At 40.5% G+C, this 288358-nt stretch overlaps 1 protein-coding gene across 3 annotated transcripts; it reads right to left on the bottom strand.

Moving 5' to 3' along the window:
• Nucleotides 1–12207: 12207 nt before the first annotated feature.
• Nucleotides 12208–154408, bottom strand: PAG1 (phosphoprotein membrane anchor with glycosphingolipid microdomains 1). Of its 3 annotated transcripts, XM_059994816.2 has the most exons (10): nucleotides 154142–154408; nucleotides 108859–108928; nucleotides 74711–74806; nucleotides 38522–38727; nucleotides 36829–36880; nucleotides 33156–33252; nucleotides 29579–30183; nucleotides 25515–25574; nucleotides 19573–20910; nucleotides 12208–14936 (listed from the first exon to the last, which is right to left on the bottom strand). In XM_059994816.2, exons 4-9 carry the CDS (start codon nucleotides 38644–38646, stop codon nucleotides 20539–20541), a joined length of 1311 nt encoding a protein of 436 aa, XP_059850799.1. In that variant the 5' UTR covers nucleotides 38647–38727; nucleotides 74711–74806; nucleotides 108859–108928; nucleotides 154142–154408; the 3' UTR covers nucleotides 12208–14936; nucleotides 19573–20538. The 3 variants fall into 3 exon arrangements, with proteins under 3 accessions (XP_059850799.1, XP_059850797.1, XP_059850800.1); XM_059994814.1 differs by lacking the exons at nucleotides 12208–14936; nucleotides 108859–108928 and adding an exon at nucleotides 77160–77259 and having other exon boundaries at nucleotides 18260–20910; nucleotides 154142–154209; XM_059994817.1 differs by lacking the exons at nucleotides 12208–14936; nucleotides 19573–20910; nucleotides 25515–25574; nucleotides 108859–108928 and adding an exon at nucleotides 77160–77259 and having other exon boundaries at nucleotides 28612–30183; nucleotides 154142–154209.
• Nucleotides 154409–288358: the final 133950 nt, after the last annotated feature.

The following is a 288358-nucleotide window of genomic DNA, read 5'->3' on the forward strand; positions in this document are numbered from 1 at the left end:
CACAGTGTGAAGAAAAGGAAATTGTTTTTTAATCCTGGTTTAAGGCGTGAATAACTTTGGAACAAAGGCTAAGTCTTCATAGAGAATCTCCTTACTTTTCCCAAGAAGAAAGTTCTGCTTAGTTTGTAAAACGGGGATGTTGGATTAGAGTATCTCTAAAGTTTTCTCTGTCCTAACCTCTCTGATTCTGTGGAAAAGAGATGGGGGCTGTTTCTACCTTATTTCGATTGTGGCTTAAAAATAAATGAACACATGACTGAAAAGACCTCTGCGAGTATAACAGCAAAGCTGCTGGGCTAAGTGCCATCAACTCAACAAACTACACACGACTGGAGCAAATGCTTCAACATAGGGAAAATGAGCCACTGTGCATCCCGAGAGCTGGGAGACTGAAATTCTCGGAGTATTTTCAAAAGATACTTAGCAGGTTTTAGTTTCAGCTCTTTTTTTTTTTTTTTTTTGCGGTACGCGGGCCTCTCAGTGTTGTGGCCTCTCCCCTTGCGGAGCAACAGGCTCCGGACGTGCAGGCTCAGTGGCCATGGCTCACGGGCCCAGCCGCTCCGCGGCATGTGGGATCTTCCCGGACTGGGGCACGAACCCGTGTCCCCTGCATCGGCAGGCAGACTCTCAACCACTGCGCCACCAGGGAAGCCCAGTTTCAGTTCTTTTTGACCTTGCCGGTAGGAAGAATGAAGTGAGGAGTGGATTCCTACTGTGTCTGTCAGGACTCTTGGTGGCAACCAAGGGGAGCTGACTCTGCCTTGGGAGTATCTTGAGGACACAGAGATTGGCTGAGGGGCTGAAATCTGGGCTGAAGGACCATCAGGAAGCAAGGGAGCACGGGGGCTTCAGCGCTGAGAAGGCACACAAGGGGATGCTGTAGAAATGTCTGGGACATTGTGCGACCCTGTTTCTCCAGAGTATCTGACCTCAAATTGTTCCCTCCATCTTTGGGTTACCAGCTGGAGATTCAACTCCCTGATTGGTCTCATTGGTCACGTACCCATTCCCGTAGCTGTAGAGGAAGAATCTGGCTCTTCCGCTTGGCTTCCCATCTAGCCACACTATTCACAATGAGAAATCTCCTACAAGAAGACCAGATTCAAAGAAGTGTGGTATGTGGTGGGAGTGGAGCTGAAGGATTGTTGGTTGCTAGGTAGCCAGAAAATGACCAGTGTCTTCTAATCTTGGTTTTTGTCTCTGGCTCCTTTGACTTCCTCTTGTCTGCCTTTTAGTTTATTAACTTATGAGAGGTATGCCACATCAATTTAGACTGGTGTAAATAGGTTTCCAATTGCCAGGGTGAGTAAGAAAATAAGATTTTAAGGGTCACTTTGATTTTTGTTGAGATTGCCATCCTGATATAGCAGGCTGTATGCTGCAGATCTAAGCCCAACCCAGATGAAATTCTTAAGCCAATTTCTAATATTTGTGTTTGTGTCGCAGATGCAGCTTCTGATGGCTCCCCAGCTAAGGCTGTGTGGACAGACAGAACAGGCGAGGAGAATAGCCCTCAGGGACCATTGCTCTGGGAGATGGATGCATTTGTAGCAGTGATGTTTGACCACACACCCGTGATGCCTATCGGGTTCAGTATCATCCTTGTGTGCATGTAGTCAGCACTCAATGCAGAGTTAAATTGCCTGTTTTTTCTCTAGAAGTGTCTGTTTGCTGTGAAGAGTACTAGAGATAGAGATGGATAGTCACCACTGTTAAATTTCACATATTGGATATCGGTTCAAAGTGAGGAATCCAGATGAAATCCAGCCACTTGGGAAAGAAAAAGATCAAACTTTTAAGGGGTCCTCCTTTGTGCATCTAACTGAGAGGCTGGAACCAGCATGTCAGCCAGCAGGAGAGGAGCTGGTAGGCCAGGCTAGTTGACTCCAGTTCTGTGGCAGTCCCCATGCTGGTTGCAGAGAAGCAGACAGAGCAACCAGTTTTTCCTCTTTCTGCATCATTAGAATGTTGCAGAAATACACAAAGCCAGGGATTTTGCAATGGAAAGCAGCAGTAGCTGCACCCTCAGGAGGATAAAGTGCTTTGGCTCTTCTCTTGCCATTGTTGTGTGCACTGCAGGGACTATTAACCCCTCCCCAAGCTTGGTGAGGGGAGTTGAGAGTAGTGATTGGCAAGGTCTATGGCAAGGGTGGGCTGGCCTCTCCTGCTGGAGCCGAAGGCTGGCTGAGGGGCAGATCCTCAGACACCCATCTCGGCCCAGCCACTGGGGGGTGGGGTGGGGTGGTGAATGAAGTGAGAGGCCCTGGGAGGAACTGACCCCACAAAGACCAGGTCTGATCTTGACCTTGACAACCAGAAGCTGGGAGGCTGGAGGAGCTATCTGGAGAGCAGGTGAGGAGAGAGGCAGCGGCGGCACTTGCACTGCTGGGTGGGACAGGGACAAGGGTGTGCCCACAGGCACCCAAGAACACCAATTAGAAAGAACCCAGCCCTGGAGACCTGCCCACTGGGGACCTCACTCAGCCCTGTGTGAGGCTGGGGGCTAGCAATGGGAGCAGGAACTGATGCCAGGAACGAGAGGCTGACTCTGGTGCAGTATATCTGTCCCCTTTGGCCATCTCTGAAGTTCCCACTGATGGAATCTAAGAAAAAAAAAAAAAAGGTCATGAAGAATCTAGGGGTAAGATGGAAATAAAGACACAGACCTACTAGAGAATGGACTTGAGGATATGGGGAGGGGGAAGGGTAAGCTGGGACAAAGTGAGAGAGTGGCATGGACATATATACACTACCAAACGTAAAATAGGTAGCTAGTGGGAAGCAGCCACATAGCACAGGGAGATCAGCTCGGTGCTTTGTGACCGCCTAGAGGGGTGGGCTAGGGAGGGTGGGAGAGAGGGAGACGCAAGAAGGAAGAGATATGGGGATATATGTATATGTATAGCCGATTCACTTTGTTATAAAGCAGAAACTAACACACCATTGTAAAGCAATTATACTCCAATAAAGATGTTAAAAAAAAAAAAAAAGAGCCAGAATGTGGATGCCTGCCGTGGCAAAGAAACTAAGCCGCTAGGTTAAAAGTGTTTTCCTTCTTTTCTTTTCACCCTCCTTTCCTGTGCTTTCCCTCTCCCCAGACTCTGGAGTGGCCTGAAGTAGCAAGTAGGGGTAAAGTAAGAGAAGTAGATTTGGGTAAGAAAAGGGAAATAGACACCCCACCTCCATCGTGTCTGAGCCCTGCGGAAAGCCACCGTCAAGGGAGAGGGCTACTAGCGAGTTTGGGAAGGAATTAAGTACAAGTTGCTATTCAGTTAGGAAACCGTGGTTTGAGTTATAGAGACTAGGAATCTAACTCAGGTTTTTGAGAAGAGTCTTTCATAAGGTGTGATCACGAGAATACACATGACAGGAATGAAAATGGTGAAGTGTGGCTATCTCATTTCCATTCATTTATTCCTTTATTCGTTTAACAAATATCAACCGAATGCTTGCCAGGTGATGGCCATATCTGTGGAGCTGGTCTTTCCGTATTTAGCATTAAGAGGGCTCAAGCCCTTTCTTGAGTTTCTACAGCTGTTGATAAGATCCCCCTGGTGGCCCTTAGATCCGTCTTCCGGAAGACCCCGACATGTTCTTTCTTGTTATTACCTGCATTGTTTGATCTAAAACGCACACACAGTATATCAGTTGGGCGATTCTGGACTGACGAGGGAGTATCTTATTATTGCACTCTGTCAGTTTGTGTTCTAAATATTTCTAAATGAGTTGAGAACCCAGAAATGGAGAAACTCTAATCCCTCCACACCCTGCCTGGTAGGTTCAGAAGTACCAGCACCGCCCACCACTCTGCTCCTGCCTCCGACTCCAGGAGAAGGGGGCTGCTTCTCACCTCTCCAACGCTAAGTTAGAAGCGAACCGCTTTCCGCAGCTGAGTTAGAGGCTTGTACCGCAGCCAAAACACAGTGTGGATTAGACAACTAAAGATGTCTTTTCAAGGGAAACAAAGAAATTAATTAAAGCCAGACAGGAAGCGTCTCCGGTGTGCTGTCTGGAGTTGCACCCTCTCTTGGGCCTGCGGGCGCCGACAGGGAGGGTATGACCTGGCAGGTGGTGGCTGGAAACCTAAGCCAGACCTTGAGGTTAACAGAGAGCCCCTCATGGGGTGGGCGGCTGCCACCACTGTGAGTGCGTCGGAGCAGGACGATGGCCCGTGCCCGTGGCGAGGGAGTCAGTGTGTGTGTGTGTGTGTGTGTGTGTGTGTGTGTGTGTGTGTGTGTACGTGTGTCTATGTGAGTGCTTGTGTAGGACCTGGGTGGGGGAAGGGAAGAAGGCCATTAAAAGAGTCTTGATGGCTGGGCTTCCCTGGTGGCGCACTGGTTGAGCGTCCGCCTGCCGATGCAGGGGACGCGGGTTCGTGCCCCGGTCCAGGAAGATCCCACATGCCGCGGAGCGGCTGGGCGTGTGAGCCATGGCCGCTGAGCCTGCGCGTCCAGAGCCTGTGCTCTGCAACAGGAGAGGCTACAACAGTGAGAGGCCCGCGTAACGCAAAAAAAAAAAAAAAAAGAGTATCGATGGGACTTCCCTGGTGGCGCAGTGGTTAAGAATCCGCCTGCCAAGGCAGGGGACTTGGGTTCAAGCCCTGGTCTGGGAAGATCCCACATGTTGTGGAGCAACTAAGCCCATGCGCCATAACTACTGAGCCCACAAGCTACAACTACTGAGCCTGTGTGCCACAGCTACTGAAGCCCGCACACCTAGAGCCTGTGCTCTACAACAAGAGAAGCCACTGCAATGAGAAACCCACACACCACAACGAAGAGTAGCCCCCGCTCGCCGCAACTAGAGAAAGCCCACGTGCAGCAACGGAGACCCAACGCAGCCAAATAAATAAATTAAAAAAAAAAAAAAAGAGTCTTGATGGTGATAAATGGGCACATTTTGTTTTTTCCAGTATAAAGGGACAGGGTCTCTGAAGGAAGGAAAAAAAGGCCTAAATGTGTTGGGAGGAAAATGTCAGGCAGTTTCATAAATATTATTTGATGTAATTCCTTGAGGTGAGTGTTGTCCCATTTTTAGAGATGAGCAGGGTGAGGTAGACAGAGGGGCCAGTTACCCTGACAAAGGTTAAATGGCAAACAAGTGGCATTACTGGGATTTGAATTCCGGTCTTTGACACAAAGCCAGGCTGCAGATGCCCCCTTCCCCTCACTGCCTCTCCCATGACCCTTTCTTGCAGTGCCTTCCAAGAGCTGTGTATGACTTACGAAGGGGAACTTCAGAGGAAAATCACTTTGCCTTACTAAACCTCTGGGCCTCCATGGTAAAAGGAGGCAGATGAATTAGGTGAGCTCGAGATTCCTTTTAGCTCTAATATTCTGTTTGTGGAGGCTGACGGGCTTGGGGGGTGGGACAAGGTAACCCAGACTCTAGACTAAGCTGATTGTGGTGGAAATCTTACCTCATCATCATGTCCCAGACGCACAGGATGGCATTTAATTTCTCAAAAGCTGACTTGGAATCGGACACTAATCCCCACTCTCTTCAACTGTAGTCCCACTGCTTTTAGAGGGAAATATGGTGCCTGGCACATTAAACACTCAGTAATTATTTGAGGAATGAAAGATTGAATGGAATCAATTGGCCAGCGCTCAGCTGGCCCTGTGTGTGGAGGTGGGAAGTAGGAGTGGGGAGTGAAGGACCCGTGTGCAGAGGTGCATAGAGATGTCCCTGGACATAACAGGACTTAAATGATATTTATTACCGGGGCCGCATGGTGCAGTCTGGGTTCTTTTTTTTTTTTTTTTTTTAAGCAAACAAAGATCCAGTTTCAGTGGGTTGGTTAAATGCCTTACTTTGATGTGGCTACTTTGTTGACCCAGTTATGCAGCTCAGCACAGGCTGTTCTGTGGAAAAGAAGAAGCCAACTGTTAAACCACTGCCTATCTTTGCTGCAAAGAGGGAGCCCCAGAGTAGATGATCTTTTGTATCTGGGAGCCCATTAATTAGTCTTGGAACGTGTAACGGAAGGCCTCGGGCTCCACTGGGAGCGGAGAACGCAATCGCACAGCATGTTCAAATGAGGAGATTGGGAGGCCAGAGTGCTGGGAGGAAGAACGCGGGCGAGGAACACCTGAGGCGTGGCTGAGATGCTTAAGATGCGGTTCTAACTTTCACCTGCAGCGACATCTGTCACCTTCAGAAGCGCTTTGTGTGAGTGATTTCGAGGGAAATTTAAAAAGTGGGGTCTGTGACAGGGCGAGAGAGAGGCATGGACATATATACACTAACAAACGTAAGGTAGATAGCTAGTGGGAAGCAGCCGCATGGCACAGGGATATCGGCTCGGTGCTTTGTGACCGCCTGGAGGGGTGGGATAGGGAGGGTGGGAGGGAGGGAGACGCAAGAGGGAAGAGATATGGGAACATATGTATATGTATAACTGATTCACTTTGTTATAAAGCAGAAACTAACACACCATTGTAAAGCAATTATACTCCAATAAAGATGTTAAAAAAAAAAGTGGGGTCTGGGTCATGGAAGAACAGGAAGGAGAACAGCTGCTGGGGTGAAGGAGAAAGAGAGAGGGATGGTCTAACAAGGAGTGGGGTGTCCCCAGAGCCCCGACACTCCACGGAAACCTCGGGACAACCTGGGACTTCCCACTATATACCAGTGCCGGTTTTGTTACATTTCAAAAGCGCATGACCATGACCGTAGCTGACATCGTGCAGACTGGTCACAGAGCCTTGGGTGTGCGAGTGATCTTCAAGGCAGGGAGAAAGGGCATTTACTTCAGGTCAGTCAAGGCAGAGCCCCACGTGCACACGGCTGCTTTTTGCAAGACTCGGTGGGAAACCACTCGTGCCAAGGGATATGAATATTTAACATTTTCCTGAGGAACAGTCAATCTGTTAGTTTTACCCTTCCCCATATAACAAGATGTAGATGATAAGCAAGTGAAAGTCACGAGGGACAATTGAAGGTCACCGGATCCAACTAGTTATGGAAAAGAATGAAGCGAGAAGCACCGCAGGATCGAAGACTACGTAGAAAAAAACGCTAACAGTAATCATAATTGACAGCAAGAATTTCCGAACTAAAAACATTTAGTTTTCAAAAGCGCCCCAGTCATTAATGAGTAATGAGTAAGAGAGTAGGGAATATGTTTGTGAGAAAATTATTTTTACCTCAATTTAATAATTGTTACTTGGGTCTTATTGGACTGATCAGTAGAGAGATTTTAATCCCCTGTGAGTTCTACTTGGCTGCTAACCGCCGGCCAGCTCTCGGCTCTCTTGAGCCTCTACCCAGTTACTACCATAGTCTTCACTCAGGCGACTGGAGATTCTTTCATCCAGTGCTGGCAGTGATTGTAACATAACACTTATTCATTGGGGCTGGGGTTAATGTAAACTAAGTTGATGGAAGAGAACTAAGTTTTCGGCAAATCTCTTCTTTTACTTTTTTTTTTTTTTTGCGGTCGGTACGCGGGCCTCTCACTGTTGTGGCCTCTCCCGTTGCGGAGCACAGGCTCCGGACGCGCAGGCTCAGCGGCCATGGCTCACGGGCCCAGCCGCTCCGCGGCATGTGGGATGTTCCCGGACCGGGGCACGAACCCGTGTCCCCTGCATTGGCAGACGGACTGTCAAACACTGCGCCACCAGGGAAGCCCATCAGAGCAATATTATTGATTAATTATGAAACCAATAGGTAAATGTTAAAACAAATAGGTAAATATTACACTACTAGTTGTGGAAATGGAGATGTGGGTATTCAAAGCTCAAACTGAAATCATTATTTATCCCCCTTCAAATCCTCTCCTTCTGTATTTAGTGCATTAATATTACCATCATCTATCCAAAAACCCAAGAGTTTTCTTCTATGCCCCCAATCCCCTAGACCTATCAATCACCAGATCCCTTCTGTTTTACTACCTATTTATGTCTAGAATTAGCATCTTTGTTTTCCCTATTCCTTCTGCTCTGGTCAAGCCCTCATCTTGTCCAAACTGGTCTCAGCATCCTCTAGTACAAACTCCAAGTACCTCAGACTGAAGCCTCTCGGCTCCTTGCCATTGTATCTGCAAATGTTACCTACGTCACTCACAAGGCTGAGAGCTCAAGGGGATATGGAGAAGTCTGTCTGATTCACATTTGTATTGCCAGCACCTAGCATACAGCCTGGACAATGGCCCACACAAACCTCCACCCATCCATCATCCCTCCTTGCAATGCATGTTTACTGAGCTCCCACTGTGTGCACACTACTCGTGGGGGAATGAGAATATGGCAGCGAACAAAACAGCAAACAACATATGCTGTCCTTACATATGTTGCGTCTTACACTGATGCATATATTTAAACCTTTACAAAGAAATTTTGTAAAGTTATAGAGTTAGACATATCAGTGTCCTTTAAAAGGTATTATTATGTGTGCTTTTTCCGGACAGATGACCCTTGAACAACACGGGTTTGAACTGCGTGGGTCCACTTACGTGCAGATTTTTTTCAATAAATAGGTACTACAGTACTGTGTGATCCACAATTGGTTGAATCTGAGGACATGGAATCGCAGATGGGGAGGGCCGACTATAAACATATACATACTCAGATTTTCAACTGTGTGGGAGGCATCACCCCTAACTCCCCGCATTGTTCAAGGGTCAGCTGCTTAAGAAATCCTTTGGTTCTAAACGATAATAAAATATCTCCCATAGAACAATTATGATTAAGAACTCAGGCCTGCAGTGAAACTGAGTTCAAATCTTATCTTTGCCATTAAAAGCTGGGTAATTTAGTCAACAATTCTGTGCTTCAGCTAGGTCATTCGTACAGGTAAAAGTATTTAAGGGTATTTAACTCACTGCAGTTGTTTTGGAGATCTAATGAGCTAATACAACTAAATACATATAGAATTGAGTCTGAGAAATTGCACGTTTGTATTGTTATAGGTTATTATTTTATTACGTTTGTTCTTTATGATTGCCTCTCTAATTCACATGAAATTTATTTTCATTTATGGTAGAAATTGAGAGTCCCATTTTATGTATTCTTCATATGGAAAACCAGTTGTCCCCCAATTTTTGTTTATACTCTTTCAATGGTTTCTCTTTGCTCCAAGAATCACAGGGCAATTCTGTACGTTAATCTACTCAGCTGCATGGGCTCTCACCCCACCTTTTCAGACTTCCCTTTTTACTACTCTCCACTGCTGTGCTATAGCCACCCTAGCCTCCTTTGTGGTCCTGGAACATACCAGCCTCTTTTCCTCCCCAGGGCCTTTGCACTTGCTATTTTCTTTTCCTGGAATGTTTTTCTTCCCAAATCTTGTATGGCTCCTCCTGGTCATTCAGGTCTTCCCTGTTCACTTAAGATAAAACATGTCATCCCTTCCCACTCCCCCCACCACTCCCCGCCAAACCACTACTTTCTCTCTGTTTCATTTTATTTACTTTATTCCATCTTATTTATTTCATTCACCACATTTATGATCTGGAATTCGTTTTGATAAATCATTCTTTTCTTCCTTCACTGGAACATAAGCTTCATTGGAACAGTAATTCTTGTCTGTTTTATGTACTATGGTAGCCTCAGAGTCTAGAATAGTGCCTAGGAAATAGTAGGTACTTAATAATTACCTTATCAGGAAGTCTCTCCTTTTCTCCCTACCAAACCAGGCCTGCTTTCTAGAAGGATAATCCTGGTGACACTATGGAAGTTGATTTGTCCTATGCCTGGAACGCTCTCTTTCTGGCTTATCCTTTCAGTCTCACCTTAACTATAAACTGTTCACAGAGGCCTTTCTGGACCCTGGTATCTAACATGGATCTCCAGAGACTTGCTGCAACCAGCTGAGATACTGAGATAGTGAACACCCTGAGAATTTAAATGTGCATGTCAGGCATTTAAAGGTAAGCCCTGGGGCTGTCAGAAGGTGAGCTCGATGAGGCAGGAGTTTGTCTTTCTTCTATGCTGCTTCTCAGGGCCTGGCACTTAGTAAGTGCTCAGTAAAAATTTATGGACTGAATCAATAAGTGGTTTTTCTGTGGTTTCCTTTGTTTTCCTGTTATCTTGTTTCTCTACTTTGATGTTGCAATTCGTATTATTTTTTTTTATTTTGGACTTGAGCATTTAAAGCTGTTTGCTTTGAATGCCTTTTCTGTTTTAGAAGACAACTCTGCCAGGTTGTGGTGCTGTTTATCTACAAGTCAGATGTTTCCCCTCCTCCACTGGCCATCAGTTTTGGAGCTGGTTTCACTTAGAGGACATCCCTACCTTGTCACTCTGCCATGTCTTCAGAAATTCACAGCCACAGAGAGGCTTTTGGGAGGAGAAGAGCTCAAGTATAAAATCCTAAGAGTTCATAAACACTAGTCTAAGAGAGGCTCATAGGATTATGGATGATAGAGAGGTATGAGAATTCAAATCAGATCAGACACTTATTTAATGCTTGCTGTGTGCAGGAAACTGTGGTATATGCCACGGGGAACACGTAGAAGTTAAACCGTGCCTCAAAGGGCAAGGGGTGCAGCTGGGAAAGATGCTCTCTGCTCCAGAATGATCACATTTGAGATGACATCAGGACACACAGATGGAGAAATCTTGGAAACAGATGTGATGCCTGGTAAACAGTTGGCTCTGGAGCCCTCAAGGTCCAGCCTTGAGATTTTAAGAATCATCTTAGATGAGAGCAAATATTCAGAATGGTCATTTTAAGGGACAGTAGTGTCCTGTGTCATTAAAATAATTAAAAACGATCATAGTGCAGTTTCACAGAGGTAGAAAGGTAGACCAATGAACGATTTTTAACAATAGCAAACAAGGGTGGAGTATGTCTGGCTCAACTTACCTAGGGCCTCAGAATTTTCCAGTCCCCTTCATGAACACATGTCCTAGAATTGGCAGCCCACCTCCGGCAGGACTGCCCAAACTACTCCATTCCATAAGTGACTGAACATCGACCAAATTGCTAAGCCCCAGAAAGTCGGTTTCCCCAGGTAGCCCAGGTGGGAAACCTGATTCTGTGATCCAAAGACTCAGGACAAACTTTTAACTGAGAGCCTCAGCACACAGAATGGCGTTGGGCCGGACAGCTCTGGGAAAGGAGAGGAAATTCCCCCACGTGGTGAGAAATGAAGGAGGAGTTTGAAACGGAGATGGTCTGGCTCTTCCTGCTTTTTCCTCGAGGTTGCCATCATTACTTTGCATCATGTGCGAGAAAGCAGAGCGCCAGGGTGAGCTCAGACTCAGACATGGTGCATGGATTTGCAATGTTCATCATGAGAGTCAAGGGTGCGTTAAGGGTGATTTGGGCCAAAGACTGTGACAGGCAGCAAACTCCTTAAACCGTCGATAGTCTAGGAGTTAAGTGAGGATAGTAACTTACTGTACAGGGAGGCATTGGTTCCTTAGAAATAAGCAGGTCAGTCCAGGGCAAATTTGGAACAGGGTAAGTACTTATAACTGCACAGATGCGAAGGGGCCAAAGAAGGGAGCATGGGAAAGGCCCAGGGGGGTGGGTGGGTGTCAGGTCCGGGGTGTCTTATAAGAGGAAATTTGTGGGTTTGGGGGTATCCTGGAGTTGAGGGGCACAAACACAAATGATACAGGAGCATACCAAAGACAGCCCTCCCTTGCTTCACCTTTTGGCCTCCAGGTCTGTCTTTGGTGATTAGGAAAGGGGCAACCAGGTCAGATGCTGACCGAAGCCATTTGCTCTGAGACCTCCTGCTGGGTTACACCCCTTTCTGCCCTCAAGCAGGTGAGCTCTCTTCATGGCCTGGGGCATTATTTGCTCTCAGCTTGCATTTCTTCACAGGAATGGCTGGCCCTGTGGGTAGATGTCACCAACATTTTCCCAGGCTTGTGAAAAGGGTCTGTTAGCATTTACAGAGCATTTAGCATCTTCCAGTGCCATGCTCAGTCCCTCATTGGGGATGACCAAGACGACCTTGTTAGTAGGTTCTATACTACAATCCCTCACTTCGTAGGTGAAAACAGGGGTACAGAGAAGTCTCACAGCTTCCTCAAAGTCACCACGGGGCTGGGACTCAAACTCAGGTCCTTTTCTGCAGAGTCTGTGACTCTAATCACTCCACTGCACAGCCTGCTCAGCAGGCACGACCTCCTTCCTGCCAGGTGGTGAGTTGGTTGTTAAAACCCTCAAGCCCTGGTGATGCCCCAAGGGCATGTAAATGAGCCATTCTTGATCTTCCCAAATAGTAAATGAATGTTAACAAGCTTTTATGTAAAACTGAACTTTATTGCAATTAAAAAAGAACAAAGACAAGTTGATAAGTGCCTTTAATTACAATGCACCTGCTATTTACATGTAATTATACTTTTATATACAGCTTGAGTAAGGTTCATTACATGTAAACTATAAGATAGGACAAGTTGAACTCCAGCCTTTTGGGAACATTCAGCATAGAAATACTATGGGCAAAAATACACAGAAAACAAATATCCATTTCAGTTCCTTAGGTACCATTACTGGATAAATGATCAAGATCTGGCCACAGAAGAGAATTGTAAATATGAATCAAGTTGAAACTTATTCTTAACATGACTAACAGTATTGCTATTATTTAAACCCTAAACATAATTAATAATTGGATCACTAAAAACAACACAATTTCAACTTATACAGCACCTTTCTTACGGAATTCAAAGCATTTGTATTTATATTATCTCATTTGTCCCCATAACATCCCTATGAGGTAGGCAATGGTTGGTATCATTATCCCCATTTTGTATATGGAGAAACTGAGGCACAGAGTAGTTAATCATTTGCTCAAGGTCACACAGTAAAGTCAGTGCTGGAACGGGGACCACAGAGCCATGAGTTGATCTCCAAAACCAATGCTTCTCTTTAAACTAAATTGTCCCCTCTGAGAATTTAATTCAATACTTCAATTCATTTTTACAAGACATAAAAACGTGCATTTTTTTCTCCCATAAAAATTGTTGAAATACTATAGGCAAGAAACAAACACTCTGGGGCAGAGGTTAGACTGATACTATGTTCTTCTAGAAAGAGTTTATGGAAGTCTCTTGTTGGTTTTGTTTTTTCATTACTAGGAGTTTCTTTCCCCAGTTTTTAAAAAAGTTAGAATGAAATATATTTGAAAGAATGCACCTAGATACCTAGAAATTATAGCTTTGGTAGCCATATTCTGCCATGCACAAACCAGGTTTATTCCTGAGTTTACAAAGAAAAAAATACCTAAACAATAATTTAAGTCTTTGAGATATTCTTTCTCAATCTTATATACATTTACGGTGTGCTTCTCAAGAGACTCAGAGTGGTAGGCAGGGCACTGGAATAAAATATTTTCCAGAGTCACACACACAGGGGCAGGAAGTCTTTCCCACATCACTTAGTTCAAATTTTACTTCTAATTCCTGCCCTACCCACCCCCTGAGAATCAAATATGTAGTTGGTACTCAGAAAAAAAATAAAGAAAAAATTTTAAAAAGGGTCAAAAATCTGAGGCATACAGGACTCTTTCAAATGCCTGTTGACGTGGATGTAAAATTCAACTTTCCCAACACGTTCCGCGAGCTTCTCCCTGAGAGCAAAGCACTGCTGATGGTGCCGCCAAATCTCCAGGACGTCAGGAGGCAGCCGTGGAGGGGCCCACAGGAGTTAAGTTTCGAGCGCGGCTCAGGAAAGACAGAGAAGCTTATATTTAAAAGCATGAATGCGAAAAAAGCAAGCACACTTACTGGATGGGTCATGATCATCATGTCAGGTTCATCTATGGGTTTGACATTAAAAATACATAAAAACTTGTCAAAGGAATGTTCAAAGACCGACTCAGGCCTTTGGTTCTAGTCTCTTCGCCTAGGGAAAGGCACTGCTGTCTGTCAGGGAAGCCTTTACTACCTAAATGAGGAGCTAAAATTACATTTCTTTTTCTCCTTAAGCTTAAAAAAGGAAAAGGAAAGAGTTTGTTTACACTCATTGTTTCCCACTTGTTGAGTTAAAAAAACAAACAAAACAAAATAAAACCAGACGTTGCAATAAGTCGGTTCTGAAATGCAGGCTCCAGGGGACAAGACTGGTCTCTCTGTTTTAGCCTTAACTGTCCTGTGAAGGGTGCCTAACTGATATACTAGATAGGCTTTTAAGAATTAAATGTATAATGAGAATGAACATATCTGTTCTGTTAATTTGGAAAAAAATATTACACTCTAGAATACCCATTCAAATAAGCTATGATGAGAGTGAAGGTTAAAAAAATCAAAACTAAACACATCCTGCACCCTCAGGTGTGCAGAACGTGAGACCCTCAGCCACTGGATCACCTAACATCACCAAACATCAGGGATTTTGCCTATAAATGGCCAAGTTATGTTCAACATCTGGTAACTCCAGAGTTAGATGCTTGAACGTTCTCATTTCCTTGAGACCTGGAGAGGAGCTCAAACTAGTTATAACTCACATAACTCATAAGCACTGTTTCTCAGGGGATGGGGTGCAATAGCTACATGGCTAAGAAATGTTACACATAATTTACTCTAGAAGTGATTAATTCTTACAGGAAAGAGTTTTTTTTTTGTTTTTTTGTTTTTTTTTCCCCTCTCAAAATAATCAGTGCCCTTCCACTTTATGGGTAGCTATTGGTCTGCTGTTCCAGGGATTTCCCTCCAATCTCAATACCTTGTAGGGGACCTGTGGGCTTACCTGGTTAGAGCACAGTGCTCATTTTTCTGCATTTGTGAGTCTGAGTCCTCAACAGAATTTTTAAAAAGTTCTTCTCCATGGCTCCTCAGTGCCAACCATTCTCACGAAAGATGTGGGCAAGAGTGTACATGGTTTAGCAAAGTTCATGGCAAATAACACCCAGCATCTGCTTCCCCAGGTGGATCTGTGCCTTATCGAGATAGCCCAAACGTGAGCTGGGCAGAGCTGTCTTCGTGCCAGGAGGTGCTGGGGAACGGTTTCCATGCTGCCAGGCCGGGTCTGTGATACTGAAGATTGCAATTGGTATTAGAAAAATTGGAATGGACTGGGAGTAGCAGACACAGGGGGGCCGGGGTGGTGCTGTGCAAGGTGACAGAAGGTTTAAACACTCGCAATATTGAAAACAACTTTCCCACTCTTTTGTGAATTGGACAATTTGACCATTACACAGACCTTTTTGAGACAATGAGTCACAATGATGCTAACTGTCATGAATTACTTTTGAGTAACAGGAGTACTTTGAAAATGATTGGGACCATCTAACAGATAATATGTCACTTTTTTTGGAAACTATTTTTATGAGGAAAAAAATGCACGCACAGTGAAATGCAAATTCCTATTTGTTTAGTTATATTTCAAACTCCCCCTGAAAACATGAGGCGTGTTAATACAATGCAATATTTAAGAGGTAATGACATTAAACTATTTTACTGTTGCCAATTTAATATACAGAAGTCTGAGGAATGACAATTACCAACCTTTACAATCCATTACACAAGGTGATCTGAGACAGAGCACAATACTTTTTAAAAAACACCCATAGTATATATATAAATGGCGAGCAAAGAAAAGTCCAATCTAACTGCATTAAGATAAATGATTACCAAATTGAATGCTTTTAAAAAAATTGCCTTTTTTAAGCAAAAATTGTATTTCTCATTTCATCTGGCATTAAGAAAAATCTGAACTACTATTTCCTAGTTAAATAAAAGAAGAACCTGGGAAAACAATGAAATACTTTATAAATATCAGAGACTGGATGTAAATACAACTTTAAAATGAGCAGTAGGAAAAAAAAAACCCCTTTATGAATGTTTGTTCTCTTCCGGACCATGATTTTATTTAATTTACTATGGTGATTCCAGATGAAGACTCTAATTTAACACAGTTTCTGGATCGATCTCTCTAGTCAAACACTTTCTAAGTGTATACAACTCATCTAATGATACTGTCAGGAATAATGTATTTAAGAAAAGGTACAACACAGAGCAAGAAAATACTACTACAGGACGAGAAATTTAGACTTCACTGCAAATAAAGCCATAGTTGATATTATAGACACATGTTCCTACTTTCACATCAGTCACTTATTAACACTAAACATTACACTTTAACTTTTCCCGGTTACACAGTACAATAAGCCTGCCAAGATTTCCAGGAAATAACCATGGGTACCTACTGTGCTTCCCGCAGCCAAAGCTAAGCTAGCTGGGTACCAGAAATCAACACTTTCAGAAGAACGGCATCACTAGAACACATGGACTCATGGCAACTATTACAAGGAGCATTTACAAAATCCTAAGTCAGTCTTGAACTGAGGCTCTGGGATTCTAGCCATGTTACATCACCATCTCAGAGTGGCTCTTCTGCACTGCATCCTCCACCACTGCCTGTTGATTCTGTGCTAAAATCTCATGGTTTTTGAAGACAGTGAAATAAAATGCCCTCATGTAATAACGGGTCCCTGCTTCTGCCCCCGGGTGGGCAGGTAACCTGGCCATGGCGCCATCCTGGCTCACGGGGCTCTTGTTGCCTTCGGCCAAATCTGTCTTCAAACGCCTGTCTGAAGAGGACACCTATTTTCATTCCCTTTTGTCAGGTTGAATATGTAGGGAGTTGCATGAATAAAACTATTTAAACGTACCACTGTTTTTCAGCTAAGAGAATGATGGACCTAATTTAAAATCTGAATTCATTAACTAGAAAAATTCAATGAGGGCAACTTAAGATGGTTTTCCTGTAATTACAAATGAAAATGATTGGAGAACTGTTTCTTCTATTCTGCTTTTATGACAATAGTCATTACACTAGTAGGATAAACACTCAAAATAAATGACAGGATGTATCCTAATTAATTAAGCACCAGAGCAACTTTATATATATACGTGTGTATATATGGATGTGTGTGTGTATCATATATATACAACATATATATATATATATTTTATATAGTTACTGGTAAAAGTAAGTAAATGCTCTAATTCAAAAAATGAAAATCAAATATGAGAAACAGATCTAGTGACATGCTGAGGTTAAATTTCAGCTCTTTGTGTTTACTTATTGTTAATTTAGCACTCAATTAGAATTAACTCTTGGATTTTAAGGGCAGAGAAATGAGTAATTAGCCTTTTTCCCACAAAGAGTGGTACCCTCAAAAGCTTTAATAGCCCTAATGATGTAATTTAATGCAGGGCAAGAAAAAAAATTTGTGGCAAACATATTTGCAAAAATTACTTTCTTCTAGAATTTAAAATTTCCTCAGGGCTTCCCTGGTGGCGCAGTGGTTGAGAGTCCGCCTGCCGAAGCAGGGGACACGGGTTCGTGCCCCGGTCCGGGAAGATCCCACATGCCGTGCAGCGGCTGGGCCTGTGAGCCATGGCCGCTGAGCCTGCATGTCCGGAGCCTGTGCTCCACAACGGGAGAGGCCACAACAGTGAGACGCCCGCGTACAGCAAAAAAAAAAAACAAAAAAAAACTTCCTCAAACATTTCATATAAAACAGGTTACACTTCCCTGCTGACAATATTTGAGAAATAGTACAAGCAGGACAAAAAAATTCTTCAAAACTTTCAAAATACCTGAATAAAAACAAAGATCCTACTTTTAGGCAAGATAGGTTTATAATTCTGATTTATACGACAAAAAAAATTCCTAAACTTATTTTTATCTTTTTGTATAAATTTCACCTACCTAGGTTATTATAGTTGAATGCATACATAATACGGGTGTCAACATTTTAAAGATATAGTAAACTCTTTTTTCTTTATAATATCCTTTCATATATTTAAACTATGTGGCATTTAATTCAGGATGAAATGTTTTTTAAAAGAAGCCATAGGCTTCCAACTCAAAGATTCTAGCACACACTTTCAACAAATAAAGTAAAAAGTGATGAAGTTTATGAAATACTGTACTTTAGGGTCCAAACCGTGATGCTACAACAATAAATATACTTCAGTAAGTTACCCAGTGTTCTGAAGAGCAGAGCCATCTCCTGAAGTTTATTCTGCTTCTCCCTCCTCCCCCCCAACACTCATGGACTGTGCTATCACTTATTCTTTTAGGATTTGTTCTGGAGGGCCTCAGAGTTCCTTTCAGTACTTTACATCACAACTTATTCTTAGCACAGGTTTTCAAGTCAAGAGAGATATTTCATTGCATACTTTATGGCCATAAGGCATAGCCTTGGTTTTGAAACTTCTGGGGGAATTCTGATAATGAAATTTCAAGATGATATGACTATTTATAAAGAGCTTCTCTACCTAGAAATGGTTTTACCCTTTAGAGGTCATACCCACTACCCTGGCAATAAGTAAGACATCATGAATTACAACTTTCGAGCAGTCAGGGGCTCATAAGGGACAAGCCTGCAGCACGCACAATGCTAGGTGTGCAGTGTGACATGGCTGTCACCAGATACAAAGCAACCCCACAGAGTCAAGATTGTCGGGTCAAACTCATTCATACTAAGCAATGAGACTCACTGGGCGAACCAGTGCTTACAAAGGATGTGAATTCAGAGAGCATGGGGCCTTGCACCTTCCTGATCAACTTCTCCCTAATCCAAGGTTATTCCGCCATGATCTTTTGATCAATGATGATTGTGCTTATACACATGAAGTCTTCATGGGAGAGACCAGGCTGACTGAAAAATAACGACAACCAACCAATTTACCCCAACCGAGCTACTTTACAATTTCAGAAACATATTACAGAGCAGTCACAAAATCAAGCCATGAATGCAAGGAATGGAAAAAAACATGCCCGGGAGCTGGTCCCTACAATTTTCAAGATGCTTCATCCTCCCAATTGCATTCTTTATCATAATGAGTGAAAACAGCAAGATTATTCAATCTGAAAAGTCACAGATGTCACAGCAGTACAGAATAATTGCCTCTTTTTATTTTTCTTTAGCAGTGCAGGAAAAGCTCCTTTTCTGTAGCCCACACTGCATAATAGCACTTCAACCAGGTTCATTTTAAAATGAAAAGTGAACAAGCTTCCCAATGTTGGCCTTATAAAATCTAGAGAGATGATTAAATTCAAACCAGGCTGAGCTCTCAATCTGAGTTATTTCAGCAACTGATTTTTGTAAAATGAAGGGGAAAAAAAAGTCCCAATAGGCAATTTACATTTGCAAGCACCAGGCTGCAGAATTCATCACCTTTTTCTTAAAAAAGTAGCTAAAACTTAATGAAATTATAATACCTTCTCGAGGTTAATTGCTCACAGTCATCCCTAGTCATATCTTGTTCCTCCTTCCATTTTTAGCATGTCAAATATTTCAGTACTTCCCACCACAAACCATTGAAAATGATCATTTATGTTCATTCCACTTATTTCTCCAGTGAGCCGGATGATTTGACCAGGAGCTCCAAGTACCATTTGAAAAGTCAAGTCTTTAAAAACCTTCAGTGTTTTCAACACTTGGTTAGAAAAAAGGTAACAACTACTCATAATTATCCAGCTTATGTGCTTTATGGTGTCTTTTCAAAATGAGAATACAAATCATTGTACATCAAATCAAAATAGTTAATGTACATTTTATCTGGCACTTTCTAGAAATTAGGCATTAAACATAAAATACCTTATAAATTTATATAACAAAAATAAATGTCTATATTTTAATCTCAGATAGACTACCTTAGGGGAGCAGTTCATGTATGAAATCCCGCACGGCTGGTGTGGCAGCGGGGGTCATCAGAAATACACATTCAAGTTCACAGCCCTTGGGAAATGGAAGCTGTGGCTGCCATCCAAACATGTGGTCTGTGTCCCAACATAGAGATTAAGGCTCTCTGTTTTGGAGGAATGAGCTCTGGGCTAAAAGAAGTATGGAAGTACCACGATATTCACTGAAGGCTCTGAAGAGTTTCAAATACTGGGGAAAAAACCATTTTGACTATAAAAATAAAATAAAGCATCTAACAATGACTTCAAGTACTTTGGGAGAGGCTGCTGACATGGACTGCCCGAATCAGAAGGAATGAAGAGCTAAGAAGCTCAAGGGGCATCTCCAATCCTATCCACTGGCCGGTCCCGGTTCCCAGGGGCAGCTGCTTGAAGAGGACTGGGGAGCGGTAGGGAAGCAGCAACCACAATTTCTTACCATCGAAAAACACCCACGTTGAAGGCAAAGGCCAGGCTGGTGGGAGAATATCCTTGGAATGAACCATTATAAATCGGAAGATTTCAAGGGGAAAAAAGCCATTCATTTTACCGTTAGTAGCAGGCAGTAGAAAGGGGAGAGAGGGAAAGAAACCCGGCCCCTGGGAGTGGCAGTGCTTCAGGCAGGTGAGCGGTGGTTTCGGATGAGTGCTTTTCTTCCTTACTGTGTGGCTTTCTTCACAAAGAGGGTGAGACCACTGACAGCTGGGATCCTTCCAGAGGGTGTGGGTATATGAGGGAGGTGTGCTTGGGTGTGCCCGTGCCCTGGCAGTAGGGTGTGTACCTCACTGTTCTCCAAACTGAGAAGCGGTTTCGGCATCTCCAGTCATCTTCCTTTTCCGGAAGCAGCATATGCAGTGTGGCTGACACTGCTTCTTGTGTTCTGCAACAGCACTGGCCCTGCCGGCTGGTCCTATGCTAGCTGGGTTGTCTTCCGGGCTGCTAGAGCCTGGTGATGTCTCGGCATTGCTGCAGGTCCCCGATGCTCTCGTAGTCATTCTCCTTTGGGAAAAGGCCGTGGTGGCTGTTGGTCTCCGGGGCAGCCTTCTCTTCCTCTCTGTTTAGAGTCTGTATTGCTTCGTAATCTGGTTCGGGCTCCTCGCCGTTGGGCCTCCCTGCTGCTGGAAGAGTGCTGACACTGTTGGGAATTTTCTCCAAGTCTTTAAGAGTAGCATAGAGATCGTTACAGGAAGAGGGCGACCTCAGAGCGGCTCCTTGGATGGAGGTATAGGTGGACTCTGGTGCTTTGAGTGACTGTCCTGATTTGTTCCCTGGCTGTCCTTTTTTATGTACTGATGAATACATTGCCGAGATCTAGAAAACAAAGGGTGAAGTGAATAAACAAGCTTCAAGCTTGATTTCTCCCTCCCCCTTTTTAGTGATAAGCTAGATTTTTAGGACAATGTGTGTGTGTGTGTCCCTTTAAGACTTTATTGAGATATTACTGACACACAACACATATAAGTTTAGGGTGCGCAATAGGATGATTTGATACACATGTTGTGACATGATTACCACGATAAGGTTAGTTAACAACTCCCTTACCGTAATTGCCGTTTTTTTGGTGTGTAGTGATAACATTTCAGTGCTATTCTCTTAACAACTTTCAAGTATATAATACAGTATTGTTAATTCTAGTTGCCATGCTGTACAGTATATTCCCAGAACTTATTACAGATGGAAGTCTGACCCTTTGACTAACATCTCCCCATTTCCCCCAGTCCCCAGCCTGTGGCAACCACCATTCTACTCTATGTCTATGAGTCTGGCTTTTTTAGATTCCACATATATGTGAGAACATACAGTATTTGTCTTTCTCTGTCTGACTTATTTGACTTAGCATAATGCCCTCCGAGTCCATCTATGCTGCTGCAGATGGCAGGATTTTCTTCTTCTTTACGGCTGAATGCTATTCCATTACGTACGTACGTACGTGTGTGTGTGTGTGTGTGTGTGTATAAAACTACATTTTCTTTATCCGTTCATCCACTGACAGACACGTGGGTTGCTTCCATGACTTGGCTATCGTGAATGCTGCTGCAATGAACATGGGTGTACAGATATCTCTTCAAGACAGTGGTTTCACTTCCTTTGACTATATACCCAGAAATGGGTTCTTCATTATCTGTACTAATCCTGGAGTACGTAACTCCAGGAGAATTATGTGTGTCATCTACAACTTTGTAAGTAGCATAATTCTATGAAAACCAGGTCCTCTCTGGGTCTCCTCATGGGTTTGAGGAGAGCAGGTGGGGTGGGCAGCTCAAGACCCCCAGGACCTGACCACAGATCAGGTTCTATTTGGTTTCTTTATCAGAATGATATTTCACCTGCGAAAAAGGTTTGACTACTTTACAAAAAAGGGTAAAAAAAAAAAGCATTAGACCAGTGATTCTCAAAAGGGCGCGATTCAAACCAGCAGCAGCAGGATCTGGACAGTTATTGGAAAGGCAAACTCTGGGGCACCACCCCAGAACCACTGAGTCACAAACTCTGGTCGGGGGGGTCCCAGATGGGCTGATTCTGATGTCCACTAAAGTGTGAGGACCACTGAACTAGACTGTTTGATCCACTCTTCCTGCACCACAGAGATCTGAAGAGTAGCTCCTGGATTCTGGTTGGTCATATACCTATATCTGTCAGAGTATCGTTTTCCACTTTTTTCTTTTTTTTTTACTTCACTGCATACTATTGGTTAAATATACATTTACAGACGGGGCTACATTTTCTTCAGTGGGAAAACTCTTTCTTATTTGAAACCAGCCAACTCAGAAATAAAGCTAGGAGACAATCAACTTATGGGATGCTCTTTCCTATGGGAAGAGCAGCCTATTTTCCAAGGACACCTACTCAGTCTCACTAATGTACCTCCTGTAGCCACACGTATCAGGAGAGATTTCATTTTCTTTGATAGAAAAATGGATGATAGAGTAAATGGACTGATGAGGAGATTTGGGAGGTATTGTTTTATTGTTCGAAATCATGTTTGGAAATAGGGAAGAATACCCTTCATTACCTGTATTTATCTTTGCCACAGCGATCGATTTATTCAAACACCCAGGAAATAAATGAACATACTTCCTGACAGATGCTTGGCTTTGCAAGTACAGGGAGAGATGTCCTGTTCTCACACATCTCACATACTGTGCAGGAAGCTTCCAGCTGGCCTCCGAAGCTTCTTAAGACACGCCTGCCGCATGTTAACTGGTCATTTGCATGAGGACTTTTCACTACAGGCTGGTGGCTCACATTTGCCAGGCCTTGACGAGCCAAAGGTTTTGAGTCAGAGAAATAATCTTTGGGAAACTCTTGCCCTGTTGATCTGACCCTTTTCAGGACTGTGAAATTACCATTCTCTCCTTAGAGGTTTTAGTGAAAATACTACTCTCAAAATGAAGAATTAGAATTTCTTTCCATTTAGAAAAGAATTAAAAAAAAAAGCCTCTGCTTTTCATAGGGAGGTGCAAACATATGGAACTTTTTATTTATAAGGCGGTCCAAGCCAAAAATGTGGACAGATTATAAAGGGGTAAGTCATGGATGACAGTGAGAAAGGGAACCAGCATCCTAGATATTTATTCCTCACCTTCAGGGGTAACAGCAGGAGGACAAACACACCTTTACCTGTGAGAGTAATGAGCGTTGACCCCTCACCACCATTTCTGTTTCTCTTCCCTACTTTCTTCCCCATGGTCCCTGCCATTAATGCCCCCAACTCTTTGTAAGTACTTGGGTCTTCTTGGGCCTTAGAGTCTTTTCTTCTTTTTGATTATAGGCTCTTTCATTAACTTACAACTTAATATTATCTCTGAGCATGAACCAAATGTGCAGAGGTTGTCATGTGAAATTTGAACTCTTATCAACGTTTCTCAAGTCTTCTAATATTCCTTTTGAATATGTGTCTCCTATGACTATTATTTTTATTCTGTATATAAATAAAAGGTTTCTCTTCAAGCCCCCTTGCTATTTAGCTTTGCAATTTTTCCCTTTAAAATCTTTCATCATTATTATTTGGTCTGTAAATTGTTATTATGTTCTCATAAATTACTCCGTTTTCCCCATTTCTCTCCTTTTTATATTCAACCCTTCCCCCATCATTCTGTTAAATTGGGATAATAGTACTTAAAATTCAGGTCTCAGTTTCAGTCTGGACTGTCTAACATTATATTACATGAATATAAAAATAAATGATTTCCATATTTATTTTTTCTAAATCTTCTTCCTAAAATGAATACACAGGAATCACAGTTCCTTATTCTATGTTAAACATTCATCAGTATAACCAGGTCCTATTTTCAAAAACCACAAACAAATGTAAGATAAGAAGAAAAGTAACTTAAAATTTTACTGCCTCCATTTATTTTAAAGGATTAGTTTCCAGATCTTTTATATTCTATCTTCTTTCCCCCCTTGTTGTTTTGGCCACACGGCTTGTGGGATCTTAGTTCCCTGATCAGGGATTGAACCTGCACCTTCGGCAGTGAAAGCACAGAGTCCTAACCACTGGACCACCAGGGAATTCCTTTATTTCTCATACCAAATGGGATGGCTCCGGGACAGTGAAAAACGCTGGTGGAGGCAAAGGAGCTGCCACAGGCCCTGGTAGGAGGGTCCTGCCTTAGTCTCCTGAGGGGAGGAGGGCCCAGTGGAGATGGAGAGGGGTTGGGGGGTGCATGAAAGTTACTTTGGAGGTGGAACTGAAGGGACTTGTTCCTGACTGCATCTGAGGACAGTGAGGAAAATGGGGTGTTAAGGATGACCCCAGGGTTTTGGCTTGTGCAACCAGGTGGATAGATGGCAGGTCCCTTCCGTGGAGCAGGAGACGTGGAGGGGGTTAGGCAACATCACCTAAGGAAAGCACTTCTGCTCCTTCAACTTTCAATGTGGGATTGTAATGTAGCTTCATATTTTAATACTCAGAGTCCTATATGGGAGGTGATGTACCAGCATAGGTACATTACTTTTGTACATGTACAAAATTTACTAAGCTAGGCATTCCAGAAAGAGGCTATATGTAGCTAGATAAATTAAGGTGTTCAGCTCTCTCTGAGTCTAGCTTGACATAATAACACAATAAATAGTGGCTTTTACAATTTTAATGCTCACTGAAAGTTTAACCAGTGAATTTTCAGCCCCGGTGCTTGGGAGAATATATCATCCTTTCTTGCTGGCGGCCATGTCTGACTCTACTTCCAAGCTGGACGTGTACTTCCTGAAGTTCCCTGCTCTCAGCCTCCCAAATTCCTAAGCCCTTCTCCCCCTGTCTCCCAGCCTGGAGCAAATTCTCTACACCCACCTGCTCCAATTTCCTGTATTTTCCAACCCACTATTAACTTCCTTCTAGAGGGGACTTTCTGACAGATTAAAGCTCCCACACTTATCATTTCTCTCTTCTCATTCCTCTTTTCTCCCCTCCCCTTTCTATTTTTCTCTGCTCCTTCTTCCCTACTGAGTTTTCTTTACTTAGCAGACCTGTTCATCTTGTCCTCTTTCTTGTCTTACCATCTGCCATTCACTCTCTCTGAGCCATTATAAAGCCAACATCCCCAAACCCTGATCTCCAACCATATGCTTAAGAGCGTACTTTAGCTTTCTCAGATGAAGGGTAACATGACAGTGCATTTACTCAAGGAAGGAGGTGCTATTCTCTATTGCATGAGCTTTCTGGTTATTTAAAAACTAACAGGGCTTCCCTGGTGGCGCAGTGGTTGAGAGTCCGCCTGCCGATGCAGGGGACACGGGTTTGTGCCCCGGTCCGGGAGGATCCCACATGCTGCAGAGCAGCTGGGCCCGTGAGCCATGGCCGCTGAGCCTGCGCGTCCGGAGCCTGTGCTCCGCAACGGGAGAGGCCACAACAGTGAGAGGCCCGCGTACCGCAGAAAATAATAATAATAATAAAAAAAACTAACAAAACTCACCTCTTCTTCTGTGAGAGTTGGGTCTTCTTCCCGGGACTTGTATGACAACGAACTAAATCTCTGTTAGAAGAAACATAAACCAAGAGAAGGGAGTTTGAAGTCAATAATCGAACCTTTCTCGTGCATATGCTTTGATCCACCTATCTACAAAAATGTTTTCAAATGATATTTGGAGAAGAAATTATTTTCTACAAAGAAATTATATAAAGCACCTGAGGAATAAACACATAAAAAGTATGTTTTTGCATACCCAGTAGTATTACACTTAGAGAAACTTCTGGTTGTTTATTTGAATCTGCAGGTACAAATAAAACGAACAGTTACGTGGACTACTGTTTCAATTCCTAATTGTCACTGACGGATTGATCATCAATGAGAGATGGAAAGCCTGATGAAGAAAAAAACATGGTTTCTTTATCAAGTGCCGGAATTTTATATTTCTACAGCTTGCCTGAGCCATCAGGAAGATTCTTAAGTCATCTGGAAACTTTTCATAGCTAGTGGAGAACTCAGCTCACATTTTGTCACTTGCTACCTGCCTCATTTCTCAATGATTTTGGTTCCTGCTTCACTGATTCTGTCTCTAACGCATCTCCTGCCTGAATTCTTGCTGACTGCAACAAACAGGGATCCTTCCAAGCCTGCCCCAGCTCCCTGACCTCCCTGCCCCGACCCTGTCCTCCCGCCAACCTCACTGTTCACTCTCCCAGCTACACCTCGGACTTCTCTTACCCTAAACAGACACCCCACCCTCCCATCTCCTTGCAGCCCCCTTCAGACCAGCACTCCTCGATCAAGCCCACTCCTCCCATAACCCAGTTCCTACAATCCTGCAAAACGTTTTTGAGTGTGTCGCTTCTCCTGGGCGTCCTTCCTTTCTGCCCTGTCAAACTCCACTGCCACACGTTAAACACTCCACTCCCTTCTTGGTCCCTGGTGAACTCATCCCTCGAGTGAGTCCTTAATGCTGCTCTGAATCCTTCTATCACCTGGTCCCTGGTCTCCTAGCTCCCTGTTTCACGTCTTCCCCTCTCTTCCCAAACTCCCAACACCTCTTCACCCATCCTCATGCTTAGCTGAGGACCTTGAGAAAACTGAAGGAAACGAGAGAAATGTCTATAAACTTTTACCTCCCCCACCTGCCCCCAGTCTCTGCATTCATGTACCTTCCTTCCTGTCAGTTGCCACAGATGAACTTTCCATGCTTCTCCTTAATGATCCTCTCCTCCTGTGCACTAGATTCTGACCCCTCACACTCACTCGTGGATATAAGCTCCAGCGTCTCTCCCATTTTGTCTACATCATCAGCTTTCCCCCCCTGTGGAGTCATCCCCATTCATGTAAAAACAAGCTATTTATTCTAAAAACAAAACCAATCCACCCTTCTTCCAGTTCTATTACTCCTTCCTTTATAGTAAAACCTCTTAAGAGAGCTCTCTGAAAAAGTCACTCAAATAACTTGTCTCTTCCTATTCTCTCTCTAAACCCATTTCAGTCCGGTTTCTGCCTCTTCACTTCAGTGAACCTGCTCTTGTCAAGGACACCGAAGTCCACGTGTAACTCTCTCTCCTGACCCACCTGCTGCATCTGATGCAGGGGTCACTCCTTCCTCCCTGAAAGTTTGCCCTTGGCTTCTAGGACACTGTACTTCCCTGTTTTTTCTCTCCTGTTTTGCTCTCTTCTGCTGGCTCCTTTTCTTTCTTGGACCTGTGTCCTTGGAACTCTTCTAGTTCCCGTTCACACGTACTCATGCAGTGATCTCATCTGATGTCAGCTTTGAGAACAAATTTCTGCTGCTGACTTCTAAATGTACAAACCCAGCCCAGGCCCTTCCTCGTAAACCTGCTCCCCCATCCAGCTGTTCTCTGACATCTCTACTTGGATGACCAATATCTATCTCAAAGCAATAGGTCCAGCCCGGAACACCCAACTTGTCTCCCAAGTCTGCTCTGCCTACAAGTCCTTTCTACTTCAGTTAATGGCAATTCCATCCTTCCAGTGGCTCAGGCCAAAGCCCGGACTCATTGCTTCCTCTTTCTTTCATCCACATCTGGTCTATCAACAAAACTCCTGGCTCTAGTTTAGCGTCTCCCGTTACTCCTGCCCTGATCCGAGCCATCTTGTCTCTCGTCTTGCTTATTAGAATGGCTACCCAACTGGTCTCCTTGCTTCCATTCTTCATAGGTGAATTTCAGCTCCATCAGAGCAATCCTTTCCTAACCCAGATTAAGCCACCATTCTTCTGCTCAAGGCTTTCGAGTGACCCCATTTTATTCAGATTATAAGCCAAGGCTATACAGCGTTGGGGCCCTGCTTACCTTTCTTCCTACTTCCCTTAGCGTTGCTCTCCCCTCTCCAGCCACGCCCACCCCTTCTTCTTTCCTGGAGAGGCCGGGCCTGCTCTGGCCTCAGGACCTTCACACTGGCCATCCCCTCTGCTTCATTTGCTCTGCCCCCCAAAATGTGTACCAACTCACTCTCTCACCTCCTTTAACATTTTGTTCAAATGCCCCTTCACAGCCAGGCATACCCTGACCACTCTATTCACAATTGTGCTCCCACCCAACTTTCCTAAACCCCCGGATTCTGTTCTAATTTTTTCCTTTAAACTTTAAAGCCTTCTAAGATACCACATACTTTACTTACATACGTATTTATGTCTCTATCTCCTTACTTAAATGTAAGCTCCATGGGGGCAGAGATTTTTGTTCATTTATATGTTTTGTTCACTAGTGTATTCTCAGCACCTGTATCATGTGGCTTATAGTAGGTGCTCATTAAAATCTTTTTGCAAATAAATGCATGAATATTAAACATTTCAAGTTCTCCCAATCACTTAAAATTAGGCTGGTTTATATGGAGATGATGGATTATTCATTCCTGTATTACTATAGAAAGGTAATCTGCTTCCCAGATGGCTATTTCCAGTTTCTAATGTGACATCTGCAGAATTGCTTACTTAGCAGTGGTTAGACAGTCAACTCTCTTACCTTTCAAATGCTTGTAAGTAAAGAAGTTTTAACTGCTTTAGGCAGCATAAACGTCACATTAGTTTTATTATCTTTGGTTATACAAAGGGCAAAAAAAATAGGCTGCATTTTACAAATAGATTCATAAATACTTTACTGAGGCTCTCAATGGCTCACTTTACGGGTAAAACGAAAAGCTGAAATGCATTCAGAGAACACGACACAGAATGACTCATTGGCATAAGCTATATAACCCTAGCCGGACCTCCCCTTTTGATCATGAACGGCACAAGTTTTTCAAGGCTACTACTGACTGACTAGTCCCTACTTGGCCTTCCTACCAAAACTTGAGAAGAGAACCCTACTTTTTTCTCTGCAGAGAATGGAAATTGGGTATCAGTTGCCTAAAGAAGGTAGGGCCTACTTTAAATCCCAAGGAAATGCTGACAGCTGGAGATGTGAATTCCAAGCTATGGTGGCTCAGACATCAGCTTACGAGACACCCACAGAAAAGGCTTGGGGATTGTTAGTACATTTTAGAGCTCTGTTGAATAGTTACACTTAAGAGCTACAGGGTAGTATTTAGAAATTGTCACAAAATAAAATCTTTTACTTGATTCCTATAAAAGTCTATACATAATCAGATATGCCCAGTGGCACCTGTGAACTGGTCCCCTCTGCCTGTTCTTGTGCTCTGATTTCTGGGACCCGGGGAGCGGGGAGATCACCCCACTGCCTGGGGTGGTAACAAGTGGAAGAGGCTAAGTGGGTGGCAAAGAGTCTCGTCTTTCCAGTTCTTGGTCTTCACCATGAAGAAAATAATACTTGCCCCCATTAGACATGATGCAAAAACTGGAAGATATCCAAGGAAGGTGCCAAGAGAGAAATATTTTGTAAATATGAGCTTTCAGTATTTTATTACTTGGAGGGGGGAACAAAAAGTCAAACACAGCTTCCACTAAAACAGCTTCCACCACTCAATGCACGTGAAGGTGCTAGCATGTATTCCTTAGAACAACGTGCACGCAAAAGCCCCAGGATCAGCTAGACGCCCAATTGTGACAAAAGCTCTGAAACCAATGTGCCGGAGCCCACCTTGTTGGCTTCACTGGTCCCCTCGGCGGCCCCTTCTTCTCCTGTTTTACTCTCTGCCTGTTCCTGAAGGTTTTCATTTTCATCCAGAAGTTTCATGGGGACAGGGGGTGGCGCCTCCTCTTCTGGATCCCATGCATTTCCAAGAATACTCTCTGCATTAGCGCTTTGTCGACACTTTCTGTTTCTGTCCACGGAGGCATATTCGGCAAAGTCTGTTTTGCCACTGGCCTGGGGCCCCGGAAGCTCTTTCACAGTGGAAGTTGACTTCGACCTGCTGCTGTGGCCTCCAGCTGAGTGGGCGGCGGCCGTCACCTCCTTAATTTCTTTCACAGTTTCATACAAGCAGTCCTCCACCATATTTTCTTGTGAGGCACTGTCCTTGAGCACTTCGTACGGCCCCTCCATCCCCAGACCCTGGTCCCCGTCCGCGCTTTCTCCATTGAGCGTCGTGTCCACTTCGCTCTCAGGAGGAATTCTGGGCAACTCCCGGCTCTGATGACATTTTGGCTTCCCTGTGCTGTCCTGGGAGTCCAGCAGATCTGAAGCTGAGGTCTGGACTTCCTCGTAATGCTGCGTGCAGGTCATGGTGCTGTCTTCTGAAAGAACTAAAGTAGTGGGAGTATTAAAAGTGGAGAAAGACAATTTCTGACATAATTATTACAGTGAATCAGATGATGTCAAGTTAGGTGAAATCAAAGTGCTGGCTTTTTATTTGACTTGAGGCTGTAAATTACAGATGTTTTGACTGTTAGTGGATATTCTTATTTCAATCACAGTGTAAACTAAAGCCATCCATTACATCTTTCCAATAGAGTATTTAATAAATTGTCTTGGCTATCCATTTGGGTCACAGTTATACAGTCTTTGTTGTTACTCCTGATGGGCTCCTTGTAGGCAGTGTCCAAAGTGACCAGAGGATGAAAGTGACCCTGCATAGGGCCAAACTGTGGGAGGCTGGGCTCCAAGGGGGGGGCATGTGTGGCAGCGACTCTCCCGGCCCTACTGGCCTCCTCTCGTGTGGAGGGAATACCTGGGAGCCATCCCCCTTCACAGGTCACTTTGTTTGAGAGACAATGGAAAAAATGGGGCAAAAATGTGCCCAGAGCAGTATCCCAAAGGGTCCGCCTACCCTGTGCCTTTTTAAAGCTCTTCCTTCCATCTTACTGGCTCCCGGTGCCAACATTTTTACCTCAAATTAGAAAATTCGTATTTGAAATTCTTAGATTGCTACAGAAACGTTACTGCGTGGAGCCATTCAGTCATCCCTTTATCAAATGTTTTTTGAGTGCCTCCTAGGTGCCAGGGATGGTTGAAGTGCTGGGAATACATCATTCATCAATGAGGTCCAATGAGTCCTGCCCTTTGGGGACTTACACTGCAGTGAGCCGGTTATTAAATTACTGTCTCTCCACTGTATGTTCTTTATATACTATATATTCTTCATATATATATAAGTGTATGTATATAATATATATATTATATAAAGTAAACATGTATTTGTACTGGTATATTCATATATATTTACTTTATATAATATATATATTCCTTATATATCGTATATATTCTTTACATCTGTGTGTGGGTTTATAACTTAGTTTTTCTTTTTTGATGTTGGGGGTAGGAGTTTATTTATGTATTTATTTATTTTTGGCTGTGTTGGGTCTTCGTTTGTGTGCGAGGGCTTTCCCTAGTTGTGGCAAGCGGGGGTCACTCTTCATTGCCGCGCGCGGGCCTCTCACTACCGCGGCCTCTCGTTGCGGAGCACAGGCTCCAGACGCGCAGGCTCAGGAGTTGTGGCTCACGGGCCCAGTTGCTCTGCGGCATGTGGGATCCTCCCAGACCAGGGCTCGAACCCGTGTCCCCTGCATTAGCAGGCAGATTCTCAACCACTGCGCCACCAGGGAAGCCCTATAACTTACAGTTTTTAACCCACTTGTTTTTACTGACTAGACTGGGATTCTCTAAGACCCTGGAGTCCAGAACAGTGTCTAATGCATGGTTGACTCCACTGTTTTTACATGAAAATCTAAATGAGTGAAAGAAGAAATAAAGTGCTCACCTCTTATCCTGAAAAAAAAAAAGAAAGACTACTTCTCTTTAGGGGGACTAGAAATAGTGTCCCTGAAGAGTATCTCGGGAAAATGATAATGGAACCCTCGTCGGAAGTTACCATCACTACCCACTGTGTTCTAAATACTTGATCATCAAGGAGGGGGTGAACTTTTGCCCTCTGGAATTAGATGTCTGTGTCACGGTGGACAGAGAACGGGCACTGGAGTCTGAAGCCTCCGGTGTCAATCCTGACTGTCCCCCGGTTTCCTTGTCTGTAACTGGAGGTAAGAGGAGGATTTGCTACCCCAGGTGAAAGCGCTCTGTAAACTGGGGAGTGGAAATGTGGCTGTGACTTTGGTGAGAGAGCACATCCTGGGCGTGAAACAGGCAGCATGCAGAGTGGTCCTAAGGGTGTACCCAGGAGTCAGATCGAGGGTTCAAATTACAGATCCTCAGAGCACTGACCATAACATCTTAGGCAAGTGATTAACCTCTCTGTGCCAGACAGAATAATGCCCACCCCCCACCCACCCCCCACTCAGGAACCCACGTCCTCTTCCCTGGATCCTGTGTGTTTCATTCCACGGCAAGGGAGGAATTAAGGATACTGATGAACTATTAGCTGATCTTGAGATGGGGAGGAAAACTGGGACATCCAGGTGGGCGCGGTGTAATTCTGAGGGTCCTCATCAGTGGAAGATGGAGGCAGGAGAGTCGGAGAGAGACTTGAAGATGGAGGGAAGTCCAGGACCAAGGAATGCAGGAGGCTTCTGGCAGCGGAAGCAGGCAAGGAACTAGATTCTTCCCTAGAGCCTTGGGGAAGGAGCGCAGCCCCGCTGATACTTTGATTTTAGCCCAGGGAGACCCGGTTCAGACTCTGACCTCCAGAGCTCCAAGTTCATAAACCTGTGTTCTTCTAAGGCACTAAGTTTGTGGTAATTTGTTGCAGCAGCAATGTTTCAGTTGCCTCATCTGTAAATTGTGAAGAGTAATAATCCCTACCCTATAGGGCAGTCATATTAGTCATGGTAACCTTATAGTTGCTAGCATAAGCGGGTTAGCAAAAATGAGTTAGTACAGGGCTTCCCTGGTGGCGCAGTGGTTGAGAGTCCGCCTGCCGATGCAGGGGACACGGGTTCGAGCCCCGGTCCGGGAAGATCCCACGTGCCGCCGAGCGGCTGGGCCCCGTAAGCCATGGCCGCTGAGCCTGCGCGTCCGGAGCCTGTGCTCCGTGACGGGAGGGGCCACAACAGTGAGAGGCCCGTGTACCGCAAAAAAAAAAAAAAAAAAAAAAAAAAAAAAATGAGTTAGTACACATACAAATCTGAGAACAATGGCACAAGAAGCCAATTCATAGATATTAACTTTTCATCCAAAAGAGATTTTTTTGGCTAAAACTGGTAGTAATACAAAAGGTAAGCAAGAACAAACACATTTCCTAGTTTTTGAGCCACATTTTCTGAAACCCAGCCCTTTCTCAGGTGATGAGGCCTGCGTGGATAGCTGGTATTTCTGCAGAACTTACTGTCACCGTTGGTGAGTGCCCCATTCTGTTCGCTGCTGGCAGGCGCGTCTGTGGCCAGGCTGGTAACTGAACGGCTGAACATCTCCTTGTCGGAAGGCTGCAGAAACAAAGGCACCAAAAGGATCAGACTGCGTGGCAGAGGGGAATATCCACGGCTTTTTTATGGGGGGGGGTATTTTTAAAAATTCATTCATTCATTCATTCATTATTTTTGCCAAACCGCACAGCTTGTGGGATCTTAGTTCCCCAACCAGGGATTGAACCCTGGCCCTCGGCAGTGAGAGTGCAGAGTCCTAACCACTGGACCGCCAGGGAATTCCCTCCATGGTTTCTTCTAAAAATGAAAACAACCACAACAAAACCCAAATCCACTGCTTAGATTTAAGTTAAGCGAAACGAAATAAAATCGAGTTCCTCAGCTGCACTAGTCTCATTTCAAGGGCTCAGTGGCTACACGTGGACAGTGGTTACCCTATCAGTGCAGTTACACAACACGTCCATCTTGGTGGAAGGTTCTATCGGACAGGACCGTCCTGGGAATCTTCCGAGGCCGCCACCCACAGAGCTTCCCATCTGGTAATCACAAAGAGGCTATGGTAGGTTGTGGGGTCTCAGGTCCCTTATCTCAAGGTAAGGGGGACCAGAAGCCCCAGGGCTGATTGGAATCAGCTCCAGCAGAGAGAGGCCTCATCCTTCTACCAGGGGTGCCGGAAACGTTACCCTTTTTAAGGGTGTGTCATGCCGAGGAAAACATCACCTTTGTCATCTGAAGGGAAGGGACTTAAATCTGATCAAAGATAATGTCACTGATGTCTGAGACTCAGAAACCAGCCAAGTCTCTGCTTCAAGGTTCACCGAAACCATCATATGCTAAAAAGTAGGTTTGCAAACCTTTCTTATTCTCACAAACAAATTCAGGACGCTTGGAGGGAAGAATGGCATTGATTGTTTCCTACTGGGCTAGCCTGGGTGGACAGTACATGGCATGATACGCCAGGCTGAGCTACAGCTATGACTAGCCTGAAGGTAAGGTGGTAGCTCACATATTTCTTGAAATATGCAGCTGGTCCCACGTAGCAGCTGAATCACTGCTGATATGATCTGTTCCCCCTTCCCACTCATGGAATGCATGGCCTGCGGGACCCAGGAGGCCACACTGGACCATGTTCCAGGAGTCCACCTGGGAAGTTCTGATGTAAACAGCACCACAGCCTTGGCTAGCTGGCTTCACAAATTCTCTGACTTGGGAACCAAGTAATAATAACAGAGAGCAAACAGCTCATGCTGCGTCATGATCCAAACATGTACCGGGAGTCAGCTATTTCAATCCCATGCAGCCCGTGAGATGGGTCGTTGTGTTAGGTTGCGGGGCGGCTGCAGACACAGGTGCCCATTCACAGAAATGACGTCACCCCTGGGCAGGAGTCAGCTGTGGGGGGAGGATGGCTCCCAGGTGGGCCCGTAACAGTACAATCAATCTGTCACAGCTGAATTATCATACTCTAGGCTCTCACCACCATTTCTTCTCTTAGCTTCTACGAGAAAACGCCTGCTGGAGCTCCAAACACAGAAGCCAGGAGGGAGCCTCTCTCTCACTGAAGCTTCAGATGCAGCCAGGGGACACCCCCAACCCCCGCCGGCCTTTTTCACCTTAGGATTTAAAGGCAGCTCCTCTGGGGCTGTGGAGCGATCAGTGTGTGTCGGGGTGTGTGTCAGCCGGGATCAGGGATGGGGAAGGCTGGCTGACTACAAGGACTTGTCAGGCCTGGGATGGAGACTGTGCAAGTTGTACAAAATTGAGAAGCTAGGATAGAAGCTTGTAAAGAGAGCCATGTGATGTGTGTGTGCAAACGTTCACTCCCTTGCTCACACATTCGTATGAGAGAGGCTATGGGGGGCTATTAATGAAGGACACTGCACACGGAGAGCCAGATCTTCCTTTTATCCACCCGCCACTCTCTTCCCGTCTCACCCAGGGCTGCTGCTGGGCGTTAGCAGAAGAGCAGGAACCAAAGGTCTAGAGCAGAGGTTCTCACACCTGAGCAAACATCAGGATGACCCGAGGGCTTGCTCCCAGCCTCCCCCCCCCCCCGCCCGCCCCCGAGTCTTCTAACAAATGGAGATGGAAGCCTCTCCCCCAGCCCCGCGTCTCCTGCCAACGGGCACCAAGGAGAGTGGCAAGGGGAAGAAAGCTGGGGCCTGGGACCTGCACGTGGGAGAAGCCACAGTGGAGGTACCACCTCCTCTCCCACCCGCCCTCTGGGTGCCTGCACAGCGGCAATCCAACAGAGGCGCTGGGGGCAGGTGTGAAGCGGGGATACAGACAACCAGAGACTGCAGTGAGGGTGACAAGGGGGGTAAAAAGGAGGAGGGTGATGAGAAACCCGGAAAGCAGTGGAGGGTGTGTGTGTGTGAGCCGCCTGCATACAGAAATGAAAGGAAGGAACTCCCCAGGGGTTCCCAGGAGAGGAGGGCTGACCACTTCGCTGCCTGGCCTGGAAGAATCCCTCAATCCTAGGGCAGGGCCCCCGGGGACGCCTCCTGGGTGAGCTTGGAACCTGGCTGCTGGCTGAGTGTTTCATACCAGACCTCACATGACATACTTCAGTCATCCATCTTTCCTTTTTGCCCCTTCCTCCTCCAACCAGTTTATGCCTGATCTTGAGAAATTACGTCTGGGACAGGAAGCATCTTCACCATTTCAGCCTTGCAAATATGAGGGCGGCCCCATCCCCAGCTGCTGGAATTGCTCAGCCAGTTAAAGGCATGGGCCTGAGGGGAGAGAATGAGGTGGGACCAGGACGCCCAGCCTGCTCCCTATCTGGGTGAATCCAAGAGGCCCGCGGGGCTCGATCAGGACCCTTTAGGACACAGAGCAAGAAAACCCAGCAAGGCCAGGCCACATCTGGGATGCTGGGGGTCCCAGGCTCCAGTAAGCTTAATGATCAGCTGTTACAGGTTGAATTTTATCATCTCCAAATTCCTATATTGAAGTACGAACTCTCAATACCTTAGACTTGGCCTCATTTGGAAACAGGATCGTTGCAGATGAAACATGTTAAGATGAGGTCATATCGGAGGCCTTAAAAAAGGGTAACTTGGGCAGAGACAGACACACATAGAGGGAAGACGGTGTGAAGAGTCACAGGGAGAACACAACGTAAGGGCAGAGATCTTCAAACCAAGCATCACTAAAGGCTGCCAACCGACCACGGTAAGCTAGGAGAGCGGCCTGTAACAGATCACAGCTCTCGCAAGGAACCAACCCTGCTGCCACCTTGATCTCGAATTTCTAGCCTCTAGAACTGTGACATGATAAATTTATTAAGCCACTCAGTTTATGGTCCTTTGTTATGACAGTTCTAGCCAACTAATACACCGGCTGGAGCCCAGCAGAGGCAAAACAGAAACGTCCCTGCAGTAGGTTGGAACTATCTGAGGATCCTTCCAGCAGTGGCACAATTGCATCCGTTTCAGAAGCTCTCCCAACGACCTGGCTAATTGCACAGGCCTCTAGCCACGGTGAATATAAACCTGCAGCAAGAGGACACGGCCCAGGCAGCCAGTTAACTCTGGCTGAATTGCTTCCCTGGGCTTCCTTCAGGCTGTAAGCTTGTGGGGACCTGCTTTAGATAAGCGGCTGCTGCTTTAAAGCTCGTGCACGCGTGCTCACCACGTTCATCAGGTTCTCATGGTCTCCGCTGTGCTGTCTCGGTTTCTTTTCTCTGAAACAGAAAAGGAAACATGGCTGTAACATCCAACGTGCTATCTAAAATCAAACATACACTCCCCTTTCCTATTCAAACTTTGATCGACACTTAAATAATCTCTCTTTTAAAAACCGGGTTTATTTTGCCAAGGAAGCAGAAGCCGGACAATTCACTCTACCCCTCCTCTGCAGGCAGCAGTGTCCGAGGGAGTCAAGTCCCAGCAAGGGGCTGGTCACCTCTCTGGACCTCCCCTTCCTCCAGGAGTAGAAAATACAAGTGAACAAGAGGACTGGGCAGTTTCCTGAAGAAACTGTTTATATCTAGAATGCTGGAATGAGTTTTTTGTTTTTGTTTTTTGTAAGGAAATCAACAATTCTCATCTCTTCATCTTTCTTAATTCAGTCTTTGCAAAGTCACACACTGCCATGGGATTGAGAAAATAAAGAAAATACAACTTTTGGCTTGTCGGGGAGGTTACATGCCCTCAGGATGAGTCATATGTACTTGCAGTCTATGGAAAAGTCCATCCAGTAAAAATAGAATTTATTTTTACTCGGGACAGGCTAAAGAAAGCCATCAGTACTAGAGGCTACCTTTCCCATAGATGTATAAGGCAACAGTGACACCTAGTGGGGGCATAAATAATTGCAAGGCAGGCCCTCCCAGGCCCAGGGGAACAAACACTCCTCTAGCTTTGCTTCTATTTTTCATCTTTCTGGCCAGTTAGTCTCTCTCCCAGCCCTGGAGTCCTGGATCCAAACCGGGCAGGGATTTGGAGGCTACTTGTGTTCAGGGAGTCTGGATTTTCCCCTCCTGACAGAGACTTTAGGGCACAAAGCCACATCCAGACTTTTAAATGACACTTGTCCAGTCTCTTCCAAGGTTATTGAGAAGAGTTTGAAAGAAGGCTGGCTGTCAGCTGGTCTGCACTGGCTCCCAGCAGCAGCCCTCACCAGAGGGCTGTATATGTTGTAACAATGTCTGAACACCTGGAAAATCACTCCTGGTTAGAAAGGACTTTGCTTCTCTCCAAGCAAAGATCTCCTTTTCTTCTTGGTGGAGGGGTTACACATTTTATTGTATATGAGGGAGACAAAGAAGGAGGAAGAGGGGAGGGGAAAGAGAGAGAGAGAAGTATAATTCTAAAATAAGACAAGATGGTTATTTCATACACAGAATGTTTCTCTTGTAGAAAAGATGAATGTTTCTTAAGAAACTGCAGCTCTAGATAACAAATCCTTAATAAAATGACCCCTGAAAGCTACAGAGCAGCAAAAATTCTCAGTAACTCTCAAATGGCAGCAAAAAGAATATCTTTAATGCACATGATACTTAGATTTCCAAATGTCCACAGATGGAAAAAGAAAATACACATTCGGACAAGGGTGTGCTCATAAGAATAGCAAAAATTTCCTTCTGGGAAGTTTCATACATAAGGGCTCTTCCAGTTGCTCCCCAGGAAAATCAGATGTGGCTTTTCACTGAACTAATAAAAAGTGTCCTGGGCTCCTTTGCGGCAGAGAAGTCAGTTCATCTAACATACGAGTTTCTGGGAATGTCTATGCAGTGAGATGCCATTCATCACAGGCTTTTTATATAGAAAGTCTTCTGGGAACATGTTATTTTAAGGCTCTAGTAGACATGCACTGCTCTCACCTGTCACAACTGGAGCATAGAAAGATGAGGAAGGTGATGAGGAAGAAGGTGGCCACAGCTGCCAGGCTTCCCCACAGGGTGATCTGCATTTGTCCCCCACTCAGCAAGCTTCCCTCGGGTCCCATGGTGGGTGGGAAGTGGCACAGGCTGCTGGATTTGGTCAGTCCTTCCAAGGTGGCGACATGGGGGCAGAGGGCTGCGTCCTCCTGCAGAGAGAACAACGTGTGTTTTGACAACTTCTCGCGTGAAATGCCACAATCTGGGAGTAAGCTCCTGGTGGGGCGTGGGGTGAAGGGGGCGTTTGAGTAGAGCAGGGAGGTGTGTGCAGACTGCAGGTGTGTGCAGGTGTGTGCAGGTGGACTCGACTTGGAACTCCCTCTGGGCAAGTTTCCCTCTGTGGTCCAGGCCTTTGTTTTCTCACCCAAAACGCAAAGCAGGAGCGTGCAATGCCTAGCACAGTGTTTGAGGCAACGGATGTCTTGTTATTTGGATATGTTTGGGGATAGATTCCTAACGTCTTCAAATAAATTTAAGACTCCAAGTACTCCACAGCAAATGAATAAATGCTTATTTGGTTTCTCTTGCATTTTTTTTTTGTTGTTGTTGTTTGCCAGAACAGTGTAAAGCATTTATTACAGCTTTCACAAAAATGCAGTTTGCATCTTTCCCACCTGAATCCCCAACTCCCCAAACCTGCTTCTCTTCGAGAAGGTTTACGGTCAATACAATTAATGAAACGGATTGTCTTTACATTCACCTTCGTAAACAGTTAACTGTTCTGAGTATGTGACTTTATATTCAGGGCTGGCTTTCACTAAACTTTGTAAGCACTCTATAAGTCCACTTTCAAAGGGATGGCTGAAAGTCTACGCTAAGAATGCATCACCGGCAGCAAATAAGACTTATTTATAAACAACTACAAATTGAGTATAAAAGCTAGGACGTATTAGTACCCTGCATGTGCCTGGGACTCGAGTGCTTTCCTCATTCGATCACTGCCACCAGTCTGTGAAGAAGGCACAGCTAATCCCCATTTTTCAGAGACACGAAGTTCCCCGACGGTGTCACCGCGCTCAGTGGCAGCGGAGGATATGAGACCAGCCAGCTCTGACTCCAGCGCCAGGGGTCTCAGCCCCTAGAGGGCGCTCCTTCTCACTGGGGGCTACCGCTTCCCGGTCCAGCTACAGGGCTTCTACATGAAAATGGCCAATGAGTTCTGTGAAATATTTTAAGACTTTTAGATTTTGAAAAACAGAGTGCTATATCAAATTAACGATGATCTCTCGTCAGAGATGCCTTGTTTAAAGAACATTTGCTTTGCTCAATTCTAGAACATTCTCACTTAAACAGCCTTTAACTTCATCTCAAGATTCATGAATAAAGTCAGCAAATAAATATTTTTGTCATGATAATTCATCAAAACTCAAAACATTTTTTTTTTCCTTGAAAAAGACGGTTGATGTTTGCATTTCCATTTGCTTCCGTAACAGACCTGGGACTCTATGTAGCCATCACTGAGCATCTACATCAAGTCAGCACCTGGGGAGCTTAACGGAGTCACTGTGGTTCAACGAGACCAGATTTTCTCCAGGTGAAACATTTCACATTTATTTCAATATTTAAAGGTGGCAAATAATAAAAAGCTGGAGAAAAAGAAATTTTATCTACAAGCATGCAGAGAGATTTCTAGATGAAATCGATTGCTTTCTATATGGTCTTGAACCAACATGAACACTTCTTAATGCTCTATAAATAAATAAATGACAACTTCCTGGGTAATACAGAACTTCTTTCTTCCTGTGTTGGTTATATATTATACCTATAAACACTACATGCATACAGGAATGGATGGTCAAATTGCCTTTGCCTGTTTGCCCCTGGACAGCTATAACTGAGTGAAAATCGCCAGCACTTCTCTTATGATTTGTTGAAACAATGAATAATTCACTTTTAAACTTAGACTACAAACTGGCACAAGTTATTAAAATACATTTAAGCACATGAATGATGGGGACCTCTGAATATATATGAAATAAATTTTTATATCCAGATCCAGGTTCATGCATAACACATTTCAGGAGGTACAAACAAAAGATATCTGTTGTGCAGGCGTTTGTGTGTTCCTTCTTTCCTTTGCTCATTCATTCGTACAATGATTTAATCAATGTCTCTTTATAAAGTTCCCGGTTCTTAGAAAATAGTTTGCTGAGTGAATTATTCAAAAGGCACGTATCTATCCAGCAGGACCCTCTCTCCATCTCTGGTACACGTTTCTCTTTTCTCTTTCTCTCTTTCTCAACAGGGGGAGGCGATAGAATATAATGAATTATGTGGTGCTCCAGCTAGCAGAACAGTGTGGGGAGAAAAAGGGCAAAAGCAGATTATTACCAGCTACTGAATAAAGGATGTAACTCAGAGAAAATGTGTCAAAACTCCTGGATCACTCCCCTTCAACCAGAGTTTGCAGAAAAGCTACTGACAGAAATGCTTTTTTACAAAAGTTCTCATCGTGGACAAAAAAAATCTCACAGTGAAAAGCAAGATCATCATCTGGTACTGTTTCTGAGTCAGATTATCAATACATTGTACCCCTAAGGACAAGGGCTCCAATTGCGTGGGCAGCTTTCTCCTCTCAGAAACCTCTATGTGCAACTCGACAGGAGCCACGCAGGTCACAGCTGTGGTGGCAGTGCAGCAGGAACACCTACCCTTGCAGGGGCCAGGGGTCTACACACACATGACCTCCCTCCCAGTGGGATTGTTCCAGTTTTAGAGAAGGTCTGCACCACTGGTACTCTCCTCTCCTGGTCTCTTTCTCTTTCTGGTCTCCTGTTTCCATAATTCTCCGGCCCATTTCTTCTCTGGTCATCTCCTTAAATTTTAGTGGCTTATTTACTATTGAGACATGGCTGCCTCCCCCCACCAACCCAGTGTGTGTAGACGGACTGTCCCCACCATGTGTGTAGACGGACTAGCCCTCCCCTGTGTGTTTTGAACTGCGCCCCCCAGTGGGTGTAAATGGCCTACTTCCCCCTCTTTCCCCACCATGTGTGTAGATAGACTATCCCCTTCCCCCGCCCCATTTGTGTAGATGGACGACTCCCTCCCTCCACCGCATATGTAAATTATCCCCTCACCGTGTGTAGACGGACTGCCCCTCCCCCATGTGTGTAGAGAAGCGCTAACACCCATAACGGATGTACGCGTTATGACTTCCACATTCCTCCCTCTTGGTGGAGATGAGAGTGGAAGCCCTGTGTGGATGGTCCAGGGCTTTCCAAGAAGTGGAATGGACTTTCCCCCCAAGGCTGGACCCTCCTGCACTGGTTTCACTCAACTTAAATGCAGTGTTCAGGGTTCTTTCGTGGAGTTCATTTTGAGCAGGGCAGGGCATAGGTGTCCTTCCCTGAGACTCAAGGCTTCTCTCAGGATTAGCGACAGAGAGGGAGAATGAGGACAGCGAGGCACAGGGTCCGGGAAGTAAGAAGTCACCCTGAAAAGGAAGGGCCCCCGAAGGAGCGAGGGTTTTCTATATTATACACTGTGCGCCTTTACCAACCAGGTCCTTGTGGAAAAGATAATCCAAGGCTGCGGAGTCCCTGATGTTGTTACCGGCCTTGGGGACCAGCTAATTTTCTGCTAATTCCTATATCAAGTAAGATGTTTCCTGAGCATCCAGCATCAACCCACACCAGCAGAAATACATGAACAATTTGGGGCGATCTCTCACGATTTTTTCAAGGAGATATTTAAGCCTATTTCTCTCCATCCTGTTCCTACCCGTCTCAATAAAATTGCATTCAATTACAGAATACTGTTTCTTCAAAGTTAAAAAAATATCCCATTGTCAGACCACATGTGTAAATATTCTATGAGTTATTCAACATAGAGCAAAGGATGACCATTCACCGTACCTCAGCGAACATTTATTACAGCACCTGAATGCCCCACTAAGATGTGTTGCAAAAGATCATACTACTAATGAAATAGCAGATTTAGTTTAATAGTTGTACATCATTTTTTTGTTTTAGAATAGGCTTCACCATTGGCTGCACTGACGTTCAATCATGACCAGTGACTGTAATTTAATGCATGATATTGACAAGAGGCAGTGGCATTTCGCCCACCCCGCAATTTTATATCATTTCAGAGTACTGTGGGAAATTGTCATTTGGCCCTGAGAAAGGTCGATGCCTGAGTTTATAGGACTGCTTTTGGGGATTCTTTTCGAAGTAGGGTTGGATAACTATTTCGGACTAAAAGCTCCATAATCACTCATACTTTTGTATCCATTCCTTTCACGATTTTAATCAGTAAGTGATTCAATCTTGAGAAAAACCGAGGGCCTTTTACTTTAAAAGCAGGTGCCACGTTTAACCACAAGGGGGCAGTATAATTCTATTCTCAGCCCTCCAGGACAGACCTCAGTTATTCTTGCTGTCGGCGCCTCTGCTGAGCCTTTTAACTGTCTTCAGTAGCCTGGACTATCGCCACCCCAATCAATTCCAACAAAACAGAAAGCAAAAACCGGATGAAATGAATGAAAGTTGCAGGCCAACTACCAGCTATTTCTTTGTTTAGCCAAACACATTTAACAGGTAGGTGCTCTGATCGCTGCAAATTCTGTATAATTTGGTAGAGCTGGGATGGCCGGTGAGATTAGCTATAGAAGCCGACACTTAGTTCCTCTGAAGCCGGTTGAGGTCAGTAATGATGGTCATTACCATTTTATAGCTGTCCTAGTTGACTCATAATTAAGCATGTTGGAAACCACCTCCACAAGACTCCTCACCAGTGGCCGAAATGAGGAGGTCAAGGACCCATTGCCATGGGAACGCCTCCTTCCCGGGTCATCACCAGGTGTGGGAACCATGCGGTAAAATGACACTTTACGGGCAACAGATTTTAACCAAACATCTAAATTCCTTGCTGGGCTTCTGTCCTGTGAGGCATGTGGGCAGATGCACAGGCTATGGAAGCATGAACCTCTCCACTGAAGTCTCCGGTCTCCTGAAAGAGTTTTAAGCTCAAGTATTCAAATTCGGGTCAATTTCTCTTCCGACCAAAGGGGTTCTGCTATAGGTAAGCTTTGTGCACTGAACTCTGTGTGAGGGTCAAGAGGGTCTGCTGTAAACACGGAGCCATGTCTGTCCACCAGGGCCCTGCTAAGGCCCAAGGGTCTCTGCCATACCAGTTGTTACAAACATATCCCTGTTTCTCTCTTTCCCTGAGTCGGGGGGAAACACACCCAAAGAGCAGAAGGTGGTAAAGGACTCCAAGGTAAGATTTTCTTTACGGTTTCCCGAATCATTTTATTTACATCACTATGGAGCAGTATCTTAACGTTTCTTCCTGCAGCGGCTTGAAGCGCGAGAGAAAGGAACCTGGGGAGCCTTGACAACACCAAACTGGCCCTGCTGCCATCAAGGCTTGCTGCTGCTGTGGAAAGAGCAAGGCATTCATCCCAAGAGCGGGTTATAAATCCTTCAGGCCATCTGTAAGCGTAACCTGATTTCTTCTTGTGCATATTAAACCTGTTGATCCCCATGGGAAATGGGAAATCTGACCCTTTGGGAGTGTGTGTGTGTGTGGCTGTCACTTGTCTTCAAAAATACATTAAACTTACGTTACAGAAGTCATACAGTTTATTGCTTATCAAAGCTCTGCTGCCGTTTTGGTTTTTGCCTTCAGAAAAGCCAAAAGGCGAGTGACTTTGGTGGGTAAGGAATGCCTTCTAAGGTTGTTCCTCCTATCCTGACTTGAAAACCAATTCCCAAGGCTCATGTTTTTTATTTTTAATGGTAAATCTCATGAGAGAACAGGAGAGGCGTCGGGGAGAGAGAGGGAGACAGAGAGAGAGAGAGAGAGAGAGAGAGAGGGAGAGAAAATGATTCTGACAGACATGGCGGAGGAATCCAGGTATAGGGTCTTCAATTTGCATAAGCAAGTCTTAATGGGCTGTTTCACAAAGTGTGCAGTTTGAACTCTAGGCTCTATTTCTTCCTGCCTTGCATGTTTGCTCATCTGACCTGAATGAAAAGTTCCTTGAGGGCAGGGATATATCCATCTTGTATCCCACCACATTCTCAGCATCTCCATGAGCTGGCAAACAGGAGACAATCAAGACATTTTTACTGAATACATGTTACTGCAAAGGGAGGATTCGCAAGCTGACTCTCAAAACGCAAGTTTAATGAATAATGTATTAGGTAAGGGAGAGAAGGAGAATAAAAGAGAAGAGCACATCAGGCAAACAATTAAAAATTAAGCCAAGTATGTCTTAAGGCAAAACCTTAGCTCTGGAACAAACACAGCCACCTGCCTCTTTTGTACTGTCACCAAAGCAGCCTGAGGTCTCTTGAAAAAGGTCCCAGCACTGGAATTACTTGCTTCTCTGTACGTGAATCCTCACCACCCTTACCAGGTCTCCACACTGGCGATCTCAGTGTATCCCCAAGCTTGGCGTCCCTCTGGCCCCTTCTCAGCGATGACACGTCACGCCTCCCTCCTCTCCTAGGAATCTGGTACACACCTCTCTCTTCCCTCCCTCACAGTCCTGGGTCTTACATTTCTCAAAGGAAAGGGGAGCCTTAACTATTCTTGGCCGTCTTCGCACATTTTCATCCGATGGAAGCCTAACCGTCCCTCAGGTTTCAGCTTAAATGCCACTTCCTTGGAGCAGCTTTTCTGACGCTGTTTCCCCCTCCCCAGTTTAGTTTAGGCCCCCTGACTTTTTTTTTTTTTTTTTTTTTACAAGCTTTTCCCTTCACAGCATCACTCAAGAGTAGAGTGATGAAGCCCTTTGTGTGTCTCTTCCACCGGTCCAAGCTCCAAGAGGGAGGCTGTGGAGAGACGTATCTTGTTCGCAGCTGTAGTCCTAGTGTGTGGCACACAGTAGGCACTTAATACATAAGTTGAATGAATTAACAATGAGTAAATAATTCCAAGGATCCAAGAGGAGGTGGATACTGACTTGGCCTTCAGAGACGGTTAAGAATTAGAAGAAATTCTTTTTCTCAGTCTTCTCAAACAAGGCTGAAATTTCTTGGGGATGTGAGGGGTTCCAGAAGCTGGCTTGCCTGCTTGACTAGCTGGTGGGGAAGTCTCCATGCTGCCTCCATCCTACACATGATCGACCGGCCTCTCTCCACGTTCCCCTCAGGGTCCTGAAGGGGCCCAGTGTATATCAGTTTCGACTCGTAGGCTTGAAATAAAAAAAAAATCACGGCCATCCCCACCATGTTCATAACCCCCAGGTGTCCGCCCACCTGGGACAAGAGCAGGCAGGTGAGGACATGGGAGCCACGCCATCTTTCTGGCAGGCTCAACTTCACGCGGTCGTGACTTGTTTCCGGCACCAGAGAGAAGAACGCTCCCTCTCCTCCGATTCGCCCACTGTTCACTCCCAGCCATGTCATCATGGGTCTCCCTTCCAAGGGAACTAGTGCACTTTGCAGCCCTGGCACCATCTTCTTCGCTGGAGTCCGGTGGGGTGTGCTGTTTACACACGGGCCAGTTTACTGAGGTGGGACTTTTATTTATTTTTATTTTAAAAATTTATTTTCTTGAAGTATAGTTGATTTACAGTGTTGTGTTCATTTCTACTGTACAGCAAAGTGATTCAGTTATACATATATATACATTCTTTTTCCTATTCTTTTCCATTGTGGTTTATCACCGGCTACTGAATATAGTTCCCTGTGCTCTATAGTAGGACCTTGTTGTTTTTCCATTCTATATATAATAGTTTGTATCTGCTAACCCCAAACTCCCAACCCACCCCTCCCCCAGCCCTCTCCCCCTTGGCAACCACAAGTCTGTTCTCTATGTGAGGTCAGGACTCTGTTAAGCACTTCTTTGCCTGTTTTTATTTGGCTTCTGACGCACAGGTGATTCAGACACTTGTTAAAAAAGTAGTAGTAAAAGACTTAACCAAAGAAAAACAAAACAAAAAAACCCCCAAAACCCTTCAGTGTCTTTGATGAGAGGTTCAGAAATTTACCATGTGACATAAACGTCTCTCAAATCCTCCACTCACGGACCATGATATTTAAAAGATCAGATTCATTTTAACACTTGAACTGTGGTTGGACACTAATTACAAGTGCTCCAGTATCTGTCACATCCCAGTTAGCTTCTACCAAGCCCTCACCTAACAATGCTACCTCACGGAGATTGTACATCAAAGGATGCTTATTCTGGGAAAAGGAAACCTTCAGGATGGAAGCAGTGGAATTTCAGAGTTAGTTAGATAGCAATTTAAGCCACATCCCAGAGGAATCCCAGTTCGTAGTACTGGTTTCATTGTGAGTTAGATCAGCCACACCTTCTGATGTACCCGGATGTAAGGACTCTGAGGTAAGAGTTAACATTCTACCCAGGCACTAGCAAGAAGGTAGCGTGACATTACCCAGTGCTCAACACATCAAGGCAATCTTTAATTCTCATCTTTCCTACATTTAAAAAACATTAAGAATTCTTTACATTATAAAACTGGCCGACAAAGTGCTTTTCATTGACCTCTAGAAAGCAAAATCTTCAAAAACCTTCCCTGCGAGTTACTTGCCGGTGTTCCCAGAAACTACTTAGGGAGACAGAGTGACAGCTTGATTACAATGAGTCAGAATTTGTGTTTGAAAATGTAGGTATTCCGGGCTCACCCTCAAGGCTTTCTGCCAGGAGGGTGCGGGGAGCAGATGACTCAGGGAGTGTGACTCCCAAGCTCCTTATAGAGGAAGCGACAGGGCCATGGACCTTGTAGGGCAGAGCTCCTCCAAAGGTGGTTCTGGAGCAGAAGCCTCACCATCATCTGGGAACTTGTTTAAAATGCAGAATTCAGGGCCTTCTCAGAAAGTCTGGGGTGAGGTCTGGCAATCTCTGTTTTAACAAGCCCTCCAGGTGACTGTGATGCGTGCCGAAACTGGAGAAGGCTGTTCTAGAATAGCACCTTCCTTCCTCTCCAGATCACCTGGGGATCTTGTTAAGCAGCAGATTCTGAATCCTGCGTTTCTTTCTTTTTTTAACTAAAGTATAGTTCATGTACAATGTTGTGTACATTTCTGCTGTACAGCAAAGTGATTCAGTTATACATATATTTGCATTTTTTTTCATATTCTTTTCCATTCTGGTTTATCATAGGATATTGAATATAGTTCCCTGTGCTATACAGTAGAACCTTGTTGTTTATCCATCCTATATATAATAGTTTGCATCTGCTAATCCCAACCTCCCACTCCATCCCTCCCTCAACCCCCTTCCCCTTGGTAACCACCAGTCTGTTCTCTATGTTCTTGTGAATCCTGCATCTCTATTCGGCCCTCAGGGGAGGTCTAGGCTGCTGGTCTGAGGGCCATGTATGAATAATACTAGCGTAGATGTTCATCTTCCTTCAGCTAGGGTTGAAGGGTCACTGAGCCAGATCCCTGGGGCTGAAACTTGGCCTTCATCTTCCTTAAAGTTAGGTGAGATGAGGTCAGAGCTCCTGTGTCCTGGGAGCCTTCTGGATTCCCATAGAAGCACACAAATAAAAGGCTGCCCTTTACAGAGTCTAATGAGACAAGTCACTGATGTGTGGAGGCACAGACCCAGCTTCTGCTCCATCCCTTTCCACTACACTGCTCTGTGGCCTGGAATGAGCCCGCACCTCCTGTGCCTCAGTTTATCCTTCTGAAAAGTGAGGTCATTTATAAAGTTTCTTTCCAGCTCTGAGATTCTCTTATAAAAGTAGCCAGTGATTCCTAAGTTTTACGACCCACATCCAGAACTTTCCACACAAAGGGAAGTATTGACCCAGCAAGAACTGGAAATTCTCAGTGTGATCAATAGTTTCAACTCCCCAGGAAACACAGTCTTAATAATTCATGGGAAAACCTGATAAGGCCACACCAGTCACACAGATGTCAGGAGGGGACACCATGGGCGGTCTTCACGGTCAGGGTCCAGCGCCGGAGGTCAATCCTGACACCCCCAGAACATCAACAGCACATCTGGCAGCGACACCAGGCACAATGGCTGCAGAGCAGACGATGAGTCTCTTAATTTTCTCATTCGCGTGTAGTTGATATATTTACACATTTGCGATTCATATTTATAAAAGCCTTTCAACAAAGTGTGAAGATCAAACCAAAGTACGCAGATGGGTGTGCAGAGGTGACTTAGAGAGAAGATGCGGCTGCTGGAAGCTTCTGAGGCTGTTTAAAGGCATATGCCCTAACTTAGGAAAATCTTACAAAGACAGCAAGTCTGAAAGGGATCCATCTAATTTCCAATCTCAATACTTGACAAGCCTGAGGAGATTCCAAATGTGACAGAACATTCTGGAGACTTTCTCTGTCTTTATTATGAAAGATGCTCAGCTCTTTGGTTTCATTTCTTGACTAATACCTCCAATGTTTCTTACTCTTTGACACTAAGGCACAATCTGTATTTTACTCTTTGACACTCAGTAATCCACTGAACAAATAATTGCTAAATACCTACTCTGTGCCAAGGACTGTTTCATCTTCTAATCACACCTTAAATATGAGATGACACTAGTCTGTTGCGATTCAGTTGCAAAATTCAACTGGCAAGAGGTGAAAAATCTTTAGAATTAAGTTCCTAATACAGAGATATATTTTGATCACAGATGAAAAACAATTTATTGTTGAATTCCAAGCACGGGAAGTCAGGGGAAAAAAAAGCCGGAAGTCCTTTCATTTCCACCATATTGCATGAGAAACAACATCTAGCCACAATAATTGTAGCGTGATTCCGTTCAGCTTGACAGCAGAGGTGCCGTGGCATTGACGCAGCTGCAGTGCCCTTGGACTGATGTTGTTTCAAGCTGAGAACTGTCCTCATTGTGTCTGGTGGATTCCAAAGGCAGCCTTTGCATGAGTACGGGGTGGACAGGACCACCACCAGGGACCCACGCACCCACCCATCACAGTCAGGGTCAGCCAACTGCTGAGGATGGATCAGATTTCAAGGACCTGGGAGGGTACCTGTAGAGAGTACCCCTCCCCGTCCCCCCACCCCCTAATGGAAGAAAACTACTTTCACTTTACAGTGAAAGCAAAGCTTAAAAAAACATTCATGCAAGAAGTGGCACAAGCATTTAAAATCCCATTAAGGCATAAATGACAGAACAGAGCAATTCACCTAGTGAGGACAAGGGAGGGAAGGAGAAGGTGAGAGGGCTGAGGCCAGAGTGCAGACACAGTGTACGTGGAGGGAGGCAAGGGGAACAGACTCGGAGGACTTTTCTGGTAATTTTTTTCTGCTTTACCATTTTGTTTACAGCTGGCTTTACTCCATGGGGTACTTTGGGAGTTTAAGAATGACATGTGTATGTACATGTCTACGTACTTCAGCACATTTATTTTCTTCTTCTCCTTTGCCCACTTTAGAGAAGACAACACTCTGTCGACAGAGATGGGGAGATGGGTATAACAGAATGGCAACCCCTGTGGAGATTCTGTTCTTACAAGGTGTGACATGACTAAACATGAAACTCAACCATCAGAACCTGTCACATTCTTTGTAAGAGGTCTGTGTTCATTACAATGGCCATTAATATCATGGATAGCCAAAAACACTTTGAACTAGATACAGAAGGCAATACGGAGTATTTAAGAAGATGTGGTAAGAAGATGTGGTGTATATACATGTATATATACTATATATACACACACACAATGAAATATTACTTAGTCATAAAAAAGAATGAAATATTGCCATCTGCAGCAACATGGATGGACCCAGAGAATATCATACCAAGTGAAGTAAGTCAGACAAAGACAAATATTATATAATACCTCTTATATGCAGAATCTAAAAAATAATGCAAATGAATCTATATACAGAACAGAAACAGACTCACCGACATAGAAAACAATCTTACGGTTACCAAAGGGGAGAGCAGGAGTTGGAGGGAGGGATAAATTAGCTGTTTGGGATTAATAGATACACACCACTATACGTAAAATAGATAAGCAGCAAAGATTTACTGTATAGCAGAGAGAAGCGGAAAATAATCTGAAAAAAGAAATATATAACTGAATCCCTTTGCTGTACACTTGAAACACAACACTGTAAATCAACTATATTTAAATTTAAAAAAGTTGTTTCAAAAAATAAAGGCGGAATATTACTTAGCCATAAAAAGAAACAAAATTGAGTTATTTGTACTGAGGCGGATGGACCTAGAGTCCGTCATACAGAGTGAAGTAAGTCAGAAAGAGAAAAACAAATACTGTATGCTAACACATGTATATGGAATCTAAAAAAAAAAACGGTATGATGAACCTAGGGGCAGGACAGGAATAAAGACACAGACGTAGAGAATGGACTTGAGGACATGGGGAGGGGGAAGGGTAAGCTGGGACGCAGTGAGAGAGTGGCATGGACATATACACACTACCAAGTGTAAAATAGATAGCTAGTGGGAAGCAGCTGCATTGCACAGGGAGATCAGCTCCGTACTTTGTGACCACCTAGAGGGGTGGTATAGGGAGGGTGGGAGGGAGACGCAAGAGGGAGGGGTTATGGGGATATATGTATACATATATCTGATTCACTTTGTTATACAGAAGAAACTAACACAACATTGTAAAGCAATTATACTCCAATAAAGATGTTAAAAAATAATAAAAAAATAAAGGCAATATGGAATAAACTGTAGGGTCTTGAGTAGAGACATGGCAGGATAGAAGAGTATCTCATTTGTGAGCAGAATATTTTCTCAACTTCAGTGGATGAGTGTTTTGACTGTGGCCCTACCGAATAACTAGCCTCGACTGGTATCAAAGGGCACGGCCTCCAGGCCCCTCCATCTCAGCCCCATTGGTTTCATCTGGCTTCCTTCCCAGGCCACGTGAGAGCATCAGCCATTGCAGAGATGCCCCCCCCCCCAAACCCTCTCAGTCCTGCTCACCACCCGCTGGGCACTTGTTACACTGCTGATGCCAAGGCCTGACCCTCAGATATTCTGATATAATACAGCTGCAGTGGAGCCCAAGAATCTGTATTTTTAACACGTGTCCTAAGTGATCCTAACATTAAGTAGCTCGCTGAAAACCCCAGGCTCTGAATTTGTTACAAGTCCTATAGGAATCCCAGTGAGGTGGAAGTTACTCATCTTAAAGTCTTTGGGGGATCAGAATTACTCAGAACTGACATCATTTGGCCAGGGGAATCACTGTAGCAGGAATTAGGAAAGTGTGAGAGGAAACGTCTGTGTAAACGTGGTCCCTACAAGCTGTATCATTTCCATTGGTTCATCCTATGAAAGGAAAAATCTAATCCTATGTTGAGTCCCAGGGGGCAGGGGTAGTGAAACTCCTAGGAAATCCACTGGGAGGTCTCTGCAGGGCATTTCTTCCCTTACAATGCCACGTAGCTAATGCGATTATAAGACCTAATGAACTGAGACTAATGCAGTTTTGAAAATCTTCATAGCTAATGAAAAATCACATCTTCTCCCTCAAGATTTCCCATTTTTTTCTGTTTGTAAATCATGAATGAAACGAAGACATGGGTGAAGGCTGAGTTTATGGTCTTTATAATTTGAAGAGTTTGTTATTTTGAATGTCACAGTGGTTTCCAAGTGGAAGGGTCACATTTGGAATTTACATTCTATGCCACAGTATTAAGAACGTTTTGGAGAGACCTAGAATATGCATTTATAACACTGATATTTAAAAGAGAGTCTTTCCCCCCTGCTGAGTTCAAAGTATTTTGTACATCAGGTCAGGCTGTCAAGGTAGCCACTCTGCCCCAATTTCCTTTTTTTTTTTGGAAAGTAGAGAGCAAGAAAATGAGAGCTAATATCAGGATATGGCTTTGACACCCCCCGACTCAGCACTTCTCTATCCTATGTTTTCACCCCTTTTGGGGAAGGAACATTTCAAAGGCATGAAATTGAGACAGGAGAATGGCCTATGGTGAAGTGGCGTATCGGGGAAGGCGCATCTTAGAGGCATGCTGTGGTAAATTCAGGAAAAGGTGCCAGCCACCTCTACCTGACTATCCACGTTACTCAGTTTTTTTAAAATTTAATTAATTAATTAATTAATTAATTTTTGACTGTGTTGGGTCTTCGTTTCTGTGCGAGGGCTTTCTCTAGTTGCGGCAAGCGGGGGCCGCTCTTCATCGTGGTGCGCGGGCCTCTCACTATCGCGGCCTCTCTTGTTGCGGAGCACAGGCTCCAGACGCGCAGGCTCAGGAGTTGTGGCTCACGGGCCCAGCCACTCGGCGGCATGTGGGATCTTCCCGAACCAGGGCTCGAACCCGTGTCCCCTGCACTGGCAGGCAGACTCTCAACCACTGCGCCACCAGGGAAGCCCCAAGTTACTCAATTTTAACTTTCACTTGTTAATAAAAGAAACACAGGTATTTATGGAGTATAATGTAAATCTAGTAAGAACTTAAAAAAAGGCATATGAGAACTCAAAGAAATTTTGCACATGGAATCAAAAATGTGAGTTCACTCCTCTCTGCCACTGAGGCTTTGAGAGGCTCTGGCTGTGCTAAGAGCATAAACTAGAGCATATGAGTGATACCCCTAGAGGCGTGGGGTAGGCACTGCATAGCCATCACAGCAGCTCTGTAGATGCACACTATGAAAGTAGCACAGTGGAATTTGATCCTGAGAAGGTCACTGTTGAATTATTTCTCATGCCTCTATTACAGGAAAACTTCAAGAAAAATATACTTACAAAATGGAACAGGAAGGTGTGTTTCCAGGACAAAAAAACTCATTTAGCAAAATCAGAGTAGTCACTGACACCTAGTTATTGCTGTTCAGTTATTGCTGAATTTAGTTATTGCTATTATATATTGCTACATAAATCAGTATTATTCTTTTAATTTATTGGATTAGATCATCTAAGCCAAGTGGCTTCATTCCAGTTTTTTTTGTAAGCAATTATTTCTAATGGTTATGTGATTTCTCAACACTAATTATAAAACAATACATTATTATATTTTAAATTTAAGAGAAAGAGTCAGTCTTTTTTACATTACTTTTTTTTAAGCCTTTCTCCAAACCCTTTGAAATCCTACTTTATTTTACTTCCTAATGCACTGTCATATTATAATATATCAGGAACAAGCAAATTTTAGGGACAACTGGTCCACCAGCAGCCACTGTGTTTCATCTTACTAAGAACATGATTAAGAACAATCTTAGATGTCCTGCAACATTCACTAATCTACCACAAGTCTCTGATTCTGTAGCCAGGATCCATCTAAGTCACCAAGGGGTAGGATTTCAGCATAGTCCCCAAACTAGTATTGATAACGTTCTCCCAGACTGTGTCATAGTACTACCATTGTACGATCAGACAGGGTAGGGAGAGGCTGAAAAATCAAATTCCAATCTTTCACGTCATTAACCGAGTTGTAATCTGATGCCATTTCCCCTAATTTATTATTGGATATGGCTTTTCGATGAACTGAAGGATACCCTCTTGCCAATGTTAACTGGAGTACAAATAGCCTCCATATTGTAGCCGACACTATTCTATTGTCATGAGCTGGGGGGGCAGACTGGATAGCAGCTGAACCCACTGACTAATTAATGTCATAAAAAGTAGCTATTATAAAATATTAACATAAGGAACTGTCATGATTTATTTTTCTGTATTTTTTGGGAGAACTATTAAGGACCTTGTTCTATTGTGTAGTGCATAAAGCTTTTTGTGATAAACTCAGAGATTTTAGTGCTTGGAAGGTGGTTTTATTTATCCTGATAAGTTAGTTTGATTTTTTTTTTATAGTGACTAAACTATACATACAAAAATCATACTTCCTTTTCTCTGGCTGGAAGCTGAACGCTGTAATTATCCTTCAATTATAGCAATTACCTTAGTCTAGCGGTTTCTTCCCTCTCTCTACACCAACCCCAATTACAAGTTTTTGATTTCACACATTTTGAAGAGTCTTATGTAAGTGTCTTTATTATAACAATCTCAGTATTTCTTAAAAACAGATCTTAATTTCTAAATATTGTATATATGAAGCTTTAAATTTAACTGCCATATACTCTTCCTTTATAGATTTTAAAAGCTCTCAATGTCCAGATACACTTTTAAAAAGCAAAGGATGAAAGAAGGAAGAAAGAAGGAAGGAAAGGAAGACCTTCCCACTAAACTAATCTTTGGGATCATAAGTTCTGATCTCTACTCTAAGGAAATAATGAAAGAAGTATTCAGATGATATATGAGATGCAAAGACTAAGGTGATTAAAATCAAACCAACTTTATCCTAAAGGCTACAGAGAATTATTAAATTCCTCTGAATTATATTAGAATTTTCAATCCTGGCTATACAGGATAGAATCACTTGGTAAACTTTTTACAATACACCAATGCACAGGCCTAACCCCAGAAATTGGCAGGGATTAGGTCTGGACATTTACAGTTGTAAATGTGTCCCCAGAGCATTTGAATGTATAGTTTGGGCTGAGAATCATTTAGCTAGACTATTCATTCATATTTCTAAGCTTTTAACTGACAAATGCTACTTCATTTTATTTCTTACATTATTGGAACATAGCATAGTAGGATATGACAATATAAGACAGATACAGCTCACTGTTCTTCTTCCAATACAAGTCCACACTGGGCACCATGCAAACCAAGCTTTTTGCAGCACAGGTATAACCTCAGAGTGCAGACCCAAACAGAGCATGTATAGTCTAGTCCAGAAGGTAGTATCTAACCTTGCAACATAAAGACACACACTCAGAAGCTATGGACATTGAGCCATGTTCTTTGACTGTCTGCTAGATTAGGTCTACATATTTATCTCTGCACCCCTCCAAATACTAATCTAAAAGTTGTATGGCTAAATATAATTCACTAGATAAGTTAAAATAGCATTATTTTAAAGTATTTTCTTTTCTTTCTTTTTTTATTTTATATTAAGAGTATAGTTGATTTACAATGTTGTATTAGTTTTGGGTGTACAGCAAAGTGATTCAGTTATACATATACATATATATCCATTCTTTTTCAGATTCTTTTCCCATATAGGTTATTACAGAATATTGAGTAGAGTTCCCTGTACTATACAGTAGATCCTTGTTGGTTACCTATTTTATATATAGTAGTGTGTATTTGTTAATCCCAAACTCCTAATTTATCCCTCCCCTCCAGGTTTCCACTTTGGTAACCATAAGTTTGTTTTCAAAGTCTGTGAGTCTGTTTCTGTTTTGTAAATAAATCCATTTGTATCATTTGTTTAAGATTCCACATGTAAGTTATATCATATATTTGTCTTTCTATGTCTGACTTCACTTAGTATGATTAAAGTATTTTCAAAGTAAACATTTCAACAAGAAATACAAAAAATCTCCTCGTCTAATGTCACTAGTTCTCACATACTGTTTTTAGGTTGCATGTCAGAGCTGATGTAAACACTCATTATGTCTCCACTTACAAAATGATCCATAATTCTTAGAGGTAAAGAATGTACTAGAAATCAATACATCATTATGACAATACCTTTCTTTATGCTTTAGGCTACTGGAACTTTTCTCTTGAACTTCATTGCTTCAATGGACACGATACACTGTTCAGGTCAGTTTGACAATTAACTGAAGGACTACCATGGGCGAGGCAGGCTCAACCCCTTCAGCCTCAGCTGCTTCCTTAGTGTCCTTGGCCATGACCTTCCAAACCCACAGGCTATTTCTTTGTAGCTCTTGGACATATTGAGTTTGTCCTCACCCTTTTGTACTAGCTGTTTACCTACAGGAACGATCATTTTTCAGGTCATCACACAGCTGGTTCCCCTTCCTTTTTTTCATCCTGTTCAAACAGCATGTTCTCAGAGAAGCCTCCTCTGACCAACCTTTCTGTAGCCCTGTCGTGCACCCCCAACTCAGCCTTATCCCATTGCCCCCTCTTCCTTTCCTGTTATCCCATCTGAAAGCATCTTACGGATTGGCCTTTGTGTTCATAGTCGGAGGAGGCTCTCTAGAACATAACCTCCACGAGCACAGGCCCTTTGTCCGGGCAGCTGTAACTCCAGCACCTACAACGGTGGTGTGCACTAAGTATCGATGGAGTGAATGAACACATGCCTTTGCGGTTTTATCAAGAGTAGTTCCAAAAATAGTCCTGTACTCCTTAAGGTTGAAACTACTGAACAGATAATAAATGAATGTACAGTTGCAATTTTAACTTATAGTCCCCCACACAATGTGCATGCGTTGGGATTTTAATTGGACCCACAGTGCCAGCCACTTTCGCACAGAAGGTGATTTGTACCCTGTGCCTTCGCTGGCTCTCAGTTTCTGCCAGAGAGAGCTTCTCCTTTTTGAAGTCTTTGCTGTTCCTTTCAATTCTGGGCAGAAAGCAGCTAGACATTAATGTCTGAAACTGCACTTCTAATGGTCTGTGGAGGTTTCTTGAGATCACCTTATTGGGGGTAACACCATGTTTGTTTAGCGTAGGGTTCTCAGTCTACCATGGAAACGTTTTTGGGTCTCTTGCTATTGTTCATTTCCATACATGTCTGGCTTGGGCTGGGAGTTACGCTGCAAAAAGCATCCACTTGATGTTAGTGGGTTTCTTACAGCCTGGGATATTTTGTCGGTAGTAATCTTACCCTTCCATTATTACCACGTGATACTAAAAGGACTGGCTAGGAAATCAGCTGTAATGTCTTCAGGACAAATCCTCCTGACACGTGGAATCGTCAGTTGGACCCTACCTCTATTTCGAGGCGCTTCTGTTTGGTCTAGGCTGGCACTTTAAGCCATATTAATACTGCACTCTGCCAGCCTTCCAAACACGCGCCTGCGTTTGCATGTCAGCTCTGTTCAGCATCTTCAGCATTTCAGTTTTCCATTCAGTACAGAAAAGTATATTTGATATCATTAACAAGATCAGCTACATTTGTATCTTGTGAAACATGCAGTTTGGTGCCCTTGCTCAGAAATGTCACCCAATAAATAAATATTAGTTCCTTCTGCTGCTTTCCTTGCTATTTTAACAACTTACTTTATTCAAAAATATAAAGAAGAATCTGCATCTTTTAAAAAGTCAGTGTACCTAAAGTATTCAAATGTACTTCTAGTGTCTGTTTATTTCTCTCTGTTAGCTAATTAGAGTTATGTTAAATTCAAACAATAAATTGTAATCGTTATCAACATCTGAATCAGCTGCTTCAAATGCAGGCGGTCCAATGACAGGATAAAGTTCTAAGAGATGGTGGATCTTGCTTTAACCAAATCTAATATATATAAATTTGTATTCATAAAAGAGCGGCATTATGAAATAATATGAATATTTTCCAAAAATACTATTTTAAATAATGATCAATTCGAAATTCTTTAAAATATAATTCAATTTCAAATAGACGTTCACAGAAATTAACAGGAGCCTACGTAATACCATACAGTAGGTCATAAACAGATGCAAAGCCAACTCAGAACTAATGATTATTTCCCAGCACTGATACAAGGCTGTTCAACTATAGGGTTGGGGCTGAGGGAAAACTGTAGTGGGCGAGTCAGGATGATCACACGTGAACACAACGATGAATCAACGCAGTGTAAAGAGGCACCACCGGACACTGGGTGTGTGATGTAAGATGAAGCATGAACTATGAAGCCTTCTTGCCAAAAATGTGGACCTGAGCTGATTAAGTCTCCAGATGTCACCACCAGGCTTTCATTTATTTTTCTTTTACTTCTATCACTTAACGAATCAAATAACAATCAAGGGTTTTGTCGACCCCTGTCAGTTAACTCACATTCACAAGATTGTGAGGTTTGTGCATAGGTTTCTGTATGTGACTATCTGTGTTAAAAAAATCATTACAAATTTTGTACGTGCAGCTTGTGTAACTACCCATAAGGACTGTCATCAATGTGTCCATTAAAATGCCAGTGTATTGAACGGCAGGAAACGAGAATGACAAAGTCTGGTGGTACCTACACATTTGAGAAGACACTTCCAGAGCTTCCCTCCTCTCCCTGGTTGTGAAACACATGATCCTTGTTCTTTGAGGTTCAGTCTTGGGCCTTTTTCCTTCTTTTGCCTCATATTTTCTTCCTGGCATCTTATCCACACCCATGAGTCCAATTCCCTTCTTGCTGCCTTGATTCCTTATTTGTATGTCCAGACAAAGCCTCTATTCTGAGCCCTAGATTCCATATCCAGTTGCCATGGGACCTCCCCCCGCCCCAGCACCCGGCTGTCTCCAGGCCCTCGGTCTCAGCATGTGTGCACGCTGGACTGGACTCTCCATCTTCCCTGCACACCGGTCGTCCTCCAGGACGCCCTATCTCCGTGAACGGTGCTACCTTCAGCTCTCTGCGCAAGCTCGCATCCCAGGGTCCTCCCCTTTACCACCCCCTCCGTTTCTCCGCATATCCAATCCAACACACCAAGCCCTCTTGGTCTCATCTCTGAGATGACTTTCAAATCCATCTCTTCAATGAGTCCTTGTCTCTGCATCACCAAGGTCAACCCCCTAGTCAAGTTACCAGCATCTTTTGTCTTGTCTACTGCCTTCACCCTGCCGCCTTCCAATTTCTTCTTCAAACCCCAGCCAGAGGGAATCTTTCCAAAAAGAAAATCTGATCATACCAAGCCCTCTGCTTAAAATCCTTTAATGGTTTCCCACTGATCAAAGGATAAAGAAAATAAAATCATATAGAGTAGGCTGCCACTTCCTGCAAATCCAGGCTTTGGCCTCCTTCCCTCCCTCTTCTCACTCTACTCTCTCACTGTCTCCATCCCACTCACTTGCTCCTTACCTGGAACCCCTTCAACTGCCCCAGCCCCTCCCTTAGTTAAGTTCTACCCCCCATCAGATGCCAGGGAGGCCTTCTCATGCACAAGGCTATTGCTCATTGCTATACGTGTTCCTCTTTCAGAACACCTCTTTTTCCTATGTCCACGTATTTGTGCCATAGGTTTGACTAATGTCTGCCATACCTTCTAGACCGTATGGAAACCCTATTATGAAATCACCCCTGAACTCATAGTTAGTAGACACTGCAGTCTGTCATCTGGTAGTACATGGCAATCTCTCCTCCAGTCATGCTTGAGTAATCTTGCTGAATCTGGTGACTCTGGTTTGTATTGGTTTTTGTTTGTTTTTGTTTCCATAGTTAGTTGTGAAGTATGAGGTCAGATTTAAAAGAGGACCCATTTGCACAGGGCCTGGGAGGTAATGCAAACACTGAGGCAGGCCAGGTTAACCATGGGGAAATTTTTTCTCCTTCTCAAAGAAATGTGATGTTTCTCATTTTTCTTTGAAGATATGATCTGCTCATCCTATCTTTTGTTTTTTCTTTATCTTAAGAAAACCACAGCACAAAAATAATGAGAAATGGTGACTGACCCTCAACTTGATGGTTGGGGAATGACAGAGCAGGGTGGGGACAAGGGCAAATTATTATTCCACACCCTCCAAGTTGGGTATTGGTTGCCATTCTTTTAAAAGACGAAAGGAACAAGTTCTATAGTCTTAAAATTTAGATGTATATAGATGTATGAAATAGAACTAATAATTAGGTTTTACTAATCATCTTCTAAAATCGGAAGGATGAAATAGATTATGCTTACTAAATTTCTGGATGGTGTTCATTGGAATAGGGTTTCCAACAGCTCTCAAGACATGTGCTTAATCTAAAATGTTTAATATACTGTAAATCCTTTACAGTAACAATATTAAAAACCTTAGACTCTCCAGGGATCTTTGAGATCGAGTTCAACATATTTGCATTTAATTTTTATTTATAAAAAAATAATTGCAGTAATTTAAGATATTTGCAAGGTTTGCAAGGGTAAATTTGTCTCATCTTGGATTCAGAAACCTTTATACAACTACTAGTTTGGCAAACAGATGTCAAAAATACGGATTCCCCTTAAAGATATTATGTATAAATAAAGCCATCAAATTTAGAATAGCAAGCCCCAGATGGTCTAGCAGCATCAACAAAAATCACTTTCCTTGCCAATGTGAATTTCATAAAGCAGAAATCATTCTCAGGCACGCAGAGACAGACACATCAAGTCCACGAATACTTATGGCCATACGCTAGGTACCAGGTTAGGTACTTTATTATGTGGCCCATAAAACAGGACTTTAAAAACAAACACTGTGTGTTCAAAATGAACTGTTTACTCTTTATGGAAAGAGTGACCGTACTCTTGTGTTTTAGTGAGACAGGGTGGTGAGTACACACGGGACCGGTGGGATTTAAAAGTACAAGCAAGGCCATCAGCAAACCTGTTGGGATTGGGCTGCTTTGAACATTTGAACTTATATTGCTTTTTCTTTCTGATCATCTATTTAACCTAAATATCTGGGATTCAGTATTTGGGACTACGAATGTGACAGAACTGCCTTGTAAACGTAAGTGTCTTTGTATGATCAGGATTAATGGAATAGGAACTGAGGCTTAGAGAGTTTCAGTAGGTACCCATGCCCACTGCTGCCCCTGACTCCCCATTACTCAGAGAGAAAGTGAGAGAAGTGAGGGTGGGAGCCACAGGTCTCAATCACTCCACCATCAGGACTTTCTAAAATCATAAAAGGAACTGCAGTATAATTGAAACTCAGTGCTTGAAAGCTAAGTGTAAGCAGGTGGACGGCCTTTTGAGGCCCTTGGGGCTCCTGGAGTTGGGGCGCTGGGTGATACAGGCTGGAGTCAGAACATAGGGCCCAGTGATCACATGACATATCTTTTTTTTTTTGGTACGCGGGCCTCTCACTGTTGTGGCCTCTCCCGTTGCAGAGCACAGGCTCCGGACGCACAGGCCCATACGGGCCCCAGCTGTTCTGCGGCATGTGGGATGACCGGGGCATGAACCCGTGTCCCCTGCATTGGCAGGCGGACTCTCAACCACTGCGCCACCAGGGGAACCCGCATGACATTATCTTTAAGGAACTTCAAGTCCCACAGTTATAAAAAGCAGACACCATCCTCAATGAACATTTGCCATATTTCTATACTGCACATTCCTGAATAACGTTTGATGCCCTATTTATTTCAAAGAAGATAGTTTTTTTTTTTTTTTTTTTTTTAAATTTTGGCTGCACTGGGTCTTAGTTGCGGCATGCATGTGAGATCTAGTTCTCTGACCAGGGATTGAACCCGGGCCCCCTGCATCGGGAGTGCGGAGCCTTACCCACTGGACCACCAGGGAAGTCCCCAAGATAGATTTTTTTTTGACAGTTCACATCAATGATTAGAGATATTCTAGCTGCCAGATAAATAAATCTCCATTGGATCCAATGTGTGGGATCCAAGAGCAAATTATGGATCCATCTGGAATTATATGGGGCTTGGCTGGTTTTGTGAAAATAGTTACAAGGCAACAGTGAAAGAAATCAATAAAGATTTATTAAGGTTCTTCTTTCTTTGCATAGGTTTAAAAATGGGTTCTGACCTATTAAAAATGCCTTTAGTGTTTTTGGAGTTGAAATATTACACTTTACTGTCTCTGGTTCTTTTCTTGAGTTGACCCTTCACATAGATTAAGTATGTCTTTCTCATGCATGGCTGTGAGGATGTCTGGCTGCCGCCGCCAGGCTTTCTCAGCTTCATCAGGTGACGACACCTAAATTCTGTGCCTAGATACACATGCCATCATAGGCAATCGCTTTCCTCTACTTATATTATCTTTCTGTAGCAGAGAAAAAATGCATAACATTTAAACTTCTTGAACACCATTTGGAGGTTCATCTGATACTCTTTAAAAGTAGGCAATTAAAGAATCTGGCTGAAAATCTGACTTTTAATATATGTAAGAAAAAGTTAATAGGTTTCACTTATTGAACATCCACTCTTTGCCAGATACTTTTTAACTTGGAGCCTCATCTAGAAAGATCAAGTTACATTTCACTTATTCTTCATAGGATTGTTGTGAGCTACAGGTAGGTGAAGGAGATTGTATCAATGGTCACAAGGCTTCCCCTCCCTGTATCCTCACTCCTTGCACTGTGACTTTGTAGGTCCTTCCAGCAAGAAATGTTGTCTATTTCTATACCCTTAAATCTTGGCTGGTTTTGGACTCACTTTGTCCCATGGAATGCAGTGCAAGCAACAGTGTCAGACCTGAACCAAGACCATAGCTTTGCATGTTTCTGCTCTCACTTTTGGGACCCTGCTGGTCCTGTGAATAAGTCCAGACTAGCCTGCTGGATAAGAGACATGTGATCCAGGTGTCCTCATTGTCCCCCAATAGTCAGCCAATTGCCAGAAGCAGAGATACTTAACTGACTGCAAGCTGACTGTAGACATATACATGAGCCCAACTGAAACCAGAAGAATCGAGCCAGCCCAAACTACAAACCCACAGAATCAGGAGCTAAGTAAATGGCTATTGTTTTAAGCTGTTAACCTGCGGGGTGCTTTGTTATGCAGCCAAAGCTAACTGATACAAAAGGCATATTCTCATCACTGTACTAAAGAGAGGTACAGAAAGGTTAGTAACTTGTCCAAGGTCACTAAACTAGTAAGAGGTAAAGCTATCAGGTATGACCTCTGTCTTATGGGCCCACACTCTTAGTTGCTCCACTGTGCTGACTCTTTTTAATGCAAATGGTAAGTGCCTCCAACCTGCTCTGGGCTGGGCTAGACATATTTCCTACATTTAGGAAACTTACAATCTCCATTTTGTTTTTCCCTAAGGAACTTGCAATGCGATAGTTTTGTTCATACTATTGCTTTCACCTGAAACACATTTTAAATTTATTTTTCACCTTTGAAACCTGCTCAAATGTAACTACCTCTCAGAAACCTTTCTAGTTTCCCAAGACAGAATTAGAGTTTCCCATCTGTGGTTGACTGCAAAAGTAATCACAGTTACTCCTTCCTTTATCCTCATCCTTTGTAATGTGACATTTCAGTACCATCCATTAAGAGATGAAAGCTATTTCCCTACCCCTTGAATCTAGACTGGACTTGTGACTTGCTTTGGCCAAGAAATATGGCAGAGATGATGGGGTGCCAGTTCTGAGATTAGGCCTAAGGGACCTTGCATACTTTCACTCATTCTATAGGTAACCATAACTCCACCATGTGAACAAGACTAGGCTAGCCCTGCTGAAGCGTGAGAAACCATTTGGACGAGTGTTCCATCAGCTAGGTTGTCCCAGCTGAAGCCCCCAGATATGTGAGGACCCAGCCAAGATCAGCAAAGCCAAACCACAGTGAACACTGCTGTATGTCGGTGGCTAGTTGAGACCAGAGGACTTGCTCAGCTGAGTCCAGCCTAAATTGCCAATTGCAGAATCAAAAGCTAAATAAGTGGTCATATTAAGTCACTAAATTTGTTATGAAGCAAAAGATAACAGATACAGATCCCTTTGTACTCTTCCGGCATTTTTAAACTTATTTTTGGAAGAGCACATATATTTGATAAATGTTCAATCAATGAATGAATAAATGATTAAATATGCAATTACACTGAGATAAGATTTTTCGAACAAAACAGAACTCTGACTCTTTATTTTTATTTTGAAGGGAATAATTTCTGTCTTTCTTGGCTGTGAGACAGAGCCACATTTACAGGGCTTGATACTTAGCAGAGGTGCTCAATAAATGTTAGCTCTCACAGATCCTGTATATGACCTGAAATGCCAAATAAAACAAAAGCTAAAGCAAACACTGTAGCACTGAGGCATGCAAGGGATTTTTTCCTAAAACCTTTCAAAATCAGGACAAACTCTCCTGGTATTTGTGAGGTGGAGATCTAGGGCAAGGGACATGATTTTTTTCCCCTTAATATTGGCAAGCTTCTTTCTCTTTGAAAGTATACACTCTTTAAATGATCCATCGCTACTCAAGTCACCCAATTTCAAAGAGTGGGAGAATTCTGCTATAGAAAGACCATCATGGGAGGCATTTCCCACTCCCTTAAGGCTAGTGGTTCTTAGCTTTGGCTGCATAGTGGAAATACCTGGGAAATTTAAAAAAAATACCTCTAGAGAATAGTTTAATTAGTTTGGGGTACATTCTGCACATAGGGACTTTTAAAAGCCCCTGGATTGACTTTACTGAATTAGTCAAAGTTAAGAACCACTATTCAAACCCTCCCCAGAGTGCTTCCACCGGTCAAGTGATTATTATTGGATTTAACTTTTAAGGCAGACCTAAGTAAGCTTTCCTTTTTATATGCCTCTAATCAAAACACGACACTGAAAACCTATAGCTAGAAAATAATAATTTCTTATAATGGACAATGACTGGCTCAAAAGGAATTAAGAAATAATTATCAGATGAGTATCTTCCTGATGATTAACTCAACAAGCATAATATGAACACTTGGCAGGGTCTTAAATGTCTTCAAGGCCTTAAGTATAATTAGGTATTCAAAATTTTATTGCCCTAAATTAAAGCACCACATAACACTATAAATTATATTAGATAATAAATTCAAAGTAAATTGCACTGAAGCACATTAAACTAAAATTTTTGTTTGAAAATGTACCTTATATGAAAATAAAAATGTATCACAAATTAAGGTATAATTTAATATTTAATATGATTTTGAGTTCAGATTCAATGTGGGCATTTCAAAAAACTGTGGTCTTATCTTCTGAATGTATAAGTGGGTCTCACATGGCAACAGTATTATTTTTAAGGACTATTTTTTTGGGGGGGATGTAGAGTACAAAAATGCTAGAAAATGATAAATAGTAATCCTACGCTATAAACTATGTAATGCATGCAAATTGCTTTAGTACCAAAATTTCGTCGTCAATGAATTCCTTCACAAAGAGACCTCTAGCACATATTCAGAGAGTCAGAATTTTTCTAAGCCACAGTTTTGGGGAGAGAAAAATCTGGTGTGACCCCCTCTGATTTCATAGAAATGGAAAATGAGGTCCAGAGAGGTTAACACGTCAAGCAAAGCCCCCAATACCCAATGACTGGGAATTGAGCCCAGGACGTTTGAGCTTGCACCCTCTCATGTCTCCAGAGATGGGTACAAGGAAGATAGCAGCACAGTGCGCTCAAGCCCCACAGTCACTGTGGCTGGCTGAGATTGGCCTCTGATTTTGCCCATCTCTGCTGCAGGTGGCTGTGTCAGAAGACCTTGGCAATGGGAGAACTAGTTATCACTTCCTACTCCATTTCCTCTTATGACAAAACAGGCTGGAGTCAACTCTAGCCCTTTACTACATTAGGTATGAATACAGTTACTGTATTTTTTTCTAGTCTATTATTAACTTTTTACATTAACATGGTACATTTGTTATAATTAATGAACCAATGTTGGTACATTATTATTAACTAAAGTCCATATTTAATTCAGAGTTCTTTAGTTTTTATCTAATGTCCTTTCTTTTGTCTGTTTCAGGACCCCATCCAGGATCCCACATTACATTTAGTTTGCTCTGTTTTTTCATTAGTTCAACTGTGTGTGGGTGTGTGCATGTGTGTGGGTGGGGGAGTATGACTATCTCACTTCTTCTATGTAGCCAGTTAAGGGCAAAATCCTACAAATTACTGTTCTCAGGTGCTCTAATGTAAAAGAAAAGGGTATATGTTAATGAAGTAATCTGGAGTTTTAATTATGAGAAAAACACTGTAGATGAGAGGAAGCTTAGGTTAAAAAGAATTTGACATTTGGAGGGACCTAGAATCATGGTCTGTGACTTCAACATGGATTAACAGAATCTAAAAAGCAAGGAATGGGGTAGAGGAGCGTGACAGTTCAGAGTAATAAAAGGCACTTCACATAGAACTATAGCAATGCAGAAGAAAGAAGTAATATTGTGCAATTTATCATCATTTAATTTAGGGGAGTCTGCATTTTTAAAAGCCACAGAAATGCAGTCACAGTTTCCTTGCCAATATTTGTAGAAAACATTTTCCAAACAAGACTCATTCATCTTACTCTGAAATGAATTGTTAGATCACAACAGAGAATGTTAAAGACTTTGCATCCCTTATAGAAATGCCAAACATTTTACTCTGCCTGATGCTGTACTATAAATAGGGAAATCCGAGTGCTAAAAATGTTCTTCAAGTTGCCAAACATAGTTCTTTAGCATCAACTTCCTCCTACAAATGACTCATTCTTCCAAAGTTTGAAAATGAAAGCTAGTTACAATTCAGAGAAATGTTGTAGCGTACATCGATTAAATGGCAAAGATATTTCATTTATGTATATTTATTTTTCCTTAGATCTTATCCACTGAAATTCTTCTTCAGAATTTTATTGAAGTTTTATTAAAGAGTTGTTACTCTCATGAGAAGTGGAGTTTTAAATAAACAATTAGAACAGCCAAGCAACATGAATATTGTTGGAGAATAATGATGGTTTAAATCATTTTGAAATTCGTTAACTTCATTTGGATATAATAGATGCAAAATGTATTTACTGTAATAAAAATAAGTTAATAGTGAAGTCATAACATGAAAACTAATAAGCTCACCAAACAAGATGGTACAAATAATGCCTCAATGTCCAAGAACACAAGGAAATTAAACTCTAAGAAATTTTACCTGATTAAGAAAAACAGGACTCTTGGGAAGAAAGCATCCTTTGTTATAAAAAGAATAATAAATAGGGAAAATGCCATTGATTTATGATTAATATTTCAAAATAGTACATGTATCTATATATATCTTGTAATAAGTAAAGAGAACATAAATAGTATAGGGATTTGTATAGCACATTTGAGGTTAGTACTCATTTGAAGAGGTAATTGCTTTTTTTTTTTTTTGCGGTACGCGAGCCTCTCACTGTTGTGGCCTCTCCTGTCTCCGGACGTGCATGCTCAGCGGCCACGGCTCACGGGCCCAGCCGCTCCGCGGTATGTGAGATCCTCCCGGACCGGGGCATGAACCCGTGTCCCCTGCATCGGCAGGCGGACTCTCAACCACTGCGCCACCAGGGAAGCCCATAATTGCTGCTTTTCACTGAGAGATGCGACAGGAAACTACAGGAGATGCTCATTTGATGTGGATGGAGCAAGGCAGGCGGCCAAGAGTGGATTCACATTTTCTTCTAATCAACTGACGATACCACTGGATTTTCATCTTCCTTCTGCAAATCACTAGATCTCATATTACCAGTCGTTTACTGGAGAATGGCTAGAATCTCTTTAAACTGACTACAAATAATTATTGCAACCTCTTTTCCTGGCTTCATTAAAGGCTTTTTCACCTGTTTTGACTTGCATAGTGACACTTTTGCAAACCTCTATGGGAGATATTTTAGTTATTTAAACATTTTATGGTATATAAGAAAGAAGTGACTTAAGTAAAATTAAAAGATTTTTTTTGAAGTTTTTTACAAAAAAGTTTTTACAAAACTTTACACGTTTTGTAAAGTCTTTCTTGAATTTGTTACAATATTGCTTCTGTTTTATGTTTTGGTTTTTTGGCAGCGAGGCATGTGGGATCTTAGCTCTCCCACCAGGGATTGAACCCACACCCCTGCATTGGAAGACTTAACCAGTGGACTGCCAGGAAAGTCCCAAATTACTTGATTTTAGGTAAGTTATTATTAAAGATTATAATATCATAGTCATTTAAATATAAATTTTAATAATCCTATTTTGACTTTTTCCTATTTAATAAGTGATGTGCTATTTAATTAACTTTACCTTCATTACCTCATAAAATACATGACTTGCAGACAAATTTTTGAAAAGGCACACGGGTGTATGATTGATTTGGGAACCAAATATATAAGTTTTAAACTATATTGAATATATTCTGATATCAAAATAGAAAATAATTGTTTCCATTAATATATGTCTGGGTATCATATATTTTGAACAAAAATAATCAAGTTATGATAATTTTGTGTTTACTTATAAAACAATAAGGCAAAAAGTTTTAGGTTGCAGTTTGTAAGCATTTCTCTGCAATTAATATATATTTGATTTGATTTGACTGTTTTGGTAGCTTATCAGGAGGAGTGTGAGGACACATATATTAAGGGTATGAATGACGTTTATTTCTGATAAATAAAAAGCCAAATTGTATATAATTGTCACTACTTTTCTTTTTTTAACATTGAATTTTATACCAGACAGATATCCTAATAGGCTAATATAAAACCTACCAAATATATTAAGATACTTAAGATTTACAGAAAGTATAATTCAATAAACACCCATGTAACCACTACCCAGTTTAGGAAATGAAACATGACCAACACTATGAAAAGTATATAAGAATTTTGACCAGATGACTGCAGCTTATAACATCATATCAATGCTTCTTAAGCTTATTGTCTCACAACTCAGCTATCCATGATATGTATAAGGTAACAATCTATGACTAATTAAAACTAAAACCTCCACGGGAGCCTGCAGTGTTCACATGAATCATAAGCATGTTTGCTCATCTGACTGTCACTGATGGCTTTGTATACTCTTAAGAGGTCCTCAAACAGTATTATGTTCTTTAAAAATATTTATGTAATCACTTTTACTAATACTTTCTTTTTTTCTTTTTTAAATTTTAACTTTTATTGAAATATAGTTGATTTACAGTGTTGTGTCAGTTTCAGGTGTACATCAAAGTGATTTAGTTATACATGTACTAAATATATACATATATTTTCTTTTTTCAGATTCTTTCTCATTATAGGTTATTACAAGATACTGATTATAGTTCCCTGTGCCATACAGGTGGTCCTTGTTGGTTATCTATTTTATATATACTAGTGTATATATGTTAATCCCAGTCTCCTAACTTATCCCCCCCTTCCGCTTTCACCTTTGGCAACCATAAGTTTGGTTTCTGTCTGTGATATTTACGAATACTTTAAAAATAGAACTTGGATTTGAACCTTTACCACCCTGGACAATGTGAAACCCCTGGGACACCTTTGACTCCCAGTGATTTTGTCAAGTGGCTACTGGGAAACCCTGATCCAGGCTATGACAAATGGTAAAAAGTTAGAGACAGATGAGGAAGACAGATGAGGATCCTGGAAATACAGAGTGAATGTGATGACCACATACAAAGATCACACAAATGTGTCCATCCCAGAAATGCGATCCCTCAAACCTTGGGCTTCCATCACACAGCTCTCTGGGTTCTGGAAAAGACTCCAGAGTCCTGGCTGTCTCAAAACGAGGAACGCGACAGTCTTGTTTTCACCTTCTGGAGTAGTCCTTCTGGAGTCAGAACCCAGACATACCCATGTACACCAAGGGAGAGCTGGTCTCTGCAAAGTGTAATGTTTAATAAATGAGGCGAGGGCTTCCCTGGTGGCGCAGTGGTTGAGAGTCCACCTGCCGATGCAGGGGACACAGGTTCGTGCCCCGGTCCAGGAAGATCCCGCATGCCACGGAGCAGCTAGGCCCGTGAGCCATGGCCACTGAGCCTGCGCGTCCGGGGCCTGTGCTCCGCAAAGGGAGAGGCCACAACAGTGAGAGGCCCGCATACCGAAAAATAAATAAATAAATAAATAAATGAGGCAAGGTACCCACAGCTACCTCTGAAGCACGTCTATGGAGGTTCCAAATCTCTTTGGTACCAGCCTGTGACAGAGACAAAATTTCTACCTAAAAGACCAAAAGGCCACAGATTTAAAAAACCATGGGAAAATTTTGATCTTAAAACTGGGAATAATTGTTTCTCTGGCGAAAATCTGTTTGTTCCTCGCTTAGGACCCTGTTAATCATGAATCTGTGATCATAGTTCTTTAAAAACTGTTCATTAGGAAACACAGAACAATGTTCCGTTCTTTCAGATCAACCATGAAGGCTTCTACAGAATTCATTGTGCACACTAATCTCCCTCCTTCCCCCACCTTTCCTACCTTCTATTCCTTGTGCCTCATTTTACCCCTACCTTTTTAAAACTTACTCTGTCTTGATGTGCTGTATATTGTGTCTAACTCTTGAAAGCCCTTCTGGAGAATATAAACAAAGTTCCCAGCTGATAAAGATGAAAAGAACTTAGAGATAACCCCATTCTATCCTCCATATTTAAAGGTGGGCTAGAATTTAGGAATCCCAAATGTAGCATATTGGTCTTTCCTTAATACCCGATTACCTCCTGTGACACTGGGTTTTCTTGTCTCTCCTCCACCCAAGGGATGTCGCTAGACATTTCTCCCTACCTGAGAGAATAAGAAATTTAGGAAATTCTGCCTTCTACATCTTGCTTTGGAGGGACAGAAGAAAATTCTGAGAAACCCGCAGTAAGTAGATCAATTTTTGTTTAAACCACATCTGTCAAATATATCTGATCATAAATAAAAACTTTTCTTTCTTTTCTTTTCTAGGTGCACCGTGGAGAGCTGCACCCCTTAACACACCTCAGAACACGCTTTGGGAAGGTCAGGATTAAGGCAAGGCAAGGCTGCTATCTAACTCCCCATGGCAGTTGACAGAGAGGAACGGTCAAACGTCCAAGTCATTGACACACCAGCCTGAATAGTGGCTTCTCTCAATGTTGTCAAGTCCAGCAACACTGCTGCCCTCAGAGCCACCATCCGTCAAGGTACAGGACCTAGTGAAAAAGTGCAGAAGAAGAGGGATGGCAACCACCCTTGGCCTTTGTCCCAAGTGATGCTGTGCAGTACAGCTCACCTGACAGCCCCGGGGGCCGGGGCCTGGAAGCCTGGGTTTCCCATGCAGCATTAATCCGTACCCACTTTGAATTCTGGAAGGACAGTGGTTACAAATCCTTCTTCCACTGACATAAACACCAAGAGACAGAGGGTGTACAGTTCCAAACCCAGCAATGTCACACATCGTGTGTACCTCTGCAGACTGGCAGGTGTGTTTATAGACCCCAAAGGGATGTGACAGTTCAGCAAGATCTGCTGTGGCACAGTAGCCACCTTGGGGGCGAGGCCAAGACTCCGGCACAGGTGGCACTGCTGCTGTGTCCTCTGCCCTCACCGCCTGTGGGACTTTGGACAAGTTACTCACCCTCTCTGAGCTTCAGCTTCCTTTTCAGTAACATGGGAATAATCATAATAGTAGTAGTAGAGCAGTCTGGCGGATTAAATGATTTAATATTTGCCAAGTGCCGAGACCAGTGCTTGCCTCACCGTACATGCAATATGTGTTGGTTAAATAGGACAGTATCATTGTGTTTACTCCAATTTCCCTCTATTGGTATATGTCTCCTTTCATAATAGACAAAGATGACACACAACATTGGTGAAAACAAGACCGTCGCACTCCTCGTTTTGAGACAGCCAGGCCTGACTAATTACGAGGATACAAATGAGGCCAGGCTTGGCAGTGCTGCTTCCAGAGGTGCACATGCTGACTTTCTGGTGGGCTGGGGTAGCCTGTGATGGAGAGCCTGGCTGTTACTTGCACACACTAATGATCAGACCTCGTGCACAGTTACCAGAGATTCCAGCAGAACGGGAATATGGAGGCAGAACGAGAGGCAGGGCTGCCAGAATCACAGGTGGGCCAGCAATTGCCCTGCAAACTGCGTCTCTCAGGGCTCTCCTGTCCTGCTTCACGGGCAGCGCCTCCCAGGAGCCCCTGGCAGGAGCAGTAGGGGCTGGTCCTGCCTCTGCCTCACCTCCCTTCATAGTCCTTACCTCAGCTGTTAAAAATAATAAAATAAAACTAGCTTTAAAACAGACAAAATAAATGTGCTCAAAAGACAATAGAGGGAAATAGTTTGGTAAATCTTGATTAATTTTTCTTGATGTCATTGGTATTTACTTGAAAATAGCATCATATAAATATATTTTATATTTTTTTAAAAGGTTAATAAATATATATTTATAAAGATTGTCAAATATGTCTTAAGGAAATGTACATTTCTTGCAAAGAAAAAACAAAGCAGGTAATGTACATGAATAATGTCCTAAGTTGTAGAATAAAAGATCTTCATTAGGTGTGTAAGACTAATCCTTATATAAGTTACATAAAAAGCTGAGACTGGTTTGCTATCATCTAATAGCTGACCGTATACTGATGTCATCATAACTGTAATTTTAGAAATGTCAGAATTTATATCATATAGTTCTTGTAAAAAGAGATGCAGGATACCCCAATAAAGATGTTAAAAAAAAAAAAAAAAAGAGATGCAGGGAGATCTTACAAATACCAGCCAAGATTGGGGAATATGACACGTCTCTCTCTGAGCATAAGGACAGGGGCTGGTGAACTTGGCTTGGGGTGGCTGGGCACGCTTGCTCTCAGGGCTCCCCTGCATCAGCTCACGTGCTGTGTCTGTGAACATGGCAGCCTGCAGCCTGGCAACACCTTTATCTGCTCTGGTGAGAAACACAAATGCACACACACACACACACACACACACACACACCCCGAGTCCCAGACACCTGGCGCTGTGCTCAGGGAAGTGGCGGAGTGGGATAAACGCAGAGCTTTTAAGAAGCACAAACCCCAGGCCACTGCAGGGTTTGCACACTGCTTTGAACCTTGGCTTTTACAGTTGTTGCCTTTAAAGTTCTGGAACATTCTGAGCATGGCGCCCTCTCACACTGTCTCTGGCGGGGCACTTCTTACCCCAAGGCACATCTTTTAATGTGTCTTTTTTTCTCTTATCTCAGGCAGCTCCCACTTGTTTCTGTGAATCATCTGATGACATGCACGGGTTATTTTTCGTTGATACCGACACCTGAATGCTTATATGTAGGGAGCAATCTCAAAGCAGGTCTAGTGCGTTTAGAACGTATTTCTCACCTTTCATGATTTTAATTTTTGCTCCTACAGTATTGCGATAGGCAGGCTGCTCTCTTAAGGACTTTTTCCATGTGAGACATGCATAATGCAATAGTGAGGCAAACAATTACTTCAAGGAAAACGATCTCCCCAAATTATGACTTGCAGCTACAGTCATGGAGGCTATTAGAATATATTTTTTAAAAAAGCTCTAAGCTGATCCACTGCTTAGGATTTTGAGATTCCCCACTGCTCTGCGATGTTTCCATTCTGTATGCACAGCACAGATTCCTGCCAAGCCTATTCCAGTGAATAAACAATGTCTTCTCTGTCAGAACAGAGAATGAATAGTATCACAAAATTCTCCTCTAATGTACCGCCTCCACTTTCCCGAACCAACCCCTTCAGAAGAGAACAGGCAGGATGAAGACTGGGGAGGAGAACATTCTTCTCCCCCTGCCAATCTGGAACTACATTCTGGCCAGCTCAGGACCAAGTACTGTCAACTCTATATCAACTGCTAAACAGAGAAAGTTGACAAGTTTATTTTCTTTGAAATTGGAGGGTAGATTTTTGCATTTCTGTGTGTGAGTGCACACAAATATCTTTCTCGAAGGAAGGAAGCAGTTCATCCACTATAATTTCAGGGCCTGGTGAAAACAGCTTTTAGCTACAGACTGAGCAGCAACAGGGGAACTTCATAAAAATGACACAGCAATTTGTGTTAAAATATTGACAGCTAATTCATGAGTGATGGAGCTGACTAGGAATTCAGCTGCTTCTGTGAAGATCTTTATTCTCGCCAAGCTCATGATTCATAAAGAAAATGCCTGGAGTTACTTCTCTGAAACATACAGTATGATGCTGACAGATTTCTCTTTGGTGTCTCTGTCTCATATTTATTCTCTCTCTGTCTCTGTCTCTCTGTCTCATACACACACACACACACACACACACACACACACACACACACACACACACCCCTTCCCCTCCCCCGAAAAGAGGCATCGTGAATATAATGTTCCAAAAAAGGACATCATTCATGAAGCATTTACCACCAGCCAATGAAAGATTTACTTAGTAGGTATTTTCATAAAAGAAGAACACAGATTTCTTTTAAACTCTCCCATATTCGTAAGTCTCAGTTGGTGTAAAATACTGTGATTCAGGTTTTCTCCCCCTTGTGATGTGAATACAACATATATCTTATTTTAACCCCTAAAAGGAATTACCCAACTCTTTCCTCATAAAAGAAGCAATGCTATTTTTACAATCAGACCACACTGCCTTTTGTTTTCGTGAATATCTGAGAGACACTGACACGAAGAAAAAAATACAGATTCCCCTTTCTCCCCTTTTTCCCACACATTTTGAGCCCAGCTCAGTGGGCTCCCAGATTCTGACGGCATTCTCCTGGTAACACATTTAGAAGAGACTGCAGGATATCCCAACAGCGCTATTTTCTTCCCTCCGGCTCCCTCTCCTTCTTTCTCTCCTATCACTCTAGGTTTGTACCAGACTAAACAATTAAGCCTTTGTGCACTACCGCTGCAATCTGCAAATTCTAATGATCACTGGTACAATGGTAATATTTACCTTGAAGAAAGGTTTGTCCAAATAAGTATTCAAAATGCTGGCAATGTATTCCCTTTGAGACGTTGTGGTGGTGAATGTTCTCCCTTCCTTCTTGGCCTATAACCAAAGAGAAAAAAAGTTAGGGGGAAAAAAAAAAAAGACAGATGGATAGAGACTGTGACAGATACTGGTCCAGTTCACTGTAAAAATGCTGACACATTTATGCCAAACACTGAACAAAGCAAACTACAAAGTAGAGGAAAAACTACACATAGTAGTGGATGAATAAAAAAATTTCTCCGAAATAGCAGCCAAGTCAATGTCTAATCAAATACACATCAATTTACTTGCTCTTTCCCTATTTTTCCTAGTTTTAGGACAAAGAAATCTATGTGTTATTGTAGTGATACTGAAATTCAAATAACTGTTGTCTGAATTTGAGAATAAAACAAGTGATTTATCTGAAAAGAGTATGCTTCGAGGTAAGGTAAGCTGTGATTTAATTGTGAAAATGTCTTACGAACAACAGTGTCGTTGATGCAGCGTGAACAGTGTGGCCCGAATGGCACACCGATCTAATCCTGAGTGGTTCCTTCATCCGTTCCACTGTGGAAATGGGGAAGGTGTGCGGGAATAGAGGAGACCACAGGAATGACTTCAGTTGATCTCCCATCTGTGTTTCTGCTCTGTGTCTGGTGCCCTGCCTTTTCTCCATCCCCCTCTCCTCTCCAATTCTCTTCCCTTCCTCTAATCTACATCTCCTGTACTGAACCTCTCTTGTACATAAGATACCATGAAAAGTACAGTGACGAAGGGAGAAGGGCAGAAGGATGAAATGAATAAATAAATGAATCTACAAGCAGAATATCCTGGATGTTGTCTAAGATTCAGAACCACGCAGTATTTTACAGACTGAGATATTAATTCCTGATTTACAATATAAAAAACTGAATAGAACACCAGCCTTCTAGATTTGCATCTAGTGATGTTCTTTTATTAGGACCACATATGATCTCTTAGACTGAGTGTTGCTTTCTTCCATAGCAGAATCAGCAGATTATTTACATTATCTTTAGGTACATCAATTGTTTCCCTGATAGTTACCAAGTGAGACATGGCTGCCTTTTGTTTGCCACTGCATTCAGCGACATTATTATTTTCTTTTTAAAAAGTAAGTCTAAAAAGATTAGAACAAGACACATAGTCACGGGCAGTCTTTCTCCAACTCGACTCCAAGTCTTTGTCAGTCATGCAAACTAAGAGAGCAGGGCTTCTCTGGGTGAAGGGCTTGACAGACAAGAGCCCTTCTCAAGCCATCTTTCTGTCTTTCATTAGATTTCAAATCAAACCTCCTCCTGAACTCCTGCCGTACAGATATATTTAGATGTGGATTCCAAACCTCTCCACTTCCCCACGTTATCACTGTCAATCCCAGAGAACTCTCTTGAATTCGTTAGAGATGTGAGAAAGATTTATTATCTAAAGCAAATTGCTACAGTAAAAAAATAAAATGAAAATAATAAACATTTTTCTTAAAATGCCAAATCTTATTAATATGTATGGGAAATAATGTTTGCACATACTATCTGTATTACTAGACAGGAGTAAAGAATCTGATTTTAAAACTGAACATATTATTTGACAGCTAATTTAATAACATAAAAGTGGTGCATAATTTTGCATTTTCAGAACATGAATTTCACGAGTTATGTTTTTATTCCAAGGAAACAAGGTAGTCAAGACAGTGTGGTACCGGCATAGGGTAGACATCTAGATCAGTGGAACAGAGCTCAGCACCCAAAAATAAACCCATATATCTATGGCCAATTGATTTTTTGACAAAGGTGCCAAGACTATTCAATGGGGAAAGAATAGTCTTTTCAGCAAAAGATTATGGGGCAACTGATAGTCAAAGAATGGAGTTGGATCCTCAGCTCAGACTGTATAAAAAAGTTAACTCAAAAATGAATCAAATGCCTAAATTTAAGAACTAAAACTACAAAACTTTTAGAAGAAGACATAGGGGTAAATCTTCATAAGTTCAGATTTGGCACTGGTGTTTTAGATGTAATACTTTCAAAAGCACAAGTAACAAAAGAAAAATAGGTAATTTAAGTTTCATCACAATTAAAAACATTTTTATGTTTTAAAGGATACTATCAAGAAGGTGAAAAGACAACCCAAGGAATGAAAAAATATAGGTGTAAATCATATCTGATACAGGACTTTTATCTAGAATATGCAAAGAACTCTTATAACTCAATAATGGAAAGACAACGCAACCAAAAACAGGCAAAAGATTTGAATAGACATTTTGCCCAATAAGCACATGAAAAGATGCCTCATCAAGGAAATGCAAATCAAAACCACAATGAGATATCACTTCATACCCACTAGGATGACTATAATTGACAGATCTAAGATAGTAGCAAGTGTTGGCGAGGATGTGGAGAAATCAGAACACTCATACCTGGCTGATGGGGATGTAAAATGGTACAGCCACTTTGAAAACAGCCTGGTTGTTCCTCAAAAAGTGAAACATCGAGTGATTTTACCCAGTAATTCCACTCCTAGGTATATACCAAGAGAAATGAAAACGTTAAGTCCACACAAAACTTGTATGTGGGTGTTCATAGCAGCATTATGCATAATAGCTCCAGAATGGAAACAGTAGCAATGTCCATAAACTGGTGAATGAATAAACACAATATAGTATATCCATATGAAAGAATATTGTTTGACCATAAAATGAAATGAAGTACCGACACATGCTAAAACACAGCCGAACTTTGAAAACATGCTATGTGGAATGTCAGTCACAAAAAACCCCCACATATTATCTGATTCCATTTACATGAAATGTCCAAAATGGGCAAATATTTAGGTTGCTTAGGGCTGGGGAAGGATCGTCATGCGGATGATAGCTAAGAGCTGTGTGGTTCCTCTTTGAGGTAACTCGAATGTTCTAAAATTGATTGTGGTGATAGCTGCACAGCTCTGTGAATATACTAAAAACCATTAAATTGCACACTTTAAGTAGGATGTGAATTATATCCCGATAAAGGTGTTACCAAAACAATATTCTAAGGAATGTGGACATTACACATTACAATGTCAGTCGTTTTCTAGATCAATCTGAAATAAGTATGGCAACCCCAAGTATAATTGTAGCTGGAATCACTGGAGTTGCTGTACTGAGGAAGAGTCTCCTGGCTCCACTGAAAACTATCATAGTCTGACTGAGACAACCTGAGTGTAATTCTGCATGGACCAATATTCCTTCAGGTCCTCTCTCATCCTCATGACTATCTCTGAGTGTGGACAGCAGTTAATTACTGCAAACAATGACTGATCCAATCAAATAGCAATCGTATGCTTTCAATGCTGATTTCTTTTCCCACTGAATGGAAGTTTGGACTTCTGAAACCAGGTATCTAATCAAATACGACTGGCCCCCTACCCTGCATACACTAAGTCAGTAGAAGGCCAATCTTAGCACTGCTTCTTCTATACCGATTTCACTGACAGTTCTCATGAGGACTCTTACCAGCTTCTTAGCATGGATGATGTCATTCATAAGAGGCTCCAACAAACAAACTCCAGTAATTCATGATGCTTCTTGCCTACTAACCTGAAGCCTTGTTCTGGCTAAAGCCTCTCAGAGGATCTGAAATAGAATTCTATTTCTGGGCCACTGAGACTATGCACCTGACAGATGGCATGGGCCCAAGCCCCAGCTGCCATTGCTGAGGGGAAGTTTAGGGGGAGGAGCATTTCTTCAAAACTATGCCCTACAGTCCCTCCTAAGGAAGTAGTGATGACATTGACAGCAAACCTCCCTGCTATCCGTGTAGATAAATACTGGGATCTGGTAGCACAGACTTAAGAAACATGAATCCAAATTCATGTTTGAGAGGCTAGACATCTACTCAGTAGGAGACTAGACTCAAGGAGCTCAATGAGTAATTCTTAAATTTAAAAGAAATTTAAAGGTGAGCTATAAATCAACATCACTTGATACTTGAACCCTTTCTACAGTGTCTGTAACATCCAGTTCATGAGTGCAATGTCAAAAATACTTGGCTAAATGTAGCAGTTAAAAGTACTGAGCGATGAATGAATCACAGTGCCTAAGATATAATAATCACTCAATATTTATTCGCTGATTGAGTAACTTTTAAAAAATCAGAGCAGACTCGAGGATATTGCTACAGTAAAGCCACTCTCAGTTGCAGTCCCTGAAGACAGAGAAAGGAGTAGGATTGCATGTCGCTCATGGTAGACATATTACCATGGCAATGTATCATGCGTGCAAATGCCAGCCAAGTAAATGCTATCCTTATCCACGCTGTAGTGGAAATAAACCAATAAACGAAACTTAGACCTGCTATTCCAGCCTATGCCAGATTCCCTCCCATAAGGAAAGGCTTCCAGAAGGAATCCCTCTCTACCTCTTGGAAGCACTGCTAGGTTTGAGCTAGCAGTAAGGAAGGCTTAGTGGCTGCAACCTTAGTTGGCGTCCTGGTTCTGATATCCAGGGCTAGGCAGAACAAGTCCAGTACTTTCCCTATATGGCAACCTTTGAAATACCTGAAGATATGTGTTTAAAGAGGTCCCTCTTCTGCTGCCTTTTAGTGTCCCCTTCTCCATTTCGAAGAGTATAGTTTTGAGTACCACCTACTATGACTCAGAAGAGCACAAAGGCTATATGGAGAAGGGAGCTGAGTCCTGGCCAGGCCTGCTCATGAGAGCAGAGCATGCTGAGAGCCCAATCCAGCTCCAAAGCCCAATCTAGGGACCAAACACAACATCCAATGGACAAGGCAACCTTGATCTGATTTAGCAAATAGTCCTTATCTGGGTTTTGGTGATGGTTGGTAGGGGAATTCTCAGGGAGGGCAGAGCTATCAGCAGGGAGTAAAAAGCTGGGCAAGTCAGGAAGGTGGTCCACTACTGTCCTGGAGGTCCAGTCACAGCTACAGAATCTGGCCACGGGGCAGGATTCCTGGGTAAGAGGCACACTTCTCTAGAAGACCTCCTGGCGAGACCGAGATAGACCGTGGTACCCAAAGTAGACACTGAGTCCCAGACACGTAATACACAGGAAGACAAAGAGCTGAAACTTGGAAGGTCAAGGAGTGAGTCTCAGGGCAATACCATTCTCAGCATGGGAGATCAAAATTCAACAAACACACTCAGACAAGCATTGAGCAAGATGATTATGGGCGAGGCACAGAGAGAACATGACGAGTGGTATGCCCTGCAGCACTGCGGGTTTAAGGATTAAACATCTTAGTATTTCCTGCTTTAGTGAGAACTGAATTCAGATCTGGGGAGGGCGAGACAGTGCATGCAAGAGGACCAAGTCGGGGAGGAAACAGGGAAGGTAGGAGGAGACATGCTGGGGGCTGACACTTTCATTTGCTGGTGTTCTCTTCTAAATGACTAAGCTCGAAGGCAGTTCTCCAGATGAAGTAACACTGCATCTGGGAAGAGGAGCTCGTCCTTGAGTCAGTTCAGATGCTACACTTTTATTTAGAAAGCCTACGATCACCGAAGCTTTTCTCACCAGCTACATTATACTGTGGGCATCTATGAATCTTTTACTTGACTCACACAAAATCTAAATTTGTTTCATCTACGATGCTGCTAAGCCACATCTCTCTTTATTGCCTTTTTGCAATTTAATTGGTGGCGGTGCTGAGGTGCTCTTGTCATCCCTGTTCCATGTCTGCGTCTTAGATGTGGGTCATTGCATTAAATGTCAAGTTGTTATCGAATTCTGTTTCCTTCACTTGTTATTACACTAGCCACCTCTCCCAGTTTGCGGCCACGCATTTATCGTGTTTTACCCAAATGAGTCCTCATGTTGACTAGAATAGGATTAGGTTCAAATACCAGAAACCTTTTTCCAGGAAGAAAGCGATTTATTAATCAGTTCCCTCTGGATATACTTACCAGACCAGTTATTAATCGAGCTCACTATACACACCCCCTATTTGTCCAAATGTTAAATGTTAGCAATGTGATACCCTCTGGTTAAAAAAAATCAAATATATCTCTAAACAAGTATATGCTATTTGTTATTAATCCTTCTGAATTCTATGATGGGTTTCATAAATTGTCAGTATAACAGAGATCAACCTCAAAGCAAAGACATATACTTCCATTAAAATTTCAATATTCAGCCTTCGACAGTAATCGTCCAAGAAAACTACATACTAAATATGCATAATGGTACAGCAATGAAAGGAGTAGCTAAGGACAATGTATATGGGCTAAGGTATACTGTGCAGTATTGGAAAACATAACTTATGACACTTCCTTCTCTTGCATTCTTCTTTCCCTCGGGCTGCACTTCTCTTGCTAAGCTCCCGCATGTTTTCTGGCCATTTTTTCTTGCTGGTTCTCCCAGCTGTGTCTCTCATCTTTTCCACCCAGCCCCCCACCCCCCAGCTGCTTTAGCTCACACTTCCAGCCTTCCTGGTATTTACTGTGTTAACAGTTCTAGTCATCACACCATCTGATGTCTCCTGCTTCATTTTTCACACAATCTAACAGCTGAAATCCCTGATGTATGCAAAGCAACAGTCCATTAAGAAAAGAGTTTTCCTTATCGAGAACAAAAAAAAAATGGAAAAGGCAGGAAAGGGTAGTTCACAGAGGTGCCAAAGAGAGGCCACTATGTAGATAAGATGAAAGAAAAAAAAGACTTTTTTTAAGCCTCAAAAAGATTATGACACTGGGAAATCTAAAAATCCCCTTCAATGGTGTGGCTTAATGAAAATAATCCCCTTTCCAAGAAGAATATATTCTAGGGAACGGATGATAAAAATCCTTAAACACGTACCCTTATACTATCTACAATATACAGAACCCAGGTAAGCACTGATACAGTTATAATACATATACTAAGTTATTAACAAATGACATTTTCTTAGCAAAGCCTTCTTTTTGTTAGTATGTTACATGGAAAGAGGCTTAAAATGACACCTTCTACTATAAGGCTTATCTGTAAGCCTGCATCCCAAGTGAACAAGGCTTGGGCATGAATTCCTTGCAGTTTCAATATTAACAGAGAAAAAATCAAAATGACCAAAGTGCTCAACAGGAAAAAAAATCCTTTCTTAATGGAAAAAATAGAATAGCTTACAATATGCAAATTTAATGTATTTAAGGAAAATTATGTGCTTTTCGGATATCTGAACAAAAAGCAAGGTAGCATAAACACTAACATTAAAAAGATTAGCTTCGGGGGCTTCCCTGGTGGCACAGCGGTTGAGAGTCCGCCTGCCGGTGCAGGGGGCGCGGGTTCGTGCCCGGTCCGGGAGGATCCCGCATGCTGCGGAGCGGCTGGGCCCGTGAGCCATATGGGACAAAGTAACTTTATGGTGACCCCTTCCTCTCCATATATGTATATAAAGAGATTATATGTCTATATCCATCTCTTTCTCTCTCTCTACATATACATGTGTGCGCATACAGAGAGAGAATACATATTTAATATGTAAGTAGTGAGAGAATACACACACACACACACACACACACTTGACCACTTCAATCTTAGACTTTCAACACTGCCTGCAGACACCACACCAGAACTGTACCATTGACAGGATACCTATGTGGCCATTCTCTTATGAGCTAGGGTTAGTTTTATGAGATGCTATCATATGTATGACATTTCAATCGTTTATTTGATGGAAAATAACTATTAGATGACCTAAGTTGAGCTTTAGAGAAATTCTGAGCCACCTAGTGAGATGTAATGCTCAGTAGCCAGAGAAAGTCAAGGAGAGTCAATGGAATGGAAATAATGCATAAACTAATGTATGGATGCTAGCAAGAGCTTCGAGATAGTCAATGCTCCGCAAATGTCAGCTCTATTATGACCTGTACGCAATGGTATATTCAACAGAACTGAAGGTATCGTGATGGACTCTCGTCTACTAAGCTCATCTCTGCAGGGAGGCTACACTTAAATACTGTACTATAGGTGTGTGTATAAGTTGCCCGTATGTGACCATTTCGTGTCTGTTATAGGTTGAATTATATCCTCCCCAAATTCATATGTTGAAGTCTTAATCCCCAGTACCTCAGAATGTGACCTTCTTTGGAAACAGGGTCATTACAGATATGATTGGTTGAGATGAAGTCTTACTGCAGTAGGGTGGGCCGCTGATCTAATATGATTGGGTCCTTATAAAAAGGGGAAATTTGAGAGGTGCACACAGGAAGAATGCCCTGGGAAGATAGGAGTTACGCTGCCAGAAGCCAAGGATGTACCAACAGCTAGGAGAGAGGTCTTGCAACAGGTCCTGCCCTAGTACCTTCAGAAGGGGAAATGGCCCTGCTGACACCTTGATCGTGGACTTCTAGCTTGTGGCACTTAAATTTCTGATGTTTAAGCTACCCAGTCTGTGGTACTTTATTATGGCAATCCTAGGAAATTAATACAGAGCCAGTACATGAAATAATGGTCGTTTTCTAATATTGCAGTCCTAAGTTAAAGGAATAGAGGTGATATAAAATAGATAATCAACAAGGACCTACCGTATAGCACAGGGAACTATATTCAGTATTTTATAGTAACCTATAAGGGAAAAGAATCTGAAAAAGAATATATATATATATATATATATATATATATATATATATATATATATGAAACTGAATCACTTTGCTGTGATTACACTTTGTTGCGTTTACACAATGTTGTAAATCAATTATACTTCAATAAAACATTTTAAAACATTTAAAAAAAGGAATAGAGATGAGGGCGAGCAAGGTAGCACTCATCACTTTACACATCTCATATCAAGAAAATTTACATATCAACCCAGCTGTTACAATGGAGTTAGTTCTTAATTATATGAATTCAAGTAAACATTGAAATAACAGGTTCACATAATTCATAATACAACTTCAAAGGAGGAATTTGTTTTTGTTTTTGTTTTTTTTTGCTGTACGCGGGCCTCTCACTGCCATGGCCTCTCCCGGAGCACAGGCTCTGGACGCACAGGCTCAGCGGCCATGGCCCACGGGCCCAGCCGCTCCGCGGCACGTGGGATCCTCCCGTACCGGGGCACGAACCCACGTCCCCTAGCATCAGCAGGCGGACTCTCAACCACTGCGCCACCAGGGAAGCCCAGGAATTTGTATTTTTAAACATTCTTGTCAATAAGACTGAGGGACTAATTACCTAAACATCATAAAGCAGAATTAAAGAGAAAACTTTCAATCATTTCTTTAATCTTGAGGAAAGTTTTGAGAGGATTCCCTAAGAATTTGACCAAAATTTTTTTTTTGCTTTATTGGGACATCTATTTAGATTGAGTCATTTATATATTTATATAATTATTTATATATTTATTTTCTTTGCTCCTCTTAGTTAATTCATGTTTTTCCTTGAATTCATCCTTAAAAGTCTGCCCTGCTCTACTGTTTAGCACTTGCACATATTTCAGAGTTGGATTAATGTAATTTTAGAGTTAAAAGAAACTCCGCAATATTTCAGCTCATTAATTTTAGCAACAAGGAAGCCAATGCCCAGCTGTGATCACACAGCTCGTCAAGGTAGAGGACGGAACAGAACGTGGCCACTTGTCATTACTTCCAGATCTATGGCCCTGGCTTCACCATGTTTCACGGATGCTACCTGTGTGTGCTTCCCTAATCAGATAATCTGGCTTCAGGGTTGGTGCCTTTTATGTTTTTTTTTTAATCTCATCCAAAGATTCTCTTGCAACGCCACATCCAGAGCAGGCATACCAAAATGCCTGTTTAAATATGGATTATTGATGATATAGCTAAGTTTCTGTACGAAGATACTAGCAACTGATCATACATGACTGCTCTTCAGTATACTGTTATCTTTTAAGAAGTCTCTTCAATTTATTTACTATCTAGAATCTATTTTCTTTAACCTGAACATAGAACTAATCGGCATTATATATAACCCAGGTTTCATCTTCTTAGCTGTTTTGATATCCAGGCTAATGGCATTTTAAGTGAGATGTGAAATCTGGGCTTTGTTACTGTGGCCCTTTGTCTGGGTGTCTGGTCAAAGAAGTCAGTCCATCTACTTGGTTAAGTAAGGTGGGAAGAGGAAAGAGAAGAAGGAAATAAAAGAAAAGCAGAAATGACAAATAAGCTTTAAAGATTCTGAACTCCCTTAGACAAAGACATGCTTTCTAATATTACAGTTGGTAAAAATCACCAGACAACAAAGGCTTCAGGAGGTAACACGGCTGTATCCTCACATACAAAATGCAAACAGCTGAGAGCAGTTTCCATATCAATCTGCCCAAATGGAGATAAGTGGTTTCATCCACAAGCCTAGATAAAAGAAGAAACAAAAACACCCTCCACATCTAACTGTGAGAGAGAGAAACGAGAAATATAGTAGCAGCTTCCTCACTGCAGAAGTACGTGTTTTTGGTCTGCCATCAACAGGTGTTGCCATGGTAACTATCTTGTAGTTAAGAAGTAGTAGAAGTATAAAAAACCACAATGAAGGGGAAAATAAGAAAAGTGTGCTGTAGTAAAACTAACCTCCGACCTCACAGAGTGAGCAGCAGAGACTCGCTCTCCCATTCGCCAGGTCTCTGTGTTGCTGGAAAAGGGCTCAGCCCAAGAGCATGGTGCTTGGAAGACCCAGGGAACTCTCAGGGGAGCTGTTGTGTCCCTCAATGTATCTTAGGTGCTAATTTACATCCCCACTCCCACAGGTACATTTTAGCTTTTTGATGTCTTTGTGGGAAAGGTTACAGTTTTGTAACGTTGTGTCTGGAAACCTCTAGAAAGGGAACATATATCAGTGAAGAATTTCCTTATTGTCCTTCTACTTCTCACAGGTAGTGTGTTTAGTAACGATTTCTCTGTGTTCTCTCTCCATATGGAGAAGCCAGGGCTTGCATGCAATGAATTAGTGCGATAATAAGAGCTATTTCTTGCTTTGAACAACTATAGCCAGTATTTGCAGCCCTGGTACCAAGAAATACCTCAGAGCCTGGCTAGGATTAGAAGACCATTTCCATGGTCCTTCCTTCATTACTCACAGCTAGTGATAGTATCCCATACTTTTTTCATCCCAAATATACTAGCATCACGAATGATGAAATAATAATCATTCTGCATTTTTATTTTGTAAGCTATTGTTGATGACCCCATGAAAGGGCACAACCTAGCCCCTTTATTTACCCAGATTTTTGCTGTTGCTCAAATGACCACTCCATTTGATAAATAAATAACATGGATGCATACAGTTTGCTAACTTCCGTGATGCTTTAAAGTTAGGACAGCTGATGAAACAAGTTTTTGAAGGCTAACATCTGAGCGGTTTAGCCTGAGAGACAAATCTGTGTGGTACCAAGGATACTCTGTTGAGACCAAGCAGGCGTCAGAGTGCTGTGGAAAATAAAAGAGCTGCGGTGTGAGCAGAGATGGCTCTGGGACCTGACTTTACTTCCCACGTCCATTTCTGGAACTCAGGGTCCCGTTCCCTAAAGAGATGGAAGCTCCACCTCCTTCAAAGGGTTCACGTGAGACTCAAATGAAATAATGCCGATGAAAGCATTACTTTTTTCATAAACATTAAACACTAGGCCAATGAAAGCTGATGTTGGAAATATGATTGTCACTTGTTTTTCAAACTTTCTGCTATGTTGGTATTACCTGGTTCACGTTTTTGAGGATAAGTAGGCCACGAAATTTTCACACGATGTTTCTGGCAGAAAATCTTTTGCGTTGTTATCGGTTGGAGGCACTTATATGATCTGGATGTCACTGTATTCTATTATTTCCTGTTCTTTCGACTTTTTGTTCTCAGGCTGGCAGATTTGTATCAGGGGGTGCATGTGTGTGTGTGCCTGTGCGTGTGTAAATGAGGACAAGCAGTAAGGGAGGGAGGAGAGAAAGGAAGGGAAAATGAGAGGAATAAATGAGTTAACGAAGTGGGAAAGAGCTTTCTTTCCCATTCCGCAGATACGTAGCCATCCCTGATGGTGTCTGTTATTGTATTTGCAATCTGTAGATCACTAGGCATACGTTCCTGGTGGCCTTACACACTCTTCAGGAGAAGCAGTTCTGGGGACGACACTGATGTCTGCCACTGACTCTCCTCTCATGATGCTCTGTTTCTCCATTTTCACGCCAAAGGGCTTTGCCAATTGTAGTTCAAGATGCATAAATCCTTCTGTTTCTCAAACTAAAACCCCTCGATCTCTTTTACAATAAGATACACACCTTCTGTCTTCCTTGTGTGCTTGTTTTATTAAAGAACAGCTCCCGCTTTAAAATGCTGTCCTCGGGGCTTCCCTGGTGGCGCAGTGGTTGAGAGTCCGCCTGCCGATGCAGGGGACACGGGTTCGTGCCCCGGTCCGGGAAGATCCCACATGCCGCGGAGCGGCTGGGCCCGTGAGCCGTGGCCGCTGAGCCTGCGCGTCCGGAGCCTGTGCTCCGCAACGGGAGAGGCCACAACAGTGAGAGGCCCGCGTACCACACACACACACACACACACAAAATGTTGTCCTCTTACTTCTGAGTGTTTTGAATTCATGGCCCCCACTTTATCCCTTCCATTCTGTCTCCTACTTTCCCCCTTAAAGCCTGCTGTTCATCACATTCAACTGCTGGCCAAGTCCCATGGATTCTACATCCTTATAGTTTTGTTATAGTAAATCTCCAGCTCATTGTAATACATGCTTATTGAAAAGGTTCACAGAACACAGAAGAATACATCATACAAAATGAACGTTCCTTTTCCCCTTACCGCCCCCATCCCACTTCCTCCTTTATAGGTTAGCACTGCTCGAGGTGAGTAAAAAACGCTTAAAAAAGGTCTTGAAAGATACAAAAATCTAAAGGTATTTTTTTCTTTCTGTGTTACGTATATGGTATTCTACACAAGGCATTGTTCAACTGTTTCCTTGTGTTCATTTACTGTATTTTAGAGAACTTTCCATGAAAGTAAATATTGAGTTCTCTCATTTCTCTTAATTATAGAGCATTCAATGGTATTATAAATATACTATATTTAGACATTTCCATGCCAATGAATATTTAGGTTGTTTTTGGCTTTCCTCAGTTAGAAGCAATGTTACAAAGATTACTGTTGCATATATATCTCACTACAAGAGTGAGCACATCGATGGGACAGATTCCCAGACATGGAATTGATGGGTCACAGAGCATGTGCACTTTTTGTTTCATTCTCTCTCTCCTTATCGACCTAAAACCAAAGTTGTATTAATACACAGTCTGTGTAACTGTAAAAGAGAGTATACGTCTCAGTTCTGTTGGGTTTCACCACCACTTAGATGCATTTCTCTTAACACCTTCTGGGATTCTTGGATATCCTTGTCTGTTGATGGCATTTCTTCCTGGCTTTTCAGCGCTGCTGTGGATTTGTGAATTTCTTCTTTCTTTCTTTTACTTTGGTGAGTGAAGGATAAAGCAGAACCCCACATACTTGGTCAGCTATCTAAAAGCCATAAGACCTCTTGCCCGACTACTCTTGTCTCCTTTGTATTCCTCCTCCACAGCTGTCCAGCTAACCTTCTGAAATGCAAAAATAATCACTTGACTCCCCTTCAACTCTTTCAATAACACCCTGATGCTTGGTGGGTGTTATGGGTTGGATTTCGTCCCCTAAAAACATATACGTTGAAACCCTGGCCCCAGTATCTCAGAATGTGACCTCACGTGGAAACAGGATCGTTACAGAGGTGATCTACTTAAGATGAGGTCATGAGGGTGGACCTTAATCCAATATGACTGATGTCCTTATAAAAAGGGGGAAGCTGGACCCAGAGACACACATGCACAGAGGGAAGGTGATGGGAAGAAACACAGGGAGAATACCATGCAAAGATGGAGGCAGAGGTTGCAATCATGTTGCCCCAAGCCAAGGAACATCTGGGGCTACCAGAAGCTGGAAGAGGCAAGGGACAATCCGACCCCACAGGTTTCAGAGGAGGCATGGCCCTGCAGACACTTGGATTTGGAATTCTAGCCTCCAGAACTGTGAGACAATGAATCTCAGTTGTTCAAGGTCACCCCGTGCTTTTCAGTACTTTGTTACGGCAGCCACGGAAAACTAATGCAGTGGGTAAAGTCCAACCTCTTAAGCATCTCACATAGTACCTTTCATGCAGTGGCTCGCCGCCCTCAGCATCCTCCCTCACTACCTTTCCTACCAATACCCTACTTCCTTATCTGCTCATGTCCACAAGTTCTAGGATGCTTCCTAAAGCCATGCTTTTGAACACCCTGCTCCCTCTACCTAAATTCCCTTCTCCACTCCCCAAGCATTACTAATGTGTCTTAGCTAATTTCCAGGGTCATCTCCGTTACGAGCTGTCTCTGACATCCCTTTCTCTACCAGTGTCCCAGACACAACTACTGTCCTCGTGAGTCCCCTCTGTGCTGGCCCTAGAGTATTTTGACATTATTTTGCGCTTACTTGTTTATGCACATCCATCCCCCTCTGCCATGCTGTGAGCTCCTTGACGGAAGAGCCATTTGACGTATTCTAGCAAAATCCCTGCATATAGCATGTCGAAATGGGATTTTGCTCAGTGAACAATGCTACGAAAATATAAAAACTGTAAGCAATTTAATGTTTTCAAAAAATTGTTATTTTATATTGGAGTATAGTTGACTTACAATGTTGCGTTAGTTTGAGGTGTACAGCAAAGTGATTCAATTGTACATATACATTTGTCTATTCTTTTTTTCCGATTCTTTTCCCACATAGGTTATTACAGAGTATTGAGTAGAGTTCCCTGTGCTGCACAGTAGGTCCTTGTTGATTATCTATTTTTTTTTTTGATTATCTATTTTATATAGAGTAGTGTGTACATGTTGACTTTATTCTGTTAAACGTGTCTCATGTAAAGAGTTGGAGGAGAGTAGGTCAGGGCTGACTACAAATGGTTGATGCGCACAGGTGACATTGGCTGAAAAGTACTTTTCCACACACTGAATTTGTGGCTATTTTCAGCTTGTTTTTATTTCTGATGAGATTCACTCTTCTAACCAGTCACACTTAGGAACGTCAGACTTTTCCTTCAGATAATGTAAACTCTAACAGCTCCAATCATCAAAGATAAGTCCATCACCTGGACCTTGATGTCCACTGACTGCTTCCTTCATTAGAGTGGTTTATTAGAGGCAGAAAGTAGACCAGTGGCTGCCTAGGGCTGGGGGCAGTGTAGGAGATGGGGAAATTGAACGGGGTGATGACAGCTAAGGGGTGAGGGATTTCCTTTTAGATTTGTAAGAATGTTCTAAAACTGATTGTGATGATGGTTGCAAAACTCTGTGAATATACTGAAACTGTACACTTTCAATGAGTGAATTGTATCATATGAGAATTATAATTTGATAAAGCTGTTTTAAAAATAAAAGGCATGATTCATTTAATCCAATCTAGTCCACAAGAATCGCTGTTAAAACAAGTCAACTCTTTAGTAGCCAAACAGCCACACAGATAAAATAAAATAAACCCACTGCAGTAATAAAAAAGAAAACAAACAAACAAACATAAAACCACAGCCTGGAATGTATACGGCATCCTACAGAAGACATGATGGACCCCGGGGCGGGGCATTTCCCGTCAGGCCCATTCACTCGATCATCCTATTGCATAGTTGTAGCAGCATAACTAAGCCTCAGAACTTTCCTTTTGTCATAAAGTGTTCAATTCTCTCTTCTTTCTATGTCACTAGAGATACACATAGTTCAGTAAACATGACAGCTAGGAGGGAAGTAAGATAAAAGGATAAGTGATAGCCAAAAAACAAACTCTTAAGAACTACCAAGCTTTAGCTAGTGGAAGGAATATTAGTCATATGGTGAACCAATGACCTCTGTGCTAAGTCAAGACAGTAGCATTTGTCAGGGTGTCAGGCAAAGGAACACAACATCTTTAACATTGGTCCAACTGTTCAGTAAGTCTTCTGAACAGACCAGGCAATGAATGACTAAAAGCAGACATCCTGGTGCTTATTCATACACTGTTTTGTATTTATCACCTGTTATGCAAATGCCTGTCACATGTTCCCAGTGAAATTCCAAACTCCTTGAAGACAGGGAAAATATCTAACGGATTTTTCTCTCCTCCCACCATTCCATACCCAAAGCAATCAGCAAAGAGTTAAAACTGCTTTACGGGGTCCAGGATACACCCATCTTAGAGTCTTACAGCGCTAAAGAGATTTTTTTCCTTTTTAGTAATGTTGTTTTGGAGCAAACATAATTTAATGCACGGAATAACAAAATCTATGTAATAAACAATTTTGTAATTGATTGTTACCTTTCTTTGAAGCCCCATTTCTAAGGACGTTATTTTGGAGAAATGTATACTACAATCACATAAACAACAGAAAAAGCCTTCAAAAATCAATGGGCTGGGCTTCCCTGGTGGCGCAGTTGTTGAGAGTCCGCCTGCCGATGCAGGGGACACGGGTTCGTGCCCCGGTCCGGGAAGATCCCACATGCCGCGGAGCGGCTGGGCCCGTGAGCCATGGCCACTGAGCCTGCGCGTCCGGAGCCTGTGCTCCGCAATGGGAGAGGCCACAACAGTGAGAGGCCTGCGTACCGCAAAAAAAAAAAAAAAAATCAATGGGCTGCTGGCTCCTGAATGTATCAGAGCATGGCTCCGTGAGCCAGGATTCCACTGGGTCCACCCAGATTCACAAACTTTGGTTTTGAAAACTATTTCAGAACTAAATCTTTTTTTTAAAAATAAATTTTATTTATTTACTTATTTATTTTTATTTTTGGCTGTGTTGGGTCTTCGTTGAGGTGCACAGTCTCCTCACTGCAGTGGCTTCTCTTATTGCGGAGCACAGGCTCTAGGTGCGTGGGCTTCAGTAGTTGCGGCACGCAGTCTCAGTAGTTGTGGCTCACAGGCTTAGTTGCTCCACGGCATGTGGGATTTTCCTGGACCAGGGCTCGAACCCGTGTCCCCTGCCTTGGCAGGCGGATTCTTAACCACTGCGCCATCAGGAAAGCCCCTAAATCTTTTTTAAAGGTAGTTTTTAAGAAAAATTTTTTATTGGAGTATAGTTGATTTACAATGTTGTGTTAGTTTCAGGTGTACAGCACAGTGATTCAATTATATAGATATATTCATTCCTTTTCAGATTATTTTCCCATATAGGTTATTACAGAATATTGAGTAGGGTTCCCTGGGCTATAAAGTAAGTCTTTGTCTATCTGTAGACAAAGTAAGTCTATTTTAACTACAGTAGTATGTGTTAAAGGCAGCTTCTACTGTAACCAGAGGCAAGATTTTTATCACGGAAAGGGAGGGAATAATTTCTCTCTGCATCATGTCCTTACATAGGTCACACAACTGCAAAAAATTACAGACTCTGTGCTATTGAAATCTGATGATTAGTCACCGAGTTCAATATATTCTTAAAAATCTATAGTTAAAAGTAATTAGCCAAGGTAAATTATAGAGAGAAACATGCAAATACATGAAAACATTCTCAGAGTTCAATGTACTAGGATGTAATAAAGAAAAAAAACCCACCTCTCTTCCACACATTCAGAAAGAAATACTCAAGCATCCCACTTCTGAAAGCTCCTTAAGTAAGGAGGGAGCTCCCTAGTTCCTGTGATTGGGACTTCCCAGACCTCTGTAATCTGACCAGCCAGCCTAGTTCCTTTCCAAAACAAACTCACCTTCCCCTGCCTTTGCGGACACTACTTTTGCCTGGAATGTTCCACCCTCTTCTCCCCTTATCTCTAAGTCCTGACCATCCTTCTTAGTAAGGCTTGCTCTTTTCCTTCTGCCCTTTCTGCCCAGTTCATTTGACATGAAGTATCACCTTACCTGTCCTGTATTGGGGGTTAAGTCCCTTTTTCCCTGATCAAGCAATTCAAGCAGATAACACTTCTGGCTCTTTCTACTTCTTCATTTAAGGGGAGGGAGGTGGAGTGACTCACTTAATGAGTCATTCCGGGAAGGGTAAACTAGGTATCCTGGGTGTAGTTCCTCCCTTCTTCCTTTAGGGATGAAGCAGCCCTCTGGGAATTTTCCTCTGACCCTCCACGCCATAATCTGATCCTTTTGGCCCACAGATCTGCCCCAGCTACTGTGGCTTGTGCGTAACTCTGGGGTTCCGCATCAGTACAACAAATAAACCCCACCCTCCCACCTGGCTTATACTAGTAATAATGATGATAGTTGAACCTTATCTGCCAATTATTTTATCCTCTCTCTTAATTTTTTTTCAGAACTTGGTAGGTCAGAGGGGTGTCATGATTATAGTTTTCATCAAAGATTCCAGCATCATTCATATACGTAAGTTGACATATATTGATTCGATGGCTTTCAAAATTGATGTGAGATTGCGTCCCATCTCCCTGCCTGGACATAATTTTGGGTCATGTCACATAAATCTTTGCTACGTGGTGAGTGCTTCACCACAGTGCCCAATGTATAGCAGAAATAAACTCAGAAAGGTTCAATTATGAATACATCATCTAATTAAAGATATATAGAGAGAAGATTATAAGACAAAACTCAGGACTACAATACTTGTGATTCTAGCTAATAGTTATGACGTTATTAACGCATTTTTGTTGTCACTTATCAGCAGTGTTAGCATAAAGTTAATATAGGCAGGCTGAGTATAAAATTAATATATGCGACACACTGTGATCCTGCAGAGTCAATTTAATTGCACGTTGAGCAGCAAGAAGAGGGAATAAAAGATAAGGCATATACTGACTGATTTTCTTCATCAAAACCAACAAGATTTCATTTCAACAAAACCCTGTCATTAAATGTCCAGCATATCCAACAGTGAATTTTATATGATACATATCTGAATCTAATTTCCAAAGCAGTAATGGCAATCTACCATAAGCCAAGTTTTCATTTACCCACACATCTTAAACCTTCATCTTATAGGTTCCATTATCCTTTGCTCACTCTTACATAAAAAGCTTCACATGTATTTAAAAAGCTGTTAATGTGCAATGTTGCTGAGAAATAGTGGTTCAGTCGTCTAGTATATGGTTTTGAGTGTCCCCCCCAACCCCGCCATGAAACAACAAAAGTAGATTAAATACATAAAGGATTTACAATTATGTCAAAATAAAGACAGTGTTTCACAAAATTTTAGAGGTCAATTAATGTGATTAAACCACTAATTTCAATTTTAGTTTTAGTACTTTTTTTGAGTTTCCAAGTCTTTTTATTTATTTATTTTTAATTGAGTACAGTCGACAATATTATAATAGTTTTAGAGGTACAATGGTGATTCGATATTTTTATAGATTCTACTCTAACAGTATTATAAAATATTGGCTATATCGGCTGTGCTGTACATTACATCCTTGTATCTTATTTATTTTATACCTAGTAGTTTAAACACAATCTTTTTTTTTTTTACTTAAGTTTGAGTTTATTGAATACTAACTGGACGCAAGCACTAACTAGCGTTTGGTATCAATAAGCAGTACGTAGCCACACAATAATAATTCTAGAAATGATTACTTATATAAAGCCCTTTCCAGTTTTCAAAGATGTCACACATTTTTCCTTTGACTCTCACAGTCTCCTGTTAAAACAGCAGAGCAAACATTGTCATGCCCATTTTACAAATGGGGAAACTAAGGCTTAGAGAGGTCTTGAGCACTGGCAGGGCTGGTACTACCGTCCAGACTGCTGACTCCCAGGAATTAATCAGTCATTTGGAGATTCAATAAATAGTTATTCAGCACCTACTGTGCGGCAAACCCTATGTTGCAGCTGGGGATGGAGATGGTCCCTGCCCTCCCGGTCTCTCCCCAGGTTATCCTATTTGACATAGGACCAGCCATCAACATGCACATGATACGTTCAACACAGGATTTTTATTTTATACCTCGATAAAAGCAAAAATAAATTTGTGACTATTTTTCCTGTAAAAACAAAACTATGGAAGACTTCCTTAAAATTAATACAGCTTAATGATTTACTTTAGAAATTAAGAACGTGTTTCATTGTTACTCCTCCAAGCTCCAACTAGAATGATAGTGTTTCCATTCAAATTGAAACTCCAAGTAAAAAATACCCTTTGGCATTTTTCAATGAAGCATTTAATCTTCTATCAGATGAATGAGAATTTAATCACATAAATTAGTCTACCTCATTCCTCTACCAAAATGTTAGAATTTATCTAAGGAGACAAACTTAGATGTAAACATTCACAGGAACAGTGATGAGAATATTGCTGGAGAAGAAGACCCTTTTTGAAATTCAGTTTTGGGATTCACATATCCCAAATCACAGGGATCTGAGTTCCCAGTACCACCCTGCAGTTCTCAAGACACGAGTTTAATATGAGGTGGCCCCTTCATAAGTGCAGTTGTCATAAAATGTCATAAAACATGAGAGAGAAGATCCATGTTGAGTCCTGAGATGAAAAGGCACGGCACCCACATGGCTTTTTCTCATCTTTGCCCATAAATTAATTAATCAGTAGTAAAGACATGTGCATTTAAGGCAGGCTTCCTTCCAGGCAGGAAGACAGATAGACAAGACAGATAGACAGATATAACACAGAGAAACCAGCAATCTTGACGTAGAGAAACCCAATGAGGCAATGAAAGGAGAAAAGTAGGTGACTGAGTCAATCAGCCAGTGAGTTAATTTCACAATCGTGGCCTCACACTCTTGTTGATAAGCGGGTGAAACACAGTAGATCATGGGCTCATTACAAACGAAACACAAACCCACCCCTTCACGCCTCCAAGAGTTATCAGTCTTTGGAATTCAGCAAGTAGAGAAGAGTGTCAAAGTGCACTTTAGTTGTCCGTCTCCTTCCTCCACTCTTTCTTTCTCTAAAGGATCGTAACTTATTTGTCTCACATTTTTCTTTTTGTGAGATAAAGTCTATACACTTTTTAAAGTATATAGACTTAATGCAGCATTATTTCTTATGTAGCATGTATTTCTGTGTCGATCCGTCAGCTGTCTCTGGGTAAGGAACTGTGATGCCAACTGTATCACATGCCCAAGTTCAGTATCATCCACAGCGCCTGGAGGCACCGCTCTCCTGTAAAACGAGCCCTGCCTTATTAGAGTCCTTTTAGATGCGGTAAGAGGAAATAGAAAAATGAGACCCAGAGAGGCCCTAATTTATATAAATCACTGTCAGATGCTCTTTAAAAACGACTTAAGCTTTTTCAAAACATCAGGTCCCAAAGTGCCACATAAATTTCTATAGAATGATACATTGACTTACACATTTCTCTATTGGTGTGGGATTAATTAAAAATCTAAATCTTTGGTTCAAACTTCCCACCTTCTCTGGCTTATCAGACAGACACAAGATTTTGGCAACCTAGGAAGAAAATAAAAACAGCTCAAGAGGCCTAATTTACAAAAAGAATTATATTCCAAAAGCTCATCTTCAAGCTTGTCATTAGGAACACTGAATGCACTGTCACATTAGAATGAGTAAATGAAAGCTATTACATTTTTAAGACAAATAGGTCATAACAATTTTTATCAAGTTAAACAATTTTGTGGAAAGCGAAGAAACCAATGAACATTAAAACCCTATTTATTATATTCTGAAGTTTCCTTGATCTTTAATTTTATAGAAACATTTGCCAAGTTGCCACCAGCGAAGAAATACTGTTTTGTACCATTTTCAGTTATTATGTCAAATATGCATTTCCATGTTCCAAAACAGCCTGCATGTGTCATTTTAAAATTATAAAGTATTGTATACTTTTATATCCTTAGTCACTTCCTCATTGTTAAAGGCAAGTAGCTTCCAAATTTTCATTGTTTAAAAAACATGCCGTTATGAATGGCTGCACAGTGACTTTTGCACATTATTCTCCATGACACAAAGTCATGATCTCATATGCTAGAAACACAGGATCAGAGAAGAGCCATTTACTTATCAAGATTGAGATTACACTTCTTTCACTCGGCTAACTGGAGCACCTGTGAGTGACAAGGACGACATCAGAAAACCGAATGGAGATGTTGAATAATTAACGAGCATGATGCCTCCAATACGGCGCTGATTATTAGTATTATTTTAACATCAACAACCACGCACGACACCACAGTTTCCTAAGCGTCTACCACCTGTCAGGTGCTTTGCAAGCATCATTCCCATCCTTTACAACTTTTACAAAATAGGGATTATCATTCCCAGTTTAAATATGGAGAGGGGTTAACGGACTCATCTAAGGCTACAGAATCTGCATTAGAGCTACACTTCGAACAGAAGTCTCTCTGTTCTGCCCCAAACTGCCTAGTTCTTAGAAAAAGATCACTGGATGGGACTATCAACCTGCTAAAACCTATTTACTAAAGACTTGAAAGTGATCTTTATTTGAGGCTTTGTAGTGAGACTTTATGTGCCAGCCTCCAGCTTAGGTGGGAGGTCTGCTGAGGGCACCAGTACCACCAGCAGATGGACCAGTGACATAGCAACAGTGGCAGCAGCAGCTATCTCCGTTGCAAGAGGTGACATGGCCAACAGGGCACTGGGACAATATTTTAGCTTGACGTCCTTAACCACCTACTTTTTTTCCGTAAGTATCTCAGCTATTTTGAAGTCTTATGTGGATGGCATTTTTTTCCAAATCATAATGTAAAATCATCCTTAATTTGGCAGTAACTGAGCGACATCATTTCTTTACATGTCTGATCAAAATACAGCTTTAAAAGTCTACGGACAATTAAAATTTTAGGAAGCATTTAGAGAAGCTTATTAATGTATTCCATAATCATTAACCAAAGAAAAACATTAATCTTTAAGATCCCTGTTGAGCATGGGGAGCTATTATTCTTGGGATTATTTTGTATAAACAAGCCCAAATCCTTATGCTGCACAAAGGCTAATGTCTTTGCTCAGAGGATCTGAATTAATTTATGACCTCTGCTTCTGACTTAAATGCTATAAACATCTCTGTTGACCTTGAAAACAAAGGCTGCTCCTGCATAATTTTTCAAAGAGAGGAACTTAAATTAAAGTACTATGAAAATATTTACTGGATAGAACAAATGCCAAGATCAAAAATGCTAAGACACTGAGCGGATATTTATTATCCCCACTAATCCTTTTGTATTTCAAGGTTATTTATTTTTACTCTGTTTTTCATCAGTTATGATAGCATAATTTTAAATTCGTAAAAGATGATGCAGAGTTAATAATATCATGAGCCTTACAAGAATGTGCAAGTAATACTGAAAAAGATGGAAATCCATTTGTTATCTGAACATGTTCTTTGGCTGAACCAGCAGAAATGATAATCTAATGTTGGAATTTTAGCACCTCGTGCCCTGGCCAATGAGGCCCTGCATACAGAACAGAGATTTAATTTTAAAACATCCATGATGAATAGTTTTAAAACGACAACTCAATAAATCAAACAGTCATGCTCTTTCAGTGTATTTTAATTGAAAAAGCACAAATTTTATAGTATTCTGTCTTCCTAGCATTCCTAAGTTCTTACTTGTGAGGCAGTATCTGAAGTTAAGACATGGACCAATGTCTCCATGGCTTATTTGATGAAGACATACTAATAGTTATTTCTCATTGAATATACTTTATGGCAACTTCTAAGGGACTGTTAAAAGGAATTTCTGATCGGATGCAGTTGGGGCTTGAGAATACCAGAAATGATAAAGTACTGGCTACTTAAAAGCCTACCTAGATCACTGTCTTCAAGGCGTTCATGTATTTTTGGACGGTTGATGGACGGGCCTTGGTGACAGATCAGGCATGAGAAATATAAAGGAGGGAAGCACCTTGGGCATATGGTGGTGCCATTAACTGCGATAGGAAACTAGAAGGAGGAATTGATAAGGGTGGAAAATAAACACAGAAAGAATTTAGTTCGGTGAATGTCAATTTTAAGGTGGATGTGGGGCATGGAGGTAAGGAAATCTGGTGGGCAGTTACACTTAGGAATTAAGATCTTAGGAGAAAGGCTGAAAGTAGTGAGCAAATCACGATATGCAAACATTTTCTGTAATGGGCCAGAGAATAAATATTTTAGGCTTTGCAGGCCTGACGATCTATCCCAGCTACTCACTTCTGCCACTGCAGCAGAAAAGCAGCCACAAGATAGCACAGAATGAGTGTGCCTATGTTCCAATAAAACTATTCCTAAAAACAGGTGCCAGAATGCATTTGGCTGCAGGTCATAGTCTGCCAAGCCCTGAGTTCGACGACAAATAAAGTCCTCGGAATGGATGAGCTCACCCAGGAAGAACAAATGTAAGGCAAAGTAGTATGACATGAAATTTGAAAACACGGAACCCTGAAAAAAATAGAAATTCAGAATTCCATGGACTTTATCTTCAAATTAATCTGCAGAGTTAACTCTATTTAATAAGTCAAAGGACACAGCAGTATCAGAATGTTTTTCTTACAGGTTGATTTTTTTTTTTTTTTAGGTAAATCACAGCAAGTTGATGGCAAAATTAAAGTAAGAATTGATAATTCCCACTATTCCATTCATAGGCTATAATCCGTCTCTTATAAATGAGCGTTCTTTTAGCATGTCTTGGGAGAGAAACCTATTCTTTCCAGAACAAAATAAATTCCTCTCAAGGATTAGATTTTGAGAGACTCTACAGCACTACAAAAGGCTTTTGCTATACCCTCCTGCTAATTTAATTTTCTGCCTTTTCCTTGTTGATAGCCAGAACCAATTTGGAATACCTTTTTCATATTATTGAAAATCAGTGGGCAGTAATGTCATTAATGCTTTCAGGCCACTAATGTACAAGAGGTTATTACTTCGAAGTATAAAAGATGGTCGAAAATGAGTTGACCTTCCTAAATTAGGAAGTAAGTAGCAAAGGCCTGGAATTCAAAAGCTGTTTTCTGTTTCCCTGAAACTGTCCAATAAACTTATCTTTGATGACCACAGAACCAACATTTCTTTGGTTAACTTGACATGAGGGCCCATAAAATTATATTCAGGCTCTACAGCAGCTTCTCTGCTCCCTGAAAGAATAGTATGATTCATACCCATTTCAATTTATATCTCTTTTGCATAAATGAAGCAGACTTGTAGAAAAGACTGATTCATTATCATGTAAAATATAGCCATTAGTAGAAAATCTAGTAACCATATTCCCAGACATAACAAGATCAGACTCTCAGGCCTCTGGGCTGGAGTTGGGAAATGAGAGGTGCAGTGTTTCTGAAAAAAGAAAGTCTTCCTTCTGAAAGAGGTATTCACAGTGGTAAATTAGAGGAATTTTATAGCTCCTTAAGAAACGGAAGCCACAACAGGCCATTCCTTGAGTCTACCATCAAAGCAGAACATTCTATCCAATTGACCCTTAGTGTTAATACCAGTGTATACGTAAGTCTTAAAACTTGTATCTGTTTCTCTTTCAGAATCTTTTTTTTTTACGTTTACCAATTATTAAAAGATATGTTAAAGGATATGATAAAGGATACATATTAACAGCCAGATGAAAAGATATGTTAGGTGAGGTCTTTGAGAATCCTGCACCCAGGAGCTTTTCAGCTCAACCTGGAAGCTCCCCATTCCCTCCACCATTGGGATTTTTTACTTAATTGGAGTATAGTTTATTTACAGTGTTGTGTTAGGTTCATGTGTACAGCAAAGTGATTCAGTTATACATATATATATTCTTTTTCAGATTCTTTTCTGCTATAGGTTATTATGTGATACTGAATATAGTTCCCTGTGCTATACAGTAAGTCCTTGCTGTTTGTCTCTTTTATATATAGCTGTCTTGTGGCTGGAAAATTTGATAGGAGCCGCTTGCCTCAAATGCCTATCATGGTAACAGTCGGTGCGTTGCCGTCGTGCCTGCCAATCGGGTGCCACCACCAGGAAGGAACCGCTGGTTAATGACAGAAATGCAGAGTGTGAAGTACCATGGACCCCATAGTAAGGGGAGGAGACGGGAAGGCCGGATTCCAGGCAGTGATGATGAAATGGCCTCAGAGATGGGAAGAGGGGAAGATCCCCGGAAGAAAGCAGGCAAGTGGGAAGAACCTTCGAGTGCTTCTTCAAGGCTGGGCACTGCTCTAGGCACTGAGGATACAAGGTGAATGAAACGGATGAAGTCTCAGCCAACCTCCCTGTAGGTGAAGACTGATGAAAGACCAACTCACACTAGGGTATCAGACAGGGAAAGTAAATTGAAAAGGTAAAGGAGAAAGGAGTGACAGAGTGCTGTGAGGGATTCCTGAGCCATGGCTGCCTGGGGAAGCCCTTTTGGAGGAGGGAACACTTAGGTTCAGGTGGGAATGACAAGAAGGAACCATCCTCTATTCTTTCAACCTATAAAAACTGTCTTTGATGGGAAAAGGGTGTTAGATGGCAAATCGGAGAGCCGTGATCCAGTCTCATAATTCAGGGGTTTTCACCACTTTTCTATGTGTGTTTGAGGCACATTTTCAAATATAAGAATATTTATTAGATTATATAAAGGGATAATAAAACAAAGCAATTTAAAATCAGTCAACAGTAATTCAATTCTGTGGCTCACAACAGTTCAGCTAACAGCGCCTCAGGTGTCTATAAAAGCACGCCTCATCCCACGGTCACCAGTTTGCTGCGATTCTGAGTTGCTATTTGCAGTCCACATCACACTCTTATACACCTGGGAGGCAAACTTGTCTCCAGTTAAAGTAAACAGAAGATCTTTGTTTAGCAGACACTCGAGAATACACTCAACTAAAAAGTAAACTTCCCTTGTCCTCTGCAAATGTACCTGTATTGCCTAACAATACCTGTAACCGTATATACACATTTTGTAAACTACATGTATTCAAATGTGGAAAAATAAATTTTAGATACTAATATTGGACAGCACACCTTTGTGCTTCGGGGCATTTGCCGGGCAATGGGAGATGATCATGGTCATGAAAAGGCAAACCTTGGTCTGCCACTTCTGAGTTTCTACATTTTCTGGCTGTCCCATAGGAAGTAGTACTCATTTTCACAGAATCCTCAACTTGTTGGTTCTTCCCCTACATGACGTTATAGGAAAAGTCTTGTTTATTTATTTTTCCCCACCATTTTGTGATTCTTCATAGTTCAAACCATCAGAGACAGCCATCAGAATAGCTTGCCCCAAGCCTGCAGAGATGAGTGAGGTACACCCAGAGGAGGAAGGGCCCCAACACAATCCAGTGACAGCAAAATTAGGAGAAACTATGGTTGATCTCGGAAGCTCACCATTCAAAATTATCAAGTGGTAACTGTTTGGATGTAGGGCCATCTAGTTGTGACACAGGTCACTCCACTGATGACCAGGGTTGATCTGGTGAGCCAAGGGGCGCCTCTAAAGGAACCAAATGCAGGGTCCACAAACATTTTCCTTTCCTAATCAGCTTCCTAGAGCGGTGCATAATTAAATCATTTAAAAAGATAGAACAAAACGGTCGTATTAAAGAATATAAAGCCAAGCCTATGGGAGGAATGTTAAGAAGACTTTGAAGGATGCAGCTAAAGCTGTTTAGGAAACATAACAGATAACCTTAATATAATGGTTAGATTCCAAACAGCCAAGTCCCCTTCAAACAGCTGCTCTGGTGTGCCTCGCACACCAGGCAACTCAGCTTCCTGCTGAAGCCGAAATCTCAGCCCACAGCTCCAATACGCCGCACTCAGAATCTTCTCATTTTTGCCAAGTAAGACATCCATTCGTGAAATGAACAGGAGTGTTCCTGGGGCTTAATGGGAAACCCCTGAAACACTGACATGCCACCAGGTTGCTGCAATGTCTGCAGCTGTGAGGAAAAGGGAGGCAAGTGCGACCAGCAGTGAACAGCTGTCTCAGGGAACGGTGCTTATCCTTCCCTTCTGGTTCCTAGAGCCCTCCTCTGACGAGGCTCTCATCGCTGCTGCCCCGAGAGGGGAAACAGCTGCGACCCAAAGGGACAGTATCGTAGTGTCTCCTCCCAAACCTCTGGTGAGGGACTGGGGTCCCCAGGGAGCCACAGGCCTGGCCGGAGACCCCAACTGCTCTCTGTAGCAGGTGCTGGAGATCCCGGATGCTAAACTCAAGGTGTGTCCTCGATGGCTCCGAAGTTTCTAAGGAAATTGTGACTCCTGGTAGCTGAGCTAATCGTCTGAAATCGTTTCTTTTCACAGAAAATCGTGGACCTTTAAAACTGGAAGAGGACTTCCCTGGTGGCACAGTGGTTAAGACTCTGTGCTCCCAGTGCAGGGGGCCCGGGTTCAATTCCTGGTCAGGGAACTAGATCCCACATGCATGCCGCAACTAAGAGTTCATGGGCCATGGCTGAGGAGCCCGAGTGCCGCAACTAAGGAGCCCACCTGCCGCAACTAAGACCCGGCACAACCAAACAAATAAATAAATATTAAAAAAAAAAAAAGTGAGGGCTTCCCTGGTGGCGCAGTGGTTGAGAGTCCGCCTGCCGATGCAGGGGACGCGGGTTCGTGCCCCGGTCCAGGAAGATCCCACATGCCGCGGAGTGGCTGGGCCCATGAGCCATGGCCGCTGAGCCTGCGCGTCCGGAGCCTGTGCTCTGCAACGGGAGAGGCCACAACAGTGAGAGGCCCACGTACCGCAAAAAAAAAAAAAAAAAAAAAAAAGTGGAAGGAACTTTGTTCTTCATGAAGAAATAATCCTCACTTCATCTGCCCCCTTTTTTGCTTTCATTTCCTCCCTCCCTCTTTTTTTTTAATATCAACTAGTTACTTTCAAAAGGAAAAAAAAAAGAGTCCTGATATACAGAAAACTATGGAAGTCAGATGAATGCCTGCCAATTTCACACACCCTCACTCACCTTTATTTAAATGAAAAAATCAAAATGATATAAACAAAAACAGGAGTTTTTGTGAGTTTAGGAACTCACCTTGGGTCACACAGAAGCCAGGAGTAAATAATGAAACTAGTGTCTAGAACATCTGACTCCCCAACCAAATTCTACCTTGCTAAGATCATACAGCTAATAGAAAATTGATACTTAAAATTCCAGATGGTGACATTCTAGCCATTAGATGCATTTTTTTTTTTTTTTTTTTTTTTTGCGTTACGCAGGCCTCTCACTGTTGTGGCCTCTCCCGCTGCGGAGCACAGCCTGCGGACGCGCAGGCTCAGTGGCCATGGCTCACGAGCCCAGCCGCTCTGCGGCATGTGGGATCTTCCCGGACCAAGGCACGAACCCGTGTCCCCTGCATCGGCAGGCAGACTCTCAACCACTGCGCCACCAGGGAAGCCCATTAGATGCATTTTTAACCATTAGAAAAATCAGTTATGGTTGGGGAAACTACCTGAGACATATTTTCTTTAAGTTAAAAAATTCTAATAGTAATTTTCACATGTTAAAAACTTTTAAAAGAAAATAGAAAACACACACACATATATTGACAAAAAGTGAATACTTTTAGAATGTATATATTCTGTACCATGAGGCAAAATTACAGTGTTATGATCAACAGGGCCAGCACAGCTTTTGAGAGTAAGTTGACAGATTCGGTATCAAGAAAGGAGCACTGCTGAAGCTTGGTTCCATCCAGTCTGATGCTATACAACTGACCCTTGAACAATGTGGGCCAGGGCTACCAACCCTCCATGCAGTCGAAAATCTGCGTATAATTAACAGTGGGCCCTCTGTAACTACAGTTGCTCTGTACCCAGAGTTCTGCTTCCATGGATTCAACCAACCACGGATCATTTAGTACATAGAATTTACTGTTGGAAAAAAACCATGTATAAGTGAACCTGCACAGTTCAAACCTGTGTTATTCAAGGGTCAACTGTACTTCATTTAGGTCCATTTGAAAGGTGGCCTGGAAAACAGAGGAATGAAACTTAACTACAGGCTGAAATTCTCCCTTTACATTTGGAAGCACAGCAAATGCACTTTCTCAGGCTTATGAAGTAACCCTCTAGCATCATTGATTTTTGAGTCTTACAAAAGCTCTTCGTATTAGGCCTGCATCACAGATTTACGCTGCCATAACTCCTGTAAGACATCATCTTGGCCTTATGAATAAATAAAACTATGCTCTAGGGAAACATTGATTTAAGAGGAAAAATCAATACCCATCTAGCATGTGATAGACCTGAGCTTTAAGGCTACTTATTCCCCCAAGTACAATATAATACTAAATGTAGAACCATACTTTTTGCTTCCTAAGTAAAAGGTGGGTGAAGGTGTATGAAATTGGCAGGCAAATACTTGCCTTCCACAGCCCTCAGTATATCAGGATTCCCCTTTCCCTTACAAAGTAGTTAGCTGATACTTCCAAAAGAAAAGAGGAAGGGAAAGAGAAAAAAGAGATGGACAAACCAATGATGGCGAAATCTTGGTAATCTGTGAACTTATGCAGTGAGTATATGAGAACTCACTGTATTATTCATTCTCTCGTGTATGCAAAATTTTTCATAATAAGAATTTGAAAAGTATGTACGCTTGCTTGGAGGAAACTCTAACTTGGAGGCTAATATCAACCAAGAAGCTGACAATGGTTCTTTTGGGGTAATGGCCTCATAGGGAAGCTTTTTTTCTTCCTTGGGAATAGGGAAGCTTTTTTTCTCCCTTGGGAGTTCTGTATTTTCCAGCGTACTGTAGTGAATATGTATATTGCTTTTGTAATTCAGAAAATACACACAGTAAATGAAAGGCAGGATAGCAAAAAAGAAAAATAAAGGATTAATTTTTTGCAATTAGGATTAATTTTTTGCAACCTTTGCAATTAGGTTGATTGCAAAGTATTTTGTTGACTACTGGCCTAGAGAGCGCTAAGATATACACCGTTACGCATATTTATATCAACTCTTACTGCCCTTGGACATTTTTGCAGGGCACAGGCAGACTGCTATTAAAATTGACTTAAAAAATAAAGTGAACAGCGTACGCGGAAATTAACCTCATCTTTGCGAGCCAAAGTTCATATGAGAGACAAAGTCATCATTTCCTCAGTTCTGCAATCACCTTACAACCTAAGTCTGTTTTCACAGCGGAGACAGCTGTTAAAAGTTCTGACAGGCCTGCGGTAGGTAACCCTTGATGTCAAAGCCGCTCCAGAGAGCCAAGGCTTTTGCTTTCTTGCTCAGAATTGGTTGGAATTAAAAATGAATCCCATTATGTTTCCCGAGCTCTTCAAAATGCAGTTCATTGCAAATTGTGTTAACTGTGGCCTTGTTGCTTTGGATTAGGGCTTCTGTCCCAGCAGACGGTTATTGATGCTGTTCTCATTGCTTGTCTTTCTGATAAGTGGAAAGAACAACTCTGGAAATCTGAATCACCCTTCCAAGGGCACATGAGAAGCCTGAAAATGGGTTGGGGTAATGTAAATTTTGAATCCCCCATTCAAACGTCATACAAGTAACTACTATCATCACCCAAATTGAGGAGGATATTGACTAAATCTACTTCCTAGGTGGAAATGATACACAGTTCTAAGTTCCAAAAATAGGTAGCCACCATTTTAGTACTGACAGCAGTAGAAGAGGGAAAGGGGCTGTAAATTGGTTCTGGCAGCTCCTCCTTAACGCATGGATACTGAAAGCAAAATAGACAAGCAAAACATTACTGTTGAGAAAAATGCTTGTACTTAGGGAATAAGCACACCATGAGGTTACTTTTTACAAATACCATCTTCCTTTTTATTACAGGGTCAGAGATCCACTCACTTAAAGAAATCAGAGCATCCACTGTGTGTTCCTATGTGCAAGGCATCTATTAGATGTTGTAGATATAAAAATAAGAAGATCTGAATCTTACCCTCGAGCTTAGTGTCCATAGGAGGGAGGGTCAGATGTATAAGTGGAAAGTTAAATGCAGCATGATCAGAGATACAACTGAAGAACCGTGGGAGCCCAGTACACATGGGGGAATCAGAGAGGGTTTCTCAGAGGAGATGGAAATTGAGGTGACCTTGAAGGATGTACTGGAATATATCAAGAAAAATTGAGCAAGGGCGTTCTCGGAAGTCAGAAAAGCACACGCAAAGGCATGGGTGCCTGAAAAAACACGATGTTGTTAGTACATCCCAAGAAATTCAGTCCTAATGAAGCATAAATGGCGAAGCAGGGGAAGGTAGGCAGTGCGCTGGAGGGGCGCACAGGGCTGATCGCGGAGGTCCACAGCAAAGTGTGTGGGTCTATTCTCAAGGTTACAAGGGCCCACAGAAGTCACTGAGTGGGAAATCACGTTATAAACTGGGGAGCAGGGTACCTAGAGTGGAGACAGTCTGTTGGAAGAGAGCTCTACTAGTTAGCTCCAGCAACAGACTGGCACAGAGCTGATGAGGACCAAAACTAAGGGAGTGACATGGAGGACAGAGGAGAGGAAGATGGGAAAGATATTTACAATTAACATCTGTGACAGCCGGCAATTAATATTTGACCTCGCCTAGCGCCAGTCACCGTTTGGGGAATTTCCTACGTTATCTTAAATCCAGAATCCACTGTGAACTGAATGCAAAGGGTGAAGCAATGTCAGGATGGAGATTTCTGGCTTGAGTTACGATGTCAACAGTGGATGTCTTTAATTAAAATATTGATTCCAGGAGAAGGAATCAGTTGTGAGTAGAAGACAAGAGACGGGGGTGGGGAAGAAAGTTTCGCTCTAAACAGATTAATTTTGAGAGCCGCTTGGGGTATACAAATGAAGATAACTGAATGCTGGGGTCAGGGATGTGGCAGAGAGCAGACTGCAAATCCCAGGTGAAATTTCTTTTTAAAGGCAGAGAAATATCCTCATAGTAAGATTGAAGCAATCTGCCACATGCAAAAACAGCACATAATGCAATGCTTTCTAGAAAGTTGAGAAGACTGTGTGATTCCACTACAGAAACATCTGAGCCCTATTCTGAAATACTGGGTTGGCCCAAAAGTTCGTTCGGGTTTTCCCATAATTTTCCGGAAGATGGTACGGGAAACCCGAACGAACTTTTGGGCCAAGCCAATATATAGATTCTTGAGTTAAATCTTAATGTCCCTTAACTAGAAAATGCTCTATATTTCAGGCCCACAAATAAAATGTGTGAGGCGAGCAGCTCTCGTGGAAATGGAAGTCCATTAGAGAAAACAGTGTTTAATCCCTGAGATTCGACAAGACTCGAGATTCTTGTCAAATGACGGGAGATCAGAGGAAGGCATTTTTGGAGCGTGGATAATCAAAGCTCTTAATGCACTGGCTCTTAAGTTGAAGTTAACTAACAAAAAGCAGGCTGTTTTCTAGGATCTGCGATTATATTTAGAAAGACCTCTGAGGGGAACCCAAATGACCCTGAAATAGCTCCTTACTCTTCTAAGAGGAAAGGCTTTCTCTGGCAAGAGAAAGAACTTCTCAACAAGTTAAAGGAAAGATTTGATTGAAAGACAGTGGCCTATTTTACAAGATGCCTTCTGTGAAGAGAATAGGCACATTCAGGCCAGATGTACTCCTTCCTTTCCGGTCCATAAGAGAAACTGGATAATGATGTATAAGGGACAGGGGTCAGTCGGGTCACAGTGCTTGAGGTTGGCAAATCTTTTAAATGGGTGGGCACAGAACTTCAAATTGTCCAGGATTTATTAGAAAAATGGATAACCATGTAGCAAATTAACTGCTAACATCAAATAAAGAATGTCTTTGTGTTAATCTGTCACTTGTTTAGGTTGGCTGATTTTTTTTTCTGGCTTCGGCTCTGTTCAAAGATGACCTAAAGTCATTAAAGAATTTTTATGTAACTTTATTGTCAGCACTAAATGAGATTACTAATACCACTCATAACAATAATGGTAGAATGCAGCCTCATATATTTTTTGGTGGTGGTGGCGGTGACGTGAGCACTGTTTGGAATGGGAAACCCATCAGGCTACCCCATTAGAGTCTCCATTTCGAAGATGAGGAAAGAGCTTGAGGGAGGGCAGGCATTTTGCCTAACTTCACATAGGCATTACAAGGCAGAGCCAGACTCACCGCCCGTTACTGACCATAGGGAAACACCATCTTGTAGGAAGCATGGCCAGTGGCATCTCGGTGCCTATGGCAGAAGCCCCATGGTGCTAAATTCAAAACTGGATTAGCTAATACCCTTGAGATTTTTCAGCTTCAAAGCTGTGTGTCTGCAGTCCCACAGGTCAGAGTCCCCAGATATACCCTTGATGCCTGTAGAAAGTTAAACTGAAAGCAAGCATGGATGGACAATGTAGAATAAACCAGATAACTGAATACCTTGCGATCACTCTCTCCCAGCTCTGAAGTTGCACTCACTGGCTGAAACAAGAGAATGACCTCGTGCTTTCTGGAAAGGAAACACAAGAGGAAACAATTTCACAACTCTGAGCTGGATTAAAACTGCAGTCACTGAGGGTAAAATGATGATCTTTTCATTTACTTATAAAAGTTCTGAGCAATAAAGAAACTGAGAAATAATTATTTAATTAACCTTTAGTACGATAAAAAATAATGTGGAAAAACAAGAGTTAAAACTTGCTCTTCCAATATCCACAGACCTATATATTATTGCAAATCTTTTATCGATAGGAAAGTAAAAATGATGGCATTAATCACGTGTGCTCTCGGTGATTAATAATTATGCCCATGCTTTGTTTTTTACTCATTGCTTCATTCCACCTCTTCTCACAGACGCTGACGGTAACTATGGGCTAGCACCACACACCACAAACATGGACTCTGCCAGTATGTGAGGTACTTACAGATCAAAACAAAAACAAAAACGGTTGCATGCCTTAAGAAGATGACAGCCTTATCAGAACAAAGATGGCTGGAACAAAATTGCAAAGAATTCTTTGATAATTCTTATAATAGATTTTGCCATATTACTTTATGTCTTCATCTTGAAACATGCTATATTTTTTGTTAGCATGGTATCCTATGGTTAAGATAAAACTATATCACTTACAAAGATCACTTCCTCCAAGAGGAAGTGTGATTCAAGTTTGAGAAATGTAACCTCAGATGGACTATTCTGTTTTTGTAGACTGTAGAATCTAAGAAGTCATCTTAAAGTATCCTAAGTGGAAGCAAAAAGCATTGGGAGTGAAAGAATGACCCAACAACTAGACTGAATGTTCTCAGAAAACATATCCACTGAGGTAAACCAATGCAAATTTTTTTCTTTTTGGTAAGTGTTTAAAAGAGAAAAGAAAGAGCTATTTCTTAGAAAGAAATGAAATGCAAAGCAATCCTAGAAAGACCAAAGGGAAATAGTAAGTTGACAACAAGCAAGGTGGTGATCCCTCCATGACCTGCCATGTCAGACTCTCCAGAGGCCAGTAAGACAAGAGCTCCCTAGCCCCCAACCCACCTCATGGGGCCCCTGACCACGTGGTCTTAGTGCCTCCTGGCTGGGAGCTGCAAGAGAAACGTGCAGTAGAAGGTGAGGGAGAGTTACACATCAGGTTGGGAGGAAAAGGGTTAAGATCACATTTGCCAAGAGTCCTCTTTCAACGAAGAAAGGCAATGGAAATTCTCTCCTCTTTGCCCTTTTGTGGGAATCCTCCGTTCTGAGCTACTAAGCATGACATCTCAGGAGCACTGTGGGTTCTGGAAGGTTTCCACACCAGCCTGAAAACCCATTGTTTATGAAAATGGGACAATGCATTTCAAGCTCTAAACGACTGCAACTGAAACAAGTGTTTGGGAAAACTACCTGTTCCAAAGTGGAGAAATAACTATTTTGAGATAAATACTTGCTGAAAAACCTCTGTGTTATACAAAAGCAAGATGAAGAGGCCCAGTTCAGGAAACCATCCATAGTGTGCTTCTACCATAGGTGGGTCCTCAGCGTGTCACATCCTTCTCAATCTTCTTTTATTTAGAGTCCAGTGAAGAAACAAACTGTAAACACCAGTGTAAAGTACAGATCGCTGGCATCTGGGGCTGTATAGTTCTTTGTTTTGAGGAGTTAGCATTCCTCCGCTCTGTGATTGTGATAATCAAAAATGTCTCCAGACTTTGACAAATGTCCCATGAAGGGCCAAATCATTCCCCAGTTGAGAATCACTGGTCTTAAATAAATGATGACTTATTAAAACATAATAATGTTTATATCCTAACTTCCACATTATACAGAAACAACAGTTTGGGTGGGGACCATCGCAAACAGCGCAGAGAGGGGAGGAGAGAGGGAGGAAAGCGCATGTATTACGCACCTGCTGTATTCTTGGCTTTGTGTGGGGTTAGTCATCATTTTTTTTTTAATTTTTATTTATTTATTTTTGGCTGCGCTGGGTCTTCCTTGCTGCGCGTGGGCTTTCTCTAGTTGTGAAGAGCGGGGGCTACTCTGTCGCGGTGCGCAGGCTTCTCATTTCAGTGGCTTCTTGTTGCGGAGCACGGGCTCTAGGTGCCCTGGCTTCAGTAGTTGTGGCTCATGGGCTCTAGAGAGCAGGCTCAGTAGTTGAGGCACACGGGCTTAGTTGCTCTGCAGCATATGGGATCTTCCCGGACCATGGATTGAACCCACGTCCCCTGCAATGGCAGGCGGATTCTTAACCACTGCGCCACCAGGGAAGCCCTAGTCATCTTATTTAATACTCAAAGAACACCCTGTGCTTTCTCTTCCTAAATCAGAGCTTGCTTAAAACCCTGTGAGGCAATGATTTATGCTGACGATGTTATTAAAAGCAGAACTTTTCAGAATTAAATAAAAACATTTCTAGAACTTTACACAGACACTGAGATGCTTTCCTTTCACTTTCAGTGGACCGACCGCCTAACTTCCCAACCTCGGGAATAGCAGCACTATTCATTCTTAAGGTGGTACCTCCATTTGTGAGTTCATAGGCTATTTCTTCTACCAACCGAAAGCCATGTGGTTGTCCATAAGTGTAGACCCAAATGGAGTCACATGCGTGGTCAAAATAGCACCTTTCCTAAACTCCCAGGGAAGTAGGCATTTGGCCTGAGGAGTTGTTGTTAAGTGCTAACAGGATACAGCTCTGTGTCCGTGTCCCACATGAAGATAACAAGCACTGAAGAAGCCCAGAGCAGGTGGGTTAAATCCTGACTTAACTACTGACCTCCCTGAGAGCAATTAAAGAGGGAAAAAAGGGACAGGAATTCCTGGACAGAATTTGGTGTTAGTCATTTTCCCTCCTGATCCCCCAAGGGCCTGACAGGATCAACGATTTCTATTACATTCAGCACAGCCAGGTCCAAAAGGATCCCAAAACAGGTAGCTGTGTCCATTCAAATGGACCAGCGTGGCTTTATGAATACATGTGTTGGTATGTAGTTTTTACTAATTGGCTTTTTCTGATTCTGTTCTAATTTAATCACATCTTCCACTCCAATATCTGTTCAAATATTTTATTTAAGGGGAGTCTTCATGTGCCGGCCACTATTCTAGGTGGTGTTTCAATACTGACAGAGACACACACAATTCCCAGTCCTCTGGTGCTTTCTGGTGCAGGTGGGAGACAAACCAGCCATCTGGCAAAACAGTTATAATAATCACTGAAGAAAACTGAAGCCAGTTTGGGGCTGGGTACTGCCCTGGGGTAGGCACTACTTTAAGCAGGGAGTTGGGAAAGACCTCAGGGGGTAAAATACGGTTGAGCAGAGCCCTCAAAGTGGTGGGGCTGGGTGGGGAGGTGGGAGGGGCCGGGAGGGGTGATGGGAGGGGCCGGGAGGGGAGGTGGGAGGGGCCTGGAGGGGAGATGGGAGGGGCTGGGAGGGGAGGTGGGAGGGGCAGGTGAGGTTTGGTGGGGCTACCAAGACGCCAAATGTCGGCACTGGCACCCCTTGGAGAGTGGTGGGAAGGCAAGTCAGAGAGGGGCTGGTCACCCCAGGCCCCCATGTGACCATCTGGGCTCCCTCGAACCTTGATCTTAAGCCGCAGCTGACTGGGGCCCCTCCCCTGGCCTCTCCACGGGGGGCTGCCCACCCAGGGGCGCCAGAGGAAGAGGGAGGGGCTGGACAGGCGCCTGTCAGCCGTCGTGAGGGTCCAGTGCTCCCGTGGCCGCTGCAGGGAAGGCCCGGGCCGTGGGCCCACACACAGACAATGTAAATCCAGTAGAAGAAATAGGAGAAAGTTCTTTTCTAAGTCATGATGCAAAGAAGAAACGTGGAAGCAAAGTTATTAGTGGAGATTCAGGGTGGGGAAGGAGGTAGTGGAGGTTTAATAGGAGAGCAGGGAGGAGGAAGAAGTCCTTCAGGAGAGGAAAAGAGTAAATGGACAAGGAAGGAGCAGCCTGAGGGGCCCACGGAGATGAAATTGAGACCTACTAGCTCAGCGGTGTATGTTCCTTCAGCCACAGCACAGCACAGCTGAAGACATGGGGGTGGGGGGTGTAGAGTGATGAGTTATGCCCGTGAGTATAACAAGGAAAGAGAGAAAGTAGCAAAGAACCTGAAGGTGTGTGCAAAGGAGTGTTACAAAGAGAGATCATGGGATCTAAGCTGAGTAACTGGGAAAGGAGAAGCGGAGGGAGTGACAGATGGTGGAAATTAGCAGGATCAATGGATTGAAGGTGCTGGTGAAGTGCAAGAATGGCTGGAGTTGGGACTTCCCTGGTGGCGTAGTGGTTAAGAATCCTCCCGCCAATGCAGGGGTCACGGGTTCGAGCTCTGGTCCGGGAAGATCCCACATGCCGCGGAGCAGCTAAGCCCGGGTGCCACAGCTACTGAGCCTGCAATCTAGAGCCCGCGAGCCACAACTACTGAAGCCCGCCCGACACAACTACTGAAACCGGCGCACCTAGATCCCCTGCTCCGCAACAAGAGAAACCACCGCAATGAGGAGACCGCGCACCGCAGCAAAGAGTAGCCCCCGCTCGCCGCAACTAGAGAAAGCCAGCGCATAGCAACGGAGACCCAACGCAGCCAAACATAAAGAAATACATAAAATTAAAAAAAAAAATGAATGGCTGGAGTTAAGGTACAGGGGAGGGTGGAATAGAAAGAGGTGGTGACCAAAGAATGGGGTACTTGGAGAGGGATTGGGTTAAACCCTTTGCTACTCGAAGTGTCGTCCCCGGACCAGCAGTATCAGCAACATCTGAGGACTTGCGTGAAACGCAGATTCTCAGACCTACTGAATCAGAGTCTACACTGTAACAGGTGACCCATGTGCACACTAAATTTGGGGAAGAACTGGCTTCCGTTTGAGCCACACTGGGTCAACCTCCACTTGCCCAGAAGCCACAGGCACTCTATAAAAAGGTGTTATTGAACAGGTTTCTGAGGTTAGGGACTTCCCTGGGGCTCTGCTTCCCGTCCTCCACTTTAAACGGCTCATTTTGGCTTCTTGGGTTTCCATTCAGCTGCCTCCTGCTCTCCCTGAGTCCTGCCTTGCAGCCTTACAATATGTAGTTGGCAGTCTTTGGATTCCATTTACCGATGGGGCCCCTTCGAGCGCCTCGCCCACATTCCCACCCTGCCTGTAGCGAATGGCCTCCCCCTCACTTCCTGAGACCAAGTTCCGGATACCCTGTCCCCTCTGCTCTCATTTGCCTTTGAGGAGGCAACCAGATTACTCAGTGCCCTCGACCTGACCTGCACAGTTCCCTGTACCCACAGAGATCTATTACTAGGCACTAATGCAAATACTATATATTGCCATTGTAGCTTCTTAAAGGTTTAGCTTCCTGCTCTGGTAATTACTCAGGGTTTTATGTCTTCTTTAATATGAGAAGACTGCCTTCCCTCTCTACAGTTAATTTTACAAAACAAGGGAAACAGCAGCTGTATATGACATTACAGAATGCAAGATGAAGTTGAGCCTAATTAATGCAGGCTTTGTTTTAATAACAGCTTTATTCCTAATAAACAGAGTGTGACATTTTCATTAACCTAGATACAAACTCCCACACAAATACTCACTCATGAAATAATATGAAAATACTGAATTTAGAATCTTTTGCTCTTCTCGAAATTTCCAGACCCAAATGATTTTAGATGTTGTCACTTGTAATAGTTTTACGACTACTAAAAATTACTAGTTAAAAGTCTTACTATTTGCAGGCCCCATGCTGCACATTCCATACATCCTCATCTCAAGGGATGCTTGTGGGACTTCCGTGGGATCTGTACTATTGTCATGCTCATTCTACAGGTGGGGAAACGGAGGCGTGGCAAGGTTAAGGGACACAGCCAGTGAGTGGCGGAGCCAAGTTTCAAACTCAAAGGTACCTGACTCCAAAGCGACACCTCACTCATATTTTGGATAACACGTAGCTGTCACCTAAGAGTGTGGCCAGATATAGTTTCTTTGCACCTCTGCATCCCTAAGCATATACATAGTCACTACTAAGTATTATATTAGTCGAGTCAAGAAACTATAAACCAATGGTCTCTAATCCCACTATTGCTAAATATTTGACACAGACATCCTTGGTTAGATGTGATCATTTTCCAGCTGTGTGATAATTCTTTCAGCTGTTTCTCAGCTAGAAGAAATCAATGAACAGAGTCAATCTGGGATCACTCTGCTAAACTGTGATGTTATGACAAACCTGCTTATCACCGCGGGGAGCTGAATGCAATCTCCAATGGGTGGGTGGCCCACCGGGAACAGAATTTGTTCTGCCGTCAGGAGAAAGTGCTGGCAATGGCCACTTGTCGGATCGCTTCCTCCACCAAGGCAGCTGAGACCTCGGGTGAGTTTAGCAAGTGTACAGAAGAAATGGAATGGAGTCCAAACCTTCCTATGTGAGTTAATTACCATGAGACTCTGGAAACACCATCTTCCTTCCCTGTATCACTTAACCTTATCCACGATTCAGGGATAACAATGTCTGGCCCTGCCTCCTCTGCTTCCCAAGGACGGTGTTAAGATGACGTGACAGGCTCAAGACCCTTGGGTAGAAAGAGCTGAGGTTAATGAACCTGTGTCCACACACTCAGCGCTAAGCAACCCCAAATCAGGCCAAGACACATGCACATGGTAATCAGGGTTAGGCATGTGGGGTTCATAAAATATTTCTTTTGACGTTAGTGAAGCCAAAATAAAACAACAACAATAACAACAAAAGAAGCCTCAGAAACAGACCCTCCCCTTCTCCAGTCCCCATCTGTAAAACAGAAACAGAAACTCCTTGTCTTTCAGTAAAAATTACAGGGCAAACTTTTTAGTTTCCCAGATTTTAAAAAGGAACAAAAGCTTTAAGAGAATAAATATCCTAATGCCCATGCTACCTAACCTTTTTATTTTAATATGTTTTATATATAGATGAATATTTATCACTCCAGATTTACTACTGCCTCAATATTACTGTCTCTCTGCATATTTCTCCAGCTGTCTTAGGTTGTCAAGTCTGATAAGGCAGGGGCCAAATCGAGTTGGTTCTTTTTGTAAAGCATGTGAAACTGTCATGCATAATTAGGCACTTAAAGGGTTTTTGATGAAGCTGATTATGAAGAATGAGAACAGTTAATACCACAGTAGGCATGTTTCCTGAAACCTTCCTGTCTTTCTGAAATGTCAGAAGATCACACGCTCGCAGACGTGCAGGGCTCATGGAAGCCTGGGCTGAGGGATCATGCAGAGCGAGCTGAACACCACGTGGTCTGTGGCCAAGCAGCAGCCACAGCAGAAGCTGCGCCCGGAAGCTCATCTGAAAGGCAAACCTCGGGCCCCACCCCAGACCTAGTAAATCAGAAGGTGAAACTTCACAGGATGCCCTGGCAATCTGCATGCACATTCGTGTCTGAGAAGCAGAGGCTAGAGAACCACCTAGTTCAACGGCTTCCTTTTACAGACGAGGAAAGGCTGAGGGATGTTTCCGCAGTTACAGAGCGAGGGCTCGTACCTTCCAACCTCTCTTGCTCCTTTCAGGACTCTTCCTCTTTACATAACTTTTCTGTGGCTCTACAGCTTGCCAAGAACATTGCTTGTTTTTGTTTGCCACCGAGTCCTTTAATGTTTCAACATTTTGAATACGCTCAGAGATGCTGGAAACAGAAATCAAGAAAACCATCTTACAGTCATGGGCTTACTCGCTACACGCTGCCCACATCATGATGGTGTGTGGAACTGGCGACCACGCTTCTTGGTCGAGATCTGGATCCCACATTTGTGGTACCTTTCAGGTCCAGTGAGTGATGCAGCCCAGGCTGCCATTCACCTTCGACCTCTGGTCCCTACTTCATTCACGGCTCCTAAGTCCTGGCTGACACATGGCTCTGCCTTGGAGTTCTGGAGTCCAACCAAATGAATATTATTCAAACCCTCAAGGATATGCATTCCAAGAAAAGCAAACCAAAGCCAGAACCATTTGAAAACTTGTAAAATCTGTGAGTTGCTCTTGATCTGCTGCATCTTTTAAACCAGTTCCCTCCACAACTTCTCTATCCAGCTGTATTTCATCCTTCCAATATCAGATTAGGAGCCATTCATTTCTATGTAGGAGAATTTTACTATGAGTTTCCCCTCTGGAATCCAGCCACAAAAAGTAGTTAGTGAAGAATATTCAATAATATTTAAATCCCATCCCTTCTGGGCCACTAATATTTTCCAAAAGGCTAAAAAAGGACTGACGTGCACGTTCATCAGATCTGTATGTGGCATCTGTCTTGACTCACATCTGAATACCAACTGGCACCCTCCCAACATACGGTGACTTTTCTGGAAAAAAATATTAATTTCTCCACGTATTGAAAGGTTGCCTGTACTTTTTTCCACAAATCTAAGTTCTTTTCTACACATTTAGAGATCAGAAAAGAATGCGTTGGATATAAAAGAAAAGCACTTCATTGAAGAAGGCATGTTATAAAAACACAAAAGATTAATTGAATCAGAATTCAAAGTTTGGAGTTAAGGTGTGGAGAGAATGTGAACATTCTGCTGAAAGCAAAACATTTAGATTAGTTGGAGACCAGAACGGACTGACTTTGTTATGGGTAGCACTTCCTAAATAAACCTTGAGAGGGAGTGCCAGAGGCATGGACATATATACACTACCAAACGTAAAATAGATAGCTAGTGGGAAGCAGCCGCATAGCACAGGGAGATCAGCTCGGTGCTTTGTGACCGCCTGGAGGGGTGGGATAGGGAGGGTGGGAGGGAGGGAGACGCAAGAGGGAAGAGATATGGGATCATATGTATATGTATAACTGATTCACTTTGTTATAAAGCAGAAACTAACATACCATTGTAAAGCAATTATACCCCAATAAAGATGTTAAAGAAAAAAAAAACAAAAACAGCCAGAAGGACACAGGCCTATCTTGGAAGCATTCTCCTCTCTCTCAAGGCAACATTCTTCATAAGAGAACATCATTCTGTCATTTGGGGTACAAAGTACCCCAGAAAATACCAGTTAAGATGAAGGAAAGAAAGTACAAAGAGAAGATACTGCTGATGCTCACATCCCAGGAAGTCTATCCTGAACTGGCTGAGGTAACAGGTTTCAGGAAACCTTCACTGCATCTTTGGGGAGGTGTTAAGACAGTTTATTAAGCACTTAGAACAGGGCCTAGCAAATATTAAGCGGAATATAAAATCAATCACCATTGGACTCCTATTCCCAAATTCTCCCCAAAACAGCAACTGAGTGAAACTATGTAACTGCTGCCCTTTAGATGAGGCATGTGCTCCCTGTTTGCCACAGTCCTTACCACTCCCTGTTGTCTCCCAGGTACTGCATCCAACCACCAGCTGGTTTTGATCATTGCCTGGCACTGTTGTTCTTAAAGTAGATTAAGAGGAAAGGGATGTAGTTTTACCCGTCTCTTTACCAAATCGCTGACCTCCTGAGAGGGCTTTGAGATCCTCTGGCTCACTCATTTCTGGTACCCACCTGAGTTTCTTGCTCTGGCTAACGCTATTACCTGGATAAAGCTGCTACCTCTGCTGGGCACATGCTCCCCCCAACCCCCGCCTTCCCATCTGCCCAATTAGAATTCACTTTTTAAGGCTTATGCAGTCTTTCTGACCTAGTCAGTTGGAATCTTCTGCTTAATTTTTGTGTACTAAAATTTAGAACAAGTTCTCTGGACTCCAGAATATTTTAGGCCAATGGTTGAATCTTCTGATCTCCTCCCTAACAGTTTTGTTTTGTTTTGTTTTTTGTTTGTTTGTTTGTTTGCGGTACGCGGGCCTCTCACTGTTGTGGCCTCTCTCGCTGCGGAGCACAGGCTCCGGACGCGCAGGCTCAGCGGCCATGGATCACGGGCCCAGCCGCTCCGTGGCATGTGGGATCTTCCCGGACCGGGGCACGAACCTGTGTCCCCTGCATCGGCGGGTGGACTCTCAACCACTGCCCCACCAGGGAAGCCCCCTAACAGTTTTAAGGCCTTCTATTGCTCACAACATCCAGCTACAGCTTCTCCAACTCCTTTCTATTGGAGCCCTAATTATTTCCATGCTACACACACATGCACACCTCAGCACGGAACTACAGTGTGAGTGTGCATGTCGGGGGGTGGGTAACTCTGGAAGTGAGGCAGGGAGGAAGAGGGGGAGGGGGCTAAAAAGGGCAGAGGAGGCGTTCCTATGCCTTCCGCATTTGGCGCTCCCATCTCTGCAGGACCTGGAAAGAAATGAAGTAGTAAGGGAGCCCAGAAGAGATGAAGGAAACAAAGTTGCTTCATTTTCTTCTGGGACTTCTGGAACTCCCCTCCCTGGCTTCTGCTCTGCAACCCAGTGGGAAAGTCAGGTCTATATGACAAGGTGGGATCAAGAGTGAAGGGGAGGGCTTCCCTGGTGGCGCAGTGGTGGAGAGTCCGCCTGCCGATGCAGGGGACACGGGTTCGTGCCCCGGTCTGGGTCCCACATGCCGCGGAGCGGCCGGGCCCGTGAGCCATGGCCACTGAGCCTGCGCGTCCAGACCCTGTGCTCTGCAACGGGAGAGGCCACAACAGTGAGAGGCCCGCGTACCAATAAAAAAAAAAAAAAAAAAAAAGAGTGAAGGGGCGGAAGAGGCAAGAGGCAGAGGAAAGAAACATCCTCAGTTTTACTCCTTGTGACTTCCTAACCTGCTCTCCGTAGTCCCCCACTTCAGAGGGAAAGTCTGCAGCTGCTGAAGGAATGGGAAAGAGAGAAGATATTGGAGAATAAAGGGCAGTTGAAGCTCACATCACCCTTCCCCACCATCTCAAAAGCCTTTCAACCTCCTTCACTCCTATGCCCGCTTCTTAGTCCCAAATGTCTCCATGGCAACATGAATGCCTCTTCCCACAATTCACTCTGCTCCTTCCCCTCCATCCCTAAGTCCACTCAAAGGAGCCATACTGGGGGCTAGAAGATAAGCTCCTTGAAGACAGGACTCCCCCCTTGTTCAACTGGTGATAATCATGTCTACTACTGTCTGGCCCACAAGCCCAGTGAATGAAACTGGATTAATGAAAACCCCTGAACTCAGTAACAGTTTTCCTTATAGGATCATTGTTATAAAACTACTCAGCAAACCTCTTGACACAAAGAAGGAGAAAAAATACAGAAGTGTCTGCTATTTTAGTTCTTTCAATGCCAGCGTTTCTGGGTTCGAATTATGCACTCAGTTGCATGTTATTTCTCATGCACTTGTTTCTTGAGATAAGGTGACAAATTTTTAGTCTTTTTAATAAAATCAACTGCAAAAACATTTAAATCTATTACTTTAAAAGTAATACTTTTAAAGATACTTTAAAAACAAATATCTTGGGGCTTCCCTGGTGGCACAGTGGTTGAGAGTCCGCCTGCCGATACAGGGGACACGGGTTCGTGCCCCGGTCCAGGAAGATCCCACATGCCGCGGAGCGGCTGGGCCTGTGAGCCATGGTCGCCGAGCCTGTGCGTCTGGAGCCTGTGCTCCGCAACGGGAGAGGCCACAACAGTGAGAGGCCCGCGTACCACACACACACAAAAAAAATAATAAAAAAACCAAAAACACAAATATCTTGAAAAAAATTGAAGACAATTAATTCCACTGGAATATGAAGGTTTTTCTTCTCTAGTCCTTCGGAAAGTGGAGATAAGAATTAAGGCCTTTTCCAACAGGGCCGAAGATCTCCCTAACATTTTATGTCATGAATGAACATAGTTCGGAAATGAGAAGATATCTGGGTTTAGTGCAAAGACTAAGCCTACAAAAACATCTAAGGCTGGAAATAGATTCTCCAAAGAGATGTCTGAAAACACACATTGATAAGTGTCCCAAAAGCACGTGGAGCTTTGACTTGCCATTCTTTATCCTTGCTTATTTTATCTAAGTTACTTCGCAGGCTCCTGACTCATTACATTAAAAGACAGGCTGTTTCAGATGACCGTGTAGGTACAGAATAATCACAGCAATTGACAAAGAAGGGAAAAAAATTGTACAGTGCAGAGATGTTGCTATTTATGAAAGGAAACATTGACTGTTTGGTGCAGGAAAGAGCAGGTCTGTCTTCCCGCCCTGTAAACCTTCCCTCCTATAACAGAAACACTGACAGCGGGCTGACAGCATACAGCAGGCGCTGTTCTATGCACTTTTCATGTGACAACAACCCTATGAGGGAAATATGATTATTATCCCCATTTTACTGATGCAGAAACTGAAGTATAGAGTATAGGTTAATTATTTGCTCAAGGTCATAGAGTTGGTAGGGGGAGGGGCAGGGAGGCAGACACACAACAACAAATAGTCTGGCTTTTAACCTCTCAAGCTTTATTCAGCACCCTTTCACTCACTTCTCCATCACCTTCCTTCTCTCCTACAAATGCTCAAGTGTCACCCACAGCGGCATTATAAGTTAAAAGTCGCTGATGTCCGGATCTGGTGAAACCCTAGCCAGGTCTCAGCCTTCTCAGACCTTTCCCTTCAAATAAACATAACATGGATTGGCGGCAAGCTGGGTGAAAAGAGTCCACGGATTAGATCCCAAGCAGCCTTTCCATTCCTGGAATCCCCCCAGCCCATCCCCATCTTCCGACAGCACTAGTCACACACCCAGCCTGAAAGGTTGTCATCTTCATGGAATTTCCCATCATCCCTCAATCCTAACACAATGTGTACAAACAAGGCAGCCTCTTGTCATCTACAGTTTGGTTAAAAAAAAAAAAAAAAAACACAAACCAACTTCTAATCGTAATAGAGCCTGAAATACCATTATCCTCAGACAATACTGAATTACTTAGGAGTTCGATATGGAATATTATCAGTTCCTTCTGAATGTCTGTTCTGTAACGAAAATGTGTTAAGTACTACAAAGTATGCCAATAGGAATAACATTACTCCTTCCCTCGTGGTTAAATTCCCCTTCTTTACTTCCATTTCCTACTAGGTCAACTATTTCAGATTGAGTATCTGAGGATCAGTGGAGATACTCAGAATTTGGCTCCTTCGGAGAGAGACGGGGCCTTTGAGTTGTAAAACTGAAAACACCTTGAATACTTTGTTAGAAAGCCAGATGCAGAAGAAATATTATCGCTTATTATGCATATTACGTCATGAAATTAAATCAATTTATGAGCACCTCAATGAAACTCTGAGAGAACTACCAGAAAGTCTTTATCAAGGAATGTTAAAGTAACTGTTAGCAATGAAGAAACTGCACAAGACTCATTATTACTAATTTAAGAAACGCCAAAGAAGACGTTCTATTTCGTGTATGCCTATTTCATTTCAGTGAACAGTTTTCCTAGATGGACTAATGATTTCAGCTCCTCCAATTCTATGGGAGTCTTAAGTTCGACAACTGTAAACTCTCTAATAATGGCGGATTTTAGAAATATAACTTTAAATAATTCATAATTAGGGAAGATACATCTACACAAATTGCTAAGATAAAAGTTAGAACATTAAAGCCATGAGAAAGAAATGTGACTTGTATGTAAAAAAAAATGAAATAAAATGAAGCAATAGATTCTTACTGGAGAGATGGAAAGGTTGCATAAACTTCGAAGAATGAGGCCCCCGTGGGCAGGTGAGGAAGGGAAGGAGAACGTGGTGCCAGCAGCAGTGACAGCTTTGGCTCTATCGCGAAGGGCGAGTCATAAATGCAAGTGCTGACCAGGGTCAGGCAGGGACCATATATGAGTGTAGTGTGCCAGAGGAACTCAAAGCCTTCCTAAAAGGTCTACGATGCAGTAAAGGTGGGTAAAAATGTTACTTTTCTTTATTCTAAGGAAAACAACAGGGTCATGCAATGATAAAAAGGCAGCAGATGGTTGGCTGCGTTATCTGGCAGACAATAAAGAGTGGTGAGGACTGTGGCAAACACGCCTCATCTAAATGGACAACCACTAAGCAAACATATCTAACTCCTTTGGGGCAACTTGGGAATGTGAAATCCAGTGCTGGCAGATTTTTTTCTGTTTTTGTTTTTTAAAGAGAAGCTAGAAACCTGGAGTTTCACATGGTATCTCACAGTGTTTAAACATATGCTACTACTATAAATTAAAAAATACTACTCTACCTCCCAACATTAAGTGGGCCAACAAATTAGGCTTGAGAATCAGGTCTGAGGGCCACTTGATATATGGCTTCTGCGGAGGTGGGAGTAAGATGGAATTTGGGTGGCAAAGGCCTGGAATTTTCAGTCTCAGATGTACTACTTTGTGGCCTTGGAAAAGTGCTTCAACTTCCTGAGGTCAGCACTTTGTGCCAGAAAGATGCTTGGAGACTAAATCAGCAGCCTATGTGAACAGGCAGAGGAGTTTAGTCATTAAGAAAGAATGCGGGCTTTGGAACCAGTTCAGATGCAGTAATTTGCCCTCACTACTCATCAGGGCAAATTATTTCACCTCTCTGTGTCATAGTGTCCTCTTCTTTAAAATGCCACTGACCTCACAGGCTGTTGAAGATTTCACAAGTATTAAATGTTTTTTGACACATGTGATCAATATAACAGGATCCCTTGCCTTCCTTCCTAACCCCCACCAAACAAAGAATAACGTAAGAGACAATTTAATCCTAACACCTTTCTGAATTTGGACATGGAAAGCTCTGTACAGTATGACACTGAATCATATTTTCAAATTGAAATGATCTACAAGAAATGTTAAAAGTTCTTCACTTTATTTTTTAATTAAATTTTAATTTTTAGATAATTGTAGATTCATATGCAGTTGCTTATAATACAGGGAGACCCCAAGTATCCCCTGTCAGTTCCCTGCAATGGTAATTTCTGGAAACACTATAGCACAATATTACAACAGGATATTGACAACTATACAGTGAAGATACAAAACGTTTTCACCACCAGGCAGGATTACACATGTTGCCCTTCTATAGCCACACCCACTTCCCTCCTGCCCCTACCACATCCTTAACCCCTGTCAACTACTAATCTGGTCTCTATTTCTATAATTTTGTCATTTTTAACGAAGGTTACATAAATGGTACCATACAGTATGTTACCATTTATGACTGCCCTTATTCAATTAGGATAATTCCCTGGAGATTCCTCCAAGTTGTTGCATGTATCAGTAGCTGGTTCCTTTTCATTGCTGAGTAGTATTCCATGTAATGGATATACCACATTTGTTTAACGATTCATCTGCTGAAAGGCATCTGAGTTGTTTCCAGTTTGGCTGTTACAAAATAAACCTACTAGAAATATCTGTGTAAAGATTTTTGTGAGAACATACTTATTAATATCTTTGTGATAAATGCCCATGTTTAGCTTTTGAAGAAACTGACAAACTCATTTCCAGAGTGGCTACAACATTTTACATTTCTACAGCAATATGTGAGTGATCCAGTTTTCCCACATCCTCACCAGCATTTGGTGTTGTCACTGTTTTATATTTTAGCCATTCTGATAAGTGTGTAGAGCTATTTCGATTTTGTTTTAATTTGCATTTTTCTAATGGCCAATGATGTTGAACATCTTTTCATGTGTTTATTTGTCATCTGTGTACACTCTTCCGTGAAATGTCTATTTCTTTTGTCCATTTTATGATTGTATTGTTTCTTTTTATTGTTGAGTTTTATTAATCTTCTGTTACACACATAGTTTGCAAATATTTTTTTTCCCACTCAGTACCTTGCCTTTTCATCCTCTTAGCAGAGTCTTTTGCCAAGGAAAAATTTTTAATTTTGGTTATGTCCAATTTATCAAATTTTCCTTTTATAGATTGTGCTTTTGGTGTCAAGTCTAAAAACCTCTTACCTAGATCTTAAAGATTTGTTTCTATATTTTTCCCAAGAGTTTGATATTTTACATTTAAGTCCATGATCCATTTTGAGTTAACTTTTGTAGAAGATGTGAGACAGGTCACAATTCATTCCTTTTTAACATATGGATGCCCAATTGTTCCAGCGCTATTTATTGAAAAGGCTAACTTTCCTTCACTGCATTGCTTTTGCATCTTTGTCAAAAGTCAGAATCCATTTATGTTGTTTATAAGCCATACTGTCCCTGGTACTCTGCTAGACCAGCTCAAATGGACTAAGGCAGTAGTTTAAAATATCTCAGATTTATAACCTCACAGATCTGTAAGTCAAAAGACCCACTGCACTCCCTCTCATGGTGCTAAGGGAGAATTGGTTTTCTTGCCTCTTCCAGATTCTAGAGGCTGTCTGTAAAGCTATTCTTGTGACCCTGCATCACATTTTCTCCTTCTGCTTCCATCCTTATATCTCTTTGCCTGGCCCTCCTACCTGCCTCTTTTTTTTTTTTAATTTTATTTATTTTTTTGGCTGTGTTGGGTCTTCGTTGCTGTGCACGGGCTTTCTGCAGTTGTGGCGAGTGGGGACTACTCTTCGTTGCAGTGTGTGGGCTTCTCCTTGCTGTGGCTTCTCTTGGTGCGGAGCACGGGCTCTAGGCGTGTGGGCTTCAGTAGTTGTGGCTCCAGGCTCTAGAGAGCAGGCTCAGTAGTTGTGGCGCATGTTGCTCCGTGGCATGTGGGATCTTCCCAGACCAGGGATCAAACCTGTGTCCCCTGCACTGGCAGGCAGATTCTTATCCACTGCATCACCAGGGAAGTCCCTACCAGCCTCTTAAAAGAACTCTTATGAATACACTGGGCCCACCCAGATAATCCAGGAGATTTTCTCCATCTCACATCCTTAGATTAGTCACCTCTACAAAATCCCTTGACCGTGTAAAGTGACAGATTTACAGGTCCTTGGAATTATGATGTGGATATCTTTAGGGACCATTATTCAGCTTACCACACTTAGCTTCTTGTAACTGTACACTTATATTTTTCGCCAAATTTGGCAAGTTTGCAGCCTTTATTTCTTCAAGTACTTTTTTAGCCCTTCTCTCTTCTTCCCCTTCTCCTGGGACTCCATGCCACAAACGTTAGATCTTTAGTTATAGTCCCACAGGTCCCTGAGACTCTGTCTTTATATTTTCTTCAGTCTGTTTCTCTCTCTGTTCAGATTTGGGTAATGTGCATTGTTCTACCTTCCAGGGCACTGATTCCTTCCTCTGTTCCCTCCATTCTGCTGTTTGGGCCATCCATTGAGATTTTTGTTTTGGTTGTTATATTTTTCCAGCCTAAAGCTGAGACTTTCTGTTTTCTCATTTGTATCCAGCCTGTTCATAATTGTTCAGTGAAGCATGTTTATGACGGCTGCTTTAAATTCCTTGTCAGTTAATTCTACCATCTCTGTCATCTCAGTATTGGCTGCTATTGTCTTTTTTTCACTCAGTTTGAAATCTTCCTGGTTCTTGGTATGACGTGATTTTTTTTTTATTGAAAGCTGGACATTTGGGGTATTATGTTATGAGACTCTGGATTTTATTTAAACTTTCTGTTTTAGCTGCCTTCCTCTGATACCACTCCAGCAAGGGAAGGGAAAGACTATGTCATTGTTGCCACATCAGGGGAGAATTAGGTTCCCCACTACACCTCCACTGACATCTGAGAGAGGGACAGATAGGATGCTGGGCAGGGGGAGTTCTGGCTCTCCACTAGGTCCCTACCCCACGCCTTCCTGTCTGGGAGGAACAGTGTTACTGCTTCCTATGTGGTCTCCACTGACACCACCCTAGTGGTTGGGAGGTGTGCAAATCCGGGCTCCTCGTGTGGTTTCCACCTACACAGGGGTGGAGGTGGCAGGTTTTGTTACTACCCGGCAGCAATCAAAGTCTTGGTTCCCTACTTCTCAGCCTTCTATGACACTACCCGGGGGCGAGTGGGCTGGGTGCTTCCTTAGAGCCTGGCAAGGCTAGAAGTCCAGGCTTCCCAATCAGCCTTTGCTGACAGGGTGGGACCACCGTTTTTTCTGTGATGTGTGGCTGGAGGACAGCGGCTGGTGTCAAAAAGCTTTCTGTCTTGCTAGGGTGTCCCTGTTCTAGTCTCTTGGCTAAAGAGGACAGGCTTTGGTGGTTGTCATTGTTGTTTTGTCTGTTCCTGTTGTTTCCTGATGGCCAGCTTCTCCGACTCTAAATTTGATGTATTTTGCCAAATATATGAGGCAAAAAGAAAACCCATGTAACTAATCATCATGGCACTCCCTGGGTCTTGAGGTTCTTTTTCTCCACCTTTCACAGTCTCCTTACATTTGTTTTACAGAGTGTCTAGGGGTTTTAGTTATACTTTGTCAGGATAACAGGGAAAAAGTATGTCTACTCCACCTTTCCAGAAGCATAAGTAGTCCTTCCTTCCATTTTGAGGTTAAAATTAGAAAACTTATCAAGCAAGGAAACTGCACTTATTGTGTTGAGGACACTACATTGAGTAGCTGCAAAGTTTACAGGAAATCAATTTCAAATACTTATCAAATAATTTAAGGAAAACTTTAACGTTTTGCCATGGCACTTAACCCATAAAAAAAACAAATTGACAAAGAGTATATTTTAACTGTTCTCAAAAAATACCCAATGGTTTTAGTTAACTTTGTATTTGAGGATAGTTTAAGAAAAAGAAAGGGACTTTTTCTCTGTGGGCAATGTTTTGCAATTAGTTACCTATAATACCGAGGTTTTTTAGTTTTTTTTCCTACTTCAGTCATTATCTGAAGGCTTCTTTCTTTCCTAAGCTGTCTGTAAGAATTAGCTGCATCGATCTTACGTGTGATGATACTTATATTATCTGAAAGCTTTTCTCTCACATCACCTCTTTATAGAATTTAAGAGAACTAGATGCGTGCTGCAGGACGGTAGACAGAATCCCAATACTACATCTGTTTTCCTTTTATCAGCCCTTTATTTTTAGAGAAAATGGACAGAGTAGCAAAAGCACAGCTAAAAGTAAATAAGAGTCTGTTGAGAACACATTGAGATGAAGTCTGTTGTCGACAGAAATTCCTTTTTGCAGATCAATGTGAAGGATTACTCTTCAAATCTTGCTTTAAAAAGTGTTCAAATTACGTAAGATATAGTAAGTAGCAAGAAATGTACAAACTAGAATAACCTTCAAATAGATAAAGGCACTTGAGAACAACCTAAGAGGAGCTCTGAGTTAGGAGGCTTGGGCATTTACTTGGAACAGTTGTGGGAAAATCAGGGTTTGGATTTTGTGTTCCACTTGCCAATTAGAAGCAAATGGCAACTCCTCAGGGTAGACTCTAAATTCACCACATTATTTCTTCACATAGCCATTCTCCCTTCCTTGGGTGAACAGAAGGGAAACGCATGGTACGGTACTCAGTGAGATGTAAAATAAGGATTAACAAGCCATTCTGGCGATTTAGCAAAAATTAAGATTCATCCACCAGCTTGACTCATAGCCAATCTGGCAAGAAAGCATCCTAGAAAGCAAACTAACAGTGAAGTGACAAGCAGCACAAAAAAAATGAAATAACTCACAGAAGCATTAAAATCATGAAAAGATGTATTGTGTTCTGTGATCAACCAAGTCCACTGCTAGAAAAACAAGAGTCCATTCTGTACTCAATAAGCTAGTCCAAAACAGCCCACTGTACAATCTGCTTAAGGAAACAAACAGTACATGCCACTACCTATCTCCACACAAGAGAATTTATCAGTGGAGAGGAACACACAGGATGGTGTGGACACTTATTTTCCCTTTATGTGAAGAGGACATGTGAGATATCCTGATAGAGCTGAGGTGTGGCAGCGTGAGAAAGAACCCTCAGCCTGGAGCCTGGCACTGCAGGCGGTCACTTGGATGTGCCCGGCAGCCGGCGATGCTAAAGACACAGAAGGGAGATTCTGTGTGCTGCCCACCAGGGTTTTAAGACTTTAGACAGTTATAGGAAGGGAGGCATTGTAATGCCATTGGACTCATCCCAAGACACATCAAGGATCAGTGAAAAACTTAACTGAAAAACTGATTTAAAACTTAAGGTTCTTGGGAATTCCCTGGCAGTCCAGTGGTTAGGATATGGGCTTTCACTGCCGTGGACCCGGATTCAATCCCTGGTTGGGGAATTAAGATCCCACAAGCCACGTGGAGCGGCCAGAAAAACCCACAAAAAAACAAAAAAAAAAACCTTAAGGTTTTTCAGCACTACCCATTTACTCTAAGTTTAAGATATTTTAACATCGCCTAATTACCTCATGTTTTTTCAAAAATAGCTCTTCAATATCTATTATCTTAAGAGGGCTTCAGATTTGGGTGCATGTCTTTGATTATGTATTATTTACATGCCAACTCCTTCCTAAAAGGATCTGAAACAGTCTCAGTGATTCATCAATTTCTGAAAAAAATGTACCAAACTCAAGGGCATGTGTTGTAATAGTGACTCACTAAAATTACAACTGGATATCAACGCTACATTCATGATCTTAAATCACCCAAAGTCCATTTTTCTCCAAAAGAAGAGCTCTTAGAACTAAAATTAACATTCTATAATCATTATTAATTGGGGATTTTTTTTAACCTCTCTATTTGTTTCCCTAGTGCATATAACCCTAATGTGTTTATCCTTGTTATGGGTCAATAGCAAAACGATTATGTTATCTTTGGGTGTAATAAGAGTAAACTGGGTAAGGAGACCTGGAAAAATAGTTGGAAAGTGCTATAAGCCTTTAAAAAGAACCCAAATACATCTGGCTTGCCAAACAAACATTTAAACCAAACTACTACACACACATTCAGAAAAAAAGCTAGCTTAACATGCCAGCAGAAAGGTCCAGAGATGCTAAGCTCTAACAAGGGCAAGGGAAAGTTATTATCAAAAATGTCCAAATAAAGACTTTGGACAAAATGAAGAAGTTTATTTACCATCCTTAGGGGAAAAAAGTTAAATCAGTAATGAACTCTTTCTTTCTTGGCAATAAAGGCTGGTCTATTTGTTTTTCGCTTTCTTGGAAATCACTGTACCAAATTTTTACTGTTCCCTCTTGAAATTCAATGTGCTAAAGTATTTTACAAGTGGAGATTGATCACAACTCTGTCAAGAACTGTGAAGGCTCTGAGATTTTATCCAACTTGTAAGCTAACAAATTGGCCTGCCACATATCATGGATGCTGTAAGAAGACGCAAGACTCTTGGGTCAGAGACAAAGGGTTGTATTACTTGCAGTCGGGCAAGCAACCAGCACAAGTTTCCTGTTTAGTCACTTCTGCTTGGTGCTCAGGTCCCAGGGGTGCTACAGAGGGGCTCAGGTGGGTGCTGTGCTTATAGTGGGTTTGCATCACACATAAAGAACCCTGAGTTTGGGGAACATTATGGAGCCTTGCCCTAGAAGGAAACATTTTTATATTGGACAGTAAATAAACCTACGCTTTGCTCTGAATGTAGACACTATCTCTGTCTTCTAAGGCTATTTACATCACAAACATCCTTGAAAAAATCGTGCTTCTACTTGCAAGACATGCGGAAACGTGAGAGACCTGTCCCAATACTCTCATTGAAAACAAACAAACAAAAACAAACAACAAAACCTGTGAAGATTGATTGAAATTGCACTACATTTACACGTTAATCTGGGGAAGGACCGCATCTTTCCTATACTGAGTTTCCCAATCTATGAACACTGTATGTCTTTCCATTTACTTAGGTCTTTTATGTGTTTCAAATAAAGTTTTATAATTCTCTTCATAAAGGTAAGATCTTTCTTGAGTCTTTGTAGGTTTCTATTGCTAACGCAAATGATATTTTTATATTATTTAAACCAATCTAAAACAACTGTCTAATTCTCCCTGGTATATAGGAACACAACGACGATATAGCCCACAGTCTTTCTAAACTGTCTCCCAGGTAACTCCTGGAACTCCTTCTCTGCTTTATCCATCAGTCAACAGCATTCCGCAAATATTCAGTGAGTACCTTACTACATGTCCTTGGAGTGGATTATAAACACAGCTAAGCATTTATGGAGCTCTTACTGTGTCCCAGGTACTATACTTATGCTTCCTATGTAGTAGCTCTTTTATTTCTCAAAACACTGTATAAGATAAATTCTGTTATTTAGATAAGGACAACAAAATAGAATATGTAACTGGTCCAAGATCACACGTTGGTAAGTGGAAGAATATGCTAAATGTCCTCAAAGAATTTCCAGTCAGTCCAGCCTTAAGATTTATGTATGTGTGAAAATTTCAAGTCCTGAATAATAGTGATTTTCCTCTCCAGTCGGGAGTTTCCGGGATTGGTTGAAATGGGGCTCTGGACCTCCAGTCAGGAAACTTACACTGAAGTTCTGCCTCACACCGCCTAGCTTTTTTTTTTTTTTTTTTGCGGTACGCGGGCCTCTCACTGTTGTGGCCTCTCCCGTTGCGGAGCACAGCCTCCAGATGCATAGGCTCAGCGACCATGGCTCACGGGTCCAGCCGCTCCGCGGCATGTGGGATCTTCCCGGACCGGGGCACGAACCCGTGTCCCCCGCATCGGCAGGGGGACTCTCAACCACTGCGCCACCAGGGAAGCCCCACCTAGCTTTTTAATGACTGCAGGCACGTAATGTACCTGCTTAAGTTTTCGTTTTCAGCACCACAATGAAAATGCTGCTTGCTCTATCAATTTCACAGGCTTTGAAGGGAAAGTGAGAAAAGAATAGCAAATTGTGTAAAGTGTCATAAAATGTAGATGAAGTGCAAATTGTTCTAAAAATGCAGGTTTCGATCCTTACTCTCTGACTTAGGCAGTGTCTCTATAACATCCTGTCATCCTGTTTTTATCTTCATTTCAGAATCAATTCAGCAAATGTTTGATCGGTTACTATAGAACAGATTCAACACTAGACACTGGGGAAATAAACATTAATATGTTGTGAGGTCTGCCTTCAAGGGACTTACAGTCCAGCGGGAGAAAGAGAGACCACTAACGGGGCGATTATAATAAAGTGTGAGCTGCTCTGGGTAAGGGATACTCTAAACAAAGCATTATGGGAATGCAAATAAAGGACATCTAAACTAGATTCACTTGGAGTGGCTGGACAAGCAGGGACAGCTGCTCAGAGAAAGGGGTACCTGAAGAGGGAAGCAGGAGTTAGTTAAGGTAGTTAAGGGATTCAGGGAATAGTTTATGCAAAGTCTCGGGCCACATTTAAGGAACTTTGAGTTGATGTACAACTAGAACACAGAACACACAGGAAAGTGTAACAAATGAGGCTGGATTTGAAACAGAGCAGGACCCCATGGTCCTTCCCCCCATGGTCCTCTGTTCGCCTTTTGTCTGTGGAAAAACCTCAGCCAAAGAAGAAGTTTAATCAGAGAAGTAAGAAAATGCAGAAACAAAGGAAAGCAGTCAAACGGGACAAAACAAAAATAGCTTAGTCAGTAAGCAGAGTTAAGGACATTCAGCTTCTTCTCAAGGGGGCTAAAGATGATATTCTGAGCCGTATCCTGTGTGCTGTCCTATAGATACTGAGACCTCCACCAGGTGAAAGAAGTTAACTACAAGATGACCAGACTATAGCCATGACATAAGCTGCCACGATTCTAGGAATTGGACTGAAGAAAACGGGAACAAACCGACCCTGGAACTGAAGACTAACTGTACTTAAAACAATCATGATGACGCTGGTCAGACCACCGATGACCAATTTCAAGATGACTGTCAGAGCTGACTGTGCTGTTTTTGCATGTAGCCCCCTCCCTTCACCTATAAAAGCTCCTGCCTATTGACTGTCGGTCGGGGGGAGTCGGCCTTTGGACAGGCGTCCGCCCTCCCACCCCCTGCAGGTTACCAGCATACAAAATAAAGCAAACTTTCCTTTCAACCAACCTTGCCCCTTTACTGGCTTTTGAGCGGCGAGCGGCCAGACCCCACTTTCAGTTACAGATTGACAATCAGGGACCAGATCACTAAAGACTCTGTATGCCACGCTAAGGAGTTAGCACTCTTGCCTGGAGACCACTTTCAGAAAAATCAATGAAGAATTTTAAAGAATGGCATGAACAAGTCGGCATGTGAGGTAATTCTCCCTGGCACCGGTGTAGAAAACAATATAGTTCTGGCTAAGTATGGCAGAATGGAGACCAGTTAGAAAACTTTAAAAATCATATTCAGCCATATGCCATCCAGATGATAAGACTCTAAACTATGAGAATGGCAAAGGGATTTGAAATTCGAAGGCAGATTCAGTACTTAATAGACACAGTGTATAAAACTTGGTGGCCGAGGGCTATGAAGAGTGAAGGATTATAGATAGAGGCCTCAGAGTGACTTCCTGTTTGATTTGTCAGATCTACTGAACGGGTGATGGTAAGTAAGGTAAAGACTACAGGAAGAGATAAACTGTGGCAGAAGACAGTATACGGGGGCAGACTGATTAGCTGGGTGTTTGAACATGTTAAGTTAGAATATCATACAGCGAATATTCATTTTGTGTCAAGCACCAAGGGGAACTCTGAAAGAAGCACTAAACGCAATTCTTTTCCTCTACGGTCTGGTTAAGAATAAACATATATGGGGCTTCCCTGGTGGCGCAGTGGTTGAGAGTCCGCCTGCTGATGCAGGGGACACGGGTTCGTGCCCTGGTCCGGGAAGATCCCACATGCCGCAGAGCGGCTGGGCCTGTGAGCCATGGCCGCTAAGCCTGCGCGTCTGGAGGCTGTGCTCCGCAACAGGGGAGAGGCCACAACAGTGAGAGGCCCGCGTACCGCAAAAAAAAAAAAAAAAAAAAGAATAAACGTATATGAATAAACTATTCACGGCAATACTTGATAAATGCTAGGGTCAATGAAACCTGCAACAGTGAGTGGCCAATTTTATCAATGAGTGGTACCACAGTAGTTGTATCCTAGATCATAGGGTGAAGCAATAAACACTGACAATATTAGTTTGGACACCTGTCTGAATAAAGATCAATCCATTTATGAATATTAAAATGACATCACTTTCTACAATGAGGCTTCAGAGAAAAACAGTTATTCTGAGTATGATTTCATCTTTGTCAGATATGACAAATCCATAGAATCTTTGCATCTCAGAGCAAAGAGGTTTCTAAATGTCAACCAACTAATCATCAAATGTCGATGTCCCTCCACAGATTCAGCAATATTAGCTTGGTCCAGAATTTTATCCCTTGTCACAGAACTGATCTGACAACTGCCTTGTAAATTAAGTTCACCATTAGAAGCATGTGTTTGCCAAGATCACACAGAAAAAAGAACTAAGAAAATCATTTCTCAAGTCAATGGCATATGTAAATACCTCAATTAGAAGGGCGTATAATCTGATTTAACAATTCATTCTTTAATCCATAACTGATCTCAAAACTGGTGTCATTTTCTTGTGGTGGTGAGCTCCAACAGAGAAATCACAGGAGAACAGAGGGAGTGAAGCATAGAACATGAGCTCTATCAGATCTCCCTTAAACCCCAACTCAAACTTCCTCGATTCCTGACACAGGCAAGTCACGCCACGACTTCGACTAGATTTCCTCTCCTACGAAGTGGGAATTGTGAGGCCTTAATGATACACTGTACATTAATGTGCTTGAACAATACTTGGTTTTCAATTAATGTTTAATGAATGGAGTCTCCAAGACACATACTGAACAAAACAAACTATAAAACGAAGAAAATGATATGCTAACAATACATGACCTTTTTTGGCACCATCAAAACCAGCTGCACAAAAACAGAACTGTGTACCTGACACGAGGCTGCCCCAGGTAAGTCATCCTACCTCCAGTGGCTGAGCCAGAAAGCCAGGGCTTTCTTGGGCCGATAACCTAGCACAATTAATTTTAACCTGAGGGTGGTCATAAAGTCCATAAATCGGTGAATGCACATAACATATGGTATATTAATGTTACTTTACAATATACCATATCTTCTAGGACATATGTCTGTTTCCACGCTTTACAGGCAATCTACATGATCAGCACAAAATGCTTTCACTATAGTCACAGAGCCGAAGTCTCTCCCCACTTTACAAATCCACTGTTCTTTAAACTGCAGTTAAAGCTCTGCTTTTCTTTTCACTTCAAGATTGTCACTGAGGTTCCTCTTTTGCTTACAGACAAATGCGGGCAGGTGGGGGGGGGACATTTTGATTTCACAATACGATGATGCCTTGTCTTGTATGTTAGACCCCCAGAGGTGGCCCTAAGCCCGCCTCCCGCCATTAATGATGGAAATGAGACTAACCCCTAGCAACAAGTAACAAAATGTCCCTTTGGGAAAACCTGTGACAATCATGCTGGGGCCTGTAAAGGCCAGCCTTTCCTCTGCCAATTCTGTAGGACTTAAGAGTCAGGCTTCAAGGGAGACAGAGCCCCTTCCTCGCTTCCAGGAAGCTCATTCAAGCTGGGCTCATGCCCGAGGCAGGCAATTCACGACTGGGGTCCAGCATGGGTGGTGGCTGACATCCTAGTACATGTTAGTCTACAGCTCACAGCCGTCCTGCCCTTGCCTGCTGCAGGGGCCCAACGGAGGGGGCGTGGCAGTGCGGAGGGGGGCACCCTGCTCTGGGAGAATTTTTTTCTTGCTCTCTTTTCATGTTCCTCCTCTCTACATATTCCCCGGGGGCAAGGGTGTGTTATGAGCTGAGTTGTGTTTCCCCAAGATTCATATGTTGATAGTCCTAATTCCCAGTACCCCACAGTGTGACTGTATTTGGAAATATGGCCTTTGAAGAGGTAACTAAGTTAAAATGAGGTCATTAGGGTGGGCTCTAATCTAATCTGATGAGTGTCCTTATACGAAGAGGCGATGAGGACACACAGACAGACGTAAGGGACGCACGTGCCCAGAGGGACAATGTTGTGAAGAGGCATCCAGGGGACAACCATGTGCAAGCAGAGAAGAGGCCTCAGAGGAAACCAACCCGGCTGGCACGTTGATCTTGGACTTCCAGCCTCCAGAACTGTGAGGATATAAATTTCTGCTGTTCAAGCCATCCAGTCTGTGGTATTTTGTTATGGAACCCTAAAAAACTAAAAATACAAGATGCCTCCCTTCCCCAAAGTCAGGTCAACCTAAACTTTATTATGAGATTAAATCTCCAGATAAATAACGTTCAGTACCCTATCATCAGAAGAAAATAAGGCTGGAAGCTTCTTCACACTATCACACTAGATGGGGGCAGGCGGATAATTTATTTAAGTCAATGTGTTTTCAAGCCAGCTTTTACAGAAGATTTCTAATTATCAGTGTGCTTTTCACGCAGCAACCCTCCTCCATCTCTTCAGTATCATTTTCACAACTCTTGGTTCAAGAGCCACTTAAGAAATAAATGATTCATGGCAACTGAAAGCACGATAATTTTCTGTGAGGCAAGATGGTTGGGTTTCTAGGTCTATGAGGTGATTAAAAACTGCTACCCCTTAAACCTCTTAACTTCTTTTATGGAAAAAAGGCAAAAAGAGACCCAGAAAGACGGATGAAGATCAAATCTCTCCTTTGTAATATACATCCCCCACTCCCACCCCAGGGCTTAAAATTCTACCCTTAAGAAAGAAAATTACACTTTTCCTTCAGAAAAGCCAGACATTTCTGGTTCTGTTCCAAGATGAGATGTATCAAGTCCTAGGTGTGAGAGAAGGCCATGTTCATTCATGAGACGGATTAACCCACAAAGGATTTCTGAATTCTGCAGAGCTGTTCTTCCCATCTTCACGCAGGCAGGACTGGCTACAAAAAGGGGCAGATCACTTCGCCAGTCAAAACATGCACCAGCGGTGTGATCTCGGGCCAGATGCTTAATCACACAGCCTGTTTCCTAATCTGTAACCCAGGGAGCATACAATCCATTTACAGGGTTGCTGTGAGAGTTACATGGGATATTCAGGTAAGCACCATCTTCAGACACAATATTTCTCAAAAATCGGTCCACGGACTCCGTGCTTAAAAGCTGGAGGCTTAATGAAGTCTTGGGTCCCACTTCACGTCACTAGACCAGGTTAGGGTCTGGAAATCAGCACTTTGAACACGCATTTTAACAAGTGAATTAAGGCCGTGAGGCCCAATCTGAGTCAGGACAGAGGGCAGAAGAGGAGCCCAAGAACAGCGTTTTAGCATCAAGTCAGCAGGCTGCCCGCTCTGTTCTCAGCAGGTACCCTGGTTCCAGGATCCGGGCTCCAGCCCGAGGCACCAGCATCCCTGTCCTCGTTCTGGTTCACCTTTTGTCCTGCTCTGAAGTGATCTTCCTAAAATACAAACCTGGCTAGGCTGCTCCCTGCTCCGGAGCAGCCCCACTGCCACTCTCTGCCCTCCTTCTGGTCTCCTCCGACTGCCTGAGTCTGCTCTGGCCAGGCTGGTCTCTGAATTCTGGCCAGCTCTGCTTGCTTTGCTCACAGTTCAGCCTAAATGGCACCTCTTCCAGGGCGCCCTCCCTAACTGCCCGGTCACTCCCAGTAACAGTAATACATTCCACTTTTCTGCCTAGAACTTAATACCTGCTGATATTCCCTTGTTTGTGTGGTTGTCTCCTCCCACTAGAAAGAGTAGATACAGCTTGTTTGTTGCTCTATCCACTGCCTATCATGGTGCGTGGAACACAGAAAGAACTCAATAAGCGCGTGCTGAATGGATGAACATGTTAATTAATCACTGGCCTGCACTGCCAGTCTTGGCAAGGCTCTCACACTGTATGCAGGAGGCTGACAGAAGAGTTGCATTTTTACATGGAAGCAGACAACTGCGGTACAGTTTGCATTATACAGTATCTGTGCTCAGGGGAAAGTGTTACAGAAATACAATTTCTATAAACTGATCCCGTTAAAGAAAGCTGGCATTTAAATCATTCCTATATCTTCATAGTGGTTTGTAAAGTGAAGCATTTCTTTTTTCTTTCTCACAGCTGAATTTTCCAAAAATTTCACGAGAAGCCCTTAAAACAGTTAGCTGTGCGTACTTGTCATCAATGCCAAAATCACCTCACTTAACATTTTCCTATTTACTGATACAAATAAAAGTATTGTCATTGTCTTTGGAACAAAATATCCCGTAACAAGAAAGCAGTAGGGTCCAGGGAGTACTGTAAACCCACTCATGTTATAACTGTTCTCAGCTCCTTTAGAAACTGTGGGACAATGGAGCACATCCAAAGGCTCTTGGGCACTGTTCTCGGGAAAATGGACGTGCATTGGGACCACAGAACGTCTAGAAAAGAGGCATTATAAAGAGAGCTTTTATAAAGAAAGCTATTCAAATGCATTTCTGTCCAACTCCTGGACTCATTATTGTGTAAGGAAAGATTTCAGAGACCCATAGGTACATTAAGAATAAAAGAAAACTATGAATAGATGACAGTTCCATTTTAGTACTGGCTTCCCCTCTCCCACTAATTCAGAAAAATTATATTCTATACAATCGTTTCCCAGCAAAGACCCTGCCACCCATCTTTCTCGCAAAGGAAGGGCAAAGTGAAAATCTCCACTTGGGAACTTTAATTGGTTCTCCTGCGTGTGTCATTGTGGGGAGTGAGATGCAAAGGAACTAGCAGCAGATGAGGCGGGAGGGCGCCTGGCTTCGGGTGACAGAGAGTTACAAAAAGGAAAAAGGAAAATAGTTGGTTGCAAGGCTGGAAGCGAAATTATGAAAGGAAAATCAGACCCCTGGGTGCAGCCCCATGAGGAGATAAGTACAGGCTTCACCCGAAATGGTTTCTGGCCTGCTGGGGACACATGGCCACCCGGGATTCACAGATGAGAACACAGTCCAAGAGGGAGAAGTTGTCACACCAGCCGGGAGGCTGTAGGTGCCACTTACAGAAACCCACGCCCCTGAGCTGAAACTGAACGTAAAGCAAGGGATGAGGGAGTCTTTAAAAAATATATATTTTTAAATTGACATATAGTTGATTTACAGTATTGGGTTAATTTCTGCTGTACAGCAAAGTGATTCAGTTATACATATATATACATTCATTTTCATATTCTCTTCCATTATGGTTTATCACAGGATATTGAATATAGTTCTCTGCTCTACAGTAGGACCTTGTTGTTTATCCATTCTATCTATGGATACAAAAGCTTACATCTGCTAACCCCAAACTCCCCCTCCATCCCTTCCCCAACTCCCTCCTGCCTGGCAACCAAACTTCCCTCCTGGTCCTTCCACAATGGCTAATTACCCTTAACAACAGACAGGTGTCCTGCCCTCCACACTGGTGGTTCTAAGTGATGGCTGCATCCCCTGGGGGAGCTTTCAAGCACCACCAAGGCAGAGCCCCCACCCTCCACCCCCAAGGGTATGTTAATCAGAATCACTGGGGGCGGGCCCTGGGTGTCAGGAAGCAGTAGACCTCCCCAGGTGATGCTTTTTGCAGCCAGTGTGGAGAACCATTGCTCTAAAGGCAGCAGGAGCGAAAGAAGGAGAGAGACAAGATAAGAGGGATCAGAGGGTCCACCCCAACAGAGGGGGTCAGCATCCCTGCAGCACGAAGAGGGTGAGGGCCTATTTAAAGGAGGAAGAAAGTGCAGCAGTAACAAGGTGGGGCCCCTGTGCGCTGTCAGCCCTTTGACAACAGGAAATGTGGTAACAACCAGAAATGTATGAAAACTCAGGGAAGGCGCCTGGCGAGAGAAGACAGACTTGTCCTGGCAAAACCAAGCCAGGACAAGTTGAGCTATTTAAGTTGGGAGATACGAGAGAAGATGAATCTTGGTTGTAAAACCTGGGAGGAGACTGTCTGCTGAAGCTGGAGTAGGAGGTGGGTGTCAACCAAGACACCCCAGAATGAAGTCTACACTAGAAAAAGCGGGCTGTGTACTTCCATTACCAAATGGCAATGATTCAACACCTTTGCACATTGATGGTTCCCCTATAGATAGAAACTTTGGCGTCACACTAGAAACAAGAACTTAAAAAAAAAAAACAAAAAAAGAGGTAGCGAATAATAGCATGTTCCTGAGTGCCTACTACCTTTGCCTCACATTGCCCTTTAAGAATTTAGTACTGCCTGGACGAGGTTTTGAGTCTTCAAAAGGCAAAATTCTTGGATGTCCCTATAAATTTTTTTTCTGATGCCGGTGCAATACTGCACTCTTTTTCTTATCTGCAGAAATTGGGTCCCCTTGCTCGTAAATGGGCCCTACAGTCTGTAGTACATTCTGCCTAAATAACGCTGCCATAAGGACATGCACACTCACATGCCACAAAAGGAAATTTACACATTGACTGAAATACTCAATACTCATTCTACAGCTCCCTAGGAGCTCCACTGGGAAGGTCAGCTAAAACCCACTGGCACACAGTTACAGCTGCACCACTGGAATCTGGAAATTAACATGGATGTGAAATTCATGATTAAAAGACTAACAAGGTTAGCTAAACGCCATTAGGCAAATTATATAAGATTAGGTAAGATTTTTGAACAATTTGGAACAAGTCTGAAATGTCTTGCTTTGGACGGGTGTCCTCCTTCTAAGTCGTGAGCCCAGTAAACACCCTCTTGTCATTTTCTTCATGTCTATCTTTCTTGAATTCTAAATATCTTTATCTCAAGAGAATTGACTCTAGTGGACTCCCTACCCTGGTTTTTCTCTCTTCCTATAGCTGTTCAGTCTCACTGCCCATAATTTTGTGATGGGTGTGAAGGTTACCAAGCATGAGTCTGGGGCTACCTGGAATGATAGCTACCATTGTTACCTTTGGATTTTTCTTCGAGGACATCTTTTTGACCCCCAAAAGCTATCTTCATCATCCAGAGTCCTGGGCCTGGGGGAGCTGGACTAGATGGACATGGCTATACTCCAGCAGGGAGGTGAAACCACAAACCATAAGAGAATAAGGATCTGGCTGGCGATAACACATCCATACCTGACCTTCATCCACAAAAACTGAACAGCTAACTTGGCATTTTGTCAAGTCTGATGGGAAGTTAATGATGTGAAAGAAAGACAAGTATACCCATGGCTAAGCTGTATGAAGTGCGTATGTGGCAGAGGAGATTGGGTGGGGAGGTGCTGAAAAGAGGATGGGACAATTATTTGAAACGTAATATCCTGGGATACACTGCGACAGGTTCATAAACCTTTATCCACAATTTTGAAACGCAAAACTCTGTGAAAACAGTTTCTTTGTTACTTTGCTACCAAACGAATTTGTTCCAAACCCTGACCTGAGCTGACAGGACTTTTTCTGTCCAGCTAAATGTGAATATTCATCTACTTTGCTCCAGAAATGACTGTCTTTCCTGAGTCCCATGGGAGTATTACATAACCTACAGTATACAGTCTGCATTCCCTTTCTAAAAGCTGGATTCTAAAAGACATTCAGCCCCAAAGGGTTTGGCTACATACAACTGTTGCTGACCTGCATACAACTCCCAAACAGGTGAGTTCTCCAGATTTAATCCTTCCACCGTTTTCCCACATCGTGAAGGTATTTCCCTGACCTCAGCTTTTCAATGATTTCTACAACATTATTTTAGTAGACAGATTCACAGGGAACAAAACAGGACAAGGCTGAAAAACAGGCATACCACATACGATTTCACATATGCCGCCTTAAACACACGTGCTCATCCTTTCCTTTGTCACAGTTTTCACTGTATCAGTCTGGGAGTTCTGATACTGAGTGTACCCTATCCTGTGCCGTCGCATGTGTATGGTATGGGTAATACGAAAAACAGAAACGTGATGCTGATCTTCAAAAAGAAGATATCAAACTACATTTTAACTGTAAAAATTAACATTCCAAATGATATGTCCATAGATCCGCCTTTTAGCAAATGGACACAGAAAGTGAGGCAGAAAAGAGAAAAAGATGGAAAGATTAGTGCTTGCCTGGGGCTGGCAATGAAAACACAGCATGACCACAAACGGGCACAAGGGATCTTTCTGGGGTGATGGAAAAGCCCTAAAACCGAATTGTGATGGTAGTCCCATAGCTCTGCAAGTTTACTACAAATCTGTGAATTGTACACTTAAAAGAGGAGACTTTTATGGCATGTAAGTTATACCTCAATGAAGATGTGAAAAAACTAAGATCCTAAATTTCTAAAGTAACACTTTTTATGTCCGCACCTCATCTTTTTTCCTGATGTTTCAAATTAATACCAGTTCAAATAGGGGGAGAAGGGTGCAATAAATTGGACCCATCCCTGATTATGAAGGGAAAAGGAAAAATCTTGCTCCCAAATGACTAATTTTACATCTAGCCAGAGAAGATGAGTTCTTCCAGATATTCCCCTATATTTAGCAAATGAAATAGAAATTATTTCTATTTTAACATGCCACACATGCCTCTCTAATTACAGCATGCATCACATCAAACAGTAGTATTTTGTTTACCACTCATCTTGCAAAGATAGTGGAAACTCCTAAGGACGATGCCAGTCTTCACAGTATTTTCAGGACCTAGGAGGTATTCAATATATGATTATATTGAATGCACGGATCTCTTCACCAGAACCATTGAACACATTCCCATTTGCTTGAACAATATAAAGCAAATTAAAAAGACATTCCTTTACTTTCCAGATCAGGGCTTCTCAACCACAGCGCTACTGACATTTTGGCCCTGATAATTCTTCCCCGTGGAGGGCTGTTCTGTGCATTGTAGGACGTGTAACAGCATCCCTGGCCTCTACTCATTCACTAGATGTCATTAGTAGCCCTCACGTCCCTACCCCCTACCCTTGTCCAACAGCTGTGACAACCAAAAATGTCCTGAGACACTGCCACATGTCCTCTGGGTAGCAAAGTCACCCTTCGTGGAGAACCGTAGCTTTAAATAGAAAGAGTATATGACACATCAGATCAAACTGTTGTGTTTGTGTTTCAACAGTGCTTTTCATGTTATCACTTCCTAAAGCTAGCGAGAACATCAAGACAGAAAAAGCATAAACCTGGCAAATGATGTTCCTCTGACCACAGGCCTTGGCCTATAATGGGGAGAAGAAAAGAAGTTCTTTCTACTCTCCTTGCAACTGTGGAGATGCAAAAGACTTGTTTTGATCCAAGGCTGACAGGTTTCAGGATGTGCGGAGCTGCGAAAATCCGTAAGAGCTGGGTCCAAATGTCAAGTGGCCTATGGCTGTAAGACAGTAATAAAAGCAGCATGTTCACTGCCAGCACTGGGCTGTTTATTATGAACTGTATCTAGGAGAACAATTTTGAAAATGCTACTGAATATTTAATAAAAGAAAAGATCTATAATAATTCAGGTCCTGACCAGCTGCTATTAGTAAAGCACTAAGCCAGTTGGAACCTAAAGGTTAAGAACTGTGGTGACAGAAACTATTAAATTAAGTGTAAGTTTAATATTTCAGGGTTTTATTTTTCTCAGCAACCACAGTGTTTAGCAATCCTCTTCAATACACCCTGGCGCAAAAATCTGAAAAGCTATTATCCATATTGTCTGCTTTTAATGAGTCTCCGGACTTTTTAGTGTCCATTCTTACTTTGGAAATATTGGGAATTTCATGCTGATGTTAAAAGTTCAAGATGTACATTTTGGGCAAAATGACTGTTATATAATACAGCAAAGAAAAAAATATTCTTAACATTACCTGAATATGCTTACATAGTTATCAAGATGCGTAATACTTTACTGCAAAGCATCATTATTTTTTATTCAGGAAAAGAAAGGAGTACGCGCCTAACCTCAACACTAACAATTTAGGTGCTACAAATGACATCATTGTAGGTTTCAGCCACTTCTGTGTTTATCAGTCTATTGCATATAAGAAAGAGCTACGGTGGACAGTTACCTGTCAATTCCTAACATTTGAAAAGGAAGCATATCTTTTAAAATCACGTTTGTAAAAATATTTATATTTTTCTCTGCATGCCTATTGCTAAACATAAGCAGGTTTAGGACTCTGAAATATTAAGCATATAATTCCTAAATCCACTAAGAGAAAGAACGTACACAATATGCAAAAGCCCTCTATTCAGTCAAGCCATAACTGTACATATAATTATGGTATTCAAATCAGATTACTAATTTAGGCGTGTTCTATCATGTCAAGTATACACTAACATAAGAAAAGTCAGAATAAAACTGAATGGGGGGCTTCCCTGGTGGCGCAGTGGTTGAGAGTCTGCCTGCTAACGCAGGGGACACGGGTTCGAGCCCTGGTCTGGGAGGATCCCACATGCCGCGGAGCAACTAGGCCCGTGAGCCACAACTACTGAGCCTGCGCGTCTGAGCCTGTGCTCCACAACAAGAGAGGCCGCGATAGTGAGAGGCCCGCGCACCGCGATGAAGAGTGGCCCCCGCTTGCCACAACTAGAGAAAGCCGTTGCACAGAAACAAAGACCCAACACAGCAAAAATAAATAAATAAATGAATAAAATCCTACCCACCCACCCCCCAAAAAAAACTGAATGGGAAGAAAAAAGAGGTAAAGAAAATTTAATTACTCTTTTTAGAAAATGAAAACTCCTAGCACATAAGATTAAAATATATACTTACGGAAAGATTAGTGGGAAATGCAGCTTAATTATTCCTGTTGGTGGTGAGTAGTAAATACAGTAGTGTCAAATCGCCCCAACAGGATGCTAACTCTGTGCCCTGGATTATCATATTTGCATTTGGATGAAACTGGACACATGAGGCATGAAATGGCCAAATTAACTTTCATTTTACTTCATTTGAATTTCCTCACATATTTTTATAAATATAAAGTACAATAAAATCACATATAAAACACAATACTATTTTATATTGTTATTTAAATTCTCATATGCCTATACTGTAATTTCTCAACTACAATGGACTATGCTACTACAGTACGCCATGTGTAATGATAATTACTAAAGCTAAGATAGTTGCCTAACATTTTTATAAATCTTTAAAAACTTTATAAGCCTATGGTTATTTAAAAAAATCAGCATTAATAACAAAAGATCAACCAACTGAATGTCACAAATGCATAAGCCCTTTTGGATTCGGTTTTTTTCCACTGAAGCTAAAATGTAAAATTGGCACCGTGAAGCCTGAAATTGAGATTTAAAGATAAACACTGGTACCAGCATTTTGCTACTTGCTAGAAATTGCTTTCATCTGGAAATTGCCATTTAGCAAGGCTCATAGATATTTTTTATGAAATAAAAAGATGTAGCATCATAAACTTTTCAAACAGCCATAAAATTCCATGTACATTTCATGATTCTGACACTTCTGTATATTAATAGTTAATATTTGCTTTAACAGTAGCAAAATTAGGTAAATCATAATTTTAGAATATCAGAAGCCAAAATACAAGTTGTAAAAATAAAATAAGCTCTTTCGATTTATCCTGCATCATTTTACACTGCGTAAGAAAAAGACAAATGCTTTAATACTTTGGCATTAAATAGGGAACATAATAGCTGCTTTGGCAAGATAAAGCAAGCTACATCACTAATGTATTTGGAGAATTCAGGAATGATATTATAAAAGGAAAACCAATACGTTAAACTTAATCTGGCTGATTTATTTCACATACACACACACATACATGTACACATAAAACGCTTCTCACCTACAACAGCCATTGCAACAACTGAAAAATAAATTTCCTTTGTATCACAGACAGCAAGTCTGACTACAATGATTTTACAGTTTAAAATGTTGAATCCTTTTATAACTTAGATGCTTTTCTAAAGCTTTTAAGATAATGAAAGAAAAAGATGTTCATCTGTGAAAAAAGCTTTCCCCCAGTCTGACTTAATCGCATACATTTGCATGAAGAACCTGTGGCCCACCAAATATAAAGACTGCGGCCAAAGCAGTTTCCACTATTAGTGTTTTGAGCAGACTAATTAAAAATCCCTTAAATATTCCACACCCTAATTTTTCTTTAGTAGCTATTCATGAAGACACAGGCAACATGATGGAGTGGCAAGAAGCCAGAATTTGAAATCAGAACGCCTTATTTGGGGTCCTAGGAGCTCTACCATTCACTAAGCTGTGTTATTTCCATGCAGTCATCCTAACCCTGCATCTCAGTTCCCTCATCTCTGCAATGGGAGTAATTCCACCTTTAGGTCAAAATTAAAGGATGAAACAAGTGAGGACTGAAATGCATGGTATTAACTAAAACACATGGTAATTATTTCCACCATCCCCCCAAATACTCCAGCTTGTCTATAACTTAATGATGCCTGTTTTTATAAGACAAGTGAAAATTACAGGAAACTGTACTTGATATATCTCAAATAAACCAACGAGCCAAAAGGCTCATTAGTAACTCTAACAGGACTGGTTCACAGGTCCAAACCCTCCACAGATGCTGTGGCCATGATATAAGCTTTGCTTTTGTAAACTGTCAAATAATGTGTCATTATCACCGTCCCTTTCGGTGTGCTCATTCATGAATACAATGAGACATGCCTGTTATGGAGAACCAAGCACTTCATGTGCCAAGAAAGTGATTCTTTCATTCTTCCCACTTTCCCAAGTGGCCCTGTCCTGCTGTCAACGAAGGAGAAAAATGAAAGGAAAAGCAAAACAAGAAACGACAATGCTATCCTATAAGCAGCTTGAGGTTGAGGGTCATGCTTTATTCGTGATTTTATTGACTTCTTTCCTTTACCCCACTCCCCGTCCACATTCCACATAGTAGGTCTTCATGCTTATTGACAGGAACTAAAAGCTCTATGAGAAAGAGCCACTGTCATCTGTGTAGATGCAAGCGAGGAAACAGTCAGACCTGTCCCTTTGCTCTCTGCCTTTTCTTTCTATTTCATTCCTTTTGTCACACGGCTCCCGTTCCCTCTGGCTTCTGCCACTTTGTGTCCAAGCACTTGTCGAAAACTTCCCTCACTTAATCTTACCATCCCATCTCCCTTTCTTCTGCCTGCCACCTTGGCCTTTGTCATTTTTTCATTCTACGCACCCTCCCAGGCAGATCACAACCTCAACAACTTCAAATACATGGAAGACTTACAAACTTTTATCTCCAGCTCAGCCTCGGTCTTGAATTCCAGAACCGCAGCCTTGTGCAACTGTCAACTGAATCTCAAGCCCTGGGTGCCCCTCTTGTGCCTCGCATCACACGAATCCACCCCTGAATTCGTCACCTTCCCCCGCTGCATACTGTACCATTCTCTGTATTCACTATCATGACCAATGGCACATCTGTCCTTTCAATCACTCAAGCCAGAGCCCTGGGGAGTCATCCATCCCTAAACTCACCATCCCCTCCCTGCTTCTCCTCTCCTTCTCCGATCCCCCCACCTTGATCAGTCTGTTCAGACCTTAAAATCCACACTAGGATTCAGCAGCTTTTTTCCACAACTGCTTTTTTCCACACCACCATCCTCACATCCCAACCATTCTTTACAACACACCCAGAGTGATCCTTCTAAAAGAACGACCTGAATTCATCTGAACCAAATATGGCCCACAAGACCCTTCCCGAAGTGGCTCCAGCCTCTACTTTCCATTTCCAGCTTCACCTACTGCCCCTGATGAGCACCAGTCTTGGGGAAGTACCAGCTATTCCACAGATGTACCACCCTCTTCAGCTCCTTCATTGTGTTCTCCCTGGTCCCTCTGCTCAGAATGATTTTTGCCAGCCCATTCCCACCCTCAGCTGCCTGGTCCCCTCCAACTCACCCTTCCAGACTCAGATCCTGCCCTGCTTAAAGGAAAGTCATCTCTTTGGAGTCAGGCACCCCTGAGAGAGCCCAGCATCTTTTAGGCACTGGTTCCAACTGCTGTTAAGCGTCTTTTCCCTCCCAAGACTGAGATTCTTGAGGAAAGTGAAAGGAATCCTCTTATGTCTGAGGTTTCATCATCCAACACTATGCCTGGTATATGGATATATATCTGGTGAATGCATAAATGAGTAAATACCACTCCAACTAAATTTGACTCAAACACTGCCAAGCTTCTAGTGATCGATTATGTGTGAATGAGAGGTTCAGAGTTCTCTGTACAAGGTGCCATGGAAAATATCACAAGGCCACTCCGGTTGCAATTCCCAAGTGCTGAATACAGAAGTTGTGGTGTTCTTGTGTGTAGCCACATTACAGATCGGCTTTTTTATAGTTTAAGAAAATTTGTCTTGTGTGGTTTTATTGCCTCTGACCTATAGCATGAGCTGCTTCAACGTTAAAGTTTCCGAGTAGCTTCAGCACGTTCAACCACGTGGGGGTGATGGAGGAAGGAGTTCGGGTGGAGGTGAAAGGCCAGAGTGAGTGGAAGCAACATTAACAGCAATGATTGAGTCACAAATACAGCGAGACCTGAACCCCAAGGACCTATCTGAACACTCTTCATTCCTTACAGAACAAATTCACAGAAAGGCTTCCATATGCAACCTTGGGGCTCCCTGAAGACTGAAATGACAGATGCAGCAACGCTGACGAGTCCCACCTTTCGGTACTTTCAGAAAATCAATTGAAATTGATTACTTACAAATGAATACGAGATATGATAGGTGGGGACTGGGTCCCGTGAAATTGAAGAGGAAAGTACAAGGCTGCTATTGATCAATTAAAACACTTCTTTTAGAAAAACCTGCCTACTCCGTAAGGTTCATAGGGTTTCAAGTGCTCTGTAGTTTAAGTAAAGGCCCCCCAATCAGGCCAAACTTCCCTGTCCTCTGCCATAAAATCCACACTTAGAAAATTGAATTTTTCATAAATTTTCAATCACTCACAGGCTTGAAAATTATACAGTCCTATAAAACCAAGAAGGGGGAGTGGGTGAGACATTAACATAATATACCGAAATATTATAACAACGACAACAACAAAAATAATAACTCAAAACCCAAAGGATATGAAGAACTTTTTTTAATGGGTTTTTAAATTGTTTTATTTTGGAAAAGTGTTTCTTACAAAAGGGCAGCTGCATAATACAGAGACCTCTACAACAAACGTTGGCTCCAGTGTGAAATCAGGAAAAAATAGAGGAGGTGGGGCTCAGGGAAATGGTTTTGAAAATATTACATGTTGGTTTTAAATTCTGCCCTTTCCCTCTGCATTTAGAGTGGAGTTAGACTAGGATGCAGACACAGAAGATGTGACACAATTTTCCTTTTCTGAGACAACACGCTTGCACTTCGCTTGTGAGACATACTTGTTCATTTACTTTTAAAACCATCAAGTTCATCGTGAACAACACGTGACACTGCTGTAGTCATACTCACTGCTGATTAAATCATTTTTGATTTAATATTTTAGAAATCACCTAAGAAAATCTCAGGTTGCTACACTTCTCTCTTCGATGAGAATGACGCAAGTATGTGACATCAAACACAAGGTTTGCACGCCTCTCCACTGTGTCCCACGATCAGTGGAAGGCTTCATGCTTCCTATTTCACGATGCTAACATGGGGGTTTCTTTTCTGAGCTCATTGCATGAACTAAGCTTTAAGCTCTTCCTCAATAAAGATCTGGAAGACGGTGGGCACGGACCTTTCCACCATCCCTTTAGCTCTATCCTAGGGTCACTGTGGGGAGAACATGAGATAGCATAGGATTATTTTGAGACGCACAATAGAGGATATCTCTGTGACACAGCTGAACCATAAGAAGGCCCCCACATTGGATGCAGTAGAATGCTGGGCCTCATCAGACTCCTGGCCTCCACTCTTCGCTCAAAAACACACTAGTGTTATCTTGGACAAGTGCTCTGACCTTTCTAGGCCTCAGTTTCCCCTTGTGCAATAAAGGATAACAAAGTAACCACACAAGGTCACTGATTAAAGTAAATATTGTATGTACAGTTCTTAGCATGGCAGCCAGCCCACGGTAAGGGCTCTGTGTTAGCTATTCATTCCATCCAGTAAGGATGTGGCAGATAAATCATACTCGGAGCTGTCTTTCCCCACACCCAGCCCTCGCCCTCAAATTCAGCAACGTCCCAGCCTTGCGGGACTGTCTCTGCCATGTTGCACACGAGCAACTTGCTTGTAGAACCAAGACTTAGTATAACCTCCAACAAGTTTCTCCCAGATGTATGAGGCAAGAGCTCTAGAAATACAATCAGCCCCAGACTCCCCAAGCCCAAAGGGAAGATAATTCAAAACAGTAGAGGGGCTTCCCCGGTGGTGCAGTGGTTGAGAGTCCGCCTGCCGATGCAGGGGACACGGGTTCGTGCCCCGGTCCGGGAAGATCCCACACGCCGCGGAGCGGCTGGGCCCGTGAGCCATGGCCGCTGAGCCTGCACGTCCGGAGCCTGTGCTCCGCAACGGGAGAGGCCACAACAGTGAGAGGCCCGCGAACCGCAAAAAAAAAAAAAAAAAAAAAAACAGTAGAGATGACTGGGGAGACTAAATGGTCTTCATTCACTTTATCCATATTAAAATTAGCTTGCATTTCTTGTATGTCTTCTGACAGCAAGGATAGCTAGATGTCAGAGGCAAGTTATTTGGCGATTTAGAGGTAAGCCAATAAATAGTTAACGTAGACAAAAAAATAAAACTGAACTACGTAAATTCTAAAGAATGAGTTAAAAGTAAATTATGGACCCAGGTCGAGTCACAAAAGTGATTGAGGAAGATTTTTACTACAGAATGCCCCAGAGCAGAGGAGCATTTGAAATGTAAGTAAAAGCATTTGAAAGAGTAAAAAGGAATATTTGTACTCTGACAAGGAGAGCTAAAACCGCAGAAAGACTCAGTTGATGGCAAGGACTCTATCTGGCACCCTCCTGGAAGCTCACACCCAGAGACTTTTGATTTGATTTTTTTTTAATTGAGATGTAACTGACATATAACACTATTCATTTCAGGTGTACAACATAATGAATCAACCTTTGTATATATTGCAAAATGATCACCATGATGAGTAGTTAACATCTGTCACCTCACATAGTTAATTTTTTTTTCTAGTGATGAGAACTTTTAAGATCTACTCTCTTAGCAACTTTCAAATATGCAATCCAGTATTATTAACTATAATCAACATGTTGTACAGAGAGTTTTGACTTAAAAAAAAGCCCAATTAGAACATCTGTATTGAAGTACCTTACAGTGGTAGGATACCAGGTTTCTTTAAATATTAAATCAGTCTGTAAGCTGTCTGTGGCATATGTGCCCTTTACAGAAATTAGATTTTTTATATCTAGAAAGCAGAGTAAATATTTACCAAGGGCCAGAATACTATGTAGATCTGGATGATAATCTAAGAAAGCCACAGGAAAAAAGCCTTTCAATCGTTCCCAACTTTCGGAAGTCAAGTGAAAAGTTTGACAGACTGGACCAGACTTTTAACAAAGTAGAGTCCATGGGGGGTTGGTTCCAGGACCCGTGAGGATACCAGAATCAGTGGATACTCAAGTTCCTCATACAAAATAGCATTATATTTGCATAGAACCTTAAAGTACATTCTCCCACAGACTTTAAATCATCTCTAGACTACTTATAATACCTCATACAGTGTAAATGCCATGTAAACAGTAAATATGTAAATGCTACAATATGTAAATAGCTGCTGGAGCAAAGCAAATCAAATTTTGCTTTTTGGAACTTTCTGGAATTAAAAAATATATATTTTTTAAACCCGAGGTTAGTTGAATCCACAGATGTGGAACCCGAGGATATGGAAGGCGAAACTGGACTGCTCACACAAGACCCCTAAAACTGCTTCCCACCACACTGGTACTAAGGCCCAGAGGAAGCATGCTTATTTAATATGAAATGTAAATTATTTCCATTTCTGAACATACAGTACACTATGTTGCAAAGTGCAGGGCCTCTCTGCCCCAGGGGTGCTCTCCAGCTGGGACTGAATTCATGCTCACAGATGATGCTGATTGTGGATCGATGGATGACCTGCTTGCGGTGGTTCACTAGGCTATGTGGATCCTGCAGCTACATCTGCAGGCGGAAACAAACCCAGGAGTGCTGTCCTCCAGCGGGAACCGTGGGAAGGGTAACATACCATTTTCTTTTTCTCGATTCTCTGAGTATGTGAATAGGGAAGTGAAAAGCAATGGAATCCACTTCAAACCGAATGAGAAAACTCATTTCACCTGCTTGCATCTCTACCATGTGCTAATGTAGGCAAGCTTTTAAACAATAATTATGATAATAATAATAGCTCCCAGTCATGGAGAACTATCTTGTGAGTTAAGCACTTTGCATACTTTACTGCTTAAATTTCCTCATCTGTAAATTAAAGATAATAACGCACCCATTTTATTATGTTATTATGAGGATTCAAGGAGAAGAGATGGAAAAGGCAGTTTGCAAATCGAGGCAGCAGGGCCAAAAAGGACAGGGTTTGAAAGAGACAGACATGGGTTAAAATCCTAACTGCGATTTCTACTATTTGATCTTGTTGAGTTCCAGTTTCCTTTTCTCCAAAGTGGAGATGAAGCCACCCACCTTGGAGAGGAATTGAAAGAGACATTAGGTCAAACACCAGCTGGTGTCTGCATTACCAGGAGGTTCATACCCTCTCTCCTATTATACATGTGAACTGCTTCTGTTAACCTCCATCAGCAGCCATTCAATGTCCACAAAATCCAAAGATGCATTTCCTTTCCTAACAATAATTTTACTCAGTTTAATAAGCCAGACACTGGTTCAGTAGCTTTAAATCTATGAACTCACTTAATCCTCACCACAATCCAGAGAGATAGGTAACTGTTATCCCCATTTTACAGACAAAGACACTGAGGCACTGAGTTTAGGTAACTTGCCCAGATTCAAACAGATGGTACCCAAGCTGCCAGCATGGCTCCCTAGTCTGTCCTCCTAACCATGATGTGACAGCGCATCATGTTAGGAGGGGGTCAACCTGTTTGTGCTTCCATGCTCAGATGTAATCTCTTCTAGAGATGAGCAATGGCTGCTCTCACCAAGTACAAAGTGTTGACTAGCTTTTCAACTTTTGAAATTACATTTTGTGTATTTTCTTAGAATTCCTTAAAAAAAACTATGATATGTTTTTAAATGAGGTGCCTATAACTAGTTCGTCTTGTTCCATGTGCTAGAATGCTATAAATAAATGTGCTTCTTTTTCTAAAGAGTATCTAAATAAATCCTACATCAAAACACAACCCTGAGTTTTGGTTTAAACGTTTATTACAAGTCCACATTAAAAAAGATATATTAGGGCAGTCAATGTTATCTGTTTTATTAAACTAATGACTTCTATACCAAGAAATTGGAATATTCTCCTTATTTCTAATATTCACTGTCTTAACAGTCATAGCAGTACTGTATGGTATTTCAAAGTACTCCTTTTACAAATTTAATCAACTCAAATATTAAACATCAATGATGATAATCTATTGCTCTGCTTAAAAGGAATCTCTAGGGCACAGACGAGAGAAAGGTTAAAGAATTCTAGAATTCTATCCTTCAAAGTAGGGCAGGGCAGCTACCTATAAATCATGCTCTTTGTTTATTAAGATAATTAAGCCTATCAGTACACTTAACTTTCAGACTCAACAATTGTCTGGCATGAACCATTTCCACTTTTTCTAAAACAAAGGGGATGTGTTCAAAGGGGTCCTCTGCAAGCTCTCTGTACAATGCATGCTATTTTAAAACATGATTTATGTGTCTAATTCCTGGAGCTGCCTTGAAAAATATACTGGGGTTTTCCTTGCACATTCCCTATTAGGAGAAGACACTCCAATTTGAAGAGTGCACTCTGTTTCAGACTGCAGAGCGCTATATCATGTCAACATTTTCATTAAATACGTTCAAGCTAGACCTTAAACAAATGGAATGGAGAGCCACAGCTGCAGCCACTGCAGAGACAGTTATCCTGCCGGGAGGCTTACATAAGAGGTGGAGGACAGTAAGGGTGAAACCCAAGTGTCATCATCTGAACACTATTGCTTTGAGACTTGCTCACATTCTTAAAGTGTATGAAATCATACACGCTGAGCGGGTTTCTCATTTTATTTGCCTTATAGCACAGAACTCTAGGTTGACATATAAGTTGTCTTTCCCTAAAGGACTGGTCTCCAATTACAACTTCTGCCTAGGGGAAGAGAAAAGTGGGATGCGCGGGAAGCCTGGAGGCCTGAGAGGGAATGACTTAGCCCCCATCCCCAAAGATCTATCGCATCCAGGAATATTACTAGAGTCATTTCCTTGAGGACTTGCGATGGAGGTGACAGGACCCCCCTAACACCCCCCAGTCCCCCCCCCCGCGCGCGCGCACACACACATACACACACACACGCACACACACACAGTCAAAGGGCTTGGAATGTGCAATCAGCAGCAGGCAAAATGCCCTCAGAGCACCTGTCCTCTCACAGCATTTCCGTCTGGCACGTTCAGCAGAGGCTGGAGCCAGTTCTCCCGGGACTGCTTCCTCTCCCCGCGTGCCCTGTCCGCGGCTTCGCACCCTCAACTCCCCAAGCTGGAGCCCTGCTAACAAGAGGTGCCATCCCCAGCTTCCCACGACGTGAAGATAACAAAAACGAACCTCCCCTTCCCGTGGCGCCCTCCAACTTCAAAAACTACAGTCAACTTACTGGGACGCAGACGACAGGGAGCCTTCGGGGGGGACCGCACTCCCGCTGCGCACAGAGCGCCGCGGCCCCGCACTGCCCGGGCGGCGGCGGGTGCGGGGCGAGGTGCTGCCGCTCTGCACCAGCCGCCTTGGCTCCGCGGTGACAAGCGCGGCGGCGGCGGCGACGACAGAGGTTGCACCCGGCCGCGCGGTCCCGAGCGCTGCAGCTGCCGCCCGCCCCGGAGTGCGGCGCTTCGAGCCTCTGGTGCGTGTCTCCGGCTCCGAGGGAATCGGGGCTCAACAAGGAAGGCGGCCACGGAAAAGCCGAGGCGCTGTAGCGGGGAGAGCTGCCAGCCCGCTCCCAGGCGGTCGATCACATCGCAGGCGCGCCGACAAGCGAGCGGGAAGGCAGGCACGCGCCGCACTCGGCACTCGCCGCCGCGCCGCGGAGAATGACAACCGCCGAGGCAGTGCAGCCGTGCGGGGCGCGGGACGCGAGTGCGCATGAGCCCGGCCCTCTGCGGCACGTCACGGGGGTGGGCGGGGCGGGGAGGGGGCGAGGCGGGCGGGGCCGGGTCGGGGCGCGGGGCGGACCCGGGTGCGATGCCCCGCTCCTTCGTGGGAAGGTACCGGAAGTCTCCCGCCTGGGGTTCGGTGAACCTTAAGCTGTGTGGTTGAACTTGTTTGTCTCCAGAGTCCATTGTCTCTGAAAAATCAGTTTAATCTAAGCGATCCATAGGGCCCCTGGCAAGCCTACAAAAGCCAGTTTAACTCAGGTTATAGTTTAACCTTAAAAAGCTGGGATTTAGGGGACAATGTACCTTGGCTGTACATTAAAGTAACTTACGGAACTAGTAAGAGCCTTTTTGCCCTGTCCGCACCCCAGAATCCAGAATAGTAAGTACATGAGAATCTCTAGATGGGGCCCAGGTATCATTAGGTTGTAAAGCTTCTCAGGTGACACCAAGGTACAGTAGAGCTTCTCAAAGGTGTGACAGAATCTTCTAGGGATTTTGTCAAAATGCTGGTTCTGATTCAGTAGGTTTGGGCACTACGGAGCGATTCTTCATTTCTAACAAGCACTCAGATGATGTCAGTGCTGCAGGTCCAGACCAACCTATCTTGGCTACTGGAAGTGTGGTCTAGAGTCCGGAGGAGAGCTTCTGGTCTGCGTGAGAATCACCCGAGTAGCTTTCTGAAAATGCAGAGCATATTCACGGGCCCTATCTACAGTGGTTATGGTTCAGCGGCTGGGCAAAGGTGGGTCTCTGGAATTCCATTCCTAAGGAGCACTCTCGATGAGTCTGATATAGGTGTTGTTTGAACCAAACTTCAGGATATTAGACCAGCAGCTAGGAGTTGGGAATAGACCTTTGCAGTGAGACGCACCAAGCCGGGTATTGAACTCAAGACATCTGACTGCAAGTCCAACTCCAATTGGTGCTTTATCTCACTAGTCCAAATTTTCTACAATTATTATGCATTACTTTACTTAGTAGGAAAAATATATAAATCATGTTAAACACACACACAACACACACACTGTATTCCTTACACGTATCATTAAAGGAGGCTTAAATCTGGCCTGGGAAGAAGGCTGATCAGGAGGGGAGGTATGGGAGTAGGGAGCAAAGTGATGGAGTAAGAGATGTTAGATGGCCTGTTCCATAGTGCATTGCAGAGGGAAGGCTGTGTAGCAGGAAACAAATCTAGGTTCTGGAAAGGTGCCTTGGAGAAGAAGATCCAGGGACTGGACGTGGTCTCCTGTCTGGCAGCACAGGGTGAACCTCAGGTATTCCAGAACTTATTAATTTATGGTACGTCATATATATTACCTCACTGAAATCTCACAATGGTCTCGTAAATTGGATAAAAGAGATTTATGCTCATTTTACAGATTTAAAATGTTGACTTGCTCAAACAGTGGGCCTTGAATGAGAGTACAGATCTGAGTGTTAGACACAGCTTCTATAATTCTAAGGAAAACGATTCAGATCTTACAAGAAAAATGCCTTCTGTTTATTATGCACATCCTTTAAAGGCTGTGCCTAAGTTTTGGGTTAGAAAAGCTTTCATTTTTGGAGGGAAAAAATCCATTTTGCATCTTCACAGCAGTTTTGCAGCTCCACAAATTGGGATACATTACAGTTACACAGGGCAGGCTTCACTGAGAGGTTCAAAGAGCGACACTCACATTTTCTGGTGACAAGTGTGATTACCATCCTCATTTTATCCAGGCCCAAAGAAGCTAAGTGATTTAGGCAAAATCCAGGCAAGAGCCAGTCTCAGGCCTCTGTCCTTCTCCTCCGCTCTCCTGTCACCAAATAACGTCCTGAAGATTGTTTTACATTTCCAAATTTTCACTGATTTGCCATCAGTAAATTAGAATCCAAAGGTATTCCAAAGTCACTCCTTGATATAGAACCGTAAGTGTCAGGAACAATTCTTGTGCTTGCGGTAAATACTCTGGACTATATTCCCAATGTGAATAAAGTTTTGGAAGAAAGTGTGTGATGTTTATATGCAGTCTCCCAATCCGGAGGTTTGCTTTGGAATGCTATACTGTAAACTATGTCCGACCCACCTTTGTCTTTACCTCCAGTATAACTCTTCCATTAGAGCTATTCCTCTGTGTGATTATGAAAAAATTAATAAATGAATGCCTAATTAAAAGAGAATTCTCTATAAATGAGGGAGATGATTGTGGAAATTTGTTTGTTCAGTTTTTAATAAGAAAATATTTTAAATTACAAAAAACACAAAGTTAGCATAACAATCATGTTGGGACTTTTAGGAGAGGTGTCCAAAGTTGTCATCCTGTTTTCTTAGGTGTTACAAACTCCAATCAAAATATTTATCTGTATAGTGTATGAATTCACTTGAATATTGACTTTAAGAGAGCCAAGATTTAATTTTATAAAAAGTTAATTAGTATGACCCAGCGCCACTGTATTTTGAGTTACTATCATTGGCATTAAACACAGGAAATATGTAATTGCCTTAATATTGACTGTATTAATATTGATCGTATCTGATCTATAATTTGTTTCTGATTAGCTGCTGTTGTTGTCTGGCAGGGATAACAGCCAGAGCTGCTCTGAGCTATGTATTCCTTAATGGGTCAGCAAAGTCTGCTCTTTGGCTGAGAATTTCTTCATTCAATGCCTCTAAAAGTCCCCATAGTGAGGATTTCAATTATACAGATGCTAGCGACTCCATTGAACCTATTCTCTGCTCATTCAAGAAACTGTACCTAGAATAGATTTTGATTACACTCTTTCTGCTGAGAATCATGGGCTTATCACTGAGCTGAGAGGTTTTGGCCCCCAAATTCTCTGTATTTGTTAATTACATTTCTTCATCTGTTTCACTCAAAGAGATTCTTGGACATGAAGATCTTCCACCCTCTGCCTAATTCATAGTGATAGTTCAGGCCAGAGAACTGTGGGGAGCCCAGGGGACTGGCAAAGCTGAGACAGAAGTGGGCACATAGAGTTAGATTTCACCAGGGAAAACTGAGGTTGCCATAAAAATGAACACGAGTTGTTCTTGATTTTTTGGACATGGTTTATTACAAGGTTTGCCTTGTTTGAGCACATGCAGCTGCTAGTAACTTCACTGGAAACCAAAACTGAATCCCTGGTGGGATGTAGGGATCGGGGAGGTGGGAGTGGAGATAGGTAGGTTAGCATTCTGTCTTTCTTATCCTGGGCAACTTTTGAAAACTATTGAAAAGCCCAATTCCTCTTTCCCTGACACAGGAAAGTTAAGAAGCACCTGAATTTCAAATGCTTACTTCTCAACTGTTTGTTCTAAAGAGTTTGTTTAAAACTTAGGACAGCCTGATCTGGATTTTTCAGGCTAGCTCCATAATGTTTTTTAAACCTACAAATAAATTAATATGGTGTTTACTGCAACTCCAAGCTTGAAAGGAAATAGGTGCTGGATGAGAATTCTGGCTCAAGGGTAAGAGAGGGGTCTGGGGCAGGGGAGAATGGAATTTAGGGACCAAAGAGGAAGACTGCCTATGGTCTTGGTGGCTGAGAAGCAGAGGCTGACAAAGACTGTTTATCAGTAGCCTCTGAGATGAACTTTGGAGAAGTATGAGCCTGTGACCAAGAAGAGAAATAGCAGTTGAAACTGTACCTGCAGCTCAGCACTTGCATTTCCTTAAAGTGTTAAGGGTGCCACGTTTGACTTAATCTATAGGAATGAATGATCAGAAATTACTAAATAGGCTATAAATCCCTTATAAATAGATACATGTTTAAAGAACTACTGCAGAAATGTACATTCAATTTTAATCTCTAAGAATTACCTACCCCTCCCTCCCAAGCAAGTTGTCCACTAATAGAAGGAGAAGGCGGCCAGTTGAGGGACCATGTGCACAGTTGGAACCACACAGAAGCTCTGGCTTCCAGAATCCCCATCTGTCAGCTGTAATCACATGGCTACCATCTTTGATTACCTAACATGGAATAACAATAGTTTTAAGCACATAGTAGGTTCCTAATAATGCCAGATATAGGGTTAGCTTTTTTTTTTCTCCTAGAGTTAAAGGCTGTAGCTAGATGTCTCCTAATGCCCATTTTATCATTTTAATGTAAGCAGTGATTAACCATAGTTTGTAAGGGAGTGCTTTCCCTTTTTGACAGAAGACTTAAGAATGACTTTAGGCCTCCTCTGAGAACAGGGAAACCATGAAGAAAAGGCTTTCAGGGGAGATCAAGACAAAGGCTGCTAATGTTACTCTCTGGCCTCACACTGTACTGCAAAGGAAAAAGCAGGGCTTAGGACTTGACACTTCCAGATCTTTCTATTGGAAGAAAGAAATTATGATGGGAAAGAGACAGTACTTACAAAAGTGAGAACAGAGAGTATCTTAAGGGAATGTCTTTACATTACAGATTAAAGAAAGGATACCCATCATCCTTTGTCATCCTGACCTTACCTATTCCTTAAATTTCTATCCTGACATTGCTGCTCAAGATTCGTGGCTGTAAAAGTGATGCGAGGATGTGTTACTCATCATGTTGACCGAGATTCCTTAGGTTCACTTTTTCCCTCTTCTGCCTTTATCACTTCCATAGAATACAATTCTCACAAGCTCAAGTTTGAAGTAAGCATCAGAGAAAACCATGTGTTTCATTATCAGCCAACAAACAAAAATTCAAGATTGAAAAAGGAAGGTGTATACAGTTATGGAGAGTTTTACTTCCAGGAGGGGCTAGTTGCTCGCTCTCCAAAGTCAGAAAGATATGAAAAGCTTTCAGGGGCTAAAGCATTGCTGTCATTTCTTTCTCCATTCCTACCCTCTCAACGTTTTTTCAGCAAATAGACTTTTCTGCTCTCAGTCCTGTACCCTCCCTGGAGTGGAGCCTTATCTCGTTATGGAGGCACAGAAGATGACAGGGAGGGAAATTCAGTATACTGTGGCTTTTTCTTTGAACCAGAAGCCCCTTTAGGACTGGAGGAATATGCACTGTTTGTTTGAATTTCTTCCTCAGTCTGTCTAAGGTTACTTATCCGGAAAATGCGGATATCAAAAGTAGCTCTTATTATTCTCTGAAAGAGTCAGCTCTTTACTTATTCCTACTTCCCCAAGAAGAAGCAGCATTTAGTTTCTGCTGAACTCTTTTCCCTTCCTTACTCCCAAAGAGAACACCTTCTAGAGAGGGATGCTAGGGAGGACTAGGGAGAGTGAGGGCTCCCCGAAGTTTCCGTAGTGATCAACCCTACTATTCTGAACAGGCAACAAAACTCCTGGAATTTGAGATGTTGCTTGTGTGGTTGGTGGTCACACTCTAAGTGGAGACTCAAACATATTGGTTGGCAGATGAAAAAAAGTATAAGCATGTAGCCTGAAGGAATGGCAGACCTTGGAGATTTCACAGCAATTCACATAGAAGAATTCCCAGAGGCAAAAGCCATAAAATAAACCATCACTCCAAGAGGTCTTGTAAAAACAGCAGTTGGTTTTAGAAATACTTAATCCCAAATTCCACCAAAGTGCACATGGTATTTCCTGTTTCTGGAGAGGCAGAAGAAAATTAAGCCCTGTTTGAAAGAAAGCAAGCAGAGCCAGATGTTGGTGTTGGTAATGATCTGCAGAGCCTAACACTCATGTGGCAGCAGTTGGGGGGAAATGTACGACAGCTGTCTGAAGCCATGGGAGCTTAATTTCTCTTGGCTAGAAAAGAAACAAAGTGTAGAGGCTGTTTTGTTTATAAATACAATGGACAGCTGAGCCCAAGAGACATTATTTTGGTTTGTAGAGCCAGTAACAGCAATTTAACATATTATTTATATTCCTTTGACATACTTTGTCCAAATCACTTATTCAAGAATATTCAGTATCCAACCAACTATAATGCCATTCTACAGTGATTTTTTTTCCAGAGAATACTAGACTATTAGATTTTAAAACCAATTATAGGCAATTTGATAGTAGTTTGCTTTGTCTATATTAGTAATTAGAATTTGGTTCTGAAAATACATGATTGGGCTTCTTGATAAAAAGAGCCTTGGGTATGTATATAGGAGTGATTACAGTCTACTTTATCTTTTGCTGTACCCCACCTTGATTCTTCTGCTTTGGTCAAACTGGTTTGCTCTTCATTGCTTCACATCCTTTGTACTTTCTTGCTTTAGTGTTTCACTGTTTTGTTTTGTTTTGTTTTGATTTTTATTCCCTGTGTTATTTAATTATATTCAATTGACTTTTATGCTGATAACATTTTCCCACTTTAACAATTTATTTATTTATTTATTTCCCCTCTTTTAAAAAATTGAAGTATAATTGACCTAGAACACTATGTTAATTCCAGGTACATAACATAATGATTCAATATTTCTATACATTACAAAATAATCACCAGGATATGTCTAGTTACCATCTGTCACCATACAAAGTTGTTACAATACTATTGACTATATTCCCCATGCTCAACATTTTATCCCCATGACTCATTTATTTGTAACTGGCTGTTTGTACCTCTTAATCTCCCTCACCTATTTCACTTATCCCCCCACCCCTACTCCACTGGTGACCACCTGTTTGTTCTCTGTATCTGTGAGTTCATTTCTGTTTTGTTATGTTTATTCATTTGTTTTGATTTTTAGATTCCACATATAAGTGAAATAATATGGTATTTGTCTTTCTCTATGTGATTTATTTCACTTAGCATAAAACCCTCTAGGTCCATTCATGTTGTTGCAAATGACAAGATTTCATTCTTCTCTATGGCTAATATTTTATTGTATGTGTGTGTGTGTGTGTATATATATATATATATATACATATATCTCACATCTTTTGCATTCATCTATCAATGGACATTTAGTTTGCTTCCTTATCTCAGCTGTTGTAAATAGTGCTGCAATGAACAAAGGGATGCATATATCTTTTTGAATGAATGTTTTTTTTTTCTTTGGAGAAACACTCAGAAGTGGAATTGCTGGATCATATGATAATTCTATTCTTTATTTTTTCTGGAACCTCCATATTGTTTTCCATAGTGGTCATACCAATTTGCATTCCCACAAACAGTGCACAAAGATTCCCTTTTCTCTACATCCTTGCCAACACTTTTTATTTGTTGTCCTTTTAATAATTGTCTATTCATGTCCTCTGCTCATTTTTTAATCAGCTTTTTTTTAATGTTGATTAGTATGGGTTCTTTGTTTATTTTGAATATTAACCCCTTAACAGATATGTCATTTGCAAATTTCTCTCCTATTCATTAGGCTGCCTTTTTGTTTTGTTGAGAGTTTCCTTTGCTGTGCAAAAGCTTTTTACTTTGATATAGTTCCATTTGTTTATTTTTACTTTTGTTTCCCTTGCCTGAGGAGACATATCCAAAAAAATATTGCTAAGACCAATGTCGATAGCGTACTGCCTATGTTTTTTTCTAGGTATTTTATGGGTTCAGGTCTTACATTTAAATCTTTAATCCATTTTGAGTTTATTTTTCCATATGGTACGAGAAAGGAGTCAACTTTTGCATGTAACTGCCCAGTTTTCCCAGTATTATTATTGAAAAGTCAGTCTCTTCCCCGTTGTATATTCTTACCTCCTTTATCGTAGATGAATTGTCCACAGAGTGTGGGTTCATTTCTGGGCTCTCTATCCTGTTCTATTGAACTATGTATCTGTTTTTGTACCAGTACCATATTGTTTTGACTACTGTAACTTTGTAGTATGATTTGAAATCAGGGAGCTTGATACCTCTAGCTGTGTTCTTCTTTCTCAAGATCGCCTTGGCTATTTGAAGTCTTTTGAGTTTCCACACAAATTTTAGAATTATTTGTTCTTGTTCTGTGAGAAATGCCACTAGTTTTTAAATAAGGATTGCATTGAATCTGTAGATTGCCTTGGGAAGTATGATATTTTAACTATTAATTCTTTCAATCCATGAGCATGGTATATCTTTCCATTTGTTGTCTTGTCTTCAACTTCTTTCATCAATGTCTTGTAATTTCTGAGTACAGGTCTTTTATTTCCTTGGTTAGATTTATTCCTAGGTATTTTATTCTTTTGGATGCAGTTGTAAATGGGATTGTTTTCTTAATTTCTCTTTTTGATAGTCATTAGTGTATGGAAATGCAACAGATTTCTGTAGATTACTTTTTTATCCTGCAACTTTACTGAATTCATTTATTCTAATAGTTTTTTGGTGGTGTCTTTAGGATTTTCTTTATATAATATCATGTCATCTGAAAATAGTGACGGTTTTATTGTTCCTTTCCAGTTTGGACTCTTTTTATTTCTTTTTCTTGTCTGATTGCTGTTGAATAAAAGTGGCAAGAGTGGGCATACTTGTCTTGTTCCTGATCTTAGAGGAAATGCTTTCAGCTTTTCACCATTGAGTATAATGTTGGCTGTGGGTTTGTCATATATGGCCTTTATTATGTAGAGGTATATTCCCTCAATACCCACTTGGTTGAAAGTTTTTATCATAAATGAATGTTGAATTTTATCAAAAGCTTTTTCTGCACTTATTGAGAGGATCATATGATTTTTTTCCTTCAGTTTGTTAATGGATATACCACATTGATTAATTAGCAGGAATTGAACCCTCCTTGTATCCCTGGGATAAGTCCCACTTAATCATGATGTATGATCCTTTTAAGGTATTCTTGAATTTGGTTTACTAATATCTTGTTGAGGGTTTTTGCCTCTGTGTTCATCTGTGATATTGTCCTGTAATTTTCCTTGTTTTTTTGTGGTATCTTAACTAGCTTTGGTACCAAGGTGACACTGGCCTCAGAATAAGTTCAAGAGTGTTCTTTCCTCTGCAATGTTTTAGAATGGTTTGAGAAGGATAGTATTAGCTCTTTAAATGTTTGGTGGAATTCACCTTTGAAGCCATCTGGTCCTGGACTTTTGTTTTTTGGGATTTTAAAAAAATTATTGATTCAGTTTAATCAGTCTCTTTATATTTTCTATTTTTTCTGATTCAGTCTTAGGAAATTGTACATTTTAAGAATTTATCCATTTCTTTATCCATTTCTTCAAAAGTTGCCCATTTTATTGGCATATACTTGTTTATAGTAATCTCTTATGATCCTTTGTATTTCTGTGGTGTTGGTTGTAACTTCTCTTTCATTTCTGATTTTACTTATTTGAGCCTTCTCTCTTTTTTTCTTGGTGAGTCTGGCTAAAGGTTTATCAATTTTGTTTATCTTTTCAAAGAACCAGCTCTTAATATCCTTAATCTTTTCTACTACTTAAAAAAAAGTCTCTATTTCATTGTTTCTGCTCTGATTTTTATGGTTTCTTTGCTTCTACTAAGTTTGAGTTTTGTTTGTTCTTCTTTTTCTAGTTCCTTTAGGTGTAAGGTCAGGTTGTTTTTGAGATTTTCTTCTTTCCTGAGGTAGGTTTTTATTACTATAAACTTCCCTCTTAGAACAGCTTTTGCTGTTTACCATGGATTTTGAGTCATTGTGTTTCCATTTTCGTTTGTCTCCATGTATTTTAAAAATTTCTCTTTGATTCCTTCAGTGACTCATTGGTTATTTACCAGCATAATGCTTAACCTCCACATGTTTTTTGAGGTTTTTTTTTTTTTTTTTAACTTTATTTCTTCACTGTTGTTTTTTACTCAAGTCCTCCTTTCCCACTTCTGTCCTTCAAATACCAGCCATACTTTAATGCCTAATGCATATCTCGCCATGTCCATGCAGTTGCCCTTGATCATCGTAGCTCTCCTGCTGGACAGATCTCTACTCCTGTTGGGAAACTATAACACCTACTGTCTATATCATCCACGTGGCACTTATCCCAAACTGTTCCTGTTTCCTAGCACAGACCTTCAAAAACCCCTGGAGTTTCTTGGGTGGTAAGAGTGTCTTATGATATACATAATGAACTTCTTTGGACCATACCTGAGTTTGTGCTAGTGAGATATGGAGGAAAACCAGTCATGTGCTTAGAAGGTTGGAAATTTCAGCCCCACTCCCTGACCCTGGGGAGAGGAGAGGAGCTGGAGATTGAGTTCAATTAAATGGCCAACGATTTATTCAGGCCCCCTTTTGCAATGAAACCTCAATAAAAAAAACTCAAGACACTGAGGCTTGGGGAGCTTCCTGGTTGATGAACATATCAACGACTCAGAGGGTTATGCAGTCTGACTCCACACAGACAGAAGATCCTACATGCCACAGTCTTCCATACCTTGCCCTATGTACTTCCTCATCCGGCTGTTCTATCCTATATTACACTTAGTTTGGGTTTCAACCCAAATAAAATGAGAATAATCTGGGAACCTTAAAAAGAAGATAATAAACTGGTAATCTTAAATATAATATTTTCCTAAGTTCTATGGGTCATTCTAGTCAATTATGAATCTGAAGGAGCATTGTAGGAACCTCTGAATTTGTAGCCAAGTCAGATAGAAGTGTGGGTAGCCTGGAGACCCCACTTGCAGCTGGCATCTGATGCAACGGAAGTCTGTTAGGGACCTTGCACTTTAGCTTGTGGTATCTGATGCTAACTCCAGTTAGTATTAGAATTGAATTGAATTGTAGGACTACCAGTTGGTTTTAGGGAATTGGCATCAGAACACAAAATTACACTCTGTGATTAAAAAGACACACAATGTTTTTGTGTTGTCTTATTTATAGTGTTGATTAATATAGAGCAGAAATGACATCACCATCTCCAGATGAAGAAGAGAGCAATTATATCAGGAGATTATGTCTATATCAATCAGCTCAATTTGATTGGTGGTCGGTGAAGTAATCAACACATTTTAGCATGTGCATCCCATCTCTCCAGCTGGACTGTATGCTTGTGGAAGTCAAGCCCACATTTCCTATGTCTTTATATTTCAAACCATGCCTTGTGAATTGTCTTAAAAAATCCTAAGTACTAATGACATGCTTTATGGTTGATAGGATGATGTACAAATAAGTACTTATTAATTATAATACTCATCTTTCATTTCATGCCTATTTAACAGTCTTGTCTCTATGGACATTACTTTAATAATTTTTTTCTCTACTTATTTCACAAATAAGAAAGAATAAGCCATAGATAAGCCTCTTTCCTAAAATCTCAGAGTAAGTCAGGACCAGACCTGAAATTAAAAGTCCATCTCACTTAGCCTATGACTTAGCTTATCACACCCTCCTTAAGTATAAGAGCTACTGGTCTTTTTCAGTTCCAATCATTCTGTGAATGATGATAGACAGTGATATAGTCATTGAAGTTCAGAAGCAGGTTCTATTATGCATAGTGAGCTTGTCGTTCTCTTAGCCTTATGTTTATGCTAGTAATTAAACTCAATGTCATTTTGCCAAATTAAGTTAGTGAGTCATTTATACTAATAGGAAATGTTAGGAATCTAACTTGACATACACTTTTAAAGAGCAAAAGAAATAGACTTCAAGCATTGACACAAACAGAAACATATTAAAAAAGGAATCTCAAGTATATAAAAATAACTGTATTGCCTATCTAGCAGGTTAAAATTTAATTAGCTCTATTGAATTGTAGCTGGACTCACTCTTTGAGTCTTCTTCATGTTATATATCAGAACTGCAACAATAACTTTGCAGCCAGAGGAGTTTCTAATGACTTTGGGGGATACCAGCTAACGATTTATTTCAGGAGGGAGAACAGAAGAGAAATATTGTTTTATTTGATCTAATGTTGCTTTTCAGAAGTAAACACTTGCTTTTCTAACACACCAAACTTTTACTTTATTACTAACAAAATCTCTGAAAATGACAGCAGCTGGCATTAGGGAACAGTCATTACTGGAACACTCTATTTGACAACGTGAGATGATGTCCATTAAGAGCTTTAAATTCCCCTCAAATATGTGGTAGGAAACATCAAAGTTTATTTAACCCAGTGCTGAGTACTAAGAAGCGCAATAATAAACTTGCACTGAGAGCCTGATTCTCAACACATTTCCCTAAGAGCTTTATCTAAATGGCAAACATGACAGAAAGGATTGTTTCCCAGAGTCTTAAGTTTAGACATACTTGTGACACTTTCTCTGAGTCAAAGCAGATGATTTTAGTAAAAATTTTGCAGTTAAGAGAAAGGTCCATGGTCTTTCCCTTCTAGAAAACTCCTGGATAAATAGGGATGTCTGTTCCATACAAGCTTTTGTATGTATATGCTCTCAAATGGGAGACACCTGGGGGATTCGACTTTTCAAGGGAAGGCCTCGGAGATTGGCCCGATTTTGATTATGTCAACAGTATTTAATCCAGGAGAGTCTAGATTTGTTCTCTCTCTTTTTTTTTTTTTTTTTTTTGCGGTACGCGGGCCTCTCACTGTTGTGGCCTCTCCCATTGCGGAGCACAGGCTCCGGACGCGCAGGCTCAGCGGCCATGGCTCACGAGCCCAGCCACTGCGCAGCATGTGGGATCTTCCCAGACCGGGGCACGAACCTGTGTCCCCTGCCTCGGCAGGCGGACTCTCAACCACTGTGCCACCAAGGAAGCCCTAGATTTGTTCTCTTTTGAGATTCACTTAGAGCAATTCCAAAATTCCGGAATTCAGTGTCCAGGCTAATCTAGACTCTTCTGAATTAGGAATGATATGGCCTGCTGTAAACCCAACCTCCTGGGGCCACAGGAGAATTGATGGAGGCTTAGTTAGTAAAAGGTGGCCTTGGCTAGAGAATTCTGTGCCTGCTACAATAGCAGGAGTCCCTTTGGGGTACAGTAGGGACCCCAAAGCAGTTTTCCTTTTTTGTGGGAGAGAGTTGATGGTTCAGCCCCCCGCACAGTGGTTAGCAGCGTGGGCTCTGGGGGAAGGTAACCCAGGTTTATACGCCTCCCCTGACAGGTACCAGAATCTTAATCAAGTGCCTTTTCTCTCTCCGTCTGAAGATTCTGCGCTTGTAAAATGTAGCAATCGCTTTTCTCATTCAATATTTAATTATATGATCAATATAACTAATGGCTTTTAAACTTTTTGCACAGTCTCTGGAACCTAGAAAGTGCTCAAATAACAACCAATGGTGCTCGGTGTGCTGGGTGAAGTCTGTACATTTTATATATGTAACTCATTTGATTTTCACAGACTGTATGAATTACTGCATTCCCATCTTATAGATGAAGGAACTGAGGCACATACAGACTAAGTAACTCATCCAACATCACATAGCTAGCTAACAGCAGATTACCTCTATTCATTTTAACCCAGGTCCTATGGCTCCAGAGTCCGTGCATTTAGCCACGATTTTCTGCTGCTTCTCAAATAAATGTGATGTTTTATTATTGTTGTTTTCCTTCCTGTAAGGCTTTCCAACTCCATGACACCAATGTGACCTCTGTTGCCTCAGGTCTTTTGTTCAGGGAGAAGTAGCAGTTGGCCCCTCCTATTGCTAAACCAGGGTAACCCATGACAAACCACTTGTCACTTGCATGATTCCCATGGTGAAGGGGAAATGGTAGCCGGAAATGCTGAAAGGCCATATATGAGGAGTTAAACTCTGGTTTGGATTCTAACACTCTCCTGGTTACATAACCAGGTTCAAGTTGGAATATTTCTATGCATCGTACATCTCTAGAATTTTGCGATAGTCTATTTACCTAAACTTAAATACTTCCTGAATACTTACTAAGTGAGATCATTGTATACTTTGCTGAGATCATTGTATACTTTCATGTATACATGAATCAATAGAATCCATGATCCCAACCGCAAGTAAATTGATTCTAGGATGATAGACGCCTATACAGGTAACCAGGGTGGAGCACCTGTGAGAGTTGGCAAGACCTGGTTTCAAACACAAGTTTCCTTTCCTGTCTGTGTATCACCTGAAGCAAATGATCTATCTGATCCTTCATTTTCTCATTTGTAAAATGGGCTTGATAATACTTTCCTTGTAAGATTTGAATCACTGCTGGTACTCATAAATGTTATTGAAAGTATTCAACAAATGCTTTGAATAAATATATTATTTAAAAGGAAGAGTATAAGAATGTCAGTAGGAAAAATATGTAATACTGTGAAAACTTTAAAAGTGTATGGACTCATGGACAAAATTAATTTCCATGTTCTATTTTCAAGATAAACTAAATAAAAGGTTATATTCTAGAATGCATTTTAAACTGGTTGAGAATTTAAAGTCTAGACACCAAACAAAATTTAACAGTTAAGACCTCTTCTAGCTTGTGATCTTCAGGAACGCCCTCACCACGTGCTTTGGCAGAGGGTGTGTTTGTGCTCACGGGTGCGACATGTGGGGTATCTTTTGTGGAGGAGGCCGGAAGATGCCTAGGTTGTCTGCTATCTCAAAACCCAGATCCCTGTAAAAGGCAGCAACATATGTTCAAGAAAAACACTGTGCTTTTCAATAGTGAGCAGCGAGAGGGAAGCTCTTCTTTCCCATACTTGATACTTTCTTCCATGTAAAAGGGGTTCCACTAGCATAAACTGTCTGGGCTGTCTTCTACCCCTTGCTGATTCCCATCCAGGGAGAGAGAGTGACTTTCTGACTGGTGAGGTTGGAAGAAGAAACACGGCGTGTACAGCCTACCCCTTCCTCTTCTCTTCTGGTGGGAGCTGCCAGTAGGAAGTGAGCCCTCGTCTCTGCTCCTGGCAGAGACGGATCTGCTCTGGAAGCCCAGCACCCCTGCAGCAGAGAGGGGGAGCCTCTAATTCTGGAGAAGGAGAGCGTGCTGTAACAGGATGCCTCTGGCCCATAGATGTGCTGTCACTTCCTCTGTTAACATCCTTATCGGTAATAAATGCTATTTTGTGGCCTCCATCTACCTAACTTCTCTATCTATGTCTTAATTTATTTGGAATTCAACTGAGGGGGAAAAAAAGACATTAATTATTGAGTACTTTTGATTTCTAACATTCAAGAAGAAGTTGTTGACCCTTCCTCAGGGGACCTCTTGTTTTCCTGCTCAGATAGGTTTGTACTGACTCATTTGCATTGCCTTCTCTCACCACCTTCTGACGATCCATGTAATTTTCAGGGTGGCAGTAGATTAATGGAGCTAATTCTCACATAGACTTTGAATACATTAAAGCTGAGTCAGGGACTTCCCTGGTGGCGCAGTGGTTAAGAATCCACCTACCAATGCAGGGGACATTGGTTCGAGCCCTGGACCGGGAAGATCCCACATGCTGCGGAGCAAATAAGCCTGTGCGCCACTGCTGCTGAGCCTGCGCTCTAGAGCCCAAGAGCCACAACTACTGAGCCCATGTGCCACAACTAGTGAAGCCCTTGCGCCTAGAGCCCAAGCTCCACAACAAGAGAAGCCACCGCAATGAGAAGCCCGTGCACCGCAACGAAGAGCAGCCCCCAGTCACCGCAGCTAGAGAAAGCCACGCACAGCAATGAAGACCCAATGCAGCCAAAAAAAAAAAAAATTAATTAATTAATTAATTAATTTTTTAAAAGATTAAAAAAAAAGAAAAGCTGAGTCAATGAGTGGGAAGAATTTAATCATCATTTCATCCTCTGCATGTGAAATGTGCTATAAAGAGATGTCAGTGAGTATGCTCATAATTACAAATATACTATTTTCACTTATTACTTTAATGCTAAAGGAACTTGTTATATTACATTGTCATCAGACATTTGATAAGAATAAAATGCATATTAAAGTAGGACATGTCTATGCAACATGAGACTCGTGCCATTTAACCAATTTATAAATAAAGAAAAGATGAAGTGGAAGGAAACCAAGTTCAAAGAAATACTGCCCATTGATGGCCAAGCTGGATGCAGATGGGGGGTTTTGAACGTCCTGGGTAAGCCCTGACGCTGATGTCCTACCTAAACATCATACAGCATAGCTCGCACGTTGACCACTTTTAAATTCAGTAACATCACTTGTTCAGTTCAATTCGGCAAATATTTAATTGACTCAAACTTTCTATATGCCGTGTTCTGTGTTCTGTTTGGGCAAAAGAGCAATAGACTAGAGAAATATGGACCACCCCGCAGGGAAAACAAAGGAAAGAACCTGTTTGTATTTGTTAAATTTGTAATTGTTAGCAAAGAAATATTTTCTAAAATTAAAAGTGCCATTATTTAAACATGTGTTACTATGATTTTTATTGCTTTGTTTCTTTCTTTTTTTTTTGCAGTACGCGGGCCTCTCACTGTTGTGGCCTCTCCCGTTGTGGAGCACAGGCTCCGGACGCGCAGGCTCAGCGGCCAGGGCTCACGGGCCCAGCCTCTCCGCGGCATGTGGGATCCTCCCGGACTGGGGCACGAACCCGTGTCCCCTGCATCGGCAGGCGGACTCTCAACCACTGCGCCACCAGGGAAGCCCTGTTTTGTTTCTTGTAATAGGAAAAAATAAGAAAAAATCCTGAGCCTTCATCAATAGGAGGTGGTTTCATAAATTATTATACTTCTACTCTATGGAATATTATACAGTTATTTGATAGAATGAGATAGATCTATGTGCAGGAATTGGGAAAATGTAATGATATATTAAGAAAAAATTAGTTATGTCTACAATTCCGCTTTTGTAAAAAGAAAAACAACAATGGTAGTAATGGTATTTATATGTATACTGTACATGTTAGTTTAGCAAAGGAGTAAGTAAGGAAGGTGAATACCAAACTTTTAATAGTGGTTACATCAGTTGGGCAAACTTTTGAATTGTAACTCAGAGAAGTAGTATTAATACTTTTAATTAAAAGCATTGCTTTACTGGTGAAAAAATACATAATGTTAAGTAGAAAAGAATGGACTACATCTAAACTAAGAAAAATAAACAGGAGTATGGCGGAGATGAAAGTGTCAAGATGTTAATATTTGCCTCGGGATAGAATAATGATCATTATAAGTAAATTTTTCTCTCCCTCTGGACAGTTTTATGTATTTTCTGTATTTTTTTACAGAAGCATGCATTAATGTGACAATCAGAAAGATATAAAATTATAAGGAAGATGTTTGTGCCCTTTGACTTAACTCCATTCTTAAGTTTCTTGTTGAAAATAGAACATACCAGAAGAATCCAAATGAGAATAATTTCTTTTAAAAAGTAATTATAAGGTGAAGCTATGCCCTCATTCCAGAAATAATTACTTAAAACTGTTTTTTGGATCTTCTTTTGGATGTCCCAGTGCATTCAGCAGAATCATTGGACTATTATATCTATCCAATTAAACAGAAGTTTATCTTTGAGCTCATCTCTGTGTGCTAACCACATTCCATTCTCGGTAGGGCCCACTCCACACTAATCTGTGGTATCATCACGTAAATTCATAGAAAAAAACACATCCCTCAGAAATTACACCAGAAATTTCCCTCTAGTTATAACTATTTAAGAAGAAACATGTTCTAAAGTCCCAAAATAATCAATAATAAAGAAAATGCTTCTTGTGTAAAAATTTACATTCTCTGAGGAGCTTGAAATTTGAATAATTGCTTACCGTGTGTGTGTGAAGTGTGAGGGTAACGCAGACAATCCATTTGATAAACACTATTGGTTGCCCACCATGGTTCCTCTTCTCATCGCTGGGAAGTGCAGGGGCAGGTGTAAATAGAAATTACACCCCAGGTGTGGTTGATGGTTGTTCAGACAACTTCTGAGGCACTCAGGCTGGGCACCAGGGAGTAGGGATGGAGAGAAAAGAAATATACAGGGAAATGCAAGGCTTTAGTTCCTACCTGGAAAATCTATGCTGTTACAACCTGGCCATGAAGCAGGAAGACCTGCGATGGGGTTCTGTAATTTGAAGTTTTACTGAAATTGAACATGTCAGTTAATCTCTGAGCAGTCAATCTCTGATTGATCTGTGCTGAATTGAAAAAAAGCTTAAAAAAACCCCATACCACACCCCCCCCAAGCCAAGCACTTTACAGAGTTATTGTGAGGATTAAAGATGATATTTGCAAAATTATATTTTATAAAGTGTGAAGTTCAATATATAAGTTGGATATATCAATAGTCAAGGGCATGTTATATTACTTGGGACACATACAGTGTCTTCCACTTGGTCATTCCCCATTAAGTATTTATTAAATTTGTTTGGTGAGTCAGGACATGTATTGGTGATAAAGTGATGTTTTGGCAGCCGAGGTTCCCTGGGTGAGGTAAAATTAAAAGGCAGTTAACGCTTTGCACGGCCACAAAATACTTAACATCATCGTGCAGTCTTAGAACCGGTAGGATAACATGCGGTCACTTGATTCAACCTTCTACTGGTGGCTGGCATTTATCTTCTCATCTATTCTATCCTAGAGCACTAATTCATTGATTCATTGTGACTCATTGATTCAATTATTCAGCCAGGAAACATCGTTTGAGACCTGATTATGTTTCAGACACTCTACTAAGAGCTGTTGATACAACGGTGAGGAAAGACAAACACTCCCTGTCCTTACAGAGGTTACAGCGTGGTATTTGAGACAGGTAATTGTCACATAATCACACAAACTATTGTGACCATGACAGTTGCTTGGAAGGATAGGTATGTAATTCCACAGGATCCTGTAATTTTTATGTTTGATTTAGTCAGAGAGGTCAGGAGAGAATTCGCTGAGCTGGAGGTGTGTGGACTTAAATCCAAAGGATAAAACGTAGTGGCCAGAAGATGAACAGAAGAGAGAAGAACATTCTAGGCAGAAGGAACAGCTTGTATAAAGGTCGTGCACGCAAAGGAGCATCGCAGTCTGAGTAAATGAAAGAAGGCCAGAGTAGCTGAATCTCAGAGTTAGGGGCTGGTAGAAGAAGATGAGGCTGGGGAGGTTTGTGGTAGCTGGAAACCACACAAGACTTGAAGGCTGTGTTAACGGTTAGGGTTAGGGTTGACAATGTTTCTGAAGAGCAGTAGAAAGCAAATGATGGTTGTAAACGAGTGTGTCATAACCAGATCTGTACTTTGGGGGGAAAAAAATCACTCTCATTGTGTTTGGAAAAACAGACCAGAGATCGGCCAGGGTTGATGTATTATTTTTCTATTGCAGCTGAAAGAAATTATCACAAGTTAGGCATTTAAAACAATATCACAGGGACTTCCCTGGTGGCACAGTGGTTAAGAATCCACCTGCCAATGAGGGGTACATGGGTTCGATCCCTGGTCCAGGAAGATCTCACATGCCACTGAGCAACTGAGCCCGTGCACCATAACTACTGAGCCTGCTCTCTAGAGCCCGTGAGTCACAACTACTGAGCCAGTGTGCCACAAGTACTGAAGCCTGTGCTCCGCGACAAGAGAAGCCACCACAATGAGAAGCATGTGCACTGCAATGAAGAGTAGCCCCCGCTCACTGCAACTAGAGAAAAGTCCACGTGCAGCAAAGAAGACCCAACTCAGCCAATAATAAATTAAACAAACAAAAACAATATCACAGTTTTTGTAGGTCAGAGGGTCTCGGGCATGGCAAGGCTCAGAGGGGTTCTATGTCCAGGATCTCATCAGGTAGGAATCAAGGCATCACCTGGGGCTGAGGTTCTCATCCTGAGCTCACAGTTTGCTGGAATTCATTTCCCTCTCCTGCTCTCCGTGCAGTCCCTCCTCTCTGAGCCAGTAACTCCTCCAGGTTAAGTCCAGTCTCTTCAACTTCCCCTTCTGCTGCCCCTCTTCTTGGGCAGGCCAGCAGCTCCACTTGGAAGGATTCATGTGATGATATTGAGTTTACCTAGATAATCCAGGATATCTCCCTATTTTAAAGCCAAGCTCATTAATAACCATTACATCTGCAGAGGCCCTTTTGCCATGTAGTATGTTATTCACAGTCATGACATCGGGAACAAAGATCATGGCCAAAATTCTGCCTACTATACTTGATTTACGGATACCAATTAGAAAGTTATTCTAATAGTTCAAGCAGGAGAGGTTGATTATCTGGACTAGAGGGGTGTTGGAAGAGATAGGGAGAAGTGTCTGTGTTAAAGGAATTGAGGAATAAGGGAGAGAAAGTATAAAGGAACCTTCCAAGGTCTTTCTTGCTTACACAGTTGGATGAGTGGGTGGGGAGCTCACTACCTATAATGCAACTTGCTCCATTTTTAGACAGTTCTTATCATGTATTCTTCTTCCCCAGACTTCCAGTCTTACTGCCCATTTCCAGCACTTCTCTATCCTGCATTTCAGACTGACCCTGCTTATTCTTTTCTGCATAGAGGCAGTACCCCTGCAGGCGCTCCTGGCTTCCAACCATTACTGGGGACAAATACCAGAGAAGATTTGTTTCTTTAGTAATGTGTTTCTGATTATAAATATTATATTGATTCTCTTTAAATAGTTGTTGAATGAGTAAATGAAAAATATGAACTACTGGAAGAAAAAGAAAGGAGATTGCAGCTCAGAGTAGTTGGGGAACATTCTTGGAGAAAGATAGATGGTTTTAGCTGTGAAGAATGGTACAGGGAACAAAGACTTAGGGGCAGGAATGTGCACATTTTTGTCAAAGGGAGCATCCTGGCCTGGCTGGAGCAGAAGGTACACAGAGGTAAGGATGGGGCAGGTATCATGTCAGGGAGTGGAATTTGGATGGAATCGGAGGGCAAAGGAAAGTCATTATACCGCCAAATAATATATATGCATTTTACCTCAGGTGGCAAAGCATTAAAATTCCATCCTGAGATCTAGGATGTCTATTTATTACCTTCTTCCCAGTTTCAACAAATCTGGAACAAATTACAGTCCTCAAATCATGAACATAATGAAAAAAATTTAGCAAGGCCCATATATTTCATAGTTATACTTGTGATGATGATTTTATTTTTTGTGTCCTCTGTTTCTCATGAAGTGGTTCACTGTTTTGACAGAGCAGCTTCTTGGATTATTTAATCTAAGAATAGTTTTCATTTACTTGATATTTTCTTTTCTTTCAGGAATGGCCCTTACAGAATATGCATTTCTTTTCCTTGAATGAAATAATATATGTGAAAGTATTTTGTAAACCGTCAGGCACTACGGAAATGGAAGGTGAAATGAATATTACCTCCAGAGGTCTTCAGGGACGTAAACTACAGAAAGCATCAAGTCTCACTGCCCTGGCTTTCTTGCTTTTTATTGCAATAAGATGGACTATTTCATTATACCTGGAGATTATTTTTTTGCTACAGTTGAGAGGCAATCATGTTTGTCTGTATATCACCCAGTTACTAACTCTAAGATAATTAACAAAACCACGTTGTTTCTGAGAGAAATGTTGGATGAACAATCAATCATATAACATACTGTTTGTTCAGAAGAAAAAAGAATTAAAATTCTGCCAATTTAAAAAGGCACATATTCGACTTGAATAGGGCAATGCAAATCAAAACCACAATGAGTTAACACTGCACACCAGTCAGAATGGCTATCATCAAAAAGTCTACAAATAACAAATTTTGGAGAGGATGTGGTGAAAAGGGAACCCTTGTACACTGTTGGTGGGAATGTAAATTAGTACAGCCACTATGGCAAACAGTATAGAAGTTTCTCAAAAAACTAAAAATAGAACTACCATATGATCCAGCAATTCCACACCTGGATATATATCCAGAAAAAACAAAAACACTAATTCAAAACGATATATGCACCCCAATGTTTATAACAGCACTATTTACAATAGCCAAGACTTGGAAGCAACCCAAGTGCTCATCAACAGATGGTTGACTTAAGAAGATGTCACACACACACGCACACACACATACACACACACACATACACACACACACTGGAATATTTCTCAGCCATAAGAAAGAATGAAATACAGTAAGTCCCCTCTATACAAACGAGTTCCATTCTGAGAGCACATTCATAAGTCCTATTTGTTCGTAAGTTTAACAAAGTTAGCCTAGGTACCCAACTAACACAATCGGCTATATAGTACTGTACTGTAATAGGTTTATAGTACTTTCCACACAAATAATACATAAAAAAACAAACACAAAAAATAAAGAAAACATTTTTAATCTTACAATACAGTACCTTGAAAAGTTCAGTAGTGCAGTACAACAGCTGGCATACAGGGGCTGGCATCGAGTGAACAGGCAAGAAGAGTTACTGACTGGAGGAGGGAGAGGAGGTGGGAGACAGTAGAGCTGACGTCTCCTATCGTCAGCAATAGGAGACGGAGGGAAAGCTGCAATTTCACTCATGCCTGATGTTGATGGAATGCATATTTGCATCTTTGAAAGTTCGCGACTTGAAGGTTCGTATATATGGGACTTACTGTTCTGCCATTTACAGCAACATGGGTGGACTTAGAGAATATTATGCTTAGTAAAATAAGTCAGACAAAGAAAGACATACTATATGATATTACTTATATGTGGAATCTAAAAAATAATACAAATGAATGTATATCCAAAACAGAAACAGATTCACAGACATAGAAAACAAATGTATGGTTACCAAAGGGGAAAGGGAAGGGGAAAGGGACAAATTAGAGGAATGGGATTAATAGATACAAACTATTCAATACAATACATAAAATAGATAAGCAACAAGATTTACTATACAGTGTAGGGAATTATACCCAGTATCTTGTAATAATCTATAATGGAGTATAATCTGCAAAAATACTGAGTCACTATGCTGTGCACCTGAAACTAATGCAATATTGTAAATCAACTATACTTCAATAAAAATAATAAAAAGTTTAAAAATTAAAAAGCACTTATTCCTCATATTCCCCACTCGACTCTTCTCTCCTTAGTATGGAATTCTACATGCAGTGTCAAGAAGAACAGTGATTTCTATTAGTCCCTAACGCTGCAATGTTGGGCTGCCCTGACCGGGAGACTTTAGTTCTGTGTTCTAATAGCGAAACTGTTGCATTAAAATTTTTAAGGAACATACTCAAAAATAAAAGTATTTTCCAAAATGGGATCATCACTCTTTTTTAAAAAAAAATATTTATTTTAATTTATTTATTTTTGGCTGTGTTGGGCCTTCGTTTCTGTGCGAGGGCTTTCTCTAGTTGCGGCGAGCGGGGGCCACTCTCCATCACTGTGCGCGGGCCTCTCACTATCGCGGCCTCTATTGTTGCGGAGCACAGGCTCCAGACGCGCAGGCTCAGTAGTTGTGGCTCACAGGCCCAGTTGCCCTGTGTCATGTGGGTTCTTCCCAGACCACGGCTCGAACGCGTGTCCCCTTCATTAGCAGGCAGATTCTCAACCACTGCGCCACCAGGTAAGCCCCATCAGTCTCTTTATCCTCCATAAATTAGCTCAATCATTCTTCCTGAACATAATATTAAAAAAAAAAGACATGAAAATATGATTACTCCACAGAATGATCATTGCTTTTGTTTATTTATTTTTGTTTTATCAATGACATCCTCTCAACCTGATCTAACCCATTTCAAATCCACCCACATACTCTTTTCCTATTTCTCTTATAAAAATTTATTTATTTTAAATAGTGAAAATAACATATCTTTGCCATTCTCCTGGCTTGCCATTCTATTGCCTTTAGGCTAAGAGAAGGACGTCTTATTCTAAAGTCAAAATTGAGAATTGGCTGAGTTGTATTTTAGTTAAAGACTGAGAATAGGAGGGTATTGTAAAGAAATGTAAGGCTCTGGAATTTTGCTTTCTTTTGATTCAGAAAAATCTAAACCTGTTGTCCTTCAGGTAATTACACAAAGCACATCTGTTAAATCAGGATTTTCCTGAAAAAATGGACAGGGATTCTCTTGACAATTTGACCTATTTGAATTCTGCTGGGCTGCCATACATATGCCTGGAGTGTCAGTCAAAGAGCGCATATTATAAACCAAAATTTAAAAATCCACTTGGCTTTATTAGAACCATTATCCATGATCCATTAGAAATGATCTCCCAAATTTTCATCTCATCAAATGCAGTTTTATTAACTACTCTACATGCTTAATAGCCAACTTGCTCTATTCATTGTGATTCAAGGTTGTATCTCTGCAGCCATCGTAAATCACTTGTTATGCTCTCCTGCATTATAAGACCAGCATAACCTTTTGCTGTCTCTTGCTGTCAAAACATTCCAATCTAATTTGATGCAGTTTTATTCTACATGTGTGCATCTCTCTCTAACCTACAGAGTAGCAGAAATAATTGACCGCATCTGAGAAGTTTTTTCACCAAACACCTGTAATAATCAAAACTCTAAATATATGGAAAATTCTTGACAATACTGCTCATCATTCAGAACTTCTTTTCACAGGCCTAGCAAACAAGATGTGAACTGTGTACAATGGCTAGTCAAAGATGGATGAATAATGGAAGCTTTATTTGCCAAACATTCTTAAGGAGCCCATTTATGAGCCATCTAAAACATGATTCATTGGATCCATTAGTGGTTCCCACACCAGTGGCAGACGGGCATGAAAGACCCCCATTTCCAGGCCTTATGAAATGGTAGTTCTTATTGTGCCTGAAACAAAAATGATTCCGTACTACTACTTTCCATATAGCTTGCATGTGTACTTGCATTGAGTTTTCCCTGGCTGTTCTGCAAGACATAGATCTTCTCCAGATGCTTGGATCACATTTGCCAAATAGGTGGTCGATCCAAAGGGTCTCTGGCATTTCACACCAATCGCTGTTAGGGAAATACTCTGAAGGGCATAAAAGCTCAATGTGTGGTAGAGATTTAACTAACAGTGTAGTCTTTTTTATCTCTTACCTGACTCTTGAAACACAATATGATATATTTTGACTGAGAAATGTTTTTTTCTTGTTTTCTATTTTTAGATACATACCACCAGAGAGGGACACAGGAAATCTATGACAGCCCGACCTAAACTATTTGGAGACGAGGCTAGAAATTAAGTTCCTAGCAGGAAACCACATGTATTTTGAAATCCAGTATAATGTGCATCAAAATCATCTCTTCCTCTTCTCTAGCACAGCATTAGTCGCTATATTCTTTTACTAGAGAAAAAGGCTGTCTTTTCTCTTGTTCATAGGGGTACATGAGGTGTCTCTATAATGCAATGAATTGCTTGGCTGGCAATGAAGCATTCGCTCTCCTGATGTGCTTTCCCACGACTCAGATTCTTTCAGAAAAACTTAATTTTCCTTTTACTATCCCTCACGTGGATATAGAGTCAGATTTCATTATTTTTTATCTGTAGTTTCCTTAGCCATATCACCGATGCATCCCAGGAACCAATTCCTGAAAAACAAAAAAGGGCTTAAAACCTTTTATTGCTTCTAATATTGAAATACACTAGAAGTACAGAAAAAGAAAGACGTTTGCTTTTGCTTGTCTAGGAAAGCAGTGTAATGTCACTGCAGAAAGGACCTCACATGTATCACAGCATTTCTGCAGGAAAATTGGACTCATCCTTGATGCCTGGCTGGGTGCCAAGGACCCGATCAGGAGTACAAAGTACACAATTTCTGCTCTGTAACTGTTTTCTCTGCAACAAAGGAAGCCAAATGAGTGCATAATATGTATTATGTATCTCCTTTATGGGCACACATTTAGTGTGTGTCATATAAAAGGTAAATGAGCCTAAGTCCTAGCACTGTAGCCTGAAGGAAAGGAGGACAGACCTTCGTCCAACCATGGTCAGAGAATGCTTTAACAAATTAAAGATATACATGAGGCTTTCCTTCTATGCGTTGATGCCCAGAGACAGCAAATGCAGCACTGAGACGGTAAATGAAGCACAGAGACAGCAAATGTGGCACTGTCTGTATATTTGAACATAATAAATATTTTCTCCAGGTCTCCTAGGGATGCTGTTTCATGAAGTCATACATGGAAGACATTCTAGAGGGTACGAGTAGAGAACATAAACATTAATTCTTTTATTCACTTGCATTTATTGAGTCTTCCTATATGCCAGGCACAAAGGATGATATGTGCAACATCATCACGAACTTCCAGCTCAAAGTCAGGTGAGTTCACATGAAGAAAGTCATGTGAACATGTAAGTAGGATGAATGTGATAAGTGTGGGGAAAAAAGTGTATCTAAAGTGCTGTGGAAACAAAGGCAGGAGTAATTCACTCTGCTTACTTTTTTAGGGGGTGGGGTATTGCCTAAGACACCTCCTATTTCCCTTTCCCGCTCATTTTTCTAGAGCACTTACTATCATGTGATATAGTATATATTGTTTATTAACCAGTTTTTCTTTTACAGTGTGCACCAGCCCCACCTCAAATGTTATGTAAACCCTCTGAGAATAGGCACTTTTCAATTTTATTCACAGTTACATCTTAGTGCCTGGGACAGTGGTTGACATAAATCCATTGCCAAATAAGCCTTTGTTGAGTGAATGAAAGGCATGCCAGCTGTGTGTCAGATTCTGTATTAGATGCTAGACATACAATGGTGAATAATAGTCACAGTCAGCCTGACCATAGACAGCTTACATTCTAAGAGGGGAGAGGTAGACAATACACAAAGAAGTATGATTTCATACACAGATGGGTGCTAACGACACAACAAAAGTGGAGACATCATAGAGGGAGAAGAAGGATGTTGCTTAACTAGAGATGACAGAGAAGGCCTCTCTGGGAAGACGACATTGGAATTGACATGAGATCATGAGAAGCAGGAAGCCATGTGCAAGTACAGGGAAGGAGGATGCATGTCAGGGGGAAGAAAGAACAAGTCCAGGCCCTGAAAAGGGGACTGTCAAGAATCGGACAGGCCAGTGTGCCCAGAATGAATTTACAGAGCGAGAAGTGAAGGGCTGGGAAGTCCCAGGATCCTGGGATTTTATCCTGGAAGCAAAGGGAAGCCACCAGAATATTTATAGCAGGGGAATGACATAATCTGATTTACGTTTTAGAAAGTAAATTGGCAGAGTTGTTTGAAGTTACTATGGTTGTGAAGGAGGGTCAGGAAGGTCTGGTCTAGGTGTAGGAGAGACGTGATGGTAGCTCGTGAACTAAGGCTGTAGCAGTGAGGATGGTGAAGAATGCTTGGTGTTGGGATAAATTATGGGAGTCGAACTGACAGGACTTGAAGAAGGATTTAATGAGGAGATTGAACCTCTGAGTGAGCGGACAACACAGGGTAACAAACAGATTGGTTTTAGTTAAGCAGAAAATATAGCCAGAACATTATAGGAAGTTAGGACGAATGGTGAGCTTCCTAAGGTCTGTTCGTCGGAAGTTTGAATCAATGAGCTAGTGAAGAGGAGAAACAACTGCTCCATTAATCTAATGCAGAGAAAAATTATTGAACCCTGAGTAGAGTGCCATGTAGACAAAATAGCCAACAGATTGACTACATTTTCCACATTTTAGCTACTTGTTTTTATACTACAGACAGAAAACTTTCTTCTGTGAATGGATGTAATGGATGAAGCAAAAGAAAAAAATCTGGATTTGATTTCAAACTTGGTTTCAGATTAGCGGGGACACAAATACCCTGCCACCATATATGACCTGAGAAGCCTGGGGAGATAAAAGAAAAAGAGACTAATGTAGTTATTTGAACCAATGAAAGAACGTCGTTTCATACGAAAGCTAGTTAAAAATCTTTACCGTTGGCTTGGAAATGTTCTCAAGTTTACATTTAAATATAAAAGGGTGTGGTTTTTCAGGAAGTTCATTTAAATATAATGAATTAAAAGGGTGCAAAGAGGACTTAGAAGACTCTGGGGAGCTACTTCGTTTCCCACCACCAATTCTTTACTGCGAATAGATCACTTTCTCAATTTTTCTAGAAAGATGATCTTTCTTGAGCCTTCCCAGGAAGATTCCGGGAAGAAGCTATGTGTTTGTGTTCAGTATCATGAAAAATGAGTTAAGAGCTCAACAAAGCTGTAATTAAGCTCATTTACTCATTCATTTGACACATATGAGTTACACTGAAGTCCAAAAGTATGTGATAAATATTTAAACCTCTTTGAGGTCAGGAATAATATCGGATGCATCTTTCTATCTCTTCCAGCACTGAGCACCAGTTTGTGAATTAAATGAATGAGTCTGGCAAAGGGAAAAGTGACAAGGCTGGAGTCATTTAGCAAAGCTTCAGGGACAAAGTAGAATTTTAACTTGTCCTTTAGCAGAGGAATAGTCTATCTAGAAATTAAAAGAGGTAAGGAGTCAAAAGTATTAATAAATTTGGAAGAAAGATTTGCCTCCTAATCCAAAAATGGACAGATGGATATAAGATTATTCATTCATTCATTCAACAATTGACTTAGTACCCCCTCTGATCTTGGCATTGCGTTATATTTTAAGCATGCATTATAAACTATTCACACTCTCTGCCCTAGTAAGACTTAGAGTCTTAGAGACTTAGAGTCTAGTGGGGGAGATAGTTAAGAAACAAACAAACAAACAAACAATTGAATTGAAAAACAAAAGAAATCCAGTTTTTTTTCTTGTGACGAGAACTTTTAAGACCTATTCTTCTAGGGATTTTCAAATATCCAATACAGTATTATTAACTATAATCACCATGCTGTGCATTACATCCCGAAGATTTATTTTATAACTGGAAGTTTGTACCTTTGGTTACAAAAAACTTGTAACTGTGTGGTGATGATTGTTAACTGGGCCTGTCATTTCACAATATATACATATATCAAATCATTATGTTGTACACCTGAAACTAATATGAAAAAAGAAAAAACAATGCAGATTGTTCGAATTGGAAAATAATGACAGATTGGTTGATCAGGGTGATCTGGGAAGATCTTTCTGAGGAATGACATAGGATTTGGTGAGAAGAAGCCACCCATCCTAAGAGCAGAGCATTTTCTGTGGGAAGGAAGGAATTGAGGAGACTGAGGCTCCAGGCAGAGGACACAGCACGCAGGAAATATCTTGGCTCCTTGGGGAACAAAAAGGAGGATTTGTGGCTCAATTTTAAGGCTTGGTTTTAAATAAAAATGGGATATCCGACTGGAGATCTCCTAGAATAAAGGAAATTAACAGCCTAAAAGGGGGTGAAACGTCACTGGTAATATTCATTCTTTTCATAAATATGCACTGAGTCATTCCAGGCATTGGGGAGAGAGTAGTAAGAAGCTTGCACTCTAGAAGCGGAAGAAAAATCAGAAAACAAGTAACTCAATAAACACTTTTTTTTTTAACATCTTTATTGGAGTATAATTGCTTTACAGTGGTGTGCTAGTTTCTGCTTTATAACAAACTGAATCAGCTATTCATATACCTATATCCCCATATCTCCTCCTTCTTGGGTCTCCCTCCCACTCTGCCTATCTCACCCCTTTAGGTGGTCAAAAAGCACTGAGCTGATCTCCCTGTGCAATGTGGCTGCTTCCCACTAGCTATCTATTTTACATTTGGTAGTGTATATATGTCCAGGTCACTCTCTCACTTCATCCCAGCTCACCGTTCCCACTCTCCTTGTCCTCAAGTCCATTCTCTACATCTGCGTTTTTATTCCTGTCCTGCCCCTAGGTTCTTCAGAACCAGTTTTTTTTTTTAGATTCTATATATATGTGTTAGTATATGGTATTTGTTTTTCTCTTTCTGACTTACTTCACTCTGTATGACAGACTCTAGACCCATCCACCTCACTACAAATAACTCATTTTCATTTCTTTTTATGGCTAAGTAATATTCCATTGTATATATGTGCAACATCTTCTTTATCCATTCATCTGTCAATGGACACTTAGGTTGCTTCCATGTCCTGGTGATTGTAAATAGAGCTGCAATGAACATTGTGGTACATGACTGTTTTTGAATTATGGTTTTCTCAGGGTATATGCCCAGTAGTGGGATTGCTGGGTCGTATGGTAGTTCTATTTTTAGTTTTTTAAGGAACCTCCATACTGTTTATCTCTGGGCTTTCTATCCTGTTCCATTGATCTATATTTCTGTTTTTGTGCCAGTACCATACTATATTGATTACTGTAGCTTTGTAGTATAGTCTGAAGTCTGGGAGTCTGATTCCTCCAGCTCTGTTTTTCTTTCTCAAGATTGCTTTGGCTATTCGGGGTCTTTTGTGTTTCTTTACAAACTGTGAAATTTTTTGTTCTAGTTCTGTGAAAAATGCCAGTGGTAGTTTGATAGGGATGGCATTGAATCTGTAGATTGCTTTGGGTAGTAGAGTCATTTTCACAATGTTGATTCTTCCAATCTAAGAACATGGTATATCTCTCCATCTATTTGTATCATCTTTAATTTCTTTCATCAGTGTCTTTTAGTTTTCTGCATACAGGTCTTTTGTCTGCTTAGGTAGGTTTATTCCTAGGTATTTTATTCGTTTGGTTGCAGTGGTAAATGGGAGTGTTTCCTTAATTTCTCTTTCAGATTTTTCATCATTAGTGTATTGGAATGCCAGAAATTTCTGTGCATTAATTTTGTATCCTGCTACTTTACCAAATTCATTGATTAGCTCTAGTAGTTTTCTGGTAGCATCTTCAGGATTCTCTATGTATGGTATCATGTCATCTGCAAACAGTGACAGCTTTACTTCTTCTTTTCTGTTTTGGATTCCTTTTATTTCTTTTTCTTCTCTGATTGCTGTGGCTAAAACATCCAAAAGTATGTTGAATAATAGTGGTGAGAGTGGACAACCTTGTCTTGTTCCTGATCTTAGGGGAAATGGTTTCAGTTTTTCACCATTGAGAATGATGTTGGCTGTGGGTTTGTTTTATATGGCCTTTATTATGTTCAGGTAAGTTCCCTCTATGCTTACTTTCTGGAAGGTTTTTATCATAAATCGGTGTTGAATTTTGTCAAAAGCTTTTTCTGCATCTATTGAGATGATCATATGGTTTTTCAACTTCAATTTGTTAATATTGTTTATCACATTGTTTGATTTGCATATATTGAAGAATCCTTGCATTTCTCAGATAAACCCCGCTTGATCATTTTGTATGATCCTTTTAATGTGCTGTTGGATTCTGTTTGCTAGTATTTTGTTGAGGATTTTTGCATCTATGTTCATCAGTGATATTGGCCTGTAGTTTTCTTTCTTTGTGACATCTTTGTCTGGTTTTGGTATCAGGGTGATGGTGGCCTCACAGAATGAGTTTGGGAGTGTTCCTCTCTCTGCTGTATTTTGGAAGAGTTTGAGAAGGATAGGTGATAGCTCTTCTCTAAATGTTTGATAGAATTCGCCTGTGAAGCCATCTGGTCCTGGGCTTTTGTTTGTTGGAAGATTTTTAATCACAGTCTCAGTTTCAGTGCTTGTGATTAGTCTGTTTATATTTTCTATTTCTTCCTGGTTCAGTCTCGGATGGCTGTGCTTTTCTAAGAATTTGTCCATTTCTTCCAGGTTGTCCATTTTATTGGCATAGAGTTGCTTGTAGTAATCTCTCATGATCCTTTGTATTTCTGCAGAGTCAGTTGTTAGTTCTCCTTTTTCATTTCTGATTCTATTCACTTGAGTCTTCTCCCTGTTTCTCTTGATGAGTCTGGCTAATGGTTTATCAATTTTTTATCTTCTCAAAGAACCAGCTTTTAGTTTTGTTGATCTTTGCTCTTAATAAACACTTTTATTTCAGATCATCATAAGGTGCTATGAAGATGACACAATATCATGGGAGTGACAATGACTGCTTTCAATAGGGAAGTCAGAGAAGGTTCTTGAGGAGAAGACACCAGCTGCGTAGTCTCTAGTGAGAGCATCTCCACAGAGCATGTGCAAAAGTCTTGAGGTCTGTGGTTCTGTTCAGATCTTTCCAGTGTCACAAAGGCTGGAAATATTCTCATGGTCCCTCTATCCCACAGCACGTCAGCACCCCTCACCCCATTGTGTCCATAGCCAGCCCATCAATCATCTCCAGAAAGCCAAAGTCATCCATGTATGCTGTACCTCCTCTAGCTCCTTGACTCTTGTCTCTCTTCCTGTCACCCTGTGCAACTTACCTTCCCACTCTAGTTACACTGCCAGCAACACCTTCTCTTTCTTGAGGTGGGGACAGTGAAGAGGTTTTGTGGTCTGTAAGCTGGGAGGAGGCTCAAAGAGCATAGCGCAGGAACCCTGCCTGGCCAAGGAGGCTGCATCAGGAAATGGGTGTGAGTAAATATCAGCTTGGGCAGAGTTCACTGACGAGCCTGAGATTCAGTTCAACAACATGTCACTGAGTTCCTATTGTGGGGCTCTGAGCCAAGTGCTTGCATCTTCCTGACATATGTGTGAACGTTTCGCTGAGAATGTGAGCTCTAAATGTGGAAGCAAATGCATAGTTACTCACACATAGGATAAGAATAAAGTGGAGAATTATGTTCTCAAAGATAAACTGAGACTTTATCAAGTTACAATGAAAGATGAACTGAAATGTTATCAAGTTGCTATGTAATGAGAAACTATATAAAATATACAAATATATTTTTCTTTATAGAACTGAAGAATCAGACTCAATAACCATGAACTTAGCCCCTATTATATACCAAAGACAATACTTGGAAAATGAATTCAGTTCTTACAGTGGTCCTATGCAGTAAGTCAAACTTTCCCCATTTTACTGGCAAAGGATAGGGAACAGCCTGATACCTGGTCACGCCCTAGAAAGAGGCAGAGCAGGGGTTCGAATGCAGGTCATCTGACAACAGACCTCTGGGATCATCTTGTGAAACATCAACTTCTGCTCAGCACAATGGCAACATGCTGGGAGGCAGGCTGGGGAAGAATCCAGAGCAGTGATGGTTACACCTGGTTAAGAGCATGAGTTAGAATCTCATTGTTACCTCTTTCTAGCCCTGCTAGCTTGGGCCAGTAACTTTACCTTCCTAAGCCTCAGGCTCCTGATCTCTAAAATGGGACTACTAATAAAACCTACCTCGCAGGGCTGTTTAAGGATGTAATGGCACACTTGGCACTCAGTAATGGGAGCTACCTATTATCATCTCAGAGGAGAGAATTTAGCACTTAGGGTGCTCTTTTTAAGCATCGTCACATCCGATGGAGGGCCGGGCTCTATATGATGCTGTCCCCAAGACAGGGGCTCCTTGCTCTCGGGCTCTCTCCATGGACAGTGAGCAACCCAGTCACCCCCATTAAAGCATACACTTCCTGTGTCTGCAGCCAGGACAGAAATGCCAGGGGCCATGAGTGGCAGTCAGCAGTGACACTCGTGGCCTCATACACATACACAACCCGAAATCCCTTGTCAGAGAGCATTGAGGTTTCCTGCAGTAGAGCCTCACTTTTTTTGTTTTTGACATCTTTATTGGAGTATGATTGCTTTACAATGGTGTATTAATTTCTGCTTTATAACAAAGTGAATCAGCTATACATATACATATATCCCCATATCTCCTCCCTCTTGCATCTCCCTCCCACCCTCCCTATCCCACCCCTCTAGGTGGTCACAAAGCACTGAGCCGCACATTTGAGTTGAAGTGTTGCATTTTTAACATAATCCCTGCCCCCCTGTACCTTCTAGATGTCTGAGTAAGGTGATTTACATAAATATCCCACACGCTGTGTCAGAACATTTAAATGTGGACCTTTGAATCGGGCTCTTATTAAGAAGAAATTCATTTTTAATTCAAATAAAATTTTTTTTGCATGCTTACCCCATCAAACTTCCTGCCTAATAAATTATGTAAAAAAAGTTAAAAATAAGTGAGTCACGTGATCTCTGAAGTTAGAAAATACATCAGAAAAAAGAAAAAGGGAAGTGAATTGTTCTAAGTATACCAGAAAGGCCTTGTGTATTCAGAAACTCATTCCTTTTTTCTCCAAATCAATATGCAGTGCTCAGCACAGAGAACTGTCAGAGAACTATTGAATATAAAGCACAGAAGATAACAGCAGTGATTACAACATGCAATTGTGCAGCTGTGATATCATCTCCTCCCTCTCAGCCTGGTCCCCTCCATCAGATTGGTTGCTATGTTAATATTTTAGGCTTAAAGGACTAGAATTAATGCCTTCAGTTTTGTCTCTGATGTGTTGGTTTTCTGTCAAAAATTCCTGACAAAATTAACAGCCAATGAATCAGGATAATTAGAGATGGAGTGATGCAGCCTTGGAATCACTGGGTACACCGTCATCTCCTGCTTGGATGCAGGGCCTTGGCACGAGACGATCCCCCTCCTCATTCTTCTACAGGGCAACTATCGTCAGCTATGAATAGGTCACCAATTATTTTTCTCCTTGAATAATGAATGTGGAGGATGACTTTCCTCTGGTTTGATGAACAACCACCAGTACGAAAAATCAGATGAAATCTGGAGAGGCAACTGGAGAAGGTGTTAGAAAGCCCCTAAAAACTGAAAAAAAATAAATTAAGAAGAATATACAGCCTGATCATTTTACCACCTCGTTCTTTTTTGATGATGATGTGAAGTAGGTTTCTGTTAATAGAGAGAACCTGTGAAATAGGCAAAGATCCTCCAGAGAATGTTCCAGGTCATTCAGCCTTACAGAAAATAGGGAAGTGTTTGGAGGAAGATGAAAGAAACACAGGAAGTTGACTGCTGGAGATGAGAATGTGCCACCATAGCATTTTCATGTCGAGTCCCAGACTCTGCCTCTCCCCTACTACATCTCTTCCTTTCCCTCTGAAGTCTTCACTCCTGAAGACGAATGTGGAGGGAGGGAGAAGGGGAAAGCATGATGTAAGCGTCTGTCTGCCAATAACCTACTTTATGGTCAGAAATCATTAATCTTGATGACCTTTCTTTTTTCATCATTTCCTTAAGAACGGTTGAGAATTCAGAGTTTGACTGCTGTCAGTGGCTAAAATCTTCCTAATCCAAACCTACTTCTGGTTTCTAATAGCCAGCTGGTTACCCTCATGCCAATTTCATTTGTCTCTGAGAAATTTACTTAACTTCTGAAAAGACTTTCAGAAGGATAAAATGCTACCATGGATCCTCTTGGGATCTAAGTTGTGACCACGGTGTATATGAAGGTTTTCTGAAGCTTAGTGGGTATAGGTCACATTCTAGGTGCTCCAACCTGTACCTCGGGTGGCCTTCTGAAACTCAGTATGTAAGGGTCACATTCTAGGCACTCCAACCTGTACCTTGGGTGGTTTTCTGAGGTTGGCTGAGGGTGCCAGCAGTTAGGTGTCAGAAGTAAGTGGTCTTCAAAAAGGAGGTGAGTTGGGGAAGCAGGAAGGTGAGAAGCAGACGAAATTGAAGAAGGGACGTATCTCCCTTGATTATGTCTTTTTCAATCAGTGGGGGCTGGTCAGCAAGGAGTGTGGGAAATATTTGGTATGTTAGGAACAAGGCTGATGCAATAAATTATGAAACTGTCTGTAGCAAATTTCCTGTGAAATACCCCATCCACCCTTAGAAAAATGGTTTGCCTTTGCCCTGGGAAATTGCTTACCATAAAGATGTTAGGTAATACCTATGCTTTACAGCACCCCATTACAGATATCCAAATGGCTCCTGCACGCTATAACAAAGCACCAAGCCCTCTCTACGCTGATTTAACAGCTCTGGAAGCATCGACGGACATAAATAATTAAATAATTATATACGCATATAAGTCTTTTCTCCAGTCTTCCGTCTAAAATTTTCACTTTTCTACAGAGTGGAGAAGATTAATTTTTAATGTTACTAAATTAGTTAGAATAAAACTTAATAGGCACATCTGAACATTTGATACAATGTATTTTCTTCCTCTCATTATGACAATAGTACCTAAGGCCCCTTCCTCATTTAGCTGTTACTTGAGTATCAATAATCCATTAAATGAAAAGGGCTAAGCATTGAAAAGCATTAACTGAATTTTCCTCTATTAGGACCAACTAAACTTGATCAGATATAGGTCAAAAATAGAATACATGTCCAACTCTTGATTATCCATGGAAAGGAAAACAATGTCTGATGTGGATTACACCGTAATGACAAATGATTCTAAACTTTATTTTTATTGGATTTTTAAATACATTATGTAAATTTTCAGCACAAGAATAGAGAGTGAATTGTCGGACCATGTCTGGAGTTAAATCACGTGTGACTGGAAGATCTCATTCCATTACGTTGCACTTATTAAGATAATTTAATTGTATGACCCCAGCACACTACAGGCTCTTGGTTAGGCTTTGGAAACAATTTGTGGATGTTTGTTTGTGTGTGTGTGTGTATGAGATCATTCCAAATCATTTTCCCATACTAGTTCCTCTTGTAGTAACTTATAACATGTATATATTTAGACATATTTGAGTAAACTTATTTTATTAAGTATGGTTTAAAGCAGTGGTCCCCAACGTTTTTAGGACCAGGGACCGTTTTCGTGGAAGACAATTTTTCCATGGACTGGGGGGGAGGGGATGGTTTCGGGATGATTCGAATGCATTACATTTATTTTGCACTTTATTTCTATTATTATTGCATTGTAATATATAATGAAATAATTATGCAACTCACCAAAATGCAGAATCAGTGGGATCCCTGAGCTTGTTTTCACTTTCCACTCACTGAGAGGGTTTTTTTGTTTTGTTTTGTTTTTTGTTTTACTTTTTACATCTTTATTGGAGTATAATTGCTTTACAATGCTGTGTTAGTTTCTGCTTTATAACAAAGTGACTCAGTTATACATACACATATGTTCCCATATCTCTTCCCTCTTGCATCTCCCTCCCTCCCACCCTCCCTATCCCACCCCTCTAGGTAGTCACAAAGCACCGACTTGATCTCCCTGTGCTATGCGGCTGTTTCCCACCAGCTATCTATTTTATGTTTGGTAGTGTATATATGTCCATGCCACTCTTTCACTTTGTCACAGCTTACACTTCCCCCTCCCCATGTCCTCAAGTCCATTCTCTAGTAGGTCTGTGTCTTTATTCCCGTCTGACCCCTAGGTTCTTCACGACATTTTTTTTTCTTAGATTCCATATATAAGTGTTAGCATATGGTATCTGTCTTTCTCTTTCTGACTTACTTCACTCTGTATGATAGACTCTAGGTCCATCCATCTCACTACAAATAACTCAATTTCATTTCTTTTTATGATTGAGTAATATTCCATTGTATATATGTGCCACATCTTCTTTATCCATTCATCCAATGATGGACACTTAGGTTGCTTCCATCTCCTGGCTATTGTAAATAGAGCTGCAATGAACATTTTGGTACATGACTCTTTTTGAATTATGGTTTTCTCAGGGTATATGCCCAGTAGTGGGATTACTGGGTCATATGGTAGTTCTATTTGTAGTTTTTTAAGGAACCACCATACTGTTCTCCATAGTGGCTGTACCAATTCACATTTGCACCAGCAGTGCAAGAGTGTTCCCTTTTCTCCACATCCTCTCCAGCATTTATTGTTTCTAGATTTTTTGATGATGACCATTCTGACCAGTATGAGATGATATCTCATTGTAGTTTTGATTTGCATTTCTCTAATGATTATTGATGTTGAGCATTCTTTCAGGTGTTTGTTGGCAATCTGTATATCTTCTTTGGAGAAATTCTATTAGGTCTTCTGCCCATTTTTGGATTGGGTTGTTTGTTTTTTTGTTATTGAGCTGCATGAGCTGCTTGTAAATTTTGGAGATTAATCCTTTGACCGTTGCTTCATTTGCAAATATTTTCTCCCATTCTGAGGGTTGTCTTCCAGTCTTGTTTATGGTTTCCTATGCTGTGCAAAAGTTGTTAAGTTTCATTAGGTTCCATTTGTTTATTTTTGTTTTTATTTCCATTTCTCTAGGAGGTGGGTCAAAAAGGATCTTGCTGTGATTTATGTCATAGAGTGTTCTGCCTATGTTTTCCTCTAAGAGTTTGATAGTTTCTGGCCTGACATTTAGGTCTTTAATCCATTTTGAGCTTATTTTTGTGTATGGTGTTAGAGAGTGTTCTAATCTCATACTTTTACATGTACCTGTCCAGTTTTCCTGGCACTACTTATTGAAGAGGCTGTCCTTCCTCCAGTGTACATTCCTGCCTCTTTTATCAAAGATAAGGTGACCATATGTGCATGGGTTTATCTCTGGGTTTTCTATCCTGTTCCATTGATCTATATTTCTGTTTTTCTGACAGTACCATACTGTTTTGATTACTGTAGCTTTGTAGTACAGTCTGAAGTCAGGGAGCCTGGATCCTCCAGCTCCATTTTTCATTCTGAAGATTGCTTTGGCTATTCGGGGTCTATTGTGTTTCCATACAAATTGTGAAATTTTTTGTTCTAGTTCTGTGAAAAATGCCAGTGGTAGTTTGATAGGGATTGCATTGAATCTGTAGATTGCTTTGAGTAGTAGAGTCATTTTCACAATGTTGATTCTTCCAATCCAAGAACATGGTATATCTCTCCATCTATTTGTATCATCTTTAATTTCTTTCATCAGTGTCTTATAATTTTCTGCATACAGGTCTTTTGCCTCCTTAGGTAGGTTTATTCCTATATATTTTATTCTTTTTGTTGCAATGGTAAATGGGAGTGTTTCCTTAATTTCACTTTCAGATTTTTCATCATTAGTGTATAGGAATGCCAGAGATTTCTGTGCATTAATTTTGTATCCTGTTACTTTACCAAATTCATTGACTAGCTCTAGTAGTTTTCTGGTAGCATCTTTAGGATTCTCTATGTATAGTATCATGTCATCTGCAAACAGTGGCAGCTTTACTTCTTCTTTTCCGTTTTGGATTCCTTTTATTTCCTTTTCTTCTCTGATTGCTGTGGCTAAAAGATCCAAAAGTATGTTGAATAATAGTGGTGAGAGTGGACAACCTTGCCTTGTTCCTGATCTTAGTGGAAATGGTTTCAGTTTTTCACCATTGAGAATGATGTTGGCTGTGGGTTTGTTTTATATGGCCTTTATTATGTTGAGGAAAGTTCCCTCTATGCTTTCTTACTGGAAGGTTTTTATCATAAATCGGTGTTGAATTTTGTCAAAAGCTTTTTCTGTATCTATTGAGATGATCATATGGTTTTTCTCCTTCAATTTGTTAATATGGTGTATCACATTGTTTGATTTGCATATATTGAAGAATCCTTGCATTTCTCAGATAAACCCCACTTGATCATGTTGTATGATCCTTTTAATGTGCTGTTGGATTCTGTTTGCTAGTATTTTGTTGAGGATTTTTGCATCTATGTTCATCAGTGATATTGGCCTGTAGTTTTCTTTCTTTGTGACATCTTTGTCTGGTTTTGGTATCAGAATTATGGTGGCCTCATAGAATGAGTTTGGGAGTGTTCCTCCCTCTGCTATATTTTGGAAGAGTTTGAAAGGATAGGTGTTAGCTCTTCTCTAAATGTTTGATAGAATTTGCCTGTGAAGCCATCTGGTCCTGGGCTTTTGTTTGTTGGAAGAATTTTAACCACAGTTTCAATTTCAGTGCTTGTGATTGGTCTGTTCATGTTTTCTATTTCTTCCTGATTCAGTCTTGGCAGGTTGTGCTTTTCTAATTATTTGTCCATTTCTTCCAGGTTGTCCATTTTATTGGCATAGAGTTGCTTGTAGTAATCTCTCATGATCTTTTGTATTTCTGCAGTGTCAGTTGTTACTTCTCCTTTTTTGTTTCTAATTCTATTGATCTGATTTTCTCCCTTTTTTTCTTGATGAGTCTGGCTAATGGTTTATCAATTTTGTTTATCTTCTTAAAGAACCAGCTTTTAGTTTTATTGATCTTTGCTATCATTTCTTTCATTTCTTTTTCATTTATTTCTGATCTGATCTTTATGATTTCTTTCCTTCTGCTAACTTTGGGGTTTTTTTGTTCTTCTTTCTCTAATTGCTTTAGGTGCAAGGTTAGGTTGTTTATTCGAGATGTTTCCTGTTTCTTAAGATAGTATTGTATTGCTATAAACTTCCCTCTTAGAACTGCTTTTGCTGCATCCCATAAGTTTTGGGTCGTCGTGTCTCCATTGTCATTTGTTTCTAGGTATTTTTTGATTTCCTCTTTGATTTCTTCAGTGATCACTTCGTTATTAAGTAGTGTATTGTTTAGCCTCCATGTGTTTGCATTTTTCACAGATCTTTTCCTGTAATTGATATCTAGTCTCATAGTGTTGTGGTTGGAAAAGATACTTGATACAATTTCAACTTTCTTAAATTTACCAAGGCTTGATTTGTGACCCAAGATATGATCTATCCTGGAGAATGTTCCATGAGCACTTGAGAAAAATGTGTATTCTGTTGTTTTTGGATGGAATGTCCTATAAATATCAATTAAGTCCATATTGTTTAATGTATAATTTAAAGCTTGTGTCTCCTTATTTATTTTCATTTTGGATGATCTGTCCATTGGTGAAAGTGGGGATGTTAAAGTCCCCTACTATGAATGTGTTACTGTCGATTTCCCCTTTTATGGCTGTTAGTATTTGCCTTATGTATTGAGGTGCTTCTATGTTGGGTGCATAAATATTTACAGTTTTTATATCTTCTTCTTGGATCGATCCCTTGATCATTATGTAATGTTCTTCTTTTTCTCTTGTAATAGTCTTTATTTTAAAGTCTGTTTTGTCTGATATGAGAATTGCTACTTCAGTTTTCTTTTGGTTTCCATTTGCATGGAATATCTTTTTCCATCCCCTCACTTTCAGTCTGTATGTGTCCCTAGGTCTGAAGTGGGTCTCTTGTAGACAGCATATATATGGGTCTTGTTTTTGTATCCATTCAGCCAGTCTGTGTCTTTTGGTGGGAGCATTTAATCCATTTACATTTAAGGTAATTATTGATATGTGTGCTCCTATTCCTATTTTCTTAATTGCTTTGGGTTTGTTATTGTAGGTCTTTTCCTTCTGTTGTGTTTCTTGCCTAGAGAAGTTCCTTTAGCATTTGTTGTAAAGCTGGTTTGGTGGTGCTGAACTCTCTCAGCTTTTGCTTGTCTGTAAAGGTTTTAATTTCTCCATCAAATCTGAATGAGATCCTTGCTGGGTAGAGTAGTCTTGGTTGCAGGTTTTTCTCCTTCATCACTTTAAATATGTCCTGCCACTCCCTTCTGTCTTGCAGAGTTTCTGCTGAAAGATCTGCTGTTAACCTTATGGGGATTCCCTTGTGTGTTATTTGTTGTTTTTCCCTTGCTGCTTTTAATATGTTTTCTTTGTATTTAATTTTTGACAGTTTGATTAATATATGTCTTGGCGTGTTTCTCCTTGGATTTATCCTGTATGGGACTCTCTGTGCTTCCTGGACTTGATTAACTATTTCCTTTCCCATATTAGGGAAGTTTTCAACTATAATCTCTTCAAATATTTTCTCAGTCCCTTTCTTTTTCTCTTCTTCTTCCTGAACCCCTATAATTCAAATGTTGGTGCATTTAATGGTGTCTAGAGGTCTCTGATACTGTCTTCAGTTCTTTTCATTCTTTTTTCTTTATTCTGCTCTGCAGTAGTTATTTGCACTATTTTATCTCCCAGGTCACTTATCCATTCTTCTGCCTCAGTTATTCTGCTGTTGATCCCATCTAGAGTTTTTTTTTTTTTTTTTTTTTTTTTTTTTGCGGTACACAGGCTTCTCACTGTTGTGGCCTCTCCTGTTGTGGAGCACAGGCTCCGGACGCCTAGGCTCAGCGGCCATGGCTCACAGGCCCAGCTGCTCCGCGGCATGTGTGATCTTCCCGGACCGGAGCATGAACCTGTGTCCCCTGCATTGGCAGGCGGACTCTCAACCACTGCGCAACCATGGAAGCCCTATCTAGAGTATTTTTAATTTCATTTATTGTGTTGTTCATCGTTGCTTGTTTCATCTTTAGTTCTTCTAGGTCCTTGTTAAATGTTTCTTGCATTTTCTCTATTCTGTTTCCAAGATTTTGGATCATCTTTACTATCATTATTCTGATTTCTTTTTCAGGTAGCCTGCCTATTTCCTCTTCATTTGTTAGGTCTGGTGGGTTTTTATCTTGCTCCTTCATCTGCTGTGTATTTTTCTGTCTTCTCATTTTGCTTATCTTACTGTGTTTGGCGTCTTCTTTTTGCAGGCTGCAGGTTCTTAGTTCCCATTGTATTTGGTGTCTGTCCCCAGTGGCTAAAGTTGGTTCAGTGGGTTGTGTAGGCTTCCTGGTGGAGGGGACTAGTGCCTGTCTCTGGTGGATGAGGCTGGATTTTTTCTTTCTGTTGGGCAGGTCGACATCTGGTGGTGTGTTTTGGGGTGTCTGTGGACTTATTATGATTTTAGGCAGCCTCTCTGCTAATGGGTGGGTTTGTGTTCCTGTCTTGCTAGTTGTTTTGCATATGGTGTCCAGCACTGTAGCTTGCTGGTTGTTGAGTGAAGCTGGGTGTTGGTGTTGAGATGGAGATCTCTGGGAGATTTTTGCCGTTTGATATTATGTGGAGCTGGGAGGTCTCTTGTGGACCAGTGTTCTGGAGTTGGCTCTCCCACCTCAGAGGCACAGCACTGACCCCTGGCTGGAGCACCAAGAGCCTTTCATCCACACGGCTCAGAATAAAAGGGAGAAAAAGTAGAAAGAAAGAAAGAAAGAAAGAGGATAAAATAAAATAAAATAAAGTACGATAAAATAAAATAAAGTTATTAAAATAAAAACTAATTATTAAGAAAAAATTTTTTTAAAAAGTAAAAAAAAAAAACAAAACAACAGCAACAAAATAAAAAACAAGAAATGGACAGACAGAACCCTAGGACAGATGGTGAAAGCAAAGCTATACAGACTAAATCTCACACAGAAGCATACACATACACACTCACAAAAAGAGGAAAAGGGGAAAAAATAATAAATCTTGTTCTCAAAGTCCACCTCCTCAATTTGGGATGAATCGTTGTCTATTCAAGTATTCCACAGATGCAGGTACATCAAGTTGATTGTGGAGATTTAATCTGCTGCTCCTGAGGCTGCTGGGAGAAATTTCCCTTTCTCTTCTTTGTTCACACAGCTCTTCGGGTTCAGCTTTGGATTTGGCCCTGCCTCTGCGTTTAGGTCACCTGAGGGTGTCTGTTCTTTGCTCAGACAGGACGGGGTTAAAGGAGCAGCTGATTCTGGGGCTCTGGCTCACTCAGGCCGCGGGGAGGGAGGGGCACGGAGTGCGGGGCGGGCCTGCGGCGGCAGAGGCCGGCATGACTTTGCACCAACCTGAGGCATGCCATGCGTTCTCCCGGGGAAGTTGTCCCTGGATCACGGGACCCTGGCAGTGGCAGGCTGCGCAGGCTCCCGGGAGGGGCGGTGTGGAGAGTGACCTGTGCTCGCACACAGGCTCTTGGTGGCGGCAGCAGCAGCCTTAGCGTCCCATTCCCGTCTCTGGGGTCTGCGCTGTTAGCCACAGCTCGTGCCCATCTCTGGAGCTGCTTTAAGCAGCGCTCTTAATCCCCTCTCCTCACGCACCAGGAAACAAAGAGGGAAGAAAAAGTCTCTTGCCTCTTCTGCAGGTCCAGACTTTTTCCCGGACTCCCTCCCGGCTAACCGTGGTGCTCTAACCCCTTCAGGCTGTGTTCATGCCGCCAGTCCTCTCCCTGCGATCCGACCGAAGCCCGAGCCTCAGCTCCCAGCCCCGCCCGCCCTGGCGGGTAAGCAGACAAGCCTCTCGGGCTGGTGAATGCCAGTTGGCATGGATCCTCTGTGCGGGAATCTCTCCGCTTTGCCCTCCGCACCCCTGTTGCTGTGCTGTCCTCCACGGCTCCGAAGCTTCCCCACTCCGCCACCCGCGGTCTCTGCCCATGAAGGGGCCTCCTAGTGTGAGGAAAACTTTCCTCCTTCACAGCTCCCTCCCACTGGTGCAGGTCCCATCCCTATTCTTTTGTCTCTGTTTATTCTTTTTTCTTTTGCCCTACCCAGGTACTTGGGGAGTTTCTTGCCTTTTGGGAGGTCTGAGGTCTTCTGCCAGTGTTCAGTGGGTGTTCTGTAGGAGTTGTTCCACATGTAGATGTATTTCTGATGTATCTGTGGGGATGAAGGTGATCTCTGCGTCTTACTCTTCCACCATCTTCCTAGTTGTACTGATAGGGTTTTGATATGAGTCTGCAAGCAGTTGATTTATTATGGCCTCTGTGCAGTCAAACCTCTCTGCTTATGATAATCTGTATTTGCAGCCACTCCCCAGTGCTAGCATCACCGCCTCAGCTCCACCTCAGATCATCAGGCATTAGATTCTGATACAGAGCGCACAACCTAGATCCCTTGCATGCACAGTTCACCGTATGGTTCGCACTCCTATGAAAACCTAATGCCGCCGCTGATCTGACGGGAGGAGGGGCTCAGGCGGTAATGAGAGTGATGAGGAGTGGCTGTCAATACAGATGAAGCTTTGCTTGCTGGCCGCCGCTCACCTCCTGCTGTGCGGCCCTTTTCCTAACAGACTATGGACCACTACCAGTCCGTGGCCCAGAGGTTGGGGACCCCTGTTTTAAAGTGTTTTATTTCTTATTTACTTTTATTTTTTTGAAGTATAGTTGATTTACAATGTTGTGTTAATTTCAGGTGTACAGCAAAGTAATTCAGATTCTATTCCATTATAGGTTATTATAAGTTATCAAATATAGTTCCCTGTGCTATACAGTAGGTCCTTGTTGGTTACCTATTTTATATATAGTAGTGTGTATCTGTTAATCCCAAACTCCTAATTTATCCCTTCCCCCCGCACATTTCCCCACTGGTAACCATAAGTTTGTTTTCTATGTCTGTGAGACTTTATATTTTGTAAATAAGTGCATTTGTATCATTTTTTTTTTTTAGATTCCACATACAAGTGATGATAAGATATTTGTGTTTGTCTGACTTACTTCACTTAGTATAATAATCTCTAGGTCCATCCATGTTGCCACAAATGGCATTATTTCATTCTTTTATGGTGTTTTAAACAACAACAACAGCAAGATAATAGGCTTCTGATTCTGGTCCTCCTTAATCTCCATCGAAAAGAATATTTAGGGAACAGTAGCACCAGTATCAACGCCACAGTGATCTTTTGATCTTCCTGTTTATTTTTTTTTTAAATCTAAAAGAAAGTTAAACTGGTAAGAATGAAAATAGATATTCCCAAGTATACCTTACTAGAGCAATATTGTGACCCAAATTTCTGAACAAAGAAATTTAAGTGTATGATAATAGACCACTCATTTTATAAAATACTTAATTATACAAAATTTTAGTTAAGAGAATTTGATTAATCCACGAAATTTTATTCAAATTGAATTTGACTAGGTCTTAGAAAAACTGATCTCTACTGAAACAGCATTGCTGCAAACTGCATTATAATGTGTTCGAAGTATCAGAATCTCCCAGATGGGACTCAGGGTAGCAATAGAGGCATATAGAGGCAATTTAAGAAGTAATTTAATCCCCAGGGCACAGTGAAGGAAAAGAGAACAAATAACGAAGTAACGGTTGACTAGCATGTGTTATTCTTAAGTCTATCAAAGGTAATTATAAAAAATGTCCTAGATATAAGTTTTATTATCTTTTCTTAGAATGAAATATTTTTATTAAAACATCTTTAAAATATCTAGGTTTATAAATGTTTTAACATAGGTCGATTGGGGACATGTTTTTTTTTTTTTTTTTAAACTGGTGAGAGAGATTCTTTTTCAAAAGAATTTCACATTAAAATTATTGAATCTGATGAGACATTGAAAAGCACACTTTTTCCTCTCAGAGTAGCAAACTTTGAAGAGAAAAAAATGTCCTAAAGAATGAAAAACCAAGTTAAAATAAAGAAAATCATTGACCATTTGGTTTATAATGTTATTTACAAAGGTCTTATGACTCCTGGAGGCCTATTTTTTACGTGCATGAGCATTTATGTATTTTGTTTTAAAATTTATGTCAACTTCACAAATCATTTTTTTAAACTATTACGTCTGGAAAAGAAAAGCCTGAGTCTTTGGGAAAAAAATATTTTGCAGGTCATTTAGTGGACTATATAACAAAGTCATTTCATTTTATGCCCCAAATCTGATTCAAAGTATGTCTGTGAATTCTTTTCAAGGCCCAGGAATAGAATGCCAAGGAAGCAAGGGGAACGATCCTAGTTATAATTTTAACTACCTGGGTTCAAGAGTCCACAGTAACCTTGATTTACTTTTCTCTCACTCTTTTTCCTGGTCTGTGGTTTCCATGGTGAATTACTTTAACGCAGGTAGACTAATCCCATATTCTTTTGACTCAGTTCCAGAGGTGATGTATCTCAGTGGTCTCTGTGAAATCCAGTCATAGCAGGGAGAGATCTCCTTTCAGAAAAGAAATCTGCTCGCGGAAAATAGATAAGCTTCCAATAATTAAAAAGGAAAATCAGGTTAAAAGATTTAATGAGGTTTTGTCCTCGTGATTAGTCACATCATTTTATTAAAAGAAAAAAAAAATACTCCAGTGAGCCTTCTGCGCCGTAACAACTCAGATTTGCATGGTGTGCTGCGGTTTACAAAGATTTCTCACAGATAATCTCATTTTAATTCATACAGTGCCTGCTTATTTTTCTGTTAGATTTTAGAACTCTGCTGTGATCAGTCATAATCTGAAGTTCATGGCTGGCTATAAACACAACCAGGGCAATAGAAGGTGAATTGTTTTGGATGAAATATAACAGAAACCAATAATTGAAGCCCCAGAACTCAAGTTCAAATACTATTCCATCTCTAGCACGATCTCAGAGCCAAGACTTCCCAGATGACATCAGTGTGAGACTCTATTGTCCTTAATTTGATTTTTTATTATTCAAAATCATTTCCTGGGAGACAGTCTTCTTATTTAAGTGTAGTTTTTCAAACCATCTTATCTTCACCACCGTTTGTTTGAAGATTTCCTAATTGAATTCTTAACAGAAAAGCCTCCTTGCGGTCAACACCCACAGAAATGAAATAGAAACAATGGATACAGGGATTTGCTTTTGAAATACTGATAAGTTCAGGTAAAATCAAATGCTTCACAGTGTGAAAATCGCTCTCATTCTTATTTGTAAAATTCAAAGAAGCATTTCCTAATCGTTTGTGTAGATCCAGTTTCGCTTCATAATTTCCAGACTACCACCTGGATGTACTGAGGCTCTTCTGTGACACAGCTGAGCTAGTTCCGAAAGTTCCTCCTTTGTCTCTGGGTTCCTTTGCTTTTATTCCCCTAGGACTCGCCGCCTCAAATTGTTTTATCTGAACTATGACTGAACATGAATAAACAAATGGAGAATTGAGGCAATTATACTATTAATATGAGCAGGAAAAAAAAAACCAACACATTGCCTGAGTTATCACATTGCCAATTCTTGGCAAACATCTTTTTCTGTTTCAGTGATGTGGAAGATTGCCTGACTTCTTTTCTCGGGGAGTGTAGATCTGGTCCGTGTCACATGGCTCTGAGCATTCAGTGTCTACACATGATTGCTTCATTTCCTGCTGCCTCAGACTATATCTATTCTAGGAAGGCTAAGCTATGATAGGAAGGTTCAGTGGTTCTGAAGTATAGTACTTACAAAGATATCCCTGTGAACACTTTGATATTTTAAGTTCTTAACTGATGTTAGGACCTGTTCCACTGGTCATGGTGAGCTGGACCAACTGATATTTTCATTCATTCATTCACTCATCCATTATTTATTGAGTGCTCTGTGCCAGGTCTCCAGGATACAAAAATTACAATCTCTTGGTGCCAGCACTTGAAGAGTTCGAAGACATTAAAAAAGTATTTACAAATTACTACTAGAAAACTATGACTACAAAAAACTAAAAATAGAGCTAACCTGAAATCCCACTCCTGGGCGTATATTCAGAGAAAACCATAATTCGAAAAGATACATGCACCCCAGTGTTCATTGCAGCACTGTATTCACTAGCCAAGACATGGAAGCAGCCTAAATGTCTGTTGACAGAGGAATGGATAAAAAAGCTGTAGTATATATACACAATGGAATACTACTCAGCCATAAAAAAGAGTAAAATAATGCCATTTGCAGCAACATGGATGGACCTAGAGATTATCATACTATGTGAAGTAAGTCAGAGAAAAACAAATATCATATGATATCACTTATATGTGGAATCTTAAAAAAATGATACAAAGGAACTTATATACAAAACAGAAATAGACCCAGAGACATAGAAAACAAATATGTTTACCAAAGGGGAAAGGGAGAAGGAGGGATAAATTAGGAGTTTGGGATTAACAAATACACACTACTATATATAAAAAAGGACCTACTGTAGAGCATAGGGAACTATACTCAATATTTTGTAATAACCTATAAGGGAAAGGAAAAAAAAGTAGTTATGATACAATGCAATAAGTTTGAACAACGAGTCCACTGTGGGTAAAAACACACACCCTCTAAAAGTTTCAGGGAGACAGAATCAGAAGCCACAAGCAATTTCCCAAGAATATACTTTTCATTCTTATCTTGTTTTATTTTTCTCCTACAATCCTTTAAGAATGAGATAAGCCGGTCTCACTAGGTATTCATTTGCTACTTCTCAAAGATCTTCAGCTTCTGAGAGTTTGGGGACAGACATTTTCAACAGAGCAGGATTTAGCAGAGGTTGGTCAAATGTCTCTGCCAAGGGCTCTCCCTGGCAGATGGCAACAGCTGTTTGGGATTGAGTCAAAGTACAGGATAAGCCCCTGCAAAAAGTCCTTTTTATTAGACTAATGGCTTTTTCCCTCGGAGCGGTGATTCATTGTATCAGTGCATAATTGTTTTTGTTAATGCATTTGCTCAGATCATACAAAAATCTAATTATTCTATGTAATGAATCATTAACAATTTCCATAAATTCATTGCAGTGTTTGCATGCTGGCATTCAGGTTATGCTAATAAATGTAAAATATTCATGCCTTTAAGTCTGAGATTGCCCACTATGTTCGAAAAATTTGTTTTAGTAAATGTATCAAATTTTGAATCTGCATTTTGTAAAATACTGAAGTGTAAACTGCAAGATTATTCTTGAATAGAATATTCTAATTTTCTATTCACTTTTTAAACTGAGTTCTTTTATTTCCTTCACAACCCACGTTCACTTAGCTACAACAAATGACACATGGTCATGTTTAACTTAAGAGCATTAATTGGTGTTTGGTAATGAAAGAAGATCAAAAGTGATTGTCGTTGGCCTTTTCCACTTTGATTTCTCCACATTGAAACTCAGCCTTTGATCCATTTGCTGAAACAGATATTAGGAATATGTACCTTATTATCATTATTTTTAATCAGAGAAGGGGGAAATAAACCTTGAATTCTAGTCATAAAAATTCACCACTATAAAGTACAGAGGTTTTCTACATTATTATTATTGTTGTTGTTATTAACATGCACTGTGTGGCAGGTACTCTGTTCAGTGCTTAATATTCTCCATCTCATTTAATCCTCCCCCAAAGCCCCTTAGGTTGGTCCTCTATTTTCCTCAATTTACAGATGAGAAACTGAGATTTAGAGAAGTGAAGACACTTGCCCAAGTTATCAGTTTTGCATAGTGGTTCTCCACTGAAGGAGATTTTGCCTCCTTGGGGACATTTGGCAATGCCTAGAGACATTTTTCATTGTCACAGCTGGGCAGAGGGCAACTGGTATCTGAGGAGGAAAGGCCAGGGATGCTGCTAAACATCCTACAATGCACAGCGCAGCCCCCATAACAAAGAATTATCTGGTCTAAAACATCACTAGTACTGTGGGTGAGAAACCCTGGTGTAGCAGCTGCGTGTTGCCCATGTCACAGCTCCTTCAGTGACCGATTTCAGAGCAGCTGTGGTGGACGGTGGTGCATCTTACCAGCATGTGAGGTTGTGGATCTTGGCTTTTCTGCCTCAGGGCTTTCTCTGAAACACCAGTGTAGGTGCATTCTGAGATTGTGCAGGAGTTGACACCTGGGGGCAACCCTCCACCAGTATGCAACCTGATGGGACACTTGAGGGCCTTCTACACAGTTTCTCCTCATGTCCCCAGATAGATGGAGTCTCAGTTGCCTACAATGGTAACCAACTGGTACAACGGACACTGACTGACTCAGTGCCACCTCTTACTGGCTGAGAGTTGCCCCAGCTTGTCAACACCTCTTAGATTCTAGGTCATATCTGTTGCTTGGCTTCAGAGAAAGATTTGGGGCAGAAAATCAGAGATAGCACCACCTGAGCAGTGTATTTAACTACACTGAACTGTCTGCTAAAGCTGGTTGAAATCAGTAACATATATGTTATGGGTTTTTAATCACTTCCCTGTCTCACTCCCTGGACTCTTTCTTCTTCCTAGACCCGCCTTTGAAATAAACTACCTGGACCCAAGTCCTTATTCAAGCTCTGCTTTCAAGGTAACCCAAACTAAAACAGAAGGCTAGCAAGTCTACTCTGTTACATTGCAAGTCCAATTAAACAGAACCCAATGCTGGCTGTGTCACCTGATAAACAAGGGAAATCTGTCCATCGGCACCCTTTGGCTTACAATGCCCTTTCCACTTTAAGTGCCATGGTCAACTATTTAATACTGGTTTATCAGGACTCTAAATGCTCTCACTACTTTATTTTTCCCCAAACCCAATAACACATCCTCAATGATGGAATCAACCTTTTGCTGTTGTTTTTGTTTTCTGTGCAGAAGTGATATTGGCTTGAGAGAGGAACCCAGCTTACCTGACCTATTGTAGATTTATGCTGAGAACTTGAACTTAGCCTTTGCTACTGTTTGGAAATCTTTCAGGAGTGTTTGAATGACTTCCTCATATACTTCTTATTCCTTTCTAGCCCCAAGCCTGGCTTTATAAGCCCTCTCCTCCATATCTCTTTGGACCATTTGACACTTTCTTCCTGAATTTTTTCTTTTTTTTTAACTTCCATGATTATACTATATTTACTACTCCTTTGATCTGACAGCTCTTTTTTTTTTTTGTAATCCACTAGTATCTCTTTTTCTTTCTTCCAATCTGAAAACAAGAATTGTCATATCTCCTTTTTTATACTCACTTTATGAGCGAGTTCATTCTCTTCTATAGGAGTGTCAGCTAAATTTCTGTTTCCAGCTCTGATATTTCCCCTAGGTCCCCAGGTCATTGCTGACTATCCACTTGATTAACCCATCAGCTAATCTTCTCCTAGGCAACCTACATGGCTCAGAAGAAGTTGAATTCCCTCTCAAGTCCAGGAACGCACCAGAATGGTCTAAGGACAATCTCCTCCTCTTGCCCAATCGATTCAGCAATTTTCATATAAACCAGTTCAGTTTCCTGAGATTCAAGGTAAGATTTGTTGGGGATTCTGGCGAAATTCTTCCTTACTCTTCTGGGAGAACTTTCGGAAGCAATTATCTGTTTTTTTCTCTTGCTTTTTCTCAGTATATATTCATGTGTGGATGTGACATCTGGAAGGGAGGTCATTATGTTAATATCACTTTGGGGATGAATCCACCGTGTGGACGAGTGCTGAGTCAAATGACTCTCAAGGAAATGGAACTAAGGAAACTGGATTAAGTCCCTCTGAATGAGTGCACTTCTTTTGGACAGCCAGCAATGGGAGTCAATATTTTTCCTTGTTTAAGCTAGTTTCAGTTACTTGCAGCCAAAGGCTCTTAGTGAGAAAATGTTGTGCCATGGTCTCTTTGGAAGAACCTCAGTCTCTCCATTTTTTCCCATTACAACTGTCATCTCTTGAATGCACATCCATTACTGGCAGTCTTCCAGTGAAACTACATACTTGCATTCTCTCCTCTTTCTGATTCATCTTCTATACTGTTGCCAGGTCAATTTCCCTAAAAGACAAGTTTCATTATGTTACTCTGTAAATTTCCATAATGGTTTCTTTCTTTTCACTTTCAGCTTTTAGTCCAAACTCCCAAGATTTGTTTTTAAGACTTTTCATAATCAGACATCTTTTTGTATACTCAATATGGTTTCTCTGTGCTCCCCAACATACAATTGAAATCTTTCCTCTTAATATTTTCACAATAGAGAAATGTTTCCCCTGTGACAATTCCATGTACACTTTCAGTCTTTCTTTAATTTCTAGATTCTCCTAAATTTTTCCTTAATAGATACAGCCTTTATTCATTTAAACAGTCTTTATTTTATTTATTTATTTATTATTATTTTTTTTTGTGCTACGCGGGCCTCTCACTGTTGTGGCCTCTCCCGTTGCGGAGCACAGTCTCCAGACGTGCAGGCTCAGCGGCCATGGCTCACGGGCCCAGCTGCTCCATGGCATGTGGAATCTTCCCAGCCGGGGGCATGAACCCGTGTCCCCTGCATCGGCAGGCGGACTCTCAACCACTGCGCCACCAGGGATGCCCTAAACAGTCTTTATTAAGTGCAGACTATATGTTCCAGGTATGCAACGAGCAGTGGATTTATAAAGACAAATGTCTGAAAAAGTCCTCTTAGGAATAATGAAATAAAACTTTAGAAACACTGTTCTAGATACTGGGTAAACTTTTTTGCAATGCATGAAACAGTCCTGCACAATTGGAGAACTGTTCTGCCACAAATCCCAACACTGCCGTTAATCCCAACACTGGTGGAGTTGCTTTTATGTATTTATTTTCTTTTTAAATCTGTAATTGCAATTTGAGACAACAGAAAGCAGAGTATTTTACTGCCAATTATTTCAGATCAATTCCTCCTCCCCCACTCAGCTAAATTATCAGTGCCTTGAGAGCAGATGCCATCTCATATATTTCTTTCATACCTTCCTTGAGAGAATAGCATGAAATGTCTTTACGTTGGTCTCTCTCTCTCTCATTCTCTGCATACTCATTTTATCCATTTCTTATTGGAGTGCAAGGAGTGATATTTGCAAAGCTGATACTAACCGTGGTTAAGAACAGATTTTTGCTTTACTGACTTAGCACACAGGAGATGATAAAAAACATTAGCTCTTATTAATGATAATAAAGGAAGCATAGAAAATGTCTTGATTGATGAAAATGCCTGCCTTAGTCTTGTTGCTATCACCTTTGCCCATTCTCTTAAATTCATATCTTAGTAATAGAGTTTAAAAATTATTGTCAAACCAATGAAAGGTCTATTTTCTTAATCTAAACATAATCTTAACTCTCTAATATTTATTTCTTTATATTCTCTTACAAATTTTGTCCATATGTAGTTGATTTTTTATTAAAAATAGCAATACTGAATAGGTAGTCAGTGTCACTGACTATTTTATTCATGTAGAATCAATAGTAGATTGATGTAGAATCATCATTAAATGATGTAGAATCATTTAATAAATATGTTTCAGTGTTTCTACCTAATTATCAGAATTGCCATTTTAACAGCTGCATAATGGCCCATCACATTTATTGATTGCTCTTACTTTTTGTTGGACAATTTGTTTCTCGTCTTTCATCATTATACGTGATGCTTCTGCCTAGTCTTTCTGCCACTGATTTTTGTCATCCTCTATTAAATACTGCCCCTACCCCCTGGATTATTGTCTACTTGCTTGGATTCTGACTACTGTGATTTACACATGCATCAATTCACCTGCCTGTACTTAGCTCTGATCAATGATAGTTGCTTGATCCTTTACATTCCTGGTTCCAAAGAGTTGGTGCTTCTGATCCCCGCTGCTCAAGAAGGATTTGGTATAGCTCGAGGCACGTGTGGGAAGTCAGCTGGTGTTTCACGATAAGAGAGAAGACATATCCCAGAATAACTGAAACTCTTTAAAGATAAAATCCACATATTTCCTCTTTTGATAAAGTGCTAAATTATAGTAAATGTGCTCCCAGGATACCCATGGATTACTTGATGATAATAAAAGATAACAGCTGAATATTGTTTTCAATTTTGAAAGAGCAAACAAATCAACAGCAATCATAACATTACTTTATATGCCCAAACTAGGATGGAATAATGTTTTCATAGAAGATGTGATCTGGGTTCAAATAACATCATTTACCAAATGCAGAGGATTGCTGTAGCTCTTGACTTAAAGATACATTAAATCTATCAAAGTTAAGAGTCAATATAGACGCAGGCCAGATTCTATGACAAAAACTCAGAGACCAGGGCTTCGCTGGTGGCGCAGTGGTTGAGTGTCCACCTGCCAATGCAGGGGACACGGGTTCATGCCCCAGTCCGGGAAGATCCCACATGCCGCGGAGCGGCTGGGCCTGTGAGCCATGGCCGCTGAGCCTGTGCTCCGCAACGGGAGAGGCCACAACAGTGAGAGGCCCGCATACCACAAAAAATAAAAAGAAAAATAATCAAAATAAGATTGCTGAGTAAGGTTGTGAATAAACAGTCTACAGAAATCAATTATATATATTTGATGAAAGGGAGGAAAAAACTCTATTCAATAAGAAAAATAAAACATTTAGGAATAAGAGTGAGATTTATACAAAGATCTACTTAAGATTTTAAGATGCTACTGAAACATACATGTGGACAGGTGTATCATTTCTTGGATGAAGCAAATCAACATCATAAAGATGTGATTCAATAAAAATAGTAACAGCATTTTTATTTTGGAATCAGACAGGCTGGCACTAAAGTTCAGATGGAAAAATAAAAGACAAGAATAGTCAAGAAAAATCTGGAGGAGTAGCGAGGAGGACTAGTTCTTCTGCATATTCAAATGCATATTTTAAATCTTCAATAACAAAAACAATATGGTACCAGTACCTGAATCGAATGACAGATCAATGGAATTGAATAGAAAAACCAGAAATAGGTCTAAAATAAAAGGATTTAGCATATTAAAAACGTGACACACCAAATCAGTAGGGTAAAGGTAGAGTTGTCAATGAACGATGTTGGGTCAGTTGGCGGGGTCTGGAACAATATATAACTCCATAACACATTTCTGTATTGACTCTCCCTCCTTTTTTTCCTCTTCTATCTCTCGCCCCTTTCTCTAGATCACACTCTCCAACAAAATATTTGCACAAAGACTTTGTTGCAGGCTCTGCTTTCTAGGGAACCCAGGCTAAGGTACTTATTGTATATCTAACCTCTTCTCCCCTCTACTCCTCTTTTCTCCATTATACCTTTTATAATTTGTTAGAGCTTAGAACGTTTCCAGCTGTCACTCTGTTTCCTATATTTATTTTAGTCTTAGTTTTATAGTTATTTAGTTGCAATTCTCACTGCCAGTGGTTGGCTAAAGTCTTTCCTCTAGTTGATTCCTTAATAAGGATTTATGGGAACAATATTCCCTGAATGCTTGAATGTTTGAGACAATTTGTCTGCTGTCCTTACAACTGAAAAGCAGTTAGATTGGCTATAAAATGCTAAAGTCACTTGAAGATTTTGTAGGTGTTCCTCCATTGTGTTCTGATGTTGATAGGTGTAGAAAAGTCTGAAACCAATCTAAAATCTTTTTCTCTGTGTGCCCAAAATATTTTCTTCCTTTTGAAAGATTATTGACTTTATAAGTGCCTTTCTCAGCACGGATCTTTCTGAGTAAATTTACTCTGGGAAATGGTCAGTTTTCAATATGTGCAAAGTCATGTATTTCAGAAAAGCTTTCTTGAATAACTATTTCTGTTTCATTTTGCTTGTTCATTAAATTTGTATTTCTGCGTCCATCATGGGACTTTTAGCAGTGTTCACTTCCCTTAAATCCCCTCAAATTTTACATTTATTTCTGATTATATTCTGATTATGATTATCTTTTTTCTTCTAATTTATTCCTAAACTCCTCTAGCTCATAATTCATCCCTTCCTGTTATCTTACCATCTCTCTTCCGAGTTCCTGCATTTCTGTCTTATGTACTTGTTTCATAGTGGTGATTGCTTCATTAGGCTTTTCCCCTCCCTCTTCAATGCACTGTTAAATATTTGGTCACACTTTTTTCTGCGCCATGGCAACTTCTTTCTCGCGAGTTTTTCATTTTCCCCTTGGTCTTCTTTTCCTTTCCTCATGCACATTAATTGGTCAGTTTATATAAAGCTTCCCTATAGGAAGGAAGAGAGACTTTGGAGTCATTTTACTTGTATTTGAAATCTAGCTCCACGACTTACTGCATATGTGACTTTGGATAAGTTATTTAACCTCTTGATTTCAGTTTTCTCATCTACAAAATGGGAAAAAACAAAAGTACCTACCTCTTCGTGCTGTTGGGCGAATAGAATAAAATAATACAATTAAGGCTGAGAGTGGTGTCATACACATAGTTTAACAGTCACCAAGTGTTAGCTACTGTCATATAATCACTACCTTTTTTAAGACACATTTTTCAGACAAGACAAATGAGACACAAAGTAAGTAATTTCCAAGGACTATAAATTCCATAAAGATAGTGTCTTAGTCTGTTCTGGCTGCTATAACAAAATACTACAGACTAGTAGCTCATAAACTACAAAAACCTATTTCTCACAGTTCTAGATGCTGGAAGTCCATGATCAGGGTGCCAGCACAGTGGGGTTCTGATGAAGGCCCCCTCCTGGGTTGCAGACTGTTGATTTCTCTCTGTGTCTTCCCATGGTGGAAGGGGCTAGGGATCTCTGAGGGGTGCTTTCATAAGAGCACTAATCTCATTCATGAGCGCTCCACCCTCATGACCTAAGAATCTCCCAAAGGCCCCACCTCCTAATGCCATCACGTTGGGCATTAGGATTTCACATGGGGCAGTGAATTTGGAGGGGACATAAACATTCAGACCATAGCAGGTAGTGATTCTATTGCTACCTTTTTCTCTTTCACTGCTATATATCTAACACTTTGCATACTACCTGGCACATATGAGAGTCTGTGATCCAACAAATAGGTGCTGAATAAATGAACAAATACACTTCCCATTGGTCACACAACTAAAAAGTCGGCAGAGCCAGCATTTGAACCCAGCTCTCTTAGACTTGCCAGTCACATTTATCTCAGCCACATTCTATAGGTCAAAACAAGTCCTAAGACTAACTGGATTTCAACGGTTTTGGGAAACAGACTCCAGCTCTTGCTAAGAACTACCAAGAGGGACTTCCCTGGTGGTGCAGTGGTTAAGACTCTAAGCTCCCAATGCAGGGGACCTGAGTTCAATCCCTGGTGAGGGAACTGGATCCCACATGCATACCACAGCTAAGAGTTCGCATGCCACAACTAAGGAGCCTGCCGGCTGCAACTAAAACCTGGTGCAACCAACCAAATAAATAAGTAAATTAAATTAAGAAAAAAAAGAACTGCCGAGAATTTATGGCCACATTTAAATTACCATAGACACTGTCTCCCATTCTTTATTCAAATCCTTGGGTCTTTTAGCACTTCATGTATCCCCACTTTTGGAAGGTACGTAATCCCTAACTTTACAGAGAAAATGGAGGACCTTAGGCAGAAATTACTTCTCTTTCTTGCTGCCACCTGGCACTTAATTTACAGTAGACTGTGTCTCCTATCCCCCTCCTCCCAGACCCTGGCACCATTCCCAGGAATCAGCTGTTCTGATACCTGTCCTTCTATTCTTCATTCAGGGTTAGAGGATATTCAGCTGTTCTTCCTGAAAAAAGCTGGTCTCTTCACCCTTGTTCCTATTCCCTTCCCCTACTTTTTCCTTAGGGACCTTACATTTCAATGAAATCCTTGAATAATTTAAATATTTTTTTAAAATTTCATGTCATTTTATAAACATGCATGTATCTTTTTTTATCTTTGGAAAAAAACACTCCAACATCTACCCTATCTTTTAGCCATAAGAAAGTATTTGCAAAAAGATATCTCCATTTAGTGTCTCTTCTTCTTTACTTTCTATTGATGTTTCAGCCCATCTCCCCTTGTTTTTTGTGTTTTTTTTTGTGATACGCGGGCCTCTCACTGTTGTGGCCTCTCCCGTTGCAGAGCACAGGGTCTGGACGCGCAGGATCAGCGGCCATGGCTCACGGGCCCAGCCCCTCCACGGCATGTGGGATCTTCCCAGACCGGGGCACGAACCCGTGTCCCCTGCATCGGCAGGCGGACTCTCAACCACTGCGCCACCAGGGAAGCCCTCCACTTGGTTTTTATACCAACTCAAAAACACAAATTTTTTCCACCAAGATCACCTCCTAGTTGTGGTATCTAATGGATTTGCTTGAATCAGCACTGGCTGCTCCTTTGTAATTTCCTTCACTAATTTCTTTTCTCTACTCATATCTTAAATGTTGGTTTATATTATCACCTTTGCCCATAACTAAAACCATATGACCTCATGCTGGATGATCTCATGCAGTCCCTGGCACTGACCATCATGATCATGGTCATATTATCTCTCTTATGTGCTCTAGATTCATATCCAACTCCCAAATGGATACTTTGCTCTGGATATTCTATGGACAATATATCAGTTCTCTATTGCTGTATAATAAAGCATCATAAAATGTAGTATCTTTAACAAACAATAATTTACATGCTCATGATTCTGTAGTTTGGGCAGGTTTCAACTGAATGGTTCTTCCGGTCTTGCCTGGGGTCACTTAGGTGGTTGCAGTGGGATGATGAGTTGGCTGGGTCTGAATGGGCTCATTCACATACCTGAAGCCTCAGCTCGGAACACTCTAATGGCTGGACCTCTCTTTCTCCCTGTGATCTCTTGTCCTCAGGAGGTTAGCTTGCACTTCTTCACAAGGTGATGACAATTTTCTAAGAGGGTGAAAACAGAAACTGCAAGATCACTTGTGACTGAGACTTGCCAATCATGTTACTTCTGCCACATTCTATTGGTCAAACTGAATCATAAGACCAGGTATATTTCAAGGGGGGCTGGGGAAATAAACTCCACATCTTGCTAAGAAAATTTATGGCCATATTTTTTTCCAACTGTCATATAATAGATATCTCATCTAGTTTAATTCTCACAGCAATCCTGAGTACTGTAATTATCATTCCTTTTTTGAAGGTGAGAAAATGGAGGCTCAGAAACATCCTCTAACTTATCCAAGGCTCCATGATTTAGAGATGGCATGGCAGGGTGGGCACCCTGGTCCATGTCATGTATATTTCATGTGCCTCACTGAGCAGAAACTCAGATTTCTAGATTGCCCATGCATGAACAGAAGGATATTCCTCAGGCTGGCCTCCAGGCTAACAGACACAAGAAAACAAGGTAAATGAAAGTATATTTCATTATATGATGTAGCTATATATTCGGAAATCATTGTATTAGTCCAGGATAGGGCCGGATCTGCTAAAATAATAAATCCCAAAATGTTAGTGGTTTAGCACAGCAAAATTTCATTTCTTGATAATATAAAATCTATTGTGAAAGACCGAGCTAGATGGAGACACAGTGTGTGTGTAGATGCTTCAGTTGACAGTTCTAGCTCAGTCCAGCCTCTGAGCCAAACTGCCACATACACCTTATACCTGACATGCCCCCAGCTGTTATTTATTATCTCCCCTAAATTTGCTGATATTCCTGAATTTTCTGTTTTAATTCACATGGTCCCCAGGCCAGAAATTATTAACAACTCTCCTTTGCTTATCAGGTTCAGTCTCCAGGTTCTGTCAAATTAATCACTTTATTTTCTCTCAAATCCATTGTTTCCTCCCTCTCCCCTTAGCTTCATAATGTTTTGCACACAGCTTCAAATTGAAACTCTAATTTTGCTTCTGTAATCTATTCTCAACATTCCTGTTAGGGTGATCTTTCTAACGTGCAAATGATCAAAATAGTGGATGCATATCCTTTTTGATAAAAGTAACTTTTGTTGTCTGGCATCTGGATCTCACTCTTACATTTGGTTTGTTTTGCCTCATGCTATTGAAGCTGAAAAGAATTGTCACTGTTTTGCCAGCCTCTTGCCCTGGGTGCACACTCATAACCCAGGCTAGGACAATCAGACATGTCTGCTACAGAATTTGAATCCAAAGCAACAAGTGGCAGCAACATCCAGTCTCCCAGGCAAGTGTGAGGAGTGGCCTCCAGAGTCCAGAGTTTCAGTGTCCCATGGTCAGATGTAGGCAGGTCAGTCAATTTTACACCTTTTCTTCCTGCCTATTCTCTGTGCCTCGTTCACCAGTCTTCCACATGATTGTGTATGTCACCCAATGGCTTTTCAATATATTGTTTTCTTTCCTCCTGAAATAGGCCAGGGTTAGTTTCTGTTGCTTACACCTCAGAACTCTGAACACTTCATATATTTTAGCTTCACATCTTCCAATGAATCCTCATGAACTAATGTTGAGTAAACATTTATTGAATGAATGATTGAACCTGCTTTCTGACAGCCAGGGGCAAGCAAACTAAGAAGGGAGAAGAGACTCATAAACATGAAAAATTGCCATGATATTATTGTCAGTCTTTTGGGGTTGGACAAATCATAAACAACTTTATGAGGTGCTCCTTGGACTTTGGTAGATGTTCTGTGTTGGTGCAATTAGAGAAGTACCATTAGGTGGACTTGGCCATTAGGGCTAGCATTTAAGAGATTTTGGGGACATATAAAAATATTTTAATTATAAGTGAAAGATAGCCGTGCTTGCTCTTACTAGTAAAGTGTTGCATAGAAAATATAACTTAATCAATTAAGCATTACAATATTGAACAATGGCAAGAAAAACAAACAACTGCAGGCAGTACAGTCTTTCTATTTTAAATTACAGCAATTTATTCTGGCCCACTTATCTTGGCATGATCTGGTTAGAGCTGGTTTATTAATGCCCCACCTTCATTCATAATTCCAGATGGAATTATAGAATTTCCAGAGGTTTCTAGTAATGTCATTGTATTTCAGCTGATTCCTATTGAGCTACATTCTCATTGGTGGAAAATATAAAGATATATGTTATTTATTTCTAGATGAATGCAACAAGTAACAAGTGTAATGGTAATTCAGACATCTTTTATAGATAGTTTCATTTCCTTTTAATTCCAGACTAATATTGCCTTTTTATTCATTGTGCAATGTTTTGTGAACATTTTAAGCTGGCAACATTTAGTGAAACAGAGACATCAGGAAAATCTATTAGAAATGTAGTTTTGAGCTGAGTTGGGATGCATGACAAGGATTTAGATGTTATGAATATGCAGAGACTCAGGAGGGCATTAGTGAGTAAGGAATGGACTGGGCAAGGTGTATGGAGGAGGAACTATGTTTGGCATGTTAGGATGGTAATAAAATTTCAGCTCATTTGAGAAGTATTAAAGTAATGCAGTCATTAGAGAAGGGGTTGGAAAGTAAATTAAAGATAAGGAATTGCCATCCACAAGTTGTGCATGGAAGAGGAACAGATGTGGTATCTAGAAAAATTAATTTGACAGTCACATGCATGGTGGATGGGAGTGAAGAAATGCTGGAGTCAAGAAGAGTAGATTGGTTGATTACTTCAATTATTACCTCATGGGGTTATTACAATGATAAGCTCACAAGGATCTGGCAGTGAGTCAGGTAATAGGAATGAAAAGAATCAGACAATTTTAAAGATATTGTGAAGCATAAATTCACAGAATTTAAGATAGGACATGGAAGTCAAGAGAAAAATAAATGAAGAGGTAGAGAATTAGTAGTTTGATGGTTGGTCAAAAGAGAGATGACTAGCCCTACTAACAGATGTGAAGGCAGAAGGAGACAATCAATTTTAAAACAAGAAGACAAATTCCAGTTGCATATATGTTGACTTTGAACATCTAAGTGGAAATGTCTGAGAAACATTTGTATATGTAACCTAAAAGGAGCACTGAGGGCTACAGAAAAAGGATTTGAATGAAAACCATCCTCATAGAGAAGATGATATGTTATGGGTTGAATGAACCGATGAGAATGAAAAGTAGATCTCTGGGAAATGGTGATGCATAAGAGATAAGAAGATAAAGAAGAAAACAAAGTGAACTGAGTAGGAGTTATCTGAAAAAAATGGTGGAAAAGTGAACATGGAACCTGGTTTTGGAGGGCTAAGCAAGGATAGATAAATAGTGTCAAATGCTATTCCAGCATTTTCCAAACATCCTTGGGAATGTTGCATTTATAACTGTATTAATTATCTATTGTGATATAATAAAATATCCTAAAAAATAAACATTTGCTATTATCACACAACTTCTGTGGTTAAGAATTCAGGAGTAGCTTACCTGAAATATTCTGCTTTGGAGGGGTCTCACATGAGGTTGCAAACAAGATGGCAGCTGAGGTTGCAGTTATCTGAAAGCTTGACTGGGGCTGAGTGTCTTGCTTCTAAGAGAGCTCACTCACATGAGTTGAAAGTTGGTGCTGGCTGTTGGCAGGAGGCCTCAGTTCTTCTCCACATGGGTCTTTCCATGAGGTACTTAAGCATCCCTACAGCATGTCAACAGGCCTCCTCCAGAGTAGGTGATCCATGAGAGAAAACAGGAAAAAACCAGAATCCTTTATGATCTAGTCTCAGATGTCCCAGTACCTCATTTTTTGCAAGATTTTATTGGTTAGACATGTCAGCCTGATTCAGTATCAGAGGTGACTAGGAAAAGGTATGAATGCCAGGAGGTGAGGATCACTGGGGACATCTTAAAAGGCTGGCTACTACAACATGCCTCTTCCTGTTACAAATCCAACCAGGAACTTAGCAATATTTAGGCTTTTCTATAAAACTACTGACTTCTAGGAAATTAAGTTGATGGAAATTTTTCTGAAATAATGAGAATAGCGTATCTTTTATAATGAATTCTTTTCTTTGTTCTGGTCCATTAGATTTCACTGTCAATACATGCTCTGAACTTGTAACTTGGATTGCAGTACTACAGAATAATTGGTAAAGTCCACAGGGTCAGTAACTGTATGCCAGAATTATCCTCCTTAATGAGACATTTAATGTAAAGCAGGTGGATTAGTGATGTTTTCAGGCTCATTTGTTGAGTATTAATGCTTAATTTCCTTGTCTATCTAACAGTGTGCATGTAATCTGCTTTAAAGCTACATTGATTTTTAAAATTTTTATTGTAATTTGATGTTTATTCTTTTATCATTTTAAAAGACTCTTCCAGAATGATAAATATGCAAGGTCTCTATGAATTAATGAATTAATTAGATTAATATTTAGTGAAAACACAGATGACATTTTCAAAATCGGCCACAGTTCTCAAATCAGAATGTGTAGAATAATTACCCACAAAATTTGTTTACAAAGGCAGTTTTCAGGATCTTCTATATAGAAACTAATTCATTAGATCTGGACTAGAGTCTGGAATTTAAAACCAGAATTTTAAATGATAGTTAAGGCGATTCCAAAATAGGTGATCCACAGAACAATGTAGAGCTGCATTCTCATGAAAAACTTCTATTAACTTATAATGTTAATATCCAGCATTTTGCAGAATATATTTTATAAGAGAGAATGAAAGTCTTCTGAGAAAACTAGCTACTAAACATTAGTTCTTGAAAAAATACAGTTTAGGCAAATACAAAAGGGAAGACTAGAACTTTCCATAGTTACTAGGAAAGGCCTGGCTGTGCACAGCAGCGAGGTGTGAAGTTAATAGCAGCCTTTCTCTCCTAGTATAATTGCCAGGATTAAATGATTTAATGTGAGGTGCTTAGAACTGTACTCGGCACAGAGTCAAACCTGAATGAAATGTCATTATTGATGATGATGATACTATAAGTTGTATCCCTCATACTGGACCAGAACACATATTATTCTCTTGTAAACACTGGTTAAAATTACCACCCATTAATCAGGGAGTAGGAATTAAATATTGATATTGTACCCTACTGTGTATATTTTCTTAATAGTTTGCTATATATAAATATAAAGAGTGAAATGTGTACAATTCTTACCTCAATGAGTTCAGGCATTATCCCAAAATACCTAGCTTCTGCAAGTTTAAAAACCCAAACAAAAAAATTTTTGTATTAGTTTGCTAGGGCTGCTGTAACAGAGTAGCACAAAGGGGGTGGCTTAAATGGAAATGTATTTTCTCACAGTTCTGGAGGCTAAAAGCCAGAGATCGAGGTGTCAGCAGTGTTTGTTCTTTCTGAGGGCCATGATGGAGGAATCCATTGCAGGCTCCTCCCCTTGGCTTGTAGATGGCTGTCTTCTCCCAGTGTCTTCACATTGTCTTGTCTCTGTGTCTGTGTCCAAATTTCCTCTTCTTGTCAGGACCTCAGTCATTTTAGATTAGTGCCTTAAATGACCTTATTTTAACTTTAATTACCTCTATAAACACCTTAATTCTAAATAAGTTCTGAGGAAATGGGGGGTTAAGACTTCAACATATGACTTTTGGGAAGGACTCAATTCAATCCATAAAAACCTCTTTGGATTTTCCTTGCAAATTTTACAAAATATATTTATAGGCTTGGGGGTTGGAATTGAGGGTCCCTAATGAGTAGGCTTAGAATAGGGGGCACACACACACACACACACACACACACACACACACACGATAAAAATGGGCAAAGACTGCTCTTCCCACAGACTGCTTCTGTAACAAAGTTTGTTTTTGTTTTTGTTTTTTTTGGGTGGAGGCGGGTAGTGGAATTGGCACTGTGAACAATATAAAAATGTAAAATATCTTGTCCTTGCTTTCAAAGGATTTACACTCCTCAAAGGGCACACAAGAAGTAAATGTGTGGGGGGAAAATAAAATGACAGTGCACAAATGTCTACTAGTTGAATTGAATTCAGCTTCGACTGTGACCAAATTTAATGAGTGATATTTGGGGTTTAACACAGAGAAAGTGCTCAATAAACAGTACCCATGATTGTTTTACTGTTACTAGTCTAGCATCCTTCCAGAAAGACTTTCTATGAAATAGGTAAGAGTGGGCCATAAGAAGAGAGAAATGGCCTGGTAGAGTAAAACCAGTAAGGCACATGCGTCTGGAATTGGTTCTTTTGTTTATAATCTTAAATAATAGGGACTCAGTGGTCAATCACTTTCACTTTTAGGTAAATCACATTGTAAAGTTTTCCCTCTTGCTATTCTTTTCTTTGGCTCTGACTTTTTATCTCTTTTAATATTGTCATATTACTACCATCATTTTGAAAGTCCTCTCAAATATCTTTTGGAACAAGATGAGATATAAATATAATAAAGTGCTCTGTGGGAATTGTCTTGCTTTATTTTGTTTGCCATAAGGAAAATATTTTTATAAATCAAGCCAGCTTTCAAAGCTTGACACTATAAACAAGAAATGTGAGATAAGAAAAGGTCATATAATGGATAAAACTAAATCATGTAATCTGGATAGGATGGCTTTTTTTTTTTTTTAAATGAGAGTGTGGAATTGTGTCAATTTAGTCGATTGTTGGTTTAATAGGAGAAAAGGTCTCAGAGCCATAGCTGCATGCATTTCATGTAATAAAATAAGAAACAGAAGTGAATAATAGTGATTTATGGGATTCCTTTTGATCCTGACATTTCATTATTTTTATACAGAAATAGCATTTCTAGTGTATGGTTTTAACATTATGTTTCCTCATCTTGCTCTGAAATAATATATATACTGCAATGCACTGTCTCATTTTATAGTTTTCTGACTTCCATCAGGAAAATAGTTGTACCATAAACAAGGTTCTTGATCTATTTTCAGTGTGTTTCTTTACAAATCTTTGTACAGATGTGGAAAGGAATGCCATAAACATGAAACCTAAGACTCAAAACTTACTTCTTAAAAATTACACACAAATTAATTTATTTCTCTAAATTTAATTTTATTTATTTTTGGCTGCGTTGGGTCTTTGTTGCTGCACGCAGACTTTCTCTAGTTGCGGAGAGGGGGGGCTACGCTTCGGTGCCGTGCGTGGGCTTCTCATTGGGTGGCTTCTCTTGTTGTGGAGCACGGGCTCTAGGCACACGAGCTTCAGAAGTTGTGGCATGCAGGCTGAGTAGTTGTGGCTTGTGGGCTGTAGAGCGCAGGCTCAGTAGTTGTGGTGCATGGACTTTGTTGCTCTGTGGCATGTGGGATCTTCCCGGACCAGGGCTCAAACCCGTGTCCCCTACATTGGCAGGTGGATTCTTAACCACTAGCGCCACCAGGGAAGTCACCCCCACCACACACACACAAGTTATACACACAGATCATTTCACTAATTTGGTATATGCAGTTTTAAAGGAAATTAAATTGAAACGATAAGGCTTTATCCTTCCTTTTTTTTTTTGCCGTACGCGGGCCTCTCACTGTTGTGACCTCTCCCGTTGCAGAGCACAGGCTGCGGACGCGCAGGCTCAGCGGCCATGGCTCACGGGCCCAGCCACTCCACGGCATGTGGGATCCTCCCGGATCGGGGCACGAGCCCGTGTCCCCTGTACGGGCAGGCGGACTCTCAACCACTGTGCCACCAGGGAAGCCCTATTCTTCCCTTTTAACTGAGTTTTTGAGTGGAAAATGTAATTATATTTTTGAACCAATATGATTACTTAAGAACTAGAGAATGAAGCTTTATTTGCCACAAGATACTCTTATTAGCACTGTTCTCTTCATTTTCTAGTCAGTTTTATTTAATATAGAACCTTATCCATAAGTGATACAAGGCATAGGATTTTATGAAGGATGGAGAAAGAGTTTGTTGTGTGTGACAAAAATCTGTGGCTTGTATATTATGATTTGGCTACAAACTCATCATATGATCATGACTCTGACCTCTGGTCTACTACTTCAGGGTAGTGGTGGTATAGTCAGATCGGACCTGGGCTTAAATCTCTGCTTTGATACTGAGTTGGAAGGAGGTACTTAATCTTTTTAAGCCTCAATTTTTCCATCTGTAAAAATGGAGACAACGATACCCATGTTATCAGACTTTGTGGAAAATAAAATGAGATAATGTATGTGATATATGTTAGGCATTACCTCTCATAGCACTTAGTTTCCAAAGATAGTTTTATGGTTTATTGAATGAAATCAGAGTGTTTAAAAATAAGAATAATGTAACATTAGACACAAGGAATGGTTGAGATTAGATTGGCCAATGCCCTCTCCAGATAAACATCTTTGACTTTATAGCCTCTGCCTAAAGACTGTTGGTGAAGAGGCATTCACCATCTGTCAGTGTAGCTGGCTCTCCACTGAACTGTTTTAATTACTCCCATATTTGCTATGTCACTCTATGCATAAAATATTGACATGTTGCCTCAAAACTAACATTGGAAAAGGAGATAACCTTATTGCAATAAAAGGCTTGTGGACTTTACACTTGCAGTGGCTATGATTCACGTGGCAAGGAAAAATACAGCAACACCATAATATCTAAGTGAAATATTGCATGCCTGGGAGTGCATCTTTTAGAAAACAGATGGTTTTTTATTGAAAACAAAATATGATTATAGTGTTTGCATGCAAAAATCTTATACTGTCTAATTATAAGAATCAGACTAGTTGTAGCTGTTTTGGAGTGCAAAGCTTCAAACCAGTAGAGAAATTTCCTACACTTGACTCTATACAATTGAGGACAATGAGATCCAGGTAAAATATCACTTTAATGAATATCATTATGATGCCCAGATCTCTATAAGACTATGTGCAGGTTCAGACACATGACCCATGGTCACTGTATTCTGTTGATCTGGTTTCAATATATACTATTGAACCAAAAACTTAGCATAACTGATGCTACGTTCACCAGGCCCTGCCTGTTTAAGAATTTACCTCCATGAATGTTGCTTTGACATTTATCATTGCATTGCAACTGGACTTCAATGCTATGGAACATTTCTTTAAACTTTGACAGATACGAGGAAAGAATGACTACTTTTGGGTTTGGGGAGAGTATAGAGATCAGTCAGATTAGCAGTCATTGGGGAGAAAAGGCAAATTGGAGTAATTTCTGAGTTAGGTATCTTTAGTTTATAAATGAAACTACAGTATCCTCTAATTCAGTGGCTCTCAACTGGGATAATTTTGTCCAGGGGCATATGGAAATATCTAGAGTTATTTCTGGTTGATACATCTGGGGAGGGGGTCCTGCTGGCATCTGGTGCATAGAGGCAAGGGAAGCTGCTAACCAATACACAAGACAGCCCCTCCTAATACAGATTGTCTGGCCCGAATGCCAATAGTGCTGAGATTTAGAACCCTGTAATTTGAAAGTCTGAATTACATGCCCTTATGTATTTCAATAGATATATCTACATAAGCTGGACTTATAACATGATAAAGTAATTTTTATATCCTATTGGCTTTAATCTTGAGACTCTACTCAGATTCTATAATTTAATAAATAGCTACTTTCTAAATGTTACGTGAACTAAGATGTTCACAGTGATAAAACCTATCCTGTACAAATAGCGACCTTAGAACTGTCTTTTTCTGAATATAGCAGAAGATAAAAAATAGTCAGATACCAAATCTGTAAATACCTTCAACTCATGTACATTCCTGGGGATTCTGTGGATTGCTCTGGGGAAGAGCAGAAAAAGCCAATCAACGTGGGACCCAGAGGTTATGGTCATTGAAGCTGTAAATGTTGGAGCAGTAGTACAGACAACAAAACTGAGTGCAAAATTAGAGAAATAGCTGGGAGCTAGAGCAAATCGACTTAGCCTGGGAAAATGAAAACTCGTGAGTTAAAAATAGGAAAAGTAGCTCAGGAAACAGAGTTAAAAAGAAATCAACCCTCTTCAGACCCTAGACTATAGACCATACAATTCTCACGTTTGGTCAGTTTTTACTGTGCAACCATAATATCTCAGTGCCATTCAACAATAGTGCTTATTTTTTATGGGTCTGCTTGTTGGTGGTAGTTGGCAGATCTAGGCTCAGCTGGATGGCTCTGCTTTGAGCTGTAAGCTTGGCTTTAGTTGGCTCCGCTTGTCTTTATTTTGGGACAAAGAGATACACAGAGAAATCTCTTTTTATGGGAATCACAGAGGCACAGGAAGATAATTGCAGAAACACGTTTCAAGCTCTTGCTGACATCAGATCTGCCAATAGCTCATTGGTCAAAGCAAGTTGCATGGCAAGCCCTAAGTCTGAAGACAGGGAATAATACTCCTACAGAGGTAGTGAAGAGGATGAATATTTTTAAACAATAATGTAACCTACTATACCATCTCCAACTAAACCCAGATTTTCTGAAGAAATATAACTTTTTTGTACTCAACTGCAATACAATATTTTTAATTCTCAGATTGAAAGGGTAGTCCACGTAATGAGTCATGTAGTTGGATTCCCAGGTTCTGAATATTATTCCCCCTTCTACTACTGATGTGACAAGTTGAGCATATCAACTTTTCTGCAGAATCTCATCTCTACCATCTGCTAAATGTAGATAACATTTGGTGTTGACTTACTATTCTGTGCCTTCCAAGAAACAAGATAAAATCTAGAATTTGCTAGGAAATCCTCAGTGGAAGACAGTAACAAAGGATTCATCATTATTTGGTTGTTTAGCCTTGATAATTTTTAATGTAGTTCCTTTGACGTTATTTAGAATATTTTCAGAATGGATTTGTCCAGACAAGCATTTGATGTTTTTCCTCATCTCTCTCTCTCTCTCTCTCTAAGGGATACTACTTTGAATTTGTTTAGCATTTTAGTAAATCCATTAACCTTTCACCCTGGACTTAGAAACTGGGTTTGATGGTTTAATTCTGTTCCCTGAAGAATCTATAACCACATCATAAGCTGCATCATGTTAGACGTTAATTGCAATGTATTTTCAGACCAAATTCAGAGTTAAGATAATGGAAGTATAGAAAGTAGGTACTGGAGAAAGCCAAAGAAATTTGTCAATCTTGGCTCTTGCTAATTTTTACAGTTGGGTTAATTCCTGTTCATGGGAATGGTGTGTATTAGCAAAGGGACTAAAAGAACTACTGAATTTAAAAAAAATATCCACTTAAAATAAGCTTGTTCTCTTTCCTGTACGAGATTGCCACATATATCCTATATTTAATCTCTGACAATCTTTTAAGTACTCTTGATTTCTTCAGTTGCTGTGATGTTCACGGTATGGAATTAAGAGGAATATCTCAGAAGGAAGGATCTCAGTTTCTGAAAAGAAGAGCTAGTTGTGAAAGTCAGTCTTTGCTTTTCAGTGGCCTCATTTCACTTCCTAAATCAATCCTGAAAAGCAGGAAATACATTAATAGCTTCAGCAGGTTTCTTTAAGAGGGAAGAAAAGAGTTAGACCTTGTTTCCTTTACTTTCCACACAGGTTTGATTATTGCTAGGAGATGGACATCACAGGAGAGCAGTAGCTACCTCGTGCCTGACCTGCAATCTACCACCTGGATAGCGTGCCCTCCTCCACACTTCCCAGCACACATTGCGTGCAAGGATAATACCTACCTTGTATCTGACCTCATGTTCTACCTGCTGTCTGGCACGTGGATATCAGGCCCCTCTCAAGGGATTCGATCATTGTGAATGTCTACATCTCATCTGAGATCTCCAGTCCCTTTACTCTGCTTCCTAGCTGACCTTAAAAAGGTTAATCTTGTAACCAGGTTATTTCTTCCATCTTTCTTGTATTTGTTCAAGGATTTCTCTCCAGTCCAGTTTCCAATATTGTTGTACCAGGGAACCTTATCTGGTTTAAGGTTAAGATATTAAAATTTCAGAAGAGCAATAACTTCAAGGAAAGGAAAAATATGGATGCAAATTCCAATAATTCCTATAGTAGTTAGTTTATGAAAACAGCATTTCATTAGAAGCCTTAAACAAATCATTGGCTAAGTAAGGCTTTCTTATTTTGTGAGGTGGAATGAATGAATAGGGGATAGATAATGGCTAATGATAATATCGAGTGTGTTCTGTCAAATCACAGCGGCCTTTCATCAAAAGATATTACTAGGTATTTTTTGTCTACTGGGTAGCAGACAAGAAAAAGTATGGAAAGAGAGTTATTATTTTAAAAATTCTGAATTACTGGTTTTCTATTTCAATTGGAATAATATTTTGTCATTTTTCTAAATAATATTCACCTTTTTCCATATGTTGTACATGGTACTCTCTTGCTTTTCTAATTGTTTTGGGTATCTGTGGTTTTATTTTATTTCTTATTTATAGTGTTATTTACTTCTGTGGACCTCCACTCTTTCTTCACTTGACTTAATGAGGGTTTATCTTTTCATTTGCTTCATTCCATAAGAATTTTGAGTGTATACTTTAAGAGATTGATTCTAAATTTTGTCTGTTTTTTTTAACTGATGTGTTTTGTTTTATATTGCTTGATTTGATTGTGAATCTTTTTACCTATTTAATGAAAATGTTAATGCATATATTTCCTCTTTTAAAAACAATGCTAGTGGTGAATATTATAACTTTCTGCCTGAATCCAGCTCCATCCTACATGTTTAGAGATATGATTGACGTACTGGTCACTTGGTCTGTCCTGCATATTCCCCTTTTCTGATAGTGCACTTGCGCAGCCTCTAATGAGCAGGAACATGGAACCCTACAGTCCCATGACTGGTCACATGGGACTCAACCAGTCCCAGATGATTGGACAGTGGTGGGTATCTGATCCAACTGGATCAATCAGATTTTCCTCTCCTTGAAGATCAGATTTGAAAAAGTCACTTCAGTCAGTGTCTGTTAGACTCCAATGGGAATATAAGAAAAAGTCAAAATTGGGTGGCCATGATCACCTGGCATGAGAAAAGGTAGGTTGCAGGTAAGCCTGTGCACAAAACAAGGAAGAACAAAAAGACTATGCAGAATGAGACAGAAAGATAAAGTGGTCACCATGATTCTTGCAAGATTCCTTGTTCCTCCTATAGTTTGGCTTCCCTACCAGCCTCTAGTTTCCATTTTATTTAAGCTAGCCAGAGTTAGTTTTCTTGCAAATGAATGATTTCCAAAAGAGTAGTTGTTTCATTTTATTTTAAAATCCTTTTATCATATTTTGGAAATTGTTTTAAACTTTGTGGTTGTTGTTTTTAAATTTAAAATAGTGAGTTTAGTTCATATGTTATTAGCCTGTGGGAAACTAGCAAGTCGGTCCACCTAACCTGCATCACAGTTTCAGTTTACTGAAACTTGAATTTTCAGTAAAGTTCCTGGATTTCTCTGTTCCTTTCAGTAACACTCATGATTATTTTAAAGAAGGGAAGTAAGCTGTTTAAATGGAAAGAGCATTAGTTTCCTATTATTAGTTTCCTATTCCTGCTATAGCGAATTCACATGACCCTGGTGGCTGGAAACAACACAAGTTTATTATCTTACATTTCTAGAGGTCAGAAATCTGAAATGGGTTTTATGGACTAAAATCAAGGTGTTGGCAGGGCTTCATTCCTGCTGGAAGCTCTACAGATTTACTCACCTTTTCCAGGTTCTCAAGGCCGCTTGCATTCCTTGGCTGTGGCCCCTTCCTCCATTTTCAAAGCACATCACTCTGAGCTTTGCTTGCATAGTCACATCTCTTTTCTGCGTCTGACCCCTCTGTTTTTCTCTTATAAGGACCCTTGTGATTACATTGGATCTACCCAGATAAACCAGGGTAATCTTCCCATCTCCTAATCTTTAACTTCATCACATCTGTACAGTCTTTTTTTTTTTTTTTTTAACATTTAAGGTGACATATTCATAGGTTCTGGGGATTATGATGTGGACATCTTTGGGTGGTCATTACCCAGCCTATCACTGAGCATTAGATTAGGAGCTATTTATTTATTCACATATCAATTCTATTACTGTTTGATCTTAAGCAAGTTATTTAAATTCTCTGTGCTTAAATCAGCTCGGTGCTTTGTGACCGCCTGGAGGGGTGGGATAGGGAGGGTGGGAGGGAGGGAGACGCAAGAGATATGGGAACATATGTATAGGTATAACTGATTCACTTTGTTATAAAGCAGAAACTAACACACCATTGTAAAGCAATTATACTCCAATAAAGATGTAAAAAAGAAAATTCTCTGTGCTTCAGTTTCTACATTTGTAAAGCAAGGGACTTACATGAATCATTTTTTAAAGAGTCCCTTCCTAGGCCAAAATTCTTTTTCTAGCTTACCACGAATAACGCATAAAATAACACTAAATTGCCAGCATAAGTTCAGAGGTGGTTATTTTTTCTCAAGAATATTTTACTAATTTTAACTACTAGGTCTCTTAATTTCAGGCAAGCATGTATATGTTCCTTCTCGTTTGACAAGAACAGCATTCTGCTTCTACTATACATAATTATTTTGTCCTTTCCTAATGACAGCGTTCCTCGTTCTTATTCAATACTTCTTTTCTAATGCTTCTTCTTACTCCTTCCCACTTTTACTACTCCACCTCCTAATTCTCTTGCTTAAAAAAAAAATGGAAGAACAACACATATACCGTGGCTTCTGAAAAAGGTTGTTTTAAATGAATACCCCATGTTTTTTTCAATTTACTTTTCCAAAAATATAGGCATAAAATATGAGCCCTTCATATTATCACTAGTCATTACCCATTCCCTCCTCACCCATGTCACCAAAAGGATATGAGTAAGACTTTTTCCATTTTTATTTTTTAAGTAATTAAAAAGGCAGTGGGTTAAGGCATGGATAGCAGTTGTTAAAATGTAACCTTAAGGAGATAGCATATTATGTTAGTATTAACAATTAATAGATTTTTTTTATAGAGAGTCTATTAGATTAGCCAGTCTACTATCCAGTAGTGAGGGGAAGGGGAGCTGAAGCAGGCACATTTCAGGGGAGGCAGGTTGTAAAATATTCAGATAAGCATAATCTGGGAACGGATGTCACAGTGGAAAACTCTAAGAGAAAGCCTTAGAACTGGAAGAGGGCCTGACCACTGAGAGGCTGACTATGATCTCTGAACAAATCTTCACTGCCCCATTTTGCTTAGGGTTGTCAGGAATATACACTGTCCTATTTTCCTCTTCATGGTTTCCCAGGGAATATCTATGAGGAAAGGCAGACATACAGATCTGTTATTTTCCTATTTTAAACTTCAAGTATGAACTAAGTAATCTCTAAGACCCCTTCCAGCTCTGAACTTAAATGTTTTTTTAAAACAAATTATTGAGTTCGGGTCCAAGATGGTAATGTAGGAGACTCCTGGACTCACATCCTCCTCCCATGGATATACCCAGTCTATGACTGCACATGGAGCAATTGCTTCTGAAAGAAATCCGGAAACTAGCTGAGTGACTTTTAAACATCAGGTTAGTGAGGAGATATCCATATCAAAATGCATAGGAAAGTCTGAGACACAGTCTCACTGTAATCCCCACCACTGGCACAATGACATACAATTGGGAGGGAATTAATGACTCCCAGCTTCTCCCTGAGGAGCAAAGGGTTTGGACCCAACATCTAGTGCCTAAGAAAGAAAATTACAGGCCAATATCCCTGATAAACATAGATGTAAAGCTTTTCAACAACATATTAGCAAACCAAATTCAACAGTACGTTAAAAGAATCACACACCATGATCGAGAAAGATTTATTCCAGGAATGCAAGGATGATGTAGATGTAACACCCACAACCAATGTGATACACCACAGCCAAAATAAAGGATAGGGACTTCCCTGGTGGTCCAGTGGTAAAGAATCCACCTTCCAATGCAGGGGACATGGGTTTGATCCCTGGTCAGGTAACTAAGATCCCACATGCTGCGGGGCAACTAAGCCTGTGTGCCACAACTACTGAGCTCATGTGCCTCAATGAGAGAGCCCACGTGCCACAAACTACAGAGCCCACGCACCCTAGATCCCATGCTCCACAACTAGAGAGAAGCCCGCGCACCACAACGAAAGATCCCATGTGACTCAACCAAGATCCCTCGTGCTGCAACTAAGAACTGACACAGCCAGAAAAATAAATAAATATTTTAAAAAAACAAAATAAAGGATAAAAATCATCTGATTTTCTCAATATGTGCAGAAAGAGCATTTAATAAAATTCAATATCCAATCATGATAAAAACTCTCAACAAAATATGAACAGAGGGAACATACCTCAACATAAGTCTATATATGACATGCCCACAGCTAACATCATACTTAATGTTTCAATCTAAGATTAGAAAGAAGATAAGGATACCCACTTTCCTAACTTTTATTTAACATACTACTGGAATTAGACAATTAATTAGAGCAATTAAGCAAGATAAAGAAAATAAAATTCATCCAAATTGGAAAAGAAGTAAAACTATCTCTATAAGAAGTAAAACTACCTCTATTTGCAGATGATGTACTATTATATGTAAAACCCCTAAGACTCCACCAAAAAACTGTTAGAACCAATAAACAAATAAACTAATACTAATAAATTCAGTAAAGTTTCAGAATACAAAGTCAATATATAAAAATAAATTGCATTTCTATGCACTAGCAACAAACTATCAGAAATAGAAATTGAGAAAAATATCCCATGTGCAATTGTATCAGAAAAAATAAAATACCAGGGAATAAATTTGCCTAAGAAGATAAAAGATTTGTACACTGAAAAGTATAAGAAAATAATTAAAGAACTTAAAGAAGACACAAATAAATAGAAAGATATTCCATACTCATGGACTGGAGGACTTGATATTGTGGAAAAGTCCATACTATCCAAAGCAATCTACATTTTCAATGCAATTCCTATGAAAATTCCAATGGCATTTTTCACAGAACAAACAATCTTAAAATTTATATGGAACCGCAAAAGATTCTGAATAGTCAAAGCAATCTTGTGAAAGAAGAACAAGGCTGGAGGTATCATACTTTCTGATTTCAAACTATATTAAAAAGTTATAGGAATCAAAATGGTATGATACTGGCACAAAAACAGACACATAGATCAATGGAACAGAATAGAGTCCAGAAATAAACCTACTCATATATGGTCAATTAGTGTATGACAAAGAAGCAAGAATATACAATGGGGAAAGGTAGTGTCTTCAGGAAATGGTGCTGGGAAAACTGTACAGCCACATGTAAGAGAATGGAACTGGACCCCTATCCTATACCATATACAAAAATCAACTCAAAATAGATAAAGGCTTGAACATCGGACCTGAAACCATAAAACTCTTAGAAGAAAATACAAAGGATAAGCTCCTTGATATTGGTCTTGGCAATATTTTGGGGGGATTTGACACCAGAAGCAAAGGCAAAACAAAAAAGCAAAATAAATAAATGGAACTACATCAAACTAAAAGGTTTCTGCATAACAAAGGAAACCATCAACAAAATGAAAAGGCAACCATGGAATGGGAAAAAATATTTGCAAACTACATATCTGATAAGGGGTTAACATCCACAATATACAAAGGACTCATATAACTTAATAGCAAAAAAAAAAAAAAAAAAATCTAATTAAAAAATGGCCAGAGGAACTGAACAAAGATTTTTCCAAGGAAGATATACAAATGGTCCATAGGTACATAAAAAGATGCTCCATATCTCTAATCATCAGAGAAATGAAAATCAAAAGCATATCACTTCACACCTGTTAGAATGGCTATTGTCAAAAAGATAAGACATAACAAGAGTTAGCAAGGATGTGGAGAAAAGGGAACACTTGTGCACTGTTAGTGGTAATGTGTAATGACTATGGAAAACAGTATGATGGCTTCCCCAAAATTAAAAATACTATTATATGATCCAGCTGTCCCATTTCTGGGTACCTACCCAAAGGAAATGAAAACAGGATATTGAAGAGATAGCTGCATTTCCATGTTCACTGCAAGATGTGGAAACAACCTTACTTACTTATAATAGGCAAGATGTGGAAACAACCTAAGTGTCCATAGATACATGAATGGATAAAGAATATATACACACTCACACACAAACACAATGGAATACTATTCAGCCTTTAAAAAGAAGGAAATCCTTGATGTTTGTGAAAACTTGGATGAACCTTGAGGGAATTACGCTAAGTGAATAAGCCAGACAGACAAAGACAAGTATGATATCACCTATATGTGGAATACAAAAAAAAAAAAAAAAAAATGGGAAGTTAAACTCATAGAAACAGAGAGTAGAAAACTAGTTTCCAGGGACTGGGGCTGGGAAAATAGGGAGAGGTTGGTGAAAGTGTACAAACTTTCAGCTATAAGATGAATAAGGTCTAAGGATCAAATATCTAAAGTAAAACACTGTGACAATGGTTGATAACACTGTATTGTGTAGTTGAAATTGTTAAGAGAGTAGAACTTAAATGGTTCCACCAAAAAACAAAAAAGATAAATATGTGAGGGAATGGGTGCGTTAAATAACCTGATGGGGGGAATCTTTTCACAATGTATATGCACATCAAATCGTCACACTGTACACTTTAAATATCTTACAAGTTTGTATGTCAGTTATTCCTCAGTAGAGCTGACATTTTTTAAAAAAATTATTGAGCTTATAAGAGTAGTTTTAATATTTATACATTTACTATTTTGATTTCTAAGTGGCCTCTTAATTTAGCAGTTTCCCAGCTGTGTCAAATTCTAGTGGCCTTTCATCAAAAAATATTCCTTAGTAGGACCAATATGTCTGGATCAGCTACACCCCCTCACCCTTCTTTTAGGTTAATCTCTTTTCCTCAAAAATTTTTATTGAAAGTAATTTTCTTCACCTGCTTGAAAATTTTACCATCATGAACATGTTAGCCTAGGATGTATCATCTGGACAGTGAACCAGGAAGAAATCCAGGCTGTATTTACTGTTGTTACTCAACATGGCTGCCTTGTTCATCCTTTATGTAAGAAGAGTGGTGAGACTATTGGTCCTAAACATCAAGAATTTATGGTTCAATAAAGGGAAGGTATAATTATGAAACTTAAGCATCAACATTCTGAAAATAAGTGAAAAAGGCTACAGTAAAAAAGCATAAATATTTCAACTACTGTTTCTTCAAATATGTACCTTTCCCCGAAGAGAAGGGTTTCTGTAGCCTCATTGCCCAACTGCAAACAACTGACTCATGGCCATCTTTTTTGGGGGGAAACTCAAGCAATTCTCCGGCATGAGAAAACTATTCCTACAACACTGTCAAGATGCTACTTCACAGCTGTCATATCCACAGTAATTTTTATTAGGAAATTATAATCTTATGGTTAAATTAAGCAAAAAAGTTCTCTACAGAAAATCCTGAAGAACTTGACAGAACTTGTGTAGTCAATTAATTCTGAAATGTAGTTATACCCAGGTTCGTTGTTTCCTCTTGACTAATTTTACCACCAATATTTTCTACTGAGTCTAATTTTTAAGCCATGCAAATTACAGAAGTCTTCAGAACGCCAATAATAGCATGCTGGGGTTAATTATTGACTCAGAAGGGAGAATGTCAACTACTGAATCATCAACATATCTCCTGCCACACCTGGGGTGTTCTCTGGGTGACTTCCATGCAAGTGTTGACAAAACCTGATCTTGGATAGTTGCAAAGATTTGTTGGGACTATGGCCAAGGGTGCTTATGTGCCAGAAGAACAGGCTCCATGTTCCTTAACTAGGTTATTCTGCTCCACATATGGCAAGAAGTGTACTTTTTGAGTTTTCCACATTAATGCTGATTGAAAGCTTCCAGACAAAAGGTTCTTATTATTGTAATTTCACGCAGTGCCCTGGGTTCAATCCTGATGTAAACCTTAGTAGCTAAGTTGAAAGACCAAGGCCCAGTGACTGGTCACCTAAAATGGATAAGCATGCCTATTGGATAGAGATAGAGTAGGATAATTAAAAAGTTAGTTTAGAAATCCCACTAGGGAATTAAAGACAGAAAGGGAATTATTATTATTATTATTTTTTGCTGTACGCGGGCCTCTCACTGTTGTGGCCTCTCCTGTTGCGGAGCAACAGTCTTCGGACGCACAGGCTCAGAGTCCATGGCTCACGGGCCCAGCCGCTCCGCGGCATGTGGGATCTTCCCGGACCGGGGCACGAACCCGTGTGTCCTGTATCCTCAGGCAGACTCTCAACCACTGCACCACCAGGGAAGCCTCAGAAAGGGAATTTTAAGGGAGTTTGGGAGACTGTTGTAGGCTAATGACCACTCAAGAAAAGAATCCAGTAACCTAGCAACAATCTACACTATGTTGAAGGAAGACCAGGTACATTCAAGCACTAGGCACACTCAAGCCACAAACCCTGATAGTTAAAACACAAGACAATAGATATGGGGTCTGAATCTTGTTACATGAAGTCAGGGAGTTAATGGTCTTTGGAGAGTAACATTTCTACCTGTAGCCAAGACAGAAATATAGGTGAAAGGGGAAAGAAACTAGGTGAAAAGGGACATTTATACCGAAACCCGAGACGAATTACCATATTTTAGTATATGTTAACACCCTTTTGTTAATATACCTATGATTTAAATAGCACCATGACAGTCCCACTTAGACCATACAGGGCCAAAGGAGGAACTAATGATGTAAGCCTTGACATCTAACCAAGAATGAGGAAGAAGGTGGTCGTCTCCTCTCCCCACTTTTTCTTTGATTATAAAAATGTAGCCCTCTTTGTTCTCAGTGCTATGCTCCCTCGCTGGCCTGCTTTATCTCTCACAAGCATCCTATGCTAATAAACTCATTCTTTGCCTCCCACTTTGCCTCATGCTGAATTCTTTCTGCACTGAGACAAAAGAACCTGAACTTCAGTAAGTCCTGATATCAGGTGAGTGGTTTCAATTAAAAGACTGTGGGTTTGAGTCCCCTCTTAAGTCAGAGATCGTGGGTTCAAGTCCCAATCTGTGGTGTATCTAGGTTCAAGTCGTATTGGAGCAGAGTGGTTTAATATTTATTATAGTTAAAATACAGGCCCACAATCAGAACACTATATTATACCTTCTGAGTTGTCCTGGTAGAAATCCCAGCCAGAGGGATGCATTGTTTTCCAGTTGAATTAGCTGGGAGTCCAAAGAACAAGAATTCTGACCACAGCTGTCCTTGTGATTTGTCTGGGGAAGGCCATTTAACCTAGAGGCTCCCCTTTCTCTTTGCAACATTAAAATTATTAAGTAAGTGACCTTGAAGGTTATTGTGAGGAATGATGACATTTTAAGAAGGCTTGTCTTTGAGGGAAAAGGGGCTTCCTAGCAGTCTCACTAAACCTCAGTGTTTCAACAAGCGGTGGTAAATAGAATAAAGAGAGTGAAATAATAGTAATAAAAAGAGCATTATAGAAAAAGACTAAATAATGCTGTCTTGCCTGTTAAAACCTTTTCTTGCTTCTATTATCTATAATTTCTAGGTCAATTATGCTAATGTCAGCCCAGGGCCTAACTGAGTTAAGGAAAGAATATAGGAAGATTTGTATTGACATGGTGTCAAGAGAAGAGTGGTGTGGGGTATGGAAATGCCCCATTAAGCCTCCATTTGGATATAATAGTCTAATTTGGTACAAGCTCCTAATAGAACTTGATGGTTAGTCATATCCCTGTGGAGCGAAACTTGAGTCTTGCGGATCACACATCCCACAGATTCTCAGTTTCACAAAATGCAAAGTTGACATCAAACTTTTAACAATTAATTCTCCAGAAAGTAGCCTTTGAGAGAGTCTAGAAAAATCAGTCAGCAATATTTATTGAGGGCTTTCTGTATGCCAGGTCTGGGTTAGGCTCCTTAGGCTTAATCGTAAATTATTGTCAGATCATAAAGCAAATTCAGTAAGAGAAACAGAAAATTTCTAATATAAAACATTAAGTGTATTAATTTAAATATTAATGTGAATAAATTATCTTGCCCTATTTTTTCCCCTAGGAAGTCTTCACAGACTGGGAAAGAAAATTTACTCCCAACTTTCCCCCCATGAGCCATGATGACATATAGTCTTAAACCTAGGTACGGTGGGTCTCTGTCTTGGGGCAGGCTCCCCAGCACGTCTCCCTCTACGTAGAAAATGATCTGGATATAGCAAAGAATCTTTACCCAAGAACTGGAAACATCAGCCTGGGAACAGGGCAATTTGGTCATTCCTTTTGGAATAGCTCTGTCCTCCTCTCTATGGGGCCCAGCATTGGTGGAACTTTATCTGAGAATGCATAAGTTCTTGCTGAATCTTGTGTAACATGGGAAAAAGCAAGGGGTGAGCGGCTTACCTTGAAATGACAGCAGCTTAGTGATTGAGTTTCGGCCTGTAATGTAGTATCCATAGTATGCATTCCTAACTGGAATTTCTAAGCATTGCCTCTATGTTCAGAGCAAATACCCATTGACAAGTCTGTGCTGTGGATGGGGAGATAGCCTTTTGCTCACACTGCACTTTAAGAGGTAAAGCCAAGTGACATTTAAGTGGTCAATCCCTAGACCCCCTCGGTCACAACCACTGGCTGTTTCAGCCTCTTCCTCATCTCATTCCCTAGTACTAACGTTAGTCTGGCAACCGAGTAGAGGTATTTTGACAAAGTCTAACCTCCATTCTCTGATATCTCTCTGGATTCCCCAAACTTTCACAAGTGTGATTTAGCTTCTTTATTTTTGGCTGTAGATTTTCTTCCTGGGAGCAATTTAGCGTAAAATGTTCATTTCTCATCCAAGCAAGCAAAAAGATATGCACAAGTACAAAACAGTAAAAATCATTGAAGTAGAGGATTAATAATATAGAACAATTAATTGTAAAAAGAAATCGGTCTAGAATCACATATTACAACTTCAAATATAGGGAAGAAATAGATGGGAAAATTTTATTCATGGAGTTGATGATAACTCCAAGTAAAGAATTTGGTTAAGTATGTTCTTAAAAGCTTTAAAGTAGCCAATGGCACAGAATTAGACTAAAAATGTAGTATGAAAGCTATTAGTTGTAATAATCAACTTAAAATTAAATGACCTTATTAAAAGACCTGAGGCTAGAATTTCCCAAACTGGTGTCCTGCACACCACCATGTCACAAAATGTTAGTAGTATACTATAGAAAGTATACTCTACTGAAGAAACTATACTAAACTATGGAAAGTATATATACCATATTATACTATACTATTATGTTCTATACTATACTATAGAAAGTGTTTCTGGCGTAAAAATTATTTGGAAAACGCTGTTTTAAAAATGCTATACATTTCTTAACTTGAGAATTCCTCAGTGTCTTTAACATGATAATGAGCATTGTAAAGCTCTAAGAGGAAATATAGTGTTCATTGTTTCCCATAATATTTCATCAGAGAAAATTGTTTTCATAGTATACTTATTAACGTCTCAGTGTAATGCTTTTCTGAGCAGTTTAGGAAAAACTATATTCAGCATTTAACTGAATTTAAGAATTTAAATTTAAGAAGCATTGAGAAAGAATTAAGTAATAATAAAAATTAATAAATTAAAAACATAAACTGTCCAAATTAATAAATAATTTTATAATTTGGTTCTCTAAAAAAAGTAAAATGGACTCTATTTGACTAACCTGGATGTAGAAAAATAATTAAACTATTTGATACTAATAAAATTGAAATACTAATGAAATATTAATTTTGAGTAAACTATATACTGCTTAAATTGACTCAAAAGGAACGTAGAAAGTTAAGAAAGTAAATATTGTCATAGAACTGGGAAAAAAGTCACCTAAGTGCTTTTTCTGTTCTTTCTGTTATGCTATTTTTTTATTGAAATACAGTTGAAGTACAATATTATGTTAGTTTCAGGTGTACTACATAATAGTATTACATTTATATATATTATGAAATAATCACCACAATAAATCTAGTAAACATCTGTCCCTAAATAAATTTATTACAATATTATAGACCATATTCTTTATCTTGCATATTACATCCTTGAGACTTATTTATTATGTAAATGTAGATTTATATCTTTTAATCTCCTTCACGTATTTCGCCTATCTCCACAACCCCCTTTCTTCTGGCAATCACCCGTTTTTTTATCTGTACCTATGAGTCTTGTTTTGTTTGTCTGATTAGGTTTTTAGATTCCACATATAAGTGAGATTATGTGGTATATGTCTTTCTATGTCTGATTTATTTCACTTAGAATAATGCCTTCTAGATCCATCCATGTTGTCACAAATGGAAAGATTTCATTTTGCTTAATGGCTGAGTACTATTCTACTGTATATATGTACCATGTCTTCTTTATCCATTCCTCTATCAATGGACACTTAGGTTGCTTCCATACCTTGGCTGTTGTAAAGAATGGTGCAATGAACATTGGAGTGCATACAGTTTTTTGACTTAGTGTTTTTGTTTTCTTTGTATAAATATCCAGAAGTGAAATTGCTGGAACATATGGAAGTTCTTTATTAATTTTTTGAGGAACATCCATACTGTTTTCTATAACAGCTGCACCAATTTACAAGTCCACAAACAGTGCATGAGGGTTCTCTTTTCTCCACAACCCTTGCCTTGTTATTTGATGTCTTTTGGATGGTAGTCTTTCAGACATGGGTGAAATGGTATCTCTGTGGTTTTGATTTGCATTTCTCTGATGACCAGTGAGGTTGAGCATCCTTTCACGTGCCTGTTTCCTTCTAGGAGTTTTATGGTTTCAGATTTTACATTTCGGTCTTTAATTCATTTTGAGTGTATTCTTGTATATAATGTGAGAAAAGTAGTCCAGTCTGATTCTTCTGCATGTGGCTGTCCAGTTTTCCCCACACCATTTATTGAAAAGACTTTTTTTTCCCATTGTATTTCTTGCCTCCATTATCATAGATTAATTGACCTTATAACTGTGGGTTCATTTTTGGACTGTATATTCTCTTCCATTGAACTATGTATCTGGTTTTGTGTCAGTTCCATACTGCTTTGATTATTGTAGCTTTGTAGTGCAGTTTGAAATCAAGGAGTATAATACCCCTACCTTTCTTCTTTCCAAGATTGCTTTGGCTATTCAAAGTCTTTAGTGTTTCTGAACAAATTTTAGAATTATTTGTTCTTTTTTTAAAAAATGCATTGGTATTTTGATAGGGATTGCGTTTAATCTGTGGATTGTTTTGGGGAGTATGGTCACTTTAATTAATATTATTAAATGTTAATAATATTAATATTTAATATGTAATATTCTTACAATCCATAAGCAAGGTGTATCTTTCCATCTGTTTGTGTTGCCTTCAATTTCTTTCATCAATGTTTATAGTTTTCTGAGTACAAACCTTTTACCTCCTTGGTTGGATTTATTCCTAGGTATTTTATTATTTGGGGTGCAATTATAAATGGGATAGTTTTCTTAATTTCTCTTTCTGATAGTCCATTTTTAGTGTATAGAAATGCAACAGATTTTTGCATATTAATTTTGTATTCTGCAACTTTACTGAATTCATTTACTAGTTCTAATAGTTTTTTGGTGGCATCTTTAGGATTTTCTATATATAGTATCATGTCATCTGCAAACAGTAACAGTTTTACCTCTTTCTTTCCAATTTGGATTCCTTTTATCCCCTTTTCTTGTCTGATTGTTGTGGCTAGGATTTTCAACACTCTGTTGAAAAAAGTGGTGAGAGTGAGCATACTAGTTTTGCTCCTGATCTCACAGGAAATGCTTTCCGTTTTTCACCATTGAGTATAATGTTGGCTGTGGGTTTTCACATATGGCCTTTATTATGTTGAGGTATATTCCCTCAATACCCACTTTGTTGAAAGTTCTTATCATAAATCAATGTTGAATTTTATCAAAAGCTTTTCCTGCATCTAGTGAGATAATCACATTTTTTTAATTCTTCAATTTGTTAATGTGGTGTATCTCACTGATTGATTTTTATATATTGAACCATACTTTCATCTCTGGGATAAATCCCACTAGATCATGATGTATGATCCTCTTAATGTATTCCTTTTTTTTCTTTTTTTTTCCGGTACGCGGGCCTCTCACTGTTGTGGCCTCTCCTGTTGCAGAGCACAGGGTCTGGACGCGCAGGCTCAGCGGCCATGGCTCATGGGCCCAGCCGCTCTGTGGCATGTGGGATCTTCCCGGACCGGGGCACGAACCCGTGTCCCCTGTATCAGCAGGCAGACTCAACCACTGCACCACCAGGGAAGCCCTAATGTATTCTTGAATTTGGTTTGAAAATGTTGAGGATTTTTGCATCTATGTTCTTCAGTGGTATTGGCCTGTAATTTTCCGTTTTTCTTGTGGTGTTTTTGTCTGGTTTTGGTATCAGGGTAATGCTGGTCTCATAGGATGAGTTGGAACGTTCCTTCCTATTCAATTTTTTGCAGTTGTTTGAGATGGATAGGTGTTAACTCTTCTTTAAATATTTGTTGGAATTCACTCATGAAGCCATCTGTTCCTGGAGTTTTGTTTGCTGGGAATTTTTATTACTGATTCAATTCTGTTACTGGTAATTTATCTGTTATATTTTTTGTTTCTTTCTAGTTCAGTCTTGGGAGATTGTTCATTTCCCGGAATTTATCCATTTCCTCTAGGTTGTCCATTTTATTGGCATATAATTGTTTATAGCAATCTCTTATCATCCTTTGTATTTCTTTGGTGTCAGTTGCAACTCTTTCATTTCCGATTTTATTTATTTGAGTTTTCTCCCCTTTTCTCTTGATGAGTCTGGCTAAAGTTTTTATCAATTTTGTTTATTTTTTTCAAAGAACTGGCTCTTAGTGTCCCTAATCTTTTCTACTATTTTTTTTAGTGTCTATTTTGTTTTTTTCTGTTCTTATCTTTATGATTTCTTTGCTTCTCCTAAGTTTGGATTTTCTTTGTTCTTCTTTTCCTAGTGCCTTTAGGTGTAAGATTAAGTTGTTCATTTGAGATTTTTCTTGTTTCCTGAGGTACGTTTGTATTGCTATAAACTTCCCTTTTGGAACTGCTTTGCTGCATCCTATAGATTTTGGACCATTGTGTTTCCATTTTCATTTGTCTCATGTATGTTTTTATTTCCTCTTTGATTTCTTCAGTGAGCAATTTGTTGCTTAGTAACATATTGTTTAGCCTCCACACATTTGTGTTTTTTGCAGCTTTTTTTTTCTTATAGTTGATTTCTAGTCTCATATCATTGTGGTAGGAAATGATTTCAATTTTCTTAAATTTACTGAGACTTGTTTTGTGGCCTAGCATGTGATCTATCCCAGAGAATGTTCCATGTGCAACTGAAAATAATCTGTATTCTGCTGCATTTGGATAGAGTGTTCCACATATGTCTATTAAGTTCATGTTGTCTAATATGTTATTTAAGGCCAGTGCTTCTGTATTGATCTTCTGTCTAGATGATCACTCCACTGATGTACGTGTGGTGTTAAATCCCCTACTATTATTGTGTTACTGTCAAATTATCCTTTATATCTGTTAATATTTGCTTTATGTATTTAGGTGTTCCTATGTCAGGTTCATATGCATTTACAATTGTTATATCTTCTTGTTGGATTGATCCCTTTATCACTAGGTAATTTCCTTTTTTGTCTCCTGTTACAATCTTTATTTTAAGTCTTTTTTCACTGATATATTAAGTATTGGTATGCTAGCTTTCTTCTGATTTCCATTTGCACAGAGTAACTTTTCCCATCCCCTCACTTTCAGTCTATGTGTGTCTTTAAATCTGAAGTGAATCTCTTGTAGGCAACATATATATGATCTTGTTTTTGTATTGATTCAGTCAGTCTATGTCTTTTGATAAGAGCATTTAGTCCATTTGCATTTAAAGTAATTACTGATAGGTATATACTTTTGTCATTTTGTTGATATTTTTCTGTTTTTTTGTCTTTTTTGTTCCTTTCTTCTTCGCTCTTCTTTGTGATTTGATGACTATCTTTAGTGTTATGTTCAGTATTAAATTCATTTATCTATTTTTTGTGTTTATCTATAATAGGTTTTTGATTTGTGGTTATCATGAGGGGTGTGTGCTATGTGTGTATGTGTGTGTGTGTGTGTGTGTGTGTGTGTGTGTGTGTGTGTGATTTAAGCTGATGTTTTCTTTGATTTGAATGCATTCTAACAACCCTGCATTTTTACTCCCCTGGCCCCCACCAGCAACATTTAATATTTTGACATCCTATTTTACATTTTTCCCTTTGTATATCCCTTAATTACTTACTGTGGATATAGATGATTTTGCTTCTTTTAACTTTTCTACTAGGTTTATAAGTGGTTGATCTACTACATTTATTGTATGTTTGCCTTGATCAATGAGATTTTTCCTTTTGTAGTTTTCATATTTCTAGTTGTGGTCTTTTCTTTTTTGATTGGAGAAGTCCCTTTAACATTTCCTGTAAAGCTGATTTGGTGGTACTGAACTCTTAGTTTTCGCTCGTCTGTAAAATTCTTTATCTCTCTTTCAAATCGAATAATAGCCTTGTTAGGTAGAGTATTCTTGGGTATAGCTTTTGTTCTTTCATCACTTTGAATATATCTTGCCACTCTCTTCTGGCCTGACAAGTTTCTGCAGAAAAGTCAGCTGATAGCCTTATAGGAGTTCACTTGTATGTAACTTGTTGCTTTTTCCTTGCTGGTTTTAATATTCTCTCTTTATCTTTAATTTTTGCCATTTTAATTCTATTTTGTTCCCCAGGTTAGGGAAGTTTCCTGCTATTATTTCTTCAAATAAGTTTTCTAGCCCTTTATTTCTCTCCTGTCCCTCTGGGACTCCTTTAATGCAAATGTTAGTATGCTTGACACTGCCCTACAAGTCTCTTAAACTAATTTCATTTTTTAAAAATTCTTTTTTTTTTATGTTTAGTTTAGGTGGTTTCCACTACTCTGTCTCCAGTTCACTGATCTGTTACGCTTCATCGTGTAAAATACTGTTGATTTTTTCTAGTGTACTTTTTATTTTAGCTATTGTATTCTTCAGCTCTGTTTGGTTCTACTTTGTATTTTCTAACTCTTTGTTAGATTTTCATTGTGTTTATCCATTCTTCTCCCAGGTTCATTGAGTACCTTTATGATCATTACCTTGAACTCTGTATCAGGTAGATTCTTTTCTCCACTTCATTTAGTTTCTGAGGTTTTGTCTTGTTCCTTTGTTTGGAACATATCCATCGGTTTCCTCATTTTACCTAATTCTCTGTGTTTATTTTTATATATTAGGCAGGTCAGTTACATTTTCCAACCTTGGAGGAGTGGCCTTAGGTAGGAGATGTACTATGGGGCCCAGCAGCATACTCCCTTCTGGTCATCAGAGCTATATGCTCTTGGTGTGTCCTCTATGTGGCCTTTGTGGGCCCTTCTGTTGTGGTGGGACTGAGTACTGTAGGTATGCTGGTGAGTGGGGTTTATCCATAGCCTGGTTGGCTTCCAGGCCCTGTCTCAAGCAGTGGCTCCTGGCCCACTGGTGGGTGGGACTGTGTCCCAAGGCAACTGGCTGTGGGGACTGAGGGGGACCAGGGCTGGTGCCAATACACTGGTGTGTGAGTCCAGGTCCCCATGCAGGTGGCTGTGGGGCCCTGGGGTTCCCAGGGCTGGTACCAGTTTGCTGGTTGGCAGAGAAGCCCCTAGTGCTTTTAAGCTAGAGGGAGGACTCCAAAATGGTTCTTGCAAGCACCAGTATCCTTGTGTTAGAATGAGTTTCCAAAAATGGCTGCTGCCAGGGTCTATGTCCCCAGAAGGAGTCCCAGACAGGAAAGACAGTCCTCCTGTCTTTCCAGGAGGCTCTCCAAGATCAGCAAGTAGGTTTGACTCAGGGTCCTTTGTAATAACTGTCTCTGCCCTGAGACTCAGAGCATGTGAAATTTTGTGATAGGCTGATAACATGTCTTCAAAATAACTATTGATCCTCTAATTTATTACAGTAAAGTCTTCTCATAAATAAAGCAATATCTCTCAAATGCATCTTCTTTCTAGAATTGACTGAATGCTTTTACATATTTCATGTTTTATAATATGCAGCTATATCTTACAGCTAAATTTTATGCATTCCAAGCTTTATACTCTTCATAAATATTTTAATTCAAATAAATTTCAGAGTGTAACTTTTTTCCAAGACCGAAAATATAACTATTAATCATTTCTGATTTCATTAGTGTTCTCTAAATATCATAAAATTAATATTATAAATCTTCATTTAGGTTATTAATTCTTAAGCTGGCTCTAGTTTATATTTGAGGAAGTTTTACAATTTTCTAAAAATATTTGGCAAAATAGCTCATTTTATCTGGAAATTGCATTTCCAATTCTGTATCTCTAAGTATTCTGTTTTATTTTCCTGATACATTTTTTCTACATCCTAACTGCCTAAATTATCATGTATGGCTTGTCACAACTGATTACTTCAAATATCACTCTTTTGTTTCACCAATTAGAAATGCTGGTTTGATTCTGAAGCCAACTATCCCCTGTAAGGAAAGGTCCAAATAAGAGAATCACAAAATGAAAAAAAGATGTTTTGTTTTCCACTTTGGCTGGGACATATGTACATTTAATTAGGCTTATAAATTTTTGTTTGTCTCAGAAGGATCAAATCTATTAGAAGGGAACTTGAACACTAATACAATAACTCTATGTGAAATATTAAGAATTTTGTAAGATCATCCTAAATTTGTTCCCGTTAGCAGGAAAATGAATAAGAAAACCCACCTACAGAAAATGTTAATTTCCCTGAAGAGACAGAGAGAGAGAGAGAGAGAGAGAGAGAGAGAGAGAGAGAGTGTGTGATGAAACAATTGAAAAGACTCTTCAGTAAAACAACAGAGGTACTGCTGATCTAACCCTGCTCTGGTTCATCTATGTAGAGCTTTCAGAAACTGAATGTAGGTTTTCTATTTCTTCTTCTTTCTCCCAGTCATTTGGAATTTTCTTTTGAAAGGAAATATTAAGAGGCTGGGCTGAATGTTAAAGTTACAGTTATTTTCTGAGTCCCACCCTATAATTTTTTCTAATCAAAAACCTATACTAGACAATTGTTATGGTTTAGGAAACTGTAACAAATAAATCAAACCCAGTTGGATTAATTCTCAGGTGTTAGTTCATTAGGAAATATATTTACTAATGAAACTAACATCTTCACAAATCTGAATACTGTTGGACACCAAGCTATGAAATACTTCAGTGTATAAAACATTGTTGCATCCATTGGCATCTTAAGGAGACTAATTGACATTCTTAACTAGACGTCTCATTTCTGCCCCAAAGAGCTAGTTTAGTTTAGAAGCAGTCTTCTCAAGCCTATCTGCCTCTCAATATTTACTAGCTCTTGGTTTCATAAGCTTATTTGTCTGCAGGTGACAATAATTCCTTTTTCTATTTCTCCAACATTTCCTGAAAATAAGATCTTAGTGAGAATGGAGGGCACCTCAGTGACTCAATACATCCACCTTCTCTTCGTGTTTGAGTTACTATCTTTTCTTCAAAGTATTACTTGGGCACCCACTATTGGGTACTACTGTGTAGGGCATTCAAGATAGTTTTCACTCTTCCAAGGTAATTTCTTCTCGAATCTCTTACCTAAACATCTGCAATGGTCACTTCATTGCTACTGCAGGCTCAAGTCTTGCATCCTTCCTGTCTATCCTTCACTTCACCTCCAAAGTGATATGTTTATAATGTAAAACCAACCACACCACTCTCCTGTTTAGTCAGTGGCCCCCATTGTCTTCTGTATAATGTCCACATTTCTCCAGTCTCATCTGAAGTGCACAGGTCAGACATTCAGATGTGTTTTCCATCCTCCAAGTACATTAGGCAATTTCATATCTTCCTGCTTTTGATCGTGATGCTCTTTCTACCTGGAATATTCTTTCATCCCACTTCCTTGCTACTTGAGGATGCCTATTCACTTTTCAACTCCTAGTTCAATCAGTAACCCTCTGTGAAACATTTCCTGGCTCGTTTCATCCTGTTCTTTATTTATGTTCTTTCTTTATAACCCAACATACTGCTATCTTTATATCTATAATTCTTAATTGTACTTTTTGAACCCATGACTATCTGTCCTACTATTTTTATTCTCCTGGAAGGCAGAAATTATGTCTGATTTATTCCTGAGGAGCATGGAAGAAAACACATTAATTAGTGAAGAATGAAAGGATTGTTAAATAGAGGGGAGGCGCCAGCTGCTAACAGACAAGATGAATCTGAAAAACAAAAACAAAACAAATGAGTTTGGTTTTGTGACTTTCTTCGGTTATGCCCAACAGCCTCATGATAAGGAAGGGAAGAGATAATACCCAGGATGAAGAACTGAAAAGTTGGTTTCATTGGAAGGACATGGTGTACAAGAGATCAAGGCTTCCAGTGAGAGCTTTACTGCAATGGCTACCCATAGGGAATGTCTGTGTTGGAGACAAATGAGCCTGCAGTCTGGTAGATGGGTTGTAAGAACAGAGGTGGTCCAGGAACTGGAGGACCAAAGGCAGAATCAGTAATAGTGAGGCAGTGGGAAGGGAAGGAGGAAAGGAAAATTTTGGAGTTCAAAATTTTGGAAATGAAGCAGTTTGGGGTGATGACAAGGCCCAAGGCCCAAAGCCCAGTTTTAAATTTAGGCAGCTTAATGGGAGGGTAATGAAGATAAAGGTTGTTACCACTAAAGAAACTTTGAGGTCAGGGGGCTCGGGGTGTTATTATTAGAGTGACCATATATCCTGGTTTCCTTGGGCCCAACCTGGTTTATACTTCTTTTTCCAGCATAATTATTAATAGTATTTCTTTCACTCTCAAAAGTTCCTTTGTTTGGATGATAAATTATATAGTCACTCTAGTTTTTATTAACTTTCCCCAAAAAAGCATGATACTACTTACTGTAGCTAAGATAGCTTTGTGGACTTTGGGTGAAAAATGAGGCTTTCAAAACTAGAACTGTAAAAATTAGAGTTAAAAAAGAATATTCAGAGAACAGTTATTGCAATTTACGATGGGAAGATAGTAATAATGAATGCATTTTTAATTATATCTCATAATAGAAGTTTTTAATTTCACATCTAGACACAAAATCTTAGGTTTTCTGTAGTATGGGTCCTACCTTTTAATGTTTCTCAGAATTGAGTGAGCTAAAACAAATTAGCAAAGCTTAACATGTGGCTAAATAATTTACACCTAAAGGCGAGTCTGTCAACTGAGAGATGTTTCAAATATAATTGCTGCATTGCATCAAGGAAAGAACACAGAATGAAAAATCAGAGGACATAACTCGGCTTTTTACCAGCTAACATGAAAATAACCAAGTCAATTATCCTCCCTAAGCCCATTTCCTCACTGGCAAAAGGTGATAATAACAGTCATCTGACCTCTCAAAGGGGCTGTGGTGAAGACCAAATGAAATAAAAGAAAATTCTTTTAAAAACTGTACAGACGGAAGTAGACCAAATGTCCTTCTAAAAACAAAACAAAACAAAAACAAAAACGAGAAAAGGGAAAAAGGATTCCCCGTGAGTTATTATAATTTTTGTTGTGAATTAACTTGAATATTTTTCCATAAGTATAGAATTAAATGAATTTGTCACTGTTAATATATAAATAGATGAATTGTTCATGGTCGAAAAACACATTTCATAAAATAGAATGCTGGAAGAATACTGGGAATAATCGAAAACCACAGTTATCTTGTTAGAAATCCGTCTTCTCATTTTATGTGGAAGACAGACAAAATCATTAGGGAACCAAAGGCCTGATGAGAAAAAGAGGTAATTTTTGGAGACAGAAATATCTGATTCATTCTTTTATAAGTATTTTACCTATTAAAAGCCCTCAACCTAGCCATCAGAATGTCAACCGTTTTATAGATTAACTCACTTAGCCCATGTCAGAGGTTAGGAACTCTCTGGTGAGAACAGCTGTTGATCATTTGTCTTTCCACATCAAAGAACTAGGAAGATTCTTTAGTAAATTAGGGAGGTATTAAAGAGATTAAATTAGTTCAAATTAGTTCCTGGTATAAAGAGAATGCATACCACAACATTAGTTTCCCTATAATGAAGGTAGGAAATAATAAAAACTAATTGGAGCAGTGAAGCTTCCTAGAAAATCTGTTATTGATGGTAAAGCATATAAGACTATTTGATTTTTTTTTGATTCACCTAGAATACTTTATTCAAAGTTTTCAAATATGTTGAAAATAATATGTGAAACACCACATGGAATTCCATGTAAATTTACACGGAAAAGTTCCTTATTTTTCATGCAAAATATAGTTTTTTCAGAGAGCAAACTCAGCTTTAATTATTAAAAGGAGGCAAGTTCATTCTTGCACAGATTTTTCAATAAGTTCCTAGAGTAATAGAAAAATAATGTAGACATTTGTGAAAATGAATATACTTTTGTAAGAAAATGAATCTATATATTTTCTTCTGGTTTTATTGAGATATAATTGACATACCGCATTGTATAAGGTTAAGGGGTACAGCATAATGATTTGACTTACATACGTCATGAAATGATTACAAGTCTAGCGAACATCCATCATCTCATATAGAGGCAAAATAAAAGAAAAAGAAAATACGTTTTTCTTGTGATGAGAACTCAGGATTTACCCTCTTAACTTTCATATATAATGTACAGCAGTGCTAATTGTAATAATCTTGTTGTACATTACAAAATGAATATATTTTAAATTTCAACTACAGTCTAGGATCTGTGCTAGGCATATTACATGGATTACGGTATTTAAATTCTTATAGCAATAAAAGAGTTAGGGATAATTCCCACCCTCACTTTTTATAAAAGGGAAGGAAGGTACAGGTTGGTTAAGTTAGAAGCCAGGGTAGACAGAAATCTTTAGATTCTCCCCACCTTGCCCCACCCCATCTCATGATTCCAGTTCCCTGGTTATTTAATCAGACACTAATCTAGGTAGTGCTGTGAAGGGATTTCTCAGCTGTAATTAAAGTCCCAAGTCAGTTGACCTTAAGACATGGAGATTATCCAGATGGGCCTGATCTAATCACATGAGACTTCAAAGGGCAGATTCCAAAATCCAGAGAGAATTGAAGGGTGAGGACTCAGACTCCATTCTGCAGCTTTAAAGGTGGAGGGGCCCCATGTGTGCGGGCAGCCCTTATAAGCAGAGAGTGGACTCTGGAGGAAAGCCAGCAACAGGGACCTCAATCCAACAGCCATGAGGAAATGAATTCTCCCTTGCCTCATCAGATGAGAGCCTGGCCAATGCCTGGGTTTTGGCCTTGTGAGAACCAAAGCAGAGGACTCCACTGAGCCACACCAAACTTCTGAACTATAGAACTGTGAGATGATAAATGGGTGTCCTTTTAAGTTGCTAAATTTGTGATAATTTGTTACAGCTGCAATAAAAATCGAATCCAGAAACTCAAAGTCATAGAGCAAATAAGCGATAGATCTAAGGCTTAACCCACTCAGCATAAAGTATCTTGATGAAAATAGGTGGGAGCAAGACCAGCAGGTTGATTTGAAGAAATCTTATTCATTCATTCATCCATCCATTCATTCATTCATCCATCCATTCACTTATTCATGAACTATCAAATATTTTTTGACTACCTTTTATATGGCAGCCCTAGGGTTACAGAGATTAAAAAAAAATCCAGTCCCTTTCCTCAAAGAGCTCACAATTTAAGGATTGAAGGCAGACAAACAAATAGATTGGGGCAGTGCAGTGTGTCTCTTAAGTACCGTAAAAAGATAGGCCAGAGGTTATGGTAGTACAGATGCTTTTAGTCTGATTTCTTACCAACTTGCCCGTGGTAGGCAGGATAATGGCCACCAAAGATGTCTTGTTCTAACCCCCAGAACCTGTGAATATGTTACAGGGCAAGAAGAAATTAAGGATGTAAATAGAACTAAGGTTGTTAATCAGCTGACCTTAAGATAGGGAGATAATTCAGTATTATTCAGGTGGGACCAATGTAATCACAAGGGTCCTTACAAGTGGAAAAGAGTGGCAGAATAGAAGGTCAGAGCGATTTGATGTAAAAAGCAGTAGACAGGTCATTGCTGGCTTTGAAGATGGAGGAAGGGGCCACAAACCAAGGCATGTGGGGAGCCTCTAGAAGCTGCAAAAGGCAACAAGATGGATTACTCCTTAGTGTCTCCAGAAAGGAATGTAGCCCTGCTGACACCTTAATTTTAGCCAAGTAAAAATCATTTTGGATTTCTGACCTTAAGAATTATAAGATATTAAATGTGTGTCATAAGCCAAAACATTCTTGGATATATGTTACAGCAGCAATAGGAAGCTAATACATGCCTGACATGAGATGACTTAAACTAAAAATGGAAAGGAAAATGTATAATGGTTGTTTTATTTCAGCTAATATTCAAGAGACAGCCTTTAAATATGGAGAGCGTGGGCTTCCCTGGTGGTGCAGTGGTTGAGAGTCCGCCTGCTGATGCAGGGGACACGGGTTCGTGCCCCGGTCCGGGAAGATCCCACATGCTGCGGAGCAGCTAGGCCCGTGAGCCATGGCCACTGAGCCTGCGTGTCCAGAGCCTGTGCTCTGCAACGGGAGAGGCCACAACAGTGAGAGTCCCGCGTACTGCAAAAAATAATAATAATAAAAAATAAATAAATAAATAAATAAATATGGAGAGCATATGAAAACGAAAATGAGTGCAAAAAGCATAAATCATTAGAGAAAACATTTATAAATTAAATCTCATCAAATTAAAAATTTCTGTTCTTCTAAAGAAATTCTCAAGAAAATTGAAAAAAAAAGCCTCGGACTAGGAGCAAATATTTACAAAACTACATCTGATAAAGGACTTGTACTCAGACTACATATAGTTTTTACAAATCAATAGTAAACAATGCACTTTAAAATGGAAAAATATTTCAAAAGACATTTCAGCAAAGAAGATATACAAATGGCCAATAAACACATGAAAATATGCTTAATATCATTAGTCATTAGGGAAATGTGCAGTGAGATACTAATACATACCTAGAATGGCTTCAATGAAAAATTGATAATGTTAAGTGTGAACAAGGTTGGGAGCAACTGATTCTCAGTCACTGCTGGTGCAAATACAAAATGGCATAACCACTCTGGGTGACAGGTTGTAAGTCTCTTATAAGTTAAACATTTGCTTACCACCTGGCCCAGCAATTCCACTCCTATGTATTTATCCAAGAGAAATAAATATATGTGTCAAAACTAAGATCTGGATGTGAATGTTTATAGCAATTTTATTCATATCACTCAAACTGGAAAACAACCCATCAACTCTTGCATGGATAAACAGAGTATGGTATGTATATACAGTGGAATACTGCTCAGTAATACAAAGGAATGAACTGATACCTGCAACAATGTGGGCAAATCTGAAAAACATGCTAAGTGGAAGAAGCTAGATTCAAATGACCACATATTGTATGATTTCATATGATATTTTAGAAAAGGCAAAACTGTAATGATGGAAAAAGGTCAGTGTTGCCAGGGGCTGGGGGTGGGGCTGAGATGGTGAAGGGACATGAGGAAACATTTTGGAATATTAAAAATATTACATATCTTGTTTGTGGTGGTGATGACTTAATCAAATATACATTTATAAAAATTCATTGGTCTGTACACTTGAAAGGAAAAATTTCAATGTGTATAAAATATACCTCAGTGAACCTGATTAAACTCCTCCCTCCCCCCAAAAGAAAATAAGTACATAGCACGTAATTTAAACAAGGGACTGACCAACTTCATAAATGTAATCTTTCTCAAGAAAATTTGGCTTCTTAAATATAGAAGGGCAGAAAACCCACATAGGTGCAAAATGTTACATGCGTTAAAATTCAACCGTAGCATATATTTCCTTGTCTGGTCTATTTAATCAATGTAAAACTTAAAAAAGAATATTTTAATTAAATATAAGAAGACTGAGATGGATTAAGATAGCCTGAAAAAAAAACAGGAAGTGTTATTACATCATCTACATAAAAAATGCACTCGGATGAACAGTTTAATACACTGTAAATATTGAGAACTGCACAATAGCTTACTGAAATGAGTGTAATTTATCTCACTTAACACTCAGGAATAGCCTTTAAAGGACTGTTTTACTAAAAAGAGAAACATTTCCAGGCTTATAAAGTGTGCAAAGCTCCTTGGAGAAAAATACAAAGTGTAATGTATTATAATTTCATGAGCTTTGGGTTGACTTTGACGGTCAGTATAGTTGCTCCATTTATAATTGCTGGGGTTGCCTTCATAGAACACATCTTTGGTACCTGCATTTGTAATTCATTAAAAGCACACACCCATTTTGGGAAATGCCATTTTAGAGATACGGACATTGAACTTGTGAGAAGGCAACTATTTTGCCCATTTTACTTTGTGCCATCAGAGACATGGAAGGGATCGGCACCCACGGGGGCTCTTTGGGGGTCCGCAAGTCTCCATGTATTACTTACATGAGAGAGATTTTTAAGAATTTTATTTTGCGAACAGTTATTTTGAGGATGTAATGTGGCAAGGAACTATGATCCTTGCCTCTTTTTCCACAAAGGGGCTTGTAGATTGTAATAGGAAAACCATTAGATTAGAAAAATGTAATTTTATTTTACTTATAAATGTATAATCTAAGGGTAAAACCAGCCCAATCCAATTCATTGTTAATATCCGTCAATTGCAGCATATTTCATTTGTAAACGCAGCATGCTTCTCACTATTTTAATAAGCATTTCTGCCCCTTCCCATGGGGGTTTGTAGTCACAGTCAATAGCCATAGACTATAAAGATGTGACAGGATGTTTCATCTCATTAAGATGCCACACAACCAGGATTCCTTCCTCTTCCTTCTTACATCTGATTTGTGCTCCTCAAACGTGACCTTTAAGGCCTTTGTTGCTTTGCAAAGGGGTTGCATGTCCCAAGGGCACATAATTAAGTAGGTCACATGCTTCACACTGCCTATTAGTAGTTGCCTTTCAGCATGCATTTCCTCTTTTCTACTGTGGGAAAATTCTTTTTCATAAGATGCTCTTGGATAAGTTCTTGGCACTTTCCACAAAAGAAATGTTCTTGATATATTGTGGGAATATTTAAGGTCATTCGGCATTTCGTCAGTCATGAGAATAATTGGTCTCATATTTCTTAAAGAGTCCACTCATACTAATTGTAGTATGGCCTTAGGCTTGTACTTCTAGAGGTAGAAAAGAACTCTCAATGATAATAGTTGCGGTTGTAACCTTTGCCAATTAAAGTATATCAATAATTTTTGAATAACGCTATCCATAAAATGTCACAACAAAAATTTTTTAAAAAATTTCAGATGTATTTTGATAATCTTTGACACTTGTAAATTCGTTTGCATAAATGCATATGTACCTGGTAGAGTTTCTATTAATTCCTCTTGGAAATGGTATGGACTCTGCACGCTGTAGGATTTCCCAATCAAATAAATAAATATGCATGCTGTGATTGTTTATAATTTTGCTTTCATGACTTTAATAACTGAGTGTGAATTTTTAGCAACAAGATAAAATTTCATTTTGTTGACTATAATTATTGAGTGGTAAAAGATTTTAAAATATTTAGTACAAGTAGATTTTGAGGAAAATCAGGATTACTGGCTCCGCCTCTCCACTCCATCACAATTCCTTTATCCTTTGTAAATCAAGTAAGTTTCTCCACCAAAGAAATCAACTAGATTAATCCTAGATGAAGCATTTGTGTCCTAATTTATTTATTTATTTATTTTTGTGGTATGTGGGCCTCTCACTGTTGTGGCCTCTCCCGTTGCGGAGCACAGGCTCCAGACGCGCAGGCCCAGCGGCCATGGCCCACGGGCCCAGCCGCTCCGTGGCACGAACCCGCGTCCCCCGCATCGGCAAGCGGACTCTCAACCACTGTGCCACAAGGGAAGCCCATTTGTGTCCTAATTAAGAGGCCTAGTTCATTAAGTTGGATTGTGTAACTAGTGACTCGCTCCTCTTAGCGAGGTTAATAGAGATATCAACAAAACACAATTGAGTTTTCACATGATAATCATGTTAAGAAATTAATAGGAGATGAAATGGTGGCAAAGAGGACACAGAACCCTGTAGGACAGTGATTCTCATATTTTACGTGCATGCAGATCACCTGGTAAACATGTTAAAACACAGATTTTTGATCCAGTCACTCTTGGGTGGGGACTGAGATCTTTCATTTCTAATAAGCTCTCAGGAGATGCCAATGTTGTTTGGTGTGAGGGACCATATTTTGAACAGTATGGTAAGTACTATGGGTCGGCACATAGGTCCGTGGCACCACCTCAAGGCTGAGCTATCTTGTACCCACAGGAATTGTAGCCATGCACTGGGATACAAAACATACTTTCCAGACTAAAACATACCAGTTTGCCTTTTGTTCCTCTGCTCGAACTGTCCTGAGCTGAGGCTGTTGACTTAAAGAAGAATGACTGGTGCCAATTTTACTTTGAAATATATTGTTGGGTGATGGTGACAGTGGAATGTTTGGGCCTCCACGTGCTGTGGACATAGTCCAAAAGGGTGATTTACCTGGGGGTAAGGGTGGGGGGGATGCGTGCCAGACTCTGTTTACATTTGTGTACATGCTTGTGCGTGCCCATGTGTGGACTTCCACCCTTAATTGAGTGGAATCATACTGTAGCGGGCTTCTTACTTTCCTTTTTGCCCCTAGAACGTGGAATAAAGCTTTCATTTCCAGTCTTACTGAATACAATGACCTCCTTTTTAATATACGAGGAATTAAAGCATTTTATTATTCAACTGAAAATTTATAATCAAACCTTTGAATTGAGTTTGTCCTTAACGAATCTTAAGATTACTATATAAATTTGGAAAAAAATCCAACAAAATGAAGCCAGTACACCTATGAGAGGCTTATTACTCGTTCAAGCTCCAGGCAATAGTTTCTCTCTGCAGCCGCGGTTTTGGAGACAATTAAGATGATCTGGCTGATGAACTTCCTACTGCATTATAACATTTAGATTTCCTTCTGCTTTGTTCTCCAGGATGACTGATTTCCTATGAAGAGTAGAGAGCCAGGAAAGACTAGAGAAAGACAAATACCGTATGCTAACACATATATATGGAATCTAAGGAAAAAAATTGTCATGAAGAACCTAGTGGTAAGACAGGAATAAAGACACAGACCTACTAGAGAATGGACTTGAGGATATGGGGAGGGGGAAGGGTAAGCTGTGACAAAGCGAGAGAGAGGCATGGACATATATACACTACCAAACATAAACTAGATAGCTAGTGGGAAGCAGCCGCATAGCACAGGGAGATCAGCTCGGTGCTTTGTGACCACCTAGAGGGGCGGGATAGGGAGGGTGGGAGGGAGGGAGACGCAAGAGGGAAGAGATATGGGAACATATGTATATGTATAACTGATTCACTTTATTATAAAGCAGAAACTAACACACCATTGTAAAGCAATTATATTCCAATAAAGATGTAAAAAAAAAAAGAGATGATGAACTTACACAAAATCCAGAAGAACTAACTGGAGAGCCCTGGAAAATTAATATTTAAAAATAGGATATAAGGGATGCTTAACTTTTCCTTAACATAATAAATAATGAGAAACTGACAAGAGAATTCAAAGATTCCATTTCAAACGTTCTTATGACTGCCTCAAGATATTTTTCTGTTTCTTTTTATTATCTTTGGCTGGGTGATGTTTCCTTATAAATAAATCAACAAAGCCAAACAGTAATATGTAAAGGCTTATCGCCAAGATTCTGCCAACAACAGGGGCAATTTCCATGTTTTGAAATAACAAATCAATCTGTGATGTGTTCTCCATAACCCATTTCCTTTCCCTCCTAGGCACGTGACTACCTTGCTTACCCTCCACTGTTAATTGTGTCCATGTGACTGAGTTTTAACTAATGAAATGTGAGGAGAAATGTGTTCCTTCTCTAAGACTGTCATGAAAACTCGCCCACAGTTTAACCTGTGCTCTTTCCCCTCTTGGGACTGACTGGAGAAGACAAGAGCGTCGAGAGAAGGAGGGAGCCACAAAAAGAAAGTCTTGGTCCGTGATTGGCCCACCATGTACAGAAGGTGATCTGGAAAAGAAACTCAACATTGGACTGACTGTAGAGAAAATAAAACCTCTGATGTTTGGAGGCATTACACATTTCGGATTTGTTTGTAATGCAATAAGCCTACCCTAAATAACACAGGTGGAAAATAGGAAATTAAAGTCTAGTTTTGACGTCTGCTCTCTCCATTGAGGAGAGGGTCTGGGTCTTTGAATATTAGGCAGATTGCCTTGTATTATTAGGTACTCCATAAACATTTGCTGGAAAGAGTTGGTACAACTCTCCAGAGTCTTCTCCTTTTCCTGATTCAGTGACCCAGAGGATGATAGTCCAAGAGCCCATATCCCACTTAGACCTGTATCCAAAAACGACTGGGGCTGTTCCATTTTTTTTTTTTTTTTGGCGGTACGCGGGCCTCTCACCGCTGTGGCCTCTCCCGTCGCGGAGCACAGGCTCCGGACGCGCAGGCTCAGCGGCCATGGCTCACAGGCCCAGCCGCTCCGCGGCATGTGGGATCTTCCCGGACCGGGGCACGAACCCGCGTCCCCTACATTGGCAGGCGGACTCTCAACCACTGCGCCACCAGGGAAGCCCGGCTGTTCCATTTTTAAAAATTCTTTCCAGCTGCACTTGGCTATACCTGTTTCAAAGGAACTTTTGCATAAATGAATTAACCTGTCAGTATTTCTTTTCTGAATCATTTTCTTCTGTTGCAATCTAAAAGATACTTTTATTTAGTGGTAAGAAAAGGTTAACATCACTTATTTGGAAGTAATGTCTGTTTATTGGCTAGGAAGCAGGAGAAAAGGATGCCTGTATTGTGAAATATATATTGAGCTTAGTTTATATCTCCATGGAATTTGCACTTTCTGGGAATAGAGGGGAAATTATCTTCTATGATTATTTCTAGAATCTTCTGTTCATACTGAAGAAGTCATGATAACCTGCTGAATCCTTTTGTTCCTTAGGGGACCACTCTGTAGGCTGGTGGGCTATCTATAACAGGATTTTTTCTATGAATTTTTTTTTTTTTTTTTGCGGTATGCGGGCCTCTCGCTGCTGTGGCCTCTCCCGCTGCGGAGCACAGGCTCCGGACGCGCAGGCTCAGCGGCCATGGCCCACGGGCCCAGCCGCTCCGCGGCATGTGGGATCTTCCCGGACCGGGGCACGAACCCGCGTCCCCTGCATCGGCAGGCGGACTCTCAACCACTGTGCCACCAGGGAAGCCCCAAGACTTTTTTTAATATATCAAAATGGAGATGTGCTCAGTTTTCAAAAAATATTTAAGTTCCTCATTTATTGTATTAGGTACCTAAGTAGACAATACATAAATACTCAAATGGAAATAGTTCCTACGTTTTGTAAACCTGTTCTTTAGGCAGACAGAAGCTGCTCATGTGAACTTGAAAATAACACAGTAAACCACACAAGTGTCAAAGATAGGATAGATGGCACATTTAAAAGGAAAACAAATCTTTTGTGTGGGAGGATGGTCGCACACTCAGACAGCACTCCAAAGGAGAGAGGATACATACCTTGTTTAGCCCTATTATTGCTCTTCAAGGATCCTTAAGTCAGATGCTTCTATGCCTCTGTGAAGCCTGCATCATTATTACTGTCAGTGTACATGAGATATTGACATCAGGGCTGCCTTTATTGAACAGAGTACATGCCAAGCTCCATCCTTCCAGTTGATCAGGCCAGATACCTTACCGTCATCCTCATGTTCTCTCATCCTTTCACACCCTATGCCCAATCTCTCAGGAAATCCTGATGACTCACCCCTTCAAACACGTCTATCACTTCTCTACTCCTCTCACCTGGACCGCTGCAAGCCCAGACCAAGCCACCGTCAGCTTGTGTTTGATTCCTGCCTAAACTTCCTACCTGGACTCGCTGCTTCAACGCATGCTCCTCTACACTCTCCTTTCTTTTAAAGCAGCCACCCGCATCCTTGAGATCATGTCACTCCTCAGGTAAGTTCTGCAATGGCTTCCAAATTTACAACGATCTCTTGTGGGCTGTTGTGGTACACGATGTGGTCCCCCGGCCTCTCTGACTTCATCTTCCTACCCTTTCCTCATTGCCCATTCTTCCCGCCACAATGGCTGTCCTACGTCCCTTTGAACATACAGAGCATGCCCTTGCCTTGGGGCTTTTTATCTGCTTCCTTTAATGCTCTTCCCCTGAGTATTTTTTTAAGGAATAACTGCTGTAATGGACAGATCCAAAATTCTACTGTGGCTCAAACAAAGTGGACATTTTCTTCCTCATTTAATGTTCTTCCATGTCGTCACTCCGGAACCCAGGCTAAAGGAGGTTATGCCACGTTCATCGTGAGGCTTCCAAGGTTCTGGAGGGTGCTCCTTTATGGCAAGCCGGAAGGGGAAAAGAGCTTGGAGGAGTTCGTGTGGGAGCTTTTGTTGGTCAGGCCAGAATGTGGGAGTCACAGCCTCCACTCATATTGTATCGCTAGAACTCAGTCCCACAGCCAGGCCTAACAGAAGGGGGCTAGGAAATGTTGTTCAGTGTGGGCCAGGAGGGGAGAAAGATTCTGGTGAATAGCTGACTACCTCTGCCATACCCTAGTAGACATCTGGATTTCTGTCACTTTCTCTAGGTCTCTTCTTGAATGTTACCTTCTCAGTGAGACCTTCCAGTCATTATCAATACAACATCCCTTCCTATACTCACCGTTCCTCTTCCTTGTTTTATTTTTCTCTATAGGGCTTATTGTCACTATGTATTTGTTATTTGTTTTTAAAAATTGTTTATCTGTAGTGGGCTGAACTGTAGTCGCCTCCTCCCTCACTGCCATGTTCTAATTCCTAGAATGTGTGAATGTGACCTTGTTTGGATAAAGGATCTGTGCAGATGTAATTAGGTTAAGGATTTTTTTTTATATCTTTATTAGAGTATAATTGCTTTACAATGCTGTGTTAGTTTCTGCTCTATAACAAAGTGAATCAGCTATACGTATACATATATCCCCATATCTCTTCCCTCTTGCGTCTCCCTCCCTCCCACCCTCCCTATCCCACCCCTCCAGGCGGTCACAAAGCACCGAGCTGATCTCCCTGTGCTATGCGGCTGCTTCCCACTAGCTATCTAGTTTATGTTTGGTAGTGTATATACGTCCATGCCTCTCTCTCGCTTTGTCACAGCTTACCCTTCCCCCTCCCCATATCCTTAAGTCCATTCTCTAGTAGGTCTGTGTCTTTATTCCTGTCTTACCCCTCGTTTCTTCATGACATTTTTTTTTTTTTGCCAGAAAGCTAATCTTTATTCACACCAAAAAACTCACATGAAGGAAAAATCTATGTTTGCAATCTATGTGAAAAAGTTGTCATTGATAATTCTTTTTGGTGTGTGATTGACATTTACTTTATTCTTATTTTTAAATTTTATTTATTGAGGTATAGTTGATTTATAATATTATACAATATTATATATTATATTTCAGGTGTACATCATACTGATTCGATACTTTTATAGATTATACTCCTTTTAAAGTTATTATAAAATATTGGCTATATTCCCTGTGCTGTACAATATATCCTTGAGGCTTATTTATTTTATACATAGTGGTTTGTACCTCTTTATCCCCTTCTTCTATCTTGTCCTTTCCCCCTTCCCTCTCCCTACTGGTAACCGCTCATTTGTTTCTATATCTGTGAGTCTTTTCCTGTTTTATTATATTCATTCATTGGCTTTATTTTTTAGATTCCACATATAAATGATAACATACAGTATTTGTCTTTCTCTGTCTGACTTATTTCACTGAGCATAATATATTCCAAGTCCATCCATATTGTTGTAAATGGCAAAATCTCATTCTCGTTTATGGCTGAATAATATCCTTGTGTGTGTGTGTGTGTGTGTGTATATATATATATATATATATATATATATATATATACACCACATCTACTTTATTCATTCACCTATTGATGGACACTTAGGTTGTTTCCATATCTTGACTATTGTAAATAATGCTGTTATGAATATTGGGGTGCATGTATCTTTTTGAATTAATGTTTTCATTTCCTTCAGATATACTCATACCATATACAAAAATAAACTCAGAATGAATTAGGGACATGAATGGAAACCATAGAACTCCTAGAAGAAAACACAGACAGAACACTCTCTGAGCATAAAATATAGCAATATTTTTTTGGGTCTGTCTCCTAAGGCAAAGGAAACAAAAGCAAAAATAAAAAAATGGGACCTAATTAAACTTAAAACCTTTTGCACAGGAAAGGAAACCATCAACCTACTGAATGGGAGAAAATATTTGCAAATTAAATGACTGACAAGGGGTTAATATCCAAAGTATATAAACAGCTCATACAACTCAATATCAAAAAAACAAACAACCAATCAAAAAATGGGCAGAAGATCTGAATAGACATTTTTCCAAAGAAGATATATAGCTGGCCAATAGGTGCGTTAAAAGATGCTCAATATCACTAAGCGTCGGGGAAATGCAAATCAAAACCACTATGAGATATTACCTCACACCTTTCAGAATGGCCATCGTCAAAAAGACCACAAATAACAAATGTTGGTGAAGATGTGGAGAAAAGGGAACCCCAGCACACTGCTGGTGGAAAGTTAAGATTTTGAGATGAGATCATCCTGGATTAAGGGGGTGGTTTCTAACTCAATTACAAGTGTCCTCATAAGAGAAGCGAAGGGAGAAGACACACAGGGAAAGGCCACGTGAAGAAGGAGGCAGAGATTGGGGTTATGCAACCACAGCCAAGAATTCTCCCCAGGAGCCTTTAGATGGAGCATGGCTCTGCCAACATCTTGATTTCCAGTCTCCAGAACCATGAGAAAATAAATTTCTGTTGGTTTAAGCCACCCGTTTTGTGTTAGTTTGTTATGACAGACCCAGGAAAATGACACATCTTCCCTTTTGCAATGTAAACTCCTGGAGAGCAGTGATTGTGTTTTGTTCATTGCTGTAGCTTTCCATACATAGAACAGTGCCTGGCCCTTACTGGCCCATAGCAAATACTCAACAAATACTTGTTGTATGGATGAGTGAATAGAAATAGGGAAACGTATCTCCAGCCTACTCAAAAGAAGTAATTTATTTAAAAAAATTTTTTTAAACATCTTTGTTGGAGTATAATTGTTTTACAATGGTGTGTTTGTTAGTTTCTGCTTTATAATAAAGTGAATCAGCTATACATATACATATATCGTCATATCTCCTCCCTCTTGCATCTCCCTCCCACACTTTTTCATAGTCTTTATGAAATTGTCTACCCCAGCGAATGATTTTCTGGTTCTTCCTCATTCTGGGAGAGTAGTGTGTAGAGGTTAAGAGCTGAGACTCTGAACTTTGACACACTTGAATTAAACCTCTGGCCATGGAATCACTGGCAAGTGTGATATTGGACAAGTTAAGTAAGATTCCTAAGCCTCAAATTCTGCATAAGATTGTTGGGAGAATTAAATGAGGTTATAAGTAAACAAACAAATTTCTAGTATAGTGCTTGACCAAATAAGTTGAGAGTAAATCACTATTATAATTAGTTGGGATTAATTGGGAATAAACTGAAATCTTTCAGACTGAATTATCTTTTAGTTTTAAAATCCTTTGAAATGACATCCTTTTATTATAACATTTCTTTACTAAGAATTTCAATCAAGTAAGTCTTTCTAACCAGAAAATCCCCTACTATAGTATTTTAGTATTTGCAGATTTACTTCTGTGTACCACATATAAACCATAACAATTTTGTATTAAATATGTGCAAGTTGCTGGAGTTCCAAATTGTAAACTAAAATCAGCCCCATCTGAGCAGCCTGCCTCACTCACAGTTTCAAGGAGACTGACAAGCAGTTGGCCTCTCAACTTCTCTACCCCTTGGCTATGCTGTGTGTAATCTGTCACAGTTTTGCTATCTTGTGAAAATAAATGATCTTCATGCTGCTTATGCCATGATTTAGTGCTTAAATATCACATATTGTTTTTGTGTGTCACTCAGGGATACAACTTTTCAAAAACATAATCATTTATTTGCATAAATTTGCATAACATTGGAGCACAGACAAAAATTCTTGAGCTACTCCATCACAACTGCAAATAAAATAAAATAAAATAAAATAAACCCAAGGGAAAATCTTTAAGACTGTGAGGAAGGGGTTGGGTAATAAAATTGAGTAGTGCCAAAGAAGAGCGAAAGAAAGGTGATGTCTTTAGAAGGCAAGATAGATGTTCTTGATCTGTTTTATTATTTTGTTCATTGAACTGAAAAATATTATTAGACTTCTATAAATTCATTCTCAACCTCAATTCCTTTAACCTTAATTTTCTTCTAAGGTCTCTTATTTCTCAACTGGGAGGTAAAATAATCCTTGGGTTTGAAGACAGAATATAGACTATATATTATGTAAACTCTCAACTCCTTACCCTGCCTGCTCTCCCTCATGCACACCCTCCCCTCCCACCCCAGGCCCTGCCACAGCAACTTTCTTTCTGCTCCTCAGGGTTGTTCTACGCAGAACCTTTGCACTAGCTGCTTCTAGGGCCTAGGAATGCACTTTCCCTGATCTACATATGCTTGGCTTCTTCAGAGAGGCTTCCCTAAATCCCTTCTAGTACACCATCCTGATTTATTCTTTGCCCAGCATTGATATTTTTCTTGGTGTGTGTGTGTGTGTGTGTGTGTGTGTGTGTGTGTGTGTGTGTGTTTGCCCATTCATTGAACTGGTCAGCTTCCTATTCCATTAAAAGATAAGCTCCATGAAAACAAGTTCTTGTCTTTCTTGCTTGCTGCTGTATACCCAGTGCCCAGAACAGTTCTTAGTATAACCTACTAGACACTAGTAAATACATATTAAATATAATCAAGTCAGTAGCCTGCTATACACCTATACATTTATTTTATTGTTAATTTCTCTTCTCAGTCCTTCTCCGATATTCCAAATTTTGATTTCCAAATTCTAAATTCAGTCTGAGCTATTATAAATCCCGACTTCTGGAACTACAGAATGATGTTCAACATTAGCATCTGTGCTCCAGATACTAATACACACAGATGCTGGCTATTAAGGTCCGTCAGGGGTGCAACTGGAGAGCGTTTGTCTGGAGGATTCAGTACTACTAGCATTTCTTCTACCTTGGCATTCCCTTGGGAGGAGTACACGCAGAGAAACACTGACAAAGGAAAGCCAAGGACAGCTTTATTATGAGTGGTTCAGATCCTCATGCAGGGTTGCTGGTAAAATGCACCAGGGCAAGCAGCGTCGACCCGCTCCTGAGATGTGTGAGGGAGACACAGCACCACCTGAGAGCTCTATCTCCTCAGGCTCGGATAAAAATCTTGGTGTTTTTCACTCTCTGGCCAAGAACAAGATACAAACGATAGCAAATGTCTGCAACTGCAGAGACAGGCGTTGGCTCAGCCCCTTTCCTGTGGGAGAGGCCCTTTGCTCTCTTACTATTCCAGACACAGGGATTTAGAAAGAAGAACTCCACACAGTAGATAAATTCCCATCCAGACTGTGGTGCAGAGTCTTAAAAAGTTAAACATACATTTACCAGATGACCTAGCAATCCCACTCCCAGAAATTCCTGTGAAGGAAGAAATGAGAAGACTCACATCCTCTTTAGTTGTATTTTGTAGATTATAAATTTCCCAATATATGGGAAATTATTTTGATTGTTTGTGATTCTCCATTTTGAAAAAAAAATTTTCCTTTTGAGGCTTAACTATGTAGGGATGCATATTATTCCTGTTCCAATCTGCTTAATTTGAAGAGAAACAGTTATATCTAACCAGTGCTAAATCTCATAAGGGCTTCCAAGATTCGACAGCGCCCAGTCCAAACTCTATCCAAGCTGGGCTGGTTCTGCCATCTAGCGACCATCCTGCTGAACTACATCTGTAGGGCATGACCTAGTCTGGTCTACTCAAGTCCCAAGAATTAATTTTAATTTAATGTCATGTGATTTGTCTGAGCCTTCATGTCTTTTCATTCCTACCTACTACCTGTGTGACCTTGGGAAAATTAATTAATATTTCTGTGACTCAGTTTATTCATCAGTAGAATGGGGATAAGGACCTACCTCCTGTGATTTTCAGGAAACTCATGTGAGATAATATATGGAAAAATCTTAGCAGAGTGCCTAGGCACAGGTAAATCCTGAAGAAAGGTTTGCTGTTGTTATTATATTTCTTATTATAGTTAAAATTATGCAAGTCCAGAACTGAAAACAAAAATAGGCCAAAGAATGGGCAATCAAGTTATAGGTATATGAGTATTTCAGAATACAGTGTCTATAATATTTAAAACTTGGAAGAGGATCAAGTTTATTTAGGCTTTTCGTGTACACTGCCAACAAATGCATTACTGCAATTACATTCGCCTCCTTCCAAGTCTTTCCCCACCTCATATTGAATGTTCCCATCACAGAGACAACTCAGTACTCTGCATGCATTTTAATGCCTTCTTCCTGTTTCTGGAATAGTCTCCCTCACATCTTTACACTTCACAATCCCTAACTCCTAACTCAAATGTCAGCTTCCTGTACATACTCCTCTAGTGCTGCTGAGTGGAGCTAAATCCCACGTAGCCCTTCACTCTCATCTCTGTTAGAGCATTTGACACGGACAGGCTGTGCTGGAGACAACTGGAAATCAGGTGTATGTAGCCCCTTAACTAGGCTGTGAAGTGCTTGCTGTGACGTATTATGTGTTATCTTTGTATCTTCTCCCCCGCAACCCAATGACTATTACAAAGACTTCACGTAGCAGGTACTCCATAGAAGGTTGCTGAATTGAAATCAAAGCTTGGCAAGAGAATACTTAGAGCAACTTTTTAAGAAGGCTGAATGACTCTTAGATACTTCTAATGTGTATTGGACTAAATTGGCCTAATGGTTTAAGTTGGCAGCGTTATCCATCAAAATATGCTTTTGGATTAAAAATTAAGTAACATTTATAGTAAAATAATTAAAGAACATTTTGAAATTACCAAAAAATAAAAAAAAATCATGGCTCTACTACCCAAATGTTACTAATATTTGATTAATATTTTTTCAGTAGTTTGTACAATGTTTTTATTACATGGCTGTGATCCTTGTCTATTTGCAGTGAATATACCCTGATTTTTAAATTTAACATATTTAAAATACTTTCTGATTATACTGTTTGCACATTAAAAGCATCATTTTAAAAAGCAGAATTCCTCTGAATAATGTGCCATAGTGTACTTAACATCATTATGTTTCAGGCATTTAGCTTGTTTATAATTTTTTGACTATTAAATTGTAGTAACACAAAGTATATCTTTGGGCATAAAGGTGTTCTTTTGTCTAGGATTATTTGCTTTTCTGAGTCCCAGAAGTATAATCTCCATTGTCTTTCTTGTCATAGTAAGCCCCAATGGACCAAGAATTGGCATCTTGTAATACACAGAATGTCTTGATAATAGAAAGGTAACCAGGAAATGGGTTTAGACTTATGATGGCTCCAGGTCCCCATTACAAACTTTGATCACTCAGGATATATTGAAGATGTGAAGAAAGGCTTTAGAAGGTTAGGCTGAGTAAGCACAAAAGGCTGTTTCTAAAAACATTCCCTGATATTACATTATGGAGTTTATTTATTTTTTTAGTTTTTAATTATTTTATTGAAGTATAGTTGATTTACAATATTGTGTTAGTTTCAGGTGTACAGCAAAGTGATTCAGTTATATATATATATTTTTTCAGATTATTTTCCATTATAGGTTATTTCGAGATATTAAATATAGTTCACTGTTGCTTGTCTATTTTATGTATAGCAGTTTATTGTTTATTTCTTTGCACATTTGTGTGTGTGTGTGTGTGTGTGTGTGTATTTTGTTGTTTCATTTTATAAGTGAAATACTCAGGCCCAACCTGTGTTAGCTGAATTCACATCTTCCTTCCACAAAGAATGATTCCTTTGGTTCCTGAATTTATTTATTTATACATTTATTAATTCATTTAAAAAATACTGATGGATGTTTACTCTATGCCAGGCACTTCTGTTAGGTGTTATCTAACCAGACATTAATAAAACATTTCTTAAAAGGATTTTTATAACTTAAAGAGGAAAAGACAAATAAATGATGACAGTGCCATATGAAACTTACTTTATAGAAGTAAGAATAGCATGGCTTTAGGAGCAAAATGGGGAATTAGTTCTGTTTGGGGTAACAAGAAAACTTCACCAAGGAGCTTATACTTGGGTCTTGAATGATGTAGGAGTTTAACAAGTGGGCTCAGAAGAATTCCAGTCAGAGACCAACATATTCATGTATTTGAAGAAGAATGACATGCAAAAATCGAAAAATTCTTTGTGACTGAAGAGAGTGTCCATGGAAAGAAGGAGCAGGAAATCATGTTGTAAAGATAGAATGAGGTTAGATTATGAAGTGTTTTATGTTTTAAAATTCCAAGCCAAGAAGTGTGTGTTTTATATTGTAACATATTAGGAACCATTTAAAGTTTTCTTCTCCTTCTTCTTTTTCTTCCTCTTCTTCTCCTCCTTCCCTTCCTCCTCCCCCTACCTTCTTCCCCTTCCTCCCTCTCCCCCTTCTTCTTCTTCTGCTTCTTCTCCTTCTCCTTCTTCTTCTTCTTCTTCTAAAGCAAAGAAATGACACAAAAATGACAGCATTCAGTAAATTAGACTTTATGCCAGGCATGTTACTTGAGTATTTTACATGAGAAGTTTTCACAACAATGCTATGAGACAGTACAGTTGTTTACTTGAATAATATGGAAGACGAAAAAAATGACACTTGGATAAGATAAATAATTTGCCCAAAGTCACACAGGTCATAAGAGCTAACACCCATCCTTCTGAAACTCTTCCAAAAAATTGTGGAGGAAGGAACACTCCCAAACACTTTCTATGAGGCCGCCATCACCCTGATACCAAAACCAGACAAAGATACTACAAGGAAAGAAAATTAGAGACCAATATCACTGATGAATATAGATGCAAAATCTTCAACAAAATATAGATGCAGAATCCAACAACACATTAAAAGGATCATACACTGTGATCAAGTGGAATTTATCCCAGGGATGCAAGGATTCTTCAATATACACAAATCAATCAATGTGATACACCATATTAACAAATTGAAGAATAAAAACCATATGATCATCTCAATAGATGCAGATAAAGCTTTTGACAAAATTCAACACCCATTTCTGATAAAAACTCTCCAGAAAGTGGGCATAGAGGGAACCTACCTCAACATAATAAAGGCCATATATGACAAACCCACAGCTAACATCATTCTCAATGGTGAAAAACTGAAAGCATTTCCTCTAAGATCAGGAAAAAGACAAGGATGTCCACTCTCACCACTATTATTCAATATAGTTTTGGAAGTCCTAGCCACGGCAATCAGAGAAGAAAAAGAAATAAAAGGAATACAAATTGGAAAAGAAGAAGTAAAACTGTCACTGTTTGCAGATGACATGATACTATACATAGAGAATCCAAAAGATGCCACCAGAAAACTACTAGAGCTAATGAATGAATTTGGTAAAGTTGCAGGATACAAAATTAATGCACATAATTCTCTTGCATTCCAATACACTAATGATGAAAAATCTGAAGAGAAATTAATGAAACACTCCCATTTACCATTGCAAGAAAAAGAATAAAATACCTCAGAATAAACCTACCTAGGGAGACAAAAGACCTGTATGCAGAAAACTAAAAGACACTGATGAAAGAAATTAAAGATGATACAAACAGATGGAGAGATATACCATGTTCTTGGATTGGAAGAATTAATATTGTGAAAATGACTATACTACCCAAAGCAATCTACAGATTCAATGCAATCCCTATCAAATTACCAATGGCATTTTTTACGGAACTAGAACAAAAAAAATCTTAAAATTTTTATGGAGACACAAAAGACCCCAAATAGCCAAAGCAGTCTTGAGGGAAAAAAATGGAGCTGGAGGAATCAGACTCCCTGTCTTCAGACTATACTATAAAGCTACAGTAATCAAGACAATATGGTACTGGCACAAAAGCAGAAGCACAGATCAATGGAACAAGATAGAAAGCCCAGAGATAAACCCATGCACGTATGGTCAACTAATCTATGACAAAGGAGGCAAGGATATACAATGGAGAAAAGACAATCTCTTCAATAAGTGGTGCTGGGAAAACTGGACAGCTACATGTAAAAGAATGAAATTAGAACACTCCTTAACACCCTACACAAAAATAAACTCAAAATGGATTAGAGACCTAAATGTAAGACCAGACACTACAAAACTCTTAGAGGAAAACATAGGAAGGGCACTCTTTGACATAAATCACAGCAAAATCTTTTTTGATCCACCTCCTAGAGTGATGGAAATAAAAATAAACAAATGGGACCTAATGAAACTTCAAAGCTTTTGCACAGCAAAGGAAACCATAAATAAGACGAAAAGACAACCCTCAGAATGGGAGAAAATATTTGCAAATGAATCAACGGACAAAGGATTAATCTCTAAAATATATAAGCAGCTCTTGCAGCTCAATATTAAAAAAACAAACAACCCAATCCAAAAATGGGCAGAAGACCTAAATAGACATTTCTCCAAAGACATACAGATGGCCAAGAAGCACACGAAAAGCTGCTCAACATCACTAATTATTAGAGAAATGCAAATCAAAACTACAATGAGGTATCACCTCACACCAGTTAGAATGGGCATCATCAGAAAATCTACAAACAACAAATGCTTTGAGAGGGTGAGGAGAAAAGGGAACCCTCTTGCACTGTTGGTGGGAATGTAAATTGATACAGCCACTATGGACAACAGTATGGAGGTTCCTTAAAAAACTAAAAATAGAATTACCATATGATCCAGCAATCCCACTACTGGGCATATACCCAGAGAAAACCATTATTCAAAAAGACACATGCACCCCAATATTCATGGCAGCACTATTTACAATAGCCAGGTCATGGAAGCAATCTAAATGCCCATTGATGGATGAATGGTTAAAGAAGATGTGGTACAAATATACAATGGAATATTCCTCAGCCATAAAAAGGAACGAAATTGGGTCATTTGTTGTGACGGGGATAGATCTAAAGACTGTCATACAGAGTGAGGTAAGTCAGAAAGAGAAAAACAAATATCGTATATTAACGCATATATGTGGAACCTAGAAAAATGGTACAGATGAACCAGTTTGCAGGGCAGAAATTGAGACACACATGTAGAGAACAAACGTATGGACACCAAGGGGGGAAAGTGGTGGTGGGGGTGGTGGTGGTGTGATGAATTGGGCGATTGATGACTAATAAGAACCTGCTGTATAAAAAAATAAATAAATACAATTCAAAAATTTAAAAAAAAGAATGTTTGTAAGAGACTGTGGTAGGAGGGAAGCTCTTATTTCACATTGATGAAAAAAAGAAAGAGTCACTGAAGTAGCTGAAGAAGGCAAGCTTTGGGCTGTTGGGCTTGCTGGGGGAGAGCGGGGTGTGATCCCGTTTGGGGGGCTCGGAAGGGGTGCATCAGTGAGCGAGGGTAGGGGGTGGGGAGATGGGGAGGTAAGGCAGGAGAGGTGTCGGGGCAGCAGAATGGCAAAGCCAGCCTTTGCAAGTTACAGAGCAGGGCAAAGTGACAGGCAGTCTTTAGAAGGAGCATGAAAGTAAATTCTCTATATAAGGGAAATTTTTTTTTACTGAGAATCACTGAGTTATAGATATATCTGGGTCCTGACACCTTCAATATCCACACAGTGTTGATGGCATCTGGCACATTGTAGAAGTGCAGTGTTTGTTGAATGAATGAATGAGTGACTTCCGTCCTTCCCTCTATATGTGTGATAGAGAAGGAGGCCTGCTTTTAACCAAGTACACATCTTCCAGAGCAGTAGCCTAAAGTAGCGGCTGTGAGTCAGCTCTGGAGTCAGAAACAGCTTTACGACTCACTGAGGATGAATTATCAACTTATCTCTTTTGGGACCCCATTTCCTCCTTTTAAATTAGGAACAAAATTCAAACCTACCTGGAAAGATCGTGACATTTTAAAAGCCTGGCATAAAAAGCACCACCCAAAAGTGAGCTGTTATTCGGGAGATTTTAGGATTCTGGCTTAGCACCCAGAGCTGTTTTCTTGGGCTTCTGGCACCAGTAGACCTATTAAGAGATTATTCTACCCTATCCACACATCTGTCCTCCTGACATTTTATTTGCCTAGAAAAGCATAAAGCAAAGGATCATAAACATAAAGATCATCACTTTTCCTTGCCCTAACTGATTGAAACCCTGTTCATATGGCAGGCCTGCTGGTACCGTCAGCTCTTCCAGCACGTCTACCCAGGCCATCTGTTCTGCACCATGTCAAGCCATATGGAACGGGAGCCCCCATGTCTTTGGAAATGCCTGGCTTTTTTCTTCTGTGTGTTCTTTACTTGGCTGTACTTCCCAGGTCTACGGAATGCGATGGTTGCAGTAACAGTTCCTTTATCGTCCATCCTTGAAAAGAAAGTGAATGACTTAAATTTTATTAGGAGAGCCTTGAGATTGTGCGTTTGAACACTCCTGTGAAGTAATGACCAAAAACTTCACTAAAAGCCCTGTGACATTTGTGACACCAGATAAATAATTCAGAAATCATAGTTATATAATTCTTTCTTACCACTGTCCCTGTTCACTACAAAGGGAATAATATTACATTTCTTTCCTCTGATACTTTAAGTTGCAATTATCTTCTACCAAGCTTAGAACAGCAGATACAGCCCTGCTGAGATGATTAGTTCTTAACTGTGCAGGTTATTAGCTGTGTAGAAAATGATATGCAAACCAAGGTATGGTTTGGCTCCTACTGTGATAATCCCAATGAGATTTACAAATATCAAGGAGATTTCTAAGCTCTCCTTAAAACTCATAGCAAAATGCTTGTCTCTTAAAAGTAGGAGCTTAAATTAAACCTTAATCAGGTTTCAGAAATAACTTTTGAGGATGTTGTCTAACTCAATAAAAGTGTAAGGTGGCTTATTTTTTAAAAAAATTTTAATGGAACAGAAAACAATTTTTTTAATAGAATAGAGGTAAGAAGATGCCATCTCAGCTGATTTTCAGCCAAATCATGAAGTGAGACAAGTTAGTTTTCTGCTGTCCTAACATTCTTACCACCCTCCTCAGTTTTTGTTCCCACTATGGCCTCAAGCCACTTATAAAGCATATTTTTTTCTAGCATAAGAAAAATATATTAAAACACTAGGACGTTAGTATAAATTAATTAAAATATGTCAGGCCCCTGAAGGTAAAAAAAAGACTTGCTTTACAAAGGCTTCACAGAGCAAAAAATAAGGAATTAACCTTCATTCTTACCATGGGATAATTTCCTTCTTCTGTTCCTTTTCTCTCAGGCAGTGATTCTACTTCCATAAAAAACAAAAGCTCTTTTCCTTCCAGTCCTTTCCAGAACAGACTTGACATACTAACATTCCTGTAGGCCTCGTCTTTCCCAAAACTCTTAACATTTATTGGCACTTGGTCTTTGCCCAGTTGCAGGCATAATGTCTGGGCCCACTAGGTGTGTGACAAATGAATTTGAGTTGAATGATTTTGTAAAATTCATCTTTTTTTTTTTTTTTTTTTGCGTTACACGGGCCTCTCACTGTTGTGGCCTCTCCCGTTGTGGAGCACAGGCTCCGGACGCGCAGGCTCAGTGGCCATGGCTCACGGGCCCAGCCGCTCCGCGGCATGTGGGATCCTCCCGGACCGGGGCACGAACCCGCGTCCCCCGCACCGGCAGGCAGACTCTCAACCACTGCACCACCAGGAAAGCCCTAAAATTCATCATTTACTACAGAACAGAGAACTCTGCATGAACTGAAAGCATCTCTGCAGTTAATTGCGCCAGAGAAAGTGAGAGCTTACGTTTGAACCCAAAAGAGTTTCCTTACAGTTTTGTGGTTCTCAAACTTTTGTGTTCATACACACTTTAGAGTTCTTACATTTCTGGTGGCACATTTTAAGGGGTTAACAAAACAAAACAAGCTAAGTAATTCAGCAGCAAGTACAATTTATAGCTAATATTTTGTAGCCAGGGGTCAGGGCAGGCTCCTTGCGATGGCATGGGCAAGGAGGTCCTTTACCCCTCCCCTTACCTCTCAGAGCCTTCATCAGCTGCCGCCTTGCTCAAGCCACCCCAAATAACATACAGTTTAAATCAAGGATAGATCTAGCTAAGCAAACTCAGTTTATATGTCTCCCACCTTCACCTTTCAAGAAGATCACCAACCTATATAGAAATTCAAGTCACCACTGGTCAATTTAAAATCCATTACTGCTGTCGACTAAAAAATTATTCACAACCTAAAAGTTGAGAGTTATGTTTTATTTGGTGGGAGCCAGGATATATAGGAGTTTTGCAACAAAGGACAGGTAGTCTGAACGTCAAAAGAATATTGTTAATTAAAGAAAGCCAGATATGTCAAGTTAAGGAATTTAGCGCTTTTCTATGTATGAAAAGATGCAAGAGTCTGGGCTCACTGAAATCACTTCTTTGATATGTACCTCAGCCATCTGGGGCCAGTATCCTGTGCTTTCATATTCTAAGTTTCCTCAGGGCTCACTGTGGGGAGTGACTGCGGTCTGATGGCTGCTAGATGGCAGGTATTCTTTCCTTCCTGAGTTCCCTCAGGGCTCACCAGCTCACCATAGACCGTGACTGCAATCACTGATGACTGTGACTTCCTTTGTTTACTGATATGGCAGGCAATATTTCATTTATCACTGCCTATTTCATATTGTCTCATCTGCCCTACCCAAGCTCTTTTATACATTCAAGAGGCAAAGTCCTCGTACGTTCCACGAAACACTCTTTTTCTTTGGCACTGATCATTACGCTTACCTTTTACCTGCAGCCCAAGGTACTCTTATTCCACATCACACTGCACACACAGTTCAGTGTCTGGCAGACAGTCATTGATGTAACAGCAGTAATAGCTGTAGAAAATATAGAAGAAAAAGTGGGGAGCTTGTGAAAGGCCCACAACACTTCACTGACATAACAGCCATGGAAGCTGCATCAGCAGCAGTGAAGAGGACTCAGCTGGCATCTGAGACTCCCCTCAGAATCCAGGCCCCTCAGTTTCCTTCCTTGATCCTTCATGTCTCCCCTACCCAGGGACAGATCCAGCTTTTGTGGGCTTGAAACTTATACGATTCAGAAGTTCTTCTTTATGAAAAAATAATAAAAATTACAAATATAGAATTAGCTACAAAAATGAATATTTATTTCAACTGAGAAAAAAAACACAACAAATTACACATTCAAAAAATCTGACATACACCCCAAACATCACAAAATCCACAAAAATAATATAATTTTTCAAATTAATTAGCTACCTCATACAACTCTATAATAATACATTCCTGCTGTTTTTGGCTGTATACTCTACGGTTACTTCTTTTTGTAACAAATGGTAAAATTTCTGGGCGTTTCCATTTTACTCAAGCAATGGCCAATTTCAAATACTCTTGCACTGACAAAACTCAATACCCCCTTTGTTGTAGCATATTATGAATTTTATGTTTTCTTAATCAATGTTGGTATTTCCTATCAAGTCAGCAAGAAATTTATATCTTTTTCCAATGTGTTGATATAATTTACTCCTCTTAGCTAATTTGATTATCAAACATTCCAAAAGCTTATTTATTACTTCTTTTCAAAAAGTCTCTTTGTTTTAATTAATTGTGGCTCTTGGTATGATCTGAAAGTTTAAAAAATTATAATTAGCTTCTAGATGTCAGAATAATGTCTCATCTTTATTACCTTTGTTTCATATTCCTTTTTTCTTTTTCTTTCTTTCTTCCTTCCTTCCTCCCTTTCTTTCTTTCTTTCTTTCTCTCTCTCTCTTTCTTTCTTTCCTTCTTTTATTTATTTTTGGCTGCATTGGGTCTTCATTGCTGTGTGTGGACTTTCTCTAGTTGTGGTAAGCGGGAGCTACTCTTCATTGGGGTGCATGGGCTCCTCATTGCAGTGGCTTCTCTTGTTGCGGCATGGGCTCTAGGCATGTGGGCTCCAGTGGTTGTGGCACACAGGCTCAGTAGTTGTGGCTTGTGGACTCTAGAGCATGCAGGCTAAGTAGTGGTGGCACACGGGATTAGTTGCTCTGCGGCATGTGAGATCTTCCTGGAACAAGGCTTGAACCCATGTCCCCTGCATTGGCAGGTGGGTTCTTAACCACTGCACCACCAGGGAAGTCCTCATTTTCCATTAATTCTTTTTTTTTTTTTTTTTTTTTTGCGGTACGTGGGCCTCTCACTGTTGTGGTCTCTCCCATTGCAGAGCACAGGCTCCGGATGCATAGGCTCAGTGGCCATGGCTCACGGGCCCAGCTGCTCCGCGGCATGTGGGATCTTCCCGGACCGGGACACGAACCTGTGTCCCCTGCATCGGCAGGTGGACTCTCAGCCACTGCGCCACCAGGGAAGCCCTCCATTAATTCTTGTCTGACTTTTCTCTATATTAATAAATAAATGTTAAGGTAATATTCTTCATATCTCTAATTCAGGAGTCTGTAATTTCTTACCATTTTATTGAAACATCTTTACAAATTACAGTTAAAATGGCATATATAAACTTTATCAACTTTTTAATAAATGTGTTATTGAGGTTTTTTCTGTCTTCAAACATGTACTTTAGATTCTTAAAGTATTATTGTTCCCATGTACTAAGTCTTGAAAACATTATAATGAGTGTATTATTCCACAGCCAGAGTTATTAAGAAACTCACATGTTGTTAAAGAAAAATCCAAGTCATGTGTGTCTTCAAAATGCTCCATCTGCAAGGAGCATAAACAAAACAAAAATGTGTTGAAAAAATTGGTAGTCAATTTTCCCCTACCAATGAGATTAGGTGAATGAGCTGCATACTGCACACCTTCTGCAATTCTTAAAATATTTTAAAGAGCCCTTACAGCCATTTGTCTTCACTATTGTCATATGCTAATTACTATATTAAGCACTTTACATGCATTACTTCTTTTTTATTTCCACAACTATCTTATTAGTTGTGGATATAATGACTATTATTGTCCCCATTTTATAGGTGAAACAGTTGTTTGAAAGTGTATGTAGCTAGCAAAAGACTGAGTCAGAGTCAAGCTCAGAATCTCTGAATCTAGGACTCAGGCTCTTAACTACTACAAGACACTGCTTTCTTTAATGTCTGTATTTATATAAGTGGGAAAAAATATTTAGAAGAAGGAAGTATTCATCCTGAAGGACCTGAAATGTCTGTATAGCCTTAGCTTGGGGCTATGTGTGGCAAGGAAAACACATTTAGCAAAGCTGAAATGGTCCATATTTTTTCCCACTACTTGTTCCAATGATTGACTGGATTGTGGCAGACATTTTTAGCCTCTGAGACCTGTAGAGGGAGCACGTAGGCTTGAAGCTCTTTCACTGTTTTGTTGGCTCTACAAACCACAACTTTAGTGTGTTGGAAGCATGATGGTATCTTGAATCCACCCCTGACTGACTGTGACCTCTGTTAACCTCTATCACCAGACTAAGCTACAGCTTCCTCATCTATAAAACTATGGAGAACTATACTAAATGGTCTCTGAGGGTTTTTTCTAGCTCTAAAATTCTATAAACTTCACTTGCAGTGCCAGTTTAAGTAGGAACATGGGGTTCCTAGTACCAAAGACATTTATTCATCTTGCTGAAGTCACACTGTTTAAATATGGAGTCATAGTTCCAGGCAGCATGTATAGTAAAAGACAAACCAAACTATTGCCTCTTCTCAAATATTCTGATTTATTGACTATGCACAAAATTAAGGTGAAGGGGCTTTGAGAGTAATATGCTGTATTGTATATAAGTAAAGGTATTATGGAAGATAATACCGCTGATAAAACAATAATCATAATAATGTTCTTACTTGCATTAATATTGGTTTATGGTAACCAGATGTATAACTTCTATAAATCCAACTTAGAAAGTCAGTCATTATTGAGGCATGTTTATAAATAAATATTCCTGACAAAGAATTATAAATGACCAAGAAGCTCATGAAAAAAGTATCTTAGATATGACCCCTCAAGGTATGAGCAACAAAAGAAAAAAAAATAGACACATTAGTCTTCATCAAAATTAAAAACTTGTGCATCAAAGGACTTTATCAAGAAAGTAAAAAAGACAATCTATAATATGTGAGAATATATTGGCAAATTATGTATCTGATAAGGGTCTAGCATCCAGAATATATAAAGAAATCTTACAACTCAACAACAAAAAAGACAAACCAAATTAAAAAAATGAACAAAGGACATGAATAAACATTTCTTCAACAAAGGTATACAAATGGCTAACAAACACATGAAGAGATGCTCAACATCATGGTGACTAGAGAAATACAAATCAAAATCACAATTAAGTACCATTTTACACCCACAAGCATGGCTATAATTTAAGAAAATGCACAAAAATAAATGTTAGCAAGGATGTGAAGAAATTGGAACACTTATATGCTGCTGGTGGGAATGTAAAATGGTACAGCCGCTATGGAAAACAGTTTTGCGGTTCCTCAAAAAGTTAAGCATGGAATTACCATATGACACAGAAATTCCACTGCTAGATATATACCCAGAAGAATTGAAAACAAGTATGTGTACACAATATTCATTGAAGCATTATTTCACGGTAGCCAAGGATGGAAACATCCAATCCATGATGAATGGATGAACAGATGGGTTATATCTCTGCAATGGAATATTATGCAGTCATAAAAAGGAATTAATTAGTGACACATGCTTTAAGGTGTATGAATTTTAGAAAGATGCTAAATGAAGGAAGCCAGACACATGGGATCACATATTGTATGATTCCATTTATATGAATTATCCAGGATAGATAAACCCATAGAGATAGAACATAAATTGGTGGTTGTCAGGGGCTGTGGGATAGGGGAATGGGGATAATTTTATAGCTATATTTGGAGTATAACCTTTAAAAATTGTGAATCACTATAGTGTACACCTGTAATGTAATATTGTACATCAACTATACTTCAATAAAATTTTTAAAAAAAATATTTAATTTTATGTTATGTGAATTTTACCTCAAATTATTTTTTTTAAGTTAGTAGAGGTTATCTTTGACTAGGGGTGTTATGCATGATTTCTTTCATCATTTATCTGTATTTTAAAAAATTTAACAATGAACCGTATTGTTTAAATAGTTCGGAAAAACTTATAAAAAAATATTAGCTCCCAAGAACATGACAATTTAAAGCTACACTTTAAGGCAGCTGGAAAAAATGGCTAAGAAAATTCTAAACATCTTTTTACACACTTTGAGAAAAACATGTCTTTGAAAAAACTGTTAAAAACATAATGTTTAGAATGTTCATCTTTGTTCATTAGCAATTAAGGTTTTTTCATGTATTGCTTCCTAGAACTCTTTTAAGCAAATTAAGAAGAATGGCAGCAGAAAAGTTCATAGACTTACGTTAGAGCTAGAGTCTTTGGGAGAAAGGAGAGTTGGTGAGAGGGATGGGATAACTGTGATGAAAAGGTAAATTCAAATCTACTTTTATGAAAGAAACAACTAACCATTTAGAGAATGAGAGTAAAGTCCATTTCACAGCTGGCTTTGTTTTCCCTCCCTTTCTCTGCTTGATATAGAATTGAGAGAAAATAAATGCACAGTACTCTTTTTTTTTTTTTTGGCCTTAATCATAAAACTATTCCCTGAAGAGTTTAGCTAGGGCAGTTGAGTTTTGGTTTGAAAAAATTAGAGAAGCAATAAAGGAGAAGGATACGCACTTCTCATGGCTTCTAATTTCCTTCTGTAATGAGTTTCCTGCTTAAATGTGCATGCAGTTTGTCCTCCTTCCTGATGGGAAAATATGTGCAGTAGCAACTTTTCCAAGAGCCAAGTTTCCTTCTAGTGCTCAGTTTGCTCCATTGGGGAAAAATACATACTATTAGTACCAGCCCAACCCTGTGTGGGACACATTTGGAAAAACATGGAGGGTGTTGCTAAAAGGAATAATGGATCAGAGCTTTTAATTTGTCTTGTTGTGAGCTATTTACAAGAAAACCATATATATCTAATAAAATAACTAGATACTACAAGAAAAAAATGATGGCAGAATGTGTTTCTCAAAGTGTGGTATGCTGACCACATGAATCAAAATTTTCCAGGTGCTTGTTAAGAATACAAATAGCAGGTCCAACCCTAGAACCACAGAAACAGAGACCTTGGGAGATAACACTACTTAAAAAACAAACAAACAAACAAACAAACAAAACCTCACAGAAACACACCTATGTACTAAGCTAGAGGTCAGTGAACTATGACCAGTGGACCAAATCCAGCCCACAGCCTGTTTTTGGAGGTGAAGTTTTGCTGACACAAAGCCAGTCTTAGTCTGTGGCTGTATTTGTGTTAAGATGGAAGAGTTGAGTAGTTGTGTCAGAAACTCTACAGCCTGGAAAGCTTAAAATGTTTACTATCCAGTCCTTTACTGAAAAATTCTGCCACCCCTGTTCTAATACCTCTCAACTTAGAAATCGTTTGAGAAAGAAGATTCTGATTCAGTAGGTCTGGGGTAGGCCTGAGAGTCTCTCAGATCTCCCAGGTGATGCTGATGCTGCCGACTTGTAGATCACAGTTAGTAGCATGACCCAGAGAAGTGGTTTTCTGAATAGGATAAATGCAAATTCTCAGCTCCGAGGCAGACCTACTAGATCAGAAATGCTGCAGGTCAGACCCAGCAATCCATGTTTTATCAAGCCCTCCAGGTGATTTCTGATGCTTACCAAAGCTTGCAAACCCCTTGTCCAGATTTTCCTTATGCAGACTAAACCTCAATAACCACTATTTTCAAAGAGCCTAAAATCATATGTTTACGCTAGACTCCATTCTCATTGATCTCCTAAACATAGTATATATTTGTTGATCATTATAATCAACACGGAAGGAGACATTGTACGAAATTGCCACTTAAAACCATATTATATATTTCTTCCTTATATATTCAGAATGGTGTGGTTGGATAAATAATATTTCAACTGTGTCTTTCTTTGGAGGGAGGGTGTCTTCTATTTTTGTGGCTGCTCAAAATAGTTTCAAATGCCATATCTTTTCTGAAAGGACCAATAGAGGGAGCTGGTGTTATAATCCTCATCCTTAAAGACCAGGGGAATTTTTCCTCATTGGCTGAATCAAAGAAAGAACGACCTCTTGACTCTTCCTTGAGTAAAATGTTATTGTTTGGATGTATAGTTCCTACTGCCCACGTTATATGCAGCTCTTTCTAATGCCAAAACAGCTATATGATATATTCAAACTGAGTGTGACCTGTAAGCAATTCTATTCAATTACTTTCAACATTCACAAAACCCCCTAATATATTCAAACAATGTTGACGGTACAAGAGACTCCTATAACACAGATCGTATTCTCATTACACATATGGTTCTGGGGAGAGCAGGTGTTAACAAAAGCACGTAAATAAATCTAATTATATAGAATATGATCCCTTTCCAAGATCAGAGAGGAACTGAGGTAGATGTTTTTGTGCATTTCCTAGAAGATGGGGTAGATGATATGAGTGGTCACAGGAGGAACTGAGCCATGTAGCACTGAGCTGAATGATGTCCCTTACCATAGCACTAGAAGAAGTAGGAACTCTTAATCTAATTGTCCAGTTTGTCAGCAGGAGAGAGACGGTGTTTACAACATGCAAAAGAAGATATTCCCAGGAGTGAGAACCAGCACACAGATGGCAAGTGGACCATACTTGTCCCTTGTCTTTATCTTCAGGAAAATTCAAAACCCATGACTGGCGTGGGTTTTGACTCCATGATTTGACTCCGTGATTCAGGAGTTGGCTTTTCTTACCCAGTTAATGATACAGTTAAAGGATTGAAACAAATGATACTGTATCAATTTGTCCTACCAAGTGACTTTTTTCTGATCAAGGACACCATTTAATGGCACATTTTGTATAATTATGGGCCAAGTACTTAGTGCAGTGGGGACTAAATAAATGTTTGCTGATGTATGAAGAGACGGATGAAGGACTGAATGGCTGACCGGATTGATGGAATAAAGAGATAGTCAAGGTCTGGTGAGGGTGTTATCAGTGGGAATGAAAGGAAAAGAAAAACTAGAGAAATGTTGTATATATAGCTAGACTCAGGGTTTGATAATTATTTAGATACAAGGATATAGAAGTCAGTGGATACAAAATGACTGTTGACTGAGGGATGATAAGGTCTTGAGCACTAATAAAAAAATTAGAAAGCTAACTGAGCTTGGGTGGTGAGTATCCAGAGATGTGTTTAACTTTAGACTGAATTTGGAGGATCTATACCATCTAGGATGAGGTAAACAAGAGGCTGTTGGTACTGCAAGTTTCAGGTTTGGAAGAGAGATTTGGAATAGAACTAGAGATTGGAGTTGCCTTCAGAGCCATCTTAGGATAGCTTAGATATATGATCAAAAGAAAATATACTCAGTCACAAATGAAATGATCCATTCCGTAGCATTTATCAAAGACCTAATGTGTTCTCTACTCTGGGCTACAGGCTGAGGAGTATAATAGACAACATTTTTAGAGCCTTTATTGTATGATAGGCACTGCCTGGCACTGAGGTTGGAAGAGTGAATTTTGATGAAACTTAGATTCTGGTGGGGAGAGATAGAGAATAACTTAATAAGTAAAATATATCCTCTTAGGTGGTGATATGGAGGAAAGTAAGGCTGGAGAGCAAGATAGAGGATATTAGGATTAGGGACTATCAATTTTAAATAGTGTGATCAGGGAAGACCCCACTGAGAAAGTAACATTTGCACAAAGACCAGATGCAGGTCAAGCAGCAACGGTATATGGGAAACAAATGTTCCAGGCAGAGCAGCAAGTAGCAGCAGGAACGCTAAGTGCAAAGGCCCTGGGGTGGAAACATGCCTGGAGAACTGGAAGAATGTCAAGAAAGCCAGTATTTCAAGCAGGGCTAGAATAGAAGAAGGTGAGGTCAGGGAGGGAACAGAGACTAGTGAAAGTGACTTTGGCTTTCACTAAGAGTGAGATGAGAACCTGCTGGAATGATTTTAGTGGAGGAGTGACATGATCTGACTTACATTCTCATAGTATCACTTAGGCTTCCGCTGCAAAAAAATAACTAAAAGGGCAAGAACAGAAGCAGTTAGGAGGCTAATTCAGGTGAGAAATGATCGTGACTCAGGCCAAGTTAATAGCAGTGGAAGCGGAGACCAGTGGTTGCATTCTGGATCTATTTCGAAAGTAGAGCCAATCAGACTTGGTGATTGATTGATTGTAGGGCATGAGAAAGAAAGGGGAATAAAAGCTGATGCCAGCATTTTTGGCCCTGAGCAATGGGAAGCATGGTGTTATTCCTGGCAGGATGGAGAAGACTGAAGTGGAGTGTGTGGGAGGGAACAAGGGTCAGGAGTTTTGTTTGGACAAGTTAACTGTGAAATCCTGCTGGACGACCAAGTGAAGTCATAGAGGATACTGGTTTATATATGGGTCTGGAGTTCAGGACGGAATTCCAAGCAGGAACTATAGACGTGGTAGTTTTCCTGTACAGATGGTGTTTGCAGCCTGAAGTGGATGAAATCACCAAGGGAATGGGTGTAAGTAGAGAGCAAAAGCTCAAAGACTTTAACCTTGGCGCATTCAGTATTTAGAGTCAGAGAAAACCATAGGAAATGGTAAAAGAGAGGGCGTCCAGGAGGTTATATGAAAGGGAAACGCAGATGGAAATAAGTACAAGTATGTCTGTACTTATTATAGAGGGCCTTCAAAAGAGAGAGAGGTTGAATTTATCAAAGTAGTGAGCAAACAAGAAAGATCTGATAGAGAGGGACACACTGGAAAGGGGGTCATGGTGTTCCAGACAGAGAGGGATGAGATTAACACATCCAGCTCAACTTTGGACCCAGATTGCCTGGATTTGAATCCTGGCTCTGCCACTAACTAGCTGTGTGACATTGGTCAATCACTTAACTTCCCTGGCCTCAATTTCCTCATTTATATAAAATAAGGATAATAATAGTACACATCATAAAGTTGTTATGAGAATCAAATAATTTAATATTTGTAAAATTCTTAGATTCCATAGCATGGTATGTGCTTTGTAGCAGTGTTTGGATTTGACAATTTCCTGAATGATCATCAATGATTTTGGAGAGAGGAGTTTCTATTGGGTTGATAGAATAGAAGCTATCCACTCAAAGGACGAAGGAGGAAGTGAGTATGAAAAAAGATAGGGAACAGTAAACAGAAGAGCCCTTTAAAAGATAATTGTTTCAAAATATATGTTCACATTAATTTAATGGAGAAGGAACCCTATGATATTTCCAGGTACACCGAGATGCCTGTATTCAAAACCTATCAGTTCTTTGGTTGTATCGTATAATAATTTCCTGAATTTGACTGTTTTTAGTCTACAGATGTAGCAATTTAACCCAATATTCCAAAATATCATATGTTAGATTTCTTACTGACTAGAAGTCAGGCCCTTAAGTCCTTTGTGTCAACTACCAAGTCTAAGTCTAGAGAGAATATCTGAACCGTAAAACTGCCAAGAACACTTTGTGGTTCATGAGACTCATGGATAAAGGATAATGAAAATTGAACAACTATTAATTTCATTTTTAGTGTTTGTCAATAGCTTAAGCTTTATGTAAAGAATAATAATTTCTATAATACAGTATTAGAAATAAGCAAATATCTTTTTTTGCTAGATTTCCACACATACTCTGAAAATAAAAATCTTGCTCTAGATTCCTCAGTTTTTAAACTAAGTATTTTTGAGAGTGAGATGGCTATAGTAGAATGAAACTATGGTAATTCATCTGCTAGAGACATCATTGAGTGAAAGTAACTTTAGTGAACTTGATTATTTTGGACCTTACTCCTTGCTTCAGTAATTTTTTTCTCGAATGTAACTGCTTTGAGGCCAATGATGTGAAAGGCATGTAAAATGCAATTAACAGAAGAAAAATATCTCTTGTGATTTGATGTTAAGCAGAAGTGATGTAGTGTGACATTGAAAAACGGTATCAGAGGTTCACAGTTTGCATTTCACTTTAATTATAACAATTTCAGACTCTGGAACACTGCAGTTTCACACATGCTTAATTAAATTATGTCAGAACCCATACTTTTAGGTCAAAAAATTTTTTTGGAGGAAGTTTCAGAGACAGATAAGATGGAAACAGCAATTCTTTGTCTTTCTGGCTACTGGACCAGAATAAGCTCTTAAAGTTTCCTTTATCTGTAAAGATCTGTGGTCATGATAAGGAGTGATTTGAATGGAATTCAAAACCCCTAAGACAAATGACATCATTTCCAGTATGCTTGGGGTTCATGGAGGGAAAGTGGTCTGTATTAATTCTACAACTCTCCACTCCCCATAGGGAGTTTCAGACCTAAATATTTTTTTGAAGATGTAAAAAACAGACAACAAACAGAGAGACTAATATAATTTTTTCACAATTAAAGAATTAAACCATTTCTTTTTTTCCAAAGAAAAATTTTAAAGCTCTAATTATATTTGTTTTATAGATATGAAACTAAAACTTTAAGATATTAATGCTTAGGCTGTATATTGCTCGTTATACAGTGGATGTCCAAGCTTAACTATAACACACCATGCACTAAATCCTATTCTACACATTCTTTTCAACGGATTAGATCAATATGCAGGAATTACATATTTTCTTCCCTGTCCCTCCTTAGGTTAATAGTAATGGTCTTTTGCCTCTCTAGTGCTCATGTCCTGCCCTCTTCTCCACTTAACCCTTTTCCTGGACACATTCCGTGATAGAAGTTCAAGTGCAAGTCATTGCAGGGGTGTGAAGTCCTCATCTGGGAGACATTAGTTACACTGTAGTACTAGTTATACTGTAGTACCAAGTAAGCCTCAGGGGCATAATGGTTACTTAGATTCTGAAGAAAGCATTTGAGACTACAGAGAGTACCAGCTTCAGACATTTTGAAATAGACCAGTTGTTTGCTGGGGCCTAGGACTGTGCTTTTGGAACATTTTTAACACGAGGTAAAAACCTTGAGAACAAAATAAAACTTACATTTTATATTGGTTCCATTTATTTACTTTGTTGACAAATAGGTTAGATAATTCTATCCATAATGATAGTTCCCATTCACTGGATAATATATGTTATATTTACACATACAGTAAACATACATACATACATAATATAGCCCTCATTTAAATGGTATTATGATCCTTCTTTTTTTTAAATTAATTAATTTATTTATCTATTTTTGGCTGCATTGGGTCTTCTTTGTTGCCGTGCGCGGGCTTCTCACTGCGGTGGCTTCTCTTGTTGTGGAGCACGGGATCTAGGTGTGCAGGCTTCAGTAGTTTTGGCGTGCTGGCTCAGTAGTTGTGGCTCGCAGGCTCAGTTGCTCTGTGGCATGTGGGATCTTCCTGGACCAGGACTCGAACCCTTGCCCCCTGCCCTGGCAGGCAGATTCTTAACCGCTGCGCCACCAGGGAAGTCCCATGATCCTTCTTTAAAGATGAGGAAACAGAGAAAGTAAGTGACTTGGTCAAAATCATACAACTCGTATGTAATAGAGCTAAAATTCAAACTCTGTCCCCTCTGGCTCCAAATTCCACCCTTTTCCACCCTGTCACACAGTCTCCAAAAGGAGCCCTCAGATATTTCTTAGTCACATATCACCCTCGTGGTTGTTCGTGTAACCTTGTAAAGTGGAAAATCAAGTTATTGTGTGGTCCCCTCAAAATCCACTTCCTTAACTGCTGAACTCAACCAACTCTAGCTGCACTCAGCCGACAGGTTAAAACTGACAAAGTAAAAAGTTAGATAGCCCCTAACTATTAAAATAAGAAGAAGAATCTTTTATAAGCAAGGATTAGTAATAGACATAGAATTTCATTGAACCACTTACTTTTTCCGGAGACACTCAAGATATTTCATAGTTCTTTCACTAATGCTTATATTTTCTTGTTAAAAATAAATATTCCCAATTAAAGCCTAACATGAGAAAGAGAGGAACACACAGATCCTATGTGTACAGCTTGGTGAAATATCACAACATGAAACCATTCTTGTAATCATCTTCCAGATAGAAAACTTTGCCAGCACTCTGAAGCCCCCTCATTCCCTTCCCAATGGCTCCACCTTCTCTCCTTCTGAAAAGAAACCATTGTCTTGGCTTCTAACATCATAGATGAGTTTTATCTATTTTTGAATTTTTTTTTTTTTTTTTTTTTTAGCCGTGCGGAGCAGCTTGCAGGATCTTAGTTCCCTGACCAGGGACTGAACTGACCTTGGTTCCCTAACCAGGGACTGAGCCCAGCAGTGAAAATGCAGAGTCCTAACCACTGGACCACCAGAGAATTCCCTTGAATTTTTAATAAGTAGAATATTCACGTTTTTAATCTCTGTGTGGATTCTTCCGCTCAACACGTTTATGAAATTCATCCAAGTGGTTGCAAGTAACCATAGTTCTTTCATATTCACTGTTGAATACTATTCCACTGTATGAATATATCACACTAAAAAATTCATTCTACTGTTGTGAAGCTTTGAGTTCTTCCCATTTTGGGGGGTGGTTATTACAAATAACACCACCATGAGCATTTTTGTATGTCTCTTGGTGTAAAGGTTCAGCTGTAGTGGATAATTCCAAACAGATTCCTGAATTGGTTGTCCTAATGTACAATCTCACCAGCCATGTGAGGGTTCCTACCCTACCTTTTCATCTTGATTTTTTTTTTTTTTTTTTTTTGCGGTACACGGGCCTCTCACTGTCGTGGCCTCTCCCGTCGCGGAGCACAGGCTCCGGACGCGCAGGCTCAGCGGCCATGGCTCACGGGCCCAGCCGCTCCGCGGCATGTGGGATCCTCCCGGACCGGGGCACGAACCCGCATCCCCTGCATCCGCAGGCAGACTCTCAACCACTGCGCCGCCAGGGAAGCCCTCATCTTGATTTTTGATTTTTGTTAATAAGGCTGGGTGCTCAGAGGAAGCATCACCTCTGCCCTAGTGCAGATTTAATTGATTCCACCCATGGTGATTCAGCTGTCTTCTTGGACTTCATTGTGACCTACTCCCTCGCTGTAAGTGTTAGCTCTCTAGCTGGAACTGTTTTCTAGAGTATGTTGTAAACTGAGACAATTTAATAACCTATGGCAGGGCCCCAGTGTGATGATCTCATGTGTGAGTAACCACTTTAAAATCATCTTTGTATTGTTGTTGATTCATTGGTCTGAAAAGAACAATGCCACAGTAAGCCATTCAGAAGGTAGAAGCACATTAAGCCCGGATGCTGTGCTGTGGTCACAGCAAGAATGAATGCTGAGGTCTTCCTGATTTGTTGTATGGTTATCATAGTGTTTGGATGGAAGTTCTAAGCATGCCAGAACTTCTGCAATGCACCACTCTAGAAGGTAGGGTTAATTGAACTGACAACAGGTGCCTAAAACTTCTGACGCATTTCTTTTAAGTAGGTCAAACCCTTTTATGAAAGTTTCTTATAAATCTTATTTCAGAAATTCTTACAGACTCTACCTGCTTTTTACTTCCTTAAGAGAAAAGCTGTGAGAGATGGTCATTTACCTTAGGTAATCCTAGGTGCCAGGGACAATTCCAGAAGTACATTTGCAAAATGAAATGGATCTATTACTTTAACTTGTCTCTGAAAAGTTTAGTGAGAGTGTGGAGATGGTGTGGAGAATAAAAGAGAATGACTTTTTTATGAGTAATAGGTACGTATCCGTAATTTTTCATCTTGCCGATGTGAAGAGAAACTGAACAAGCAAGTTAAACTTGTAGCCTTCAAAGAGAACCTCTCCCCCCTGCCTCCCATACCTTAAGTGGTAAAGAAGAAAAGACAGTGTAATCCCTAATAAACAGAAGATTAACAGAGGCTTAATCTCCATGGTATTTCTAGCACCCGAAGTTTCTTAGATCACAGAATCCATTCTCAACCTCTTGGTTGTCACTTTTTTTTTTTTTTTTCTAATTACATGAATGGTCAATTCTAATTCACCAATTTCTAATAGAGGATCAATATTCTTAATTACCTTTCTTCAGCACATGGAGTCATATGAAGGATGGTGCTGTCAAGTGTCTGGTGATGGAAAACAACAACAACAACAAACAACAGCAAACCCAGTAACCTAAAAGTGAGGCTTTCATGCTCAAATCTACTGATACTGTCTTCTTACCATTAGCTTTCAGTGGCATCAGTTGACTTAATTGATTTCTATAATACGTTCGGCACAACCCTGGCAATTATTTCAAGAAACGGTAGAAATCCCCTAGTACATGGGAAAAAAAGAAGGAAAGTGAGAGTAGGGTTAAGCGAGGAGGAGGAACCTGGAGTAACTTGCACATTTCACAGACGTTAAGTCAATACACGTGTAACTGGCAGGTTTAAAGAGTGGAACTTCTCACTGTGCAAGAAGCAAACAGGGGCTTCCCTGGTGGCGCAGTGGTTGAGAGTCCGCCTGCCGATGCGGGAGACACGGGTTCGTGCCCCGGTCCGGGAAGATCCCACATGCCGCGGAGCGGCTGGGCCCGTGAGCCATGGCCGCTGAGCCTGCACGTCCGGAGCCTGTGCTCCGCAACGGGAGAGGCCACAACAGTAAGAGGCCCGCATACCGCATTAAAAAAAAAAAAAATGAAGCAAGCAATTTCCTGCTTTCCCTCAGCCTCTTCACAGGTTGGAGAACCTCTGTGGGGGAAGGTGGAGACCTCTCCTCAACGGTCTTCCTGACTCCACAAGGCTACCTCTGGCTGCTCTAGTCGGGGGGAAAAGAAGAAAAAAAAAAAAAGGTAGAAAAAATCTTATTTGACTGGAATGGTTTGAGCTACAACTTATTTACATCTGAATAATAAAGTTCATTTGAAATTTGTTTTGCTCTTAGTGAATATTTACAGCTGCCTACTTTTTTTTTTTCATGAGATGTTACTATGGATTCTTTGGAGAACCTGCCCCCCACTCTCACCCAAATTATTGAGAATTTCTCACTTGCCATTTTCTTGACTCAGGGGACTCTTCCATCTCTCTGCTTATAATGCCCCCTTCAGCAAGATCTTGCTGGGCAGAAGGGGGCTGGACAAAAATAGTAAGGATCATATTATGACATTTTCCCAGGAGTCTGAATCTGAAGAGTCAGTGGCATATATTTTAATTTTCAACCATTATATTGCACCCTTAAATTAGATGACAAATAATTAAAGTACACAGTTAGGGTTTTTTGTTGTTTTTGTCAGTGCATCTTTCTTTTTAGGTTGTTAAAGAAAAGCTCTGTGAAATTTATACATCCTTGAAACTTTGATTTACTCTGTTCTCATTTTTCAGATGAGGAAACAAAAATCTAAGTTTACACAGTTATTTAGTAGCAGAATAAAAAGTCGAGAACTAGGGTTTCCTACATCTTAGGATACTATTCTTTCAACTATACCATGGTGACTTTAGAGTGGATAACTAATAAAATTGTTGTTTTATGAGTGAGGCCAGTGTTTTTTTTTGCCTGGCGTATCTTAAAATGTTGTAGCAGAGGGTTACGAAATAGACAAAAGTTGCTCTGACTCAATTCTCAAACGATCTTCCTGAGATAAGCTTATCCAATTGAAATGAAGGCAAAGGAGAATTGAGACCACAACGATTATGACACTTAAAAAAAAAGCTTCTCTAAGGAAACTAAAAGGCCCTGTGACAGTTTAAATAGTGAGCAAATTGTGTGTGTGTGTTTATGACACATATTGTTACTATGATATATGGTTTTCCTGAGGGATAAGGGTGGAGGCCAAACAACCACATAATTAATTTTAGTGTTAAATTTCCCAAAGCTATTTAAAATCCATACACGAGTATTGCTCTAATCATCACATGTTAATTATTATTTTCATAGGCCAAATATGAATTGATAGAAATAATTTTAGGCTAATCCCCTTCTCTTATTTTTCACCTTAATATTTCTCTCTATGAAGTGTTTTAATACTGAATCACTGAATATATTTGATAGTCTTGGTAAACCTGTAATTTGGGATTATGTTATTGCTTACTCTGGAAAAATGACATTCAGACAATAGCTGCAGTTGGATTATGAAATACTCTAATTATGCTGAGTAGAGTGGAAATGATTTTTCTTCTGAATGTTTTGCAATAGTCATGTTAAACAAGTTTTTGGAGTCATTATTACTTGGTCCTTCCTAGCCTCTAGCTTACTCTAAATTAAAAATGTAATTGGAATTACTGTTCTTTTTCACTCTTCCTTTTGCTATAATTAATACCTCTCTCTCTATGTGTGTATATATATATACAGAGAGAGAGAGAGAATATATATACACATACACACATATACATATATGTACATGCACAGGTATACACGCACATACACACATAACGTATATTTTATAGAATTTTATTTATAGGTCTCTTTCTCCAAAGTATTTTATGTATAATATATTTGGATCTGTAAGCAATTTTTTTTTTATCAGAGATATTGACCTATGATTTTTTTTTTTTACAAGTTCAATAGATTTTAGTACTCTGTTTTATTCTTTTTCTTTTTTTTTTAAACATCTTTACTGGGGTATAATTGCTTTACAATGGTGTGTTAGTTTCTGCTTTATAACGAAGTGAATCAGTTATACATATACATATGTTCCCA

This window comes from Delphinus delphis, chromosome 17 (genome assembly GCF_949987515.2).
Source record: "Delphinus delphis chromosome 17, mDelDel1.2, whole genome shotgun sequence".
Taxonomy (NCBI): Eukaryota; Metazoa; Chordata; class Mammalia; order Artiodactyla; family Delphinidae; genus Delphinus; species Delphinus delphis.

Coding starts and splice junctions, on each gene's coding strand:
- PAG1 (XM_059994814.1), bottom strand. CDS start 77,231: ATGTTTCACTTTTTGAGGAACAACCAGGCTGTTTTCAAAGTGGCTGTA. Junction 38,728..74,710: donor TGGACAAACCTTTCTTCAAG/GTAAATATTACC, acceptor TTCTCTCTGCAG/GAGGACGCAGCCCTCTGCCC. Junction 30,184..33,155: donor GGCACTCACCAACGGTGACA/GTAAGTTCTGCA, acceptor CCACTACTTTAG/TTCTTTCAGAAGACAGCACC.